The 288358-nt window shown below is 35.9% G+C and overlaps 1 protein-coding gene across 16 annotated transcripts; it reads right to left on the reverse strand.

Annotated features, from left to right (window-relative positions):
* Positions 1-22270: 22270 nt before the first annotated feature.
* Positions 22271-184872, reverse strand: IKZF2 (IKAROS family zinc finger 2). Of its 16 annotated transcripts, none has more exons than XM_045481114.1 (9): positions 184759-184872; positions 182724-182790; positions 181132-181180; positions 180230-180337; positions 81146-81412; positions 74482-74649; positions 44562-44699; positions 36506-36649; positions 22271-30634 (listed from the first exon to the last, which is right to left on the reverse strand). In XM_045481114.1, exons 2-9 carry the CDS (start codon positions 182724-182726, stop codon positions 29910-29912), a joined length of 1602 nt encoding a protein of 533 aa, XP_045337070.1. In that variant the 5' UTR covers positions 182727-182790; positions 184759-184872; the 3' UTR covers positions 22271-29909. The 16 variants fall into 16 exon arrangements, with proteins under 16 accessions (XP_045337070.1, XP_045337076.1, XP_045337071.1 ...); XM_045481120.1 differs by having other exon boundaries at positions 180230-180334; positions 182687-182790; XM_045481115.1 differs by having other exon boundaries at positions 182687-182790.
* Between the last annotated feature and the right edge of the window lie 103486 nt (positions 184873-288358).

The following is a 288358-nucleotide window of genomic DNA, read 5'->3' on the forward strand; positions in this document are numbered from 1 at the left end:
TGTATACCTTACATTCCCACCTGTAGTATATGAGAGTGTTAGCTCTTCCAAATCCTCCCTAACACTTGGTATGCTCTATATTTTAATTTTAGTTTTTCTAATAGATGTGTAATAGTATCTCATTGTGGCTTTAATTTGTATTTATCAAATACCTAATGATAGTGAACATTTTTGTCATGTGTTTGCAATCGGTATGTTTTCTTTGGCGAAGTGTCTTTTCCATCCTTCTGCCATTTTTTTTTTTTTTAATTTTGATTGTTTTATGTTGAGTTTGAGATTCTTTACATATTCTGGATACAGATTCTTTAGTAGATATTTTCAGGTTTTCAAATATGTTTCACCCAGTCTGTGGCTTTCTTTTTAATAGTTTCTTTTTTTTTTTTCTTATTAAATTTTTTTTTTAATCTTTAACGTTTATTTATTTTTGAGATAGAGAGAGACAGAGCATGAACAGGGGAGGGGCAGAGAGAGAGGGAGACACAGAATCTGAAACAGGCTCCAGGCTCTGAGCTATCAGCACACAGCCCGACGCGGGGCTCGAACTCACGGACCGTGAGATCATGACCTGAGCCGAAGTCGGACGCTTAACCCACCAAGCCACCCAGGCGCCCCTCTTTTTAATAGTTTCCAATAGTTTTAAATTTTGACAAAATCCAATTGATCAATTTTTTTTTTAATATTTTTGTTGTCATATCTAAGAAATCTGCCTTGCCTAAGGTCACAAAAATTTTACATTTTATTTTAAAAGTTTTAGTTTTAAGACTTACATTAAGGCTTGTGATCCATTTTTAATTAATTATTATATATAATATGAAATATTAATCAATTTTCATTTTATGGCATTTGGGGGTCCAGTAGTTCTAGCACCATTTGTCAAAAAGACTATCCTTCCACCACTGAATTGCCCTCAAAGCTGTGTCAAAAGTCACTTGTCCGTATGTGTTTGGGTTTCTTTAATTCATTCCACTGGGTTATTTGTCTATTATTATACCAACATCTTTATGTCTTCATTACTGTAGCTTTCTAATAAGTCTTGGAATCAGGTAGTGTTAGCCCTCCAACTTTGTTGTTCTTCCCCTTCCTTTTTAAATTCCCTACTGTGCCTATTCCTGTAGGTAACGCTATTGACATGAGCTTTTCTCTCCCAGCATGACCGGACTTAGTGAATTCTGGAAACATTCTCATGATTTTCATAGACCCTTTTTTGCTAAAGCCTCTTCATAAAAAAGCAGAACCACTAGCCCTAGCTTCTCCTTTGAGTTCCAGGCCCGCAGTTCTGCCAATAAATAGACAAGTATATTTGGAAATCCCATTTCTTCAAGCTCTGAACTTTCTGCACTTCTCTGACATTCCCTACTTCCCTTCCCTTCCCTTCCCAGCTTCAATATGTCCCTCCCACAATTCTTCTCTCTATTGCTCAGATCTTCATCTTTGACTTAGCTCTGTCTTACTTTCCCTTCTCCAATGAATCACTATACCCTAGCCATTTTTTTTTTCATTCAAAATGCCTCTTATGTATGTTTTCTCTTCTCTATTCTCATTGTTAGTTCATATGCTCATTTTCTCATGCCCACACTTGGCTTTCAGCCCTAATGACCATCCCATTTCCAGACTCTTGCTGCCCAAACTATTTTCTCATATTTATGTATCTCTTTCTTTTATATGTTTATTTATTTTGAGAGAGAGAGAGCCGGGGAGGGACAGAGAAAGAGGGAGATAGAGGATCTGAAGTAGGCTCTGTGCTGACAGCACAGAGCCAGATGCAGGGCTTGAACTCATGAAGTGAACCACAAGATCATGACCTTAGCTGAAGTCAGATGCTTAACTGATTGAGCTATCCAGGTGCCCCATTGGATTTATATTTCTAAAGCAAATTTACTCCCAATCACACCCCGTCCAGAAGTTTTCCTTTCTAGCTTTGTTTCCCTCTAACTCTCTTCTAACTTGCTCCAGATAGCTACTTTTTGAACTCTTATTATACTCACGAAACTGATTAGTTTTCTCAGAAAGTGTTTTCTCAGTAGTAGGGGATTTTAAGTAACATTTATTTAAAGACTTTGTAGAAAGGCTGTGATATCCAGGACTATCACAGGCTTTGTTTCCCAGCCCTACTACTCTATTTAAGCTGTACTTTCAGAGTTTTCAGTGAACTCAAAGACACCCAGTCATTTGACATGAATAATTTTATTTTATTTAAACTTGTCCCTTGTTAGAGCACCTGGGTGGCTCAGCTGGTTAAGTGTCTGACTCTTGATTTCAGCTCAGGTCATGATCTCACGGGTTCGTGGGTTTGAGCCCTGTGTCAAGATCTGTGCTGACAATGCAGAGCCTGCTTGGGATTCTGTCTCTCTCTGTCTCTCTGCTCCTCCCCTGCTCGTTCTCTCTCTTTCTCTGAAACAAACTTCAAATAAATAAACTTTAAACAAACAAACTTGTCCTTTGTCCTATAGCCATACAAGAATATACATCCTATAATAAAAAACACAATAAAAAATAAGATCTAATGAAAATTCTCTGAAGTCTCTAAGACAAGTAGACCAGTTGGACTAGTGTTCTGTAGTGAAAAGGACAAATTCCTGTGACTATAGGTAACTAAAGGAGAATTTGCAGAAATGACAGGTTAATAAAGTTCCCCTTTCTTCAATGAAGACTTCAATAAATGTAGTTAAGTTCAACTTCAATAAATGCCCAATTACTCTTTAGATTTCCCAGCCCTAATTGAAAGTCATGGGAAAGTAACATTTATCATAACCAAAACAAACTTTAGAAGTTTCCTTCCTTATGATATTTTGTAGAAGAGATAACACATAGAACATTTTCTAATAAGTTTGGTTCTCCTGTAAAGGAAAATATTATTTGAAGATCAATTATTTTGAAAATAAAAGAAATCTTAGAGCCTTGTTTGTGGATACAGAGAGACATGAACTAGGAAATGTATCTTCTGCTGGTTTTCAAGACTGTGGTATCTTGAATAGAATTATTAATATTATGAAAGTACCATAGTTTGGGAAAATATCAATGTTGATTATTCTGGCATAAAATTCTCTAGAGGCAGGTATTTATCTGTTTCCAATTAGCACCTAACAAAACACCTTATACATAGTAATAAGCATTACAATATGTATTTAAAAATTGAGTTCAGTGATACAATTTCCCCAATAGTAATAATACCAACATAGTTAAACAACCCACTTCAAAGGATTAAATAGATTCCTAATTGACAGGAATAAAATGAAAAATGAAAAGACACAGTATAATTCAGATTTAATCTTATAAAAGCTAAGAAAATAAAATGGACAACCTGAATCAGAGCAGGGCACCTAATGATACAATTTTCTGATGGATTATGTAGGTTTATTTTTAAAGGCTAAAAAGTAAAACTTAGGGGAGCCTGGGTTGCTCAGTTGGTAGAGCATCCGACTTCAGCTCAGGTCATGATCTCACAGCTCATGAGTTCAAGCCCCGCATTGGGCTCTGTGCTGACAGCTCAGATCTGGCCTGGATCCTGCTTCAGATTCTGTGTCTCCTTGTCTCTCTGCCCCTCCCCTGCTCACACTCTTCCTCTCTCTGTCTCTCAAAAATAAATAAACATTAAAAAAAATTTAAAGCCTAAAAAGTAAAAATTAAAAAAAAAAAAAAAAAAAAAGCCCAGCACACTGTGTTTGTAGAATGATTTTCTTCCAAGGAGTGCAAGTTCTTTTTGGAAAGCCTCCATATTTTCAAGGACGTGCAGGTTCAGGTACGTGACTGTGTGTGGGGTAAAGGTGTCATAACCAGAACATGGTGTTTACAACACTAGGGCCTGTAGAATCTCCTGCAGTGCAACTTCATAGTTGCTTCAAAGTATGAGAGAATATTAAGTTTCCTAGAACTCTCATGAACAGAAAGTGTCTAGCTTATGTTTCTCTTCTTCATGTATGAGGAATAAGGGTTCAAGAAGGGGTAGTGTCACAGTTAACATCACATAACGAGCTTGCTCAAACATTGCCTGACTACTCGAGGTCTATATTGCATTAACTTTTTACCTGTTCAGGAAAGAGCAGGAAAGTGCAATGCTTTGTTTGGATGAAAACTCAAGAATTCAGGTAAGCCAAATCAAACAGCTTAGCCAAGAAGATGATTCAGCTTATTAGGACTTGGGCAGGCAAATGGGGGAAAAAAGGAGAGGAAGGCAGGGAGGGAACTCTATTCTTCCTCAGAAAACCAAAACTCCTTCCCCCTAGAAATCAGCAGGAAAGTTTACTTTTGTAAAAAACACATACATATATATGTCATTTAATAGAGTCAGCAGAGTAAACGTTGAAAAAGAGAGACTTAGAAATAAATGTGCATGCAATGTGATTTCTGATGATTTTAAAAGACAATTTGAACATGAAGAGGTTTGAAGAGACTTGAAAAGGAAAAGGGGAGGGATGCAAGAGTGTGAACTTGTCCATTTAAGCATGCTTTTCCCCCCAGTCCTTACTGCTCATCTGAAAACAAGAAGTAGGGCAGGTCAGGAAAGGGGTTATGGTTAACACTGCAAGATGAAAGATAAGCAGCCAGGCAGTTAGAAGCCAAAGCATTTTATCTAGAAGAGCAGGTCTGGCCTTGTTTCCATCTTGATAAGAAGTAGATGGGAGAGCTTGTTTGTCCATAGACTAGGATGGGGTGGCAGGGCTGAAGGAGGGGGATAGGGAAGCCAGGGGCTTAGCTATGGAGTTGTGGCGAACCACTAATGTAGTGATAAGTGCCTCTTTTGTGTTACCCGTCTACCTGAACTTCGAAATTGTTAGACTTGTCTGTTTAGATAGCATGGCTGTGTTTCTTTCCAGTGTGAAGGCTTAAAATATACAGAAGGTTTAGGTGACCCGAGCAGGTTTATTATCGAAGTCTAAAATTTTAAGACAATGGCTGACTGGCTAGGCCACTGACTCAAAACTTGAAGAAAATGACAGCTGAACTTAATTCCTCTTTAAATGGTATATTTATCTTTATTCTGAAGCATATGCACAGTATACTCTGAATTTCTTTTTAAAACTCTGTTTCCATTTCACTTCAATTCCTTTTTGTAAAACAGATTATAATTATAGGGGCTTCTCTTTTCATACTGTTCTAATCTGATGATCTAACTGGTTCAGAAGTGGTTTTTAAAATTATTAAAACTGACAAAGTTCTAAGATCACTTAGTTTTGTTCTTGGTGTTGTTGGATAAGAGCCAAGGTGGTACGTTTCCTGGGATTTTATTTGCTATTACTTTTAGTATCTTGGTCCATCATAAAACTAAGAAACTAGAAGAAATTCAAAATGAAATGAGTTGTTTCTATTTTTTTTTAAATAGGCCTTTACAATTATTTTAATGGCTAATTGAAATGATTTTAATTTTGCTGGGCTTATGCTGCTCATGCATTAATGCCATTAATTGCTCATGTACAATTTATTGAATATGATGATTAGTACAGGATAAAGCATTGCAGGATAGAAACAATCCATAAATGTGTTGGAGTTTTTATAATCTATACGACTCGAGAGAAAGCAGAACATCTGTAGTCCAAATGGTTAGATACTAAAACAAGTCTGTATAGATGACAGGTCAGAGGGAAGATCTTAAAACAATGTATTCTTAGTTATCTTGGCTACTTTACAGATTGTCTAGCACCTTGAGTCTTATCTTCTCTCATCCTAAGGCAATCCCTATAGATAATTAGCTGTGGACACTCCCTTCACCACTGGGAACAATGTCCAGAAGGCTCCACCAAGAGAGTTCTCTTTCTAAAATGCTCCCTACTTAAAATTTTTCTGCTATTATCTTTTGCCTTTGGCTACTCGGAGTTGTACTGGTACTGAAAGCTTGAGACCTGAAGAAATTTTAATGATGATGATGATAACAGCCTTTATTTATAGGAAACCTCCCAGGTGGCAGGACTCTATAAAGCAATTTACACATGCTGATTCTCCATTGGTTATAAATATGCTCTAGCTACTTGGCCCTAACTCCACTTCCTTTCACAGACAAGTTTTGCCAAAGAATAATTACTACTTGCTATTCTATCTCCTGACCTCCAGGATGCTTTTTTTTTTTTTTTAATTTTATTTATTTAGTTTGAGGGGGACAGTCCAGGATGCTTTTGTTTTTTTCTTATTAAAATAATATTTATATACACAAATTTATAAGTGTGTAAAAATTAAAAAGTAAAATGTATTAATAATCTAACCACCCCACATAAACATTTTGATACATAATTTTCTAAAAATTGTCATTCATATCAATACATATGTACACATTATTTACAAATGAAATCATTTTAGTCATTTGGTTAGTAATTGTTTTCTAATAATCCATTGATATATTTCCATAATGTTAAATAGTTAACTTGCATCCATGAAAAATTATGTAGTTATCAGAAGGCATGGATATATAACTTTTTAAATAAATCTTATTACCATTGAATATTTTGGTTACTTTTGTCTGTATTGATTCAGCAAACAATATAAATACTTTATAGCACTTACTCACTTAATTCTTGTAAAATCCAATTCAGCTGCAAAAACCTTACTGATAATGGTAATCCTTTTACTATTTTATGGATAAAGAAACTGAGGCACAGAATGCTTAAGAAGCTTCCCCAGATCACAGAACTAGTAAACAACTGTGATATGGCTGCTCTCATACACAATGCTGCATTGAATGTCCTCATTTCTTATTTTTCCATAGAAAAATCTCTAAAATGAGAATGCTGGTTTTTCAAATGCATTGGCAACTGACCTTCATAAGATTGACACTTTTCTTTACCACAGCTGTATATTTGCAGAATATAGACCATACTGGGTGTTATAATTTAAAGTTAAATCTCATGCTGTTTTAACTTGTATTTCTCATTCACAATCTTCTCAATCTAGTGGACTTTTTTCAGTCCTGTTCCTTGAGCATTCCATAGCATTTGATAATATTTGATCACTCCCTTCTCATGCAACTCTCTCCTGCTTCTGTGTGATATCACCTCTACTACTCCCTTCTAAGTTGTATTAACATTCCTTCTCTGTCCCTTCACTGATACTTCTCTCTGACCTCCTTTTTAATTTTAGTGTTTCTTAGCTCTCCACTTGATTCTCTTCTCATGTTGCAGTCTCCCTGGGAAATCTCATCCATTCCCATGACTTTAACAATTTAAATGCTAATGCCTCACAAATCTTTATCTCTTCTCAGACATCACCCGTAAATTCTAGACTTATATAATGTAACTATCCATTAGACATCTTCACCAGGGATATTCTCCAGGCTTTTTAAAGCAGAGTATGCTTAAAATTAAACTTACCTTTTTGCCTCTAAACCTGCTTCTCATCTCATATTTACCACCATACAACCAAACACCTAATGTGAGACTCATTCTAGATTTTAGACGCTGTATTTACAGTAATGACAAATAGCAACAACTGTGAATTAGGTAAAGCTGGGTTTGAACCTCACCCATGCGACTTAAGATCTTGATGACCTTGGAAAAGTTGCCTAAACTCTCTAAACTTCACTTTTATTATCTATAAAACAAGGATAAAAATACATGCTTTACAAGGCTGTTGAGAAGATGAAATGGGATGATGTATGTTACATGTGTTCTTTTCAGAGTTGCTCCTATACTAAAAGCACTCACTGAAGAGTATTGCTTCTTTGGGGATAATGTCTCACTTCTCACATCCAATCAGTTTTTAAAGTGTGTTGTTTCCAATTCTGTAACTTCACTCCAACAATTCTTTCTCTCTTTACCATCCCTGCTAATAATGTCTAATTAGGATCTAGTCATCTCTGCTCCCTGTTGAAGTTTTCTCTAACTTGGCGGTCCTCAACCTTTTTTCCTGTCATCAAAAAGCAGGATGGGTGATGTTCACATGTGGGATTCATTCCCTCAGGCAGTCAGTGTTAAGTACAATTCTAGAAGTTGAGGCTGTAACTCCACCCTTTTCTTTCCCTCGCCAAGAGAGAGCACATTAAACTGAAAGAAAGAGTAACATCATTAAAGGGGTTAACTTGGATCAGTTCCAATTTATTTTTTAAGTCTGGTGCAAATCTGAGTACTATATTTTTAGTAGCAAACTGCTCGTGGCACTTCTGTATGCTGCTACTTCATGGTCTAAAGCTTTGTGTTAACCAGCTGCCTTTACCAATTCTCTTGCACCACACTAATCCCATCCTCCACACTATTGCCAAAGTGTGCTAGTTTCTATTATGTAGACTTTACTATGCTCCCTGCATTTTCTATGGGATGAAATTCAACTCCCTTTAGTTCGGCATACAGAGGACTCCAAATGTGGCCCTTTTTAGCTTCTTCAGGCTTTTTAAATTTCTGTACTTCACCTTGCATGTGGACTCTTAAAACAACAAAATAATTGTCATCTCTTTCTTCACTCTATGCCCCCCACCCCCCGCCCCCTGCCTTACTCCTCATCCCACTGTAGTCTGCTTTAGGCTCCAGATGCTCCCTCAAATGTGCCTTTCATCCTGGCCACCCACAAACTATACTGCTAAATGTGCTGGGTATTTTTCCATTCCGCAACAATGGGCACTTTGAACACTCCCCCTCCTCCTAATTCTTGGGCTATTCCCTTATTAAATCACATTTTTGGCTCTTTAAAAATTTTCCTGCCCATACTTTAATATTCTGCCTCCAGGACTCTTTTCTATGCAGTTTTCTCTTTGTCCTTCTGTTCTTTATATTCTATTAACCATCTTTGGGAGATTATCTCTGCTCTGGTTCCAAATACTATTTGTATACAGATGTATACAGATGTATAGTCTTATAAGTGACATAATAAGCACAGTGTTTCCAGAAGGGACTTCATCATCCCCCCCACCTCCCTCAACAAAACTTTTCTCATTAAAGCTGCATACTTCTGTAAATGGCACCACCCATTTACCCAATCTCTTAAGCCAGAAATCTATGATAATATATATTTAACCTCTCCCATTCTTTTTTGACCCCTCTATTTCAACCAGTTACATTTTTTATTGCTTATGCCTCACAAATGTCTCTAAAATCTGCCACATATCTCCAGATTCATAGCTACTACCTTAATGCAGGCTGCCATTGTCTCTTATTTAGATTAACTTATCTCCTTCCTCCAACTTAGTTCCTCACCAACCCATTCTCCACACTCAACTGGTTCTTTTACCTCAATGCAAATCTGATAATATATCCCCCTATTTAATTCTAGATACAAAGATTTAATAAGACTGATAAGGCTTTCCAAGACCTGGATCTGGTCCTGCCTACCAGCCCAGACTACTTTCCAACTCCACTCTCATGCTTATGGGGTCCATAAGCTACACTGAACTTTTTTTTAGGTCCTCCTGTTTGTTTTTGTCTCTGTTTTGCCTGCATGAGATGCTCTCCTCTCCCTACTCCCTTCCTTTGCCTGGTTTATTCCTACTTTAGAGTTCCTATCCTCTAGGATTGATAATGTCTGTCTCCCCACTGTAGATTTCTAACTTCCCAGTACTTTCCATATCATGCATCACATTTCTTTACTAGAAGCTCTCATCCTGTATGACTGTCAATAATTAGATTCTAATTGGAGAGCTATAAAAATGTTATCTACATATATTAAACATTTATTTTAGCCTAATACATTTAAATGCACCATTACTCACCAGTTTTGGGTTTTTTTGTTTTTGGATTTTTTTTTTTTTTTTTTTTTTTTTGATGTAGGGCTATGGCTTTTAATTTGGAGATGGGTCCATTGACTGGAAGTTCTTTGTCTTTCTTTACCATGTGTAAGTTCTAGTTTTATTTTATTAATTTTTTTTTTTACATTTATTTATTTTTGATAGAGAGAGAGCACAAGTGGGGAAGGGGCAGAGAGAGAAGGAGACACAGAATCTGAAGCAGGCTCCAGTCTCCGAGCTGTCAGCACAGAGCCTGACACAGAGCTCGAACTCACAAACCGCGAGATCATGACCTGAGCCGAAGTCGGATGCTTAACCGACTGAGCCACCCAGGAGCCCCAAGTTTTATTGTATTTAAAGTGGAGTTATAACTTCAGGTGAAGTGAAAACTTAGATGTTTGCCAGCCAACCTGAATGTAGAATTGTCTGGATTATTAAGACTTTCTTCTGAGATTTTCGTGGTAGTCTATCCTATACCTAGTTGTGTGTGTTTGTTTGTTTTAAATGTTTGTTTATTTTTGAGAGAGAGAGTGTGAGTGGGGGAGGGACAGAGAGAGAGGGAGACACAGATTCGAAACAGATTCTAGGCTCTGAGCTGTCAGCACAGCGGAGCTCAAACTTGGGAATGGTGAGATCATGACCTAAGCCAAAGTTGGATGCTAAACTGACTTGAGCTACTAAGGTGCCCCAATCCTATATCTAGTTTTGATAGAAAAGTTTTTACTGATTCTTCTTTACTGAGTCTTTCCAAAATATTCAACTTAATTTTGAAAGGAACAACTCTTTCATTTTACACTCTATTTCACTGAATTATGTAAGCAGTGTTTAATTATATTATGTGGTTACAATAATAAGTTAACTGTCATAAATAGTTTGGGCACAAACACAACTAATTCTTGGCAAGGATGCAACTCAACCAATGAGAGAAGTGTGTAGGCTTACTGGAGCATAGCCAACTGCCTGTGAGCTTTCACTGAGTCCTGAATATTAATCGGTTTGCTTAGCAAAGGCGATTGAAAATATTAGTTAATTTGCCAAATCAGTTAAGTGAGGGTCTGTTAAGGGTGCTTTGTTATCATAGTTGTCTCTTTTCCACATTGACTTAGGCACTGTGAGGTCAGGAGAGGCATGCATGTCTTAGAAAGGGACCATCTCTCTTTTTATCTACCACTACACCTACCACCATGTGCTAGACACAAATATTTGCTGAAGAAATGAAGATATTAACAAACACGTGGAATACATACCTCTTCTAGCCTATCCTTTCTCCACTATAGCTCAAGTACCAATTTCTTAATTTATGCTGACTTTCCTGACCTTTCCATCCTCCAAAGTACAATGTGTAACTTTTTTTTCTGCCCCACTGTACTCTACACTTACTCCCAATATACCACTTAAATATACTCTTACTAACATTTGATTTTGTTTCTGTTTCTCTTTAATCTGTGACATATCTCCTGACAGCAGAAAAATGTTATTTTTATAACTTGTGTTTAATATATGAATGGTACACGCTATTTATTCAAGAACATTAATTAAAAGAATAAATAGTTCTGCCATGTAGGTATTCTTGTCATCACTTTAGGTGAAGAAATTGAGGCCATAAAAATTGAACATTTTAAGTCCTAATACAAAACAAATGAATCTCGAGGTCTCCTTTACCTGTGGATCCCAAAGCTCATGTTCTTTTAACACTATTATATCTCCTTCAATCACTTAGTACAATAAAACCTCTTCTAGCAATGGAAGTAAAGCATTTCCTGGCCCAAATCAATCCTTCTCACCTGCCAGCTATTTGTGAATATTAATATTTTCTCTGTTTTTTTTTTATTAGACTCATAGGTAAACGTCAAGGAGGAAGGGCAGATGAAGAATGCTTAGGAAAAAGGGTACAAACCTGAGCAATAAGGAAAAGTATGTGGTTTGAATTAGAGGAATGTGGAGGTTGAGGTGGGAAAGAGATTGCATAAAGCAAGTCAGACTCAAGGATATAGATTTACCGTATGGCATTACTTAACCCATGGAATGAGACATTTGTATAAATTATCCATGCCGTTGTTTCCCTCCATGGAGGATACTGTATTTCCCATGTGTGGTTTGGGAAGGCTTCCTGGAGTAGATTGATTTGAAGTAGTATCTTGAATGGTAGAGAAAAATAGAGCTTAGTGTTTGGAAAAAGGTATTTAATCTGCAGACTGTAAGGCCAGTGATATTGAAGGAATTGACAAAAACAAAAAACAGGCAAATCCCGATGGTGGGTAGTGTGAGAAGCTATTGCAATAGTGAGTGGTAGAGAATCTGTAGAATCTTTTTATTAATGATTTCTCCAGGACCTCCAACTCTGTAGCACTGACCTTTGAGTTCATCTTTGATTTTATCCAGATCAGACTTGCCTAGTACTCCTCTTAGTTCTTAAGACAACATACCTTGTGCCAAATCTCTTTGTTCTCAAACTAGTAACTTCATGTTTTAGAAAGTTCCGATCTAAAATCAATTCTCGTTTTTTTTTTAACATTTCTGTAACTTACTTTCTTTCAGCATACTTAATAAAGTAGAAGTTCAACTTTTTGTGTGTTATACCACAGATGAACTATCTTCCATATCATCTGATTAAAACATGTCTAGGATATACTACTATCTTTCCTACCTCTCCTCATTTTTAGCTTTTTTGGCAAAGATGTACCTCCTTGTGGTCACCTTCTTCAATATCATTCTCTCTACATAATCATCTCTTATTTTTCTTGGCTAGTTATAAATTCTCTTCACCTACAGCAAGATGGGTCAGTGGTCTCTTACTTTTCCAACTACCAATTTACTTCAGTCACTTTGCCATGAATTTTCTTCCCCTAAAATTAAATTGGCTATCTTCACTAAAAATTAAAAATACAAAATGATCCAAAAACATAAAATATAAATATCATTTTGGTATACTTTGTTTATCTTCCTGTTTAAATCCCTGGCCTATCAGTTGTTGACTACACAGATTTAGGTAAGCCATTAAGTCCTTTTAAGCCTGATGTTACTCTAACTACAAAATAGGGTTGACAATGGCATCTACATCATATGATTGTTTTGAAAATGAAATAAGAAAAGCACCAAGATCACCACAGCAACTGCTACATAAGAACTTACTAAAAGGTAGCTGTGGACATTATTATAACACAGGAATATGTACAGAGTTTAGATGTTAGGATAGATCATAGATTTGCTATTGAGACCTTGGATATGTGGCTAGTCCAAACTGAGATATAAAGTACAAACTGGATCTCTAAGACTTTATGAAAAACAAAGAAGGTAAGACATGTCATTAAGTTTTCATATGTTTACATGTTCAAATGATAATATTTTAAATGTACTAGATTAAATAAAATATATTAAAATTCATTTCACTTTATTTTTTTAAATGTGGCTAAGAGAAAAACTTTAAATTACATACATAGCTTATATTTGTAGCACATATTACATATCTATTGCATAGCACTACTACAGATAATGATAATCACACTCAGGAGTGGGTTTAATTTTACTTAGAAGTCCTGTCATAATCTTTGTATCTCAGGTAAAATTGTTGTCATTTGTAATAAATGTTTACTAATTCTTACAATATATACATATTTAAAATATTTTGACACCTTTTATTATAAGATATATAGAAGATGCTCTCTCTTAGGATTACAGATTTTAAATGATCAACTTATAATTTGAAATTCTTTCTGTGTCCTATATTTGTCAAATATTCTTATGTAGCCTGTGAAAATAATAAAGATTTACATGGACATCATATATTTATGTACCCAGTTAATTTATATCTGTGTGGGCAACTGAAGATCCATGTGATAATAAATGGGAAAACTTAGTTAATTTTACTATAAACCATGCAGGTTACCTGATCTGTGGTTAAAAAGTGGTCCTAGAGAAGCCTGTGTAAGGAAAAGAAATTGTCTAAAAGCTTTGTCTGGATATAGGGCTGTTCTATAACTGTATACCCTGCCTCTTAATTACGACCTTGAACATCATTTGGCTGTGATGAAACCCTAGTCCCCAGTATGTGATTAAATAGTTGTCAAGAAAAGAGGCTTCTATAAGTACAGTCACCAAAGGCCTCAGGATGAGGGCCTCAGTTTCTGTCTCTCCAAACTGGGATGAGCTCCAATAACCTCTATGTCAAAATAAGATAATAATACATAGCACATTGAAATAAATATAAACATATATCTACTTTTTAAAATATTTATATATGCCACAGATCTTAAAAGAATAATCTTAGGTATTAGTCCACCACATAGATAACAAAGAAAAACAAACTACTCAAATGTTCATGAGGGAAGACACATGACCAGACTTCCCCCATCTCCCTGTCCCATTCCAGCCTCCACAGCTGAGGTGTATGGGGACTCCCACTCAGGCCAAGCAGTGCCCTACATTTGTGCAGGTTTAGGATCTCTGGTTCTGCTCTTTGTTTCTCTTTCTTAGACACGTTCAAATTCAGAGGAAGTGAAAATTGAGATACATTTCCCTTAACAGTCCTCTGTAACGTAATTTCAACCTAACATTTTATCTTCCTGAAAACTTTTCAACAAAATTTTCAAAATTTCTCTTAAATACCACTTTTTCTAGGAGTCTATTCTTGGCTTCTAAACCTTCCACTATGAGTCCCAGGCCATTTGTACCTCTGTCTTAACCCCTGGTGACATCTTTGCTTTATAGTCCTTTTTATATAAGTTCCATTCCTTCTACTGTTGTACACATTTATTGATAGAACTCTTTTATACTTTACATTTTAACCCCTTGAGTTTGACTTTAACGTTTGCTTTCTTACTGTTCTCTGTCCCCAGATGATCTCATCTACTCTGTGGCTTCAAGGACCATATGGTGTATAAATACACACTATATGAAATTCAAGTGGAGTTTATAAAACTTAGGCTCAGATCTCTTTCCTGGTATTAACCCAGTATCTTTAATTTCATATCAGACTTCTCCATTCGGATATCATACTAGCATTTCACACTTAACCTGTTTGATATGTTTCTCCTCTTTCTACCCCTCAAATCTGTTTCTCCCTCCATGATTTTGATGTCAGTAAATGGCACCACCAAGCACCTGCTTTGCCAACTCAGAAACTAGAGTATTAGCCTTAATTTGTCCCTCTTCCTCACTATGTGCATACAATCAATGACCAGTCTAACATATTCTACCTCTTATATATCTTTGGAATCTGACCACATCTCTTCATTTCCAGACCATTCCCATAGCATAAGCCACCATTATCTGTTTCCAGAATTTACTGCAGCAGCTTCTACTTCCAGTCTGGCATCCGTCCAATCTAATCTCCTATTGAAACCCAAGCAATTTTGTAGATCTAATTATGTCACACCCCAATAGAATCTTTATTGGTTCTTATTTTCCTTGGTATAAAAATAAAATTCCTTGAGTTAGAAAAACAAAGCCCTAATACCTGACTTTACTTATCTCCAGTTTTATCTCTTGCTATATTCCTCTTCTTATCCTATGCTCTAGCCATATCAAATATGCAATCCCCTAAAGGTAACCAGTCATATTTATTTTCTTTCTTTCATTGTCTCTGACTCTCTTTTCACTTTTCCCTCATGTGTCTGTCTGCCTCTCTCTCTACTTTCCCTTCTAGGACTTGGTAGATGTCTCCCTTCTGCTTAGAACACATGTTCCATTTTCCCTTCTCACACTTCTGTCATCTTCAACTTTACTTCCATTTATCCTTTTGGACTCGGCTTAGATGTCACTTCTATCAGGATGCATTTTCTCACTCCAGGGATAAATTAGGTTCTTCTTTCATTTGTCTCCATAGAATTTTACTTTTAGATTTTTATTAATAACTGTCATGTTTTACTCCTAATGTTTTCTTTCTCACTGTAAGATAATTTACTTGAATATAGGGACTGTGTTTTATTTAATAGTATGTCCTAAACACCCAGTCTGGCACATTAGAAATACTGAATAAATGAACTCCCTATAGCAAAATGGCAGCATGTAGTAGGCATTCTAATCCCTTATCGATGATTTTACCAGTGAATACTGTAACAGGAAGCAATCACACAGAAAGAAAGTGATAGCACAGAAAGGAAAGGGAGAGAGCTTATGGTCTCAAACTTTCCAAGGAGATTTTAATGATGAAAACTAAATCATCTGCATATTCTATCCTCTTAAAGTCATCCTATAGGCTAATTCTGTAGACATTTCCCTAAACTCTAAGGACACAAAATGACGTTGCCAAGAATCCCAGAATAAATAATGTTCACTGGGCCAGAATCCTAGAATAAAAATGTGACCATGTTGCTCCAAGCTTGTTCTTTTAGTAGCAATTACTAAAATTAGTAATTTAGGAATTTCTTCAGACCTCCTCAAAGACAACTAAAAACTTTCCATCTTTAAATGATAACAATTTGTTTCTTTCACCTGGACAGAATCAGGTTTAAATATAAGTTTAAAAATGTGTACATTCTTTGTTTTCTAAATGCTCTTAATATTACTCAATAAAATAATCCAGAATATTTTTCACACTTAAATAAAAACATAAGCTTCCTTTACTTACAGTAAAATATCAAAAGGCCTTGTTGTATCATGAATTAAGTGTTACTCCATATAAGTCAGGCTTGCTTTTGTACATAGTGATAAATGGGGTGGGATAAGCCATTCACTCTTACTGTCATTCAGATGGTCAACACTGTAGCTGTCCTTGTTTCTCCAAATTGGTTTTATTATGGAGTTATGCCATAATAGCTGGACAAATGGGATAAATTCAGATCTCATAGACCAAAACAAATTAAGAAGCTAAAGCTCTTTTCTTTTCCTAGACGACTGCATTTGTAATTTACGCAGTCTCAAAAGAATGAAAATAAGTCTTACTTAAAAATAAGAAAAGTGGGAAACAGTCTTTGCTTCTGAGAAATACAAGGATTATTTATAATTCAGCCTCCAGAGAACTAAAGAACAAATAGCAGAGAAACAGAAACCAGAGTATCTACACATTTGAAATGTAACAAGTGAATAAATTATACTGGTTGTATGTTCACACTGTCCTGGTATATTATTAAAGGTGACAATTGTCCAATAGGAGGCTGATAGATTGCCATTACTGATACATGATGCTTGGATGGGCTGGGTTACCATGGGGCACCAGCAATTGCCCAAAGCTACTTATAAACTTCTATGTGGTGACTAATAATCGTAGATGAGTTATACACACATTAGAAATGTAGTTGGCAGGGCCTACTGATATTAATATGAGCCACATGATCATAACAGAAAACACATATTCTTCATTATCTTGGTCATTTCTGGAGGCTTGTTTCTCTTTCTTTCTTTCTTTCTTTCTTTCTTTTCTTTCTTTCTTTCTTTCTTTCTTTCTTTCTTTCTTTCTTTCTTTCTCTCAATTGAGGATAATTTTGCCATGTTTTCCGAGTCAGATACAGGAGTATAACATAACTAGTAACTGTAGTAACTAACTGTACTAGCTAACCAACTGTAGTAACTAACCCAAACTCTTCACTGTTAAATTTTCTATAGGTTAGAAACTATGAACCAAGATAAATTACTCTAAGAATTCAAAATACAATAGCACAAATGAACATTTTATTAAAGCTTAGAGATACCATATTGAAAATGGTCTCTGAAGATAATTTTTTTAAAGGCCACTTTTTTATAATTAAGGCAGAGAATGTTTTTCAGCATATTATAAAGAGAGATGTGTCCACTTTAAAAGATTCTATTAAAAACAAAGGAGATATAACACCATAGCGCTCGCTCACCTTTATTTCATAAGAATTAGGCAACAACTCACGTCATATCTCAAAGACCCAATGAAGGTACTTGAGATCTTGCAAATAAAGTGCTATTCTCCCTTTACCCATGCCTGAGGCAGTTTTTCTCATGCTCATTATGTGATCAAGCGATCACGTTCTTAGCTATAATCAGATTTGTCAAAACATTAAATAAGAAAGCAGAAGACTCTGGGCTTATACTTTTAGGTTTGACAATATATCAGTGTTATGGTTTAGCCGAAGTACCATTTGTTAGAATGACTACAAAGTAGTTTGGCTAAGAGTTTGGAAAATCATGAGTCATTTGCTGTCCCAGTTTTTATTTTTCCCTTGAGTGTTATCAAATGATACTAATATATATTCATGTTACAATCTGATGGAAATAAATAAATAAAACAGTGAAGGGAGATGGGATGGGCTGGGGGGACAAGGGATAGTCTGTTGGAAGGCCAAAATATCAGGTTACTTACTTACATTGTAGAAGTAAGACAAGGAGAACATGATGGTACAGCAACCATCGCTGAAGACTGGAGAAACTTGTCAGGTCAAAGCCAAGAAATTCCAAATGGTTGTACATGTCTCATTCCTGAGGGCAGACAACATGAGGTAGGATTTTATTATAAATATATCACTCACTTTACAATAGATAGAGTTGAGACTGGGAGGGAATCTTGGAAATGCCCATATGCTATAGAATTAACAGTAAAAACGTAAGTTAGTAGATAGGTTTTAGCACTACACAGAATAAGCGTAATATCCAGGCAGCTCACTGACTTTGGAGGATATAATAGAGTGATAGCATTGCAAACCCTTGGTATATCATGACCAGAGCTTCTAGTATTGATAACTTCATATTACTCTTGATGAATTATTCAAGGTTTTTACATAGGAAGACATTAGAAAACAAAGTGTAAATATAGGAAATTACATTCTGCAATAAGGAAAGAAAATGAATATTTTGTATGAGGGTACAGATAGTTTTAGAAATGGGTAAAGAATTCCATCAGTTATGAAGGATACTTGGTAAATAACTGAAAGCCCACACTTAAGTAAAAGAGTCTTTAGGAAACCAATTTAGGATAATTTATCCATTAAAAATTTTTTTTTTAACATTTATTTTTTGAGAGACAGAAACAAAGCATGAGCGGGGGAGGGTCAGAGAGAGAGAAGGAGTCAAAGATTCCGGAGCAGGCTCTAGGCTCTGAGCTGTCAGCACAGAGCCCGATGTGGGGTTCAAACGCATGAACTGTGAGATCATGACCTGAGCTGAAGTTGGATGCTCAACCCACTGAGCCACCCAGGTGCTCCTAATTTATCCACTTTTAAACTTCCTGCAGAAAAAAATTTTTAATTACTGCCACTATTTTTAAAAAATGTTTATTTTTGAGACAGAGAAAGACAGAGCATGAGCAGGGGAGGGGCAGAGAGAGAGGTAGACATAGAATCTGAAGCAGGCTCCAGGCTCTGAGCTGTTAGCACAGAGCCCGAGGCGGGGCTCGAACTCATCAACTGATGAGATCACGACCTGAGCCGAAGTCAGGTGCTCAACCGACTGAGCCACCCAGGCACCCTTGCAGAAAAATTTTAATTCCAGGTTATTGGTGCCCTTCTACTTAATGCTGTATTTCTCAGCCTTACTGATTCTTTGAATTCATTTGGGATCATTCTGTTTAAAAATTAGAATGAACAAAATGTTACTTGTAAGGTATGTCTGCTAAAAGAATATTTTTGTTGTTCTCTACTTGATAATATTTGCTGTCTTAGTCCCTTCAGGCTGCTGTAACAAAATGCCACAGACGTGGTAGCTTAAAGATAAGAGATTTATTTCTCACAGGTCTGGAGGCTGGAAGTCCAAGATCAAGGTGCCAGCAAGGACATATTCTGGTGAAGGCCCTCTTCCCAGGTCATAGCTGGTGGCTTCTTTCTGTGTCCCCATATGGTGGAAGGAACTAGGGAGCTCTGTGGGTCTCATTTAAAAGAACATTCATCTCATTAATGAGGGCTCCACCCTTATAACCTAGTCACCAGCTAAAGGCCTGACCTCCTAATATCAAATTGGCATTAAGATTTCAACATATAAACTTTGAGGGGGGCACAAACATTCCTACTATAGACTTGCTATTCTCCTCTGTTAATGGGGCTTGCCAATCAAATGCTGAATAAACTTCTTTAGAAAATAAAATGCTAGGCTAAGTATATCTGGAATTAAAGTCTAGTTTTAGTTTTTTCACTTACTTGGGGTGTTTATGAACAAAATCACAACTGATCTGAACTTGTTTCCTATCAGTAACATGAAGTATCAAATACTCTACACTGCCATGAGAATATTGAGAGTGAATTAGATAAAGCCCCTAACAATTGTGCTAATTTGCAAAGTACTTGTGGAAAAGGTCATAGTTTAAACTCATATATATTCTGTTTGCATTAAATTACTTCTATTGAAAGAGACTATATTTCAGATTAATCAGAATTGTGACAGGATGAAGAACACATAGCAAATGGTGCAGCAGGTCATGCAAAGAAGAGGGGAATGACAAAAATGTTGATATAGACACAGATGAGGACAAGTGTGAGAAAGGAGCTAGAAAGAAATGTAGATGAATTACAAGACATGGGGGAGGGGGGGTGGAAACACCAGGAAATTAAGGTAAAACAAATAGGGAAAAAAAAGGACACTCACTGCCTGGCCTGGGAGAATCCATTTCTGAGATGTGCATCCATGTTTACTGCTCTAAAAGCCAAATGCCCTAGGTCCCCCATCTGTAATTTTGAATGGGAGATTTTAAGGGTCGGAAGCTCCATCATTTATAAAAGCTGTGTTGGCCAGTCTTTTAAGCTTTTATATCCACCAAACCTGAAGCAGTACGTGGTGGGCCCAGGGCATGGATATAACAGGGACTGTATTCCCATGTCCTCTTGGTTATATTCTCCTGCTTCCTCATCAAGGGTTTCATGAAGCACTCCCAATGGTGACAGGGACTCTGAGTCCACTCTTCATCAATTGAGATAAAATGACAAGTGATTCCTGCCTTTTCAGTAATAGGCTTACCTAAGGTCCAGTAGAGTCCAATCAACACCCTTCCTGTACTTCCTTTACACCTTTGGTTCTTCCTGAAGCACTCAAAAGTCTTGTTTCTTTGCATATGTTCCAATCAGTCAGATGATCAGGTTCATACAGCTCTTTTAAGGGTTTCTAGAACGAACAACTCGACAGCAATATGGGCAGTATCTGCTTTTAGTTTTGAGGGACTTTGCCTGTGCTTGACAAAATTTCAGGTTAGAAGCAGTTGGTCTGATCTAAGACATTCTAGGATTATAGAACATCAGTAGGGGAAGAAAAAAGGTTAATCTTTCTTTTTCTCAGACTATTTTTATTTTGCAGGATCTCCCCCCACCCTGACATTTACCCATTTTTCTATGGGATTATATATACATTATCTCCTTTGTCAATTTATCCCATCTGCCTGTTAGGCTACTTTAGGGAAGCAAGTTTTGTGCCAAATGGAAGAAAAGCAGCACAATTAAATTTCACCCGATATTATCCTCATTGGTCTTCTAGTGAAAAGTTAAAATCATAATGGGAACTTTTAGTGGGGCTATTAATAAAACATGAGATGTTACTGGAAGTTTAATGGGTGCATCTCAGACCTCCTACGAGCAAAAGTTATAGTTGCTCACATCCTAAAGATGGTCCTTTGTCTTGAGCATATTGGTCTATCTAAAAGTCATATCAAGATTTCAATTATTTATCATTTTTCAGACCCTACTGCAATAGAAAAATCAAAAACAAATGGCATCTTTTTAAAGTCTTTTTCATTTTGCTGTTGTCAGTATTATAAGCCAGGTGAATCTGATAAATATTTCTTGTTGATTTTCAAGGAATTCTTCATAAATGTAATAATAGTAATTATTTGTTAGGTGCATCTTTTTTTTTTTTATTGCCTTGCTATTTTGTTTACCCTTTTCCCTATAAATTAGGTATTTTGAATGAAAAGACCATCAAGGAAGGAAAATTTCATTTGTACTTTTCATTCTATGTGAAATTATTGGGAAATGTGATCAATAGCCACGAAGATCTATAAACAGTTATTGGTGAAGAAAAATTCTAACAACTATCTCACATGTTACAGTAGGCTTGAAATTGTCATAAGCATACAGTAGGCTTGAAATTGGGGGATAAGGAAACAGCTAAATGTAAATAAAATGAGTTTGCAGTCATATGTGCTCTTTTACATTTCTGGTCACTAAGACATCGGTAACAGAACAAACTTCTCATGGTAAAACATAAGCTGCATTTGTAAAATCGGAGAAGTTTATGATTCATATAGTGATAGTGTAACATAAAGCAGAACAGACAACTAGCTACATTTTTGCCAATGTGACTGAACAATGTCTATGACCTAATTCTTATTTAATCTTGGTCTGACTCCTAAGGAATGCTAGATTCCAATATGGTTGACCATTTGTTGGATCATTAACTGTGTACCTTAGAGCAAGTCACAACTTTCTGCCCTCAGGGTTCTTCTATAGAGGACAGGCTCTGACATACAAATCTCTTAGATTAAGGGTAAAATGAGATATATATGAAAACTGTGGAGTAAAGAGATGCCATCATTAACAAGTCATGGAATACTTTGTTCCCTGCTCTGGGGGACAACGTAGTAAAGATGGAAATTTCTGATCTCAAATGTATCCCTCTCTGGGTCAGGAAGTGTGACACATAGACCCAACAGCAATAACTTAAATAAGCCTGATAGTATTCAACAGTTTAATCTTCTGTATTTGGAAGATATGTTTGTGTACAGAGTTTTCACCAGAAAGTTTTTATAGCAAACACTTTATGTCAGAAGTTTATTTTATTGGTAAAATATTAAATAATATACAGAATTAAAAACTGCACTTACACTTCTGAGAAGAAATAAATCTTGGACAAATTATATGCTTGTTCCTGAGATTCCCTAAATTTATTCCAGTAGCTGTGCACTCAGACAGTACAAACCTTTATAATATAATCCTTTTCACAAAGTATTACAAAGTTTCTGCAGCTTTAGTTGTACACACATACAGACACACACTCACACATGCATATACAACACTCATACACGTATACACAGTACCCACATACATGCACAGAACATGTATGTGTGTGCATTAAAAACAAAATACAAGTCCCACATTTTAGTCTGCAGTGATAAAACTGTTTAGCAGAGGTCTCCAAATTGGTATATAGCAGAGCTGACTTGTCACACAGCTGCAAAGACTGTTTCAGTATTTCCATAGTAAACCTCATTTTCTGAGGTATTGTATTTGAACTTTAAAAAAACTACATTACACTGAGCAAACCTGACATACAAGTCTGGAATTTTAATTTTACATATATATTTTTATATATTTCTTTTCAAAACAGTTTTTATTTTCCCAAATTATTAGTTTGAAAAAAAATGAGGTTTACTGGTTTGACCTATTTTTTTTTTCTTTTGCTTCTAAAACTCAAAATATCCTAGAAACTGTCAAGCAATTAGTTTTTAAAGTAGTCTAATTACCTTTGGTATTGTTAAAGAAAAAAAATCTAAAATGGCCAAGACACATACTGTACAAATGCAGTAACTGCCTTTAAAAGAAATGCCAAAGAAATGTTATCTTTTAACAAAACATGTATTTACATTACAGCAGTTTTACTACAGGGACACAGGTATAAAAAAAGAAAATCAGTATTCTACATATAAATATGTATGATACGAAAAATACTTCTTACTTAAATTTGTATGAAAACAGTGCTCCAAATATTTCTTAAAAATTGTCTTCAATAGGTGATAGGTGTTTAAAATTGAGCTAAGTGCTTTGCTTTTATTTTAAAGTTCATTTCCAAAAGAAGGAAAATGAAATAAAAACTATTAGGTTCTTAATTTAAAACATTGGACAAGGGTCTAAGAAGAAAATTCAGTCTTTAAGAATTGCAACTTTTTCAACTTGAGGACACATTTCTCAGGCAAAAGATTACCAATTTTAATGGAAATTTAGCCTAAATAAAGATACCATGAGAATAAACCAGTGGCTTCCACATCCTCTAATCTTTTTATTATACGGTGTTTTTTTCTTTGCTTGTTGTGTCCTTTAAACTAACATGCCATGATCTTCAAGGATTTCTTTTTTGCCATTAACTAAATAAAGAATAGATCAGTTAAAAAAAAAAATAACCATAGTTTTTAAGACTTCAAGGAAAGTATTGCACTTGTACAGAAAGAAAAGAAAAAAATATCTTTTAAACTAAATAGCAGAAGCAATCATTCGGAGATTGCAATTATAACACATGGTCTAAAAGGTCCAAGTATTAAGAGCAAATATGAAGCCTGGAGAGCCCCCTCCAAACCTGGAATATTATTATAGTAATGTTAAAGCATCTTCTCCCGACTGGGAGATTTTTAAGACTTTTTGCTTTAGACTTTTAACATCTTTCTAAACTCTTGCAAAAAAATTATTTAATCTCTCATACATTTTAGGAGGAAAACCAAATCAGAACACAAAACCCAACAGAAAAGGAAGGCAAACATACCATATTATGATGACATGATCTCTGGCGTCCTATTTTAGGTACCCGATATTTGAAAGTGAAAGTAGCACAATGGTTATATACCTTACTATTTTTAATCCAACCACTTCTCTTTTTAATATAAAACTACACTTGAGTATAAAAATATGTCAGCAAATTATACAGCCAACAAAAAATCACACACAAAAAGTTAAGACTTAAGAGACCAATGAATCGGAAGTCAGAGTTGACCTAATCTTCAAACTAGTGGGGGAAAGAGAGGCAGAGATGTCCAGAGGCAGTGATGGAAAGGATGTGGACGGGGAGAAAAGGGTGGTTGGGGGAGGAGAACAAAATTGAAGAGGTAACAAAGAACTTAGTTACACAGAAGGGGAAGTGATTTTATGTTCAAAATCTGAGAGTGCCTGACAGTCAAAATATTTTATCACAGTTTCAGAAATTGAACTACTTAACAAAAAGACACAAAATAATACAACAAAAAACAAAACCCAGAGTCCTTCCCTTGTTACAGTGTATTCATTTTTCAAAAATCCACTTCCAGTAAATTAAGTAGAATCCTGATAAGTGCATAGTAGGGGATTCAGTGACCTCCACCCGTCTGAGAAGCTTTTCTTACTGTGTGTCACTTGAGGTAATTTGAAGGGCCCAATTAACTGCAAACTGGCTTATCTGTACCTTTATGAAGTTATATGTTGTGTTTTATGTGGCTTAGCAGAGGGCCTCTAAATTTTATATCTTATTCACAATAAAAAGGACATCTTAGAAAACTAGTCATTCACGTACCACTCTCTGTATGGGGTAAAGGTTAATTCACAACAAATTTATACAGAAAATATACAAATGCAATGTTATGGGAGAAAAATCCCATAAACAGAATTAGGAACTTATTTCTAAGAGTGCATGTGAAAAATATCCACAAACTTACAGTACAGCAAGAGAAAACTAAAAAGCTAGAAATATAATGTTACATAAAAACCTTATGGAAATCCCAAAACTTTAGGTTACTGCAATAAATGTAATAAAAATATTCAAGGTGTCATTATTTGGCCTAGCAATACACTATGATAAAAAGAAACACTAGCATATCACAGCTTCTTGGTCATATGACATTTGCTTTGTATAACAAGCAGCTCATTTTTATTTATTTATTTTTTAAAAGCTGTCATATCCTAACACATCCATTGCAAGTAATACACAATCATGGCAGGAAACCATTTGAGATTATGCTTTGGAGAATAGCAATGTGATATGACTATTCAGTTTTGTTTTGTTCAAGGAGAATTAATTACCTGCTTCTTTACCTTATTCCATAAAACATTAATAGATTAGGAGACAGATTCTCAGACTAGGACAACACTAGTCTATAAATGAAATTTCAAAACAATACTGTATTTTATTGACCAAAATTCCACTAATAAAGCCTGTGTGATACTAGAACTGATTCTTCCTTAAAAACAAAACAAAACCACATACCATAATGCAATTCACAGCTGAAATTTCCCTCTATGCCATATTTTACCTACATGATCTTGTAATGGTATTCAGAAATACTATCAAACTAATAAGATTAAAATCTGGTTGCAAAGTTTCCTTTTACTTTAAACAGATGAGCTGAAATTCTCTGATTGGAACTTCCTCTAACAGTTTACCCTAAGAACATGAAGATGTATTATATAGTACTCAAATTTAAGTGGTTTTTAAAAATACATAATAAAAGTGTTTGTAGAGCTACAACAGCTAACCAACACTCTCTCAATGCATTTTAAAAAGGCACCAATATAAAGAAATTTTATAAGTATTTAATACATTAAACTCAGGATCTTAAGATACCAGTTACTGTATATTTTAATTATTTTGCAGAAACTGGAGGTTTAAAAACATTTCTGAGATAACTCTCATATATACAAATTTTAATTTCACCCCTACTCTTTTCTTTTGCATTTGGGGAATTTTTTTGGATAATCTTATACAGATAGTACTTACTAAAAATAATATATAAAATATAACTAAAGAGGACCACAAATGTAATGTATCTCTTCTTGTACAATGAACATTTCAAAGTAAAAAAAAAAAAAAAAATGTAGTCAGTACCTCTTATAATCTAAGTTCTCTCTTGAAACTAGGGGCATACAGGTTTTTTTTTGTTTGTATTTTTGCAGCTTTTTCTGTTCTTTTTGTACTTTACAGAATCATTTTGGAGATAGGATGACATAACATTTGGAAAATCAGTTAAAACATATTTTCATCTGAATGCCTTCACTGATGTCAACATATCATAAAGACTTCATAGTTTTGTGAGGTGTAGAGTTGAGACATGGTAACTATAAATCAAAACATCAAGCTCACTAAAATATTGTCTTTTTCCATTTGCCAATACGTAAAAATTAATCATTTTTTTTGTATCTTCCTATTCAAAAGTTATTTTTGTTTCCTTCGTTTTGGAAGTTATACCAAATCAGCTTAAAAATCCTTTTCTTGTTTGTTTAGATTCATTCTGCAAGTAGATTGTAAAGGCCCAAGGTTTTAGTTTAATAGTTGAACTAGTCCTAAAGACATACTAATAACTTCTTTAATATTTCTTAATACAATCTGGTAAAGTAAGTTTACTAAATTTCTCAGGTATTAACTAATTTTAACTCTTTAAGTGCTCTTGCAAGACATGTGGTGACTAATTGCTTCTTTTCATGACTTTTCTTCAAAGGAGTGTGTATGTGTGTATGCACACATGCACGCACTGACACACACATACATTTGCTTGTATGCATGGAGGAAAACCATTTTCTACTTTGTAGCCAAATCTAAATCCTGGTCTCTCGCGTTCTGTCCCTCCAGAAAATTCTCAACGGAATGTTTTAATGACTCGAAATCTCTTCCAATCTGCTTATTGGTCATCTTCACCGTTCTAAAAAGCCAGGTTAGAATGGCTTTTTAAAAGTGATTGACCACTATTAGAGAGAGGCAGCACACATCTCCAACAGGAGCTGGAGGTAAATTTCTGGGCAAAATCAGGGCAAAGCAATGTGATGAATTTCTGAATTTTTGCCAAACCAGAAGAAAGAGGCTAACCCATTTTTATGCCCCTCCAGTACTCTAATGTGAAATCTCACCTAAATAAATTGGGCATATAACTGTTATGTAAAATTTGATTTATTTGGTGTCTGACCCTCATATTTATTTTTAGGCCCTACCAACTTGCATATTTCCTTTTGTGAAGAAGGAAGCATGCAAATATAGCCATTTAGAGTTTCCCAGAAAGCACCATGCCCACAAAAATTCTAACCTGCACATTTGAATTGACCTCGTCCTCATTTGTCCCTGCCACACCCTGAGCCATCTTTATCTCTTTCTGTTCCTCATATCATGTAGCTAAGAAAGTACAAGTATACACTTGTAGCAAATACACTCTCACAAATATTGTCCCTTTGATAAAGTAGATTCTCAAATAGATGAAATCAGAAAAGGAGTACTGTCTTCATGGGGGTACTACACAACTCTTTAGGTCCACCTAAAATTCAGCTTCATCCCAGGGTAGGTAGACACATGATTGTTCATACACTGAAAAAAACAAATAGTGAACAGGAAGAAAATTCATAGATGATACCAGCAGAAATCCACACACAGCCAAAGTTATGAACACACTGCCATCCACATTTCCTTAAATTGCAGTAAAACACAAAATCAGTAACTTACGTTATTTACCTTCCTCCAAAAGGGAAAAAATATGAAATTCCAATTTTTTGACTGGTTAGTGTAGGGGGAGGTAAGGAAGTCTCAAAAGCATACTTTACCTTTGAATAAATTGTGTGTTCACCATGTACCAAAGCATGCAGGAGGGGGAAAAAAAAAACAATATTCTATTTAAAACGTTTCATGTCTCTGTTTTGGTGCATTCTCTTAGATTTAAAGGACTAGTTTGGACATTTCTCCAAAAATAATTATAAGAGGAACAAGTAAAGGAGAGCTGAGTTAAAATCGTCTTTGCCCAGCTCTAGCTGTGTTAGTGCTCAGAAGCTGTTTAAATAAGCAGATAATAAATGAGAAGATGAGTCAAGAGCAGTATTGGGGCCGGATTTGCTTCTCTGTCCTTAAGTCTCTAATTTTGCTAGTTCTCACATCATTCTGCATTAAAAACATAGTTTCAGCCTCCTATTTAATTATTTTTTTTAAGAGCAGTTATCAGTTACTGCTTAACAGAATCAGTACTCATAAATGGCTATCAGATAATCCAGTCATGGTCAGGCCTGTCCTCCCTCAACACAAGCAGCAATTTCTGTATCCAGGTATGTCCCCCCAAAATGACTTGAATTGATCTCATTTTTCCCTTCCCTCTAATGCTGTTGGACTGCACATAAAAAACAGAGCACCTTTTTATAAATGAAATAAAAAATTTGCACATGAAAAATGATAACATGTATGGATTAAGAGGTTTTTTTGTTTTGTTTTGTTTTGTTTTTTACTAAGGTACTGAGATTCATTTCTGACAAGGACTTATAAGTAGTTGAATGTGTTTGAGATGGAAAACTGTGCAGGACATGGTGACTTTTGCTTGGAGGTTAGGTTACATTCTAGACCCAAAAAGTGTAAAAAATAAGCTGTTTTTTTTATCTGTGGTCTAATGTACAGGTTACAAAGAAGTTCCCTTTTCCTTGCACCAAAAGTGGTAAATGTTATTATTCAAGAAATACTAGAATAAATAGCCCTAGTTCCATAACCTTATGGGGTTCAAGTTACCATATTCAGGTCGAATTAGTAATTGCTCCGAGATTTTGAGAGCAAAAACTTATAGCAAAGAGTTTCATGATCTTCTACTCAAGTAGTAAAGGATGATGGACTATGGATAGAACACTGGGTGGTCACAGCTTGAAAAAATCAGTGGGAAAAGAGAAATACCAGAAAAGGGATTTCTGAGTAGGTTTTTTTACTCCTACTGTTAGCCTAATTATATGTTTCTGCTGACTGGTTAACACTGATTAAATGCTGATAAAGTGACAATCGTAAGCATACTTTTAGAAACAATTATGTACACTATGCCGCCATCACATTACAACTTTAAAAGAAGACTTCCAAAACAAATTTATGAAAAGCAGAGGTCCTTTCTGGAAACTACTGACTGCCTCTTAGCCACTCTTAGACCATATGTTATTCTTAAAACTAGATAAAAATACTACTCATTAAAGGTGTTAAAAGTAAGGCTGCCAGGGTGTCTATAAAATACCAGTCATCAAAACTATGGAAAACAGTGCTTAAGTTTAGAAAAATAAGATCACAGGACCTCAGATGTATTGTAGGTGTCCTCAACTACCTGTAGTTTACAAGTTTTGCTATATGGTACAGTGTATAACATACCGTATTATAAATTCCATTGGGGAAGTAAACATAGAACCCACAACAACTCATCCAAGGATTATCACTGAAATTAACACATGTGTTTGTGTTCCATGATCTCTAGAGGAAAAAAAAAGTTTACATTTTGAAACAGTTTCTTCTTTGAAGAGTAAAATTACTTATACCACTTTAAACTGTGGAAGTTCTACCCAGAAAACTCCAAACTTCCTTGCCTTCAATCATAATCCTGAACATCAGTGGCAAATTAGAATCTCTTAGGTGAACCTATATGAATCAAGTGATTTTTTTTCCAAAGCATGATATACCTTATATTTATGCATGGCAGAAATGAACCGCTCTTAAATTCCCACGTTACCAAGAACAATATCCCCTGTCCCTTCTCTCTTCTGTTTCTTCCTTATTGTAATTAGGCAGAGTAAATGACACTGCATCCACAAAATAAGAATTAATGACAGTAATAATATTAAACAAACAAAAATAAAAGGTATGTCGACATCTGAGGGAAGGTGGGATTGTAAGTGCAGTATTTCTTCATGTGCAGTTTGTTACTTCATAGGGGTCCCCTTTGGAATGAAAAGGCCTAGTGGAATGTGTGCTCCCCTCGAACAATGTGTGATGAAAACTCATAACGGTCCTGGCTTCTGTAGCCACAGATGTTGCATTCCAGTGGGTCCCGGTAGCCATGGCAACCCATATGAATGGTGTACATGACATGGTCTAGGAAAAGGACTCGGCAGTGCTCACACTTGAAGGCCCTAATCTGTTCTCCTTCTCCATTGAAGACCTTGTAGATGTCCTTCAGAGAGCCCTTAGGAGCCTTGGTGGTATCCAAAGCCTTGACATCCTCCTTCATGTAAGCTGGGCTTTGTTTCCTCTTGGGATTTAAGGCAGGGTTTCCTTGGTAGGACTGGTGGTCATCATGGCTGCTTTCTGAGTCTGTAGAATCCAGGCAGCTATTGCTGGGAGAGGCCTCTCTTTCCTGGGGTCGACTCTTTGGTCTGATGAGAGAGAGAGGACCATCCATGTTGTTTTCATGACTATCGGAGGTTTCCCTGCTAATGGGTCTTTCTATCCTATTTGGATGATAGACCTGAGAATAAGCTGAACTTATAACCGGGGCCACCTCAGCGATTGTGCTTGGCGGGTGCTGCATCAGTGGGTGAAGGGCCTCAGCTCCAAGGTAGGTGATTGCATTGTTGATGGCTTGGTCCATCATATGAGACTGCATTAGCTCAGCCTCTTTCTCATATGTTAAGTTCATATCAAAGTGAATGTCTGGGTAGCTGAATCGCATGAGCTTTTCCCCTGAAAGGGGGAGGGAAAGAAAAGTAAAAAAACAAACAAACAAAATACAACAAAATTAGTGACTGGATTAAAATATAAATGTACAAAGTTAATTGTCTCCATTTTCTATAATATGATATTCTTTAGATCAAGCATTTGTGCTCTTTAATTCTGCTAAGACTCAAATACTCTCAGCCTGCAAAGAGGATTAGTAATAAGAATTTCACAAGCCATTTGCACTTGTTTTAATGCCATCATGAAAATGCATCTAGCCAGAAAGGTATGATTGAGTGTGTTATCCTATTTTCATTCTCAATTAGAATTTCCACTTGTCTAGAGCTCAGCAACTGTAGGCAAAAGCAGAAATACCAGGTGAAAATAAGTCAGAGACTATGCTTGTTTTGCATATTTTAGACATCAGTGACCAAGCCACAAAGAGCATAAAAGCGAGAGTGATCTGATTATAACATCTGTCACTTCATTGTTATATACGGTTAATTTGGTTGATTTAACTGCTACGTTAGAAAAAAAAAATATATAGAGCCGGCATTTGTCACCCTAGAGAATTCAAAGACGACACCATTAAAACACTGTTAAAAGTTGTATTGTTTGATAAACTGAATGGAATTTAGGACTATTTAAAAACAGGAGTTATTTCCACAAGTAGTTTATTTACAAACTTGGAAAATAATATGTTTGTTGTTTTGCTTCTTGAAATGGGGAATGCATCATTTTTACACCATCCCTTCCTTGTTTAGACATATGGGCAATGGTGCTGATATGTACACCCATTGTTAGTTTTCCATGCCTTATCTTGATTGAAGTATTTTTGTAGTTTTCCCTTTAATATCTACTTCAACAAATCAGTATTTTACTTCAACACAGTGTCTAAAGATTAACCGTAAAAGAGCCTTGTGCATAAAGCAGAAGTCATTTTAATTTTTCTCCTTTAAATGTTTCCAGCTTTGGACGGTGTATTTTATCTTTTTAAAATTCTGCCACTAAAACAACGTGGTCTCCTACTAATTGCCTGGTTACTTTCATAGGTAAATCTTACAGATAAAGGCTTCTTAAAAATATATGTGGACTTCTTATAAATGTTTAGTATGTTGTTATAGATGGATGCCTAATTTGTAATGTTGATAAAAGAATGTTTATCTACAGAACTGCATTCTGGAAAAGCACTTTTGGATCACTAGTATTATTTCAGGTTTGAAAAGAGGTCCCCAAAGTGAGATTAGGGTTATAATCGGAGTAATGAAAATGGAAGAAAAAAATGATGAGACCTGATCTCATGGCATCCAATTTAAGATACTGCAATGTTAAGACTTAAAAAGTTAAGCTAGACAAACCTAATCTATATTCTCAAAGAGCTTACAGTTTAGAGAGAGTGACAGTGATTTAGGAATCATTTATAATACAGTGTGATATGTGCTATGAGGTCAAATAAAAGGAATATATATTAAGGGAGTAAAAGAAGACTTCTTGGAGAAAGTAGCATCAGAGATAAGAATGTGATGACAAATATTAGCCAAGTAAAGGAATGTGGGGGTGGAGCAGCTGGTAGGAAAGCTCAGAGGCAAGAGGGTATGCCTTGTTCAAGGGATTACTTAAATTTCAGTATATAGCTGACAGTGGAAATAGATGAGAAAGAGAAGATAACAAGGCTCATTCAACAGCTAAGGAATTTGAATTTCATGCTGATAGCAATACAGATAAATAGGGTTAAATGGGAAAGTGACTTGACTAGATATTTATTTATAAAGATGGTTTAGGAGGTTATTGCTATAAAGATCTGGTGGCCTGAATTAGTATAGTGGTAGTGGAAATGGAGAAAACCCAATGAAATGGAGAGAAATTTAGAAAATATAGTTTCTAGGGCTTGATGATTATCTAGACTTAGAATGAAAAAAAAGAAAGAACTTAAGCATGGAGCCCGTTTCTTATCTGGGAAACTTAGTGGATAGCAGATAGAAAAGATGATGAATTCAATTTCGGAAAACTATGAGTAATAGTCGTGGTCCAGTAACTGCTGAGTAGAGTCTCAAATTTAGAAGAGAGATCTGGGCTTGAGATGTAGATACATAAGTCATCAGTTGATAGAAAGTAACTTCTGAAGCCAAGAGAATAAAAGGTATAACCCAAGCATTGGTAAAGTGTGAAGATGAGAAGGTCAAAAATAGAACCTGGGAGAACACCAAGATTTTTATGCCTGCCCACAGACCAAGGCAAGTTGGATTCCTGCACTGGGCCCCATGTTTACAGAGTCCCTTGCTCCTCATGGAATGAGGAATGTGTAGAGCCAAAGGAATATGCCTATCTGGAGATTACTCCCTAGACCATACCCTGGATACCCAAGACTGAAGAATTCATTTCCCAAATGGCACTGAGTTTGCACTAAAGGTTAGCGTAGTCCTCTTCATATGGTCTATCTTCCTGGTATGCACACACTTAGGCCTGAGGAGAGGCTAATACACTACTCTTTATGTGCTGTGTGTGGGGTGTAATGTGAAAATAAGCTGAATGTGCAGGCTGAGGTGTCCACATGCATATGCATGAGGCCCCTTTTGGTACTGGAAAGAAACAGAAGTGGGTCTAAGAGAGAGGGCTGGCTCCAGGTCAGGCAGTGGTTCTGCTCATGCTGTCAAGGTCTGGTGTGGAACTCTAAAGGATCTAAGCATTCTATATTTATTTGAACTCAGTCTTCCAAGTTAGGAAGGTAGAACAATAGTTTTTCAGCTTAGGGGCATCTGGGTCTCTCAGGTGGTTAAACATCTGACTCTTGGTTTCAGCTCAGGTCATGATCTTGTGGTTTGTGATTTCAAGCCCTGCATCAGGCTCTGCGCTGTCAGCACGGAGCCTGCTTAGGATTCTCTCTCTCTTTCTCTCTGTCTCTTCCCCTCCCCCCCTCAAAATAAATAAACTTAAAAAAACAATTTTCAGCTTAATTTAAAATATTAAAATATTTAGGCATATGAATGGAGGCCTTCATTAGTACTTTTGCCCCATCTGCATAGCTGTTAAGGGTAGATTCATAATGAAGACTGAGAAGGAGCAGAGAAGCTAGAAGAAATGCAAGAGATCAATGTCATGGATACCAAGGAAAGAAGTGTTTCAAAAGCAATTAATTATTCAGGAGTGGCAAATGTTCTGACTGATATAAGATAGTCTAAAAAGGGCCCACTGCACTTGACACTATGGAAGCTGGTGATGTTGATAAGAATCATTTCATGGGGAAGAAAACCAGGTTGCATAGACTAGGGAATGAGTAGAAAGAAAGAAATTATGGAAAGCAAGCATAGAGAACTCTTTCAACCACTCCATTTTTTGAAGAGGAGAAAGTAGGTAGTAGCAGGAAGGAGATTTGGTTTTGAGGGAATTTTTTTTTAAATGATGAGAGTTTATCATATTAAATACTAAAAGGAAAATGCCAATAGAGGGGAAAGACTGAAAATACAAGTGAGAAAAAGGAATAATAAAATGTATCAGGTGGGGGCGGGGGGGGGGGGAGGCTGTGACAGAAGAATTCCAGGGCACAAGAAGAGGAATTAACCTTAATTAAAAAGAGGGATACTTCTTTCATTGAAACAAGGAGGAAAAAAAGAAAATATTCCTATAAATGCACTTAATCCTTATAAAATTAGTAATATTATATTGAAATCATTTCAAGTGACTTTATTCCCTGTAAATTGAGCTACAATACCATCAAGAAGTGAGATACCATGTTTGTGGAGAATAAATGTTGAAATGGCTATAGGGTTCAGCAGGAGAGAGGACTATGCAGGGATGGGATCAAAGTAGGACTGCTACAATGTGGATGGAACAATTGATATTTGAGATCACTTATTCACTGATTCATAGTGACCAATTTGTAAGGCTGTGGGATTTTCTCCAAAAGTACTAGCAGCCCTGTAGATATGGGACAGATGCTTCTCTGCTTTCAATAGAGTGGGATTTCCTAGTGGGGTTTCACTAGGAGAAGGTGATAGAAAGACAACAAAGTAAGAGAGTCAAGAATATTGGCAACAGAGTAATAAACATGATTAACCATGGAATCTAAGCTGATAATAAAAAGAGAGGAGAACACAAAAAGATAGAAAGTTCAGGGATCATTGGTCTGTAGGGCTTGAAAAGGTCAAAGAATAGTATTTAACTGAGGGGCATGGTAAAAAGGAATTTATAGTGAGTGTGGAGTGATGAAATTTTCATTTCAAACACCATCACAGAGACAATGTGTGATTGCTTTTTATATACTACTCGAAAGGATAATCCAAATAAAGAAAAAAATACCATTAAATTCCTAATAAGAATCTAATGTTATTATTTTAAAATCAAGATGTAATTAGGAAAAAATGTGTCCCCCTTTTCTAAGGATATAATCAAATCAAATTGAGAATAGCATCTCTAAGTCATAGTAAACATTGAAAATGTTACAAAGAACAAAACTAAATAGATTCAGAAGACATAAAAAAAAAAAAAAAAACATTTATATAAAGGAAGAAAGACTGGAAGAAAAGTTAGGGCCCAAGGCAAGCCTTTGAGTATTCTTGCAGTAGTATGCTTGATACTATATCAGTATCAACTGTGATCCCTTAGGGCCGTCCTATAGTCTTTTTTTCAAAGAGCTCTGTCAATAAATCTCTCCAGCTTGTCTTAAAATGATATTTTGGTGATTTGTTAGTTCTGCGATTTCAGATTGAAAGGATATCTTCTCTAAGTGATTGATTATTGGAGTAAAAGAATTTTATTAGCCTTCCCTCCCTGAAATAACCAAAGATTTTCTACCAGTCATCACTCAACCCATATCAGGATGTTCCACAATACTCTTTGACAATAGAATATGAGAATCTATTTGAATATTTTTCTCTTCTAATTTTTACCCTTTATAGTAATAAAATCTATAAGAATAGATATATTACATATATAATTAATGGCAATTATTTATATAGAATCACTATTTTTATGTATTCTTTTTTAAATTTTATTTATTTTGAGAGAGACAGAGAGAGAGGGAGAGAGAGAATGCGAGCAAGGGAGGGGCAGAGAGAGAGGGAGAGAATTGTAAACAGGCTCCATACTGTCAGCACAGAGCCCTACACAGGGCTCAATCCCATGAACTCTGAGATCCTGACCTGAGCTGAAAACAAGAGTCAGAGGCTTAAAACCAATGGAGCTACCCAGGCACCCCACTATCTTTTATACATTCTTAAAAAACTTAGATGTTTTTTGCATCTAAGGGCTTGGAAATGAAAAAGAAAAGTCTAAATACATTATATTTAATCTTTTTGTTTCAAAACCATAGGCCAGATGAAAACAAAGATCCAAATATGAAAGATCCAAATATGCAAGATCTTGAATGTAGGTTGCTGCATTATTTTTCTAATGCAGCATTTTGGGGGAAACTATTTCTCTTAATTTTAGATAAAATAGTAAAAGCATTAATCTCATGTAAAGAAAACAGTTTAAAGACCTAGAACTAGTGCAAATTGGAAAACATCACAAAACTGGCTAACAGATGACACCATTCTCCTTAAGTATTTTTATTTTGTAAATAAATGGAAATTTTTACATACTAGTGTACTTTATAATTTAGTTTTGAGGTAGCAACTTCTATCAGTCTTTCTTTAATTTCCTAGGCCCATATATCTAAAGGTGTGTGTGTGTGTGTGTGTGTGTGTGTGTGAGAGAGAGAGAGAGAGAGAAAGAAAAAGGAAAGAAAGAAAGAGAGAGGGAAGGAGGTACACATGGAACAACATAAAGCAGAAATGAATAATGGACAAAAGAGATGGGTATTTATCTCTTGAACTGAAATATACCATCTGTAGTTCTAATACATGGGAACATACTTCTCATTAAAACCACCTTTGAAGTAAAATCATTTGTAATGCTTACCCACAAACTTTTGTGGAGTGGAGCTTTTACGTTTTCCCATATTCCCTGTGAGCTTCTCTATGACAGCAGGTCTCTCAAAAGGCACCAGAGAAATATTGTTGTCCATAATAGGCTCTTGTTCCTTACAATCTTCCATAGGAGGTACTATGTAAAACCATACAAAAAATGCAATCTGATAATTTCTTCAACATTTTAAAAAGATACAAAGCTGATTTGCCATCTCAATATGTGTTAGATAAACATAAGCTAGTATGCTTGGATAAAAGTAGAAAGAATAACCTTTAGTGTTAAAGTACACTCTTTAATTTTACACAGACACACACACACACACACACACACACACACACACACACACAGAGGGGATTTGTTTTTATTCGAGTCGTTCTCAAATCAATGACAAACTGTTGGCCACTATTGGTGGCAAACATGTTCATCTTGTTTCTCATCTTACTCCTCTGAAAGTGTTTTTAACATTGATTAAAATCAATACCACTTTAAGACTGCACTATTCTCAAGGCTTTTGGAGTTTATTTTTCTAAAACAAATTAAGTAAGTCAACTTGTTTTGCAGGAAAGCTTAAACAGACACACAGAATAACAGCACGATATTTAACCAGGTTTTTTTTTTCACCCATGTATTTTCCTGTAGCAGATTTTCTATTGATGAGACAAGTGAGCTATTAGCCCTACTGGTGGTAGATAAATACCTGCACAAAGCAGCCTTCATGAAGGAGTTTCAATTCTGAACATGTCTATACACAGTAAACTGTGGCAGCTTTATGACTCTAACTTATTTTAAAAAGAGCTCTTCAGCAGGATAAAACATTCCATTTCCAAATTGGCATATTTGCTCACTAAACTGCTCTAACTCATTTGACATAAACTCTCCAAAGCTGCTCCCTCTGCATCACATTTGTCTAAGTTGCTAGGGGCTAATAGGGTAGTTCACAGATATCGACATTACATATTGACATTCATAGTATAGAAAAAGGATTTAACAAAAGTTTTGCATAGAAATATTGTCAAAGGATGTTTAAGGATAGAGTAACATCTGAGACAGATGAGATCAATGATTGAAGCCAGAGTTCACAGAAAAGACCATAACTTATTCTTGATTATTGTTACTTTCTCTAATTGTACCTGTGCCAGGGCCGTTTGGGAGCCTACAGGATTCCTATTTTAGAATATGTTTACTTGTTCAGCATACACTGTAAAATGATTTATTCTGCTCCTTTCATTTGTAAAGGAGAGTTCTACTGTGTGAAACACAATACATTCTCATTTATAAGACCAGGCACTAAAGTAAAATGAGAAAGCAAGAGATGAAAGTTAAGAAAATCCAGTGAACCATTCAGGTGACCTACTTAATAACCAATACAGGTTGCTGATTTTGAAGAAATGAAAAATGGCAACAGAAAAATCTTTTCCTAATTTGGACATGTTTAAAGAAATCTATATCCAATCTAAATTTTGGGTTAACCTAGTATATTCTAGTGGATAGACCAGAAGAATTTAATCTTCAACCTTATAAGACATGGCTACGATTGGCAAGAGATTCTGCAATTACTGGATGTTAATGTAAAAGGAGATTATGAGATTCAGGAAGAAGGAAATACTCAGGTCATTTTCTATACTGATATAATCCATGATGTTACCAAGTGGAAAAAAATTATATCCCAAGATGTTACACGAAACATTATGTTCTCTTTAGCCAATAACTAAAGTAAAAGCAAATACTTAAAAAGGAAAGCAAAGAAAGGCTGACCAAAAAATTCAAACAAGGGTGGCCAGGAGGATGGAATGGCAGTCGAGAATGGATGTGGTTGGAACCATTAGTTAGATACAGATTATTGTCAAAGTGTTAATTTTTGTTTTGGGTGGTGGATTCATAGGCAATTACTACATTATTTAACATAACTGTCAAGCTAAAAAATAGGCTATGTATGGACTGAAGATGAAAATATGTCACAAACTGGGATCCAAAATGAAAGAAGGAAAGAAAAAAAAAAAAAGGTTTGTTGTTGTAAATTTTGTTAAAAAAACAGCAAAACTGGTTAACAGGGTTTGCCCCCAAATTGAATATAATAATTAGTTTTGAAATGAGTAGTCTAAAACTTGGCAGTTTTGCTCTAAGTCTAACCTTGAATTTTCATATTTGCACACATTTAACACTCAAAACGAAACCTGGGTGTGCGAACTGTCCCACACCACATCCACCTCAATTCAGATGATTTGTCCCAAGTTCAATGAAGCTCATGTGAACTGAAAACAATGACTTTGTCAGAGCCCTGGTCTTACTTCTATTTAACATCAGCCCTCCACATATCAAATATTGAACCTATTTCTACCATATCAGCAATAATAATAGTAACTGATATATACTATGTGCTAAGTACTGTTTAAGACTGCATTAAATTATTTAATCTTTTCAATAACCCCCTTGAGATCAGTCCCATCTCCATTTTGCAGATGGGGAAACAAAAACCCAGAGACTCCTTGCTGTTTATGTCTAGTTCATACGGAATATGTGAGTTGAACCTAGGTGGCCTGGCTCTAGAGCCTGGGCCCTTAGCCAGTACACTATACTATTTTTTTTTGTTGAGATAATTAGACTGTTGACTTTAAACAAGTTTGACATATTTTTAAGGTCTGCCATTGGGAAAAGATCTGATACATTTTCTCAATTACATAACTAATCTGAATGTTTTTTTTTTTTTTTCTTTCATGGGTCTGGGTGCAATGTTTGGGCTTGAAACAGAAAACAAGTTCTTAAGTTAACTCAATAATGCATCAGTCACATAGTGAGAGATTTATCTAGGCTAAGAAAATACCAATAAGCTAATCTTACTTGTTAGAGCAAACTTCATAACCAGATATTTCCTTGACCTTATTTTTGAAGTTATAGCCAAGAAGAAAATATGTTTGTAATTGCATTATTTCATTATCTCATCACATTTATAAATCTTAAAGACAGAAGCATCTAAGAGTGTTCCCAACATAGCCATGTTTACCAAACAATCCACTCAAATTCAAAATCCAAAAAGACAGTCTAGATTAGATCACATGTCCACCCCCTGGCCAGGAAAGGGCAGGGAAGCTACGCTTATAGTCTTTTCATATAATAGGAGGACAGTTCTCTAAAGGAAAATGGAAGTTTGGTTATCAAAAGAAGAAGGAAGTTTTGTAGGGCAGGGAAAAATAATGGATGTCATCTATATTGTCACAGACTTTCTCCATGTTGCCAAATAAAAAAAAAAAAATCAGTTTATCTTATTTTCTTGATAACATCTGACAGTACTGGCTTGCTTTGAAATCACTCTTTCCATTTTCCATTCTCTGCTCCTACTTATCTTCATGGCTCTTCTTTTTTTTTTTTTTTTTTTCTTTTTTTACTCCTGGTGTTTTCTTGGCTTTCTAGATGTCTCACTCTATAGTTACCCATATAACTTTAGAAAACATATTACTTCAGGTTACAACCTCTATAATGATGACTCCCAAATCTTTATTTCCTACCCAGATTTCTCTTGAGAATTTGAGATCTATGTATTCAACTTCCTCCTAGACAGTTTCACTTGGCAGTCTCTCACAAGTGCCTAAAAGGTAATGTGTTCAAAAGCCGAAATCTCCATTTCTCACCCCATACTTTCTCCTATTTTTCCAGTTTCCATCTACTTAGACGGCACCATTATCTACCTGATCATCCATGCTAAATATCTATGACAAATACTAGATTTCTTCCTTTCACTCAGTCTCCTTTCCCTTCTCTCACCTCCTCCTAATATACATACATGGGTGTACTGTGTATTTTAGATTTTACATGTATAGTTGCTCTCAATTTCTAACTGTTTATGCCAGGCTACTAAGCCCTACTTGACCAATCAGGAGATTGTTGCAATGGTCTACTTGCTTCTCTCTTGACTCTTTTATCTCCTATATCTCTAGAAATAAAATGTGAATAAAATACTATTTTTTAGGATAAAATACAAAATTCTTTGCTTAGCACAATAAGTCTTTGATATTCTGTTCAGAGACTATTTCTCTGGCCTATCACCTTCCAATTTCTTTTGCCCGTACAAACTGGGCTCTAATTATACAGTTACTTGTTGGTCCTTAACTCTCCATGATCTTTTAGGCTTCTATATCTTCACACATGTTGTTCTCTCTGCACAAAAGACTCCTTTCATGGATGGCTGTGTTGTCTTTCAAATCTTCACTCAAACAAAACTTGCCCCAGAAATTTCTCTTGGACACCTCGTCTGGTTTAGACATCTATCCTACATGCCCCTGTAAAGCTTATCAGACTATTGTGTTGGTTTACTGGTCTATTTCTAACAGTAGTTGGTAAGTAACCATAGGGTACAGATTGCATTTTATTTGTGTCTCTAGTACCTTTTATGATATAAGACAAATACAATATTCAAGGTTTTTTTACTGAATGACTTTATGGAGGAAATAATGTTACCAGATGGAAACAAGTTGAAGGAACTTACTAGAGTTTACAGGTTCTCAATTATGTTCCCAGACTTGTAATAAAGAACTTCCCTTTCTCAAATAATTCAAAGCATAAACTTAATAATATATGTCCTTGCTTTAAAGCTAGCTATCTTTTGGTTCATGCTTTCATTTTTGTCTCCTGGCAAGGGGGAAAAAAGCTAATTACATACTTCACTTTTTAAAGCTTTTTCTTCAAGCTAAAGAGCCTTGAGAAATGAGCATAAAGATAATTTTCAAATAAGATAATCTGCCATAAAATTAATTATTATTATCTTTATTTCCAAAACTACAAGTCATGAATTTTCTCCTTTTCCCTCAAAGTCAAAAACTTCTTATTCTATCTCCAAAACATGTCTCTAGCGTTTCATCCAGTTCTCTTCTCCTGCTCCTGTCTTCTCATCTTTTCCTTGGCATTCTTAATTCTAGTCTCTCCTTGTCCCTCAGTCAGTCATCTCTCCTATATTCTACACTGGTGACATTTTTCTTTACAAGAGAAAAATCAGATTACTCCAGTGGAATTCAAACATTGTATTAGCATAAAAGGCTCCATTTTTGCATTGCAACCAATTATGTTAGACTTATTTCCTATCACTTCTTTAACTGCAACTATGTTCAATGTCCAGAAACCTGCGAATGTTCTTTTATACTTCCAAGTGTTCGCCTATGGCAAGTGCTCTGCCTGGAACGTACATTCTCTGTGAATCTAATTTGTGTGATTTTTCTCAACCTGATGTACAAATCAAACACTGCACATAAGATTTCTTTGTTTTCTCTAGACAGAGTTAGGTCAGCTCTGCATTTGTGCTCCTACAGAAGTATGTATATGTCTTTATTAGAGTATTTATTTCATTTTATTTATCTTTTTTTAAAAGTACATATTTCCTATCAGACTATAAATGTAAGAAAGAAATTGCATACAGGTATCTTTATATCCCCAGAATGTTTCATAAAAATAGGCACATAGCAAGCCTTCAATAAATGTTTCCTGAATGAAGTGAAAGAGTGCCTCTTTGACTTCAGACATGTCCCTCCCTGGAAGAGCCAACATGGGAAGAACATGTTTTAGGAATGAGTGGCTAGGAGACATAACTATGTCAGATATGAACCAAAACAAAAGAATAATAATGAATTTCAAAGAGTTAATGGCAGCCACAATGATGGTAATGGCCACCCCTACCACTAAAAATAAGATAAAAAAAATAGACAAGATAAGCAGGATAGTAGGAGAGGGATGGGGATAAATATGAATTTCACCGTGGCTGTCTTACAAAGGAGACACATGCCAAGCTATGTATATGAGACAAGGTTAATGATGAACTCTGAGAATATTCTGTCCATGTTTTTTTTCTCTTTTGGTCAGTTCCTACCCCATACACTCAATTCTGTATTAAGAATATTAACAAAAGGAAAAGGAGATTAAGGATAATCTCAAATTATTACTACAACATACCTAGAAGTACAGTATGAAATGGTATTAATATAACCTTAATGTTTAAAACTATATCCAACATGGTGGAAAAACTAGTATTTGGGCCTATAAATGATATCTAAACTTCTATGTCCTTCTCCCACCCTCACCATACACTTTGCCCCCTGCTCTACCCAGTACCTGAGTGTCCTTCCCACTTTCCCCATTCAGTTCCCGTTTTACAGCAACTTATAGAAGGCTTTTCACCGTCGAGGGCTAAGCAAGCTGAGGAATGGAGGTTGAAGCTATAGCTGTTTAAATGTCTCCTCCCCTCCTCAAATACACCTGCTTAAATTTTTTTGTCAGTGCTTATTCTATAACTGGTTAATTTGCCAATGCATAGTTAAATGTTGACTATTTATGTACACTTTACCTTCCCATAACAACATAACGTGTTTTAGACGAGACTCTGTTTCTAATTCAGATGTGTGTGCAACAGAGTTTCATAAATAACTCAATGAAAAATAAATTAATATAGTTAACCCAATCCAATGTCAAAATTGCAATGAGAGAACATTATATGGAAAAATTAGTACCACAAGGTATCTTAAGTTTCGGCATGCCCTCAAGCCTCCATCAGTTACCCTGCCTCAAACCACCTCTAAAAACAATTTAAACAGAAACAGTGTGCTCAAGTAGGCAAACGAAACTTCAAATGCCTGTTAATGCTGATAAGTAACATAACTTTCTAGGGTATGGAACATTTAATATTTCTTAATATTTAATGCCCTGAAATCTAATAGTGAAAAGAATGGTTTATTTCACATCCAGTCCCACTTAATTCTCATACCATACATGTGATGCACACAGATGCCACACAGCCAGGCCAGGCTTACTGGACTCTGAGATTTAGCATTTTAAGTTCCATGCTCTGGACCCCATGCTACCCTCATAAGCCCAGGTGATGCAAGCTTGCACTATCAAATTTACTAAGACATAAAGCTCAGACAGGTTTTTAAAACTGTTAATAATGATAATATAAAAATAAATGTACTCATTCTCAACAAATAGAATTATATAATTCTTTAGATTATATAAACTACCCTCAAGAAGAAATGCTTCAATTATTCAGGGTAACAAAGTAAATATTTTAAATTTCCAATTCAACAACAAATAATCACTTGCTGTCCAATAAACACAGTTCCACAGTATGTACTACATAAAATAACACAAAAAAACCCCACAAATAATCCTTGAGCTGTATATAAGTTGCTAAATAGATATTTACATTTTAAAAATGACTACAGCATTCCCCAATTATACTATTTGATATTGACTAAATCTTTTAAAATAAAAGATAGAAGTGCAACAATAAGACTTTCGTATGTACTTATATGAAGGATAAAATTAATCAGCATAAAAATATAATTAGGACAAAACAGATGCCCCAAATCTAAAGAATTGAAATTCATAACTTTCCTTTGTAAGGCTGATATACAAACATTAATTTTTCAGTAACACAGAGTTATTAATTGATAAACCTTAGAAACTACCTTCCTACCTGCTATTGTATATTGTGGAGATGAGGATGTTTTGCTTGGGTTCTGATTTTTGTGGAGGGAAGTGGGTGCCTAATTTTAATCTAGATCGCTCCCTATACTAGTAGGAAGCAAAGTGAGTAATTCCCAAGATAAATCACAAAACTGATTAGAGAAAGATCAATTATATCACTGATCAGTTACCAAGAGAAATGAAAATACACAACCAACCAACTCTTTTAGGAACCCTACAGACTTACATAGAACCATTTCTAACTACTTGGCACAGCCAATGAAAGAGAAAGAGTAAATGCTCTCTTCCTTTGGTGTACTCAAGGTCGGCTGCCATTATTATGTTAATTCAAACACATGTTATCAGAAATACTTTGGGAGTATCCTAAAAACTCACTATAGGTTGTTTGCCAAGGGTCCCAAAGCTCAACTCATTTCAAGTGCTTAAGAAGATAATCCCATGCAAAGTTAACGCGATCTAAAATTGTTTGAAAAAAAGAGTAAGATTTCGTCTTCATGCTTAAGGGTAGAGGAACTGTTTAACCCATAAAGAACTACAGAAGTAGTGAGGGGGAATGAAAATGGTGAATGCCATTTCTACCCACCATGGTGACTCATGACCTGCCCAGCGGCCTCCATGCTGACATTCTGGAGATAGTTGTGGCAGCGTTCCTTGTGCTCCTCCAGTGAACTGCGCTGCTTGTAGCTTCGTCCACAGTAGTTGCACTTGTGAGGTTTACCCACTGCAAAGAGAATGCGAGGTTAGCGTGCCAGCAGTCTCATCCAAAGCAAAATTAATATCTGACTTTTGATAGTGTGCAGGAAGCATTTATATGCCTTTCAGACTCAAATCTCTTCCTCCTCCACACTCTGATTTAGGCGAGAAAAGCTAATAAATTTCTAACAAGACTAAAAGCGAGCAAGAAGATAAGGTAGATCGTACCTTTGGAGATAGGGGAAATACTGAATCAAATTCATGCTCTGACTGTATCCTAGATCATGAGGGGCTGATGATCAGTCTTCAAATTATCTGACTCGTAACACTAACATTTGCCCTTACACAATTCTCTCAGCTTTGACTCATTCAAAAGACAAATCACGAGTGTCCTAGATACATGGTAATTTTTTTTTTAATTTTTTTTTGCAGGGGGAGGATAAAGACAGAAAATTTTTACTGAAGAAAATAAAATGCAATAACTTGAATGTCATCGTTTAGTGAAAAGATTATTCATGGGCACCAAGGAGACTAAAAAGAATTCAAGTGATGAGAAAAAGTAAAGATAAAAGCAGAGAGTTTCTCTTTTCTTTCCACCTTGGTAATAACTATTCATACATGCAAAACTTTGCAGAGGAGAAGTGTATTCTCCCACATCAGCCCTGTTCTTAGGTTACCAAGAACTAACCTACTAGGTGCTTTGAGTCAGAATTATTAACAGTAACCACTGAAGTCCCAACATATTTAGTTATACAATGATAGCAGCATTTTCTAATGCATTTCACATTCAGGAAATGAATTTTCTTAGTAACCAGAGAGTCGTATGTCAATATACCTGGTAAAATACTTCAATGCTCACATTAAAAAACAAACAAACAAACAAACAAACAAAAAAAACTTTGATGAAGGAAAACACATTTATGGAAAGAGATATGTTTTAATGTATGTCAAGTCACAAGGATATCAGAGAGCACATTAATTCTTGGTTTTGAACGAATATAGGAAAAAACATAAAACACCAGCTGGTCTGTGCCAAAGCCCTCATCAGTAAAGCACAGTATGAATCAGGTCAGTGGCCCTCATCTGACATAGGAATCACTTTGTTTTGCCCAAAGGACAAACAGACCACTCTTTTTCATAGTCAAAGATAGTATCTCTAACTCCAGTCACCTTACAAACCCATGCTATGACACTGGTCACAAGAGGAACTGAAATACTGTAACAAGGCAAGGTGTTCATAGCTGCATAGAAATTTCACTATACTGCTAAAAAAACACACACACACAAAATTTTTTAAATTGTATTTGAGGTACACATAAAGTCACTTATTTCATGGTCATAATTTTTCAAAATGGTGTTAAATAAAAGCTATCCAAGGCAGGATTAGTCATTTCTAAAAATATGAGGCAAACTAACTTCTATTTTTCAGAACCAAGGATTTCTATACATTGAACCAAGGTATCTCTATATTGTGAAAAATCTTTATCGCTGTGTGAAAGCATTAAAAATTATAAGAAAATACTTTTAGTCAAAAACATTCATGTAAATAATATATTTATACATAATTGCATTTTAAGATACAGGACTACATAACTACAAAAAGCTTTTGTTTGCTATCACGGTTACTTAATTTGGCGGTTTCTTATTGCTGTTTCTCTAGAAACAGGTGAATTTGCACTGAACAAGTCTACCTGTAGCTCACTGTAAACTAGTTTCCTCATCTCTGTCTTACCCTTTGTCACTCCTATTGCATTGTGTCCTAGGATACTATGTTTTACTATGAACATATCAACCTACTATGCTTTCTTCCCCTTATTTATATAAGCAAACCTGAGACCTCTCAACTTAATTTAAACATAGTTCCCTTACACTCCCCTTGGCTCACAATCCTTTAGGAACTTCTAACTCACCTGACAAGGAAGAAAAGACCGTATACTTTTTACTGTTTTTGAAACTCATTTTTTTTACTAGCCTCATTTTTGAAGTCTATCCTATATTCTCCTTTACGTCAGCTTCTCCCATTTTGACATCTACTTTAAAACATCGCTCTTGGGGCACCTGGGTGGCACAGCTGGCTAAGCATCCAACTTCAGCTCAAGTCATGATCTCATTGTTTGTGAGTTCAAGCCCCACGTCGGGCTCTGTGCTGACAGCTCAGAGCCTGGAGCCTGCTTCAGATTCTGTCTCCCTCTCTCTCTGCCCCTCCCCTGCTCGTGCTCTGTCTCTCTCAAAAATAAATAAACATTAAAAAATTTAAAAAAATTGCTCTTTAATCTTCATCCCAAGTTGAACAAACTGTTCTAGAAGTATAACCTCAATTTCCCCAAATCTTGATCCGTGCTCTACTATAGCAATCCACATACTGGGCAACATATGTTAGACTTTGATATCCTCTGTTTTATCTCTAAGACATGTACTCTGGGAATGCTCCACCTTGTCCCTCTGTCTCTCATCTAATACGTATTGGAAAAAAGCCTATCATGTACAAACACTGTGATGACGCTGGAATGTAAAGTGGAGAACACTCTCTTGGTGCCTATCATCCTCATGCAACTGGTAGTCTGGTGAGGAAGACAGACATTTAACAAATATATAAGCAATATCTTACAAATTGTGGTAGATTCAGTGGAGCAGAACGGTGTGCTAGCATAATGTGGGGAGCCAAATTTAGTTGGATAAAGTTGGATAGGAAGGTCTGCCTGAGGTAGGAACACTTTGGCTGATAACTGAAGGAAAAGTAAAAGTGAATCAGATAATGGGGGTGGTGGAGCAGGGTCGAGGAGAGGCAGTGTTTGAGAATTTCCAGGAACTGCTGTCGTCCTCGTGTTTGTTCTCATGTACTCAGCCCCTTCAAAGTCTAGATCATGTCCTTACTACTTTTTTGAAAATTATTTTCAAACATCATCAACAATCCTTGCCAGACCTAATGGCTCTACTAGCCCCTGAAGACCACTTCCCTCTTGTCACTCCTTTGGTATTTCTTAAAAATCAAGTTCACAGAAATATTGTTTACATTTACTCCCTCTATGATGAGTTAGTTCATCTGTATGCTTATAAACCATGAGTTAGTATGTAAAACATATACATTCATAGAAGACCAGTATTTTATATTTATTTTGATAAATATTAATACATTCTCACCATCTCAAACACTTCCATTCTGATATTACTAAAACATTTTTATAAAGTCATCAGTAGCCTCTGAATCACTAAAGCCAGTGGACTTTGATTCTAAATCTCCCTAATTTCTTGGCCACTATCAAACTTTCATGTGTCTTGCATCTCCTATTTGAGCTTCTGGGATTAGATTTTGTGTTTCCCCTCACTGGCTTTTCAATGACTCTTCCTACCTGGCAAATAGATATGTAACTTCAGATTTTATTCTCACTATAATTAACAGTCTCCCTCTGTTCCCTCTAGGTGAAGCCCTCATTTCAATGAAATGTCCAAACTGTGCTTGGAATAATTTCCCATGTTTGTAAGTAGCTACTGGTCATTTAAACCATTTTAGAATGATGTTGGTGAACCAAAAGATGGAGTTTTCTTTTCTGTGCAATCACAGCACTCTGTCCATACTCTGTTGATGCATTACTTATGATAATTGCATTCTAATTATCCATACGATATCTATTCATCTCCCTAGTCCAAAAAATGAGCTTTGTCCTAAAGGCAGAGATGGTGTTTTACTCAGTGCTTGAATTGATAGTGCTTGTGGTGGTTATTAAACATAGAAGACACTCAATATATATTTGCTGAGTAACTGCCCTTCAACCTCATACTATCAAATGCCTTTTGAGTATTGCCTCATGTATATTCCTCTGAAATCTAAAATTCAGCAAATTCAAAATTATCTTCCTCCACAAAATTACTTTTTTTTTTAATGTTTATTTATTTTTGAGAGAGAGAGACAGAGTGTGATTGGGGGAGGGGCAGAGAGAGGGGGCGACAGAGAATCCCAAGCAGGCTCCTAGATGTCAGCACACAGCCTGATGCGGGGCTTGAACTCGTGAACTGTGAGATCATGACCTCAGCTGAAGTCAGACGCTTAAAAGACTGAGCCACCCAGGTACCCCTCCACAAAATTACTTTTTTATTCTGACTGTTCTTTTGTGCCACTGTTACCACTGTTTTAATAATCCAGACTCACAACAAGACAGCCCCTTTTGTTGCCTCCTACCTCTTTTCCCACATCCCAGTAATTGCTAAGTTCTATATACTCAACTCCTTTGATGTTTCTCAAGTTTATCCTTCTTTCTCATTCCCACAACCAATATGCAAGTTCCGTTCTTCATTATCACTAGCCTGGGCTGGCACAATAGACTTCAAACCAGCTGTTTTCTTGCATAATTATTTTAGTCCTCTCCTTAACAACATTTATTGACTCTTAACTTCTATTGAATAATTCCAAATATTCCAAATCCCTTTACCTGGCATTCAGTACCCTATACTAACTGGCCCTAAGTCATACATCCCATCTTCTACCCCAGGATCCAGCCAAAATCACCTGGAGCTTTTACACTTGAGTCTTAGTTCTTTCTGGAATGGCTTCATACAATTTGGCCCTCTTGAAATCCTATTCATCCTTCTATTCCCAACCTCCTTAAACCACATTCCATCTAAAAGTGATCTTTCCCACTAAAGAATAACTGTATTGGCCCTCATACCTAGGAAACATTTTATCATGTATTTGCGGTTATTTATATATACATTCATTTTGATGTCTCCCATGTTAGACTGTGACCTTCTTGAGAAACTGGAGCAGTGTCATATGTTTTTGTAACCTGCAACAAGTTTAGTATGGTGATTTGTTCACAGCAAGAATACATGGGGTTTTCATTAGTAACATCATTTCTTAACACTTTTAAATATTTTTTTCTCACTGGCTTTCCTTAAATTTCCCTAAATTTCCAACTTTCAAAGCAGTGCATCTGTATAGAAAATATGAAAATTCACCAAAAATATTTGTAATTATACAATTTGGAGATAGCTATCTTTAACATTTTTATCATTTTCTTGCATTTCTTCTTGTACATGCAAAGACACATTTTGTTAGGAAATCATGTCACTATACATTATATTTATACTCTGCTTATTTTAATGAATATGTCTTAAACATTTCTCTATGTTATGAAATAATAGTTGCTGAAGTGAGGTAACAGATTTTTCTTAGAGTATATAGAATTATGATAATGTTGAATTAGTTTGCTTAGCATTCTTAGTCCTTTTCTTATTTAATATTTCTCACTTTACTATCATTGTATATGCTCATACTTGAAGAAATCAAATAGTACTAAAGGGCATTTACTGAGATACACAGACTCCCCTACCCCTCATCTAATAAAAATCTACTTTAATGTGTTCTTTTTGGAGTTTATTAGTTTGATGTTAGAACTTCTGGACTGATTCTTTAAATGTGTTCCCCTTTCCCCCCATGTCAAATATTTTGACTTTACCCTTTTGACAAAAAAAAAAAAAAATTCTCATCTTTTTCTTTGATTCTTTCTGCTAAATGTTTTCTAGCTATCATGCATTTTAATTTCTAAGAGCTCTTTCCTGTTTTCTTACTCTTTTTTTTTTTAAAATAGAATTCTTCTGTTTTTTCTTGGGCACAATAACTTCTCTCTCTGAGCATTTTCTCTCTTTAAATTTTCTTCTCTCTTTATATTGTCTGTTTTCTCTGAGCTTTTTTCTTTTTATGTTGATCTCTGTATTGGAGGACTTTCTTACATTAATGGTGCCTGAATATATATTGTTCTTTCATATTGAATAGTGAGGCACTAAAAAGCTAACTGGAAGTTCAGGAACCGTAGGTGAGGTTTATGAACTATTACAGTGTAACCTCCTTATTGTTAGACTCCCATGTCTTCTCTTTCAATTTCCTTAGAGAAGATGCCTCCAATTTCTAATCCCAAGGGTGATAGAAGCTGGCTGTCCACATTTGGAAAGACAAGAAATGGGGCCACAAATCTAAATGTTCAACTGTGGTCTTTTGCATTAATCCTTTGTTTTTTCCCTTACCCTTTCCTTGTTCAGGAGCCCCTAAGCCTGAACATTTCCAATTCAACTTCTCCAAAAAATAAACATTTATTTTTCTGTAAGGGGGAGGAAGAAGATTAGCTGGCTGGCTGTACTGGATGAGAGTAACTCTATGGTCTAACAATTTTGTACACAGATTTTTAAATTCCTTTCTATTTACTCCACAGCTCCATCCCTGACTTCAGTAGTCCTGTTTTCTTCCACTTTTCAGGATTCAATGGTGCCAGTTAGCTTGCTACTCATCCCTTAATCCCCTCTATAATCATTAAAGGTTTTAGTCTGGTCTTCCTCTTACCACCTCTTCCTCTATCTGCTTTCCATCTTCCTCTTGGCTGCTATTCTGTCCTTTCTCATTGTCTTTGATCTTATGAGTTTAAATTTCTATAAATGTCTACTGTGATTTTCGTGGAGTTTTAAGGAGTGAGACATGTTGCTTTTCATTTCATCATGTTTAAACAGCAATATACAATATCACTTTTATTGTTGGTATAGTATGGCTCCGTAAAGATGTATTGTAATTCTCTAACAACAACAACAAAAAAGGCATGATATATATTAGGAAAGCTTAGCCATCAAAAAAGTAATCACAGATTAGTAAAACAGGGAATTTGTGGAAACGTAAAATTGCATATCTCCTCTTTTCTACTGTTACTTATTTAAGTATTCTAACACAAAATCCCCTAAAAAATTTTTTTTAATGTTTATTTTTGAGAGAGAGACAGAGACACAGCATGAGTGGGGGAGGGGCAGAAAGTGAGGGACACAGAATACAAAGCAGACTCCAGGCTCCCAGCTGTCAGCACAGAGCCCGATGTGGGGCTCGAACCCGTGAACTGTGAGATCATGACCCGAGCCGAAGTCAGATGCCCAACCAACTGAGCCACCCAGGCGGCCCCTCCCCTACCTATTTTCAAGGATATTTTAGCTTAACCATTTGCAATGGATCTCAAAATGAACCACAGGCTGCCCATGTTAGAATTCCCTGGTGTGTTTGTTAAAATGCAGATTCTTGGGCACCATGCTGGGTCTAGAATTTCTGGGGGTGCCACCTGAAGGTCTGCATGTTTAACAAACTTCCTAAGTAACTGCTTTCATACTGAAGTTGGAAAACAGTGGTTTTATAGAAAATCATAAATCATCATGTTCTTTAAGTTTGGAGTTGAGTTAAAATTTCTTCTTAAGGTGAAGAATATTTTTTTTAACGTTACTATAACGATCTTAACTGTATTATCAAAGGAGTTGCAATTAACTTTGCTTTCTAAGAAATTTTGGGATTAAAATCTGAAAACCCTTGGATGAGGCATCATTTTGTTACTGGTATTAATACCAAAAAATAAGTATTTTGGTATCAAAATTTACTCCTGTATGTTGATTCCATATTTTGAGGACAATGATACAGTTTAAAGTAAACTTTACATCAATTCTCCTTCAAATAAACCTGTGTGTCTGAATTCTAAAATTCAAGAGGAAAAAGTTCTATTGATCCATTTCTCCTAAATTGCAAATTGTGCTGCTGTCTTTTAAGAGGACTACATGATGTTATTTCACATTAGAAAAAGCAACATAGAAATTAATCATCTCCACTAATAAAAGACAAATGGTTTGCCAGGGTGTTGACTGTGGGAGTCTATCTTTCCCAATTTCCACAGCATAACATTAAGTGACAAAAGGAATATGTTGTCAGAACACAGCTAAAGCCATTAAGTCATCTTCTTTTTCCCCCAGCTATAACTTTGAAACAACTGGAGAAAAGACAAAGAGGCAGGTGGACAGAAAGCAGTTGTTTTAGAGTTCTCACTTTCCTGACTTGATGAAGCAGGGCTCAATCTCATGGTAACAGTTTTTCACTGGCTCTTCTAAGCAACCATCTTCTTCACAAATAAAGACATGTTACTCCTGAATTCTGAGTTATAATACATGTAGATTTTTATTCTTAAAAATCAGCTTTACTGAGGTATAATTTACACAAAATAAAATCCACCCACTTTAAGTATACAATTCAAGGAGTTTGGAAGTATATACAGTTGTGTAACCAGCACAATTAAACTATAAAACATGTCTGTCACTCCAAAAATTTCATCTTCCTCCTTAGCACCAAATCCCTTGGCAACCATTGATCTGCTTCTGTCACTACAGTTTTGCCTTTTTTCAGACTTCATATAAAACTGATTCATGCTGTATGTAGTCTTTTGTGTATGGTTTCTTCCATTCAGCATAATGATTCTGAGATTCACCCATGCTACTGCATGTATCGGTAGTTTATTTCCTTGTGTGAATGTACCACAGTTTGTTTATCCATTCACAACCCATTTGGGCTGTGTCTAGTTTATGGCTATTAGGAATAAAGCTTCTACAAACATTTGCAAGCAAGTCTTTGCGCAGATTAATGTTTTCATTTCTCCTGGTTAAATACCTACAAGAGGGATTGCTGGGTCATATGGTAGGTATCTGATTGGCTTTATAAGAAACCATTCATATGTTTTCCCAAAATGGCTGTATCACTGCATTTTCCACTACAAACATATTAGTTAATAACTGCTCTAACATCCATGCCTACACAGTATTGTTAGTTTTTCATTGTACCCATTCTAATAGGTAAGTAGTGATATTTTATGGTGCCTTTAATTTGTGTTGTTCTGTTGTCTCACAAGACTGATCTTTTCATGTGCCTATCTGACACTCATATATTTTCTTTGGTTTGCCACTGATACATTTTCTTTAAAGTATCTGTTCAAATCTTCTGCCACTTTTTTTTATTGTGTTTTTATTATCGAGTTGTAAGAGTTGTTGACATATTCAGGGTACAAGTCTTTTATTAGATATTGTATATGCTTTGCAGATATTTTCTCTAAATATGTGGCTTGCCTTTTATTGGAGTTTCTTATGAAAAGTTTTTTTGATTTTGATGAAGTACAATTTATCAATATTTTATTTTATGCTTTAGTTTTTAAATATTCTGAGAGAGAGAGAGAGAGAGAGAGGGAGAGAACGAACAAGCAGGGGAGGGGCAGAGGGAGAGGGAGAGAGAGAATCCTAAGTGGGCTCCATGATCATCCAGAGCTCAATGCTGGGCTTGATCTTAAGACCATGAGATCATAACCTGAGCCAAAATTAAAATTCAGATATTCAACTGACTGAGCTACCCAGGAGCCCCTATTTTTTTTTATCCAAAAGATCTTTCACTAACCAAATATCACAATAATTTGCTCTTCTGTTTTCTTCTAGAAGTTGCATTTTAACTCTTACATTTAGGTCTGTGACTCATTTCAACTTAATCTGTGTATATATGCAAGGTAAAGCCTATGCCATTCTTTTTTTTTTTTTTTCTTTCTTAGTATTTATTTATTTTGAGATAGACAAAGTACAGAGGAGGAGCAGAAAGAGAGGTGGGGAGAGAGCAAGAATCCCAAGCAGGCTCCGTGCTGTCCTTAACCAACTGAGCCACCCAGGTGCCCCGCTATTCTTTTTAAAATACGGATATCCAAATGTTCTACCTCCATTTATAGAAAATATTATCTTTTCCTCCTTAAATTATCTTAATATCTTTGTTAAAAATCAATTGATCATATATTGGGAGTATATTTTTTGATTCTCTGTTCTATTTCATTCATCCCTATGTCTATCCATAAACCAAAAGAACAGATACTTATAATATAGTATTCAAATCAGGTAGTGTAAGTCACACACCTTTGCTTTTTCAAAATTATTTTGGCTGTTTTAGATCTTCTGCATTCCCAAACAAATTTTGGAATCAGTTTGTCAAATTCTACAAAAAAGCCTGCTGGGATATTGATTGGGATTGTATTAAACTGTTAGTCTTAATTTCAGGAGAATTAATGTTTTAACAGTATTGAATCATTTAAGCCATGATCATACTACATCTTTCCATTTCTTTAGATCTTTTGTTTCCCTCAGCAATTTTCTTTTTCTTGCATAAAATTACATAAATTTATCTCTAAATATTTCATAATTTATGAATTTTATTTATTTTGGATGCTATAGTAAATGACATGGCTTTCTAAATTTCAGTTTCCAATTTTCCATTGCTAGCATATAGAAATAAATTTGATTACCTTATATTTATGTTGCTTCTTGCAATCTTAATGAAATCCCTCATTAGTTTTAATTTTGGGGGGATGAGTTCCTTGTTTTTCTTCTGTATAGGTGATTATATCATCTAAAACTAAACACAGGTTTACTTATTCCCATGCAATTTGTGTATCTTTACTTCTTTCTGTTGCCATACTACATTAACAAGATTCCCAGCACAACGCTGAATAGAAGTAGAGAGAACAGACATTCTTGCCTTGTTCCTAAAAGGTGAACTTTCATTCATTAGTAGTATGATGTTAGCTCAAAGTTTTTCAAAAATAGCTTTTTACCATGTTGAGGAATTTCTTTGTGTTCTCTTGCTGAGGATTTTTTCTCATGAATACTGAGTTATGTCAAATGCTTTTTCTGCATCTGTGGAGATGATTATATGTTTTCTTGTCTTTTTTGTTGTTGTTAATATGGGGAATTACACTGATATTTTTCCACTGCTAAATCAACTTTGAATTCCTGGCATACACTCCAGTTGGTGGTGATAGGTTATCTTTTGTTCATGAGGGATATGACTATGTAGTTTTCTTTTATTGCACTGTCTTTGGTTTTGGTGTCAGGGTAACGCTGAACTAATAATTTGTTTGGAAGCATTTTTCCCCCTTCTATTTTCTGGAAGAATTTGTTCCCTAATGTTTCCTTAAATTACTTCTTCCTTGAATGTTTGACAGAATTTCCAGGTGAAGTAATCTGGAGTTTTCTTGTGGGAAGGTTTTTACCCATAGTTTCAATTCCTGGAATAAATATAAGGCTATTCATAAGTATTTCTTTTTGAGTGAGCATGGATAAATTTTATATTTCAAGGAATTTATTTCATCCACTTAAATTTACTGACATAACCTTTGCTCATAATATCACTGTATTATACTTCCAATGGCTATAGGAGGTTTAGGGACATCCCAATTTCATATCTGATGCTGGTAAATTGAGTGTTGTGTTTTTTGTACTGATTGATCTTGGCTAGAGGTTTATATATTTTATTGATCTTTTCACAGAATCAGACTTTGATTTCATTTATTTTTCTGTATCATTTCCTGTTTTTTCTTTCATTGATCTCTGCCTTTATTACTATTATTTCCTTCTTTTACACTCTCTAGATTTAATTTGCTTGTCTTTTGTAATTTCTTAAGGAAGCTTAATTAATTGATTTGAGACCTTTTTTCTTTTCTAATATAAACACATTTACCTTTAGTACCACTTCTATTCTCATCACATTCACATTTTCCTTTATATTCTGAACATATATTTATAATAGCTGTTTTATCAACCTTGTCTGCTAATTTCTCCATCTGGCATTTCTGGGTCTGTTTCTATTAACTGATTTTTCTGCTGATTATTGGTAATATTTTCTGCCTTCAATACATATCTGTTAATTTTTTTATGGCATTCTAGATGTTGTGAATTTTACCTTAATAGATTCTAGATTTTGTTGCATTTCTTTAAGCTGTACCAGTCTGCCATTACGTTACTTGGAATCGGTTCAGTCTTTTTGATGTTTGCTTTTATGCTTCAAGGCAGTTCTAGAGCATGGTGAGTTACAAAAGCGATAAGCTTTTTGAGGATTTTACTCAGTGACCTATTACAGTCCTCCCACATTGGCCGGACAGCATGGACTATTCCTATTGCTGCATGAGCTCCAGGAATTGTTTGGCTTTCTGCTTTCTTCCATTCCTTTTCCCAGCTGCAAGTAGTTTTTTCATACACATAGGTAGATCACTATTAAGCCAAAGAGTCAAGGAGGACTCTGCAAAACTCCAGAGTTTTTTTCTGTGCAGTTTCCTCCTGATACACTGCCTGCTACTCCTGTATCCTCTTAGACCATTGATCTTCCTGGATTCTAATGTGTCTCCTCAATTCAGCAAGACTGGCTCTGTTTGGGTTTCCTGTTCCTAAGCATGGCCTGGAAACTGCTTCAAGGAAGGAGGCTCAGATAATTAGAGGACTCTCTACCTTTGTTTCTCTGGAACAAAGAATCTCTGGAATCCTAGTCCTGCAGTGCCCATTGTTCAATGTCTAAAAGTCATTTAATATATTTTTGCCTGGTATTCTAATTGTTCAGAGCAGGGGATAAATCTGGTTCCTAATATTTCATCATGTTTGAAACCAAAAGCTATATATGTAATTGTATTAAATACCAAGAAAGTCACACTAACCTTGTAAGTTTTGTTACCAATACAATTCAAGTAAGTGAAATGAAGTTTCTTATGTCTAAAATTCTATAATATGTGTTATAATAAGTAATAGTATACAGTATAATAAAGATTCTAAGACAAAAGAGAGAAGGGTTACTGTTCCCAACTATCTCAAAAGTTAATACGTAGTCTTTGACATACTGTCCCTCAAAAAAATCCTACACTAACAAAAAGAGAACTATCAGTATAATTTGTCAGAGCTATAGATACAGATTACTGAACTGACCTGAGCAATAAATTGTAAATTGAAGATGCAATAAAGAAAATTTGATAATCCTGACAACTTTTCAATTAGAAAAAATTTGCTAGTATTTTCTCCATCTGTCATTATAAGGAATTAGAACTAAATACCTGCCCCTGTACTAAAAACCCCATATACCTACCCAAAAGGAAGACCAAAGCAAACAGCCATAAATAATTTTGAAATAGGAATGTTTACCATAAATTCATAGGGTGTTATGAAGGTATATAGCACAATCAAGTCTTGTTCACTTATGTTTTCTTGAAATATGTCACTTCAAGAGTTATCCTAGTGAAACCTATAAAACAAATTACAATAGCACTAATATATGTGGTAAATGTTTTATTCTTTATATAGATGTATGTATGTTTACACATACAGAAACATGCAAAAAACCACATCTATATACAGAAAATATATTTACCATTTGTCATGATACATATAAAATCAGCAACAGCATTATGCATATATCACATTCATTTTCCTTCAATAAAATTAAAAGCACCCACTGTCCTATAAATATTTATAATGCAAAAAATGGGAACTTTTTAATGTGATTTTACCTGGCAATTGCTTACAGAATTACAAATTAATCTGAAGAAAGATGGGCACTGAAATATAATGCAACTGATCATTTTTTTCTGAGTATCCATAAGTGATATTTTGTCTGAAATTGGTTGTCTATTTTTATTGCATGAACCCTCTATATAAACAATTCTAATGTTCTTGATCCCTATTGTTCTATTGCTGCCTCAAAAAAGATTTTGCCAATTCATATTCATGCTACTAGTGTACGAGAGAGCCATTTCACCATACTCTCAACCGGTACTCTGATTAAAACAGTAATTCTCTAATGTGCTAAGCCTGTGATCCTTAAATTATAATGGGACACTGAAGCAAACTCTTGGGAAGGATATTTTAAAGTAAGATAAGCACAGGATATTTAAAATTTTTGAGGGACATAATAATATTCAACATTCCTCAGACATGCAAACTACTTGCTCAGTTTCAACATATCACATTACATTCTTTTCAATGACGTCATATCTTTGTGAAGCTAGGTTTCAGGAGCTGCGGCAACACAAAGCAAGTACTGTGTGAAAATAAATGTGGAACAGCAAATGAGAGTGGAGGTATCCAATCTGATTCTAAGATGTGGGAAGTTGTTCAGTATCCAACAAGGAGCACAATCCCATCAGTAAAAAATTGTGGCTGTTCAAGAATGAAATAAAAATATTATCTTGTCTTTCAATTTATGTATATTATTTTTTCAATTAATTGACAAAACCTTTTTGATATCTGTTATGTGCCAACCACCATTCAAAGAGCTGGGGATACATTAATAAGACAGAGGAGGTCCACGATCTCACAGACCTTACCTTCAGATGACAGTGGGGAGAGACGGGCAACATGTACTTGAACCAAAAAACCAAGATAAGTACAGAATCTGATTCAAGCTCTATAAGACTTTAAGATAGAGACAGCAAGATCAAGAGTAACTAGGGGGATGCTCTAGGTAGGGTGCTTATGGAAGGTCACTTCAAGGAGATGCCATTTAAGCAAGTATCTCAAGGATAATGAGGCATCCATGCCAAGAACAGGGGAAAGAACCGAAGGGAGAGACTTCTAGGATCATCACTGCAAAATCCCAAGAGTATAAAGGAATAAAGGAACCTAGGGTGGTAAAAAAACATAGAGTGAGGGATAGAGTGGTATACAACTAGACAGAAAAGGTGAGAAGAACTTCCACTGGCCATGATAAGCAGTTTGATTTTATGAGAATGGAAGCCCATTAAAAGATTTTAAACAGAGAAATTACATGATTTAAACTGAGTTACTAAAGAGAATTCTGGCTGCTATATGGAGAACAGATTGGAAAGCAGGAGTATGTATGGTAGCTGAGATCACAGGCTTTGGGGTCAAGTAAAACACAGCTTATATCCCAGCTCTTCCTGAGTAAAAGTTGCAAAAAATATGCGTATGTGGTTTTAATGGCAGGATTTTTACTATATCAGAGCCCAAGTTTTTAAAAAGTACTCTCACAAATCTTTGAGATTTATAATTTATAATGCTATTAGATTTATTTTATTCTAAATTTCTATATGTCCTCAAACATTATGGAAATATTTATTTCAGTATGATATCCTTTAGTTTTGTTATATTGAGCACTTTGGTGTGTGGATGTGTGTATATGTGTTGTATGGTTAAAATCTAATCCAAACAGTATACACTGTTGGTAAAATATGAATAAAAAAATTAGGTAAAAGTATAATAATAAACTTTACATAAAGAACCATACATATAATACTTAAAACTACAAATTGTGGGGATGTTAGGTAGCATCTCTCCTATTTATTTATTTACTCATTTATAAAAAATCTTGAGTATAGCTAACACCCAATGTTATATTAGTTTTAGATGTACAACATACTGATTCAGTTTCTTTATACATTATGCTATGCTCACCCTCTGTAGATTTAATTTTCCTTATCTGTAAAATAAGGCCCTTAAAATAGTGCTTTTTACAAGATAACAGCCCATTAAATATTAGCCATTAACTTTTTATTTTCGTAATGGACTGACATTTATCATTTACTAGGAAATACACATAATCACCACTGACCTCTACAAATCTTTAACTTTGTAGTTAATGCAAGAAGGTTCAACTGAAAGCACCCACAGATTCATTCATTCATCTGATACAGTATAAGGGAGGCACAGGCAAAACAGAGTAAGACCTCTTCTTGGAGATGCTGAATTTAGGATCTTTCATTTTTAAAATTTTATTTTAAGAGAGAGAGAGAGCAAGCAGGGGAGGGGTAGAGAGTGAGACAGAGGGAGACAGAAAACCAAGCTGACAAATCAGAGCCCGATGCAGGGCTCAAACTCATGAACCGTGAGATCATGACCTGAGTGGAAATCAAGAGTCAGATGCTTAACTGACTGAGCCACACAGGGGGCCCCTAGTATTCTTATCTATATACTTATTATCATAACATTTCTGTACAAATTAAAGGGATTACTACTGTGATACATTGATTTCTGATACTTTAAATAAAAATTTGGGGCACCTGGGTGGCTCAGTCGGTTAAGCGTCTGACTTCAGCTCAGCTCATGATCACACAGTTTGTGAGTTCGAGTCCTGTGTTGGGCTCTGTGCTGACAACTCAGATCCTGGAGCCTGCTTCGGATTCTGTGTGTTTCTCTCTGCCCCTCCCCTGCTCGCACTCTATCTCTCTCAAAAATAAACATTAAAAAAAATAAAAATTTAATTATGTTCTAAATATATATGATTATAATGAATGATATTGGTTTTTATATGCCTCATTTGTAAGATTTTTTTTTAACCATTTGGGAGTTTTCTTACAAGATTTGGCAAGACAGTACAGGCTGTGGATGAACAGGTTTCTTTGACTCACATACACGGATCAAGTAGGAAAATAAGAGAGGGTGGAGGTTAGCTTACCAAAAAAAAAAAAAAAAAAATCCTTAAAAAAAACAAAATAAAAAAAAACAGTGTGATGTGCCCTTTTGGACACTGAGTAATAAAGTTGGCATGCTGCCCTTCCACTTCTGCCATGAGTTCCAAGAGAACTAGGCCCACAGACTCAGGCATGTGGAAGAGAAAGTGTGAAATGGCCACAAATTCAGACTGTCCACACCAACATCCATGCAGGGTATAAAACTGTGCTAGTCAACTTGGTAATGAGACCAATGTCTATAGAAGACTTAGAAGAATGAGAAATGGCTCCATGATTCTTGCCTATTTCTTTACAATTCCTGACAAGAGAAAAAGATAAGGAGGAAAGGTTCCAGCAGTAAACTGATCTAAACACTCCCTCACCCAACTTAAGTGTTATATCACATGAGTATGTGTTATAGAAGACTTCTCTTTAAAAATTCCTTCTAGAAATAAGTGTTTGAAATTTAAAGAAGCATGACAACTGCTATTTGAAAAAAGATAAGGTCATATATGCTATTAAAAAATTTAATTTCACACACACAAAAAATTTAATTTCTGGGGCACCTGGGTGGCTCAGTTGGTTAAGCATCTGACTTCAGCTCAGGTCATGCATGATCTCACAGTTTGTGGGTTCAAGCCCTGCGGTGGGCTCTGTGCTGACAGCTCAGAGCCTGGAGCCTGCTTCGGATTCTGTGTTTCCCTTGCTCTGTGCCCCTTCCCAGCTTGCGCTCTCTCTCTCAAAAATAAACATTTAAAAATATTTCAAAAAGTTTAATTTCTGAGGGATGTATAAGGTACAGTATATAATGATTATTGGTCTGGAAAAGAAAAGTGTTCTACTTACTGGATAGAAATCACATGGATTGTCTTACCAGCTAGCTTGACTGAAAGTGGCTTTTCTCTCCTGATCATATTTCAATGGGCAGTGCCTTAAGGGTGTGTTTCAGAGTCGAGAATGAAAATACTAATCCCATTCCCTCTCTCCCGTGTTTATTGCAAAGCATACAGAGAGGTACCATGGGCATCATTATCAGGACTCGGGTGAAATCAGCACAGCACAGTTATGCAAATCATGTGTGCAACTGACACTGCTTGTGCACTATCAGTGTAATCCACCTCTATCAAGCACCTCCAGGAAGGAAAGGGGGGTGGAGGGTGGGGAAAGTTCACACTTGGGAGATCACCCAGAAAGTGGGCCAGGTGCCAAGTTTACAATCAGGTGAAAACAGTTCCTTCTCACGGGAAGTCTGCAGGACAAATTATACTACGCTTAATGCACCATCACTATTATGAATGAGCCACACTGGATTCAATTTCTGAATAATTAAATCCAATATGTCTATCATTATACTAGGCCATGGGTTAGTAATTTTTAAATGTGTCTCTTTGGCAAATCTGGTAGAAAAGTCATGATAATCTAGTTTCAAAATAACGTCAATATGAAAATAACTGATAATGATACTCTTTTAGCCAAGTACCTAATTTTCAGACATTTTTTACTCCTCACTCATTTCACAAATAATCAAATTGTTAATATTCAAAGGTCTATACTTCAAAAGCTGAAGTAATACTGAAGCAAACATTGAAGGAATGGGGGGAAAAGGTAGAAAACAAAAGGAGACACGAGAGGGAAAGATAATTTAATACAACAAGATGGATTGTGATTACAAAAAGCAATATGCACTTTAGAATCCCTTCTAGTTTATGGAGTTCCTGATCAGTCAGTAATTAAAGGAGATGATGTGCCTGTGACAGTGAATCCTGTAGCAAGAAATGACAATATATTTGAAGGCATTTCATTCTTAGGATGAATTAATAGACTGTCCCATGTGAAAAGACTTAAAACTAGAGTATTTGACCTTAAGTTGTTTCTTTAATAATATGGACAAAAGTTAGTTCTATCTCTCAAGTCAGATACTGCTTTTGAGCTTTATTTTAAACAAATTTGAAGATGAAGAGCTATCTCATCAGTTTCTCTGAGAGCATGCCGTTTATACCTTAAAAATACCACTTGGTTCGTTGAACATTCTACTAAAGGTAAATGTTCAAATATATTCAAAAGCAGGCTGAGTCGTAATATTTTATAGGTATTTTCTCATAATAGTTAAAAGCACAGCTGAACAAAACAGAAATTAGAGTTAAAAATAATGGAAAACATGTAAATGAGTTTATAGCAGTACAGTATATAACTGATAATGTTTAAAAAATCAGTATTGGGAACTAATTACAACTATTCAATACTTATGAGCTGTTTTTATAGACAGAATATAGACCTTGGGATTCCAGGGTCTCAAAAAAATAAAAGGGCAGTCCTTATATAACAGAGTTAGAAAAAAAAAAGTACAGTGAGGGGAAGTTATTGTTTTAACAGATGGATATTTATATGGTACATCTGGTCCAGCTGCTTTTTATAGGACAAAATAGTTTTAAACTGACAATTCGACATAAAGCACAAAGTTCTTAGGCTAAAAACTGTCAAACACTGAATAATAGGCTACAAAGTAATATTGTAAAAATCAGCCTTCCTAAGGTGTTTGGAAATAAACTAGAGAACTGTTCAGAATGACCGTAAGTAAAAAGATGCAGACTTCAAGGCTCTGGAGGTCTCTTCAAACAGTTAGAACTCCAGGGTTATGTTATATCACATAACCTAATTTTACAAAGTACTTATTCTTAGGTGATATATCTGAATAAAGAATTATACAATAACTATTGGCCTAATTGAAAGCTAAGGTTTTCCTTAAAATACTATAGCAAGTCTTATTGAAAACTCAAAGGACTTATTTTTGAAAAATAAAATGAACAAAAAAATCAAATAATTCCTACACTGATCTGCTTACTCAATTATATTTTAATAAATCTCTGAACAATTCTTTAGTGTTATAACAAACAAGCATCTTCAAAATATGAATGGTAAGGAATATTTACTTGGCTTTTTTAGAGTACAATAGATTTCCTTGGGACACTAGGATTTTTAATTTTCATATGTTTTAAAAGATTTCATTTTTTAAGCAATAAATGATTTTTGTTAAGAATCCTTTCCTACTTACTTTTTCCTCCTTACAATTTATAATGCATATATACTATACAAGTTTCCATATATTAAAAATACATAATCTTCTATTCTGTGTTTAGTATTTAATTTGGACACAGCATTAGAGTATGGGAGACATGTACCTAAAATGGCAATTAGAAAAAAATATGCAATTCTAGTTCCTCCTAGAGTTAAAAAAAATAAGTATGCTAAGTATTATTTTGATTAATAGGGGTCCAAGACTTAATTGAAACACTATTTCCCCAGTGTATTGGGTATAATAAAGACAATTAAAAGGAGCAATATATAACGTAAGAAGCACACTAATCAAATTTCTAGGAATGAAAGGACTATAATTACTTGTTAAACTAAAAATCTAAAAGACAAAACTAATAAAAATCATTTTTGTAACAGGAGTACTGACTCACTGATTCCTCATGAAAAACTCCCATAAAAATGTAATAAATTTTTATAAGGCAAATTAGATAATTTGTGTGGTAAATCTTAAGATTAATGGATAGAGTTTTAAATATAAACGAGTATCTTTTATTTTCCTGTACTCTTATATAAAGAAGTGTAGATATGTTATCACTGGGCTAAAAATTTGACTGTAATCTTCAGCTGGTATACTGTTAAAGATATATTCCAATTCTTTATTTCTTCTTCTTCCCCTCTCTTCCTACTCCCTCTTAGAATATCATTTAAATTCCACATGTAAAAAGATGTGTTTTTTTTTTCCTTTTTCAGCCAGTCATCTTGTTTTGAGTGTGACAAAAAGCAAAAGTAGAAATAAGGGTGTAATTGCTAGATGTTTGAATTTAGCTAACATATTGCAATAAATAAAGCAATTCTAATAAAATATCCAGCATCAAGACAAGTAGATAAGCTCTAAATAACTCATAAGTGAAGATACTTTTAAAAAAACAAAACCTCAAACACTGATGATTATTGTACAAGCATTTTTTCTGAATGGAGAGTATTTCAGAAAAAGGATACAGCATTGTCATAACCAAAGTAAGAAAGTTTTGATTTCTTCTGTTATAATCTTAAGAAGTGGGGAATAAAATACGGGAGTTATTCACAGGAATTATCTGCTACTGAAAAAATAATACCATGTTAATCTGATATATTTCCATAAATAATAAAATTATACTATTCAAAAATTATTGTTAGAAAACAAACTTTTCCATGTCAAATACTAGTAAACACTACCAAAGTATTATTGTCCTTTAGGGGGTTCTGATTTACTAATTATTTATAAAACTTGATATCCTTTCACTTTTAAAAAAATGTTATCAATGACTGTAATCAAAATTTAAGGCATGCAATTAAATCAAGTAACCAGTGTTACTATTTTAACATTAACCCATTTTCTATTCCAGTGTAAAAAATATCTTTTAGGTACTAATTAGCAAAGGTGAGGGAGGAAAAATTCAACATTGTGTTATAATTTTACTGGTGTTCAGCAATACAGTAGAAGGAGTTTTATAAAAAATACTTTTTTTTTCTAAGTTTATTTACTGTGAGACAGAACAAGCGTCCACCAGCATAGGAGGGGCAGAGAGGGAGGGAGAGGGAGAGGGCGAGAGAGAGAGAGAGAGAAAGAGAAAGAAAGAAAAGAAAGAAAGAAAGAAAGAAAGAAAGAAAGAAAGAAAGAAAATAAAGAAAGAAAAAGAATGAATCCCAAGCAGGCTCCACACTGTGCACAGCCAGATGCAGGGCTTGAACATACAAACCATGAAATCATGACCTGAGCCAAAATCCAGAGTTGGACGCTTAACCCACTGAGCCTCCCAAGCGTCCCTAAAAAATACTCTTAAGTGGGAATGTGTTTTAAGTAAACTTCTGCATATCTGGGCCTAAGAGTACAAAATAAGAAAATGTCTATATCAAGGCTCTTTTTTTTTTTTTTTTAATATTGTGTTTTATTTAGGTTTTTATTTATTTTGAGAGAGAGAGAGCATGTGCGTGAGTGGGGGAAGAGCAGAGAGTACGGAGAGAGAGAGAAAATCCCAAGCAGGCTCCAGTGTGGAGCCTGATGTGGGGCTCAGACTCACACGAATGGTGAGATCATGACCTGAGCCAAAACCAAGAATTGGACACTTTACCAACTAAGCCACCAAAAGCTACCTCTTAAATATAGGTTAGCACGGGGCGCCTGGGTGGCTCAGTCGGTTAAGCGGCCGACTTCGGCTCAGGTCATGATCTCACGGTCCGTGAGTTCGAGCCCCGCGTCGGGCTCTGTGCTGACAGATCAAAGCCAGGAGTCCGTTTCAGATTCTGTGTCTCCCTCTCTCTGACCCTCCCCCGTTCATGCTCTGTCTCTCTCTGTCTCAAAAATAAATAAACGTTAAAAAAAAATTAAAAAAAAATATAGGTTAGCAGATAGTTGCAGAGAAGTAATAGTGGTGCTATGAAGGTTTGTGAAAACAAATCCTACTCAATTTTATGCAAATCTATTTTAAAGTTAAACCACAGCAAACTGTAAGAAAAAAAACAGTGGGGAGTAGGGACTAGTCTTTTACCCTTTAAGATTTGGCTGTAATGAAGATCAGCAGCCAACTTCTGGGAGAAAAGATAACACACTGTATTTAGTTAGCATCATATAATATTGGGAGCATAGGGAGATTTAAAGATCAAATTCAGAGATTTGATGCAGTCATATGACTAATTTGCAATGAGCCATTCTAAACCCAGATATTTTGACCTCTAGATAGTTAGTATTTTTTTCTTTATCATTGTGAATTAATAAAGTTTTATAGAATAAATATATAGGGCTGTATCATTTATCCCAGAATATAAAGTATAGATTTTGGAGTTTGACTACCTCGGTATGAATCTAGGCTCTGTGTGACCTCTCTGAGCATCAGTCCCTCATCTGTAAAATAAGAATAATAACAGCAAAAAGCTCTCTTGACCAACTGCCTCTCTCTAAAGCCCTGAATTCCTGGAGCTCGTAGGCCCCTTTGTATGCCCAAGTAAACACTCCAGTGGTTGAACTAGAGAGTCACTGAGTCCTTATGATTCTAGCCAAATCTATTTATGCCAGCTGAACCTGTTATTATGATTACATAAATTACTTAAATTTCCATATTTCAAGAAAATAAATACAAAACTAAAGTTGTTTCTGAAAACTAACTTTGCCACTCTGGAAAGATTCAATAAAGGCGAGTTGACTTAAAAAATGCTAAAGAATTGTAGATGGGCAAGGATACTCCTAAAAAAATAGTGAGAAATCTTAAAAATTTAGCTGTTGCATAACAAGGGTGTTTAAGTTCTTAAAGGCACTGAAAAAAGGGTCGCCTGGGTGGCTCAGTCAGTTAAAGCAGCCAACGTTCATGATCTCATGGTTTGTGGGTTCGAGCCCTCCATGAAGCTCTGTGCTGACAGCTTAGAGCCTAGAGCCTGGAGCCTGTTTTGGATTGTGTGTGTGTCTCTGTCTGACTGCTGCCCCGCCCCCACCCACCCCCCAACTTGTAGTCTGCCCCTCTCTCTCTCTCTATCCCAAAAATAAATAAACATTAAAAGAGTATTATTAAAAACAAAAGACACTGAAAATGGAATTAGAGATGATGCATTATGACTGTGGTTTAGGACAGAAAAATTACATGGAATTCCAAAACCAAATTCCTCACTGAAAGAAAAGGGACAGGCCTTATATCAAGAGGTAAATGATTACATAGATTACATATTTTTTAAATGTAAGGACTTTTATCAAAAGAATTTCTCATGTTACTAGACTTACTGCTGTTAATTGATAAAATGCCTGGCTTTGCTCATGTCAGATAAAAGGACTTTAATTAAAGGAATAATCCTTGGGAAGTGCTTCATACAGTGCCTAATATCTAGGAAGGTCTCAAGAAATTCCATATATTATCTGGTAAGTAATTACTGGGACTAAACAATCAAGACCAAGATACTACCTGGTGTCCTTTAAGTATGCAAGTAGAGTTCCAAATAGGAAAGAAACAACAGAGATTGAATGTATATTGTATTCTCTATATATTTTTCCTGAGGTTTTTTTTTTTTTTTTTATTTAACATATAAGTGTACATCAATATCAGGCTCTTTGTTACCAAACTAGTAGATGTGAAAATTTTCAAATCTAAAATACAGGAACCAAAGATGCAATATTAATATTATAGAACACAGTAACTAAAACAATGGACAGTCATTACCCAAAGTGGGGGGGGAGTAGGAGGAACCAAAATACTTTGTACTAATTATATTCATAAAAAACAGAAATTAATATTAAAATCATTATATTATGTTTAATACCCTATACTGATCATTTTAAGCACTGGTTCCTAAATTTTAGTCAATCTCTGGCCTATTCTGTTTCACCTTCATAGCCATTTTCACCCTTCTTTGCTCCTGCAGAAAGCTAATTCCTATTGGCTTCATCAGTAGGCTCCTTTGTTCTCTGGCTTCTGGTTGGGTTCGGTTAATGTAAGGCATCATCAAGAGACTAGAGGGTAGAGAAAGTGAGGTCAAGGTGTTTCTTACTCAGTCACAGGTTAGTAGGGGGTACATTCCTCTACTGAAGGTCAGTGTTCAAGACCCATCTCCTACCTCTCTTAATTCTAGTGATCCCTTGATCCCAATGTCCCTCCAGACATAGGGCTGCTAATGGCTTCTTACTATGCTAATGCTACATAGCCACTATGCTAATGGCTATATTGCTAGCCTCAGAGTGCTTCGACAATCTTTTGTTGGTTTCCTTTATGACTCACTATTCTCTTGTTAATGTTATCCTGAATGTCTCCAAATTTCCCCCCATTTGAGTGTCTCATTGCTCCTGTCATGGCCTTGATGGATCCTTACTAGTAGGAGTGGCCCAAGGCTTCAAAGAGTCAAAATGGCATTTTGGCATTAACTTGCTCATATTTGAAGAGAACAGAAAGGCCTCCTTAATGGGAAGCTGATGGGATACTACTATTTCTAGGCATTTGTTGGCAATGTGACTACTTAAATTATCATTGCTGGTAGCATGTAGCCTTTACTTGCTGAAGTGACAATGGTGGTGTTTAGAGTGAAGACTGGAGTGTGATATGGCTATTTCTGATGGCCCTAAGGATTATACAAAGAAGAAAGGACAGTTTGAAGGCCTTGAATGATCACTTCATGTTAAAGCACAAGTGGAATATCAAAGTCCTCTGTTGACTTTAAGAGTCCTTATTTACTTAAGCCTCAGGACGAATAAGGCTAAAAACCAACTCCAGAATCTGACTTGAATAGTTATGGAATTGCTGTAGTAAATAAAATGGGCAATACCAATACAACTTGGTCTTGGTAATGGACTAGTGAAACATGGGATGGTACTATCTGATCAAATACTAAGGATGGTACTATCTGATCAAATACTAAGAATGTTGAACCCCCAAACACTCCCAAACCATCCTTGCTGGAAGACACAATCCTCACTTCCCACACTGTCTTCTAAGGAAACCAATGTTCCTATAAATCAGCATTCCCATAGTAAGGGACTTTCAATTGCTTTAGCGGAGGCAAGAACCCAATCAGAGAATGGCAATTCTTTTAAGGACTCATTCCTATTACCTCTCATTGCCCCTCGTCTGATAGTAAGTTAGATCCTAATATAACCAAAATCAAGGCTTGATCCAGGTGACAGCCTATACACTGAAAGAACTGCAAAACTACCAATTTGTATCAACAGGAGTCCAGTTAGCATGTAAGGGAATGAATTGATACTAAAGGTTTTATATCAAGAGGATGAACCAAAATGCTAGATTACCTAGGGCCAAACTTATCAAATATATGTATTCACCTGGGATTTGGGACTTAATACATTGCCTTGAGCAAGTGGGAGTGACAAGTTAATTGAATTCTTGATTCAATGATGGTTTGTTTGTAAAAAGTTGAAATGCCACAATTTTCTTGGCATAGCAAAGAGGAAGAAGAATAAAAGCTCAAGTAAGTAAGAATAATGGAAAAGATCAATTATGAACCATCCTCTTCAGTGTGCTGCTAACATACTTCTGAAAGCACGTATGGAGCATTCCCTTCACCAAAGAACTACTCTGGTAAGGAAAGAAGCCACATGCTTCAAAAGCTTATGGTAACCGGGGGAGCCTGGGTGGCTCAGTTGGTTGAACATCCAACTTTGGCTCAGGTCACGATCTCATGGTTCATGAGTTCGAGCCCAGTGTTGGGCTCTGTGCTGACAGCTCAGACCCTAGAGCCTGCTTCAGATTCTGTGTCTCCCTCTCTCTCTGCCCCTTCCCTGCTTGTGCTCTATCTCTATCTCTTTAAAACAAAAAAAGCTTATGTTAACTGTCTTCCCTTGGCTGGGGAGAACAATGATAGATATTGCAAATAGAACTGAGCTCCCTGATTTAAATGTATGTGTGACCTCAGAGTGGTCTAGGCTCTATGTTAGGAACAAATATCAGGAAGGTGCAATTACCTTAACAAACCATAGGGATGGGGTGATAATCATGATGTTTTGTGCCATAGGGTCCTAGGGCAATGGCTAATCAATTATGGAGTCTCCAAGAATGAAATAAATGGTTAGACTACCAAGCTGCTAACCAACTTTTGCAGAAAATGTCTAGGTCTTATGGGCAAAAACTGAACTTGCATAGCCATGGTGGGATTCATGATCTCTTATCCAGTGCCTAGATCTAAGCCTATTGTATTCATAGCCCAAAGTTACATAATTAGATGAAGATAGTCCCTTTTGGAAAAGATCCTGAAACCTGGCCATGGATATATGCTATGAATCTTCTTCTAAGTCATTCCAGAATCGCCATGGCCATTTATGATGGTGACTATGCACTAGGAAGAGGGAAATAACAAGTCTTACCACATATTATCAGTTAGTGCTATTAGAAATAGCTCTGAGCTGACATTAATCTCTAGAACTCCAAATGCCATTATGGTCCACCAGTTCAAAGCGGGGTGCATATGGAGGTCAAGATAAATATGTAGACTTTACCCAAGTCCATCTTACAGTATTGTGAGAACAAATAAATTAAGCAATAGGAAAAACTGTGTTTTTTTTTTAAGTTTATTTATTTATTTTGAGAGAGAAATCAGGGAGGGGGCAGAAAAAGAGGGGGGAGAGAATAAGAATTGCAAGCAGGCTCCACACTGCCAGCACAGAGCCCAAGTGTAGGACTCAAATTCACGAACTGTGAGATCATGACCTGAGCCAAAATCCAGAGTCAGACACTTAACCAACTGAGCCACTCAGAAGCCCCATGCAATGGACAGGATTCTTATGTTGGTTCCCTGACCCAGGGCTATTACCAAAAGCTGAGAACAATGCTGTATGGTGCAAATATGAGTCACACGTGTAATTTCAAATTTTCTAGTGGCCACATTCCACATTTTAAAAAGTTGGTATTAATTTTAAAAGACTTTATTTAATCAAAAAATCATTTCAACGTTTCATCATCATTTGCCCGCAAGACCTAGACAACCATATTTAGGTGCTTAACAGCCACAAGTAGCTGGTGGATACCATATTAGAGATCATAGCCTTAGACTTATATCTCTCCCAAGACAGTAAACTAAAACTGAAAGATGTTGGGTGGGGATTCCTACACACACTCATTTATACTGTTTATTGGGCTAATGATGGTTATACTGTAAGATGGTTCTGTGGATGAATGTAGACTTAATCACATCAAGAGCCAACTACAGATGCAGTTCTAGCTGTAATACCTTTATTGGCGCATATTAACATAGCCCCTGATACCAGGTATGGAGGTAGTGACTTAACAATTTCTTTGAAAAATAATTCCTTATCAACAAAGATAATCTGAAGCAATGTGCCTTCACATTGCAGGGACAGCATACTTTTATTATCTTAGCTTCAGGCTAGGTCAACTCTCCTCTTTGCTATAATACAGTGCAAAGAAATCTTGTTCATCTTGACATCCCACAGAACATCAAGTTGGAACATTACATTCACGGTACTGACTGGACATGGTGAGCAGGAAGTAGTAAATACCTGAGATGCCTCAGTAAGATATATGCTAGAGAATAGGAGATAATTGCCACAGAAAGTTCAGAGACTAGCAGCATTAGTGAAATGTTATGGGTTTAGTGGTCTACACATTGAATTTGATCCTCTGTAATAAATGCAAATGGCTGCACTTTGCACCTGTCATCATGAAGAAGGAGGCATGTTTGGGTATACTGTTCTGATGTATGTGCTAGGTACCCAAAGGAAGAATGTTTCCACCATGGATCAGAGCTCTGAGTTGGTCATATTGGACTACTCCCTGGCTATTTGGGGGCATCTCAAGCTGCTAAAGTAACAGGGAGAGAAGTGGACCATTGGTTGGTAACTTTTCCAGATTACCAAGATAATTTGGGGGTGTTGCTATGTTTGGAACTCAGGAGATTCAATGGGGCACCTCTTTTAAAAAAATGTGCCCAATAATCTTGGTTACTGGAAAACTGCAGTAGTCCCAGGAAAACAGGACCATCAAATACTCAGTATTTGTAGAAATTAAGATTTGGGTCATTCATCAGATAAAGAATCCTGTCTAGCCCAGGTGCTACAAAACAGGGTAAGCTTAAGGAGAAGGTGGAATTGGTAGTAGAATAAGAAAGCTATAATGATCAATTTGAACTTTCTGAACAATTAGAGAAGCATGGACTTTAGCAGCTATGTTTTACACTGTATCTATTATAAAAAAATTGGCAAATAGTTTAGGTTACAGTTGGAAGTATAACTGAATTCATGTCACCCATTGATGAGGCAGTAGCTGGATGACACCCCCCTCATTACTCCATTAAGCTCTCCTTATTAGCCACTTTGAGTCTGTTTATATATCTACAAAATCATGACTTTGTATACCAATTTGTAAAATCAGTATGATTGCCACTATGGGTCCATGTCTTTATTTTTTTTGAACCTCAAAGAGGCAATATATTTATTTACAGAATATAAGATTTCACAGAAACAGCTTCACTTTACACACACACAATTTATAATTACACAGAACCATGTAAGAAATGTCATGTCTGGCGTGGTAAAAGCCAATGGGAATGGCCTACTTTTGGAGTGACACCTTTTTCATCCCTCACTTCATTAGGCACCAGTCAGGAACCCCTAGATGAGTCATGACTAATTTGCAAAAAGATGCTGATTGAAACTGCCCAGCTCAATAGAAACAAAAACCAAAGTGTCTTCTTAAACACCACCCACAGGGATGGATGTGTTAAAAGAACAAAAAGGATATCAAGGCAACACAAATTAAGGTGAGTATTGAAATCCTTCTTGAGCGCTGAAGGCATTAAACCTTCTAAGGATAATATAGCAATCCCAGGTAAAGTAACATGTGTACATTAAACCATGATTATTAAAAGCAACACAATTTTGTTAAGAATGAAATAGATGCTTAAAGTTGTATTTTTGCTTCAACTTCATGTAACAGCTAATGTTCATGCAAAGCTATGTTTTATATAATCTGTGGTTAGCTCAGTAATACTTTAATAAGCCAGAGTACATGGCTAGCTAAAGGAAGTTACTGTCACATCTTAAGAACATTCTTTCAATAAAGAATAATTTTTATAATAAAGATGTGATTTTCATAGCATAATTTAAAATATAAAATGTCATGGTTAGAAATAAGGGAATTGCTATGAGTCAGGGAGGCAAGTAACTATATATACTTAAAATATTTTGTTTTAATGTTTGAATTAATTTCATTTTTCTACAACTGCTCCACATTGACAAGTTAATATCTAAATTAGTTTTATACATTTCACATTCATGTTAAAAAATAAGGCCTTAAGGATTAATAGGAAAAAATGTAAAAATAGATAATACAAGTATTACCTCACAATCCACAGCACTCTCTAATACAATTTGTCAATGTAGATGAAAATATCACTTCCATCATATCTTCATATTAAAATTAAATTTTAATATGTCATTATAGACAGAAGGATATAAAACTGGCTGGAGAGTACTCTATATTAATTTTCCACCTTTAACTTCTTGGTTATGGCAATTCATGCTAAAAGTCAAATGAGATTCATTCAGATTTCTAATCATTCTTTCTCTTTTATGTACTATATTCTAGCATTTTAAAAATATCACACTTACTCTAGATTTTCTAATGATGATTTATGAAGCAGAGAAATGTTTCAGAGAAAATCCAATGACTGTATTTTGAGAGTTAAAGAAACAAGGAGCGTTTAAATGAAATATAAAATACTCCACAGCCAATTTGCTAATGAGCATAATATTTTCAAGTTTAAAAATAGTGATGTTTGATTTCCCACTCCCAGACTGGGCACTATATCAGTTGAAAAATATCACAGCTTTCATCTCTTCTATGGTGATATCAGTATGTAACTATGATATTTTACTAGATTTTCTATTATCCTGGGTTAACCATAATTACAGAATTATACATTAATTTATATATTATAAATTAAATTATTAATTATACTGACTTAATAATTATAAAATTAAAAATCACAGAAAATCCATAGAACACTTGTTTCCTTACTTCAATGGCTTAAAATAAGAGACTTTTCAGTTGACAGTGCTCCTTTTTGCCAAGTCTACAAGTCTAAAAAAGGAAGGGCCATATGCATCTTGCAAGATTTATCAGTTACTCAGTGTACACAAATAAAAATATTGTCTAGATAATTCCTAGCCATATACCAAAGCTATAAGTTACTCTGCATCATTCTTTAACACTTTGCTGAATTCTCGTACTTTAGCTTTCTTCTCAAAGAGTCAGTGACACTTACCAGAGTGGGTCCTGAGGTGTCCTGTGAGGGCGTCCCTTCTTCTACAGGCATAGCTACAAAAAGGACATTTGAACGGCTTCTCTCCAGAGTGTAACTTTATGTGTCTCAAAAGGTTTCCCTTCTGAGTAAAAGAAGCTCCACACTGGTTACAGTGGAAGGGACGTTCACCTGCCAAAAGGAAAAGAGGTAGAGAAGATCAAGTAGGTTATACGCAAGTGACCAATTTGCTGTAGACTACTAATTGGTGCTAGGTTCTCTGTGCTGAGAATATTCTCCCCTGTAAGTCTTCTAAACTTTATCTAACTAAAATTTGCTAATACCAAAGCCTTAAACTTCAGGCCAAGCACCGTTCTCTCTCTTTATATAAATTTTACAGGATTCCTGTCACTGACTCAAAAGAATCAGCAATAGCACTGACCACTGATTGAACAACTAAGTGCCACCACTTTACTGACTTTACTAGTTGCTTTACAGAGAATGTTTCAATCCTTATATTTCTAATTAGGTATCTATAATTTCAATTTACAAATGAAGAACTTGAAGTTCAAGTATCAAAGCATCTGATTATAGTCACAGAGCTAAAAAGTACTCAAACTGATAACTGAATCTTGCTTAGTTGGACAACAAAATCTTGCTCTGTTGTGCCACACTATCTCTTTTAAAGTTACAGAAATTTTAGTTTGGCCTGGAGGGGATCTTTAGTCTAACTCTTTCATTTAGCTGATGATTTATTACCAGGGGGCCAAAAAAGTTCAACGAATGAACCAGGTTAACAAAGCTCATTATCACAAAATCTCTAAAGCTTCACCCAGGCTCCAGGTCTCTCGATTCTCCTAGTCACTAACAGTGAAAGCTTTGGAAAAATTTCTGATATAAACAGTGAAAATCCAAAGAAAATTATTAATCCAGACATTTCCTGTATTAATTTTGTTGTGAAAATAATTTTATAGAAATCTTTTCTCTCTTTTCTCCTGTTACTGGATACCACTATAGAACTGTTCAAGCCAGAATTATCAGTTTAGTCTATTGGGTCAACTGGCTGTCACAAATGTCACTGAACATAAAAATACATAGTTGAGGAAGCAGTAAAATTGGCAAGTACGGTCAAACCATGAAGAAAATGCTATTTTAAGTTTGCCAGTCTCTAAAGATATTCATGAAATAAATTATAAATTAGTACCTAAATAGTACAAAATAGTAAAGCTCAAAGTTTAGAACAGAAAGTTAAAAAAAACAAAAAAACAATTCACTTTTGGTTTAACTGTACTATTTCTGTATTTGAGGTTAGATGAAGATTATAATTTTAATACCTAAAAATTTATACTGAATTGTCATGTTTTATATCTTTAACTGAAACATTTGTAAATAGTGAATAAGGAAACCTCAATATTTGGGTGAGGCCTTTAATGCAAATTCAGTGATTCTTTTTATTAAAGAAAGGTAGGAGGCATAAAGAAGATAAACTTTGGCCATTTTCTTGCACCTGCCACTGCATATTCTATCATATAGATTTGTTATAATACCTAAAGACATTGAGTGATACATCAGGTGTTATCTTAAATTTCTTACTACTTGCTCATTTTGGAACTTTTTATGATATATACCAAGGGAAAAAATATATATATAATCTGTGTTTGTGTAGCAAGGGTTAAGGTTTTTCTTACAGGAGATCTTCTGAGCTAATTTATGAAAAAGTCCTTGTGCTGGTGTGTTAAGTGAAAATAATTTATGTTATGGTTACCTTAAATTTTATCTTATTTCATTTCTTTGATTCATTTGATGAAACTGACAATTAAATCAATGCTAAATACTGCTTAAAGGAGAAATACTTTACCAAGAAACCTCTTGTATGAAGTCTGACAAACTAATAAAAGTTTTAAAATAAATCTAAAATTGGTACATCTTTACACACACGCGCGCGCACACACACACACACACACACACACACACACAATTTAATTCATTGACATTTTTTTCAACGAAATAGCAGTCCATAGCTTTTTAAAATCAGGATTTTCTACTCCCCACCCCTGCCACGGAATTACTAATAAAAAAGAAAGAGGCACTTTCTCTGTAAAAATTTTTATACCATAGGAAAATAGCAAATGGAAATTATACTTTTCACTCCAAATATTTGATTTTACTTTTGAAATCTCTCTGTAGGGTCTTCCAGGCAAGTAACAAATTAGTATTCCATAACTTTAAAATGAACTAAATTAGTTTGGTAAACAAAAACATTTGAAATCATGTTTGCCTTTAGAATATACTCCTCAAACATGCTAACTTAGATTTTCATTAAGCCTCTTACAAGTGAAATATTTAAAAATTCCTAATTTACACTACTGAATTTGTCATTCCAAGTAATACTAATCAAAAAAGAAAAATAAATAAAATAATAACTATCTTCATCTAATTGAGTATATGAGACTAATGAATGACAGGATAATTTCATTTTTACATTTACAAAATATTCCAGATATCTTCAAATATTTTTAGTAAGAATTATTTCTGAATTTATATGATCATCCTTAAAGGGGTCAGAGAAATAAAAAGAGGTCTAGGTATATCAGGAAATATTGTCTGTTGCTGAGTATGTAAGTCTTACATGGGAGGCATTTGCTAACTATATTCCATGGCCATGGGAAATAAAGAAAGGCATGATGAAGGTAGCAAGTCATGTTACCATTTGTGATAAGAGGAAAAGGGCAATGATAATAATTCACTTTTATTTCAATTGGATGAAGCTTTTAGAAATAATCCGCTTTACATGAATTAAGTCTTGAATTGGGATTATGAGATATGTGGAAAATGATCTGATATTTAAGTAAAAGGTTCACTTAGCTACCCATATTGTGTATGTTACTTGAAACAACACATCTCAATTATTTTTTTAAATAATTTGCTCTTTCTGTAATAATAGACTGAATCAACTAGTCCTTTTAGAATTAGTTTAGACTTTGTCTGAAAATATATTAATCATGTTCTTCAGATATAAATAAAAGCAAACTTCAGGAAAACATCACAAATTTACTGAATTCACTATACAGTAATTCAACTGAAAAAATCAAGTAGGCTACTGTATCTGTGATAACTAATTCCCCCATGGGGTGGGCACAAAAGTCTGGATTAACAGCTCTGAATCCAGGAGAACAATTAATATGTAGCCATGCTATCATTCATTTCCATTCTCAATCTGCTTCTTGTTTTGTTTTTTTGTTTGTTTTTTAATCTAATCTACTCAAGGACCTTTTTGTGGTTATTCCCAGAATGAAGTTATCTATTATCCATTGAAATTATATTTCAATATTTTATATACTTTCATAAACACATATTTCTAGATCTGTGTTTAAATATCCAATTGAAATACAAATATACATGCATCAATTTGCTTTCGTAAATCAAAGAAAGAGGGTGTTCCGTGTTAGATGGAACAACCACCTACAAATATGAAAAATCCCAAGCACCTGTTGAGAGGGCCTTGGAGCAAGAGAATGGTTCCACAAAGCTACAATGTACAAAATAATGTGCTTAAAACTTAAAGTTACAAAGTTGGGAGTACTCTACCCTAAAGAAGGGCAAAGTTAAGGATAGACTGTATTTATAATGTCCACATCAATTCATGTTTGTGCATGAATTGATTTACTACCCCTACTTCTTCTGCCTATATCCCAGTGAAGAGTGCCTGGAGTATCCGATGACAATATTACCTGATTACCTACTAAAGTAGCAATACCAATGAAATAACACAAAGCCATTTGTAAGACACTGGAATTGGTACTTTAGTAGAGTATGAAAGAGAAAGAAGAAGAAGTGAATTAGATATGATACTCCATGTCATTTTAGTAAACTGGGTGGTTGTGTAGCTTTTTTCACTATCGATTTTATATTAGATATTCTATGAGCTAAACACACAAACATGTTTCCTAAAGGCTTTCTAAAAATTTAAGACCACGCCTTTTATACTAGCTGTAAATAATTGGTAAGAGGGGGAAGTTCTAGAATGAAGACAGTAGTTCATGGTATTAATGAGAAAACATTTGGTTAATGACTAGATCCTGACCACATTTTTTCAATCTATTTTAAATTAAAATTCACAAATAGACTTTCTGTTCTTGAATAGTATTAAAATGGAGTTGAAAATGTCATGACCCATTCAGATGTATAAACTGAGTCATCAGAAATACATATAAACATAGTAAATGTAAAGATACATCACAATTTTAAGGTCAACAATGTGTGGCAGGTATCCCAAGCTCCTCTAAGAATGGCTATTAACTTTAACAAAAACTTTCCAGATCTGAGGGAAGTATAATGTTTACAATACTCCAATAAACATTTATTAACAATAAAAGTTCACTGAGTTGCAAGAGGACTTTAAATAGCTATTTTGCCCATTCTCCTTGCCTTTGATAGTTGAGTGAATCCCATATTCATAGACCTTCCAGAAATCTGTATAACTAAAAACATTTTCCATGTCAATTTCAGGATTTTCAGAATCAAAATAATTCAATGCTGCTATAGTAGTAAAGATCAAATGAACAGTAGAGTAGGTATGAAACTACTTTTGTGTTTACAAACCAACAATCCTCATGACAATCACTGCAGATACAGTGAAACATTGATTAACCTAAATACTCAATAGAGCATACTCAGGTTCTTTCAATTTCCTTGACTCAGACCATAAAAGGTTTATTAGAAATCTTACAAAAAAGTTGTTAGTGTACTTTTCAGCCTTAAAATGCACACTATATGCAATTCAAATGAAAAGTCATTATACTAATTTTGTTTATATGTTGCTAGAAGGGGAAAGTTACACATTTGAATGGGTGTTATCTTCCTCAATATAATCACTGTGAGATAATGAATACATAATAACTGTGTAGAACTCTTCTTTTAGAACTGCAATTAACATTACTTAATGAGCATAGAAGAAGAGTCATTATTTTATAGACTTTTCATATTTTTATTATCAAATATCAAACCTGATCTTTTAACTTTCCTAGGAGAATTTTTTTAATTGAATGTTTATTTATTTTTGAGAGAGAGACAGAGTGCAAGCAGGGGAGGGGCAGAGGGAAAGGGAGACACAGAATCTGAAGCAGGCTCCAGGCTCTGAGTCATCAGCACAGAGCCCAATGTGGGGCTTGAACTCATGAACCGCAAGATCATGACCTGAGCCAAAGTTGGATTAACTGACAGGGCCACACAGGCGCCCTGGGAAGAAATTTTTTTCAATTAAGGTAAAAAACATTTGGACTAGTAATATAAATATTTTTAAAATATGCCGTTTAAAAAGGAAATTAAAATCAAAGCAAAAACTAAACATGTAACTGTATAGTTGGAATAAGGGTACAGGTTCCAAAGCTGATGATTTTGATTAAGATAACACTGATTTTAATGTGTAACTTCTTACTATAAATTTTAAGATATCAGCCTTAGGGTCATATCTCATCAGAAAATGTTGGTGCATTGAAGATACTGAGCTTGGTATATTTGAACAAAACCAGTCTGGGCATCAGGAAACCTTGGTTCTAGCGTCATAACCACATAAGAGATAATGGACAAATCATTTGACTATTTGGGGCTTCACTTTCTTCATGTGTAAGTGAGAGATTTGGACTAGAAAGACTTCAGTGTATCTTGTATCTTTCATATTTTAAGCAGCTACTAATTAAATTGATTACTTAGAAGTAAATCTTTTAAACCAACTTCATTATGATTTATGTCTCTTCCAAAGAGTACCATATTTAAAAATTCTAAGTATTAGTGATTAATATTTTGCTATATAATACTACTTGGCATTATAGCTAAAGGTATCATTATCTTTATATCAATTTTCATATGAACTTAAAACTTTTTTAAGAGTTAACTGTCTGCTTTTAACATAATCTCATTTTTTTAATTAAAACTTTTTTTTCATTTTGCCAAAGAATTTATAGAGAGATTTAAATAAAGCCTTCTCCTCATTTAGCTGTCTTTTACATTACACAAATGTCAAAAAGTATATATTAAATTAATCTGAGGTCTCTTTCCTTACCCTATTCCATGATTGCACATTCCTGCCAGCAAACTCACCACTCTAGCTATACTATACTACACCCTACATATCTCTTCGCAGGAGCTATAATAAAAAAAGTATCACAGGAAGATGGTAACACCTTGAACTAGGGAAAGTATCTCCCTAATACAGAGACCCATGGTAGGCAAAGATTGATTGGAAATTGTATTCCAAGAAGTTAACCAGATAAGGTGAAAATGATCCACCTCTATATAAATGCATGAGTACCATTTTATAGTATAAACTCTTAGCTAGCAAACTATATTACCTGCCCATGGGTATGGTAAAATATGTATAGAAATACAAAAAGATTAAGTTACACAATGAGATTCTCCTATACCTTTTGAACCCTTATCATATTATTGCTATATTAAGAACTGTGGAAACTGAATCCCAAACTTCTTTTCTGATATGCTATTCAGATTTGAAGGCTGGAAGTCAAGACCCAGGCTACTCTCTGCTTTTCAGCAATCCAATACTAGCAGAATTCTGAAAAGGTAGTTTCACCACTGCCACCCCTGAATAAAAAGGAAAGAGAATAGATGTCAGGTAATATCAACATCAGATGTCACAGGCAGTCATCAGGTTATTCTTTCAGCTGCTTACCAGTGTGACTCCTTTTATGTACCATAAGCACATTGGGCCCAATGCAAACCATGCCACAGACGTCACATTTCAGTTTACCATTCGGAAGCCGGATTCCTCCCTCGCCTTGAAGCTCCTGGACTTTCCTGTTGTCAGCCACCTCGCTGCTCTCAATTAGGGGTTCTTCTAGGCCGCTACCTTCATCATGGCCCCTGATCTCATCTTCACGGCTCAGGGGTTTCCTGTCACACTCTTCATCACTCTGCATTTCTAGTTTTACTGAATTTGCTGTAATTAGAGAGAGAGAGAGAGAAATGAAGACATTTAAAATGCAGGTTATGTGTTGTTATCTACACTGCTTCTCCACCCAGTACCATTATATTAACATGGATGGAGATGCTGCATGTGCCAACACCAATGCAATGTCCACACATACTGTGCTCTAAGATATTTTAGTGACTTTAGCATGAAAGTAAAGATGGTTCAGAAAAGCTCTAGGTAAACAGAATGACACTTTATTTCTGCATATATTTCTTTCTTTAACTTATATATTTTTTAAGCAAGTCTTGAATTCTGGTATTGGCTTTTGAGTTTGTTACTTTTTGAGACTCAGGTAGGATTCTGGAAGAAACAAGATGAGATATTGCTTAACCCCCCGAGCCATGAAGTCAGCCTCTTCTTAATTTAACAATCATATGATTGTATGAATATACTTCACATTAGGTTTCACATCAGAGTACTTGTGTAAACCTGCTTCAGAACTGAGTAAGAGAAACTACTTGGGATCTTAAGCAAATGTCTTAGATGTATGAAGGCATACTGTCAAGGCAAGTATCTTAAAATGAGACTGAAAACATATATTCAACGAGGAGCTATAGAAATGTAAGGCAGAGTGCACAGACCTCACATGCTTGTAAGCTACTTTTTTTATGTAAAAAAAAGTTCTCCGTGGAACATATTAGTCTGCAAATCAAAGTATTCCAACTTTAATCTATGCACACTAAAAAGCAGTGAATGACAGGAATGGCATAGCGTGCATGCACACACTTGTGACTGTTAAGAAATTTAATGCCTTCTGTTTGCTGTTTTTGGATCATCCCACAGAAAAGTTGGAATTTTGTTAGCACAGCCCTGATTCTGGATTGCTGACAAAGTCTTTTCACAAAGCAGAAACAGGCTTTAAATGAATACCAGTTTTGTTTTGTTTTGTTTTGTTATCCAGTGATCTTGAAAATTTCTAAAGAAATCATATCAGTGTTCCTGAGCAAAACAAATTATTTGGTACTACTTGAATGGAGGAAATACATTCATAAAAAGGAAGTAAGTTCTTTTTACTGCAGCTTTCTTAGAGAAACCACATATTCTGTGATTTGTTATTAGTACTTTAAACAGGTAGTGTTACCAAAATGGCTCTTCCCCTGCTCCCCTCCTTGGAACTCCCCTAAGAACAGAGGCAGCATGGTGCAAAATGAGATCACTGCGTTTAGTCAAAAGACCATAGCTCTAGGACTGGCTTTGACACTTATTAGCAGTATAATCTTGAACTGAATATTTAACCTCTGAATCTGTTGTCTTTTGTTTGCAAACTACAAATGAATTCAAACTTCAAAATGAAATTTAAGTAGAATAGTTTAGCTAGTAAGAGTAAGGATCCTATAACCAGACTGTCTGGATTTGAATACAAGCTCTGGCACTCACTATAAGCAGTGTCGCCTTCTGCATGATACTTGAATTCTCCATGTACTCTACAAAATGAGGATGGTAATGGTCGCCACTTTCTCAGGCTGATGTGAACATTAAGTGAACAAATACAGAAAATGGGCTTAACTATTATTCTTCTGGTGAAAGATAATGCTCTGTTTATTCCATAAAGTTTGTGAAGATCAATTATAGTATGTAAACTACTCTGAGATCTACAAAAGATTTTATAGACTTCTTGGCCCCATCTCTAACAGAAAATCTACTACATTGAGTTTTACCCTATTTACAAATCAGTACTACTTTACTGGTTTTTGAGAAGGGTAGAGACGTTATTTCATCCATCTTAATATCCCCAACATGCTCAAAAAACGTGTGGCATCTAGGAGGTTTTCAGGCAGTATCCACTGAGATATTTTAGTAAATTAAATTTTTTTTTTAGAATTGTTTTATATGTTTAAAAAATACATGAATATAGTAAAGAAAAATTAAAGGATAAAAAATGAAAATTATATCCTTTTCTACCCCAAATTCACCATCCCATTATATTCTCAAAAGCAACCATTATCCTTATTTTCTAATTCAGAAGTATAGAGGTGTGTGTGTGTGTGTGTGTGTGTGTGTGTGTATGTGTTTATAGGTGATAGTCTTTTTAAACAAACTGGAGTGTACAATTTACCTAACCTTAACTGTGCTTTCTTCATTTAATAATATCTGTTTAATTTTTCCATATTAGTACACAGAAATGCACACTGTTCTTTTTATTGCCTGCATAGAATCTATTTTATCAATATAATTTATTCCTAGGCTCTACTGATAGAAGTTTAAGATGGTTTATTGCTAGTATAGACATTATTATATAATATCACATTGAACTGTCAATCTGATAGATAAAAACTGGTATTTTAGAGGCGCCTGGGTGGCTCAGTCGGTTAGGCGGCCGACTTCGGCTCAGGTCATGATCTCATGGTCTGTGAGTTCGAGCCCCGCATCGGGCTCTGTGCTGACAGCTCGGAGCCTGGAGCCTGTTTCGGATTCTGTGTCTCCCTCTCTCTGACCCTCCCCCATTCATGCTGTGTCTCTCTCTGTCTCAAAAATAAATAAACGTTAAAAAAATATTAAAAAAAAAAAACTGGTATTTTACCATAGATTTTAATCTGTATTTTTTTTAAAGGTGGAGTTGAGCATCTATAGACATACATGTTTAAATGTTTGGGGTTTTTTGGGGATTTGTCTATGAAAGTTCTTTGCCCATTTTTCTACTTGGTTGTTGGTCTACGCTCACTGAATTTAAATGCTTTATATGTACAAAGGAACTCAGCCCATGTGTTATATTTTTGCAAAAATACTGGTTACTCTTATTACTCAAGGGTATTTTGGGAGCATATACACTAATTTTACATTTTGATTTTTTAAAGTTTTCAATTATGATTTCTAGATTCTGTATTTTGCTTCAATAAGTTTTTCCATATTCAAGAAATTTTTCCATGATTTTTCCCCCTGGGAACAAAGGTTATTCTAATCAAAGTAAAACACTAATTTTTGCCCTATGTAGTCCCATATAACTCCCACTTAAAGAAAAAGTTAAGAAAATAAATGAAAAGTATGACTTTTTATAGCATGACTTCATATTCCAATCTGTGAGCAAATTGTCCCACATGTTTAAGTGATGTACTAAAGGTTATAAACTGCACAGCAATGCCATCATTCATATTCCTGAACTGGTCAACATCTGATCAGCTACATTTAATGAGTGTAAAGTCTACCAACATTCCATTTCAAGACTGAAGAAATGTACCTTAAAGTGTAGGTCTGAGGGGCGCCTGGGTGGCTCAGTTGGTTAAGCGGCCGACTTTGGCTCAGGTCATGATCTCACAGTCCGTGAGTTAGAGCCCCACTCAGACCCTGGAGCCTGCTTTGGATTCTCTGTCTCCCTCTCTCTCTGCCCCTCCCCACTTGCACTCTGCCTGCCTCCCTCTCTGTCTCTCTCTCTCTCTCAAAAATAAATAAAACATTAAAAAAAATTGAGAGATGGAAAAAATATTTCCATTTCTTTAAAAAAAAAGTGTAGGTCTCAGTCTGAAACTATTGGTCTCTTAAATTTCAAAATGGCACAGAATTATGAAGAATATGACTTGATATTATATTATTTTTTCCCTTAATAATATTATAATACATACATCAAAACATAATACCAAACATGGATAAAATGTCATTAAAAATTATTGTATATTAAAGTTATAGTTAGAACTTTGTCTACAGAGGAATATACTTGAATATTCAAAAAAGCATACATTTGTTAGAACTAAAATACAGAAGAAATGGTAAACCCTAGCAATCTTTTCTCTAGCAGTCTTATACTCTAAGGGATTATATCAAGTATGAATGTATACACTATTGCTATAGTAAATACAGTAATTTACATTCATTGATATAGTAAGTCAATAAATGCAGCACATTTTAATATATACATATCAGATTAAATTTTATATACCTACGTTGGCCTAAGTACAAACAAAATCCCATCCTAATATTTAGTCTGCCCTACTAAAATTAGGTTGTAATTTAGGATAAAAAGCAATTAAAATAGGGTTTGAATTTTAATTGTTGAATAGAAAAATTTCCTGACTCAAAGAATATAAAATAAATTTCCCTACAAATTTTTTTTATTTAAGATGTTTCCAATTAATGCAAGACACTATATTTTAAGTCATTAATGATTAAATTCATGTGTTCAGTAAACTTATATACACCCTAAATTACAATTTATGTATCAATGAAAGACATTTGATTATTTATAGCTATAATATATAAAGCTATTATAACTATTAAGCATTGTATAATATTCATAGTACATTTGTTATCAAATCTTTGAAATTAAATTTTTATGCTTCATTATATGGTATTTCTTTTATAATTTGGTAACAGGAAGATAATTTCTATGAAGATGAGAATCTGTTACTGTGAGCAAAATGATATCTCATTACAAATCTCAACACCAAGAATTATTTTTCAAGCTCGTTTCCTTGCTATACCAGAGATTTACATTCTGAGTATCTATAGGAATTTATACACATTGTTCTACAATGACAAACAGTAACTGCTTAGTAAGAACAATATTTTGTCAGAACAAATTATTAGCAATGAAAGGGGTGTGAAATAAGATTTTAATTATTTGATCAATTCATTCATTGTCATTCAATATTGTAGTCACAAATAAGTATAATATATAGATACTTCAAAATATTCAAAGAACAAAATAAAGATGCTTAATATATGCATCTTTTTTTCTTAAGTTAAAGGAGATGATTTACAGTTTAAAAAAGGAAATGTCAAATTTTACAGCATTAATGATCATGAAACGTTAATCATGATTTTTTTTAGTAGACTCAGAGGTTTATGAACACAGGTCAAACAATAGTCAATAAAAATATTTTTATGTTCAATTTTATGTAGAAGAAGCTCTGAATGTATTTCAGGACAAAAAGTACCACATACATCTTTATGCAAAAAGTTGCTTCAAAATGCAAACTTCCTCCTCTTCTTTATGATTTTAAAGTACTATTGAACTTCAGAATATAGCTTATAGATGCTACAAAAACACACAATTTAATTGCCTCCAATTACAGATGATCACAGCAATGCAGAGAAGTAAAGAGACTTACACAGGGGCTTATAAGTGACTCCCAGGCTAAACAATTTTCAATTATAAAAGTTTCTTCAGTAACCATACTAGGCTGTCTACACTCAAAAGCTTCATAATTATCTTTGTTTCAAGATACATAATAGTGAATGATAAAGTTACACTAAAGTTGCCTTTAATTCACTAATATGGTATTAAATAAAGGGATAGAAGAATAAGAGTATTCAGAATAAGAGATAAGAGTAAACTCAGAGTAAGAATAAGAGTAAACAGATACAGATTACTATGGGAAAAAAGGCAGAAAATCAAATGGGGAAAATTACGTTATTTTGTGAAGCTGTTTTAAAAACTATTTTAATTCAGTATGTTCCATAACAAAAATTTCCTTACCACTATTATTTTACTATGAAAATTTAAAAAGAGAGTTCAAAACTTCATATATACCATTTACAAATGAAATGGAAAATAAAATGTACAACACTGTTACACACACTCATAGATATCACACCTTTAGAACTCACCCACCTCAACCAATATGAAACAAAGACCAAAACGGAATTCTCTTTAAAAATAAATGAACTAAGGGACCTGGGGGGCTCAGCTGGTTGAGTGTCTGACATCAGGTCAGGTCATGATCTTGTAGTTCACGAGTTCGAGTCCCGCATCAGGCTCTGTGCTGACAGCTCAGAGCTTAGAGCCTGCTTCAGATTCTCTTTCTCTCTATGCCCCTCCCCCACTCGTTTTCTCTCTCTCTCTCTCTCTCTCTCTCTCTCTCAACAAAAATAAATAAAACATTTAAAAAATTTTTAAAATAAAATAAATGAACTAGCAAATATTAAGTATAGGCTGCTTGCCTAATAATTTGCTAAAATTATGAAAGTTTAAAATATGATGAATATTAACTTAAATAAGAAATCCATATTAACAGGATAATACATACTCAGAAACAGGTCACGAAAGAGTTCATGACTAACATATATAATTTGGTTGCATAATAAATTTATTGACCTGAATAGTACATAAATGGAAAGAGGCTCTTTCTTAGAAATTGGACATTTACTATTTTTTACTCCATGCCTTCCTCAAGTCACCCACTTGTGTAAGATAGCATATGATTTCACAATGTCTGGCAACTGATGTCTTCAAATACTAAAGTTCTCAACTTTTACAATTTGGGGAGAAAAGATCATTTTTAATATGAATGGTGAAATATACTCAGTTAATTTTGTATTACCAAATTGAATAAATAAATTCTATCCTGATCCTTATTATGTGGTTGTAACAGATAATCCTATCATTTTAAAATGCCAGGTTTGGGAAATACCATAGTAATCACAACCTAAAATATCATTATTAAAATATTTTTAATATCCCAAACTTTCTACAACTTAAAATATTATTATATGACTTGACTTTACTAATCCATGAACAAATTATTAAAATTCCTAGTTTGGAAAATAATGCAAAGGGATTATGATTTATTTGCTGTATTTGAAAGGATATGATATTCATTAATCTAATGGAGTGTAAAATAGGCTTTCTAGATTAGTTAACATCAAATCAGTGATTTATATCTGTTTAGTTTCCAATAATATTTTTTCAATTTTCAATTTTTAAAGGAAGTAAATACTCTAAGAGTTAAAAGAAATATTTGTTTCACAATGATGAACAAAAGGTAACTAAAGCCATTTTTTAATTACTAAATTGGAGGGGGGGAATATAGGTATGATATGTAAGTGGACTTTTTATATGCTTGGTTTCTGTTGTGTGAGAATTCAAAAGGACACTTAAGGGGTGTTATTACTTACAAGCATCAATTTCTCCCCATCTATGCCAGCTACTTGAAGTGGTGTTATACACACTAATTGAATCAATATGTCTAATAGTCTATGGAAGTTGCTTCTGAGCTAACTCTCTCTCATTTAAACTATTGAAACACAAACACCAAACGTGATTAAATCCATGTTAACAGCCCAGCAGCTCTTTAAATAATGTGTTAGAAAAACAAACTGCCTTCAAAACTCTGATGTAAAGCACAATTATTTACTAAGAATTCACCAACAGTCTAAACAACTAAAGTAAAATCACAAAAAAAAAAAATTATTTTAAGGTAGGTGCAGTCGTTTTGTAAAAATCTCAACAAAATTTCACACAGTATCCACTTTTTGTTTCTTTTAACTGTGAATAAATAAATGTGTAAGCCTCACAAAACAGCTCCCTCACAACATCCTTGAAGTATTTGTTTTATAAATGGTTGGACAAGTGCAGACACTGGTGTTGCTAAACTGCAGCTGAGCCATTTATGGGTGGCATTCTCAATATGTACATCACATCACCACATTTTCTCTTCCTCCCCACCCTCTCTTCTCTTTCTAATAAAGTAAGATTATGGGTTTTTTTTTTTTTTAAACCTACAAGAACTAAATCAAGACAGTGCTGATTTCTGAAATACTTTTATTCTAAGAACAGTGTTATAGAAAGTTTCCCTGTACCTGAAGTACCTGAAGGCAGGAAACCAGACTCTTTACGTCCCCTTCTGTCACTTAACTAATTGTGTGACCTTGGGATATTTGTTTACTTTGATTTACCCATCTGCATCATCTGAACTATGGGAAAAAGTTGATGTTCGTGAAAACTGCAGACTAATCTCTTTACACTAAGGATACAGAATCCTTTTAATAGTAATAGCAACAGAAAAATAGCAACTTATTACAATTCTTTATTATTTACAAAATATATACTCTGTTTCAACTGATACTCAACAAGGAATGATAGGTAGGGCAGTTACAGAAAAACAAATGGAGGCATGGCTGTTAAGTGTTAAGAACACAAAGTTAGTAAATGTTGCCTAGTATCAACTTCAGATCTTCTGCCTCTTAGCCAAGCCATCTTTCTATGACATGATAATGGCTCTACAATTAAACAAGTAACTAATATTAGTATTATAGTATTAGTATTATATTTAGGACAAATATCATTCATGGACAAATAGATCTTTTAGATGCTATTAAACCTATGTCCACTGGCTGAAAAATACTAGGGATTCAAGTCTACAACAGTCAGATGAAATAAAAATACATTAAGTTTCCATAAAAGAAACTACTGAATTAATATTTACTATCAAGTTTGGAACGTATTTGTCCACTCAAAACAACTACCTCCTAGTTTTTACATTTGCTTTGGTCCTAATGCAAGGGTAGATCCATGTTCCTGAAGAATTTGTCAATATGTAATCCTCTATCCACCTGACACCTTTTTTTCTATATTCCATGACATGCTATGACTTATCAGTGGTAGGTAAAGACAGCCATTTGAGGAATAAGTCAATATTATCAGTTTTAATCTCTAAACCAACAGCTTATGGAGGATGGCATTTTAGGACTTCCTTTGTGGTCAAGTTTTGACAGTTTTGTGTCAATTGTTATAAAGATAAATCATACCTACGAGGAACTCATGTAGTATTTCATTTACATTTAAAGGGTCTTCACCACAAAATAAGTGCAAAATAAGTGTTCTCTCTATATGAAAAAAAGAAAAAGGAAGGCAAGATATCTGACTCCTTGATGGTCTCCCACAATGCATGAAATCTTATAGAGTATGCCCATCATCAAACCACATACCTTCATAGCCCAACACAGTGGTACCATTGTAGCCCAAGGATGAAGTTTCAATATTTTGGCAGACTACTTGTTCATGAGAAATGTACAATGTGGAGGAAATAAGCCTACTTTAAATAGAAATACCACAGGCAAACAACAGTCTATCCCTTTATCCATCCTTTAAATGAATGACTTCATTAGCCAAGTTCTAAAGATTCAATATCTGCCACGTCTTGCCTATCCATCTCCTTTTTTGCATTTTCATGTAACCCAGAACAACTTAACATCACCTATGCCATCTCACCCAGAACAGCTTTCTAACTGGTCTCTCTTCTGTCTCTTGCCACTTTCCATTCCCCCAACTCATCCCCCATTATATTCAGTTGTTCGATTAATCTTCTTAAAGCAGAGCTCGTATTACTTTTCTAAATGTCTTCAATGACTGTCCAGTGTCTACAAACTAAATACAAAGGTGTTGGTGTGGAATTTAAGGACACTCTCAACACAGCTCCACTATAGCTCTCCACCATATGTTCTATTATTAGTCCTTTAGTTGTTCATACTTTTTCCAGTCATTTTCCAGCCATTTTTCCTGGAACTCATCCTATACATCTCTACTTACTCTTTGTTTCTTGCTGGCTATTATTATTATTTTCTGGTATCCTTTCCCTATTTCTATCAATATTAGCATGCCATTCAAAGCTACTTATCTGCTACCTTTTTTCATGAAGTATTTCCTGAGCATAAAGGCACATTCTAGTGATTTCATTAGTTTATTTGTCTTCACTCTACATTCCCTGTAGAATAGGATCCTTGAAAAGAAGTGCTATCTTTATTCACAGTTGTAAAATCACTGTACCCTTACCTACACCAGACACTCAGTAATTGTTGGACTGTTGCTAATCTACATATTGCACCCCTCTTTTGAAGTTACAGAGACCATGCATAAATTAACTACAGGGGACAAACAAATATATCAATACAGATTTGGTTTTACACATAAAACATTATCAACATAACCTTGATTAAAAGACCACTGTATTACAGGAAAGACTGTAGGTGCATAATATGTCTCCTGATTTCATCATGACAGCCACTCTGTGAAGTACCTAATACTATCCTCATTTTACACATGAGGATGCTCAGAATGGGTGAAGTATGTCCAAGTGACACAACTATTCAGAGCCAAATCTGAGACTGGAACCCAGAACTCACTGATGAACAAATTTTTGTTGTTTCCCTTGTGTTACCAAAAGCAAAGTGGTTACTAGTGACCAGTAAAGAAAAAAAAAAGGGGGGAGGGATGTTAATGTTAACGAAAAATAACTCTGAATTAGTGTGTGCCATCTGACGTGTGTGTGCCATTTTTTATGCATGTCTAATACAGGTGTAGTAGTGTGCCAGCTTTGAGTAAAGAGAAATTTGTCTGAGAGCCTGTGTTGGAAGAAGACCAGCTTATGGTGCCAGATTTTCTGAGCATGGATTTTATTTCATATAAGAGCAATCTACTTTGAACTGGTGTTTGGCAACCATCTGCTTAACATAACTGTGGGAGGTTTGTGAAGCAAATTATACTATGAAGTAATATCTTTAATAAGGGGAGTACAAATTTTCAACCAAACTTCTGTAAGAAGTAAAAGCATTATTGTAAAATCCAGCTGAGTGGGCATATTCCAGAAGGGACCCAACACATTGCATTGCCAGAGGTCACTAAGGACGCTTAAACCAGGTCAGAAGGCAGTGCTGCCGGCATGCTAAAGAGAAACAGATAAGAAATGGAGCAGGGTTTCTATTACAGGGCAACAGCAACAGAGGAAAGAACCAAAGTCATGCGACGTACTTCAGCAGCTTTACTTAGTCTCTGAACTGACGTGACAGAGGAACTCAACAGCTATTCATGCTCTGGGTTCACATATCCTTGGTTTCTTAAATCTGGAACATACATACTCACATCAAGCTACAGACACTCTTTCCCTGGTGTTCTTCCATAAATACTTCACTACTTGTGTGAAAGAAGCAGAGTTAACATTTTGCTTGAGATGCAGGACTGGTCAGTTAAAAATGTATGCCCAGTAAAATATATCAAATAGTAACAAAGAGGAGAAAACTCATAGTGGTGATTAAGGAAACTGAATCTGGACAACCACCCAGCAAATTTTAACAGATCAGTATCAGATACTTATTTTCCACAATGTAGCAGCAGCAATTTTTTTTTTTTGTTTTTTAAATAATACCCCTAATGAGTTGACATTTTAGATAGTCATATAAAGTACATATGTTAACAGGTAAAAAAATAATAATAATAATTGCAACATAGGAGGTACTAAGTGAATAATGGAAATGCTCGATTCAAATACCCATGTTTAAGTTCTATACACATGTGAACCTTAAGTCATTTAATGTCTCTCTGTTTCCTACTGTGCCAACTGAGGATAATATCCTCTATGTAAAATTCCTAAGACTGGGAAAGCATGCAATCACTTAGAGTGGGCAGTATGGCCTGTGGACCTAGATTCAGTCCCCTTGGGTGTAAGGCCAGGTTCTTTCATTTACTAGCCACAGGACCTTAAGAAACCTCTCTGTCTCATTTTTTCTCTTCTGTAAAATCAAAATAATGATAATACCTGCTTTGTAGGGTTGTATACAATTGTGTATAGATACCTTTAGAGCTATTTTACTTATTAATAGATAAAATATGAAAGTGCATCATAAAATGTAGGACATCAAATAAATATAAACGTACAGGTATGTTTACTATTGGGAAGCACAGGATGATACAGAAGGCTCCATGAGGGAAGAGGCATTTAAGATAGGACTTACAGGCTGGATACACTTTCTACAATAAAGGGAAGAGAGATGGCACTCAACATTGGGGGCCATCATAAAGAAAAGAAAAGGCATTGATACATGTTTGAGTGACACCATTTTTTTCTGAAATGCATACATGCAATGAGTAACAAATAAAAATAGTCTAATATCTAAGAGAGTTTAAAAAGGAATAAGATATAAGAGAATTAACGCTTGTAAAGCAGTAATTTCAAAGACAGTTACTGTCAATTTATTAACAGACTGTGTTTCACAATATGAAGGAGGAAACTCCTTAGAATTCACTTATTCAGCTATTCAAAATTACTAGCATCTGTTCTCTACCAGGTCCTGCAATGCAGCAGTGAACAAGATAGATACAGTCCCTGCTTCCATGGCACTTGTGACATTTATGCACATATGGATATGTGTGTGTGTGTGTGTGTGTACCTTTTTTATATATATGAGCAACTACACACAGTAAAATACTGTGGTGAGAATAACTGGTAAGCCCTCTCCCAGAATATAATACTACTACAAAATCTCAGTGCAAAATGTAGAGCATAAATAATCAAACACTCTCATAAGATCACTATTTCAAAAAGAGCTTCTTCTGAATTGGAAGTGGTTACTTAAAGCATGTCCTCAATCTGTGAACCGAAGTTTTGATTATTCAATGAGTTGTCTGCTCCCATTTCCAGATCATCCTTTGGCCAGCATTTTAAAGCTTGTAACTAAAGTACATGAAACATTCTTAAAGTGATGACATAGTTCTATGTATCATAGAGACCAAGTGAGATATGCCAAATACAGGGCATACAAATAGCTTTTTTAAAACTTGTAAAGGTAAGTTATTACATGTCTCAAATGTAAAAGAATTCCTAAGTCATTTAAATATACTTATTTAAAAACACTTGGTATTTTTTGGTCAGGTCAAAAGTAGACTATACTAACTGGGTTTTATTCCTCCTTCTCTCAGCTTATGATTCAGTGCTGACACCATAACTCTGTCACCTCTAACTGGGCAGGTTACCTTCTAGAGACTTTGTTTCCTTAACTGTGAAATGGAGATGTGACTTATTTGTGCAGGTAAAATAATTAAAAGCCTATCTGCCTGAGGCCAAGGCTCTTGAAGTCCCTGGAGTCTGTGGTACCTCTGATTCTAGGATTCAACCAGATTATACTTGAAATTTTATGCAAAAACATAATTTGTGTAATTGGTAATAACTGTTAGCTATTTAGTATTCAATATAAATTTCTTTATACAAAAAAATCATTGCTAAGACTGATGTCAAGGAGCTTACCCCCTAAGTTTTCTTATAGGAGTTTTACAGTTTCAGGCCTTAAATTTAAATCTTTAACCCATTCTGAGTTGACTTTTGTGTACGGTATATGATATGAGGCCAGTTTCATTCTTCTGCATGTTGTTGTCCAATTTTCTCAGTATCATTTACTGAAGAGACTATACTTTCCCTATGTGTATTCTTAGCTCCTTTGATGTAAATTAATAGACCATATACACATGGGGTGATTTCTGGGTTCTCTGTTATATTTATCCATGTGTCTGTTTTTATGCCAACACCATACTGTTCTCATTACTACAGCTTTGTAACATGGTTTGAAATTAGGAAGTGTGATGCCTCTAGCTTTGTTCTTTTTTCCCAAAGACTGTTTTGGCTATTCAGGGTCTTTTGTGGTTCCCTACAATTTTTTTTCCTATTTCTGTGAAAATGTCATTAGAATTTTGACAGAGACTGCATTGCATCTATATGGACTACTTTGGGTAGGATAACATTTTAACAATACTAATCATTCCAACCATCAGCATGGAATATATTTCCATTTATGTATGTCTTCTTCAATTTCTTTTCATCAATCTGTACAGTTTTCAGCTTACAGATCTTTTACCTCCTTGGTTTAGTTTATCTCGTATATTATTCTTTTTGATGCAACTGCAAATGAGACTGTTTCCCCCCCCACACGCTTCTTTTTTTTTTTTTTACTGTTTTCTTAACATCTCTTCTGATAGTTTGTTGTTTGTATATCGCAACACAACTGAGTTTTGTACAATGATTTTGTATCCTGCAACCTAACTGAGTTGGTTAGTTCTACAGTTTTTCTGATGGGTGTCTTTAGGGTTTTCTGTATGTAATATGTCATCTACAGGTAAATTCAGTTTTGCTTCTTCCTTTATGAATTTGATGCCATTTATTTATTTATTTATGCACAACAGCCAAGATATGGAAACAACCTAAGGTGTCCAGCAATGAATGAATGGATAAAGATGTGTTACACACACACACACACACACACTGGAATATTATTCGGCCATAAGAAAGAAGACAACCCTGCTGTTTATAATAACATGGATAAACACTGAAGGCATTAAGCCAAATGACATAAGCTGGCAAGAGAAAGACAATACAACTGTATGTTACCACTTATATGGGAATCTAAAAACAAGTCAACCTCACAGAAACAGAGATCAGAGAAGTATGTTGCCAGGGGCTAGAAGATGAGGGAAGGACGGAGAGATTAGTAAAAGGGTACAAACTTTCAGCTATGAGATTTTATAAGGTTTGAGGTTCTAATGTATAGCATGGTGACTATTGTTAACTCTGTATTATATAAATTTAATAAGAGTGTAGAACTTAAATGTTCTCTCACACACACAAAAGATAAACACGTGAGGTGATGCATGTGTTAATTAACTAGGTGGGAGGACTCCTTTCACAACGTATACATATATCAAATCATCACAATGTACACTTTAAATATCTTACAATTTCATTTGTCAGTTATACTTCAATAAAGCTGAAAAAATTTCAGGAAGCATTTAAAAATGAATACTCTTCTTTATACAAAATCTCTTCCTACTTTGAGGTTCATACAAGATCCATTTTAAATCATATAACTAAAAACTCTAGCTTAAAACAGCATTCCTAAATCTATGTCCTAATGTATTTCTGAAGGTCATAGGTAAGAGCATGTTTAAATGTTAATGTGTACCTACATATGTGTGTGTTGTGTGTGTATGTATATACACACACATATATGTACATACACACACAACACACACACACATATACACACACATGTATACACACACACAGTATATATATTGGAAACCTAGTTGGTATGTGTTGATGTTGGTCTTTATTAAGCAATAAATGTTAGCTATTTAAGCAAAAGCACAGTGTGATTAATGTGCCATCCCATATATTTCCTTCAGTTGAATACTGGCTGGCATCCAGGAGGAAAAAAAAAAAGAGCAAAACAAACACAACATACTCAAAAAAAAAAAAAAGAGTCCTACAACCTTCACAAAAAGCATAAAGTCCTTGAATCAAATAATGTTATAAAGACACTTTTGAATTTTCCCTTTTTTCTGCTTTGTCCCTGTAGGATGTAAACCCTGCCATTATGCATGGCTTGTGGCTGTTTGCAAGCTTCCTCCCCATCTGGGACTAAGAGGCAAATTGCAGGTTTCCAGGGAGGTGGAATGCAGTTCCTGCAGGGACTGCCTCAGCACTTCACATGGACTGTGCCAAGCCCAGTGATACCAGCTACCTTGCTCTCTGGGACAAGCAGCCACAAGGTTTTGTAATTTCAGTTACTGAAAATATACCAGTTGCTAGTTTCAGAAGCCTAGAGTCTTTCTCTGCTTGAAGACCGTAAGTACACAAACTATTACAAGTCATTTTACTTCTTTCTACCTTCAAAATGAATGAAATTATTTCAGGGACACAAGAATACCCAAATCTACATTTTTGTCACATCCATCTCAAAGCCCACTACCCTCTTCCACACTCCTAGTACATTGCCTTTTTTCAAAGCAGCACATGCTTTCTAAAAGCACTTCATTCTGTGGGAGCTGTCAGCAATTACTGCCATGAACTTTAAATCTTTTTCCTCTAACTACCATAGTATTCTAGAAATAATGACACAACTTCTCCCTGCTTTAAAATGTCAAGCTGACCACTCAGAAATTTAAACTGGGTTTCTCCAGGAAGGCCCAAATGAGAAGACATTTCACGAGCCTCCCATTTTATCTTTTCCATTACTACAGCGCCTAACACCTTCACAGTGTAACAACACCTTCTGGGACAAGCTGAAACTAAAACAAACCACAAAAGCTGCCACCTTAACAAAGTTAACAATATGTGCCTGGCAAGAGTAAGGTGTATACATATATATATCATATATATATATATATATATATATATATATATATATATATCTTTTTTTTTTTTACTTACACTATCGTTTGAATTAATTCTAGTTTCTTCCTCATAGTGCTATTTCTAAATAGTTTACAACTGTTGCGTAACTATTTTACCTAATGGCAAGATAGCTTTCCTTTAATTGTGCAATAATATTTTAGAAATATATACCCAGTACAGTGTAGTACTTTCATGCATTTTAGGATTAAATTTATTTTCAAATATCTGGTTCCACTTGTTATACTCAAAGAGAAAAAAAAGTTATCTCTCCAAATTTTGAACTAACTTCATTAAACTAATGAAGCTTTACACTCCCAGCTGACACCGGAATTACAGATTTACCAGGTTAATGGGAATATAATAAAATCTTGATATAGTTTTTCCAATAATATAGAAGGTATATGACATAGTTTTAACTATGCTCAATTTTGGCAAATAGAGTTACATTATTTAAGAAAGAGCCATGTAGGGGTGCCTTGGTAGATGAGTAGGTTGAGCTTCTGACTTCAGCTCAGGTCATGATACCACGTTTCGTGAGTTGGAGCCATGCATGGGGCTCCCTGCTATCAGTGCAGAGCCCACTTTGGATCCTGCCTCCTACCCCTCTCTGCCCCTCACCTAGTCACACACTCTACTTCAAAATAAATATTAAAAAAAAAATAAAAGAAGAAAGAGCCATGTGGAGATCAAGTAAGGCTTAAATGGCATATCTTCAACCATACAAAGGAAAACCAAATTAAGGCAAAGGATCCTGATAAATCACTTTTACCAACAGAAAATTTAGCTTCTCTCTTCAGATATTAACGTCTTGTTACCACTCCATCAAATATTTAGTGTGTGCTTGCGAAGGCACTCGGTTGTACCTCAAGATGAGAGAATTCACTGGGTTTCATGCTGCCATTTTTACATCATCACTTTCCCATTAAATTCAATAAATAAGCAAATACATTAATTGATTCAGTCCACATTCACAGAGTGCAATCTATATACTGGGCATGGCTAAGTCCTAGAGGTACAAAGGTGAACAAGACAAACATGGGTTAGAGTCTGGTTTGAGATGAAGATGATCCCAACAATGTAGGTGGTTCTCTGATAGGGACTGCCAGGAGAACACATATCTCAGTGACACAATATATAGAATTTGAGAGGAGGAAGGAGAAAAAGACAGGAAAACCAATTATAGTATCCAAGTCTCGAAATAGTACCACTAAGAAAAAGAGTCAAGGTTCTTAAAGGCTAAATTCAGTACCAGTGGGGCCACAGGAATATATTCATTACGTGGGCCAGTTTAAAATGGCTAGCAAATGAAAGAGTAGATGAAAAGATAGGGAGAAGTACTGACATTTAGCAAGGTTCCATTTTGTTGGGTGTCCTTCAGCATTAGCCATTTGATTCCCCAATTTTTCTGGTAGGTATTAGCTTTGTTTTACAGAAAAGAAAGGTGAGGATCTGGACCACATGATAATGCTAAATAATACCGTGACTCTGAACCAGCCATAATGTATTGACTACAAAGGGAACCAAATGGGGAAAAAATCCAACTTCTACAAATATGCGAATTCAAAGTTCATTTTCAACTGATGGCGTTCAATATTTTACTAGTTACTATACAGACGAATCTTATTGGTAACTGACCTCAGAATAGTATAGGATAAAGATTTACCATATAAAGCAAAATACAAACTCATTTAATAAGTAGCATGCAAATGAGTGAAAAGCAACATAATAAATACAAAACTGCAAAGGATTGGAAAAGGAACTGAATGCAATGAATGTGTCTAAGCACTAGATTTTTATGCCTGATTTTAAGGTGGCAAAAGTATGAGTGTTCATTCATTCTACAAAAATGTCTGGGGTACAACTTTTATACCAGATACAGTGCTAAGCAATAAAGATATAGTGACAATCAAATCAGAGATAGTCTTTGCTTTCACATTCTGCTCATATCTGGTGGAGACAAAGGGAGATGACAGCCTTGCATGAGTCTTTATGTGAAGGGAGGAGGTAGTTAGTATAAAGGCAAAGAATGTGTAACAAGAAAGGCCCAGAGCAATTCATTAAAATTTCTACAATTAAGGACTTGTAGCCCTACTGTATAACCCTTTATCGGAAATAACTTCATTTCATTAATGTTTTACTTATCTGAATTTTTGTTCTTAGAATGTAAACAACTAACAAAGCAAAATATTTACTGTTGAAAATATATATTTAAGTGTCAGCTAGCAATTGTCACTAATAATTCCTAGATTGTCTCCATCACAAATATGAATAAAACTAGCTAATTGCCTGTTTTTACTACCATGAAGGTAGCTGCACAATGTGAATGAACCCTGGGGGGAAAAAACATACACACACACAAAATTTGAATGAAAATTTAAAATGAAACCTCTTCAACCCATTATATTCACCATCATTAGCTACAAGATTGCTCTGACAAGTAATAGAACATTTGGTCAAAAAGTAATAGCTCGGTTAAAGTTTCTATGTGCTGATAATAGTTGCAAGCTTTCACTATGCTGCCATATTATCAGTCTTAATGAAATTCACTTGTCAGTTCCATTTTGCAACAGTGAAGGCTTGTACTGCATGACAAGGGTAAAATTAAACTCTCTTTTCTTTTCCTAATCAAATCAGCTAATGATGAAAAAAAAAAAAAAGAAAAAAAGAAGTAACCCAGAAATTTCTGTCACTAATTGGTCAAAAAAGATTAGTTTTCAGATTCCTTTCCTTTTTTTTTGTTTTTGTTTTTTTTGTTTGCACTGGTGAACTCTTTAAATATTACCATTCAGCTGCTTCCTTTAAGTTCATTCTGTCTCCACCAGTAAATTGAGTAAAACTAGCCAAAAATATGCAGGTAGGGTAAAATACAATGGTAAGGAATAACACAGTAGATAGTCAAGAATTTATTTCTAACCCAGCTGCAGGTTTTATTCACATTACCATTCACTGGGTATTGAACACATACTGTTGTGGACTATTCCACTGGGCAGTTCATTCTAAAACAGAAGGCAAAGATACCTGTCTACATATCTGACTTTAATTATGAACCCCTGAGGTCTTAGTGAATTTCAATACTCTTGAAAGTAAGTCTAATAAGAGAAGGCTTATCCTGGCTGCAAGAAGGCAGAAGTTTTAAAGGAATGGATATAAATACTGTCCTTAAAAACCTTAAAGTGTACTTAAACAATACATCATAAGTGCATACACTTCATGATCTGGGGAGAAGAGGGAAATAAAAATTATTTTTCTATTCTTTGAGACACATCACAAATAAAGATTGATAAAGAAAATTAATGTAATTAATGTGGTAGTAGGAAATGATACATAATAAACCAAGCATCTAACTAGAAGATGCCTAGACAATACTGTTGGTTGATAATGAACTTCAGTGAGTAAAAATACGGGTCAACATGGTTCTCAGTTTCCCAATGAATAAATGGAAATAAACTAACTCCATATTTACCACAGAATAACTCTATAAAAGCCAAACAAAACATTTCCAGGGAAGTATTATACAAATATTTTCTCAATCATAAAAAATGTTTACAGTTATGACAGAGAATTATTCAACACTTGATGAGCAACTGATAGACAGCATGTTATACCCTTGAAGGGTGTACCTCTTATATCAAAAGAAAAGTAGCAGAAAATCAATGTACATATAAATATCTTTCCAAAATGCAAACTTCATACTAAATATACAAAGTTCAAGTCAGGAAAGTAAAAACCACATTAATTTCTGAGAAACCAAAGGTCCATACAAACTTACAAATAATGTAAATTAAAGAAATTCAAAATGATGTGAAGAACTGTCTCTAAAACAAACATAATCTGGAGGTTGAGGAAAAGTAAAATTCATTTTTTAATCCCTGGGGTTCAAAAACATGTACCTATTTGACCCAATGTCTATAATCTATTTTCCCAGTCCCTTGAATATATGTATTTTTCTATCCTCTCAAATTTAAAAAGATAACAGCATTTTTAATTATTTTGTTGCAAATGTCCAGAGCATTGATCTAAATATTAGACCAATTAATAGCATAGCAAAATACCAAAAAGTAAAAAAGACTTTTGATGAGACAGATCCATCTCAAAGTAAAAATATAAACACGATATTAGAATTTTCTTATTCTTTCCCTTCATTAGTAACCCAATATAAAACTAAATCCAAAGGAATAATATTATTCTTATGTAAATATTATATACAAATATTTGTGTCAAAAATTAAAATCCAGACTTAACATTAGAATTCACAAAAGCAAAACTCTTAAATCCAATAGACCAATTACGTGTTCATGTTTTTTTTGTGTGTGCATGTGTGTACTTAAGACTGGCATAACATTAATGAATGCATAGAGGTTATGGTTTAAGTTTCACTTAGAATTTAGATTCTGTGCTGTACTTTATTATTTACCAAGTTTTGCTACAGTAACAGTATGCTAAATTTTCTGAAGTTGTTACAATTACCGAAAATACCCAAAATCTTCCCTTTATACAATCTGTAAAAATTTTACCTTTAATACAGTAATGTAAAAAATTACGACAATTATTGATCACTATAAGCATTAAAAATTATTATCACTAAATATAAACCTAATTTACTCAGCCTTTTTTTTTAGCTCCAAGTACAAACTTTACTACAAAGATGTAATAAAACAGTTTTTTTCTTAAAATTAACTTTTAGTGATTTGAATTATAAGTGTAGATTTCTAGGTAACAATTAAAAAGTGGCATACGGGGGCGCCTGGGTGGCTCAGTCGGTTGGGCGTCCGACTGAATTCAGCTCAGGTCACGATCTCGCGGTCCGTGAGTTCCAGCCCTGCATCGGGCTCTGGGCTGACAGCTCAGAGCCTGGAGCCTGCTTCCGATTCTGTGTCTCCCTCTCTCTTTGCCCCTCCCCCATTCATGCTCTGTCTCTTTCTGTCTCAAAAATAGATAAATGTTAAAAAAAATAATAATAAAAAAAAATAAAAAGTGGCATACAAATTAATTGTTTCTCAGCCATCTACCATACTGATACCCTGTTATTAACATGATTTGGACAGTTTCACCTAAAAAGAAACACTTAAGTCTATCCTGCCTTAATTTTGTTCTATTAAAGTCCTATCTTGTCCGTTCACTTAATATAGCCTTATCAGTATTTTTTTTAATTTTTAATTATTTTAACGTTTATTTATTTTTTTGAGAGAGAAAGACAGCATGAGTGGGGGAGGGGCAGAGAGGGAGAGAGAGAATCTGAAGCAGGCTCCAGGCTCTGTGCTGTTAGCACAGAGCCCAATGCAGGGCTCAAACCCATGAAATGCAAGATCATGACCTGAGCCGAAGTCAGAGGCTTAATCAACTGAGCCACCTAGGTGCCCCACCTTATCAGTGTTTTAACATATGTTTCATTCCCATTCATTAACATTAAATATAAAATAGTAAATCCCAGTGGGAAAAGTTTCCTAATAGTTTTTCCATATATTCACTACTGAAGCAACCTATTGGAACATGCTGTGTTTATATTTATTAGCAAAAAGGTCACTTAAACCCTTAGACATATCAACAGAAATATTTAAGATTAACCAAGAAATATGTGAAAAGGCAAAGTATGTTTGTGTTGCACTCAGCAGAAAATACATATATCTTATGCCATATGTGAATTCTAATATAGATTTTATTATAGTATCATTAATTTAGTTGATTTTTTAAGTGACAGTTTGTTGTGGATGTTATCTAAATACATATTTATCAACACTCACTTGAGAATTCTAGCACAAATACTGTTTTTGTTAGGTAGTATAAAAATCTTCTTTAAAAATACAGCTAGTTATCCTCAAGGGAAACAGTTCATTAATTTTTCATTAACTGCTATTTTATGTTAACATCATAACCACTCACTAATTTATATTAAGCACAAGAAGTATATATTACTCATCCTCATTTGGGTGAAAAAAATGCAGATAAAATATTTCCATGTGACTTCTATCTTTGTATAATTTAAGTACTGAAGATATGCAACCTAAAGTATGTGGAAAGAAGATTTATGATCTTTCTTCACCTGGCATAAATATTATCAAAAGACTTTGGGCATAAAATAATCACAAGCAAGCACTGAGTGTATGCCACCATCCACACACTGGACTTGATCAAATTTAGGTTAATGGCACACAGCAAAGAGCAAAGTAGAAATGGCATCACAGCAATTTATATACAGATATTAAAGCACACAGACACGCTAATACCTATGGTTTTTTAAAAAATAACTATTTGTAAAAAAAAAAAAAAAAAAAGGTCCCCCCCCCCCTTTTCCACACATGAATCACTTAAACTAAAACTTGACTTTTGTGAACAGGCAGGAAAAGATGAATGAGGCTTAATAAAACCCCATTACAAAACTTCAATAGTCTCCAGGTTGAAGTTGTCACATGGATTACCACACAGTTTTTCACCTACACAGAAAAACCTACTTCTAGCTATTCCATTTATTCCAAAACACTAGCACAGGAAAGGGTTCCTTATGTAAAATGCCATTTCTAAAAAAATAAATTAACAACAATAAAATTCCTAAATACAAGATATAAACAAGATATGAATAAGACAGACAAGTATTTGTGTAAGTACTGCATACCACACAACTGTGCTGCTGGAGCTGAGACAGAATTATTTGGAGGTAAATAATGTGTATCAGGCATATAATGCATACATGAAAATTCCATATGACGGCTTGCAACGTAGTTATGTTGACAGAGCACTTGTATTTTGCCCTTATTTAAAGTAAACGAGATAATGTATGTGATCTGCTTTTTAACTTTAAAAGCCAAATGCATGTATTAACTATGGCTATTAGGATATATTGAAATTAAATATTTGATATATCAATTGTATACTGACTTCCTTGTATTCAACACTGAGGAACGGTTATTCATTTTCAATTGTTCAGGAACTTTCTATATTTTTTAAAAAAATTTTATAATGTTTATTTATTTTTGATAGAGAGACAGTGCGAGCAGGGGAGGGGCATAGAGAGAGGAAATCCAAATCAGGCTCCAGATTGAGCCGTCAGCACAGAACCCGAAGTGGGGCTCAAACCCATGAACCGTGAGATCACGAACAGAGCCAAAGTCAGATGCTTAACCAACTGAGCCACCCAGGTGCCCCAAGGAACATTTCTGTATGTTGTTTTACATTAGAAGAAGCTTGAGAGATATCCCACTTTTTTTAACTGAATTCTACAATTCACTATAAAAAAAAAAAAAGGTATATGAACTTAGAACAAAGTATATGGAGGCATATAACTAATGAACAAATCACTTCGAGAAAAAATATGGTCATTATAGAATATAAGATTGTTACACATTAGCACAATGTTACCAAAAGGACTGTAGAAAATCTTTATGCAGACTGCTTAAAAATGATAGAAATATCCATCTTACATAGGTGAGATTAACCAAATCTGGTTTAAAGAAGGGTTATTTTAAGGATTTCCCAGTGACCTAATTCTCCATTACAAGAATTCTAGTATCAGGGCTGCCTGGGTGGCTCAGTTGGTTAAGCTTCTGACTTGATTTCAGCTCAGGTCATGATCTAATGGTTTGTGAATTCAAGCCCCACATCAGCCTCTGTGCTGACAGTGCAGACCATGCTTGGGATTCTCTCCCTCCCTCTCTGCCCCTTCCCCACTTGCATCATCTTTTTTTTTTCTCTCTCTCAAAATAAATAAATTAAAAAAAAGAATTCTAACATCAAAGGAATATCAGAATGGAGGACAAATATGTATACTAATTGTCATCTGTTTATATTGTTGGTTCTTAAAATGTACTCCCCAAAATACAAATGTTCCATTATATAAAGTTGAAGTATTCCACAGCTAAAAGCAAAATAATGCTGTTTTCTTCTCATCACAGTCAATATCTAGAACTTTCCACAGTTAATTTTTTTATAAGAATTTATATTAAACTGCTATTAACTAAGTCTTACCTATAGTGAATGCTGGCAAACAACAAAATGAATGAAAATAACAAATGAGCATGAATGACAAAAATGGTTTCTCAGTTTTTTAAATTTCCTTCTATATATTTATTTTAAAAAATCATGTTCACACCTAATTTGACTGATAGAATTATATCTTTATTTCTGTCTGAAATCTAGTTTTTATTTTTGTTTTTAAACCTATTATATACGTAAGCTGGATCTCCTTAATAAAGAGATCTTATATTCCTTTCCAGCTTTAAAGCTTTATGATCGAACTAGAAATCCCACTGATGAATCTACAGATTTTTGCATTCTCAAATCTCCAACTGTAAACAGATTAGCCATGTAACCTTTAAAAAAATCACGAATACATGCGTATATGTTCAGCTGTGTGAATTTTAGAAGTTTAGAAACAACTAAAACTTTTAAGGAAATTTGAATATATGGATAGCAATATTTTACCTTCTATTGAAATGTTAAAATAAAAATACACTTTTAAAAAAATGTAGGATTTTTCCTCTTCATGTTACATTAGTTCTTTGGTCCATCGCAACAATTATTACATTCTTTTCAGAAACAAAATCTGTCTTATAGAGACTATGAGACTACTTTGTCTGAGTTTATATTACAATGTAATTCATACTTATATAGTTCTACATAGTTCACAGAGTACTGTCAAATCTGCCATGTCATTAGATCTTTACACCACAATATAATGTAAATGTATTCCAATACATACAAGGAAACTGAATCCCAGAAAACTCAACTGACTTGAGTAAAATTGAAGAGCCTGGGCTTAGATTATGTTGGCTTTTTGCTTTTGTTTTTGTTTTTATTCCAAGTACTGTGTTTCCCTTTAAAAAGTGAGGCCAGAAAGGGAATTTTATGTTTTGATGAAATAAAGTGAATGACCACAGAATTTTGACCGTAAGTTCTTTATCTGCCCCGTAAGTATGGGCCAGACGGACAACCTACCAAACAGGATGGAACTCTGTTGTCATTTCTTGCCATACCAAGGTCGTTTTTCTCTGTGTTAATCTGACTGCAAACTCTGTTCTCTAAGAGTTTTCTGTTTCCAAAAATAGCTTACATGGGGAATACTAACTTCTGAAATATCAGTTTGATATAAAAGAACAAGCCCATCGTAGTTGAAATTAACTCTATTAAAAAAACTGCAAATACTGTATTTATTGTTTTTATTGTCTTTAATTTTCTTTTTTATTTTGAGGGGTGAGGTGAAGTAGTATCTATCAGCAACAGGCTCCACACATAAACCACCATCATTGACTCCTTGAATATTCCCAAGAAGGGAAGTTGATAATGCCCCACCCACCACAATTGGGCAGACTATGTTTGTCAGTCCACATAAAACTATAAATTTTGAATAAAATAGGCAAATTTGTCACTTTTTTTTACAGCTACTTCTATTTTTTCCAAAGTACTAGCACCTAATTGTTGTCCTTTTAACATCCAATGGTGCTCCATTTTAACGTCCAATTTGTTCTTTCCACAACATATCCTAAATGAACAATACCTGTATATGCTTTCCTATCACCTGCCCCAATCAAAATTCACCAATCATTTCACCCATTCACTGGAACTGTGGCAAAAGCTTTTAAGAAACCAATTACCTAATCTGATAAACTGATGAGCCATTTCTAGCAAAAATGTGATTAACATTTAAAAACCCATATGTACCCCAATTAGATTTCCTATAACTTACAACTAGAAGGTTCAAAGGAACAAAAGGAATAAAAATACCTTTTTTTTTTTAATTTTTTTAATTTATTTTTGAGACAGAGAGAGACAGAGCATGAACGGGGGAGGGTCAGAGAGAGGGAGACACAGAATCCAAAACAGGCTCCAGGCTCTGAGCTGTCAGCACAGAGCCCGACGCAGGGCTCAAACTCACGGACCATGAGATCATGACCTGAGCCGAAGTCGGCCGCTTAACCGACTGAGCCACCCAGGCGCCCCAGGAATAAAAATACTCTTAACAGGAAAAAATGGAGCTCCTGAGTGGCTCAGTCTGTTAAGTGCCCGACTCTTGATTTCAGTTCAGGTCATGATCTCATGGTTCCCATGTTTGAGCTCCGTGCTATCAGCCCAGAGCCTGCTTGGAATTCTCTCTGCCCCTCCCCCGATCACACTGCCCTCAAAATAAATAAATAAACCTAAAAAAAAAAAAAAAAAAAAAGAGGAAAAGTAAAAAGCACCAAGCTTGAACTACTATATAGCCTGGAAAAAGTATACACATACTGTATGTTCAGTTCTGATGTGATAACATGAAAGAGTCTTTCGCTCACCAAGTAATCCATAAACATTAACTTTTAAAGAAGTTGGAGGCTTGCTTTAAAATACTCTTTGAGGGGGGCGCCTGGGTGGCTCAGTCGGTTGGGCATCCGACTTTGGCTCAGGTCATGATCTCGCGGTCCATGAGTTCGAGCCCCACGTTGGGCTCTGTGCTGACAGCTCAGAGCCTGAAGCCTGTTTCAGATTCTGTGTCTCCCTCTCTCCCTGACCTTCCCCCATTCATGCTCTGTCTCTCTGTGTCTCAAAAATGAATAAATGTTAAAAAAAATTTTTTTTAAATAAAAAAAATAATCTTTGAGGGACAGTAGCTTGGGTATAGCTAAGTAAAAATACTAACTATGAATTGATAACTAGTGAAGCTGCTTGATGGATACATGAAAGTTCATTAAAAATCTCCTTCTCTAGGGGTGCCTGGATGGCACAGTATGTGAAGGTCTGACTCTTGATTTTGGTTCAGGTGATGATCACAGAGTCGTGGGATGGAGCTCTGTGTGGGGTTCTGTGTTGGATGTGGAGCCTGCTTGAGATTTTCCTCTCACCTTCTGCCTCTCCACTCCCTCTCCCTCTCAAAAAAAAATAATAATAATAAAAATCTATTTCTCTATTCACATTTTCCATACTAAAAGTAAACACAAAAAAGGGAGAGAAGAATTAGTCAATCAGTCAATTATTCAATCCAGGGGCAACAGTTATGAAAAGGAGCAATGTAATTGAGAACTTTGAAAATGGTTGAAATAGAGGCGCCTTGGGTGGCTCAGTGGGTTGAGCATCTGACTCCTGATTTGGGGCCAGGTCACGATCTCAGGATCAGCTCACATGGGGATCCGTGTTAAGGGTGGAGTCTGCTTAAGATTTAAGACTCTCAAGGGGTGCCTGGGTGGCTCAGTCAGCTAAATGTCTGACTTTGGCTCAGGTCATGAGTTCACAGTTCATGAGTTCGAGCCCTGCACCGGGCTCTGTGTTGACAGTTCAGAGCCTGGAGCCTGCTACGGATTCTGTGTCTCTGTCTGTGCCCCTCCCCTGCTTGCACTCTGTCTCTGTCTCTCAAATAAGTATTAAAAAACATAATAAGATTTTCTCTCTCTTTCTCTCTCTCTCCCTCTCTCCCTCTGCCCCTCTCCCCATCATGCTCTCTCTCTAAAATATGAACTAAATTAAATTTTTAAAAAATGGTTGGGGCGCCTGGGTGGCTCAGTCAGTCAAGCATCTGACTTCGGCTCAGGTCACGATCTTGTGGTCTGTGAGTTTAAGCCCCACATTGGGCTCTGTGATGAAAGCTCAGAGCCTGGAGCCTGCTTTGGATTCTGTGTCTCCCTCTCTCTCTCTGCCCTTCACCTGCTTGAGCTCTATCTCTCTCTCAAAAATAAATAAACATTAAAAAAAAATCTTTTAAAGTGATCAAAAAGAAAAAAAAAACATTTAACAATGTAGCACAACAAGAAATAAGGATAAAATGCAAATGATTAAGACTGTGTAAAATAAATGAGAACTAAATATTGGGAAAACACTTTAAAGAATTTCTTAAATCTAGTAAAATTTCATAGATCTGATTAACGATTTTGAAAGGAAGAGGATTAGTTTTCAAAAGCAATGACAAATTTAAGAGGAAGTATATGAGTTAGGCATGGCAAGAAATGGTTTATAGTAATGAAACAAACTGTATGATACCAAGCACATCACTGACTCAAAATCCTAACTAACTCCAATAGGCTTGATAACTGCAACACACATGGTAGGTATGGGGGGAAGGCCACTTACTAAGTTATTTTTAGAATCCATTTAATAGGAGATGGAATGTTTGGCAAAGTCCTGATCTATTCTTAAATTAGTCCAAAGTATTAAGAATTTTTATAAAGAAATTTTTAAGTGTTCGGCTAGGATTTTTTATTATACATCTATTAAAACTGATAAAAAGCAATTCAAGTTTTATTCATTTGCCCAACATTTATTAAGTTAGGTGGAATCATAAACCTAGAGGCTATAAAGATGAATAAGGTAGAACCATTGTCCCTGAAACTCAAGGGGAGACATAACAGGCTGGGGAAGAGCACAAGAGGTGGTTCAAGAAAATTTATAGCCTACAGAGCTGGCCAGTGGTTATCCTAGCAATCAACCAACTGGAGCCTGGCCCAAAGGTACAATGGACTCAAGATATCAGCTGGAATAGAAGGAAAAAATAACAGATATATGAGTACGGCATTATTAGATTCAGTTTAATTCTAATATCCACAATATCCTCAGAGCAGATGAAAGGTGACTGCAATGATCATAAAGGAAGTAGCAGAAGCATCCATTCTTTTAAATATTTACTGAACTACAAAGAGCTCAGTCTAGTGGAGACTGAAAATCAACAAATAATGAGAATATGGTGTGATAAGTATACTTTTAGATGTGTATACTTAAGATATAGGGGAAGATATCAAGGAGGGGATGACCAAAGGAGTGTGAGTAAGTTAAGGAAGGCTTCTCAAACCCTTGCTGACTAAACTGCATCTTGGAACATGAGAAGGGGTTTGCAAGTCAAACTGGGTGGAAGGACTTCCAGGCAGAGGGAATAACATGTCCACGTGCAGTAGAATATGAAAGAATGGAGCGCACACCCTTGGTGGTCAGAAACTAGTCATGGGGAAAGTGGGATTTAAGGGCAAGAAATGCAAAATCCTGGGAGCAAACCACAAACTCAGGCTCTGAGGAACTGAGGTACCAAGGTTAAGCCAGGACTAACATCAAACATAACTGTATTCAACTGGTGAAGCCACCACACAGCTAATTTCCTCCCTCTTTAGCGCCTAGAATCTGAGTCCATTAAAGATATCCAGCTGTTCTGCAAAGTCAGGCAGATCATTAAATATATTTTAATAAGAACTAAACTAGCTCTAAACTATAGACCTAATAAAAGTCTATAAGGAACTAGCGAAACACGTGATCAAGTGAAAAGTGAGGCTGATTACAAGTTACCAATAACTGAAGAGAAATTTAAGATTTCTGGTAACATGTCAAGTGGGAATTCATTTTAGTTTTGCTCTACTCAGTAGTATTGTCTACTATATATTAAAACAATTTACCATGAACTCCAGCAGCAATGAATATATAATGAAGACTTGCTATTTAAAAATTATTGTGCTAACTTTAGGAAATAAAAAAAAATAATAATAATGATCTTTACACTCAAGAATCTTACAACCAAATTAAGAAAATAAAACAGCTACCCAAATATATGAACAAATATACAAAGCAGGACAATGTCAGCTAAGTGCTTTCTTTTATTCACCAATGTACTTTTTCACTGGCTTATCCTCTGATGTTATATTCATGCTATAAATGATGAGATTTATAATACAAAATAGTGATAAAAGGAGAAAAAGGCCATTATGGTATCAGTGCTAATGGTGGCAGTGAACAAATCTTCTGAACAAATTAATTCTAAAACTCAAAGTTTATAGGGTTTTGATCTTACATATATAGTCAGTGTCCCACATCATTCAAATTACTCAGAACCCTCAGTGTATGAGATGTGAAAGAATATTGGGACCATCTGAATTGAACTATCATGAAGTGAGAGTTAAAAGCATCCCCCTTCAAAGTTTGAGGAGTATGTGAATAAGAAACATCTGCTGTCAGGGGCACCTGGGGGGCTCAGTCAGTTAAGTGCACAACTCCTGGTTTCAGCTCAGGTCATGATCTCACAGTTAGTGTGTTCAAGCCCCACATCAGGCTCTGCAATGACATTGTGGAGCCTGCTTGGGATCCTCTCTCCCCATCTCTCTGCCCCTCCCTTACTCACTCACTCTTTCTCAAAATAAAATAAATAAACTTAAAAAATATATATCCACTGTCAACTCTACACAAATACTAAAAGGCTTGTAAATTTTACTGACAATTGTTTTGGATGGGATTTTCAGAAAATGAAGTTGTTACATCCATAGGGTCATTTTCATTACCTTTGACTGTTCAAGGTTTCCTTCTTCATGCTGAAATATGTTTAAAAAACAATGTCAAAGGAGAGATGTTGCTTTGCTTTACAGGGTTATTAGCAATTCATTTAAGTCCCCAACAAGCATTTTATATTTACTTTCCTTCATGTGTCTGCTTATATGATGGTAATTTTATACCTTTCATAAAAAATAATAAATTTTAAACCTTCAGTTCATATATGTCATATAGGTGAAAAACTTTAAAACTATAGCATAGAAAACATGAAATATCAAAATTAAATAATGACAATACTCTGCCTTTTACAATGTTTGAAGTTTAAGTAACCTACATAAGCTCTCGTGGAAAGAACAGATTTTGAAGTAAGTCAGGCCTTGGTTCAAACACCCAAGACAACACTTACCATTTACCAATTATTCAAGTATCCCTGTCTAAACCGTCATAAAGTGAGCACACACTCATCTTAATTTCAAATTCCAAAGCTGTCATTTACCAGTTGTGTATCATAGGGCAAGTTAGTTGGCTTCAGTTTCCCTCTCCTAGAATGTTTCCCTGATTAAAACAAAAATAAGATGACAACAGTTACTTCCCAGAGATAACTTTAAATATTAAATGGTATAAAGTACATGAAATCATCTCAAATAAGGCCTAGCACATAGCAGCACTCAATAGTTTGATTCCTTGCTCCTTCTCTAAAGAATTCCCCTAAACTATAGTTTCCTCACACAGTATTAGTTTAGTTCCTACAGTCAGTGTTAGAAAAGTGCTTGGTAATTATTTTTACTATAGCTTGGGACACAGAAATGAATATCTGAAATCTTGTAGAATAACAAAGCATACAGAAAGTATTTTTTGAAACAGTCATAAAATGAGAAAACATATGAATAAAAAATCATCTGTGTCACTCTAAAACAGGAATATACTTGAAAAAAATCATGACTTTCCCATAACCTTAATGTTCTGTGATGGAAGGTATCAGTCTATCTTAGTCATCTGATGTCTTCCCAACTACCAAAGACAGTATTAGATACATAGTAGATAGTCCATTAATATTGTCCTACACATCAATGAATGAATGGATATGCAAAGGACATGATTCACCTTACCATCAAATATTAAGAGATTTCAATCGGGGGGAAAATTCTCTTCATCACCCATTTAAAAACCTCTGCAGCCTATATCATTTTTTTTTTAATTTTTAAAATTTATTAATTTGAGTATAGTTGACACATAATGTGACGCTAATTTCAGGTGTTCAACTTAATGTTTGACAAGTTTATACATAATGCTATGTTCACCATTAAGTACAGCCACCATCTGTCCCATTACATCACTATTACAATATCACTGACTGTATTTCCTATGTTCTGCTTCTTATTCCAATGACTTACTCATTCCATAACTGCAGTCTTAAAAAAAAAAAAAAAAAAAAAAAAAAAAAACAGCTTCCCTCAACTGTCTCTTCTTTAAGTATTTTCTAAGATGCTACACAGTCCTATGCTTCTGCTGGGATATGTATTATTTGAAAGTCCTTCATACATGAGGGGCACCTGGTGGCTCAGTGAGTTAAGCATCTGACTTCTGCTCAGTCATGGTCTTGCAGTTTGTGAGTTTGAGCCCCACATCAGACTCACTGCTGTCATCTTGTCAGCACAAAGCCTGCTTTGGATCCTTTGTCCCCCTCTCTCTGCTCCTTCCCCGCTTGCACTCTCCCAAAATTAAATAGGTATTACTTAAAAAGTCTTTCATACATGAAAAATATTAGCATGACTTTCCTAATCTGAAAAACTGCAATAACAATGACCTTTGTTGAAGTCGTATTTTGTGAACTTTGCAGTGCTTTCCTGTTTCCCTACCACGCTGACATACTGCTCTTTGCTCATGCAACATTCCTTTTCACTGGATGTCCTTGTTTGTCCTCATTCTCCTGCTTTCATCATTCCAGGTAAAACCCCAATGTTATTGCCTCAAAGCATATCCCTTTCTGACCAATTTTAGCAAAATTAATGTCTTCTATCAGAGCAGTGATCCCTGATTATAAGAGGAGTGATATGATTTAACTGTCTCTTCTATTAAGCTATGCACTGTGACCTGAGAACAATCTTATTTTTCTCTGCATTCCAAGTACTTAACACAGTACACACACCTAGTAATATTCAGAAAATCTTTACTGAAACAAATTGAATCCTTTCTCAAGTTACCTTTCTAATTTGTTATAAAAACACTTAGAAACAGGTGTTGTTATATGCAATTTTTAGTAAACATTTTTTTAAAGAAGAAGATGGGATCTCTCTTTTATCAAAAGGTGCTAAGAGCAACTAAATATTTTCCAGATTATGTATGCTATCAAATAGAAAAGCTTTTGGACATATGCTCATGTTACCAGCCAAATTCGCCAATAAAGTAAGTGATATATCATGGATATCTTACAGATTGAATGGCATGTATAATAACATATTAACATCAAATATTAACATATTTAAATGTGATTTCACTTAAATGAGGTTTTTGTTTGTTTGTTTGTTTGTTTGTTTTTAAATCTGGTTTAGGTCTGTCTTTGTTCACTGTATTCTGATTCCAGAAACTATTTTTAAAGCTTACTTACAAAAGCCAGTTTTTTTGTAAACTGGAGTTGACTCGGTTTAGTCAGTGTGCTGGTTTCACTGTGGTGTAATAAAAGAATGAGAGAGTAGCTATCTGTTCAGCAAAGGTGTTGCAGCATTAATGATAGGGAAACTGACCTGAGAAAAACATCTGAAACCCACAACATAATCTGTAGAATGAAGGAGGTGACACTGCCAGTCAATACAATGTACTCCATTTAAGAATTACCTTATCCTGATGTATAACCTCATTATGTTCTGCTATGTGTATGGAAGAGCAGGTCTTTATTCTCCATTATCCTTAAGGAGGTTGCACCCTTGTTAATGATAGGTGTCAAGATCTCCCAAAGAGATGGACTTTACTCACTGGAAAATGTTGAGACTTTCCGGGATCACTCTGGCCAAGTTCTTAAACTTGAGAAGGTGGTGATTAAAAGTTAGCAAGTGTCTCTGTTGTGGTGAGATGTGGGGTAAAGAATGATCACTAACCCAAACTGCAGGCAACATCAAATACTAACTTCACCGAATTACAGAACTCAAGACTGCTTAGAATAGGAATCACCACTTCACTTGGACTTAGGAAAACTTTTGATTTTTCACCTCAACATTATACTAATGAACCTTATGTTCTTCAGTATTCAGCAATACTTCTTACTATTTAAATATAACTTAGCATGTAGACATGTAGAATCCAGGGAAAGAATCTCTGGAATGTTGTAACTGTTTGAATAGTTCCTATCCTGCAAATACCTGCATCTAAAAAGAAGAAAGAAAAGAAGAGAAAGAAGGAAGGAAAGAAAGAAAAAAGGACAGAAAGAAAGAAAGAAAGAAAGGAGAGAAAAGGAAAAAGGGAGAAAGAGAGAAGAAAGAAAGAAAGAAAGAAAGAAAGAAAGAAAAGAAAAGAAAAGAAAAGAAAAGAAAATAAAAGAAAAGAAAAGAAAAGAAAAGAAAAGAAAAGAAAAGAAAAGAGGGAGAGGGCTAGGGCGGGAGGGAGGGAAGAAGGAAGGAAGGAAGGAAGGTAGGAAGGAAGGAAGGAAGGAAGGAAGGAAGGGGTGGGCAGGCTGGAAGAGAATAAAGTTGCAAATGTTACTAATTTTTTAGTGCTAAACTCCCTGAAAATATAATTTTAACAGTGCAAAATAGTATATGACGTAAGGTATGATTCACAAAAATCAGACTAAAATAGTACTAAATTTCCACGGACAAGAATGTCACCTGTGGCTGTGGGGAAGCAGAAGTGATCTTGATGAGGTATGAAGTTAGTTCAGGTGATTAACAGGAGGCCACTTATTTTTCACACATAAACACTAGCCAAAGTGGGGAAGCTCACCTTTTTTTTTTCCATATCCCTACAAGATGTTTGGAGATTTCTAGATTCCCTCAGCAGGAACCACAGGGACTAACAACTCTTTCAAAGAGACACCCCACCCCTTATACAATCAGACACCAGTCCAGCAGCCCCTGGCTATGCTCAAGCAAGGAATTTTAGGAATGGGGAAAGGAATGGCTTATTCCCTAGAGAGGCTAGCCTGGAACAGGGGTAGAAGGGGGAGGGAAAAAGGGCACCCTTCACATCCCTGTCAGTCAACTATTATTAACTATTATGCTGATGGAATGGAATCTAACCTTATACTGGCCATGTCTGGCTTTTCTCCAGGTTCAACACGATTGCCAAGGAAGAGACTGTGGTTTTATTAAGTGATCTAGCCTTTGCTCTTTAAAGATCTCCATGTTAATGCAATAGGGAGTGTCTCCACATTATATTCTCTAGTATACATTTACTCTGTTCAAAAAAAAAAAAAAAAAAAAAAACATGTCTCATAATACCAGGACACTTAAATTAGTAATCTTAGGTTTTAAAGCAAAGAGTAGGGTAAGTCAAATCAACAGAAAACCTGAGCAAATCAAAAGTCTTGACATACAATGTATGGTGAGATTAATCCTGGTGGAGCAGAGAAATAAATGTGTTTTAAACACTGCCTGTTGCTTCATTTTGACTCACTATTTCTGTGGGAATTTTGATTTGCATAAAGGTATTGCAAACCTTAAGAAGCACCACAGATTAACTCTCAATCACTAATCATACTTACAATTCAAAATAACCCCACATGTTCTTATAAAATTCAAAATACTGATTTAAATATTTTGTAATTCTAAAATGTATAGTAAGCAACCTCATTTAAATAAGAAAAAAATCACTTTATAGATGTATATGGAAAATGACAATCCATTATTATTTGCTCATTTATAGCCTATTTCATTCCAACATATTTAAAATCAGCTTTAAAAATAATATTCCTGGCGTGCCTGAGTGGCTCAGTCAGTTAAGTGGCCAACTTCAGCTCAGGTCATGATCTCATGATTCGTGGGTTCAAGCCCCAGTCGGGCTCTGTGCCAACAGCTCAAAGCCTGGAGCCTGCTTCAGATTCTGTGTCTCCCTCTGTCTTTCTCTGCCTCTCCTCCACTCACACTCTGTCTCTCTCTCTCTCTCTCTCTCTCTTAAAAATAAACAAACATTAAAAAAATAAAAAATAAAAATAATATTCCTTTTCCAAAAATAATAGTCAAAACTGAAGATATTTAATAGGTACTAACTTTATGGTAGGCACTATACCATGAGTTTCACAAATATTATCTAATGTAATCATCAAAACAATTTATATTGAGAACACCAATTCTTAAAAAATAAGTAGCTTAGCCAAATCTTATAATCAGTAAGCAGCAAAATCTTAGAGAATAAAGATCTGTGAAAAACAAAAAGATATAAAGACAGGAAAAAAAAAAGAGTGTATCACACATAAAAGATCTGCTATACATATCAGGAGTAAAGTCATGCATGATATTCACATATCTGGCAGCTTTGAACCTCGATTACACTGTAAAAGTAGTTTCAAAACTGCACTGTGCTGTAAGAGCATTCTGGCTCTCCCATCCTTTGGCTAAGACCTTTTGGTTAAGAGTCAAGATCTCTATCTGCATGTCTGATAGAAACGCATCTCAAATTCACCTGTTCAAAACAGAATTTTTCACTCCAATCGCTAAATTCACTCTTCTTCCCAGACCACTTCCCCCGTATCTGTGAATGACATCACTATTCACAGGGTTGCTTGGGCCCAAAACTAGCAGTCATTCCCAAGATCCCTTTTCCCCCACATGCCATTTCTAACCTACAGGCAAGTCCAATTGGTTCTGCTTACACAATACATCTGACCTTTTCTCATCACCTCATCATTCTCACTCTGGTTGGTGGGAGCTCCGGTTGGTGAGTCCACCATCATCTTTCATGTAGTTCACTTTCACATGGGCCCCCTTAACATCCCCTGGCTTGCACCACTGCTCCCTGTGTCTACATGCCACTGAGTATCAAAAGTGGTGTTACTGTTCTGCTTACTCACACCATTATGACCACACTGGTCTTTCCGTTCCTCAAATACACCAAATAAGCAATGTTTTAAAATTCCCCAAAATGATCCTGATACATCTTCCTTTAGTGAATCTAATGCTTTCATGTAACAAAACATTTTGGCTGTCAGATCTGCCCAAAAAGTAGCCTCTAGGCTCTAGCCCCAATTCTGTTTGTAATCAGTCATGTGCATGACAACCTTCATTCTGCAAAGGGGAGAAAAGGTAAAAGTACAGCCTAGTATCTGTTCCCTGTGGAACTCCTTCCTGAGATTAAATTTTTACAGAGAGGAATGAAGGCCAAAAAAAAAAAAAATGATGGAACTGTTTCATAAGAAATGAAAATCTGGAAAAGTGATTATGGCTAGAGACTGACCAAGAGGCACTTACTGATATTTTGGGCACTAGGCAGAGTTTGCTTAAAGCCAAGATGATACAGTATGGCAGAATTGGGGAAAGGGTTCCCCACACACAAAAATATCTCAGAAGCCACAGATGGCATCCTTGATATGAGCCCTGGTTTCCTCCTTACAGGTAGTGACAAGAAAGGATCTTTGACAAGAACTTGTTGAGCTACAGATGTGGACATCTGGAAGCCAGAGGAGGAATGGCAAGGCAGTGTGTGGTATTGACAACTAAGAGAATGGTTTTCAGACATCTATGAAGTGACAGTGGGTCCCCAGGTAACTTGGAACACTGTGAAGGGGCTAATTTCCATGAGTCAGGCCAGTGGGGTTGCTACTGCAGAACCTCAACTTCCTTAATCTGTTCACTAAAGTATATGTGTCTTTTTATGAAAGTCACAGGCTGGTGAGGTCTGTAATATCTAGGTTCACCTATAGGTGAAGCCCAGTTCTTGTTGTTGTTGTTGTTTTCTTTTACTCTATTTCTTGTATTTTTTTAAAAAAATTTCTAATGGAGAGTAAACAAACATCATCTTTTTGTGTCATCAGCTCTAGACTCATTTATTTTGACACTTACACTTTTATTTGATGCTCTGGCCATATACAGAGGGAATTATATAGTCAAATGAAATTATTTTATGTCAAACTTTATTTTCACCAAGAAATAAACCAATTTAAAAATTAAAGCTTTCTAAAAATTGCATATGCAATCAGTTAAGATAAGGTATGACTGGTCACCTTATAAAGGAAGGAAATCTGGGCGTAGACATGCATTCAGAAAAAAAGCCATGTGAACATGAAGGTAAAGATCAGGGTGATGCATCAAGAGGTCAAGGAATGCCAAACCACCAACATCTAGGAGGGGAGGCCCGGAACAGATTCTCCTTTATATGTCCCAGAAGGAACCACCACTGATGACACCTGGATCTCAGACAGCTAGCCTCCAGAACTTTGAAACAATAAATCTATATGGTTTAAGCCACCCAGTCTGTGGTACTTTGACACAGCAGTCCCATAAAATACAAGCTCAGATGAGATACATTCCATGGACCTCAAAGGAAATGCACAAGTGATCAAGAAACTACTGTAAGAACCTTTTAAAAGGCAAAGGAGGTGAATTCTGCAAATCTCAGATAAATAAACTTGCAATGAACCCACTAAAATTAGTAGGCAAATGTTTATGTAACCACTTTAAAAAGAGTTCCACTATGGGTTCACTAAAAATAACATTTTTATTATTGATTCAATTTATTATACCGGTAGATAAAGAAAGCGTGAACTTTGTCTATCCTGAACTTAACTGCACATCAAAGAAACCTCTCAGGATATTCTTGAGGTCAAAATAGAGAAATATGCAGGAAATAACATGAGTTAGGTACATTCATAACAGGTTGAACAACCACACCCAAAAAGAATTGATTAAGGAAAGATGTTAACTTGATGAGAAGTCTCAAGTCCTATGCCACAGGGCTACTATAACTGGAATGAAAAAAAACATGCAAGGCATATTTAGCAAACCTAAACACAAGCTGATAAGGATACCTGATCCCTGAATGGCTATGTCTGGATTCCAGAAATTATCTAACTGAGGAAACATTGAAGGAATTAGAGATGTTTAAGTAGGAGACAAAGAGCAGAAAGGTAGATATGAAAGCTCAAGGCTAGATATATAAAAGATACAGGATCAACAAAGTTCTTGCAGGAAAGGTCCGAGATCTTAATAAAAAAATACTTCACTTCTCTCTGCCACTATCACTCTAGTTCTAATTAATACATTTTACATCACTATTACTGGTTTCCTTATGTCCACTAGTTTCCCCATTTTTCTTTTGCAATTTTCTAATCCATGTTCTAAAACACAATTATAACCCATCTTTTATAACCTGTAACCATAATAGTGTGCTCTATCATCTCAAGGTACAATTATGGTCATATTGAATGTTTACTTTAAATATAACTGATGAGAGCTCTCACTTGCCCTAGAAGTACAGTCTACATATCACACTTCAAAGAAGAGTAGAAAGTACTGATTACTTTGCTACCTCTGAGGCTACTGGTCTTTTATCACTCATGAATGCTGGTCTAATACTGGCTCCCTATTCAAGCCACAGTGGTTTACACTTACCATTATCAACTGCTCTTCCTCAGTGTACAATTACCCTCAGGACATCTATACTACTTTCCAGCATTAGCCTCAGAAGCTAAGAAGCTCTTCTGAGTTTGGTCCCCAACCTGGGTTCCCCTTTACTGTCCTCAAATAATGTTTTCCTTAAGGTGTTTTTATTTCAGGACTCTTATTGCCCTTTCTTGAGATATTTTTTTAATTAAATTTTTTTAAATATTCATTTATTTTTAAGAAACAGAGAGGCAGAGCACAAGCAGAGGAGGAGCAGAGAGAGGGGGAGACATAGAATCTGAAGTGGGCTCTAGGTTTCGAGCTGTCAGCACAGAGACCAACACGGAGCTTGAACTCATGAACTATGAGGCCACCCAGGGGTCCCTGTTTTTTTGTTTGTTTGTTTGTTTGTTTGTTTGTTTGTTTTTTGTGGGGGAGATAGGGCCACATAGCTCCATCCCAACAGAGACCAGGTATTAGTTTTTTTCTCTCCCAGAAAACCCTGAGCATCTTATGTAAATTGATCTCCTCCTCCCTAGAAACCAGCTTTACAGAGCAGAACATACCTGCATTCCCTGGAGGCAGAAGTCTTATATTAATGAAATCAGTAAACTTTCTACTCTACAACGACTGTAGATTGCTCTACATTTCCAGAACTAAGGAAGCCATTTAAGTAATACAGAAAATTAGCCTTTCTAAATTTAAAAATCTGCCCCTTCTCCCCAAAATCAAATCCTGTCAAGGCAGTATTCAAAATCTTTCAGTAGCTGCTCATTTGAATTAGGATAAAAATACAAACTTCTTCCTATGATCTACAAGAAAGTATAATGTCATAGGGCTCCTTCCCACCTTTCCAGCCACCGGGCCCATCCTTCATCTTGCTCAAAAATACTAGGGCTGCTTGTCTTCTTTCACTTCTTTGATGAACAAAAACACTTGCCTACCTTAGGGTTTTTGCACACAATGTATACGCTAATCTATCACACACTACAGCTCTGTGTGTACCCCCTCCTTACCAACTCTTCACCTTAAATTTCACCTGTTCTAAATATTCAATGTAAACTAAGGCCCTAATGCTCTTTTTCATTATCCCCCTGTTCTTTGACTTTGCAGTACCTATCAGAAATCAGTATTATACATTTCTGTGTATGCTTAATTTTTAATGTCTTCTCACATATTGGACTGTAAGCTGTATAAGGCCAGAGCCACGTCTGTTTTGTTCATTACTGCAGGGCAAATTCAGTGCTTGGCACATAAAACATCAGGAAATATTTCAAAACTGAATAATAACTAGGAGTGCCCAACAGCACCACCAGCTTTACAGGCTTGGAAAAAATCTTCAGTATACATCAAAGGTTTTGCAGAAAGGACTCCTGAGATAGAAAGCAACATCAACTACACAAACTCTAACTTTCTAGTTCTGAAACTAATACTTTATAAGATATAGTCTGCTGTATGGATTCTAAGAAGAGGAGGCCATTATAATCTGGGAAGTCAGTACAAGTTTCAAGGAAGAATTACCTAAGATAGAACTGACATAGAACTTAACAGAAATCTTTCACGTGGAATCGCACAAGAGAGAGAATTTCAGAGGTGTGAAAATGAACAAAGGCAAACATAAGAAGGGAAAGGAGAACATCTTATGTTAGAAGATCAATCTGACTCATTGGGAGAGGTATGGAGCAACAGGTTAGGCAGAAATGGTAAGGTCAGTTGATAAAGAGTCTGAACTGAGTTCCATCTCTTGATCAGAAGAGTAAAGAAATTAGGAAGAGCCACCTGTATATGATGACTCCGTGAGAGAGAAAAGCAGGCAGAGGTCAAGGGCCAGTAAGAAGCTACTAATCTACCATAATAATTATGAAACTCAAAGTAAAGATAGGGGTGATATTCTCCATATCAATTGCATAAACTGGTGCACTAGGAACAGGCAACAGTTCCCATAAAAGATAGCTGCAGGTGCCCGGGGGGGTACTCAGCATTTGCAGAGGCCAGGGTAGGGGATGACTCAAAGGAACTGGGGAAAAGGCTATGTCTCAAACCTGTAGAGAAGCATTTTAATATTTTAGCAATCAGAATAACTGTACCTTTGAGTACTGGGTGAATATCATCCCCAAGTAAATAAAGCCTAGATGGGACAAGGGACAGTAGGATAAAAGAGGACAGGATCAACTCAAAAGAAATCTCAAGGGAAACAAAATAAGAAACTAGAAGACTAAGTATGAGAAACAAAGAACATTAGTCAATGAGTTCAAGATTTCAAGCCTGAAGAACCCTATAGAGTACAGGGTTATACTAATGACAGAGATAAGATATTTTAGAAAGAATAAATTTGAATGCAGTGGCATAGAAAAAATCTGAATTTTTAATGTGTTGAACTTGAGATGTTATAGTTATTTGTAAACATCATAAAGGCAGCTAGAAACATAAATCTTAAATTCAGAACTCAAAGTTGAAGACTTTGAGAAAAACTAAGGAAAAAACAATTTAAATGTGATAACTGTAGATAAGCTCTTTAAGTAAACACTATAATGAATGACTGATAGATTTTAGAATAAAACAAATTAAAATTGACCAAAATATACCATTAAATTAAAAATTAGGATGTTATATAATATTGCAAGCTGAACAAATCATTCAGTAAACCCAAAATCCATTTAAAACAGTGATCCTCAATCCAGGATGCATTCTAGAATCATTTGGGTAAATTTTTTAAATCTACTGATTGCTATGGACTGAACTGTGTCTTTCCAAAATTCTTATGTTGAAGATGGGGCTTTTTGGAGAGATCATTAGGTTTAGATGAGGTCGTGAGGACAGGACCCTCATAATGAGGTTAGTAACCTTTTAGGAAGAGATACCAGAGAGCTTCCCTCTCCCTCTCTCTCTCTCACCCATATCCCTACCCTTTCTGTGCCTTGTGAGAAAGCACTGAGAAGGTGTGTATAAGCTGGGAAGAGTCCTCATCAGATCAAACTATGTCAACATACTGACGCTTGAACAATTAAGTGAGAATCACTGAATTAAAAAATATTCTAAGACTGGGGGCACCTGGGTGGCTGTCGGTTAAGTGGCCGACTTCCGTTCAGGTCATGATCTTGCGGTCCATGAGTTCGAGCCCCAAGTCGGGCTCTGTGCTGATTAGCTCGGAGCCCGGAGCCTGCTTCTGTTTCTGTGTCTCCCTCTCTCTCTGCCTTCACACCACCATTCGTGCTCTGTCTCTCTCTGCCTTTCAAAAATGAATAAATGTTAAAAAAATTTTTTTAATAAAAAAAAATATTCTAAGACTGCAAAAATAACTAGATCCAAATTAACCACCCAACTAATTTAATTGAAATATTCTGATAAGAAGATCTATGACCTAGGAAAAAAAGTGTTCCACACATAGTAAGCCCTCTATAAATGGTTGTTACATGAACAAAATGGATAAATGAGAACTGCATGAATGACTAACAATAAAATGATCTTATGAGGGAAAAGTCAAACATCACAAGCTGAGAAAATATAAAAATGTAGTCTTCAATGGAGAGGAACACAACAATAAAGGCTTACCTAGATAATGAAAATAGTTTAAACACTGAAGAGTCAAAAATTTAAAACCATGCATATATTACTTATTTTAATATTACATGCACCTTTAATTGTTGAATGGTACATAATAAACATTTCAACAATCAATTCTAAAACTACTTTTATGAAAACTAATACAACTTTAAGATTGCTTTTTTTAAAACTTTTTTTTAATGTTTTTATTTTTTATTTATTTTTTTTTTAATTTTTTTTTTCAACGTTTATTTATTTTTGGGACAGAGAGAGACAGAGCATGAACGGGGGAGGGGCAGAGAGAGAGGGAGACACAGAATCAGAAACAGGCTCCAGGCTCTGAGCCATCAGCCCAGAGCCTGACGCGGGGCTCGAACTCCCGGACCGTGAGATCGTGACCTGGCTGAAGTCAGACGCTTAACCGACTGCGCCACCCAGGCGCCCCTGTTTTTATTTATTTTTGAGACAGAGAGAGACCGAGCATGAGCATGGGAGGGGCAAGAGAGGGGGAGACACAGAATCTGAAGCAGGCTCCAGGCTCTGAGTTGTCAGCACAGAGCCTGACGCGGGGCTTGAACTCACGGAGTGTGAGATCATGACCTGAGCTGAAGTCGGATGCTCAACCGACTGAGCCACCCAGGCGCCCTGAGATTGCTTTTTGAGCTAGTTTTACTTAAGTCCTACTTAAGTTTCTTACCATAGATGTCTATTAATGAAAGGCTGAAGAACAAGTGGACATTTCAATTTATGCTAAGTTGTGTATTTTGCTATTCCACTAAATCTAAAGAAAAATAAGTTATTGCATGTATTTCAGCAAAAGCAACCTCAGGAAAAAAATTCGAATCTAGTATTTCTAGCTCATCTAAGGAAATTGTTTCCATTTGCTAAGGAGAGAATTACAGGTATTGAAAATATAAATATTATGATGTGGAGTAAAAGAATACCATTTGCAGTTTCCTTAGTATCAGTTGATACTTGTAAGGAACCCATGTCTGGGTTACAGTGACTACTTAACATCATGCCTTTGGGAAGATAACCTGGAAGACATGCTCAGAAAAGCATAAAAGAGGAACTGGAGAAGAATGGATAGCTGAAATCTCTAAAAACAGCCTATTCTCTGAGCATAAGTTGTTTGATCAAGAGAACATCATATTCTAAACTTCATACAAATTTAATAAACTTACTGGCTAAAAGATTGACTCTAAAAATGTCTAAGAATATCTAAAAATATCTAAGAACAGCAACTCTAGCGTGGCCCCCAAAATAAAGCTGAGGATAATTATAGGTAAAATTAGTTTGATATTTTTCTTTCTTAATTTTTTAAATTTTTTAAATGTTTTATTTATTTTTGAGAGAGAGACACAGCATGAGCAGGGGAGGAGCAGAGAGAGAGGGAGACACAGAATCCAAAGCAGGCTCCAAGCTCTGAGCTGTCAGGCTCCAGGCTTGAACTCACAAATCATGAGATCATGACCTGAGCTGAAGTCAGATGCTTAACCGACTGAACCATCCAGGTGCCCCAGATATTTTTCTTTCTAATTATCAAAGCAACAAGCTCTCATTATATAAAATCGGTGAAGGGGCGCCTGGGTGGCACAGTCGGTTAAGTGTCCGACTTCAGCCAGGTCACGATCTCGCGGTCCGTGAGTTTGAGCCCCACGTCAGGCTCTGGGCTGATGGCTCAGAGCCTGGAGCCTGCTTCCGATTCTATGTCTCCCTCTCTCTGCCCCTCCCCCGTTCAGGCTCTGTCTCTCTCTGTCCCAAAAATAAATAAACGTTGAAAAAATTTAAAAAAAATAAAAAAAATAAAAAATAAAAAAAAATAAAATCGGTGAACACAGAGATACAAAAACATCCACGAACCTACCCCTACTTTTAACATTCATTTTAGCACGTCTCTCCATCATATCTTTTCAAGGAGAGTTGAGAATACATATATATATATATATATATATATATATATATATATATATATATATATATATGTTGTAGACATATATAATATACGCTATATACTGTTTTACTCCTCTAAATTGGTATAAACCTTTCCCACTGTTACATAATATTTCATAAACAGAATAATGATAACTTAAGCATTATTTCCAAAAATAATTTCCAATTATAATGTTCAGTGACCATAATCTTCTGTCCGTATTTCTGACTAGTTTCTTAAGATCAGCGTGTTAAAAGAGGCACTAGCATTAGTAGGTTAAAAAACCAGCATGGACATTGGGGGTCCTGTATATATACTATAAAATTTCTTTCGAAAATAGGGCACAAATTTATACTACTATGAGTATGAGTAATATTCAAAAACATCAATATTACCAATAATGTTATCAAATCAAACTGGTGCAACATTAGCAATGTAAAATAATCTCACTGGTTTTCATCTTTTTAATATCATGAGTGAAACATGATATTTCTTGTTATAAGGTGTATTTCATGATGCAACATGAACTTGGAGAAGGATGAGCATTTCCTTCTTTTTTCTTATTTTTAAAACATTTTAAGATGAGTTTGTTGTGCAAGCTATTAACTCATGTGATAAAAATGTTGAAATGTGACAATATCAGTCACTGAAAGACTAAAATATTGTCTTTATATTTTAAGAGATAATACATTGAACAGGTAGTAAAATCAAGGCTAATGGTATACTTTATGTAATAACATGGTTTACTGTGCTAATTAATACAACTGTGGAATCACTTTAGATATTCAAGTTAACTATTGTGTTTCTGGCATGCTTGGGTGGCTCAGTCAGTTAAGCCACCGACTCTTGGTTTCAGCTTAGGTCAGGATCTCACAGTCCTTGAATTTGAACCCCATACCAGGCTTCACACTGGCAGGGCAGAGCCTGCTTGGGATTCTCTGTCTCTGTCTCTCTCTCTCTGCCTCCCCCCAGCTTGTTCTCTTTCTTTCATTGTCTCAAAATAAATAAATTTTTAAAAATTATTTTAAAAACATTATTGTGTTTGTAAAAATATGCAATTGGAAATAATCAGATTCATAATGTAAAATGATAAATATTTTAAAACATTTTATTAGTAAAAAATCATATCTAAATAATCAAAATAAAATTTCATCTCTGCTAAATTACCAAATAAAGTAAAAATAAAATTCTGCACAGTTAAGCAAATAGTTATACTATATAATCTGTAAAGTAAAATGTAATACCAATTCTATTTCTCTGGGCTTATTTATTTTTTCTACTATATTTACTTTTGCTGATAGTAACTTAAATCCCCAGGTTCATTCCTGATTTAATATTTTTTAAATATCCAGAAACCTCCACATTTAGCTTTCATGTCCAGTAGATAAGTTAGTTAGATAACTTTTAAGATCAATCATATCCATGAGATTATATGTCTTAATAAAACATAATAATTTTAATTAAAAAACTAGTCCCAATTTCTTCATGTATAGGGGCAATAGTGATTCCTTCATTAGAGGTTGTTGTATTATAGAACCTGGCACATAGCCCACAGAGGTGCTCAATAAATATTATTCCCTTATGTTTCACTCCTCCCTCTCCCATCTTTCTGTCAGTATATACTTGTTGACAAATAAGTTATTTACTTGTAATCAGATGTGGGATTAAAATAGGATATAATTACATATTTACAATATCCATCGCCAAACATTTTTACTCTATTAACAGTTGAATATAATCCGCTAAAGTATAGGATCATATGAAAGGATCAAATGAACCCTTTTCCAACTCAATATTAAAAAACAAAAGACACTTTGCAAAAGATTACTTTCTGCAAGAGTGATTAAAATAGTTAATATGTATTAATTAACTTCAGAAAATCCCACAAGTTAGGTCAGGTACATGAGTCTATACCAATGGTTCTAGACCTTCACTGTGGATCAATTTATTTAGGGAAATTAACAAATCATTATTGATGCCTGAGCCCCACCCCTGAAGATTTTGATTAAATTGGTCTGGAATGGGCCAAAACATTAGGATTTTTTAAACATCCCCAGATGATTCTAATGTGTAGCCAGAGGTGAGAACCACTGAACTATATATTACTTAAGAGGAAATAAGTTACAGAGGAATAAAGTGACTTGCAAAAAGGTATAAAGGAAGTCAGTAAAGAATCTGAGACTAAAATCCAAGTCTCCATTTATAGTAATTATAAGGAAATCTCATTCTACAGTCAAAAGAGGTTTGCGCATCTGATACTGCATAAACTGGGAATATTTAAACACTTCATTGAGATAAGTGCCACATTTAATCTACATTTAACTTTATGCAAAATACTTAACAAAAGATCATCCTTACTATTTCCATGAATTTTTTTCATTGTGCTACATTAATTACAGAACTAATATTTCCTCTGCTTTTTACTCTGAATAATTAAAAAGAAAAACACTCAAAGTCTAACATAAAAATCAGCAATTACTTTTTGCTATATAAAGAGAAGTAAGTCTTCATAACGAATGTATTCTATACAAAAATGAACAGACAGAAGGAAAAGATGTGAATAGAATCACTGCCTTAGGTGATGGGCAAAGAGTCCCCAAAGCAAAGCACTCTCTTACTCTGTCCTGGTTAAAACCTGTTTGTCTAGGGATTGGCTCAGCTGCTCCAGTTCCAGCTTCCCAGCCTTCCAGGGTGCTGACGTGACCTCAATCTTCTCTTTGCTGGAGCTGTATCCAACTAACAAAATCCAACACATGCAGGCACTTGTTTCTCCATTATCCAGTGCCTTCAAGGGCAGCAGAGAATCAGGAGTCAGTCACCTCTTCTAGTTCTGCCCTTGATAGTTTTTATCCTCAATCTTTAAGCACTGTCCAAAGGCTATCAGGCAGATGGACACATCAATGATCAGTGGTAGAATTAACCAAATGAAGACAAAATATAAATCCAACTAAGTATTAACTAGTTGAATTATAGATTTTTAGAGAAGTGAAAGCACCCAGTAAACCAACTGACTTTACCCATTTACTGATTAAGATCCAAAGGTTTATTTCACTGAGGACTCTATGTGAGGAAAGTTAACTTTCGTCCTTCTCTTCCTGCCTTCCTTCCTTCCTTCCTTCCTTCCTTCCTTCCTTCCTGTTTTTCATTTGCAAAGATAAAGAGAAAATAGGTTATTGAAGAGGCTGGGGAAGGGGAAAAATATCTGAAGCATTACTTTATTACATGCAAATATTATATACGTGCTTCTTAAGATCTGAGTATCTACATCCACATCAAGAGTAGGGATGTCATTTTGATAAATCACTTCTCATCTCCTTTTTGGGAAGAAGGATTCTACTTGACAAACAGTATCAACTATAACTTGAAAACATGATCCCTAAAATGCTATGTTATTAGTAATTTACACTAATAGACTTTGAGGTCAAAATCGACCTGTGTGGTGAAGCCTCATCTTAATCTCCTTGGCCAATTTACCACTGAAGATCTCCAAATACTTGAGCTTTCTTCTACCTCCAACCAGCTCCTGATTTTAAAGCATGATACAAGTAAAAACATTAAAATCTACTGAAACATAAAAAACTCTCTTTTTTGCTTCTAGGACTAAAAAAGAAAGTCCTAAAATTCTGGAATATAAATTAGAAAACACCATTTCCTAGCCCAACATACAAAATTTACACGTTTAACAACCCTCCCCCTCATCCTCATCTTTAGAATGAGGATACTATGGAACCCACTCCAATGTGCTTTTTTCACATTGAGATAAAATAAGCTCATACCTGGAACATTATAAGCACTTAATAAATTATACTTAGGCATAAGAATAAGAGTTCTGCTGGTTTAGATTCAATAAAAAAGTTAGCTTCCATTTTTCACTTTAGTTTCCTTTATAAAAATTATATGGCTATTTACACAAGTAGGTTATATAAGTTGGTTTGGGATATGTTTACATTTTAATGTATGGCATTTTTAGGTAATTGACACTGGGTACAGAGATGACTCTCCTCATGTCGTCTAAAGCAGTGCTTGTCAAACACTCTGTGAAGGACATTTTTGTTTTAACTTCCAATTTGTCTCAAATACCTTCACATAATGCAAAGAAGTGAAATTTGAAAATCACAAAATACAATCTCCCAATTTTGTTACTGTGTCAAGTTTTTACAAAAGTTTTAAACAACACTTATTTAATTTCTGTATTTATTTCAAGACAGACAGGTAACAAACACTTCCCAGTCCACAAACCACATATCAAGTAGGCCGTATATCTTTGTTACAGAGAATGCATACTTGATTTTAGAAATGATGGCTAGTGACGGTTTTGTAATAAACTAAAATTAGAATTTAAGAATCCTTCTCATGAATGATATTTCACTCACATGGATCTCAATTTAACTTAGACACCAATTTTTAAAAAGTATAATAGTCAGTATACTATATTCATCCCTTCATAAAAAACACATATTTATGGGCACCTGGGTAGCTCAGTTGGTGACGCATCCAACTCTTGATTTTGGCTTGGGTCAAGATCTCACAGTTTGTGAGAATGAGCCTCATGTTGGTCTCTGCACTGTCAGCACAGAGCCTGCTTGAGATCCTCTCTCTCCCTCTCTCTCTGCCCTCTCCCTTCTCAAAATAAGTAAAAATAAACATTAAAAAACTCCACATACTTAATTTTTGATCTTAAAACATCATTGAAGAAACTGCACTTTAACTTAATACTGATTTAGAACAAAGAAGTACACAATAACTTCTACCCGTAGAATAGTCACTAAATAAACTATGAGAAACAAACAGTAAGAGTAACCTCACATTTAAATAATTAAAAGAAGTTCCTCATACTAATCTAACTACAATATGTTTTGGACGTTTGGCAACTTTAACAAAACCTGTTGCTACTTCAAGTAGTATTTTTTTTTTAAAAGTGCTATGTACCTGTATAGAGTTAAAGAAAAGTCCCAATAATATAAGGCCAACAAAATCAATAATACGTTAAATTGTTTATTTTTCCTTATTGAATATATAATACCTACTTCTCTTCTTTTATGGTTTCAACACAACTTCTTATCAGTTTTGACATTAATGCCAATAACTTAACAATATAGACCCTACCTACACAGAACTTCACTAGGGTTAACCTTTTTATATACTTATATCCCTTTATTGATGAAAGAAATTCTCCTATATCCCTAACAACTTAACAATACATTCAAACCAAAATGAGATGGACAGAAAACATTCTTGTGTCTATAATGACAAAGTTTGGGTTATCAATAAATCACTTCATACCTTTCAAAACTGCCTTAAAAAAAAACTCAGAAACCATGAAATGTTTTCACGAGTTATTTAAAACACTACAAAGTATTGACGATTGGAGATGAAAGTGAGAGGCAGTCTCTAAAGCAACGTTACTTGTTATTTCTCTAATCTGTCATACGGCAAACTAGAAGTTTCCTTACATAAGGCAGTCCAGGAAAAGTATCAGAGATGGAGTGGGTAGACATCTTCACTCCAGACTGCTTTAAGAATGCACTAGGAAAAGGGTTTGTGATCTACAAGCTTCCTCCACAGTAAGGTTTTTCTGGTGACTGACACAACCTCCTATGAAGATGATTCTGAGATTACAAAAGCAAATTAGTTTCAACAAGAGAAAAGCATTTCCCAGGCCCAAATTAAATTCGTATTTCATTTCAAAAAGCAATGTTTAAAAACGCTTAACGTCCAAAAAATGAAAATAACTTCAGGACTCAAACACATGAGGCCACAAATAGCTATCAGATGAATAATCCAGGGCCTTTCAGAGTACTTTTAATCAGTCTCTGTACTCCATCACACATGAAATACAGTACAGCTTGTTCCACGTTTGGTCCAAGATGCTAATGATAGTAGCTGTGGCAATCAAATCAGTAGCACAAATGATAGTACATTCACACCTAAAGTGCAAAGGAACATTCTTACCGCTTTATTCTCACCTTAGTTCTGTCTAAAGGACAGAAAATAATGTCATTCCTCCCTTAACAAATAAACCCGCCATTTCGGACAACTGATCCATGACGGGTTACTAGTATTCAAAACGGACACTTAGAACAGTGTCACCATGCAAGCCAATAGGAAGTGATTTCCAGGCTGAGACTTGAATCTGATACACAGAATTTTCACTCTGTTGGTTAGAACCAGGGAAGAAGCACATACGATACATATTTTTAAAGTTGCACAGTTTTCAGTTTTTCGGTTATAATATATTTTAACTGGAATTTGTGGGTGGCATCGTTCAGGTGGGACACACATATACTCCCAGAAATAATTGACTGCTTTCTGTACCCAGGAAAGCCAAGGTGTGGTACTGGTAGGAGTTGCCAAGGTATCTGTTTGCCCAACTTCTACCCAGCGGGAACAAAAGTAATGATAAGCTCTTGAAGCATAAAGTGAAAGCGGAAAAAGATAAAATTGCAGATTGGATTTCCAATATTGCATTAAAATGCTCAGTGCTGTATAGTGCTTGACCATACAAACAAAAATACACCAAAGCAGTCCACAGTTCACCAAGGCAAGTCTGGAGGTTATTTCTGCACCTCTTCTTTATTTCTTTTTTTTTTTTTTTTTTAAATTTTTTTTTTTTTCAACGTTTATTTATTTTTGGGACAGAGAGAGACAGAGCATGAACGGGGGAGGGGCAGAGAGAGAGGGAGACACAGAATCGGAAACAGGCTCCAGGCTCTGAGCCATCAGCCCAGAGCCTGATGCGGGGCTCGAACTCACGGACCGCGAGATCGTGACCTGGCTGAAGTCGGACGCTTAACCGACTGCGCCACCCAGGCGCCCCACCTCTTCTTTATTTCTGACATAGAAGCAATACGAAATTTTAAGAAGAAATAAGATGTCAATCTCTTAAGTTTTCAATAACTCATTATCAGAAACTAACAAAAAGAATACATAAGAACCAACAGTATACAGTAAAATGAGTCTTAATAAGACTGTACAATATTTAAGAGAGTCTCAATTATATTGAATCTATAGAAAAATACACTCTTTATTTAACTAATAATGAAATATTTTACCCTTTTTGTCACATTCACACTATACCAGAGGAAGGGGGAGGTGGCACAGAGGAAAGTAGTGCTTCCTCAGTAATACTCTGCTACCGTGCAATAGCATGTGTGAAGGCACCAAGACAGAAGCAAGTATGACAAATGAGGTAGATGAAAAGAGTACCTTTTTACTCTAGAATACTGTGGGATAGGTAGTATTGGAAAAATAAAAGTAGTAACATGGTATGGAGGCAAGGAAATAACCTGAGGCTTAAATCCATAAAGTGATCACAGTAATGGTAATATAAACATAACAATTAAAAGCTACTGAGAGCCCATCATGTTCCAAATACTATGCAGGAGGTTTAAATATACATTTAATCTAATTCTAACAATCTTAACAAATAAGCATAATCCACTTTTCTTTATATAGGTCTGTCAAGTGAGGCTCAGAAGTATTAATTTACTCATACAAGGTCACTCAGTAGTTAACTATTTTTTGGGGTAAATAATGATAGATTGTGATAAGTGATGACAGAGAGACAGACAGACAGACATGTATACATGTTTATCACAGCTAATGGAAACCCTGTGACTGTCTCCAAAGCCTGGACTGACAACTTAATAAAAAAAATCATAAAAGGCTAATAAAAAAATATTTTATTAATGCTTACAGAAAATAATCCTCTGATTTATCAGATCAGCAACTAAAAAGGAAAGGCTTAATATAAGCTCAGTGGGCACGTAATAAAATGTAGACAGAATGAAAAAATGAATGAATGAATATAAGATGACAAAGGATGAATGGGCTTTTTTTTTTTTTTTTCCCAAGGAAAAGAATAGGAAATCTCTAACCTTTCCTATTGCTACTTCTGTTCCCTGAAAGGAAAGGTCTTCTTAAAATAAAACTACATCTCAATCTTTAGTAAGTGTTTGTTTTACAAATTTTGGACAATTAGGGAAAATAAGAGAAATAAGAAAATATAATATTTGAAGGGAGCTTAACAATGAGCTATTTTAAAGGTATATAGATTTCCTAAACATGTTAATTTTTATCACATAGAACTATTACAGAAATACACATTGTAGAATTCTTTATTAATCACAAAGTGATCAGATTTATTTAAAAAAAGTTAAAATTACTTTGAATTCTCTAAAAAAAGAATATTATATTTTGAAATGTACTGAATAAAAGGAATGCTAATTATGTCATATAAATGATGTATATAGTTTCTGCATAAAAATTGAGTTGTTCCTTTTATTTTAATGCTCACACACTTCAGATTCTATTTGTAATAGAGATAAAAAGCAAGGAGAAAAAAAGAGTTAACTGTCCCATACCCATAAGTACTGCAACTCTCAGAAAAGCATTACTAGTAACAGTTAAAACAGAACCTGTTAGTCTCTTAAGCTACCACACAAGTGTTTTAAAAGTTTTGCTTTGCTGTGGTTTTAAATCTTAGTGTAATCTCCCTACCACTGCTTCCAACGGGCAAAAAACAGAGTGAAAACTCAAATACGACAGTAAGCCAGAGGACAGAGACAAGGCTCTCTCAGACCATTCCTTAACAAACTTGTTGATGGTCCTGTCTACACCATCCTAACGCCTGTTTCTCTGGCCTTGAGCCAAGTGTATCATTTTACTCTGAGTGAAGAAAAAGAGTTTCATTCTTCCAATCTTGTACTACTTTCACCCTGACCTTGTAATCTTGTTTTTCCACATTTTCTAACTACTCAAACAAAAGCCTTACCCCTAAAATATTCATACAGGATAAAAAAAGAAAAGAATGCAAAGGAGACGTTCTCTTTATAGATAGTACTCATAGTACTGGGCACTATTTTAAATACTGATAAGGGCAAGCATGGAAGCAGGGACTCCATTTGCACCCAGTGAATTCAGGTAATGTAGCCATTGTTCCACATTGCTATGGTCTGGTGACAGGAACCCCAACTAGAACAAGCTTGCCCTGCATTTTCCTTTGCATTTAGATGCCAACTTTGATAAGGTCACGCCTTAAAAGATCCACATAGCATGCAACACACAGATAGCAATAAAGCCTTCAGCCATTCCCATACTCAGATAGTCAGTAAAAAGAAGAGGAAATCAGAACAACATTCACATGCACAAACAGATTTACACTGCCAACCCATTTGTAACTACAGCTATCTAGATCCCTCCTCACACCAGGGACTAAGTGGGGCCAACAAGAGTAATGGAGAGACTCCACCCCTCCTCCCCACCCTGTTCCTAATCCCAGAACTTTCTCAAAAGAGCTCAATGCTTTCCCTCATTGGTCTCCTTTCATGAGTATCCAAAAAAAAAAAAAAAAAAAATCCTTCATTACTCTGTTTCTTTCAATTCTAATGATTTCCTGAAATGTCCAATTCCTGACCCTTTATTCCCCTGAACCTCCTCAAAGATTTGACTCCTCTACTGCAGAGCTCTCTCCCATGAGCTACCCATAGAAACCAATTCCCTTGACTGCCTTCCCTCCCAATCATTCCCCAAAGATCCAATCCACTTCACCCCTACTGTTTTCCTTTCCAACTGCTCCCAAAAGAACCTGACATCACTATTAGTGAAAATACACAAGAGGTTTGGGAAGAAGGGGAGAGCATACCACTGTAGCAAAGAAACCACACGCACACACACACACACACACACAAATGAAGGAATGACATTCTAATTCCTAAACTGGTTTTTCTCTTACCTGAAAGTTTTGCTTATACATAATACATCATACCATCTCTGATACAGTCATACCTTCCCAAATTGCTTGATGAAATGATTTTATCTAAAACATCTAAAGAAGTGCAATATATGTGTGTGTGTATGTGTGTCTTCTAATAAAAACAACACAACTTACAGAAAGCTTACTAACTTACAAAACTGTGACAAAAATCAAAAGACTTAGGTACAAAGGTCCTTTTTTTACCTCCTGTCAAACACTGGAAATCAGAATTCTGAAAAGAAACAAAACTTCTTCACCCAAAATTACTGATAGTTGGCATCATGCTCAAAACTCCTGTTGAGAATGCCATGCTCCAGCTAACAGTTAAACCAAACTATCAGAAACTCTATTTCATTGTAATGTTTGCAATAAGATTTAAGCGTTTTGAAACAACTGCTTTTACAGTATTTAATTTTTGCCTACTTCAGATAATAAAACATCCCTGGACAAAAGATAAATGCATAATTTGTTTGAGAACTTTTTTCAATCTCTATATATATTGTTATAACCAGAAACAGAGATAAAAATTGAATGATTCCATGATTCCATTTTTTTCCTTTTTTTTTTTTTTTTTTTTTTTTTTTTTTGAGAGAGAGAGAGAGAGAGAGAGAGAGAGAGAGAGAGAGAAAGTGCAATTGGGGGAGGAGGCAGAGGGAGACGGAGATCCAAAGTCTTAAGCAGTCTCCATGCACAGCACAGAGCCTGGCATGGGGCTCAATCCTATGACCGTAGGATCTTGACCTGAACTGGTATCAAGAGTTGGACCCTCAACCGACTGAGTCACCCAGGCACACCAATTTTTTCTTTTAAGATATAAATTTACCTAAACATTCTTTATTTAAATTGTTAAACTTCATAATTGGCTACTTTAAAAATAAAACATAAAAAGCATTACTATAATGACTGAAAATAATCAAATAATAAGTATTCAAATATTTTTAACACAGATCCTATAATTTTTTTTTTTTCCCTGTGGTTTCTAAAACAATGATTTATGGACAGAGGAGAGCAAACGCTTCCTGATTAATTTAGGACATCTTTGTTTGCTCCAAGTGAAAAGATGGTCTAACTACTTTTAAGAAACAACATTTGTTTTTAGTCAGTTTTCCATTCTGATACCTAATATTGAAAAGCCCTTTGCCACATGGAAAATATAAAAGTAAAGGGTCCCCAAATCTCACTCTCCTATATCTAGTTCATAGCACTATGATGAACACACTAAATAATGCATGTATTTAAGATACAGTAATATATAATACTTGGATAAATGTGTTAAAAAGCATCTAATTTTTAGATATTCTAGCCTAAAAGATTTTTAAAAATTTAATGTAATTTTCACTCAAAATTCTCCATCATTTCATCAATCAAGTCATCATATGGTAAAGAACAGATATATCATGCTATTAATGAAAAAAATCATATATATAGAAATTAATTATGTCACATGGAAGGGGAGCAAATTAGCCTATCCACATCCAGAAACAACACTTAATGCTCCCTTAGACACATAATAAAAGAGGGCTATCACAAAGGGCTTGGACTGTTCATAAAGGACAATCAAAATAAAGGACTTCTGAAGATACTTTGTAATCCCTTGCCCTTGAGAACTTTAAGGCTTAACAGGGCAGAAAAACAAAAAAATATATATATTTTTTATTTGAATGAGATTTATTACATTTATTTCAAGAAAGAGATGATAATTATAAGGTCTCATGGCTTCAAGGTTGTAACTTTTTAGGGAGGGGAATCTTTGAACTCCAAACTGTATACCTCATTTTATTTTCTTTTAATTTTTTTAACATTTATTTATTTTTGAGAGCGAGAGAGAGAGAGAGAGAGCACGAGTGGAGGAGGGCCAGAGAGAGAGAGGGAGACACAGAATCTGAAGCAGGCTCCAGTCTCTGAGCTGTCAGCACAGAGCCCGACGCGGGCTCAAACTCATGAACCACGAGATCAAGACCTGGGCCAAAGTAGGGTGCTTAACCAACTAAGCCGCCCAGGTACCTCCACATACCTCATTTTAAGTATGTGTGCAGACATGCATTTTTCCAGTTTTCATTAAAATTCTAGAACTGTAGAACTGTCTCTAAATGTTTCTCTCCCTAAAGAGAAGATTCGGTCAACTGTAGTGAAAACTTAAACTTAATAGGTAAAGTATGTGAACTGTGGTTCAAGTTCAGTTAATGCCAGAGCTTTCATGTGTCAGAGTTTTCTGTGATAATTTGGATAATTTACCCTGATATAAATACATGTATCTTTCTTATGAATACTCAGCGGAGGAGAAAAGAATTAAACATACATTACACATCTATATTTCTAAATTCCTTGGAGAGGTACCACAAAAATCCTAGATCTTGACAATATTTTAGAGAATTTTAAAGAATAGCTGGAACATGGAATAATACCTTCTGAATTGGAAGTTAAAAGACTTGACGTATGTCTATTTACTAACTGTGTAGCCTTGAGCAATTCACTAACTTTTGTGTCTCAGTTTTCACATCTCTATGTGAAATGAAGGGTATTGAAATATCTCTGAAAAGCTATGATTAAATGAAATGAAAAGAATCAGAGACATGAGATCCTAAATTAGGCAAAAGGTAACATAAAGACAACAGGGACACCAAATTGAATTGTCAGGAGCATGAAGTGAATATAAAATGAGGAAAAATGATTGAAATGACTCGATGAAAACCCACCAGACATCCTTTTCAGTATTTAGCTCACTAAATATTCTTCACAGTATTCACAATGGGTGTTATATATGATGTCAACTAGATCAACACCAGCTGCTAAGAAATGAAATAACGAGAACTATATAAGACATAAATTATTTCACTGGAAAGTAAGGGATTTTTTTTCAAATTAAGCAGAAGTATGACAGAACTTTATACTTTCTTTTCAATTTCTCCTACATTTACATAGCATAAAATACCCTTGCTTAAATTAGCTTAATATGCTACTTTTACTCTCCCCAATATCCTGTGATCTGTATTTGATCTCAATAAGCAGATTTACTTGAAAGAAAAGGCATAGGGATCATATTTTTAAAAACCCTGAGTTGTGGCCCACAATTTCAGAGAGCTGAGCTACATGCTGAGCTACTGAACTGATGTGACCTGAGATCTGATCCCCCTGTGGTAGCCACCAGGCTACAGTGGTAGTGTTACTTTACCAAAATAAACCCCTCCCCAATACAAAAACGTGCCAACAGTGCTTCCAGGTGCCAACTACTACTCTTCTGGAATAAGATTCTAGTAACAAAGTTAGTACAGTTTGAACTACTTTTTCTTTAGAAGGAGGTACATATATTTAGATTCTACCCATCCTTAATCTATTCTCAAAGTATCTGTAAAAGTACACTGCATGTATATGCAACACCTTCATTGTAGAAAATTTGAAAGTCTAGAAAATATAGAATGAATAAATATCACAATTCCAACACTCAAAGACCACTACTAACATTTGATATATATTCTTACCACCTTTTCTCTATAAAATAAATATATATACATGTTTATAAATAGTGGGCTTTTGTTTAAAAATTTAAGGTCTTACTATTAAACTTGGGCAGTCTTTTAAATTTCTGTATTTTGCAAAGTTTCTATGCCATAATTATCTTTATAGCACATGATTTTTGATAGTTGAATCTTATTCTATCCAGTGAATATGGCATTTTAAAACAATCTACCATTATTTAAAATATTTCAAAAAATTGAAATCTAATAGTTAATTCTCCATGTTAAATATTCAATTTGAGATTATTTTAACAGTTGATCCTCTCAAACTCTGAGTAAAGGAAAAATGCATGTACCCACAAACTTATAGTAGTGAAAATATTGTAATCAATCTCTCCATTTTATTCAAATAAATGAAATATTATAGAGAGTGACAAACTGGAAATATTGTCTTGTTAACATTCATCTTGGAATTTTAGGGCTGCATATCATAATTAATATAACCACAGGAATAATAAATGCTTGTGTGCAGTATCTTTTATGCTGAGTGTTTCTTAAAGACATTCACTCTAATCCTGACTACAACCTTCTGAGTTAAGTACTGGTATCTTTTCTACAAAGTGAGAAACCAACTTTCTGAAAGGTTAAATCATGCATACAGCTAACAAATGAATTCTACCAAAAAGTAGGATATAGCTCTTGAATCCCATATTGAACACATGTCCAAAGATCTCATTTATATTTATGTCCTATATATTTATATTTGTTAACTGTATTTTAATGATAATGAAAATAGAGTCCTAAGATTCCACTCTTACTATGATGTTACAGCATGGCAATTTGACAATGTTATACTTCAGAGAGATAAGTATAAGCAAAGTAAAATATATGCAAGGATTTTTAATGATATTATAACTTTCAGTGTTGCATGTTAAACATAATAATGTCTGGTAACTTTAAGAAATATTCCAGTCCCTGACTTTTGTTCAATATTATTTTTTTTTTCACTGCCACTTACACACATTGTTTGATGGTATTAAAGTATAAGAAACAAGACATAAAATGCAATTAAAATTATTAAATAAACATAAAAATTAATACTACCAACAAATGATAAGAGTGTGAGGAATCTGTATTTAAATTGTATCTGGGGAAAGCAAATCAAGGGATTATGCTAGTCTTTCACAGTTCCACTTGCAAGGAACTGTGGGGCTGACATTTGGTTCCATTCCACAGAAAAATTATGTTCTCAATGAACTCACATGAGTTTGTTATTTTTTTGTGTTTGTCTTTTCTCTTTTTTTTTTTCTTTTGGTTGAAGAGATCTATATTTTCATAGCTCAAAATTTAAAACCATATAAATAGAGAAATGTCTTGGTTTAAAAAAAAGGTTATAGTGAAGAATCTTGCTTCCCAGTTCCCTATCTACTGAGCTCCCATCGCTCAACCTACAAACCGCCCCCCCCCAAACAATTAACCAACTTACTGTTTTCTTACATTTATTTTCGGTTCTTAGCAATATTATTTTGGAAAGCTTTCAATATTCATTATATTCCTCATTTTCTGTACTCCTGCATGGTATTCCATTATGGATGTACCTAATTTACTTAACTGTTCCTCTACTGATCAAGACACTGTCTGCAAAATGATTCCCACCTTTTGCTATTGAAGACAAAGCTTCAATGAATAAATTTGTACATTTAACATTTTACAAATATATAATATAAATTTGTAGAAATAAGAATATTAAATCAAAGCTTATATGCATTTGTTCCATTTACATTTGAAACAACTTACATTTGCATCAACAGTGGAAAGCCCTCATTTCCTTGGAGCCTTGCCAATAGAGCAGGCTAATATACATTTGGAATTTTGCTAATGTACCAGATTAAAAAGGTTGTCAGTGTAGTTTAAGATTTCTCCTATTTTGAATGAAGTTGGAAAAATTCCTTAAAAGTGTAAAAGTCCATGTTTTTTTTTTGTTGTTGTTGGTTGTTTTTTTTTTTCTGTGAACTATGGGTAAGGACACTTTGACCAGATTTCCATTAGGTCTTTGTCAATTATTATGAGATGTTACATATCAGGGAGATTGGATCTTTATTCAAGAGTTGAAATTTTTACCTTCAGTTTGTCATTTATCTTTTTGCTTTGTTTATGATATCTTGTTGCTGTAAAGTTTTAAACTTATAAAATTTTGAATATTTTCATCTTTAACTTACTTTTGAATTTTGAGTTTTATTAAAAAGGTGTTCCTTATACTAAAGCCATAAGAAATCCATATTTTCTTCCACTACTTTTATGTTTTCACCTTTCACATTTAAATATCTGTTCTAATTCAGTGCTTATCCTGATGTTCAGTATAAGACAGGAATAATATTGAGTCTACTTGTCAGAGAAAATCACATTTCTTCCCATTTTAAAATATTCTTTTGTATATTATTTAATATAAATAATATTCAATTCAATGAAAGTTGTATATTAATTTTGAACTTCCCTATTACTCAATTATTTTGTTTGTCATCATTTTTCAACTGATTCTCTGAAACTTGTGGGTATAAAATCTTATCATCTATAAATAGCAATTACTTTGTCTCTTTCTAATTTTTATAACCTATTTTCTTTTATCTAACTACACTGGCAATCTCCTCTAGCATGATATTAAATAATAGTGAAGAAAGTAAACCAAATTTTTTCTTGTTTTTCTGATGCTAGTGAATATGCCACATGTGTTTTCTCACCAATCATAATAGCTTTGGTGAGTATATTTTATTACATTGAAGAAGTTTCCTTTAATCCTATTGTATCGAATGCAGAGAATGGTTTTTAACTTTTTATCATAGGTCTTTTCAGTGTCTTTAAAGATAATATGATTTTTCTCCTAATATGATAAATACTAGCAACTTTCCTACTATTAAACCATCAGTATATTGCTGAAATAAACTCCACTTGTTGATAATGTGTTTCTACTTTAATGGAATCTAGCCTGTTAAATTACTTTTTAGAAATTACCACTTATTTTGGGCTACGATTATTATTTGACCATATTAAACTACTAGAGGCCAAGTCTTAAAGTAATAAAAAATAACCAACCAAAAAGATCTGGGAAGGTGAACTTAAGTTTAGGCTGGAGATCAGATACACACTGATTGATTATATTATACTGTTATAGTTCCACTGGTTAGAAACTATGGGGCTAACATATTCAGTCCTACTCCACAGGAAATTTTAGGTTCAGCAGAAGGCTTTTATTCCAATGCTGTGTGGGTTTTAATTTAATGTAATACATTAATTCAACTAATAAAGAATTACCAAATACCTATTATTTTCAAAGCATTGAGTGGCCCTATAGTATAGTTCAATGGCTTGCAAATGTTTTTTGACCTAGATGCACAATAAGAAATACATTTTTATTACAACCCAATATACATGTGGATCTATGTGTGTCTAAATATGTATTTGTGTATATGAAAAATGGTTTAATAAAACAATACACTATATATAATATATACTTAATATATAAAATGTTACTTTATATTCTATTTTTTTTATTCCATATCATTTTTATTAAAGGGCTAGTTGCAATACACTATATTGATTTTCTAACCCATAATAAGTTGCAATCTGTGGTTTGGGAAATAGTGTCACACTAGTTACTAGAACTAGCTACTTGGCTACTAGAACAAGGATTCTAGAGCCAGACAACCTAGGCTTGAATCAGTTTTACATCTTAATGGCTTTTAACTATAATTCGATCTCATCTATAAGACAAGGGCAACTAAGTATAATTCTATGTCTCATGTATAAGACAAGGGCAAAGTATATACCTCATAGAGTTCTATGAAAATTTAATTAGTTAATACTTGTAAATACATATTTCAATAATAAAGTTGACTGGTTCGATAAATTACTTCCTTGAGCTTTCAGCTGCCAAAAGAAAAGCAGCATCTGAGGAAAATAACCTCCTAAAATATAGAAACTGAGGAAAAAAATCATTAAAAACATAGACTTCCTATTATCTACTAGAAATAATTATGAGCATTCCAGTATGAGCTCGGTGTCTGATCTGGGCCATGTCTTCTTTTCCAAGGCCTTGGAAATAATCAACAAATATTTGCTGAATTAATAAGCATTATGGTTTCCATTTTATTCTCCCTTTATATACAAATGCACATAAGTCCTTTTAGGGGCTATATGAAACCAATATGGATGCTAAAAAATTATATTTTTCCAGTACATTATAAAGAAGTCACCAAGCATTATGAGTCTTAATTATATACATTTTGACTATTCCACAGAAATGTATAACTATCTCTTACAGATATTTATAAGACGTAATCTTAGGCTCCAGATTTTCAAATCTGTAAACTAGATAAAGAAATCACTTTTATGCTATGTTTCTTACGATACTTATGAAAACCTTCCGGCTTATTGCCTGTCCCCTATTCCTTACTGCTTCTGATTGAGTAGTGAAAGAGGTAATGGTACCTTCAACGTAACTACAAGTAGGTCAAAAAGAATTTAGTGACTAAGTTTCTGGAATACATGGGTTCAGTGTCTCTTACCGATAACTTCTACAGAAGTTGGTGGCTTTAAGAGAGGTGGTGTGAATAAATATCCGCCTAGGGAGTAGAGAGAGCTTGCCCTCTCCAGATTTATATGCTAATTCTTAGGGGATTCAAAATGAAATGGAGACAGACATAGGGAAAATTCTATATAAAAGGGCACAGATATCCAGCTATCATTCCTACAATAACAAAATTGAGCCTATTTTATCCACCAAGCCTAATGCATACCCATGCTGGCTCCTGGCACAGCTTTAGCAAGAGACAATCCAGGTGATAGATAAATCATGGTACAATTCTAACACAGTTTGAAATGGTAGGCAGAGTAATCTTCACAGTACTTAGGTGTAGAAACATCCTAAATCCAGCCTGCAGGAAAGAGTCCCTTTATTCTCTCCTTAATTCACAGTATTCTAGGCCATCTCCAAAATGAACTTTGGAACCGATGTTGAAGAGGTATTTATTAGACCTAATTTCACTGTTCTGTCATCTTGCTAGAATCCATCCTCTATACATATCAAATGATACTAATATTTAGGCTAGCTCTGGTAAATATGCTACATTAATTTCAAGTATAATCTCAAGAAATCCCCTAATTATGCAAGTGTCTGTTTCTCCAAAAACCAAAGACAGTCATGTTTGAAAGTTAATTTACTTTTGAAGTTAAGAAATTTTTTCTCTATACCCTCCTTCCCTTCTCCTTCCCTCTCCTCTCCCTGTCCCTCTCTTTTTTCAATTGTACACACTGACATTTCACACATTTTTTCCTAATTGTGTTGGAGGGATAGAGAGGTATTTGTTTAGTTTTAACATGTTCCTAAATCTGAGTAGGACTGTATTCTTACATGTGGCACCTATTCATCAAGGAGGGGCAACGTACATGAGTTTGACAGAAATAAAGAAAGGTAAATGGATATTTTTATACTTATCACAGGGATAGCAAGTGCTAGCAGGCTGGCAGGACACCCATCTCCCGTTGAAACTGCGACACCACCCTCCTCCTAAGAGACACATAGCAACCAGCCCTACCTAATACACCTGCTTGAGCCTTGATCTTTGCCCTCAGATGGCTTCCTGAATTCCTTCAATAGTGACATCCACTCCAAAGTTTAAGTTCAAATAACAGCTGGCTGAAAATTTTCAGTGTTCATATTTGTGAACCTGTGTGTATTATAAAGACAAAGGTGTTTTTATTTATTTTTTTATAAAAAACTCCAACAGTTTTATTTTGATAGATCCTAAATGTAAATCACTACAGAAAAACCTAAACGAGTACTTTGGTTAAGTAAAATGTTAAGAAAGACTAGCTTTTGTTATTTTTTGTTTGTTATTATTGGGTTTTTGTTTTTTGTTTTTTGTTTTGTTTTGTTTTTGTTGTTTTTGTTTTTTGCCTTTCATGTTTCACCCACTGGTTACTATTGGATTGACTGGAGAAACAGATTAGTGATCTTATTAAGTCAATGTGTGATGTACAACACTGTATGAACTACACACATTCACAAAATAAAGTATATGAATAAGAATGTGAAAATCAGGTAAGAGATTCCTTAAAAAGAGACTCCCTCCAAATGCATGAAGATCTGATTCTCCAGAGCACTGAATTTAATACGACTTTGATTACAGCATAAACTTCTTAAGAAACAAAAATATAAGCCTATGCAGGAAAAGCCTTCTAGAATTAAACCAAATGCACATTAACTCTCTTTTTAAAGTTTATTTATTTATTTTGAGAGACACAGAGAGCGAGAAAAAGGGGGCAGAAAAAGGGGGAGACAGAGTGCCAGCCAAGTAGGCCTCACAGAGCCTGAGCAGGGCTTGATCTCAGGAACTGTGAGATCATGACCTGAGCTGAAATCCAGAGTTAGACATTTAATGGAGTGAGCTACCCAGGCGCCCCTACACATTAACTCTTAAAAGCTGCAAAAGAGAAGTTTCAACCACGCTCTAAGAAGACAAAATCACAACTAAATTAGGTAATGCCAGGGCAGGGTAGCTGTGGAAAAGCTGGTAATAAATGTGCATGATCAAATACATTATATCATATTTCATGTTGTTATATAGGTCTTAATCTAATTTCATTCACTCAATATTCAGTAAATGTATTGAACTTTTAGTGTATGCAAGGCACAGGCCAACAAAAATAGAATTATACATTTTTATGCCTTAGAGATGAACTGGTCCTAATTTGAGGGAGGAGGGAAGGGAATAATAGTGACTAGAGAGAAAATAAGACTTCTAGTCCCCTCCTGAATAAACATGCTATCTTATTAGTTAGATGAAATTCTATAGGCTTGAAACAATGGAAGAATTCAATCACAGATGGAATATTTCCTTTTATTTCTCTGCCACCCTGGGAAAATGTCTGTTTTCATAGTGAGGTCTCTCAAAATGATAGCAGACTAATCAGTAAAGGTTCTTGAGATAATGGAAGCTCTCCTGGCTAAGCAGGCAGCCTGCCCATCAACTTCAGATCCACATCTCCCGAATTACAATCAGAGACTGGGGTTCACACCCTGAAACCAATCCATCACTCTCATCTCCTGCCTTAAAAATATATTAAAGAGATAGGTGAAGGCACTGCATGACTCAAACCATGTGGGTCTCAACAAACATGTCCCATTTACTCTCATGGAATAGTCATACTTGGCATTAGACCAAGTTTTTCCCATCAATACCAGAAAATAATAGAAATGCTGTATGCCAAATGTCGGTAAACCAAGAAAGTCTAAATATTTACACAGAATAATTAATACACAGAATAATTAATAATTAAAATAATAGATCTTATTTTAAGACATTTTAGAAAAGAAGTAGCTCCCTCAGAATCATCATTTGGGTGTATGATAGGAAAAAATGGCTGTGTAACATCAACTATTTTGTAGTGCAGGAAACAGATGAACATAAGGGAAGGGAAGCAAAAATAATATAAAAACAGGGAGGGTGACAAAAACATAAGAGACTCTTAAATATGGAGAACAGACAGAGGGTTGGTGGAGGGGTTGTGGAAAGGGGGGTGCACCAAATGGGGAAGGGGCATTAAGGAATCTACTCCTCAAATCATTGCTGCACTACATGCTAACTAACTTGGATGTAAATTAGAAAAATAAATTAAATTACAAAATATATTTTGTAGAGAAGGTACACAAAAACAGGGTAAAATTCTTAGACATACGGAAGCGCTGCTCTTTTCATATGAATGAATGATAAATGATACTTTGTTAACTTTCTGGTTAATAACACTATTTGCAGGAAAAACAAAGTCATGTTATTAACATCTTAAATGGTAAGCTCTCCCTTAGTTACAGGAGCACAAAGCGATGAATGAGTAGGTTCATTATCACTGAATGAAATATTCTGTGGTGTTAAAACTCATAATGAATATATGTGCTCAGTAACATGAGACAGTGTTTAGAATGCATACTGTTGAGGGAAAAATAATCGTATCATAAGTTATTTTTATTATATGATCCCAGCCATTCCTATAGCAAATGACCTGGATAGATATACTATGAGTTGTTAAATAAATTAGATGCAAAGTACCTAGAACAATGCCGGATATACAGTAAATGCTATATAAGTATTTCTACTACTATTGTTTTGCATAGTAATTGGTTCTGATTATGAGATTGAGTGCTTTTTTCCCTGTTTTCACTTATGCATATTTCTTTTCCCCTTAATTAAACTGCATTCATTCTATTAAAAAAATTTACAGTTAAGTATGTATGTATCATGAAAATATATGTTATTAAAATCATCATTTTCACATCCAATAATCACAATGCAGGAAGATTAACCCATATTATAAATCTGTCACATAACTGGAGTACCCAATAATTTTTATTCAATGGCATTTACAGTAGAATTTGGTAGGAAATAAGCTCAGAACTAAAGGTATATAGAAAGGGAAAGAAACAAACATTAGAAGTTTGGACATCTGAGTGTTCAGTGCTGTACTGGTAAAGAAGTTAATTTCACAAAAGCTCCTGACCCCAATAAACAAACCAACATGCAAATGAGCCATCATTACTCAACACTGCCTCCCTAACACAGAAAGTGACAGGAGCTACTGCCATTCATCCAACAGTTATTTAATAATAGTATTTCACATTTATGGGATCACTTACTAGATGCCCCCAAACTCTGCTAATAGCTTCATGCTTCATCTCATTTAATCCTTTCAATAGCCCTACAAGAGAGGCGTGCTTCACAATCTTTAGATCAGAGGGAGATGAAGCACAGAGGTTAAGTAACTTATCCAAGGTCATACAGCTGGTAAGTGGAGCCAGGATTGGATGTAGGCAGAACCGAGACCCCAGCTGCTAGTCACAGTTAGTTATTGAGCATCTACTATGTGCAAAATGTTAGGGACATCAAGTAACTGATGACTGCCCCAGCAACTTGCCAAGTTGCTTGCCCTAATAAGACCAGGGTCTCTAACAACTCTCAATCTGAGCCCCCGCCTTTAGCACCACAGTCACGATAACTCATTTATCACCACTACCACCAGAACTGCCATAATTGTGTTAGCCATTCCTGACCATATAGGAAAAATGTATTCCTCAAGTTCTGATTTGTGACTTGAAATGTATTTCCTCATAAATGATTAGTTTGCATAATACTATTAAAACTACTGAGGGGCACCTGGGAGGCTCAGTCAGTTGAACGTCTGACTTCAGCTCAGGTCATGATCTCATGGTTGGTGAGTTGGAGTTCCGCATCTGGCTCTCTGCAGTCAGCGTGGAGCCTGCTTTGAATTCTCTGTCCCCCTCTCTTTCTGCCCCCCACCCCCCGCCCATGTGCACTCTCTCTCTCTCTTTCTCAAAAAAAAAAAAAAAAAGAAACTATTGCTTAGATAAATGTCACATTAACCAAGCTTTCATGGACTATTCTGGAAATTTAACCATGATTTTACCACGGCTTCATATGAAAAAAAATGCATTCTTTTATTCCATAATTTTATTTTTAAAATTATATTTAAAAACAACTGAGCTTTTTTTTTCCTTTTAGTATCCAGTTCTACAACATGCAGAGATTCACATAACCACCACCATATTCAGGATACAGAACAAAACTACATTCTTAATAAAAAAGAAAAGTGGCTTATAAATGGACTTAAAGGTAATCCCTGTTATATTAAAGATCTCCTGTTCTGTGTCTTCCAGCTGATCAGGTATTCCTTCCTTCCTAGGAAAAATGCCCTGGATACCAAAATAAAAAGGTTTCGTGTATTTTTGCAAAATATATTTTTATACCTTTTCGTCTTTACAGATACTTAAAGCTGTGGTTTTATGGGGGCTCTATCAAAATGGCTGCAATGCTTTTCCATTGCGGAGTTTGCACAACTGTGGAAAGTATTAAATAAGCACAACTTTTCCACACTACACATGACTGAGCAGTGTTTGTCCAAAGACAAGGGCTGGGTGGAGGTCTCTGGTCTGAGATTATCAAGCGCATATTTATGTAATATTCAAAAACATTTGTAAATGTGTTCTGTATTTATAAAACTATAGCCATAAGTTTCTTATACTGAAACAACAGTAAACAATATCAACTCAACAAACTGAAAAAGGTAGTTTCAAATCTTATTAGCTCAAGCTCTAGTATAGCTTTATAGATACATTCACCTAAGACTCCCCCACACCTCCAAAATTAATTGACACAGGGTCAAAGAATGGCCAAGGAGTCATTTCCAGATTCTAATATTGTCTAACACTTTTTAACCACAAATTAATCTTTAGTGCTGATGTTTAGTACTCATGGGGAAAAAAAAGTCTAAAATCAGGTCTGACACTGTCTTCAAGCTGGGAAAACAGTTACATTGATGATATCGATTTGGCAGAAAACAAAATAATTTTCACGGCCCCGAACTTCTCAATACACTCCAGTGTGATCTGGTGCCTGAAATTCCCCTTACTAGAAATTTATCACAACTTGAGACCAAGTTTCTAAAAAAACCTCTATTAAAGAAGCATATGTCCTACAGTAAAACAATGATAATCCATTAAACAAAGTCACTTCCTAAAATCTCAGATTGAATGAGTTTACTTGAATTGTTCTAGGACAGGACAGAAAGCTCAGAAAAAGGTTCCCTTTTCCATAGATGAGTTTCCAAAACCATAGATAGGTCTTGATTTGGATGAAAAGGAGTTGTGAAGACACTTATCAGAATCATGCACCCTGAGAGGAAGGCAGGGCCCAGTGGGACAGTGAAGCAGCAAGAAAGTACCACAAGGGAAGTGGGTTTTTAAAGAGGAGTGCTAAAGAAGAAGAAAGGAGAGCAAAAGGGGCCCAAAGACAATTCAGGTACTTCACTACAGCTAGCCTTATCTACATAACCTTTGCTGGGGCACCAGTGGCATGCCCCTTCCTGCCTTCTCAGTATTCATCCCACCACAACCTCATTTTTTTTTTTTTTTTTAATGAAATAGGTCAGCTTAACAAAGGGCAAATAAGCGAGCTGAAACAAATTTCCTTAGGTTTAGCCAGGGGAAGTTTCAACAGAAGTCTAAAACCATGAGCCAGCACAAACAGGAGAGATGCAAGTGTGGGAGAGAAGAAATATGAGAAGGACAAAGAAGAAAGGGTGTACATGTTACAGATGACACATACAAGGAAGTCGATTCGAATTTTGCTTATTAATACTGCAGCCTACCATGTAGCCCAGCTACAGATGGACCCATCTCGGCCACCTCCAAATGACAAGAATAAGCATGCAGCAAGACGTGAATAGCCTTGAGTGCTGAGTATAAGACGATCTCTAGAGCTCTGGGTTCAGAGGTGACCATCCCCTATGGATCCTTACTGCATCCTGTTAATGTATGGGCAGGTGAAATTTCGCCCCTACTGTTTGATCTTTCTTCCCCTCAGCTAAAGAAGCCACCACCTCTTGCCTTTCCTCAAAGGCAGCCCCCACTCCCATCCACTTCATGAAAGCCCATTCAGTCTCCCTTAGTCACTTGTTCACAAAACACTGGGGAGGTGTGTACCCATTCTGTGCTATGTAGAGTGGCAATATTATAGGTACAAAGATAATAAGACACAGCCTCTGCTCTGCAGGAGCTTAGTCTGAAACAGGAAAGATATAAAACAGCAACAATAGAATGTGGTAAATACTATAATGGAGAAATATACACACTCAGTGCTACAGGAATATGGGGAAGTAGCTAAAGTTTTAAAGAAGCAGTAATATTTGCTCTTTAAGGATTGCCTGGTGGAGAAAAAGAGACAGAAATTCAAGGAAAAGGGAAGGGTTTATGCAAAGAAAAGACAATATGAAAGAACTTGTTATGTTTAAGACATGGAAATGCCTATGCCTGAAGAATGATGTATGTGCAAGGGAATTTCAGGAGATGAAGATAAAAAGATTGTGTTGTTTAATAAAGGAAGTACTATAAACTACTAAATAGAGCTTATAAGCTCTATTGTAGCTCATAAGGTATGAGGTACAGTCATGGGTATGGACAGTCATGAGGTTTTTAGGAAGAATAATGATAAACAGACTGTGACAAGATTACAGAAAGGTGATTAATTCTATGAATACAACTAGAAAACAGATGACCTCCATTTGTTTCTGAAAAATCAGTGTATCCTCTGCCTTAATTATATGGATATAGTTGGGAAACTCTGTTATGTTTGCCTGAATATCTCAAATTCATGTCTAAAATATTCAGTTGGTAATTAACTTTTTACTTATTTATGATTTCTCTAAGTTTCATTCTCCTTAAATTTTTCTTTTTTTTTTTTTTAATGTTTATTTTTGACAGAGAAAGAGACAGAGCATGAGCAGGGGAGGGGCAGAGAGAGAGGGAGACACAGAATCCGAAGCAGGCTCCAGGCTCTGAGCTGTCAGCACAGAGCCCGACACGGGGCTCGAACTCACAGACCATGAGATCATGACCTGAGCCAAAGTCGGACACTCAACTGACTGAGCCACCCAGGCGCCCCAAAGTTTCATTCTCTTTAAAGGAAGAATGGGTTTTTCTTCTCTGTCCTACACACAATACACAGTATTTTCATAAATTATTTACTTAATTCAATAAACAATAATTGATTAATATGCATAATAATTACCCTATAGGATCTATTTATAAATCAGTTTTATACTTTCTGATTTTATTTCTACCCATTTTTTTTTATTTTTATCAATTCTATTTTGTCCTGTGATTCTGTTTCTCATCTATTCCTACAGACTACTGAAGAAATATAAGGTCACCCAGGTAAGTCTTTGCACAAGTGCATTTAAAACATGCATCTCTTCTTTCCTTTTGGCTCTAGCTCATGGGGATATGGCTTGCTATCTTAGGCAAATCAGTACTTGGGTGCCACACTGATACCATTAGCTATATTTCTTACATTCAGTAGTAATTCAATGTGGAAGCTGGAATCCCCGTGAAACTGTTAAGCAGCTCAAATAGGATATTTCTGGTTGTTCACCAGTATTTTTTCTAACAACCAGAGTCGATAAGTAAAAGGACACTCATGAAAATTTTGTTATTACTTTTTTAATAACTGCTCTTGGCAGACTGGTCACTAAATGTTTTGACAGCTTCATCGAGGTGCAATAAAGAAAAACATAACTACAGTACAGGCCTTTTATAAACACAGCATTGCTTTAAAATGATCATTAATGTGCAGACAACTAAGAATAATATTTGTTACCATTCTTAAGAGTTCCTTCTCAGTTTGGTTAGAACTGAGCGCTAATCAGCTGTTGAAATCTAAACTGATTATTTCTGAAGTGTCAACAGATGTACAAGCTCCCTGGCTGAAACAGGAACATGTATCTATTTTTCGTAAACAGGCTGAAGGAATACAACTCAGAAAGAAGTGGAGAGAGAAAATATTCAGTCTCATCAAATGTGGCGTGAAAACGTTGCATATAGTTTCACAAAATGCCCCCAAAACAAAATTCACTGAAAGGCCAAGAAAAAAGAAAATGACCAAAGGCAGGCAGAGAAAAAGAATAAAGACTTTTTGTGCCTATTACAATAAAACGACGTAACATATCTTTACACGTTTAGTTTTTTCTTGAAAAGAGCAACCACTATTACCTTTCTCCCACCTCCTGCAAACCCTAAAGATACAGTTCAGTCAAATTCCTGGACCATCATCGAAAAGTAAGAAATATTTTAGCGTCTGATAGTGACAAGCTACAATCCCCTTGCTCCTTGGAGCAACCACTATCTTCTTTCCAAGTACAGTCCTTTCCAATTCCCTGCATGTATACTACTTGACAGTGTTTCCTAAACTTGCCAGATCAGGGTCACAGGTTCCTTCCTTGAAGATTTTGACTCAGTACACCTGACATGAGGTATGGGACTCTCTATTTTTACAGGCAACCCAGATGACTCTTATGATCAAGCAAGCTGGAGAAACAGGGCTCTATGACAAACTATTTTTAAAATAACTTGCTTATAAGGACTATTCTTTCCCAGAATTTCATAATGTCCCTTGCCATGACAGGAGACCCACCGTAATAGTGAACTTGGGAAGCACCCCTATCAAATCAGCACTGACAGGATGAAATGGGGCAGCACATTTCCTAAATGTTTATCCAATCATTTCTCTGCCAGTAAATGCCCTATTTAGGTAATTCTCCAAAATAAAGCAAAGACAGACAAAACCTAGCTGTCTAATCAAGAGAAATCCTCACCCTCCACAAGGCTAAGTTTTACCACAAGTGATCTGGAACACTTTACATCTCTGTAGCTAGGGTCAACTCCTCCCCAAATGTTCACACAAAGACAAAGCCATCTAATTTCCCTATTAAATGTGAGTGAGTCACCATCCTAACAATTTAGATTGTTAAGGTGCACATATTGAAATATATGCTTCCCGGCACAATTCCATATCCAATTACAATAGTAAATCCAATAAAGGCACGGTAAAATTGTCACTCAGGCAAGGGAGAAATAGGAAGTCATGAGCCAGTTCAAATATTGCTAATGCTAATGTTCTTGGAGGAACAAACGTGGATGCCTAAAACTCTTGTCAGGAGACTCCAAATTATCTTTTCACCTAGGAATCTTTCCTAAGAAATTTCAGTTGGAAAAGTTTGAGAAGTTTCCACATCCTGAGCTAAATGAATCCCTGAAAGATGATCCTATTTCTTTTATATGAATTTTGCAACATTTCCCTATACGCCTTTTTACTTTTAAGTCCCACTTTTAAATCTCAAAGCATTAAAATTTAGAGTAACATAGTAACTACTAAAACATCTATGCATAAAACTAAAATTTTTCATTCCATTTGAAATGGAAACATAATCAGTGGATTTCTGCCTTGAAAACACATATAGTAGTTTTCTGGCAAAGTATCATCTTAACTATACTTTAATCTGAACTGTCAAATAAAAGACTTAAAAGTCATTTAAGGATAAAATAACTAAAAGTAGCATTAAGATGTAAGCTACTGAAAATAAATCCAGGGATTTTTGTTTTGTTTGTTTTGTTTTGTTTTGTTTGCTACTTAACCATACTTAGATGGTTTACTTGTAGCTGTTTGGGTGAAGATGGAAAGACAGGGCATATATGTTACCCCTGTGGCATTATCCCTCAGAAGAAATTAAGATGGTCTTTTAAAGACAAGGGTCAGTGCAAAATTCTAAAAACCTACATGAAAACCTAGTCTACAAGCACTAATATAGAACAAAGCATTTAAAATTCCCCATGTCTTAGCAAAAAGCAGTGACATTCTAGAGAGGCAGATGAGAGCTCAATGTAAGGAAGAAGTTTCTGCGAATCAGAGCCGACCAACAATGCAATAGTGAGCTCCCTTCCTCTAGCTCTGGAAGCAAACAAAATCCCAGAGACCACCTGTCATGCATGCTGTCAAGGATATTCTTGCTTTGTTTAGGAAGTTGTTCTAAATGACCTCTAGGGCACTTCCAAGTAAGTGTTTGATTCATCCGGGTTATTTTCAGTGGTCAGATGAATGACATGGGTACACGTACACACACACACACACACACACACACACACACACACATACACACACACACACACAGCCCCAGAAGAAAACTTGGAAGCCCGCTATTTTTAAATGTGACTTTTGTAGGCAAAAAAGCAGAGGTTGATCAGCTATATCCTCAAACCATAATTTTAGGGAAGGGAAAAGGGGAAAGAAGTCCAAGTTTGTTCTACCTTAATATTCTCTTTGAGTTAAAAGAACAAGCCCAGGTCCAGGTGACTTCTAGCATATTCCTTAGCAGGCCACCACACTTTAGTTCTTACTAGAGACTAGGAGCTACAAAACTAGAAAACACAGTTGGATGCTCATGAAAAAACATATCTGTCATACAATAAACTTTCTCTGCTCTCATGTATATTTCAGTTTCCCACATGAGTAAAACACAGGGCAAGTCTAAACCTAGTAGTTCCCGGAAAAGTGTACAACAAACAAAAAGAATACTAAACTCAAGATTAGACTTAGCCTGTGAGTTTCCAGGCAACTCAACTTATCTACGGAAGGCTCAGAGATGTCCATCAGTCTTGAAATAGGAAAGAAGGTGAACTTGGGTTCTACAGAGGTAGCTCTTTACACCCTTATACCTTACCTAATACCTTAAATTAATACTAATTAAATTTTATTTAATTAATAAAACAATTTTTAAGTAAAACTTTAATTCTGTATTCTTTGCTTGCTACTTCTTTTTATTTTTTCCTCCAAGTTTAACATACAGTGCAATATTAGTTTCACATGTACAATTTCGTGATTCATTACTTATATATAACACCCAGTGCTCATCATTACAAGTGCCCTCCTCAATCCCCATCACCTATCTAACCCATGCCTTCCAGTAACCATCAGTTTCTTTATAGTTAAGAATCTGTTTCTTGGTTTGCCTCTCTTTCCACCTCCCTCCATGTTCATTTGTTTTGTTCACATATGAGTGAAATCATATGGTATTATTTGTCTTTCTCTGACTGGCTTATTTTGCTTAGTGTAATACTCTCTAGCTCCATCCACATTGTTGCAAATGGCAAGACATCATTCTTTTTTTATGGCTGAGTAATATCCCATTGTATATATATAAAACATCTTCTTTGTCCATTCGTCAGCCGATGGACATGTGAGCTCTTTCCATAATTTGCTATTGTTGATAATGCCGCTATAAATATCGGGGTGCATGTATCCCTATGAATTAGTATTTTTGTATTCTTTGGGTAAATACTGAGTAGTACAATTGCTGGATCACAGGGTAATTCTAATTTTTTTTAAAGTTTTTATTTATTTATTTTGAGAGAGAGAGAGAGTGCGAGCAGGGGAGGAACAAAGAGAGAGAATCCCAAGCAGGCTCCACACTGTCAGCATGGAGCACTATGTGGGGTTTGATCTCATGAACTGTGAGATCATGGCCTGAGCTGAAATCAAGAGTCAGATCCTTAACCAACTAAACCACCCAGATGCCCCTATTTCTAACTTTTTGAGGAACCTCCATACTGTTCCAGAGTGGCTGCATCAGTTTGCATTCCCACCAACAATGTAAGAGGGTTCCCAATTGTCCACATCTTCACCAACACTTGTTATTTCCTGTGTTGTTAATTTTAGCCATTTTGACTGGTGTTAGGTGATATCTCATTGTAGTTTTGATTTGTATTTCCCTGATGATGAATGATGGTGAGCATCTTTTCATGTGTCTGTTAGCCACCTGTGTGTCTTCTTTGGAAAAATGTCTACTTATGTCTTCTGCCTATTTCTTAACTGGATTATTTATTTCATGGGTATTGGATTTTATAAGTTCTTTATATATTTTGGATACTAACCCTTTATCGGATTATTTACTAGTATCTTCTCCCATTCCATAGATTTTTAGTTTTGTTGAATGTTTCCTACTTCTACTTTTTAGATACACACTCTTTCCTCCTAAAGTAATTGCTGCTTCATGGACAGCCATGTTTCATGATATAACAATATTTCGTTCACTTCTGAACTTTATCGAAGTACTGTGCTAAATAACTTGGATGAACTTCTTATGTGATTTGCCAAGATGAACCGACCAGTAAAACAAAAGCTACTTATGCTATACAGTATTTAACATTCTAAAGTTTTTACTTATCATCAAATGATTGGCATCCTTCCATTAAATCTGCCTCAAAACATGGACACCAAATAAAATCTTTTTTCTTCCTTTCTCAAAGCTCTTAATAAAGATTTTAATTATAATTTCTCCTGGAAGCTAAAACAGAATGGAGCCTCAGGGACAGAAATTAAACACAGATATCCCTACCAAAAAACATTTGAAATAATGTTTGAGTAATCACAAATTAAAAATGTCAAATATCCCTACATACTATTTTCTCCCCTTCAAATTAATCAAGATCAAAAAAATTCAATGTTGTCAAAGATAACAAAACAGACTCACAAGCTACTTGTGCTGTGAACTGGTAATTTTTTCAAAAGGCAATGTGACCATACTTTATCCACCAAAATGATTATTGCAAAGATTTCTTGACACAGCAAATCTACAGCCAAATTATCCTAAGAATGTATGTAAAGGTAAATGGATAGACAATGACATTCGCAGTAACACTATGTATTTAAGAGCAAAAACCTAAAAACAAATAAAATATTCATCAGTGAAGACTAGCTAAGTAAACCATAGTGTATCCTCAGTGTAGAACAGAATTACATGCACCCAAGAACTAAGTGCTGATATGAAAAAATAAGTCTCTAAATGAAAAATCAAGTCATAAGTCAGTAGGCACAGCGTAATCCTACTTGTATTAAAAGAAAAAATATATATAGATGTGGTAATCTGTATTTCAGCTGAACTAACACTATACTGAACATGCTAGAATATATGATAAAACTATGGAAAGACAATTCGTAAATCGGTAACATGAGAAAGTGAGGATGGGGATTACATACATAGGCTGTGGGACTTTTACTTTTCATTTTATATTTTTTTCCACTTTTTAAATTTTATACTCCATTCCCATATCACTTTTCTTTAGAATCTTTGTAGGCTACTCTTCAGCCCCAGAGCATGGCAGAATTTTGTAACACTGGCCACATCCCCTGTGGGATGAACCTCACTACCCACACCCTATCATCCCCAGCACTATCATGCCCTAACACCAAAGTTCCAGTTCGGAACTTACGTAATGGATGGTTTCAGAGCTGACATTTCCCCCACCACTTTTCTTCTTTCTTCACATCCTTATGTTTTTTTGTGCTGATTTGAACCTCTATTTCTCTAAAATATAAGCTCTTTTGAGAACAGGGTCAATGCTGTCCTAATCCTCACTTCCCCCAATAGTATCTAGCACAGTGCTTAGCAGGTGCCAGTAATAAATAAATGTTAAATTTGGTTTTTATGAGAATATTATAGCTCTAAGGTTAAAATGTATTTTAAAAGGAAGAACCTGTCACTTCCCTGATCATGTAGGTCTGGTAATAAATCACCTTCATATTACACAAAGAAACACTAAGGTACTTCAAACTTACAAATAATTTGCCATTAAACAACTAAGTAAAAGATGAAGACAGAAACAGTAAATAGGTCTAAACAATTTTTTAAATGTTTAGATCATATATAGCCCTTCATTAGGATGCCGTATGGGGCAAGATAACTCAGGCAAAGAAAAAGAAATCTGGTTGAAGAAAAAAAATGTTATAATATCCTCATTTCCAACAGTGTCAACTACAATTTCAAAAAAAAAAAAAAAAAAGGGATTGGTTTCAGCTCTGGGTACACATTTATAACAGTGAGTAGGAACTACACATCAGAATGGAATGATTATTGATTTCTTAATGGATTACGGCTGCACAAATTTACACTCACCAAAAAACCATCAATCTTTGGGTAATAATTATAAACCTATCACAGTACATACAGCATTCTGACTGAACTGAAACTTACTGCTATCTGCCGGGAAATGACCAATTTTCTACTTCTCCAGCTTCAACCACAATACAGAATGGTGAGCAGCTACTTACATCAAATGCTATTATAGGACATGGTTTGTAACAGCCACAGTATGTACCATCTGTGAATTGCTATTAGAGAGGTAAACAATCAGGTCCTAGTGGACTTTTTTCTTATTATTCATTAGCTATGAAAACTGTAAATAAAATGAGCATCGGGCAGCTACACTTGTCAAAGACCTATCATTACCAGCGAGTTGTGGAGAAGGGGTCAAGGGCAAGCACACATTAACTAAAGTCATGCTGTTTTGATTTTATATCCCAATTTTAAACCTCTCCCCAACTCTGCATCAGAAGCACTAAACCACTAAGCTACAGAGGTTAGGTCTCTTTCTAAACTCTAAATGTGTTCACAGTGAATCACATTTTTGCTAAATGCCAAGTGGAACACCATTACAATTAAGATATTATTTTCCTAAAAGAAAACCCCACATGTCAGTTCCACCTAGCAGTCTTTAATCACTGGATAATGATGTGAGCCATTATTAATCAATTAAGTTTCTAATTCTCATATTTTCCAGCTGTAGGGTTTACATAACACCACTTGCTTCCAGATAGTTAATCCCATTCTGAACACCTTACACTGATCTACATTATACATATACAGTCATAGAATGAAGATAATTAATCGAACTCAAATAAAGGTAATTTGGACTCAATAGTACACTTGTTTCCATTTTCTCTTTAAGTATTTTTTTTAATGTTTATTTATTTTTGAGAAAGAGATATAGTGTGAGCAGGGGAAGGGCAAAGAGAGAGAGAGACAGAGAGAGAGAGAATGAATTTAAAACAGGCTCCAGGCTCTCAGCGGTCAGCACAGAGCCCAACACAGGGCTTGAACTCAGGAATGTTGAGATCGTGACCTAGGCTGAAGTCAGACACTTAACTGAATGAGCCACCCAGGCACCCCATTTCCATTTTCTCTTTAGATTCTAATCTACCATCAGAATTTTTTGGTTAGATATATTAATTTTATTTTCTGAAAAATTATAACATAACTTTTCACTAAATTAACTAACAAAACAATATGTATTTCCAAAGCATCTTAGGAACTAAAGAAATTAGATTTGATTGTTTTTGTAAAGCATTCCCTTTCCTAAGTACTCAGAGACTATTAAATCACCATGTTAATCAACCATAATAATTAAAATGCCACTAAGTATAATATAAAATCAAACAGAAAAGCTAAATAAAGTTACCATTAAAAATATACTTATGAAACAACAATGGATTTGTGAAACAATGAAATTTACAGATGTCAAACTTTTTATTTAATAGAAAATATTCTTAATGTTATAACAATCAAGTCAGAAAAATAAATGTATTCTCTAGAAGGCAAGAAATAACTTAAGACTGAGATAACATTACTTGTATCTCAAGTAATATCTTAGGAACCATGTCTAGTAAGTATAAAAACCATAAACAAATATTTACAATCTACAAACAATAACAGCTAATTGTGCCAGAAAATGAGCTAAATGCTTTATGTAAGTTACTGCATTTATTTCTTAAACCTTATGAAAGGTTTAACCTCTTAAGGTAAAACCTTAGAACCTATTATTTGTAGCTGAGGGAAGTGAATGTAGAAAATCCAAGGAATATTCCCAAGGTCACATAGTTGAAAAACAATCAAATATCAGTAATTCCTAAGGCTTAACTTTAAAGTAAGGAGCAGAGCTAGGAATCAACTCCATGTCTATGTAACTTGAAGGTCAGTACTCAACCACTTCCACTAGATCTCACCTCAAAATACAAGAACAGCTGCACCCACAGGGACTGCTGTGTTTTAGTGCAGACAGGTACCCAGTATTTGTGCTAAGTGGAGTAAATAAATTAATAAAAAGGAATGAAAATTTTATGTAAGGGCAGGCACACCAAGCCAAAGCCAGAAGACAAGGCTTTAAATCATTATTCTACTACTCTAGCCCCAGGTGACCATGGGCCTAATATATAGATTTCTAAAATGTAGGCTACAGAATGGATATTACAATATAAAATACTGTGTTTATGATAAAGGTGCATGTGTGCACGCGCACACACACACACACACACACACACACACACACACACACAGAAATCTATTTATGGAAGGCAAAGGATAGGAATTCAGTTAGCTGCTGAGCCCACCTCAAATCACCTACTATGTTCCTGGTTCTACTCTGGGCACTAGGGCTATGTGAGTAACCGATACAAATGTTCCTCAAGTTATGTGTTGGGAGAAGTGACAAATAAATAAATTAAATAATTTAAGATACTACCAAATATGACCAAGAAAATAAAGTAGAGTAATGTCATAGAATGCCTGAGGGAGCTTATTTACCCAGGGTGCTCAGGAAGTGCCTTTCCAAGGAGGCAACAATTAAGTTGAGAGAAGAAAAGAAGGAGGCTTTCATGCAAAGCTATGAAGCAACAGTGTTCCAAACAGAAGGAACAGTAAGAAAAAGACCCTCAAGGGAATAAATCTGCTGTGTCCAAGGAGAAGAAAGATAGAAGGTATTTTGAAAGTTTAGAGAACAAGAAGAATGAAGGAAGAGGAGTTCAGAGATGGAGGCAAAGGCCACAACCTTTAGGATCTTGTAGACTTCAGAAAGAAATTTTAATTTTATTCTACTTTCAATGACAACAACAAAAAAAAATTGTGTTTGAAGCGATGGATTGTTGTGATGTGATTTAGGTTTCAGAAAGTCCACTTCTCGCCTACTGGGTGGATGATGGGGAACAGAGGAGCAGGAATGGTAACAGGAAGACCCGGTATAAGATTCTACAATATTTTAGGCTGAGGGGATTGGGAAATGATGGTAGCTCAGCCCAAAGTTGTCGAAGTGAACATGGTAAGAATCATGCAAATTCAGGATGTATTATTTATTTATTTATCAAGAGAGAGAGACAGACAGACAGACAGATGCCAAGAGCTCACACAGGCGCTGGGAAGGGACAGAGGGAGAGAGAATCTTAAGCAGGCTCCTCGCTGGGCGGGGAGCTTGACGTGGGGCTTGATCTCAAGAAACCATGGGATCATGACAGGAGCTCAAATCAAGAGTCAGACACTTAACCAACTGAGTCCCCCAGGCACCCCAAGATATATTTTAGATGTGGAGCCAAAGTTTCCTGAGGGACTGGACTTGGAGTTTGAGGAAAAGGAACAACACCAAACGTAGATTTGAAAGTCAAAGCACCATCGGTACCTAAAAAATAAACAGAGAGAGAAGAGGACCTGCAGATGGAGGCAGAAGTGCTGCTAATGGATGAAGGTGAGCACCAGATGTTTGCTGTTCACTGAGTCACTGGCACCCACTGATAATGACACTCCTAATGAAGCCAGTCCTTCTCTATATTGTTCTCCTAGAGGCAGTAGACACTTCTCACATTTCTACCAAAAGCTTCTAGCTTTCTGATTTCAACTAACTGGATTATTTCCTTTATCTCAATAGCCACTAACCTAGAAAATCAAAACACATGATAAAAATAGAAACATGGAAATATAGACTATATAATTTCCCAGCCTAGGGTCTCATAGGCAAAAAAGTAAAAACTCAAAATTCAAAGTATAAGAGCATTCGAAAGCAACAAAATGCTTTATTATAAAGTGATAAATACAATTAATAGGAATCAATCACCAGCTTTGTGCCCATCTAGATACATGATCCCGAAAATATATTAATATCCCAAATATCCATGAACTCCACACTTGAAAAGGATGCATCTGGAGGAGTGAAGGTTGTCACTGTCCTGAAGAGCCACCCAAGAAAGTAACAATGCTCATTAACTGATTAAAAACAAACTAGCTAGCAGCTAAAAATGTTTTGCAGCAATTCAAATCCAACCACTCACACAAGAAAAAAAAAAAAACAGAAAAATCACAGATTGATTACCACAAAGGGTTCTTTTTCAGTATAAAAATGCAGATAACCTGTTACCATTAAATTGCTACTAGATGAATACACACACTTTCATTTTAGGTAGGATTAAGTACATTGCTTTCCTATATATGCCAGTTAAGTATAATGGGCTTATTAATTTATAGAAACTTATGTTAAGAGAACTACATTTCATGAGCTTCCAAATGACATACAATTTTGTTGTAATTTTTTTTTAAAGGGAAATCACAAGTAGAGAAGCAATAAAAAGAAGATGATCTTTTACAATTAAAAAATGAGAAGACTTGGTATTCTCCAAGCTATTAGATATTACTGCCTTAATTCTTGTGGCTAGAGGAATAATTACAAACAATGTTTGCAAAACTAGATAACCATTGCTCATCTAAAATTGCTTGGACACATTTAAACAGTATTTCATAAAAGGATTCAGATGAAAACTGCAAAAGAAAAACTTTTATAAGGGTTGTATAACCGATCCTAGGTACTGTTATGATAACTATATCATGGACAAATGTGACAATTAACACAGTTGGTCTAAGAGAACTGAAGTCTGACCTCACAATCTAGCATAAGCAGAACTGTACAGTTTTAAGTAAGAGCCATTTGATTCACAAGTTTTTAAACGATCTTTGGGATTGAGCTACTGGATGAGAGTTCACTGAAACAGCAGCAATATGATATCCCTTTTCATATGTGTCTGGTAAACAGGAAGGTAATGATTTGGGAGAGTTTAGATCATGAAGATTGAAAGTCTTGAAAATAATAATAATTATCTAAAGTTATTGTTATTATTTAAAGTTATTACAAGTAACTTTAAAAGTATAGACTTTCTAAATAATACCAACAAATAATCAAAATGTCTCCAGGTGAATTTCATTTCTTTTAAAATATATATATATATACATATATATATATACACACATATATACATATGTATGAATATATATATAACTACACAGATATACATACATTCATATATACACATATATTTACATATATACACATACACATAAATTAGACATACATATAATTCTTATTTATATGAATATATGTATATGCAATATATACTTTCACATATATGTAAATAAAGTCAAGATTCTCTACAGGTCTTTTAAAGTCTTTTATAAAACCTATTTCTAGGGACACCTGGATGGTTCAGTCCATCCACTCCAAGCGTGGAGTCATTTGGGATTCTCTCTCCCTCTCTCTCTTGTGTGTGTGCACGCATACACACACACACACACACACACACTCTCTCTCTCTCTCTCTCTCTCTCTCAAATTAAATAAATAAACGTCCAAACAAAACAAAACAAAACACCTATCTCTACATTTTAGAGAGTGACACTGGCCTGAAAACATGTAATTTTATGAAGCCATGTGACACTTCTAAGTAAGTACTTGAAACTTTTACTCCAATGTAGTATTCTGCAGTATTCTGCTTGAATGTGTGTTGAGAAGAGAGTAAGCTAGTGCTAACTTTAGACCATTTATTTTAATTTTTTTTTAACGTTTATTTATTTTTGAGACAGAGAGAGACAGAGCATGAATGGGGGAGGGGCAGAGAGAGAGGGAGACACAGAACCAGAAGCAGGCTCCAGGCTCTGAGCTGTCAGCCCAGAGCCTGACGCGGGGCTCGAACTCAAGGACTGTGAGATCGTGACCTGAGCCGAAGTCAGACGCTTAACCGACTGAGCCACCCAGGCGCCCCAAGACCATTTATTTTAAAACTGCTCTGTGGGTAAAAAGACTAGCTGGGTGATTTAGTCACTGATATCCTCATCACAGATAGTGCTTAAGTGTCCAAACCTGTGGTGATAACTTACAAGAATAATTGAGATCTGTCTCTAATGTATCCAGTCAGATAAGCAACACATATTAACTCATAATATATTTAAATTAACAGGCAACTTTCTTAATTGAGAGACTTCTATGTATAAGGCACTGTGCTAGCTAGCTTCTATAGAAAACAGTAACTAATATTTCTTGAATTATTTCTTGAAATCTGTTAGGCAGTGTGACAGATAGAAGCTTTAACTAAAGTTATTTTATTAATCCTCACAATAACCCCAAGAGACAAGCATTAACTTTCCCTCATTTATAAATGAGGAAGTGAAGACTAACACACAGCACAGCCAATAATATAAATTCAAGCCTGTTCATCTCTGTCTGCTATCCTTGGGCAACAGAGATTACAGTCATTTCCCCTACCCTCAAGGAGATTCCAGTTACACAGGGGAGATAAGATGAACACAAATAAGGGAGTAAAGGCAAAACAAGATAGGAAGTGATAAAGGCTTCCTACTTTTTTTTTTTTAATTTTTTTTTAATGTTTGCTTGAGAGAGACAAGAGAGACAGAGCAGGAGCCAGGAAGGGGCAGAGAGCAGGGGAAACACAGAATGCGAAGCAGGCTCCAGGCTGGCAGCACAGATCCTGCCCCAAGGTTCGAATGCACGAACCTTGAGATCATGACCTGAGCCGAAGCTGGACACTTAACTTACTGAGCCACCAGGATGCCCCGAGGCTTCCTAGTTTTTAAAGAAGAAATTACTCCTGAATAAAAAGGATCATTTAGCTTGAGGGGCACCTGGGTAGCTCAGTTCTTGATTTCGGCTCAGGTCAGGATCTCATCATTTGTGAGTTCAAGCCCCACTTCTGGCTCTGAGCTGACAGCATGGACCCTGCTTGGGATTCTCTCTCTTCCTCTCTCTCTGCCCCTCCCACACTTGCACACAGGCTATGCTCACTCTCTTTCTCTCAAAATAAATAAACTTAAAAAAAAAAAAAGGATCATTTGGTTTGAAAGACTGATTACACTGTCACTATGCTAACAGTAACCCTGACCCAAGAAAAGCTAAACTTGGACATGAAAAACAAAATATGTATCTTTAAATGATCTCATTGGGATTTATAAAGATTTCTGCACCTTTTAACCAAATGACCTATGAGTAGTCTGGTTATATGTACTCTGCTATAAAATCTTTTTTTTTTTTAATTTTTTTTTAAGTTTATTTATTTTTAAGACAGAGAGAGACAAAGCGTGAACGGGGGAGGGTCAGAGAGAGAGGGAGACACAGAATCAGAAGCAGGCTCCAGGCTCTGAGCCATCAGCCCAGAGCCCGACGCGGGGCTTGAACTCACGGACCGTGAGATCCTGACCTGAGCTGCAGTCGGACGCTTAACCGACTGAGCCACCCAGGCGCCCTATAAAATCTTTTTAAAAGAATATCCACTTTTCTCCCTGATTGCTCACAAGATAAAAGGGGGAAAATGGCCAGTAGAAGGATCTGATACACAGCTGAGAATCCCAGATACACAACAGGGTGATGTGTTATGATATAGGACACAGAGCACCATGAGTATGGAATTTATGAAATTTCAGAACCATACTGGGAATTCACTCACCAATACATCCAGTAAATAAGTAAACAAGTCCCCGCTAACAGATCACTCTGGGCCAGGTCAAGAGGAGGGCACACCGGGCAGTCAAGTCCTGCCTCAACCGCATCTTCTGAACTGCCATCCTCAAATGAAATGCATTACCACTACTGCGCAATTACCATTTCAATTATATCCCTCACAAACAGAGCAGGTTTATTTGTGATTCGCTTTAATTAGGTAATTTTAGTTTCATTTCTTTAGTAATTGATTTGAATACAACAGAATTAATAATTGCCTCATATCTGCACAGACGTTTCTTTTCAAACAAGGACCGACAGCACTCAGATGAGGAACGAAAATATCTAGTCATTGATGCAGATATCTTGTGTTTTATTGGCAATGCTTTTCACTTTTTTTTTTTTTTTTACTATCATTACAGTTGTTGGTGTAAAAGCATATCCTTCGTAGAAGACTATTTAATATAACATGTTTGTGGAGTCTATTTCTTAGCTATTTGATTCAAGTTTTTTCTTATATTCTTTGTATCTAACAATAAAATAATACCTACCATTCTGGTTTACTTACCACGTGACAGTCACCATTCTGGAGACTTTATGTATATTATTCCTAATGCTCGCCACTCCTCTGACAAGGCAGATATTAATGTCCCTGTTTTACAAACTGAGATGCCAAGACATGAAATATCTGCCTAGGGGTCACAGATCTGACATACAGTACCAGGACTCAGTTTTTTACACTATGGAGGAAGGGGAAAGGAAAATTCATTTAATTCTGTAATTTAAAAAATATATATGCTTATTATTTTCTAGTAATAAAATGCTTAAGTACTGCCAGGAAGAGTAAATTCCTCAGGGACTGCTTAAATAAATATTTAAGTTCAAGTTTTAATGAGCACATTGTACGTTAGATGTGAAAGCATTTCAAATAGTGTAAAGTATCTTAAAAATAAAATGTTACTTTTAATAGGCTTAAAAACAGTTTTCTAAAGCAAGTTAAACATATACCCTGATCTTGTTTTTATTATTTATGAGCTTAGCAAACTTTTCATTCAACAATAATACATGTGTAAAGTTCGTCTCATGTCTGATAAATTTTTACTGCAGTATTATCACCAGGTTAATTTTAGAAGAGTATTCCAGTGGGTAAAAGCCAACCTGGGAATTCTAAGTCTCTGACAGAGTATGGTCTCAAGAAAGTCTTTTAAAACATTCAGTGCTTGTGTCTTAGATACTTCAGGAGGAAAATGGAAAAACAACAGATCAGAGAACAAAAACTGGATGCAAAACCCCATCTCATCTGCTCAATATCAAGTTCCTTCCTCATTGCCACCTCCCAAGAGGGAAAAAAAAAAAAAAAAAAAAAAAAAAGCAGAGAAAGTTCTTACTGTTTCTGTCAGGACTATGGCTTTCTCTAACTCCCTAGCCCCTTTCCCACTGAAGTGAAATAAAAAGGCAGCTGAGGGACAAGACCAAAGTTTACTGTATTGGTGATAATTCAGAAATACAACCAATTAGGGTACCTCTCACACACAGTATATGTATTACACAGTCACTTTTGCAAAAGATAAAAGAAACAGACTAGTCCAAAGTGACCATAAGTAATACCACTGTTTATGATAGCAAGCAACCTACTATAGGTGCTGACAACTTCACTGCTTCCATCTACCCATCTTTCTAGAATGATACCCAGAGTACTCCAGTTATTCTAACCACCCCATCTCCTACTCCTGGCTTTTAGATATCTGAAGAAGTAAACGTCCATTGAATCTCAATATTTATCATTCATCTTCTACCAGAAATCATTCCAACCTTATTGCCCATTCTTCATCATCCAAACAGGTAATTTCTTTAATTAGTTTATAAATACTTTATACTTTCTGAAAGTAGAAAAAAAGGAAGGAAAGATACTATTTTTCTTTTGTCCTATCCCTCTCTCTGGTAGATCTAGGAACTCTAGTGGATTCCGTGGCTTACCCCCACTGCTGCACTCACCACATTTATTCTTTCTTTCTTCTTGAGCTAGCTGGTTTTTTAGTTCCCTTATACTTCACACCTCTGCTCTTCCCGTTCATATAATTGAAGTTATTTTCACAGGTCCTACTCCCATTAGTAACATACCACAGCTGTCTTGCCAAAAACAGCGTATCCTTAAAAGATTTAATATAAAAGTTAGCAATACTCAATGGAGTTTTAAATTGATGAACATGAGGCGCACCTGGGCGGCTCAGTCTGTTGAACGTCGGACTTCGGCTCAGGTCATGATCTCGTGGTTCATGAGTTCGAGCCCCACATCAGGCTCTCTGCTGTCAGTGCAGAGCCCACTTGGGATCCTCTGACCCCCCTCTCTCTCTGCCCCTCCCCCACTCATTCTTTTTTTTTTTTTCTCTCTGTCTCAAAAATCAATGAACATTTAAAAATATTTTAAAACTTTAAAAAGTAAACTGATGAAGATGAAAAAGAGACTAAGGCACTTTTTAAAAAGTAAACATGATTGTCATCATATACAGGTTACAACCTTTTTTTTTTTTTTTTTTTTTAGAGGGAAAGAGTGTCAATAGAGGACCAGGGCAGAGGAGAGGGAGAAGGAGAGGGAGAGGGAGAGGGAGAGGGAGAGGGAGAGGAAGGGAGGGAGGGAGGGAGAGTGAGAGAGGGAGAGAAAGAGAGAGAGAGAGAGAGAGAGAGAGAGAGAGAGAGAGAGAGAGAGAGAATCTTAAGCAAGCTCCTCGCTCAGCGCAGCTCCCTACACAGCAGGGTTCGGTCTCATCTCGTGACCGTGAAATCATGATTTGAGCTATAAAAGCAAGAGTCCGACACTTAACCCACTGAGCCACCCAGGTGCCCTTACAGGAGGGAGGGGATAACTTACTCCACTCAGATTTATTTTGGTATCATAATGCTATGTCTCCTTACCATTTCTGGAAGTACACTGATAGATATATTACTTCAGTATCTCATGCTATGAATGAGTATCACTCATAAAAAAAAATGCAGCATATATTACTTTATTTGGAAATTCCACTGTATTATAGCAATTAAGAAAATACCTTAGACTAAATCTAAAATGATATTGAAGGAGTCTGAAGACACCATTTGTATATGAGAATACCCCTGACTTCAGTATTTATCATTAATGGCAATAGTCTATTTTCATTACTGTATAACATCACTGAAATTTCAAAGTTAAACCCATGTGATCAGAGCTATCATTGGTTCTTACAGAAAAGTTTCAGACTTTTTGTTTGAGAAGATGTCTGACTGAATTAGGGTGTTTTTTAATTACACAAGTAAAAGATCTTTTGTGAAAAATCCAAATAATGCAGAACTATTTGGAATAAATGATAAAATGCCCCATTTACTCTCCCAGACTCCAAAATGAATTCTATCAATAGTGTGATAGCTCCTTCTTGTCCTTATTCTTTGCATTCACATGTATGCACATATACAAATGCGCACATAAACACACATATGCTTTTAAAACATATATGGCACTTTCTTGTACATACAGTTGTATGGCAGCAATTGTTGAGTTAATGAAAGCTTCTCTGATTTACTGGAAAAATATTATCTCTTCAAATTCATTACCAGCTATTGTACTCAAAACTTTGGGGCCAACTAAAACTACTCAAAGTCATAAAAATGTTTTTTTTTTTTTATGCGAAGAGCCTTACTGTAATAACAATTTATGTAAAAATAATTTATTTTAAATTGTGGTTTTTTTTTGGGGGGGGCACAGAAAGAGCTTTCTTTTTTGTCTGTTTTCGTTTCCAAAAAACTGAATCCAAAAACTGTCATTAGGTCATTAATGTGTCATAGTTCAGACAGATGGTGGTGTGTAATTCATATTTTGAGAGTTTAAAAACAGCAGACTCCCAGAAAATATATTCCCTTTTCTAGTTTGCAGTTATGTCCACACAATATCTATTACTGCTTTCAAATATTTTGTGAACATTCAGCATTAGAATAGAATTCATTTCATATTTCAAAATACTATATTAGAATCAGTTTTTAAAGTGTTTGGATTTTAAAGCAATACCTAAAAATGACCAGGTATGATTGGTTATAATGTTTATTTTTTAAACAAGGATCTTTATGAAAATCACCACGACAAGAAAAAATTCATATTGTTGTAGAAGAAATGACACCTCTTTAGAACTCAACCAGAAATTCTTAAAGCTAATTCAACAGAAACAGAGCAATTCAGCATCCTAGCACTTCAAAAGATGACCAAGTCCTGCATGCTGTATCTTAGTAAGAAGGTAGGGTTGATACAGTGAGGTGTAATAAGAACTATAACTTCCATGATAATAAGAGAGCAATGACAAAAATGTCAAAGGTGTAGACACCCAGAATGTTAATTTATTAGAACGTGACTTTACACTGATTAATTATATGCTCCACAAAATATCTGGAGTGCATAAAAAAAGTTAATTGAAGCATTTCATTTTGTACATGCCACTAAAATTAGTTTCAAATAAGTGGTAGAGAACTGATTTCAAAATTATAAGTATGTGGAATTCAATCTGTAAACTCTAAATGTGCTATATAAAGATAATAGTAATGAAGATGATTATGGTGACCAGAGAATATTCATGGAAACATTTACATTCACTTGATTCCACTGAACATGATTATATAGAATTAGAAAACTTAAAAGCTGTTTAGAATCTCAAAAACCATCTTTTAGGGGCTGATCTGAAGATTACAAAATTTTGGTGGGGCGCCTGGGTGGCTCACTTGGTTGAGCATCTCAGCTCAGGTCATGATCTCAGGGTTCATGGGTTTGAGCCCCACATAGGGCTTCTCACTGACACAGTGTGGAGCCTGCTTAGGATTTTCTGTCTCCCTCTGTCTCTACCCTTCTCCCGCTTATGTGTGTTCTCTCTTTCTCTCTCCTTCTCTCTCTCAAAAATGAACATTAAACAAAAAAATTAAGATTAAAAAATCTTTTTTAGAGTGAGACATGGTTAAAAACAACACATTCCCAAACAGAGAAAATCACAAGTTAGGATTTCAGAATTATTTCAATACCTAAAAATTTAACTTTTCAAACTTCCTCAAATAGGTCAGAAACACATTACTTAAAAATATATATTGAATATAATCATAAGTATTTCCTTAATTCAACAAATAACTACTAGAGAATGAAGAGATAGGGCACGGTCATTTTCCTCAAAGATTCACATCTGGAAAATCTATGAGTAGCATTTCTGTAATCAATGTCTGGCCCCCAAATAAAGCTGTATGCTTTGACAAATATTCTCAAACTCACATCCAGTAATTAAGATAGCCTTCCTTATTAGCTAAACTAAAATACCGTAATTTTGTATAAAATCTCATTTGCTTTCATCAGACTACTACAATGATTTCATGAAACTGGTGTAATATTTGTTCCTCTTGACCTATAAACTAAGAGCACTTCTAGATCCCCAACTAACTTAAGGTGTCCTTCTCGGGTGGCAGTGCTATCTCCCATCTTCATTTAAAACTTTAAGGGGCACCTAGGTGGTTCAGTCAGTTAAGGGCCCTCCACTTGATTTCAGTCATGAGTTGGAGCCATATACAGGGCTCATGTTGAGCCCTGTGTTGAGTCCCCTGTTGGGCTCCTCACAAGGCATGGAGCCTAAGATTCTCTTCTCTTTCCCTCTCCCACTGTCCCTCCCCAGCTCGTGCTCTCTGCTCTCACTCTCTCTCAGAAAAAAAAAAAAAAAAAAAAAAAAAACTGATTTTAAGACGTCTTAAATTGCTGACCGTATCACCTATCAACGTTTCTGTGAAGAGAAAATAGAAGTTTGAATTTAAGGTAATAGTAGTTGGAGTATCCTTGTATGCATTATAAGATTATTTTTAGAGTTAAGCTATAAAATCAACAATCAACAAATTTAAATCAGGAATGTAAAATTACACTAAAGAAAATGAATCCAACCTAGGCTAGCAAAATTGGTTGTAACCTGATTACACGTAATAACATGAGTTAAAGACTGAATCCGGAGGATTTAGCCAAGGAAGCTGAGAAAAAAAATAACTCCTACAAGTATTTTGGCTGAACCTATATCTATGCAATCTAAATCCATGTCCATCTAGAGAAGAAGAAATTAGACAATGGACTTAACCATAATGACCAAATGGCAATGCTATCTCTATCGTGATGCTGAACATATTAGGCTCTCTTAGTCTGATGCCATTAAACATTTGAATTATATAACTAACTCCTTTTCTTCAGATTCTTTGCTTACCAAGGTCAGTTCACAAGAACAAAATATTCTGGTCAAGCCAAATGGAGTCATCCATATCCTCTATTATTTGGTTGGGTTTTTTTGTTTGTTTTATTTTTAATCAATGTACAGACGTAAATTGGCCTTCTGATTTTAAATATCAATTTTATAAACTTGTTTATATAAGTCAATCCAGAGATCTGAACCCACTCTAAGTGTGCTGCCAATCAAGTTTCAGAACTTGTAAGGCTTATGGCCAAATCTTGCATCATAAAAAATTTCTTGGGGAAATGTTAACCTTTGGGAACCTACTTGAAAGCTTGTTGCATTTTCATCTCTGTTTCACTGTGCATCTTCAAATTTATATACTTTTGAACAACTCTTGGTGGTAAAAGGTGAGAAGCAATTCATTCATTTATAATGGATATAACTCACGGTAAGTATACCACACTTATTTGCTTCTAAATGCAATAGGATTATTAATGTCTCAAATAAAATACGGATTCATTTGGAACCTGAAAGACAATATCCCTCTCTACAAAACTCTTAACATATTTTTTGTGCCCCAGCATCAGCAGTGCATCACACAAAGTAACTCCTTAATAAATGTTTACTGGATCAATGATTGAAAGATGAAAAATATCTCTCTAGAGAGTTCTGAATCTCCATATACAGGAAATCTCAGATGAAGCATTTCCATCATTAACATTCATTTGGAATTCTATGGTGTCTCAGGTAATCAAAGCTTACATTTTTAAGATGGAGTTGTATTATGGATATTTTGAGATAATAAATATATTTATTAAGATGTTTTCCATATCACATCCTAGATAATTTTACCCCAACAGGCACAGTATTATAAACTTAAAAACAAGTTAAATAGGTACTAAACCATTTTCAAATGAAGTATATGGTATACATTAAATTTATGATTTTTAAAAATAAATAACCCTAATAGATATGATACTAAATATACCACAGAAACTTAAAGAGAAGGGCCAGCATATTTTGTTTAAAAATCGGTGAGTCAATCGCTTCAACTAATCCAAATTCTGAGACTAGCATAAGAAGACTCCATTAACCAGAGATTTCATTAAAACCTGTATTCATACATTGCAATACAGAATTTTGACTTAACAGGGCAAGTAGGAAAATAAAATCACTGATCAAATGCTGGGACTTACTCGTGGAATAATTTTTTCAAAATACTAAACTACTGTTCAAGTAATACAGTAGCAAATAACAAAATCACAAGCTACCTATGAGATTTCCAGTATAATCTGTCCATATGCCTGATGGCTATCTTCTCCCAAATCCTACATATGCTTCAAACTCTCTGGATCCAGAATTAAACTAAACTAAATCTTTTCCTGGAAACCTCTCCAGTATTTCCTATCCTCCCTAATGGAACCTACTGCCATTTATCCAATAATCTAGGAGTCACCATCGTGAACTTCCTTCTCTCCTTAATCCTACTATCCAAGTCCAATCCACTTTAAGCTATGAAATATTTCCCAAATCCTTTTCTTCCTTTTTGTCCCCACTATCACCAGCTCTTACAACTTCTCACTCAACCATTGCAATAGCTGTTAAAAATACCCCTGCATCTAGACAGGTCCTCATCCACAATCTTTTTTTCCCCACAGTACAGCCAGTGTGATCCATGTCAATCAAAAGACAGAAGTCATCTGCTTCGTTAAAAGCCTTGGCTCCCTTGAAAATGAAATCCAAAATTTCTCTTACACAAGATATTCCTTCATCTTGCCTGATTAATTGTGCAGAGTCATCTGTGGCCTCAAATCCTGGGCACCAACCTCACACTCTAGAAATACTAACCTGCTTTTATTTTCCAGAACATGCCATGCTATTTCTCAGCTCTCACGGTGGATACTTCATTTACTGAAAAAGCCTTCCACTTCTCTCCTAAATCCTCTTCCTTTGATAAGTCTCAGCTCAAGCGGCCTTTTTCTCTAGGAAGACTTTCTCAACTAGTACCACCTTTCATTCCACATAACCATCAGAACACTGAGCATACCACAGTATAATGCCCTGCTTAACCGTCTTTCAAACTAGAATGTGAGCTCCTGGAGAATAGTGTACTATTCACCTCCGGATTTGCCTCGCAGTGCCTGATGCATAAAAGGTAGCTTATAAACTTGCTGAATTAATCAATTAGAATAATACAGCAACACAGCAAATGCCTAGAACTGATAATCATATGTTTTAAGCTTACTTCAAAAGTGAAACAAGTAACTATTATCCCCAAACGCACAATTAGCAACAATCAGGCCTGCAATGTGATTAGGTACCACCAAATAAGAATTTATGGTACCACCAGAAGCATCAAAGGAGGTGAAATTTTAGATGCAGATCTTCTTTTTAATTTTTTTAAATATTTATTTCTTTTTTGAGAGAAAGAGAAACAGAGCATGAGCAGGGGAGGGGCAGAGAGAGAGAGAGGGAGACACAGAATCCAAAACAGGCTCTAGGCTCTGCAGTCTCAGCACAGAGTCCAATGCAGGGCTCGAATTCATGAACTGTGAGATGATGACCCAATCCAAAGTTGCATGTTCAAACGAATGAGCCACCCAGGTACCCCTAGAAGCAGACCTTCTAAGAAAGAATTGATTATAGATATAGATAGGTTTCTCTATCAGATGAACTTTTTCTTTTTCCATTCTTAATGACTGGTATCCTTGAAGCACCAAAGGTAAGCAATGATTTTCGTTACATATAACCAAAAACATAAAACTATAGCCAGGAACACTGAAACCCAATAAAAAGAATTTCCAACACACAAATTCTACTTCTTTGTTAACCAAAATCTTCACACATGCTTTAAATAATAGAAATGCTTTTCTTCAATTTTTACCCTGAATTCTTAGAAACCTCTGTCTCTGTTCCATGGATGTACATAATAAAAAGGAAAGAGCAAATGATCTGAATTTCAAACAGAAATGTATTTGAAAACAAACTCTTTTTATTATGAGTCACTGATCGATGATAAAGCAAAGACTCTTCTGAGTGATAGCAGCAGTGATTATTTATTGCATCTAAGCATACACCAGCAACTGTGCAAGTATTTTGTACGTATTACTTCATTTAAACCTCACAGCAGTCCACTGAAGTAGGTATGGCTTATCCCTGTTCTACAGATAAGGAAACTGAAGCTCAGAGACATGAAGTAACACATCTAAGGTCACACAGCAAGTGGGAATTCTAACACAGGCATGTATAACTCCAAAGCCTGTATTTTTAAACCCTTACAATCTATTGCTTCTGTGTCTCAGTTTTCTGTATTATAAAGTGGAAGAATTACTTCCCTCACAGAGCTGTTATGGAGACTAAGTGAAATAATATGGACGTATCTAGCATAGTGTTGGGCATCCTATATATACTCAATAAATTATGCTCTCCGTCCTTTCCTCACTCCAGTGTAAACATTTATCATAAGGGATATATAGTTCCCAAATACTTCTTACCTATTTCAAAGCATAGACATTCTGAGTCTTGATTAATTCCAAAAGGAAAATACTACCAGGTCCATAAATATATTTGATCCAAACAAATATAAAGGGGAAAAAAATCAAAGAAAAAACCCAACACATTCCACCTAAGTTGGTGACTGTCGCCCTGCTATTGATTGTTCAGAACATCATAAGATCAAAATATATCAATATTTAAAGTTAGGAGAAAAGAGCATGGGACCCAGAAATCTCAATTCATTACAGCTTGAAGGAAGACGCCCAAAAGAACCTAATAAATCATGTTACATTAAAAAAAACCAAAACATACTTCCAGTAGGGAAGACAGATTTGGAAAAAGACAGAGGCAATAAGGATAAATACTTGTATAATAAGTTGATTTGTTTGTTGAAGAAAGACTTTTATGCTTATATTGAAGCAGTCTAAAAATGCCAGGAGGGGGAAATGAGGGGCAAATAAAAATATACAGCATTTTTACTGTTAATTCCCTACACATACATACTTCCTATAGTTTCTTTTTTTCCTTTTGGTTTAGTTCATAACCATGATACTTACCTCGGATAGGTGTAAAGAAATAAAATCAAATTTGGGGCGCCTGGGTAGCTCAGTCGGTTAAGAGTCCTACTCTTGATTTCAGTTCAGCTCATGATCTCAGGGTTCATAAGATGCAGCCCCTCACTGGGCTCTGTGCTGACAGTGAGGAGCCTCCTTGAGATTCTTTCCTCTCTTTCTGCCCCTCCCCTGCTCTCTCTCTCAAAATAAATAAACTTTTGTTTAAAATTTTTTTAACATATATATATTTTTTAATGTTTATTCACTTCTTAAGAGACAGAGACAGAGTGTGAGCAGGACAGGGGCAGAGAGAGAGGGAGACACAGAATCTGACGCAGGCTCCAGGCTCTGAGCTGTCAGCACAGAGCCTGATGCGGAGCTTGAATTCACTAACCATGAGATCATGACCTGAGCCGAAGTCAGATGCTCAACCGAGTGAGCCACCCAGGTGCCCTTAAACTTTTTTTAAAAAAGAAAATAAAATCACACTTTTCTCTTCATTTCCAGACTAGTAAAAAACTAAATGTATGCTGGATGGATATATATATATATATACATATATATATGTATATACACACATACGCATCTAAGTACAATAATTCAGCACAGAGTGAGTTCTTACATCAAGCCCGTCTGGTGTTATATTAGGGTGTATATCCCATGGAAATCCAACCAAGAGTGACTGCCAAACGAAGCCACAGTAGACAATTCAGAAAGCTGGTCAGTCCCATAATATAAACAATATTTTTAAAACTGCATGAGAGCATCTGATATCACTCCACCTTCATAATAACCTTCCTCTACTTCTATAATACAGTTTTGTCACCAAAACATGAATCAGTATTGGACATGGCAGGCACCCTGAGATAATAACATTATAAAGAGATATCAGTTAAGTGATGTAACTAACCCACAAGGTAAAATCACAGTTTTATGTCCCAATCCTGACAACTCCATCCTTCTGTTAAGGGACCTAAAAGGCCAACTGATTTCTTCAGACCTCCATTTCTACATAAGAAAAATGGAAATCATAATACACTTCTGCTTCACTAGGCTCTAAAAATGGAAACTAGCTAAGAAAAAAAAAATGAATGTGAAGCACTCTGAAAAGAATAAACTAGATTCCCTGACCTGATTATTGGTCAGAGTCTTGTAAAACTAGAATTACTACTTCTTCCAATTCCACACATGCCACCTGGCCATCAAACTGACTGGTAAATAGTATTGACGGCAAAGGTGATCCACATAGAAAGTTTTAAAACAATAGAAACAAAATCTGTGTCACAATGTATTTTCATACCATTAACTACCTCCAAGGGAAATTTACTTATTGGCATTATAAAAGCAGAAGATAAAACGTGTAAGGTTACAAATTTTTGAACCTTAAGTTTTGTTTTAAATAGTCGGCAGCACGTATAGATAGAACAGTTTGAAACCGATATGGAAGCAACTATGCAAGAACTGGAGAGGAGCTAACCCAGAAACAGAAGGAATCACAAAGGCCAAAATACAATATGGATTATTTTTATATTGTTCTGTCTGAGTTGTCTGTTGCACATTCTTAACTTTCAGATTCTATTTTTAAAATCACTTAACACTGTGTATTTCCAGTAGCCATCAAGGCATATACTGTCATCCCTGACACTGAAGATTGTCAGCAGACTCAATATGCACACTAATGATCTCAGGCAACAATGCCCATCTTCTTTACCAAAGAGATCTTATTCCAGAAGAAAAAGTCTAAAATTCTCTAAGAAAATTCATTCTAAAACATAGGAAGTAGCTACTGTGAAATGGTAAGATCCATATCGCCCCTCAATTTTTAAGATTATCTTACGTGCTAAATTTTAAAACCCCAAACTGTCAGACATCATAACATTTTTAGTTTTCCCCCAAGTTGCCGATGCTCGTTTCTAGCACTGTCAAATAATGATAGCTGCTGTCATTATTTTTTATACAATAACTGGCAGCAAGTTGTACAGACACCCTTCATCTTAGAACGGTCATCAAATAACCTAAATAAAGGATTAGTACTTTGTGCTAAAACTGATCACTTTCCTAATACCAAAGTAAATGGGCTATCACTGGTTATTGATACTTTATTGCCAGAATGTTATTTTATTTTTTAAAAAAATCAAAGGTTTTAATTCTTTTAATTTTTTTTTCTAAGCTGCTTTAAAATAACTTTCTTCCTCTTACACATATAGTCCTGTCCTCTCCTTGCTGCTACTGAAGGTTATCTTATTCTGTCACAAAGGTAGTCCCATTACTTTGGGCTTGAACACTTCAATCAAAATCGCAATTGTTTTTGGATGCAACAGCCCTTCAGTAAGTATATTTGAAGACATAAAAAAAATTACAGAAAATAAATAAGCTATTCTTATTTGATAAAGCTCAACAATTGCATTTAAAAGGATTCAGGAAAACTGGTCATCTCAGACACAAGTGATCTGACAGGCCCCACACACACAAAAACTATTCCAAATCACAGAAAAACATCTGAGTGACCGATTTTAGGTCTCTTGTTCTAAGTAACAGACAAGAGTCCCTCTTCACCACTATTTGCCTTGGCAATCTAAAATGCTGATATTCTCCTGGATCTAACAGAAAGGAAAAATGGGTATCTTCTCCATCTAACACCTAAGTGGGTAACCTAGATACTGTAAATAGAGGCTACATAAAGGATGCAACACACAGCTCTGAAGTGAGAGCCAAATATTTAACCTGCAACTCTTTGGAAAACAACACGAAAACATGTGCAGTTTAGCCAAAGACTGTATTAACACGGGATTGCCACAGGCTAGTAAGTTTGTTCGGGGGGAACTCTTTACCACATAATTTTACTGTTGTTGGGTGAGAAAAGCTCAAATGTTAAAAGCATAGTTCTTATTTGTTCAAATTGATCATACCCACACTCTGCAATGTTTACTTAAAATAAACGGATGAACTGCTTTTTTGAAGAGTACTTGTAAAACCAGAATCAAATTCACAAATAAAGCAGCCAATTAACAAGTATTTTCCTGCTGATATCCTAGTGGTGGCCAGGGGATGACAGCTAAGAGTCTATGATTATTCAAAGTTTCTAAAGTTTCTAAAGCTGACAGCTAAATATTAAGCTAACAGAAATTTTCGTATCAATCTATCTTTACTCTTTAGGAAATGAAACAAAAATTATCAGAGAAATAAAAATCTATTCTACCAAGGAACTAATAACATTAAATGTTAAAATATAAAAATTGTATTACCTACACTGTAATAGTAGTACAACTTTTGTTAGATTATAGCCAACTAGCCAAAAAATAAATAAATGCTACAAGATGCATTACAAAAGATTAACACTATAATTTAACATACATTCACTCACTCACTATTAGTTTTCCTTTCTACGTGATAAACGAACTTCAAAGACTGCTTCCAGAACGAAATATTCTGGGAAATGCTTCCCAGTAATAAAAAGATAAGTTTTATGTAAGTAAATTCACAGAGTTCAATCAAAATTTCAAGCCAATAACTAAGATCACTTCAAGTTAATGAACTGCAAAATGTATTCAACAGTACTCTATATACTTTTGCTTATAATTCAGAAGTCTTTACTATTTACAAAACCAGTAGTTCTATAATAACCTCAAGTTTTGAGAACTATAAGAGGAAACTGGAAAGGAAAATTCGTTCTCTCTGGATAATCAGAATTAACTTGAAAATATATTCATAATTTAGTAGCTGATTCAGTTTCCTTCAGTTATTAAATCTTTGTTTTAAAAAAAAAAAAGGGAAAAAATTTCCTTTCCTTCACACATCACCCAAATAGAAAACTTTCAAATTAAGTTATATTTACATATAAGCCAGATGTCCTTTCTACACAAGAATATAACACATACAAAAGTATAAGGGAAACATAAGATTTCAAATTACGTTTAAGGAGTAATAGAGCATTTGCACTTAATAACTAAACTGATAAAACATTATAATTAAGAGAAAACAAGCCATATTCTTAATGAAGTATTTTGTCTTCTGTCACGGACAGCATACAAGTTGCTCTTTTATTACACAAAAACAATGTTTACTACATCAATGAATGACTCTATCAAAAATAGTGGCCCAAACGGTCTATTCCTGCAAGTTCAAAACATCCTTCCTAACGTTCACAGTTCTTCCCTGGATAGTCTAAAACAAAACGCTTTCATTTTGTTGGAGAAATGGATTTAAATCAGATCCATAAATTTTCCATTACACTTCACTTCCAATGCTTTAGAGGAGAAACTTTCACATATTAAAAAAAAAAAAAAAAGTAACAATGTGATTCTACCACTGATGGATTAGCTTTACACCAAGGCAATGGTAAAATCATTTCATTTTTCTACTGTGAAGAGTCCTTTGGAAGTGACTTGTTTCCATATTCTTTTATCCAACAACAACAACAAATCTAGTCACAAACCTGGCAAGTCAAAACAATAACCAGCAAAGTCTAACATTTCTTACCTGATACAGGTAAGCACCAGCTCCCAAATGCCACCTTGGGATAGGTCAGACTAGTAAGCAGGCTCATGTTTTATGATACTAGAATGGACAGGAATAAATCTGTGTTGTTCTTTCTTTAGCAAAATCTATAGCAGCAGCTACACCACAATGTGAGAGGACCCCAAAGACCTAACAAATTCAAGTGTGTCACTAGAGAAAGAGGAAAAAAAAAATCATAAAATGAAGACTTACTGCTTGTCATGTGACTTGGTGAGGCGTGCTGTCCATTGGGTGTGCTTGAGGTGAGGTCAATTGCCATAGTGGAGTGCTCCCTTTCAGGTGAAAGCTCATTGTCACCTGCTTTCACAAAATAAAATCTTTTGGTCTCTGTTCATTGTCACATAAAATCTAATCACCAACTTTGCTTCATACATGCAGAGGCATGCACAGCTTTGAAATTTTAATGTAATCCATTTCGGCCTTAAAAGAAACTATAAGGAAATATAATTTAGAAATATATAGCAAATGAATGAAATAAGGAAAAGCCATGACCAGCCCACAATAAAAAAACTACAAAATCTGATTATCACAGTATTCTTAACTGTAAAACACGAGCAAGTGGAATAGTCAATTTCTAAAGTATTTTTCAGTTGAAAAACTAAATTTTCTTTGAACACCTAATTTAACCATTAAGCATAGAGCATTTATAATGAGCATTTTTCCAAAATGCTATGAGAGTTTGATGTTTAAAAGGAAAGTTTCCTAAAAAAAGGTCAACTTAAGGAGCTTTCACATTATGTGTGTGAAAAATTAGGTTACAAAGTAGTAAATATTTAGCACATGCCATATTAGTAGACATATATGTAACCTGACATTCTAAACTTAAAGTAAATGAAAAACCCCAGTAGAAAAGTGTTGATCTGCTAAGCTACTTATTACTGATTAAAATGTTATCATGAATAAAGTGTATTTCTATATTTCCTTCCTTTTGCTTCTGTGCTGTTATTTTCTCCAACTCATTTAAAGGTGAAATTGTGAACAGATAGAAAATAAGAGTATAGAATTCTTGAGAAACAATAGTTCAGAAAATAAAATACAAGAAACACAAACGTAACTTTATTACCAATAACAAATTAATGAAAATGAATACTTACACGTTATATAGCCATCAATAGCCTCTGTTTCCATAGTCAAAGTGCAGTGCTGCAATACAAAAGATTATACCCTTTATACAATGATCCCTTTCAGTATCTGCCATTAAATGCTTAACTTATTTGAAGCTCCAAGCAATTAGCCCATGTTGGTGCTGCTGCAACCTGTGCCCAAGAAACATACTACAGTGTACTGTATGTGCTCATTTGCAAGTCAGTGAACTCTTTCTGCAAATGATCTGATTCCTGCTGGAGATAGGATAGGAAAGATAAGTGTGCTGTGAGATGGGCTGTAGCAAGAAAGGAATGACTCTCTTAATCAGAATTTACTTAAAGAAAGAAGACAAGAGGGTACACCTCAAATGTGCCAGCTTTAACTGGGATAGAAGTATTTTACCAGTCACTACTTCCCATAATCACACTGCAGTTTGAGGACTTCCCTGGTATACAGATAGCTCTATTCACAATTGTTGCAAGTTGGTTCATCATGTTCTAATAGGGAGGAGGGAGGACAAACAAACATAACAAAACAAAACAAAACAAAAATTTAGTGCCCAAGTGTGTCTGGAAGGTTTCTGCAGCAGTTACCTTACTCCCAGACTTGTATTGACATTTTAGCCTACACTAAGTTCTGTGGAAGCACCTGTTCAATGTAACCTTAATTTCCTGCCAGACCATGGTTGGATACAAATGCCAAGCCAACTTAATAGATTCTGATTTTGAAAATTTCATAAACTTTTTGCTGTCAGGAAGGGAATCACTTTTTTAAAGTTTGGGGAATTATTTCCATGCACCAATGACACAAAACAAGAAGTTAATTCTCAGAAACAAAAGTAAATTGTATGAGATGACACCCCCTAGCTTTGATTTCACATAATGAAAAGATCGATAAGCTAACTGTATTCTTTGAAGGAAAAAGTTTAAAGAATTGACATGTCCTGAGGAGATTTTTACTTATTTTTTTTTTTTTCCTTTGGCCCTGGTCCTTTTTGCCTTTAGTTTCAAAACTCTCTCTGCACCAGCAGCTAAATTATTCACAATGAGCCATTTCTGTATTGATCGCCAAGTATATTTAGCCCTGGCTCCTGGAATTTCTCCATTACTTACTGGAAAACAGGCAGCTTCACTTCTTGTCTCCAAAACCACTTCCCTTCTCCCTCCCCTCCCCTTCTTCACCACCACCCTCCCTACTCCCCCCCCCCCAAAAAAAAAAAACTTTTCTTTCTTTCTTTATGGAATAGTCAGATCAAATTCCCAACTCAGTCACTACATAGCACTTAAATTTCAACCTGCTGTACTGTTATCAAATTCTTTCAAATTATGATTACATAAGGTTTTCAAGAAAGGCATCCGTAAAGTTTAAAAGGGGAGCAGTTTCTTCGGATATTTTACAAATGAGTTTATCTCTTTAAAAATGTACACATTTAACACACACATATTAAAAAGAAAGAAACGTCAGAGAGAAGCGAAAGAAGTCTGCCCCATCAATGAAATGGTTATTAACCCTCAGAGGAGAGAAAGAAAAAGAAAAGGAGAAAGAGAAACGAAATGTACATACAAAAGAAATTGTCCTTTGATTAAAAAAGATTCATCACCATTTCCAGCTCTGTCGGGAGATCTCAGCTTCTTCTAACCCCTCAAAGAGGAGGTGACAATGTCGGGCTGAAGATAAACGGAGAAAGAAAGAAAGAAGTTTTTGTGTTTCCCCCTCTCTCTTTCCCTCCCTGGCCCCCTCCAAGCCAAGCCCCCTGCAGAGTTCAAGGCGAGGAGGAAGGAAAAGCACTTTACAGGTGGGTCATTCCGAGCCCAAATCCTGCAAACAGATCGGCTGATAAACAAAACCAAGAAATGAGAGAGAAGGAACACCCCCCTCTCCTCCTCCTCCTCGTCCTCCTCCTCCTCCTCCTCCTCCTCCTTCTACCCCTCCCCCTCGTCCCTTTGGGATGGTCTAGTAGGAAAAGTCACTCAGGAATGGCACCACGTACTTTCAGGAAAGAGGAGAAAAAAAAGAGGGAGAGAGAGAGAGAAAGAGAGAGAGAGGTCAGTCAGTGCTCCAGCAATGCGATTAACAAGAAGAGAAAAAACTTGATCCACCGGTTCCTTAAGAATCGACCAAAAGCTAAGACAAGAAAACTGAAAGAAAAGGTGGGGGGGGGGGGGGGGAGTAAGAGGGGAGGGACAGTCAGGCCGAACCCAGCAAGGAACCTAGGCCAACTTCACAGGACTGTTTTTCGCCCTTGGCAAAAAGAAAAAAAAAAAAAAAAAAAAAAAGGAAAAAAAAAAATAAAGAAAGAAAAAGAAAAAAATAAATAAATCTTAATTCCATCTCTTTCGCCCATACTAGAACCTGTCAAAGTGATTTAACTGCTGCCTTTTCACATGTGTCATACCAGGTTTTTTGCTTTTTAAAAAATTCCAACAGGATCTGGATATTACCTTCTATCAGGACAGCTGCAATTTATTCCAGGCTACTCAATCTTTCTTGGAATTCAAGTTAAAACAAAGCAAAACAAGTCAAAATCCATGACAGCTACAGAGATGAGAACTGATTAATCGATTAACATCCCCGAAACAGATTACAAGAAGGGGACGATAAATTAAGGCAGAAGACATCATCTTCAACCCGATTCCCTGAGCGTCCCTTTACAGAAATCATTATCCTAATCATAACCACAATCCATCCCGCCCAGAGAAAAATATCTATATTATCATTATTACTGGTTAACAGCAACAAGTCATTTGATCACATCACAGTGCAAAACGAGACGCTATATAATTACACTTAACTTTGAAAACACTCCCCCCCTGCAAATCAGATACACATATTTATATATAATCTATGAATCAGAAGACAAATAAAACAAGAGCTGTTCTTCACCACGCAAAAGCCAAGCGGAGATTTACCTCAGCAGTGCATGCAGTAAAATAATCCCATCACCCTTTTGTTTGTGTTTACTGTTAGTGTATCCTCTCTCTTTCTTTCTTTCCTGTGCCTAACGTGTGTTTGTGCACTGCAGTTGGTGGTGGAAACTAAGGCAGTGGATCTGTAGCTAAGGGTAATCCTGTTTTTACTTCCTCCATCTTCAGCGAGGAGCAGGGTTAGCCCGGGACAGCTGGTCAAACCCCGAGAAACCGATCCGCCGGAGCCCGAGCACATCTCCCCCGCCGGCCGGGCTCGCGCAGACGCCCGCGGGCGGAGGGCGGGCTGGCGGCGGCTGGCGGCGGGGCCCGGGGCGCGGGCAGGCGGACGTGCGTGCGCGCGCGCGCGTGTGTATGCGTGTGTGCGGGGCCTGGGCGCCGGTGCGGGTGCGTCTGTGTGTGTATGTGTGTGTTTGTGTGTATGTATGTGTGTGTGCGTGTGCGCGCGGGCTGGCGAGGGCGCGTGTGCGCGTGTCTACGCTCTGGGCCGCTCGGCGCGCTCGGCAATCGATTACAGGACAAGTGCTGCCCGGCGGCTCCGCGACGCGCGCACTCCCTCGCGCCCACCCGCGCGCCCGGCCGCGTCGCCCCCGGCCCTGCGGCCCCCAGATGGCGAACCCCGCCCCCAAAGCGGGACCAGGTAACCCGCTTCCGAGAGTGCCACGGCGACCCCAGGTCGCTCCCTCCACCCCAGGCCATAATAAATCTCACGTTTTCAGCCGGCTGGGAAGGAAGAATTGGAGCGGTGAGGGGAGGTTCATTTCGGCCGCTTGAAGTTTTCTTTCAAACTGGGATTTGTGACGAGGCCGGGCCGAGGGAGCGGAACGAAGATCCAGGCGCCCGACGCGGAGCTCAGGCATCGGCGTCCTGGCCGGAGTCGGGTGTGCGCGTGGACCCACCCACTCAGGCTTCGCAATAAACTATGCGGTACAATTTCAGAAAACGGCTCCGGGTAGACCAGGACACGAATCAGGATAGAGGGGTCCTCGAGAACGGATTTGAGAAGTAAATTCAGGTCTGAGATGAAGCTCAACTATTTTGAAAGTGCTTTACAGTGCAATTTTAAAATTAGAGTGTTTACTTGCTTTTTACTGCCCAGGGCTTGTGCCGCATTCACCAAAGTCAAAGGAACGGGTGAGGGTCCAAGAAGTTGGTCCCAGTGACGTGTTGGCCGTCAATATCATCAGGTACAGCACAGCTTTTTTATTTGGGAAGAATGTCTGGACCGTCATGGAAAAAGCAAATGCATATTTCTTCTACAAATAGTAGCATTTAGCATCTACTTGACCACATTTGCAAAAAAGAGGGAATAGAGACTTCTATAATTAAAGGGAAAAGGAAAATGAAAGGAGCTGAAAATACTGAACTGTGTAGTCTGGGTGGCTTAAGTTTGAAAACACATGAAATTATCAGGACTGCCAAACAGCATTTCTGAGAAACCGTATCACAGATTGTGAAGAAAATCAATGCTGAAACAGTTAGGAGGAGGCATCATACTCCTACTCCTTTCAAGAATCCCAAAAATAGTTGCTGAGTTGTTGGGTTGTTTTTTTTTTTTTTTTTTTCTTCTTCTTCTTTCCTGCTGAGGAAAGCGAAATGCTACATTGAAAATAAAATCATCAACTATATCTTAAGCACTAGTCTGTATGTCTATAAAATTTTGAATTGTGTCTTTTCTTTGGATTTCAGGGAAGGAATTCATTCACATTAATAAACACCAAATAACAGATACCATAGGACTTGGGTAATAGCTGTATTTAAGTTGTATTGTTAATTACTTAAGAGTTTATGCATTGTATTTTTTAAAAACAATTGTACCAACAGGCTCGTTTTTAATTATGGAAATTGTCAGTTGCTGCCATAGTGCAACAAAGATTAACCGATTTTTCATTGGAGAACAAATTATTTGGGCTCAGGTCAGCAACAACTTGCAGTTCCTGTGACTTCTATATTGGTAAGGCAGGTGTTTTTTGTTTTTTTTTTTAAACCTGTTATCTAAATAAAAGTCATTTTCCTGAAGTCATATTTGGGAAAGCTGTGAACATAGAACCCCACAAATCATTCTAATCATCCCAGTAGAGAGCAAAGATTTTAATCCTAAATTATCTTAGAAAATTGGCATGTTGTTCATAATATATAAATTCCCAATATCTAAAGGGTAATATAACTTCCCTGAATTGTCACAAGTCCTTCCTAAAAATTAAGACTGTATTTATCTGCAAAGTTATGGAGGTCCTTGGAAAAGCTGAACTAAAACATATTCAAAATTAAGATGAACTATCTGGATAGCTTAACCAATTTAATTACTAGTAGAAGAGGATCCATTGTGAAGTTTTAAGAAAGTATCCTCAAATTTCCCAAAGCTACCACAGTGGAAATAGTCCTTACCCCTGGCTGATAAGAGCTTAATTTAGCTCCCTTGAAAGCCTATCCTTTTCATGAGTTGCTTTCATTGGCTCCAGAATCACCAGAGGCACACTCTCTCCCTCTAGTGGCTAAGCATTCAGGCTCTTTACATTTGGTGGCCCTGTCTCCCCAAGAATGGGGGATTTGGGCAGGGAGCAATAGCTCCCAAATTTTAGAATGGAAAAGATAGCCACTTAGACCATTTGGGGGAAATTTTTTACCTGTTTTTAACATGTTTCTTTCTTGTTTGCAGATTATGGTATGTCCAACTCACCCCCAAAAAAGTGAGTTATGTTTACATACTAAGAATAAGGGTTCTATTTCACCTTCTGCAGTTGAACAGTCCTGGCTCTGAGACACAAATGTACTTATAGAAAGGAACCTTTGTAAAAACTGTAGTAATTCACTTTGCTCACTGTTTTTCTCTGCAGTATTTATAGAGTGGTTAGAGGATGTATTTATTTCCATCCTTTGCTGTAACTACACTGCACACATTTTTAAAGTACATATAGGGTTATACTATGCATAAAAACATACCACTAGGGAAGTGCAGTACTGTATGTATATAAATTTTCATTTTGGGGAGGTAGTGAGGAGGTGGGGAGGAAACATAACCCACACCCACCATTTTTCAAATAGATGCTTCTTTCTCATCCTTTGTGTCCCATCCTACCAGAAACTGTTCCTTCCCAGCACTAACCCTTATCCTAGCTCCTTGCACATTTCTTTCATTGTACAATCTGTAAATATTTTTAATTTGCTGGGTTTAAAAAAAAAAAAGTATCTCCCCCCCCCCCAACTAGAATGTCTTCTTTTTAAGAGCAGAGATTGTGTCTGTTCTGCTAACAGTTGTTTTCTCAGAAATAGCCCAGTGTTTGGCATAGAGTTGGTACTCAATAAACCTTTACTGAATGGATGACTATGGAGCTAATCACATATTCACTTAGCTTCATGTGTTAAACTGTTGTAAGGGCCAAAAAGGGTATGATAACAAAGATACATTCTAATTCCATAAAGATTTTGGTCAAGTCTTGGTTCATAAGTCATGTTACAAATATTAACAAGTCAGCTCTGGGTTCTGTCCACATGAAGAATGTGAACACCTGAGTAGACGATATAACTTTTACAAATATAAATAGGAAGAATGGTTGAAATTGTACATAAATATAATTTTGAGTAAAATACACTTATGTGACCCCTGTTTCAAAAACAAATTATTTCATGTTATTGCCTAATAATTCATGAACCTAGTTGACTATCAAAGAATGCAACATTTAATTCTATAATCACTGAATGCAAGTAGCAAAAGAAATTTTTAATTTTTGTTAATGTTTATTCATTTTTGAAAATGAAAAAGCACAAGTGGGGGAAGGGCAGAGATAGAGGGAGACGCGAAATTCGAAGCAGGCCCTAGGCTCTGAGCTGTCAGCACAGAGTCTGATGCGGGACTTGAACCCACTAATCCGTGAGATCATGCCCTGAGCTAAAGTTGGATGCTTAACCAACTGAGCCACCCAGGTGCCCCAGCAAGAGAAATTTTTAAAAGGTAGTGTCGCTAAAAGGTGCATTATGAAGTATTTTGTTTTCTTTGGATGGTTTATTTCATCTGTGTTTGATTTAAAAACCCTAGTACCCTTTAAAGGAATTTTAACAAAAATGAATTTTTTTCATTTTTCAGGAATTTACTCCATGTTTTTAAGAGGGTAAGAGGGGACAAGTCTACACATTGCAATACTTTCCTAGTAATAAAGGAGAAATTTTTGGAAAATCATTATATATTAATTATTTTTACTTAGATGGCTTCATTGTGCTAGACACAGAACATAATCACCCAAAGTAGGTTCCTTAAAGTAACTTAAATCCCTGAAAAAAGTTAAGATTAAGAAGCACACAGGCAAAATGTTTTAAAACTGATTGCTTGTTTTATTTTTGTCAGTTGTTGTTTGCTTTGAAGTGGTGTTCTCTTTTAAGCGGGATATGGAACAATGGTCTCATATTCTCCTGTCGACCTAGATTGGCACTATGAAGAAGCAAGCAAGCCAGAAATAGAACCATAATTTCAAAGAAAACATTCTAAGATACCAAATCCAGTTCATAAGTAAGACATATTAATACCTCCTGACCACATTGATAATCTAGGGTCTGCTGGGTGGCATGTGAGTCCTATATGGTAAGGGTCTTCTCATTCCATCCGCCTTGAACAATAGTTTCTTTTAACAATTCTTAAGAGTGTCACTTTGCAATTAGAGATAAGGTTCTTGTGCAAATACCCTTGTCCCTAGAAAAGGTAACAGGGTGACTTAAATTCACACTTTGATAGAATAATATCAGATTGCTTCTAAAGAGCACATTTTGATGTAGAGCAGAAGATAAGCTGTCTCTATCCCAAATGAGAATTATAAATTGTGGGAGTTAAACTTAAGGCCAGGGGGGTGAGGACTGGAGAAGTTTCTGAATAAAAATGAAAGTGTACCTTTTTAAAGATGTCATCAGAATATACCATAGTTGCTTTAAAATGCAGATGTGTTCATTATTTGAGGAAATGAATTCTATTAATGCAAAAATGAAAGAACTTTGAGCTGGGTCAAGTGTAGATAGTTGATGCTTAAAAAAAAAACTGTAAAAGGCATGGAGGAAAAAAATTCTTCTAAAACAACCTTAAAATTTATGAACATAAAAAGTATAATGAGGTTATTGAACTCTCCAAAAAAGTGTTAGCACAAGAGAAGAAAGGATTCAACTTTTCCGAAGACACAACTCACATATAGAAAGGATAACAATAAGGAGAACGCATTGTCTAGTGAGTATTAATTATTTATTTTTAAAGTATATTCATTTATTTTGAGAGAGGGAGGGAGAACACCTGAGTGAGGGAAGAACAGAGAGAGAGAATCCCAAGCAGGCTCCACACTCCCTGCACAGTGCACAGAGCCAGATACAGGGCTTGAACCAATTAATCGAACCAGGAGATAATGACCTGAGCCAAAACCAAGAGTCAGATGCTCAGCCAACTGAGCCACCCAGATGCACCTAATTTAAATATAATATAATAAACACTCTCTGGGGATAAGAAGGCAAACCAAAAATGATCATCTGACTTTGGAATTGGGAAGTGAAAATAGGGCAGATTAGCCTAGAGACCTTTCATACCAAGAGTTGGATTCTGCTAGCGATACCCATAGTCAAAGAAAGCACAGTGATGACAGGTTACATCTCAAGGAAATACTTCATAGTTAAACCAGTGCCAATAGGAATATGATCCAGTTTTGTTTGGTTTCATTTTGTTTTGTTTTGTTTTAATCCTGTGAAAAGCTTTGGAATTACATGTCCAGTTTTTGTGAGAAGCCTCAGCTCCTTGTGAACCAAAATTCTTTCACAGTACAGCCGAGTCTAATCATATGTTTAAACAACCCCATATAGACTGAAGAAAATAGAAGACCACATTACCAACAGATAGTGAAGAAAAGAATCCAGGGATTCAACCTTCCCCCTCTTTTATAGCCAGATGGTGACAACTTAGGGAATTAAAAGCCACACAGGGATAGAAATGGGGAGCCGTTTCCTGCTTGATAACTCTGAAAGACAGTGTGTGGTTTCAAAGAGGGAAATTAATCAAAGAAAGGTCATTTACAGGTAGTAAAGTCAAATGTCACCTCCCCCAATTCTCATGACTTGTGGTTTAGAGAAAGGTTAGCTTAATATAGAGGTTAGTGTGGCATTCTGAACTGTCTCAAGACATGATATATGCAGATGAGAATAACACCATCAGTATCCCTCCCCTTAACAGCTATGTTTAGGCTTCAAAAAGGTATTTAAAACTTGACGTCATGGTGAGGTACTAGGCACCTGGGAAAGTCCCACTTAGTAGACTAAGTATATCATCAAAAGTCCTATAAACTATATTGCAGATATAGTTTTTAGCAGAGAGTAAGAACATTGCAATACTTCATTGGAAGGTTATGTTTTCGAAATATATCATTTTTGAGAAATAAATATGCAGAATCTACAACACTTTAGATTGATGATATAACTGATCTCAAAGTTGGAGTATCAGGGCACCTGGGTGGCTCAGTTGGTTGAGCGTCCAACTTCAGCTCAGGTCATGGTCTCATGGTTTGTGAGTTCAAGCCCCATGTCAGGCTCTATTCTAACAGCTTGGAGCCTGGAGCCCTCTTTGGATTCTGTGTCTCCCTTTCTCTCTGCTCCTCCCCTGCTCACGCTCTGTCTCTGTCTGTCTCCTTCAAAAATAAACATTAACAAAATATTTTGAAGTTGGAGTATCAGTGGAACTAGCTATATACCATCATTACCATTATAGGCATTTACTTTATGCCAAACATCATGATAAGCATGTTACGTGCATTATCTCATTTAACCCCATAGCCATTTCTAACAGAGATAATGTTAGCCCCATTCTTCACACGCAGAAATTGAAGCATGAATACATTACTATCTTTTTCAGGATACCACAATGTCAGAGCTGGACTCAAAAACATATTTTAAGTTTTAAAAAGCCAATAGTAATAATCACCATGATATACTGTCACCTAAATAGCCAAATATACTTATCAATCATACAGAACTGTTGATGCAGTTAACTCTAGCCCTTTAGGTAACTACTATCTAATATTGAACCACTTGGAAGAAAACCCAAATGTCTACGATATTCTTAGAAGTTTATTCGAATGTTTTATCAATATAGAACTCTACCAAGTCCAGTGCCTATCTATGTGAAACATAACCTATTTGACATCTAATACTTTAACATCAGGTATTCATCTGTACCTTCCTTGAGTTCTTCTGAACCAGTGAATGACATGAGAGAACCACTGAGAGTGAATTAAAAGATAATCACCCCATAAAGAACTGAGTATCAATTAATGGCGACAAAGAGATAGAGACAAGATCTTAACTTTAAATTCTGGATCACCAAGCACATTTGCACTTTTGTTTCAAAAGTGATCACTTCTGATTCATTGCTTCCCCAAAATAAGCATCAAACTCCTTCCTTTTGTAGACTTAACTCACCTATGTGGGCAAAGAATGAGTGACTGACTTTGTGTAGTGAATATTGTGATTTAAAATGGTTTTGGTATTCTTAAATGACATTTTGAATTCAAGAAACAGATTTTTTTTTTCTAGTGGAGAGCAGCTCTCAGTTTATAGTAAAGGTCAATTTGAGCATTTTGCTAGGATCCATTAAATGAAGCCTGTGAGATTAGGATTTTTTTTTCTGTTTTAATTTACAAATTGAATACTGGAGTAGAGACATGAAACTATGCTATTTTAATTAGGTTCTTCTGTCCCCCTTTGCATAGGTATAGAAGTTATGTATTTGTTCTCTCACAGCAGGGTTTTTTTACTAAAAACAAAAAGAAATAATACTTTGATAGCAGAGATTCTATTTATGAAGGAAGCTGATTGATAGCTTTGGGGGAAGTTTGTTTTAGCACATTTTGAATAACCTGTCTTAAGGCAGAAGAGCTTCCCAAAACATCTTGAAATAGCCCCAAAATAAAATGAATGAGGGGTCTGGTATGTTCATAATATATTCTTAAAAATAATTGAACATCTCCTGATACTTATGTTCAAGAATAAATGCTTAACAGAAGACTAGTTAAATACCCAGATAGGAATCCTCTTTCTTCAAAGCTTAATATATCTGAGAGAGGGGTACCCTTCTCCCAAGCCTTTGAGAATATTCTTGATGTGAAGATGGACACTGTAGGCTACAGACCTGGTACCATTAGACTGTCTTTCATACACGGAACCCTTTGATCAATTCCAAACCCAACATTGTCAACTTAGTGATGTTTGCACTTTCCTTGTGATTTTCCTATGTGGAGATAGTATGCTTGAAAATTATTTTCCTTTATGTATAAATGTTTCTGGGTTTATATAGTCATGTCTTACGAGTTTAAATGTTTTTAGTTGTCCTAAGTGCATCTATAAACTTGTGTTTCTATAACCGCACAAGGCTAAAGACAAGACCCTAGATAGTAAAGCTCAGTAAGCGACTCCATTCCTCACCTGCACATGACCATCATCATCTGCCCAGACCTCTCTCCTGACCCTCAAGAATATCATGGTCTCATCCTTTTTCCTGTTTTAGAACTTCTGTGAATTATTCAGCCTCAATCAAGCCAGGCTACTTAAGGAGATTCATGAGGGACAAACAGCATTTTTGAGATAAGCTGTCTAAATGGGATCATTCAGAGATCTGACAGGAAAACCAGGAGATCTAAGAAGATGGAAGGAAGAGAAAAACAGCAACAAATTCTGCCTATAGTGATGACAGCAGAAAACAGATCAGAGTCATTGGGAAGACCATAAAGTGAGGAAATACAGGCTGTGAGTATAGAGCAATAATTTCAATGAGTTTGGCTTTAAAAAGAAAGACAGAGGCTAGTAGCTGGAGGAGGATATGGGGTTCAGGGAAGTTTTTTGTTTTTTGTTTGTTTTAAGACTTCAGCATGCTGATCAGAAGATGCCAATAGCAATTTAGGGATTGGAGATAGAAAAAAAATTGGTAAAGTGAGGTCCCTTCAGGGACAGGAAAAAAAAATATCTAGAGCACAAGTGAAATAATTAGCTTCAGATAGGGGAAGAGATACCCCTTATACTTAAGAGAAGTAAGAAAAGATGAATATTTGCAAATAAGTCTGTTAGTTGATGATAGGAAGTTGGGGAGGGTTGGAAGAAGGTGTTATTAACTGAGAGGGAAGGGAATAGTGGCTGGATTGAAAGTTTAACAAAAGTGAATAAGCTTGAGATGGTTGCTATGAAGAATGTGAGAGATGGTAACTAAAAAGTATGTGGAAAATAGATGGGTAGAATAGAGGTAACCATTGAGGCTGGTGACCACAAATAAACCATCCGTATACTTGATGCTATAACTTATAGGTGAGCTCATAGACCAGGTATAATGATTTTGACAATATGAACCACAGGATTGACCCGGTAGAGAAATTTAGACAAGTAGGGAGCTGTAAGACCCTGAGCTAAAGTTGACTTTAATTAAAAGAAAGAAAGTAATGGACTGTTGAGTCAGCCACATAGAGAAGGATGCCAACAGAAAGGGTGCCAACCAATACAAAAGGTAGAGGGATATAGAGACCTTGAGTCCCATTGGGGTTGAAGAGCTTGTCTGAAATGGAATACTGAGTGAGAGATATAAAAGTATACAGGACTGTGAACGGAAGTTTGATATTTCTGTTGAATAACAAGATACTAGGATCCAGAATGGAGGTTGAGAAGTCACGACTTCTGGGGGCTGGATTATTAGAAAAGGGATAGGATAATCAGGAAGTTACCTTGGGTCTTGGAAGTAGAGGAAGATATTGAACTAGGTGCTTAAGTCTTTGGAGAGCTAGTCCCTGTAAGGCTAATAAATAAGAACAAGGAGGAAGAATAGTGAGGAGGTAGCAGTGAAGAAGGACATCAGAGGAACTGGAGTTTTACACAAAAGTATAAATATTCTAATATATATACATATGTATATATACACACATATATATACACGTATGTATATATATATACATACGTGTATATATATATTCTGAAAAAATATATATATTTCAGAATACATATATTCTGAAAAAAAAATGGTTCAGGTTGTATAGGAGATGCTGATCCTATTTTCTAACCCTAAGCTAAGTGAATTATAGGAAAATCAGTGGCCTTGACTTGAGAGGACTATAGGTGGGGTGACCTTGACATCTGCTTTGTCAATAATAGTCCCAATTTGCACCTGTGGTAATGACATAACTATTAGTAGTACTTTCTTTTAGTTCTGATTTCTATGTTAAACTACATGTTCACCCCAGCTTAAAAGGGAGTAGTGGCCTCAATGGAGAGTTCTTTCATTTAGGAAACAAATATTTTTTAAATTAGTGAGAGGATGTAGGATGGAATTTCTTGCTTGTTTTGCTTAAGAGAGGAGTTTCAGGGACCATGGTAAGAAAGGTTTGGGAGGGGAAGGAGCAGTGTTATATTGAATCAGAGGAGACAGCAAATAGTGTGGTTGAACTGAGAGTGTGGCATGATGAGTTGGCCTACTTGGAGCTCCCATATTCCATTTCAATTGCCTTATCAACTTTTTGACTCCTGTGATCTCGAATCAGATTGACAGCCATTCCTTCAGAAGTTAAATATGCCTATTATTATTTATATCTTTACTTTGTGGCCAGAAATTGTAGCACTGTAACACAAGGTGAAAGATTCGAGAGGCCTAAATTGCTGCAGATCATGGCTATACAATGGCTCCTAATTGGAATGATAGCCTCCTAACACTTGCTTCCCCTGCACTTACATTTTGAGTTTTCTTTCTTCAAGGTTTTGGCATATTTGGTTTTCTCTGCCAACTCAACACCATTACTTCCTTAAAAATCAGGGTAAGGAAACAAGGCAACTTCTGACCTCTGGATCTTCTGAAGACTGGTTTATTCATCAAAGTCATTAGATCTTACCAAACATTGTATACTGAGAACTGATGACAAAAGGAATAGAGTACTTAAGTCAGATGATAATGCAAAAAAACAAACAGTAATGGCCAATCTTGCTGAAACCAAAATATTCTTATGTCTCTAGTTACAGCCATAGGCTAAAATGCACCTTCAAAGACCAATATAACAAGTAACCATATTAGAATTAAGTATTTTTCTTTTGTGAAAGAAATGGCCCCACTTTGATTCAACATAGAAATCCCCATTACAACATCTTCATGGGAGATCTTTAAGTCAATGAAGTCATTTGTATTTAAGTCTGCAAATAATACACTGTAATGCAACTGAGGCATAAAGCTTATTGATGTAGCTTATGGAAACATAAATAAAGCCATTTCCCTGAGTTATGGACATTCTTCATTCACCATGACAAATAAATATATAAGTTAAAAAGAGTGGCTTTTATTCACTTTCTAAAAATATTCATTCCAATTTACAAATAGACTGTTCTTAGGAATCCTTAAAGCAGTGAGCTTGCTACATCAATTTAAAATATGAGTCATTTATTTAAAAATCTATACAGTTTTTCAGAATTACCTCATGATAAGAAATCAGCTTCACTGCCTAAAACCATGGTTCACAAACTTGTTTTCTGTACCTAAACCATCCAAAGGTTTAACATATTTCTATTTAGTTACATCCTTCCTTGCTTGAAAAAATTCTAATCAGTGCTTACTCTCCTACCCGTAGCTTCCCACCCCATCCTAGAGGAGTATCAGAGTATTGGAAGTATTGTAGCAGTTTGAAAATAATTCTCCTAGAACAGTGTTTTTCAAATGTCAGGTTGAAACCCAATAGAGGGCTATATATTTAGTGTGTCATAACCAGCATTAAAAAAAAATGAAATAGAATGGAATAGAGTACATCACATACAACAGGGATAAATAAAAAGGTAAAGTTTGATTTCACAGATACACATATCTATCTGCTGGGTCACCACATAAAATGTATTTTTACTCTCTATGGATTTCATGACCAAAAAAAGGTTGAAAGCCACTGTTCAAGAAAATAGATGAACAAGTTGAGGTCTATCACTTGATTGAAATACTATATAGCAGTTATATACTACCACATATGTCAACATGGATAAAATAACATTATGTTGGGTGAAATAAGCCAATAGTAAGAGAATTCTTACATTCAACACTTAAAACAGTATTATGTATTATTTATTTACATATATATGTAGCAAAAGTACAATAAAATGGAAAAGAAAGATACCACTCCCAGAATAGCAGTAACCTCTGGGTTGAGATGGGATGTACCTACAATGTTTGATTTCTTAATAAAATTCCAGAAGTCAGGAGACCTTTATACTGTTTTCCTCTGATTGGTTCACTTCATTTCCCTGATAATTATTTCTTTGTATGTGAAATGAAAGAATAGTACAAAAGAGGGGCGCCTGGGTGGCTCGGTCGGTTAAGCGTCTGACTTTGTCTCAGGTCCTAATCTCACAGTTCGGCAGTTCTAGCCCCATGTCAGCCTCTGTGCTGACAGCTCAGAGCCTGGAGCCTGCTTCGGATTCTGTGTCTCCCTCTCTCTGCCCCTCCCCCGCTCATACTCTGTCTCAAAAATAAACACTAAAAAATTTTTAAAAAAGAAGAATACAAAAGAGTGATCAAAATGTCCAGCTGGAAAGAGAGGTGGATTGAGTTATGAAGATTTGTTTTAATCATATAATATTTAACCCATAGAATTTAAATGATTTCTCAATGTTACCAGCTAGTTAGTGTTAGAACTCAAGCTAAATAGAAACAAGTCGTCTAAAATCATACTCTTTCATTTTCTACCATTTAACTGCCTTTGATGAAAGGCAAAAGGACATGGCATCATTTTATCCAGGATGATAAAGTCAAAAGATCACCATCATCCTCACCTTCACTACATAAAATGGGCTTGCTGACCCAAAGGTTCTTCTGGTGCTATTAAAGGAAAGATTGAATTCTTTGAAAAGGTCAAATTTAATTAGTGTGTGTGTATTTATTGTTACATATTGAAAGAAGTTATGATCACTGGTTTCAGGTGATCATTCAGTTTAGTTTAGCTACACCTTATCTTAAATAACTGATGGTGGCCAATGACTGGTCCCCTGTAGTTCTTTGATTTATAAATTAGATAATATGAAGGAGTTCTGTTCAAGACTGATTTGTAGTTATTGTTAGAAGTTGATTAGTGATTGATGCCCCAATACTTGCAAAAAGAATTTGAACTCATTGTAAATTCGGAGAACAATAGCATAAAAAAAAACTACGTATAACATGAAAGAAACTAAGAAGCAAAGGGGAAAGAAAAATAATCAAGAAATTCTGTTTATAAAAAAAACCACAATTGAATACAAAGCTTGCTTCTGAACTCAGAGCAACCAAGCAAAAGAGGAAATACACTAATTGCTCTAATTACCTAGGAAGCCTGTGAAGTCATTAGCCCAAACACACACACAAAATTTCCCAGCTCAGTGCTCCAAGAGAAATTGACCCAGCTGATAATGACAAAAGTGTCATTGATGGCATGGTAATCAAAAATCTTGAATCAGAAAGCCTAGGGTCAAACCTCAGCTCTATCATTTACTGTGTTACTTAATTAGACAAATGTCTTAATCTCTGTCTCCTCATCTATTGAAACTGGATGGTAATAATAGAATTTACCTCATAAGGTTTTTTGTTTTTAAATAGATTTAAGTGAGTTGATGTTTGTAACTGATCAAATCAAGGCAGAGAACAGCCCTACACCCTGGTAAGAGTTATATTGTGTTTCTTCAATAAATTAAGCAAGCAAATCATCTGAATAGAAGTGGTTTTTTTTGTTGTTTTTTTTTTTTTAATTTTTTTTTTAACGTTTATTTATTTTTGAGACAGAGAGAGACAGAGAATGAACAGGGGAGGGGCAGAGAGAGAGGGAGACACAGAATCTGAAACAGGCTCCAGGCTCCGAGCTGTCAGCACAGAGCCCGACGCGGGGCTCGAACCCACGGACCGTGAGATCATGACCTGAGCCGAAGTCGGTCGCTTAACCGACCGAGCCACCCAGGCGCCCCTGAATAGAAGTTTTTAAAGGACATTCTTAAATTAGTGTGATTGCAGTTAGAAGTTGATTATAGTGACATACAAGCTGACCGTTGTTCTGTCCCGTATGTTTCTCTTTATTTCCTTCCCAATTTTTAAAAATCTTGTTCCCATTTTTAAAAGAAAAATTAGAAAAATAAACATAGTCTCTGCCACATGGATCAGAATACATATTTCTCATTCTTGCTCTTCAGAATATAATTCTCCTGATAAAATATGTCAGATTCAGGTTTTTTTTTTTTTTTAATACAGATTTCAGCCAACTATAAATTAGAGCATATGTGTCATTGCCTAGAAAAACCTCACATAGCAACAAACAGCTAAATTAACCCACGCTCATGTAGGGGGTGCAAGGTTTTTGACAATTTGCAAACTAAGATATCTCCCCCAAAGTGCAGACACTATCCAGTTTTTGTTTGTTCACCCTCATTGGAAGTCTTTAAAATGGAAAATTTGACATAAGCATTGTTTAATGAAATCAAAGATAAAAAAAAACCTAATTATAGACAAAAACTTTTGTATATGAAAAGACAGCATATTCTAACGTATCATATTTATAAGCATCTTTAGTTCTGTTTAATTATTAAACCACATTTTGTATTGTACCCCTGAACTATTTTGCTACTATATGTTATAAATACATGTTTTATAATTCCATTTAGGCTAACTTCACATCTATCTACAATAATAATGTTTGTATTTAGCTCACAATAAAATATATGTTTTTCATGTATGTGTATCTTATCTCCCTTACTATAGTGGAACAATGTTAGAGAAAGACTGGGTCAACATTTTTTATAATGGTCTTATGTCTTAATACAATGATCTACACAGATTTGGTACCATCTTTGTTAAAATTATCATTGAGATTGAATCCTTCATCAGTAAAGTAGTATAAAATATTCCAAAGCTGTCTAGTCATTCATTTATTAAAAAGCACCTTTAATGCAATTTCCTTTCTCTTTTGCTATTTTCAAGTATCTATGCTATTTTATTTTTGATTATATCAAAATTATTGGCTAAATCAAACCAAACTATTATTGCCTTTTGCAGTTATTAAAAGTCACTTTGTTTTCTTCTCTTTGCAGTGTTTATAAAAAGCCTGTCTCTGGAGTGTTTTTACTCCTCTTCTTTAGAAGTTATATTATCATAATATTTCAGTTCTCACTATATACCTCAAACATTGGTGTCCATTTAGACTACTGTATTCATATTATGTACTTTAAAAAAGTGAGCTATGTCTTAAAATAGTATATGACTTCGGTATGATCACAGAACTAAAACTAGGATTAAACACCTGTTACTTATTCTCAATTTTTTTTAACCCAGGCTAGAGAACATAGTGAACTTTTAATTTTTACTCTTTTATTTGTATGTTTTCTTTTATGTAATTCTGGTATTTTTGCATTTCACGATTAAGTTAACAAATTCAGTTTTCATTTGAATGAAATGAAAAATTAATGTGGACATTAAATTGAAAGTAAAGCAAATAGTATATGCTATTACTTAATAGTAATGCAGAATTCTGGACTAACGTATCTCATTCTTATCTTTTATGTTTTTATTTGAAAGACTGTTCTATAGTAGATTTCTTTAGGAGCAATATATTTTAGGAATGGTCAGAATTGTTAGCTTATCTCCTTTCCACTCAATTCTTATTTCTCATTTAGCTATAGAAGAATTTAAACTTCTTTTGGCAAGGGGCACCTGGGTGGCCCAGTTGGTTAAGCATCTAACTTCGGCTCAGGTCATGATCTCACGGTTCATGGGTTCAAGCCCCATGTCTGGCTGTGACCGCTCAGAACCTGGAGCCTGCTTCAGATTCTCTGTCTTCCTCTTTCTCTCCCTCCTCAACTCATTCCCTATCTCTCTCTCAAAATAATAAACGTCAAAAAAATTTTTAATAAAAAAATCAACTTTTTGGCAAATTCATATTGTAAGTTGGATAGAGAGGATTTTTTTTAAATTGCAGGGACCGATACCTTTATCATAATTAATTCATTTTATTATTTAAATTTTGATTAATTCCAAGAAATATTTGAAGTTACTGTGGGAGATATTTGAGAATCTGAAGAATTAATTTAGGATGTTATCAATGACCATCAAGGAAGAGAATTAAATTCAAAGTGACATAGTGAAAGCATTGTAATATATTTTGACACAACCCATTCATTTGATATATTGTTTATCCTATCTATATATTTCAGGGGGTCATAATCATAAACTTTGAATATCCTTTTTTAAAATCTCTAATTATTGAAGTGAAATTAATTGTGATATGAAATAATAAAATTGTAAAGAATTACCGTAGCTTGCAGATTATTAATTGTTACTGAGCTCTGATTTTTTAGTAAAAGTTGATTATGTTGCTACCTATCTCCATGGACAGAATAATGTGTGTTTTAGAAAAATTATCCAATGTACCTTATAATAAAAGGCGAAAACTCTTTTCAATAGAATTAATAAATTATTGCTTAGATTTATTCTTAACAAAGCAATTTTTATCAAGCCTTATCTAGCTAAGTACAATGGCAACAATAGGGGGAAAGTCAGAATCTCTCTCATTACCTGCTTCCATAATTGTGCATGCATAAAGTATGCTTGAAGCCTTTGTAAGGAGAGATCATACAACCTGAATACTAATTTTGTGAGTACTGTAATTTCACGTCTGTTATCCATGTTCAAGCTGGTTGTGCTTTGAGGAGCAGCTGAGGCTTTATGGAAAACTTTGTAAAACATTCTATTTAGAACCAATTCTTATGTGCTCTGCGTATTTTTCTTCCTTTGTGTTTTATTTTGAGAACATTTGTATGAAAACAAGATCTTTGTTTCTTACAAGCACATCTGCTCTTGCTGCTTCTAGATTACAAGAAGTCATCATCCTCTGTGACATCATAATCATTTCCAAGGCAACCGGTTTGGCTCACTTTTAAAAAAAAAAATGATGAAAAGTTAACAAAATGTCAGCAGCAGCGAAGTGTTTATCTCAAAACATATACATAATAACTTCCCAGTTTTCTGCACCTACTGCATGTGGCCTGTTTATTTCAAAACCCGGAAGCTGTAGCCTATTGAATTTAATTACCTCAGAGTCCAGGAGACTGTCAATTCCATTACTCACAATTTAGAGGAAAAACAGAATGCTCAAGAAAACAAATTCTGAGGTGACCAACTTTATTGTACCTCAATGACCTGTCACATGGCGTGGCTGGTGCTAGTTCAATGAGGGAGGAAATATATGAGACCTTGGTGTTTTATGTTCTACAGTAAATAATGATATAGATTTGAATAACAGCTGGAAGGATCTTGAAGCCTTTTACTTGGAATGATTTTATGAACAGGCACTACATTCACTCAGCCACTTCAATGCTGTCACGACTGTGATGAAATGTGGCTTTGAGAGGCCTCAGAACATAATCATTTGGATAGCAAGCCAAGGCTGCTAAAGAGGACTGGAACCAGGATCAGATTTTGTGGCATGTTCTACTACATCAATATTTTTTTTTTTAATTTTTTTTTCAACGTTTATTTATTTTTGGGACAGAGAGAGACAGAGCATGAACGGGGGAGGGGCAGAGAGAGAGGGAGACACAGAATCAGAAACAGGCTCCAGGCTCTGAGCCATCAGCCCAGAGCCCGACGCGGGGCTCGAACTCACGGACCGCGAGATCGTGACCTGGCTGAAGTCGGACGCTTAACCGACTGTGCCACCCAGGCGCCCCTACATCAATATTTTTCAAAACTATGAAGTTTTAGTTCACAATAACCAAGCAATCCATAAAGAAATATTTATTGAGTATTTGCTGTGTGCATAGCACTGTATGGGTGATTGTGTGTGATATAAGGCAGTACACATGCAATCCCTGACCTCCCAAGCCCTTCTTTGAGATGAATATCTACTTATTAGTATCATCTTTTTTTTTTTTTTGGCACTACTAAAATACTTTTAAATTAAATCCTTTCCCCTTTATTTAAACAGTCCCATTTTATGTTTAAAGGTATCTATGTCATATGGACCACATTAGCTGAGGATAACCAGTGGTCTGTGCCCAAATCAGCTGTTCTATGTTGAATGCTAAGGAAATCTGGAGAGAGAGGGCTCAGAGGCAGTTGTGGTCTGAGTGCACTTGGACTCAGAATGGCAGGAATAGGATTCATGATCCTAGACCTTAGTATGAAGCAAGTGTCAGCTAAACTGGTAGCAAATACACAAAATTGTAAATCTGAAGATAGATCAGAAATGGGAAAATGGACCAAAGTCATAAGGGCAAAGCATCCAAATCAAGGGAAGAAAGGCTAGGGGATATATCTAAACAGAAGCCGGGCAGGTGTTGTGCAAAAATCAAAATGGCAGGCAAATGCAATAGGTCTGGGCAGAAGGGTAGTCAATATTGTAGAGGTCCAACTGCATGAATCAGGGACTCAGTCAAGCAAGACTGAGCTCAAAACTGGCATAGCCACTCATGTAGGACCAGCGACCAAGGCAGGAACCAATTAAAGGTGGTCTAAATTATTAAACGCCCCATGATTGGGCATAATTTATGTATATATTTATATATGTATTTGTGTATTCTCTTGTTCAGTGCTAAGACTGAGCTATTAGACACAAGGGTTAATAAAACTGATAAAGTTGATCTTATGAAACATTATACTGGGTAAAACAATAAATAATTAATTTAGCAAATAAATATATTACTTAAGTGTGTATTATATGTCAAAGTGTTGCAATAAGGAATAAAGGAGTCAGGCTAGAGGGTTGTTACTTAGATATCACTGAATATAACATTGAGTTTTAGAACAGTTTCTTGACCCCAGTTCTTACCCCCAGCCTTTATGGCCTACCAACTTTACAGCTATTTAATATACACCCTTATTCACAGCTTTTTTTTACCAATCACTGGCCTCCCCACACCCAATGATTTCCACCACCAATACCTCCTTTGCATCCTTGATTTATCCCATATGTCTGTCCAGTCTCCAAGATCAACTGACATCCTTAGCCTGATTTGTCTTGTTGCCACTTAAGCCCTCATGATGATATGTCCTTAAGTTAAAACTAGCTTATTGTGAGGGTGGAAGCTGGTTCTATTCAGAAGAGCCTAACACTTGTAATAAATAAGCCCAAATAGCGCCTGAGTGGCTCAGTTGGTTGAGCGTCCGACTTCAGCTCAGGTCATGATCTCACAGTCCGTGAGTTCGAGCCCCACGTCCGACTCTGTGCTGACAGCTCAGAGCCTGGAGCCTGCTTCCGATTCTGTGTCTCCCTCTCTCTCTGCCCCTCCCCTGCTCATGCTCTGTTTCTCTCTGTCTCAAAAATAAATAAAAACATTTAAAAAAAAAATCCCAAATATCTCCATGACTTAACACATTAGAAGTTTATCTGTTGTTCAAATGTTTGATGAGATTCAGTACCTTTCCAACCTTGCTCAATCATCCCTTCAGGGGATCAGAGTCCTCTTCTGACTCCTCTGCGTCTGCCTGGCAGACAAGGAAAGGGAGAGAACAGAAGATCATGAGGGAAATTTCTGTCAGTCAGTCACAGAACATTGTGCATCCTTTCTGACACATTTCATTGGACAGAACTCAGTCATATGGTATACCTAACAACAAAGGAGGCTAGGAAATATAGCCTAACTGTGTTCCCTGAAGGAAAAAGGAAGTATGTTTGATGAGTCAATAGTGTATCTTTTTATTCACCAAATAAAGACAGGAAGGAAGGAAGGAGAAGGAAGGAAGGAAAAGAAAGAGAACCATTCTACTCTTTATCCCACACAAAGAATTTACTCCCCATCTCCCCAGGTGAGATCATTCAAAGTGCCATCCAGTCACTGAATCTGCTTAAAGTCCAGAATTTTCAGGCCTGTGTCTCTTTGTCAAGTTGTGGCTCTGTCAAGTCCACTAAGGACTTGGTCTCATGAGTATGTGACCTGTGCAGTCACGTAGGTCCCCACCCTCAACTGGGCCCCTGCAATTGGTTTAATGCTCTGCTCTCACCTCATGAAATTACTAATATTTTTACCATTGAACTTGTGTTTTGTAAGTGAAGTCCAATGGGATAATGGAGCACGCACATGAACAGAGCAGGTGTGTGCAATATGTGCGTCCTTTGTCCCTTGCTACCCCATTCATGCGCAGTTTGTGTTGCTCGTGAGTGCAGAATTCTGGTGGACCTATGATGCTTGGGAATTTAGCAAGACTCAGTGTGAGTACAAGTTAAGCATGCTGTTTCTGTGGTTGAGTAAGCAGGGGATTGACCATGCTTTCCATTTGAACTGGAAACTTGCTTTGAACACAGAAGGCAACGGCATTCTAAGAATCCCAGAAGATCCAAAAACTCTATCATATCCTTTTTTCCTTATGCTATCTTTCCCTGTATTAGCTAACCACCTACACTAACATCATGTTGTAGAAGGAGAGGGGAAAATTGGGCAACCATAGCTTCCTCTTGCATTCTTTTCTTACCCATTAGTAAGCCAAAGGCACATAGTACTGAAAGAATGAGCACACAAGGAAAAGCAAAATAAAAATAGTTGCGTTACTGTGTGCTACATTTCCACTGCTCTGGTAAGAACAAAATGGATGTGTGTGTTTGAGCCACAAAGTAAGAATTGTATAATTTCATTAATTCCACACTTGAGTTAAATGCTTTTGTATTTGCATTTAAAACTGGTATTGCACGGGGTGCCTGGGTGGCTCAGTCGGTTAAGCGTCCGACTTCAGCTCAGGTCACGATCTCTCAGTCCGTGAGTTCGAGCCCTGCGTCGGGCTCTGGGCTGACAGCTCAGAGCCTGGAACCGTTTCTGATTCTGTGTCTCCCTCTCTCTCTGCCCCTCCCCCATTCATGCTCTGTCTCTCTCTGTCTCAAAAATAAATAAACGTTAAAAAAAAAAAAACTTTTAAAACTGGTATTGCACAATAAAAACATGAATAGGAAAATTAAACATTTCTTTATTTAGAATGACATTAAGTAGCAAATATAAAATACTATGATAAGTCAAAACATACTGTAAAAGAAAGGATAAGGCTTTATATTTTAGTACTTTCAATAGCAATATTTCCCTGCTTATTGAATAAGGAGTTCAAATTTTCATTTTGCACTAGAACATGCAAATCATGTAGCCTTCCCTGGGCCTGGTGCTCTATGTCCTCTCTCCAGTATAACTGCAATAAAAGCTTTCAGACAAAAAAAAGGGGGGGGGGAATAGGATAGACGTAGCAGTCAATGACCCACAAAAATTATTAAATCCTTCTGGAAAGGCCCCGTGAAGGGTGACTAACCAAGACAGGAATAGTTTCTTGTTCTGTCCCTGATTCTTCTTTCTCCAGCCCTTTTCTCCTCTCTCTGAGAGTTTCTTCCTTAACCATTATCTTCCACAGAAATATCTGAAATGGTTGTCGAAGAATTCCTCTCCTGTGGACTGTGCAGCTTTCATATCTCTCTTCCTCTCTAAGGGTGGTTTTAAGGCCTTTTTTTAGCCCTGGCTCATGGTTTCATTGCCACTACAATTTCTTCAAAAAATTTTTTGGTAAGTTTCTGATCTATTTGCTTTCAATTAAGTCCATGTGCCAAGGTTTTTTAACAGTTATTAAATTTGGTTTATTCCTTGTTTCCTGGTCCCCATGTTTTTTTCCTTAACTTAATGACAGGTACCTTGAGGCAATCCAAAACAATATGCTATGAAACAATATGCTAACTTTTCTTTCTTTCTTTTTTTTTAACTTTATTTATTTATTTTGAGAGAGACAGAGAGAGTGTGAGCAGGGGAAAGGCAGAGAGAGAGGGAGACAAAGAATCCTAAGCAGGCTCCATACTGTCAGCACAGAGCTTGACCTGGGGCTCAAACTCATGAAACTGTGAGATCATGACCTGAGCCAAAATCAAGAGTCAGACGCTTAACTGACTGAGCCATCCAGGCACCCCTATGCTAACTTTTCTGATGGTTACTGAAGGGCTGAGTTGTTTCAGAAATCTCACTGGCCCTTTGTCATTTGGGGCCACTTGTATTCAGGTCCCAAAGCTATCAATTTTTCAACCAAGGAAGGCTCTAGATCCCTGAACTCTCTACTCTTGCCATTTTCGGCTTGAAAACTGGCCCAAGCTCACCTGAGTACATGCCTTTCTTGCTTAAGTGGTGGCCAACACACCATCATGCTGACAGTTCTAACTACTTCCTTTGAACTATAGGCTCAGGAAGCTTGTGACCTGTCTTCCATGTTGTCCCATGACAGCTTAACTGAAAATCTTCTGAGGCATAGCAGAACTCTCCAGATAACTAACCTGCTGTATTGTATCCTTACTAATGTGGCAAACAAAGGCAGAAGTGAATGGCAGATAGAATTAAATTTCCTTATAACCTGCAACCCATTGACAACTACTTAAGGCAAGGAAAGTAAAACTTTCTCCAGGAACTCCCTAGGGTTTTAATGTTAATGATTTGCTAGAGAAAGAAACAACCTTAGCTTGAGGATAGCTAGGCCTCCAGTAATCTGTGAATCTTTAGCATATGAAAATCTCTTTGGAAACTTCCCCTTGACTTTACCTCCCCCAATTCCCAAGTATATAACCAGTCTCTCCACTGGGTCTGGGGAAGCTCTTCCTGCCCACTGGTCCTGTCCCCATGCTTTAATAAAATCACCTTTCCACCAAAGATATCTTCAAGAAGTCTTCTAGGCCTTCAGTTCTGAACCACTGCCACTCCAAAAAACCTGATCACTCACCTTCTGCTGGTTGGTCTCTAAACCAATGGCACTTATCTTGGGGTTTTGTTAGAACAGCAACATGTGTCAAAGTATTAATTTCCGTACTTACCAAGGGAAGATAGCTGCTGTAACTAGAATTTCAGTGCCTTAACATATTAAAGCTTATTTTTGTCACACTACACATTACTGTGGGTTCAGGATCAATGACATGCCACTAAGTGACTAAAAGAACTAGGCTCTTGGGGTGCCTGGGTGGCTCAGTCAGTTGAGCGTCTGACTTCCACTCAGGTCATAATCTCACAGTTTGTCAGTTCGAGCCCTGCATCAGGCTCTGTGCTGACAACCCAGAGCCTGGAGTCTGCTTCGGATACTGTGTTTCCCTCTCTCTCTGCCCATCCCCCACTCATGCTCTGTCTCTCTCCTCTCAAAAATAAATATAAACATTTAAAAAAATTTAAAAGAGAACTAGGCTCCTTCCATCTTAACTTACTTTATTTTGTATGATCAAAACTTATATTTATTAAAGTCTTGGTTTAAAACTCTTTGCCTGAAACAATCAAAAGATCTGTTTAGAAGTTCAATTTATTTTAATGCTTTCATTTAACAACTGAAAAAGACCACTCACAATTAGAGGTAGAACCAAAGGAAAGAAATATTTGTCTACACTAAAATATATACATATACACATATAGTTTTCAATCACATTCAGAAGTTTACACACAGATTTTGTTGAAATTTAAGTTTCCACCTTCTCTGATGTCAATTAGTAATTCTTACAAAGCAATCAAAAGATTGACTATTTTGCTTCTTTTAAATTATTTTTAGTGTTTATTTATTTTTGAGAGAGAGAGAGAGAATGAGCAGGGAAAGAGGGAGACACAGAATGTGAAGCAGGCTCCAGGTTCTGAGGTGTCAGTACAGGGCTCCAACCATGAGATCATGACCTGAGCCGAAGTTGGACACTTAACCTACTGAGCCACCCAGGTGCCCTGACTGTTTGCTTTTGACAAATGGACTTCACAGTCACTGCAATATTTTTAAGCAGGTCAGAAAATGGTGTTTTTTAAATTTTCTAGGTATCAGGACATGGGAGAGATTTTTAAACATGGCAGATTTACTTATACTGTTTCAGCTACAAAAAAAAAGAAAAAAGAAAGAAACAGAGAAAGAAAGAAAAAAGAAAGAAAAAAAAAACTATAGTAGAAATCATTTCAAAGTTCCTTTTCAAAATATGCCCTCCACAGCATGAGATTTTTTAAAGTAATTACTATTTCAGTCTTTGTTAAAACATTACCTCTACCATGAAAAGACTGATTATTTACATTTTTGCAAGTGTCTGTTAGGCAGTATCCCCACTGGTTATCACAGAAAATGTCACCAACCAGAAGCTGACAGTGTAGCCCACTGAGGTCACTCTTTCAGGGCACAGAAGAGAGTGAAAGAGGGTGAAGGGTAGAGCAGGAGGAGCCAATGAAAGACATCTAGCACACCCATAAAATCATACTCATACACATGTGAACTGCAAGATACTGAAAGTGAATGAATGAAAAAGAGTGCCATGGTCAAGAACTCTAGTTGTGGAACCCCTACACCTCACTCAGAAAAACTTGATATTATCATGTGATAAGAGAGTGATCGGAGTCTCTAATAGGGCATCTTCTTTAAACAAATTGAGAAATAAAATGGTATGGGCATATGAAGACAAAATATCATTTTATTATTAAAAGTCTAGATTAGAGGGGGCGCCCAGGTGGCTCAGTCAGTTAAGTGTCAGACTTCCTCAGGTCGTGATCTCATGGTTCAGGAGTTTGAGCCCCACGTCGGACTCCGTGCTGACAGCTCAGAGCTTGGAGCCTGCTTCAGATTCTGTGTCTCCCTCTCTCTCTGCCCCTTCTCTGCTCATACTCTGTCTCTCTCTCTCTCTCAAAAGTAAATAAAACATTAAAAAAAATTTTTTTAAACCTAGATTAGAGAAGGTAGCTTAATGTGAGAGCCTAGTGGGCCTGCCAACAGGGCCCCAGAATGAAGAAGCATACCCATTCAGTCGAGGCATTGCTAGACCAGGGCTGGCCTCCCTAAGAAAGAAGACTGCTCAGGTAAGACTGACAGCATTAAGTCAGAGGAGTAAAGAGACTAAAAGTTTGCCTAGGAAATTCCCTTCTAATAGAAGCAAGGTGTGATAAAACAATGTTCTCCTCTACCAAATTTCACTTCAACAGATCTAATGAAGGTGTCAGGGTCAACCCATATATTCAATATCAGTACAATTCAGTGTACTTCTTTTTAGATAAAAATACATATAACTACAAGTTCTAATGTTTTCTTCCTCTAATCCCTAGAGGCTTTTCTGCAGACGCCTTAGGGTTCACATGCACCACTTCGAAACCATTTGGCCAAAGAATATGCTAGTAGACCAGTGTTGGCAACCACGGTCCTAGCTCAGTTTCTGTTAAGCATCCTGGCCAAAAGCAGGAAGAATTTCATACCCTGTGCTTCGTTTGCCTTTCACACTATGTTGACTGTCATCCAGGTGTGCCAGAATCAGGTTTAGCTCCAGTCCCATTCCCAACCATGTGTCATGCCCATCTTCCAGGGAGTGTGTTCTCTGGTCCTTTGCGGATAGCCCAGAATCCACCTGTCACTACTGCTCAGTTCTAAGCTGAGTGCTATTGACAGCATGTCAGCCTTATGATTATATATGAGGGACAACACATTATGTCAATGCACTTAAGTCTTTTCTTTATCGGGTATGAAGGTTAGAATGACTTATTTCTTATCTGCTTGACTCAAAGCAAATCAATTAAGAAGTTCTAAAAAGAAAAAGAAAAAACATCTTATAAGGCAGTTTACACAGTGAATAGGATTTTAGGTTCCTAACCAATGGCTTCACAGTAAGAAGGGGGTCTGAAATGACAGAAAGACTAAAATGAGAGATAAATGACACTTATACTCTCTTTATAATTTTGGGCCAGAAACCTATTTTTTTTAAATGGTTTCTTTTAGAATATATTTAAATTTACGGAAAAATAGTTGCAAAGACAGTATAAAAAGTAGGCTGTTTAATTCTCAATAGTTCTCAAATCCGTTTAAAATTTGTTTACTTGTTTGGATTTGGTTTGCTTTTTATTTTTGGAAGTCATGTGCATTTAATGTCACTTCAACATTTCAGGACAATAATTCCAAGAACTGTGTAAGAAGACACCACTGCCATTTTCCAAGGATTTAATTAGAATGAGAATTCAGAGCTATGACCTCTGGCCTCCTTAAGTAGATTTAGGAGAATTGAAATTTGCTCCTCTGGGCAAATATTTTAGGAGGCAATGAGCATTCAGCTTTGTTTAAAATACCACTTGTCATCAATATACCCAAGAGACTGACATTTTTAATTTTTTTTAATGTTTATTTATTTTTGAGAGAGAAAAAGACACAGCGTGAGTGGGAGAGGGGCAGAGAGAGAGGGAGACACAGAATCTAAGTAGTCTCCAGGCGCTAAGCTGTCAGCACAGAGCCCAGCATAGAGCTTGAACCCACGAACTGTGAGATCATGATCTGAGCCAAAGTTGGATGCTTAACCGACTGAGCCACTCAGGCACACCTTTTTAATTTTTATTAACATTTATTCATTTTTGAGAGACAGAACATGAGTGGGGGAGGGGCAGACACACAGACACACACACACACACACACACACACAGAATCCAAAGCAGGCTCCAGGCTCTTAGCTGTCAGCACAGAGCCCAATGTGGGACTCAAACCCACAAACCTTGAGATCATGACCTGAGTCAAAGTTGGAAGTTTAACCAACTGAGCTACTCAGGTGCCCCTGAGACTGACAATTTCTATTTATTGCTTAATGAGAGAGAAGTTTGAGTCTACTGGAGTGTCTTTCAGCACCAGGAAAAGAAAGAAAACACACTGTGAGGAGTAGACCACTCTTTGAAAGGCTAGAAAGGTCACCAGTCTTTGGATTAGTTTGTAGTATTTTAGAAGCTCGCTGTCCAATCATCCAAAGAGAAGTATGAACTCAAAATAAGGGAGTGTGGTTGCACCTTTGCCACCCAAACCTCATGCCTTTAGAAAATATGCTCTTTGGGGGCAGAGGTCCTAATTCGCCAAGTAGAAATTATACCTGCCACATAGTGGGCACTCAGAAAAATTTGGCAATTCCTACTCTGTGTAAAAGAGTAAGAAGAGACCACTGAATTCTCAGCAGAAGAGAGAAGCTTTAGGAAGAGGAAATTCATGATTTAGCTCCCTATTTTTAAACCTGTGGACTCTGTAGGGAAAATACACACATGGTCCAAAAACTGAACAGAAGTCATTAGCTCCTGCATAGATCATGGAAAACTGTTTCTTACCGAAATCTAGAGCATCCAAATGATGGGGTTTACTGTGTAGCTGAGAATGGCCACTGGCTAAGGAAGATGCAACATAGAAAGTCTTGTCAATAGAGACCAGTGGTTCTCACCACACGTGGGGGAAAACAGTGAGCAGTCACCTCCACAGAAGTTTCTCCTTACCTAGGATGGCTCTGGCAACTACTTAATGTAGTGGTAGAACTTGATGTAAAAGAATGCTTCTCAAAAAATGCTGGACAATTCTCACTGCTTTATATCATGAGACTTCAGGTCTTTGCAAACTAACTGTTGGAAAATATACATGTTAATATTTCATGTAATAATAATTGGCAAGCTTTAGGGTCAGTGTGTACCTCTAGAGAGTATTTTTCAGCTTTTAAGCAGCCAAATAATCATATAGTAATCCCTTAGAGTAATAGGTCCTCTTTATACTATGGATATCTGATAATGAGAATATTTAATATTTCTTGAGCACTTACTAAGTGCTCAGCAGAGTACTTAATACTTTGCTCTAATCTTTAAAACAACCACATATGGTTGTATTACAATCCCCATTTTAAAGATGAGGAACTGAGTCCTAGAGAACTGTTAAGAAATTTGCCCATCCTCACACATTTAAAAAAATTTTTTTTAAGCATATTCATTTTTTAGAGAGAGAGACAGAGCACAAGCAGGGGAAGGACAGAGAGAGAGAGAGAGGGAGACACAGACTCCAAAGCAGGCTCCAGTCTCTGAGCTGTCAGCACAGAGCCTGATGGAGGGCTCAAACCCACAAACCGTGAGATCATGGCATGAGCCAAAGTTGGACGCTTAAGTGACTGAGCCCCCCAGGTGCCCCTGCCCACCCTCACACATTTAATAGGCTTAGATTCAAACCCAGATTTTATAAGGTCCAGAGTCTGTAAGCTTGATTACTACATCACATTCATAGAAAGCCTAATATAATTTGTGTGTTTTCTTCTTACATTGTTCTATTATTTGTTTACTAACCCATATAGTTTAAACAAATGTAGCATAGTAATATGATAGGAAACTTGAATTAGGGTTTGTTGGCTTAGAACCAAGGTTTTCTTCATTTACTTCATTCAATGGAACTGTAGTATGCCCTTCTTTTGCACTTAGCACTCGGTAGAGGATACAAACATAAGACATAAACCCTACCCTCAGGGATCTTATATTGTTGAGAATAAGAGCCTGTATATACATACGACAAATTGAATAATCATAAAATCTGTATGGTAACGTTCTAAGTGAGTTGTACAGACAAGTGCCATAGGAGTTCAGAAGACAGAGGGCTGGGAAGTCTTGTGGAAGGGGAAGCTGAATGATTCCTTAGAGTGAGTAAATTTGCATAAGTAAAGAAGTGACAATAACCTACTTCTATACCTACTTCTTCCTACAGGACAGAGGGTGCACAAAGATTGCAAGGTATAAATAATCATTGATATGTCTGTGGGGTAGTAATTAACCAGTTTAGATAGAATGTATAATTTGTGCTGGGGAAAAAGGGAGAAAGTAAGTGAAAATTAGAAACATGTAAAGAAAGCCTTGAAGGGCCATCCAAAGCTTCACCCTTGTGGGGCAGACGGAGGGAACTGGCACTAAGAAGGTTGTAGCAAAAAGGGTAACTGGACCCAGAGAAGTGGAAGGGATCAAATGACGAAGCTCTGGATGGAGGGGAAGAGTAGGTATTTGGGAGAAGGACAGATGGCAGGTAAATTTATGGGTCAATGAGGGAAAGGATCTAGACTGAAATCCTGATGAATCTGAAACTTTGAGAACACCACCTATACAAAGCTGGTCATGGTGGAGAGCCATTATGGAGAAGACACATAGCTTAGTAGATTTGAAGAAAGCAAAGAATTTGAAATTAATTATATAAAATGAGCTTTCAAGAAAGAGTTGGAATTGTTGAGGATGGCACCCAGTTTTAAATACCAGAAGGAAAATATGAGCCCAATTCTATAATTCTGAAAATAACAAGGAAGGGTCAGGGTCTTTTGAGAGTGTGGAGGCAGAGAAAGAAAAAGAAATGCAAAAAAGTTAAAAAGTGGTTCACTTGGATATTTTAAACCTCAAAGGAAGGAAAATGGAATAACAATGGTGTGTTTAGTATCTGGAGACTTAAAAATCAATCAATTTCTCTTTTCCCCATTGAGTGATATGAGAAGGGAAAACAAAGGTGTAGTCACTAGAGGTTAAACGTTGTGGTATTTTCTGAAGAAATTCTGTCTTGCTTAAGGAGAGTGGGAAATGAAGTAAGATAGGAAAATGATGACTCCACTTTTAAGATGCTTTGGTGACAACTGTAAATAAGGAACTGCAAAGAAGAGTTTAAGTGAAATAGAAATTTATAAGACATAATAGAAAGAATGGACTCTGTGGGAAATGGAGACTGAACCAAATTTGAAAGTTGGGAAGTTGTGGCGGGGTGTGGGGTTTGGACCTCAGGCAGCTCATGTAAAGGATAGGAATTATGGGGAAGAAGTTGGTTAAGAGCAACAGAGACATTGCAGTCACATGTCAGACGAGGCAAGCATGTCCATGAACACAGTCACACAAGGGCCAGTTTTAATATCTTGAATAGAATGTTTCATAGTTCATTAAGCACCCACCCTCACCCACTGATCAGGTTTCAGGTTTGGAAACCTTGACTTTGAGTGGTTACTTGGAGAAGTGGAGAGAGGAAAGGGAAATTTTTGGTAAGACAGAAGCCAAAACAAATCTACCTTTCTCTCTCTGAAATGGAATGATTGCTTGGGAGACTGCAATAACTGGCATTTCATCATTTCTTCAGTCCAGCAAATTGAATATAATGATGTCCTTAACTTATAAAGGATTTTGAAGTGCCTCCCGAAATCATCAAGAAAAGAATGCTGTGTATTTATGTTTCTGTTCTTCAATGGTTCACCTCAAATGCCACCACTTCTAAGAAGGCTTTTGTATGGGAAGGAGGGTGTGTATGGATGCATGGAACAGACTGTGGTGAAAATAGTTGCTTGCCCCCTAGTATTCTACCCTCATTGTCTAGAAGCCACATGTTCTGAGTGAAATTAAGCCAGTTCAGCTTCTCTAAGATTGAACCCTGGTTAGCTGATGCCAATTTGAATGATACAGCCATGGGACCCCACATCGTAGAGATTGGCTCATGGATGATGGGTCATGTCAATCAAGGCTTTAGGCTGCTTCATATATGGGATTCCCCGTCAGAAAGATTGGCCGAGTGTGGTTGGCCGAGGACTTCAGTGGTTCAGTTAGAAGGAAGTCCAAGACTTTAGTTGGTATTTGAGGTAAGAATATTAGTCAATAATTTTCTCACTTTCTTTTTGCTTACTCCCACCCACTTATTGTCATTGTTGGTAACCATTTTGTAACAAGGTTAACTAGACTTGGAATAAATTTGCTGCACCAGAAAAAAAAAAAAAAACTGGAGAAATAAAATAGCTCCTTGGTGAATACCATAGAGCTGCTGGATCAAACCTTACCTGCAACTTTCACTACTAGTGATATTTTGAGTTTGTAAGTCAATAAATTACCTTTATTGTCAAGACTAGTTAAGTATCATAACTGAGACACCTTTTTGAATTACATTTATACTCATCTACTAAAATATTTTATTGTCCCCATTTATTTGAATCTTAGCACATACTGACTTGCCCTGAATTTATTTGCCTACATTTCTTATCTTTTCACGCAGATTTTTAGCACCTTGAGGGCAAGGACTGAAAATTACATATTTCCATGTTTTTCCTAGCTTTCAGAATACTACTTTGCAATCATAATTCTTAATAATTACTTGTAAAATGAATTAGTCAAATTTGTGGACTTGTGCATTTAATTTCATTATCACCAAGCTGTAATAAACACATATCAATAATTCTAAAACTGTTGACTAAACCAAGTATGAAACCATCATTGTTTTGTCATTTGATTTTTTTGTTTGTTTGTTTGCATGTTTCTCTTCCTTGCTATTGGAAATGCTGTAACGGTAATTTCTGTTTTCCATTTTCTTTCCCATAGACCACAAAATTTTTTTAAATGTCAGGATAGTTCATATAAAGTTCTAAAGATTAGCAAAAAATAATCAGTGTTATCAGTTCTGTTGATGTAATTCTACCCAAAAACTGAGTATCTTGAAATTTTAGTTAGCTAGTGCAGCCTTATCTTGGGTAAAGAAGAGATTTACATGAGGATTTGGATACATTGAGGATAGCTGAAGCCCACAAGAATTCTACCTTGCTTTTAATTTAAACCTTGACTCTTACCAGATATTTTTCCTTGGCAGACTTAATTTCTATTGGTCACTTTTCTCACCTATATAAAATGGAGATAATTATATTATCAATCTTATGAGATTGTTATAAGAATCAAATAAATTAGTAAAGCAAAGCACTTAGATTAATGTCAGATGTAATAAGTACTTTATAGGTGATAACTGTTTTTCATCTTCTTCCTCTTTGGCTCCTCCTCCTCCTTCTTATTTTTCTGCAATATTGTTCTAAAATTATTGTTACTACCATCCATGTTGGGAAGCAATTGCAGGATTTTTCCATGTGAAAACAATTTATTCTACTTTCAGGTGTAAGAAAACGTTTTATTTGCTGTTTCATGATAAAAAAATAATTTTCCCATGTACCCTGCTAGATAAAACCTGGTTGGACCCTTTTTCAGTGATGTGTCTATGCAACAAATAAGTCTACCTATGAGAATATTAACAAATAGATGTACCCTGGAAGAGAGTAACAAACTTATAAAAAATATGATAATCATATAAATAGAAGTTACTTTTTCCATAAAGTAAACACAGTGATCTTAAAAAGGAATTTAACATATGAAGTTTTTTTTTTAATTCATAAAAAGTAGGTTGTAAAAGTTCATCTGATTTTTATTTTACTTTATTGCTTAATAAAGCTAATTTAAAATTAATTACCTTTTATTGAAATGTTCATTGAGATAATTATATACTAATGTGCATTTGTAAGATACAACACAGAGAAATCCCTATACATTTTGTTCATTTTCTCTCTATGGTAACATTTTGCAAAACTGTAATCTGATATCACAAGCAGGATATTGACAATTATATGATCCAGAAATCTCATTCAGATTCCCAGTTATTTGTACTCATGTGTGAGTTTGTGGACGTGCAGATGCACATGTAAATTTTCTCACCTCTCTTCGTTCCTGTATCCACCACGGTCAAGACACTGAACAGTTGCAACACCACACCCATCTTTCTCCATTCCTTTCTGTACTTATTTTTGGAACTAAGAATGAGTTAATAGGAAAAAAAAGAACAAAGTAATCCTATGAATCAAACACCCCAACACGTGGTAGTTAAACTACTATATTATAAATTCATTCACAGATAGTCATGCATTTCTGATGTAAATTTCCCTGAGAAACATTCATTAACAGGCATCTCTGACTATGTATTTCTGTGAATACACATGCATTTCTCTAGCATCTCTACACATCTTTATTTCTCTCTCTACAATAGAATTGAGAATATAAGGACTCATTCATTTATTTACTCCATACTCAGTTGTCATTATTTGACTTGTAGGGATCTATTCAGTATTATTAAAATCAAACCAGTGACTTTGCTATCTGATTTAAATGCTCCAAGCTCTTATTTCACCTTTTATATACAGGATTTTACCCATGTTTATTAGATGTACATGACATCAAGGCCCATTTATGGAAAATATTAAAATGTAAATGCATACTGTATTTTATTTTATTTTGAATAGATATTACATGTGTTTTAAATACAAAATGTCAAAATACAAATTATACCTAGATTATTAATATCCTCTAAAAGTAAAATCGTAGTCCAAAAACTGATTACTTAGTAAATGCATTTATCAAGGTGTAAGAAATTATAGAAAACTTGAGATTTATGGCAGCAAAATGGAAATACAGGAAGATGAAACCAAAAGGTGTGCTGTGTACCCTTTAAATAATTTCAATGCAGGGGCGCCTGGGTGGCGCAGTCGGTTAAGTGTCCGACTTCAGCCAGGTCACGATCTTGCGGTCCGTGAGTTCGAGCCCCACGTCGGGCTCTTGCGGTCCGTGAGTTCGAGCCCCGCGTCGGGCTCTGGGCTGATGGCTCAGAGCCTGGAGCCTGTTTCCGATTCTGTGTCTCCCTCTCTCTCTGCCCCTCCCCCGTTCATGCTCTGTCTCTCTCTGTCCCAAAAATAAATAAACGTTGAAAAAAAAAATAATAATTTCAATGCAAAGAAACCAGTCATTCAGGAACTACTTTGGAGAGTTTGCCTAGCTGTGTTCCTTTCCCAGGCATGAGTTCTGTCAGCTGAGATGAGATCTCTGGAGGTTTTCTCACCAGGAAATGGAAATAAGCCCATTTGGAAGGAGATAGAATTCCATTTACAAATGGAAATATTTGTAAGAGATTAAATATTGATCAAATTTTGCTATGTTTCATATTAAAATCTATATGTATAAGTGCTTCATCATTGAGTTCAGTTTCTGTAGGATTGTTCAGTTCAAAAAGCAACACAGTAGAATTTGTTTCTACTGTTATACAAAATTAATGCTTCTCATATAAAATGACGGAGATAACATGTTTTTGTCATTTTGTGGTGTGGCCAACGTGATGAAATATGGTAGGCAAAATAACTGAAAAGAACAAACAAAACTTTTGCTCCAACTCTCAAACACCCTGTGTCTCAGCTTCTTCTTTTGTAAAATGGCAACATAAAAAAAAAACTACAGAGTTGTGCGAGCTAAATTAGTTGACATGTGTATATACTCAGGAACATAATAATCACTCAAGAATGTGAGCTGTTGCTAAAGCGTCATATTTAAAAAATGTAATCTCAACTTTCATTCTGATATCTTCATTATGTGCAATTATACTGAAAAAAATTGTATTAATAATTGTTAAAAAAGTAACGTCAGAGATATTGCAATAATACTCTGAAACAATCATTGAAAATTAGCTCAGAGGCACCTGGATGGCTCAGTGGGTTAAGCATCCGACTTTAGCTCAGGCCATACATGAGTTTGAACCCTGCATCAGGCTCTGTGCTGACAGCTCAGAGCCTGGAGTCTGCTTCAGATTCTGTGTCTCCCTCTCTCTCTGCTCCTCCCCCATTCATGCTCTGTCTCTTTGTCTCTCAAAAGTAGATAAACATTAGAAAATTAAAAAGAAAAAGAAAATTAGCTGATTTTGCTATTAGAATTATTTCTTCATCATAAGATTTAACAATAAATGACAAAATTCACTGTATAGAATAGAATTACAGTGAGACACATATATAAGTTTGCTAAACAGCCCTTCCCCCCCCCCCATATGTGCTGATAAGGAGCAATTATCAGATATTTCAAAGTGTTGCAAAATCTTACAAATAAACGGTGAGTGCAGTGGGAAGATTGAGGTAGAATGGTTATACGGGCTGTTAGCCTTGGTATGATATTTCATTTCCCTTTCTTTTATTTCCTCTGTCATCATTTCTCTACTCGACATTTCCCAGCACCTTGCTATCCGTTATTGCTTATTTATCATATACCATATTTAATACCAAGCATGACATTGTATTGATCAACCCATTATGTCTTTCCAGCTTGTCCATCTACTCTGTTCTGATGGTTTTACACATTAGCTTTTTTGAATGATGGTGTAATTTGATTCACAGTCTCTGGTACATATGGCTTCTTGAGAATATATTAGGCACTTCTGTCAACTGCTGTAGCTCTTTCTAGGCAAACAACAGGAGGTTTCGCTTTTACCTGCTGACCACTTCTTATTCTCCTTTGCAGGTTTTTCTTCCTCTGCCTATTTCGTACATGTTTTTCCTCGTGTTTTTATCCTAGATTCTCTTTAACTCTTAATCTTCATGGTTTGCTTAGATGATCTCTTTTTCAATAGCTCCAATTACAGTCTACATAGTAAATGGCTTCAAAATCTAAACCCCTAGGCTAGACCTCTGTATTTTGCCTTATGAAAACTCCTTGTGATGTCCTACAGACATACACTCAGCAGGACCACACTGAACTAATTATCTCCCAAGCCAATCTATTACAGAGAACGACACCCATAACCACATATGTTAACTCCTCACTCTGCTTACCTCCCACAGCCAATTGGTGATCAATCCCTGAAGAATCCACCTCAAAACAACTTTTTCATTTGTTGTTTCACCGTTTCACTCCCTTTATATTGCCACAACTCTATTCCAGGCCACTGGCCTCTCTTGCTTAGATTATTGCAAATCTTTCTAATCAGTTTCCCTCCATCCAAAATATTCTCAAGGATGCTGTCAAAGTAATCTTTCTTCTTTTTGTTTTCAAAGTAATCTTTCTTAAGTGTGAATCTAATCGTGTCACTCTTCCATTTAAAAACCTTCAATAACTTCTTGCTCTCAGAATAGAATTGAAGTTCTTTGTTTTAACTCCTAAGACCGTTCACAACCTGACACTATGAGTGAGGATGTTTAATGGCGAAAGCATAAACTTTGAGATTAGATGCCTGGATTTAGATTTTAACTGTTCATTCATCCTTCCTTCCTTCCATCTGGCCATTGATTCATCGATCAATGGATTGATCCATCCATCCATTCACCCATTATTGAGCAATCACTGTGTGCCTGGCACAGTTCTTGCCTCTGTGAAGAACACTGACAAAGCCTACCCTCCTGGAGCTTTCATGCTAGAAGTACAAGATGAACAATTAACAAGAGAGCAAATGTAACATATCAGATCATGATAGACTGCTCCAGATGGTGGCTGTGATGAGACTGATGTGCATATTTAGTGGCATTGAGAGAGATTGAAAAAAGAGGACAAATCTCTCAGGTAGAAGAGTACTGAATAGCTCTTTTTTCCCCAGCCAAGATCATCCTGAGGTTAGGTGTCTGGGGCACTTTACATTTTACTTTTTCTAGTGCCTAGAAGAATTTCTAGTTGCTGTGTGGAGAAGAGAGAAGAAACAAGAATGGAAGCAGGGAGAGACTTAAGAGGTTGTTTGCAATTTTTCAGAATATAGATAAAATAGTAATGATAGAGTAATGATAGAGTAAGGATAAAGTAGTTAATGATAGAGTACAGATAGAGTAGTCATGATGGACGTAGGGAGAAGTGGTTTGACTCCAAGCATATTTCAAAAGTTAAGCCCACAGGACTTGCTCATGGATTAGATTTAAGGATAGGAAATAAGAGAACTCTTAAAGATGGCTTGAAGGTTTTGACTTGACAAACTATGCATGCTGGAGCCATTCACTGAGATGGAAAAGAATGAGGGGAGATCGTATTTGGATTTCAGAAGGGAGAATCGAAGATCAGCGATTAGCTATGTTGAGATGCCTTGTGCACGCCCAAGTGCAGATGTCAAATAGGCAGCTGGATAGGACACTATGGAGTTCAGATGAGTAGTTTGGACTGGGATGTAACATTGACTGTTGTTTGAGATAATGGTTCTAAAGCCACAGGACTGAATGAGGATATTGGGCAATGAGTGTTGATCAGAAGGAATGTGCTAATAAAAGTTTAATGAATGGCTCTGCATCAAAAATGTGTGTGTGTGTGTGTGTGTGTGTGTGTGTGTGTGTGTATGTACACCAGAACATTAGTCTACTCCTTTAGACAGAGCTTGTTCCATTTAATTTGCCATAGTCCCCACTATGCACTTGGCCATGCGTATATAATTACACAGGCCTTCTTCACTCGTCTGTATTATCTGTCTGGCTATTTAGACATTGGAGTTTGTTAAACAGCAGTAGTCCTTCTTATTGGGTCCTTTTCTTTTCTTTTTTTTTGTTTTGTTTTTTTTTTTTTTGTTTTTAAATATACTCTATCCAGACCAGTGTCAGCTGTAAAAAGACAAGCTAGAAATATTCCACTCTCTAAATATGTTTTCCAATGCATGTAAAGATTATTTTTATTACCTTGAAATCCTTTAATTTCTTCTTGTTGAACTGAGAAGTTGGCACACTGTATATAGCTGCTGGGGTGTGGGTGGCTCAGGAGTTGTGTTTCCAAGAGAAATGACCAGGTTGCATTGAATAATTATATATAAGCTTTGGGTACCTTCTTGGGGAGGACAATATTGGTATATAGGAAATATCAATAGGTTAGTTTTGATCAGTCCTTAAGGTTGAGACTGACAGGTTAAAGGAGATTTTTAAAAGGCCTTTTCAAAATATGGTAAGAAAGACCCATTTTACCTTAATTTTTTAAACTAAAGCAATAATTTTAGATCTAATAAAAGAACCACAAAAGTAATTTATTATGGAAATGATTCAGTGTGGAAAAATTATATTCTGAATAGTCATGAACTGGATTTGTCAGCAGGTGAATGTAAGGACCACAGGGTTACAAGTAGATGCTAAACACTGTCTGAATTAATTACCCTTTCACTGAGGGCATAAGGTTATCTTACAATCATATGCCATAATTTTTAAGGGATTTCCCCCCCCCCGGAAGATGTATGAGGTAAAACTAAATAGCAGTGAAAAATATTTCACATTAAAACCAGAACCATTAATTTATAGTGAAATAGAAGTCATGATTTTCTCTCTTTTTAAATTTTTATTCCTCTTTCTGTTCTTTTTGTTCTCTTTTTCTGCTTCACCTGTGTTTCCTTTCATGGATCTACTTGTGATATTTTTCTTTGCCCTGCAGAGCTTAGATATAATTTCCTGTGTGGTACTCAATACCTCCAAGACCTAGGACGCACCTGGAGAGCTATGGTACTATTTTGAGGTAAGTTATAGCATAAAACTGCATTAGCTACCTCATTTGTGAAAATTATACCAAATTCCCAGATATGTGGTAAGCAGTTGCTGGTAAAAACATAATCCTAATGGTTTTTGTAATTGATGTTTTCAAAACCAGAAATAATTCTGACCATGTTGCATCCTCCTTTTAGGACTTTAGTGGTGAGAAAGGATTCTGTGTTTTATGAGGTTTAGTAGTATTATATTTAGACTTTTTTTGCTGCTTTATTTCTGTAGCAAAAAGACTTAAGTTTTTTCTTATACTAGTTTGTGAAACACTAATGGAATATAGATGCATATATAGGTATAATATATGTATATACACATTAGTGGTAGTAGAACTCCAAGAATGAATTTTTGTAGCAGACAATTCCACATGCTCTAGAGGATGAGCATTTTTCAGCTAGTATGATACTTTCAAGAGAGGGGGCGCCTAGGTGGCTCGGTTGGTTGGGCATCCGATTTCGGCTGAGGTCATGATCTCACGGTGAGTGAGTTCGAGTCTCGCATCGGGCTCTGTGCTGACATCTCCGAGTCTAGAGCCTGCTTTGGATTCTGTGTCTCCCTCTCTCTCTGCCCCTCCCCCGCTCATGCTCTGTCTCTCAAAAATAAATAGATATTAAAAAAAATTTTTAAAAAAGAAGACATCATTACATCATGCTGTTTGCCTTTTTTCAATAAAATGCACAATTCAATGAAGGCTCTTCCAGTTAACTTTTAAATTATTTTGTCCTACTTTAGAATAGCTTTTGGAATTCAACTTTCTGCAGTGCTTATTGGTCTCCACATTAATTATAAACTGCTTGACCTTAATCAATTTCTCTTCTATCTATTAGTCCAAATTCATACTTAGTGTTTAAATAACTTAAGGGACATGATATGACTCATGCAAAACTTCCATTGACTTTTACTGGAGTCGGTGAAATTTTGTCAGACATCCAGAGTCTAAGTCGTTACTACATCCCAGAATACAAACTGCAAACGAGAAACTGGTGAACTTTGTGCCATATAGCAGGTTAATGCTCTTTTAATGTTTTTCCTGGTCTCAAAGGGATTTTTTGATAAATATGTAGCATTTATAATGACATTTAGATTCCTGGTAGATAAGTATTAATTTATAATATATACATATACTTAATGGTTTTATTATATAAAATATTAACATTACCATTTATTATTATCATTATTGTTATTTTTCTTTAACATTAGTTTCTAGGCACTGAGATGGAGTCTGTGTACAGAAACAATAAATTTTTGCTGATGGTTCATTTCTAAAATATTTAGGCATATTTTAATGGTATTATGCAGCTGAAAAATGTTCCTCATGTAGTTGTCACTGAATAAAGATTACCTAGAATAGGATGAAACAAAAGGAAATTAGCAATTCCAGAATGATGGTGGCATAAGGGCACGGATTCTATCCCCAGCCAAAAAAAGTAGCTTTTGTACAAAATAAAGGAAACATAGGGGTAAGGTGGAGTGGAATGAGCGGGAGGACACTTGCTCTGGAAATAGTATCAAACACAGACCGCAAATGTCAAAGATTGTCTCCCAAATAGTGTAGAATGTAGAAGTAAGTTAAAAGAAGATGCCCGGGCACCTGGATGGCACAGTCAGTTAAGCATTGACTTTAGCTCAGGTCATGACCTCGGGGTTCACGAGTTGGAGCCCCACATCAGGTCTGCTGCTATCAGCGCAGAGCCAGCTTTGGATCCTCTGTCCCCCTCTCTCTAACTCCTCCCCCACTTGTGCGTTCTCTCTCTCTCAAAAATAGACATTTAAAAAACAAAAGTCAAGGGTGCCTGGGTGGCTCAGTTGGTTGGGCATCCGACCTTGGTTCAGGTTGGTGGGTTTGAGCCCCGCGTCGGGCTTTGTGCTGACAGCTCAGAGCCTGGTGCCTGCTTCAGATTCTGTGTCTCCCTCTCTCTCTCCCCCTCCCCTGCTCATGCTCTGTCTCTCTTTCTCTCAAAAAGGAAATAAACAATAAAAAAAATTTTAAAAAAAGATGCCATTTCTTCCCAACCTTATGGGAAGTAGAGGAAATTCTGGCAAAGCCTTGTTAATATCAAAGATCCCTCTGGCTGCAGGCCAACTCTGAGGATGAGGCCTTGGAGCTGCTTTCCTACCATAGTTCAACAACATTCCAAGGCCCTGCTGGCATCCCTGGAATGTGAAGTGAGCACCCAGGCCCTCCTCACTGCTTCTCTGATCTGGCCTTTTGAGAATTGCCTGAGTTCCTTCAGCGGAAGGAGGGCATCCCTCTCATATAAAAGGATAAGTTTGAAATAGCGACAGGAGGTGGACAAGAAAATAAAGCAAAACATTAAAAATAAAGGAAACACACAAAGTATGGAAAACAAACTAAGGTGACAGAAGAAGTTCGCTTTGCATCAGGTACTGTGGGTTGCAATCCTAGTTCACTGACTACTAGATGTGTCCTATTACGTTTCTTAACCTGTTTGTGCTGCAGTGTTCCTGTCTATGATGAACACCGACATGTGAGGAATGAATGGTAATATATCACTTACATAAAAGGAGATTGTGATGGCACCTACCACATACTAAGTATCCCATAAATGCCAAATGCTTTTATTAAATAATTTATTGCATTTTGTTTAAATTATTAAATTAAGTATTGCTATTATTAAATTTTATTTATTAAATATTATTAAGTCTAAATGAAAATGGGGTTAAACAACTCATTTAGTGAAAAGATGCACCCTCAAATTAAGTTGAAAACTGTCTCTATGGTGTATAAAAGAGAGAAAACTGAAACAAAGAAAACAACAGAAAAGTTAACTGCTATTACCCAGTCACATTCACTCTGTGCAGGGCTGTCCCAAACATGGAATAAAGGCCATACTCTTCATCCTTTGACTGGCTTGTCCCTGGCTACAGCAGGTTGGATCAGAGGTGGACACCTAAGCAAGGACAACCAGGCCACGGTCTGGCTAGTGGCTAATGGCCTGCACTGTGTCTTGACTGAAAAGGGTTTGGGAGAGGAGTAGATTCATTTCTTAAATTGGGGGGATTTCACGAGCTGAGTCGAAGAGTGTTGGAGTGACTGGGAACTCCTTATAGCCTTAAATGAAGTACAGCAAAAGAAGAGGTACATAGAAAGAAGCTTGCCCTGGGTTTGGGTTTCTCTGTGGCTAACAGACAGGAAAATGTATGGATATGGTACATCTCTGTTGCAGGAAGTGGTTGCCACCCTTGCTTCCTGCTCTGAGACCACTATGTGACAACATCAGAGTCCTCTGTTAAGCTGTTCTGTTTTGTTTTGTTTTGTTTTGTTGTTAAAATTGGGATCCTGACAGGGAATAATGTTATCCTGGATAGAGAATGAGGAGAGCTGGGAATTCTTGGCACCCTAGCCTCTATGAGCTACTTTCCAGTGCAGATCCTCTCCCACTTGTGATGAGACTTCCCTTTATAAATCCATCCTGTGACCAAAGCTTGGAATGCAGCAAGGGCTTTTGGAAGTAAGCAAAGGCAGATTAAGGAAGAAAGGCCCTTTACTACTGATGTTTCCCTTCAGGGCCCTGAGGCTTAAGCCTTTATTTCTAGAAGAATGGGGAAAGGAGGAGCTAGTCCCATTTGTTGCTAAGCAACCAAAGCTTTGCAGGCCTGTTCTCAGGTCACGTTTGCAGCTACTGAGAATCAGTGACAAGGTGGCTGTAGCAATGCAGGGAGAAGTCGCTCATTTCAAAATTTCTGGTTCTGTATTTTCAACGATGGAGCTCTCAAGAACAAAATTGACCAGAAGCCTATCAAAGTTCTTCAAGAATGATGTTTTTTAGAAATAAACTAGACTTAAGAAGGAAGGGTAAATTTCAGACTCACACCAACCCAGCAGGGCATCTCATCTCCCCATGCAAAGTCCAGGTCTAGTACCCGAAGGATGTCAAGAAATATATACAACCTGTATGAAAGAAAAACAGAAACTGACCAACTAAATAAAGGACTTCAAAGGGTATTAGAATGAATGGAAAGACATTGCATATCATTTTTGGGAGGATAGATATTGTAAAGGTATGAATTTTCTGTGAATTTATTTGTAAATAGGGACCTTCTCTGTTTTGTTTGTTTGTTTTTGTTTTCCTTACATGAGAATATAATCCTCATTTATTTGGAAAACTAAATATGTAGGATTATGCAGAAGCATTCTGAGAAGGAAGAGTGATGATTAGGAATTTTCCAGACATATTAAACCATATTGCTAAGATGTGACAATTGAAACAGTGTGATAACAGGATGATAATTGATACTGTGTGATAATACCATAAGAAACAGGCATATCAATGGAAGAGATTAAAGAGTCCAGAAGCAGACACAAGTAGGAATTTACCAAGTACTATAGGTGACATTTCAAATCAGTGCATTGAATGACATCTCCAAAAAAATATTTTGGAACAAAAGGCTTACATTTGTAAAAGTATAAAGTTGAAGCCCTACTCCCATTTACACCAAAATGTATCCAAATCTTATTTCACATTTAGAATCAGATTTTATTTGAAAAAATGAGATCATAAAGCATGAGAAGAAAATTTAGGTCAATAATGTTATAATCTTGAGGTGGGGAGATATATTAGTCAGCTCAGACGGCTCAGACTGCCGTAACAAAATACCACAAACTGGCTTAAGTCACAGAAATTTGTTCCTCCCAGTTCTGGAGGGGAAATACAAGATCCAGGTGTGGAAGGTTTGGTTTCTATTGAGGCTTCTCTCCTTGGCTTGCAGATGGCTGCCTTTTCACTGTGTCCTCAAAATTCATGTGTTGGAGCCTAACCCCCAATGTGGCTATATTTGGAAACAGTGCTTTTAAAGATGTAGTTAAGATAATAAAGTCATAATGGTGGGGCTCTGATCCAATATGATTAGTGTCCTTATGAGAAGAATAAGAGACACCAGAGATGCATGTGCACAGAGAAAACGCTATGTGAGAAAATAACAGGAAGTATTTTCTAAGTACTATCTGAAAGGCAGAGAACAGTCATTGATTTCACAAGAAATAAAAGGAATTCAAAGAAAATAATAAAAGTCTAATTTTTCATTAATTTGATTAAAAATAATTGCTAAGACCGGGCATTGGCAAGACCAAGGAGATACAAATATATAACAGTATGTCACAGTGTTGGTGGGAAAGTAGGCTGATATAAATCCTGTGTAGGGTACTTTGGCAATTTGCAACATATTAAAAGAATGTGTATGCCTTCTCCCTTCTTAGACTTCATCCTGAAGAAACAGTTTTATGGGGTGGGGGGCATAAATGAATTTATAAGAAGGTAAGTTGTTACAGGGAATGAAAATAGAAAACAAATTTGATGTTAAGAAATAGGGGACTGGATGGACCAATTAAGACACCAGTTACACAATGGAATACTCTTCACTCATTAAGAAATAATCAGTTCTCTGGATTATGGACAAGAATCTCTAAGACATAATGTTAAGTGAAAAAAAAAAAAAGCAGGTTAGACTATGTTCCCATTTTTGTAAAACATATAAATAGAAGTATGTATGTTGAAAAATTATTTTATATAGCTTGAACTGTTTACATTGAACATATAATATTTTGCTAATCAGAAAAGAAAGCTCTTTTTATTTTTAATTGACTATTGTAGAAATTAAAAGTATATTGAAATATATTTTTAAAAGTATCTAGAAAACATAGTTTTTAACTGACAAAAAATAAAAGTAGATAAAAGACTCTTGCTTAAGGAGGCATAGACAATAGGAAAAAGGCCTTTTAAAGACTGTATAGGTTTAAACATTTGGGGAAAACAGGCTCAAAGCTTTCCTGTGAAACCTTTCTCTGTCTGTAGATGAAATGTGATAACAGAGAAGGGCCCCTTGACACTGATGAGAAAGATTTTGAGAAATACAGTTGGATGGTGGAGGTGAAGAGTTTGCCCCACAATGTTTCTCTTTACGTTGATGTCTATCCCTAATGTGCAGAAATGTGCATCAGATTTTCAAAAGTGATAACACCAGCTATTAAGATTAAAGGAAGTTTTGAGTGATTTCTCTCTTTCCTAATACATGAAGTATTGCCTACTGAACAAGCTTTTGAGTTCCTTTTTTTAAGGGGAATATTTGATTTTAAAAGATCAAACATGTCCATATTATATATGATATTAGAAATTCTTTGTTGGAAATCTTTATTATACTCTGTATTATGTGACTTTGTCAAAATTTTTTAAATCTTTTTTTTTTTTTTTGCTTCCTAACAAGTATATTTAAAAATATGCAAAGTTCACTTTTTACGGACTTAATACTCAGTCTGTTGTGTTGATCCCACACATACCCATGATGCTAAAAATTCCATGCTGGCATTTCAAATGGGAGTGAAACAGCATACTGAACTACTTTCAGCAAGCCTTGTGCCAAATAATGAAAAAAAAAATTTTTATTTATCATGAGTCCATTTAAGTACCAACGTGTATGACTTTTGTATTTAGTAGTGAAGAAGAAATCGACAAGAATAAGATGGTTATTAGGTTTTGATTACACATCATACTCCCAACTACAACACTTTTTTGTTTTACTGCAAAAGCGGTATGTGCAGATGTGCAGCCTCATCGTCACGTTTTGCTTTCATAGCTATTGGATGAAGTTTTTTGGCGGTAAGGATTCAGCAGGAAAGGACAAGGAAATTTACAAGATAGGGAATGAAGTGTATAAGGGCTAGAGACCCTGTGGAAGGTGAAATACACATCCTGGAAGTGAGAAAGAAAAATAAAAACAAGCAAAAAGGGTGGGCATGAGAATTGATAAGAACAAGGGAAGTTTAATATTTGAAAGCTTCCTGACTACAACTACTGCCTATTCTTTCCCCTAACACATATTCAACAGAAGTGCTTTGCTTTTTCCTAAGGAACATATCATTTTAATTCATGACATTTTGAGTCAAGTAGTGTACTGAAAAGTTCCATTATATATGTCTTACTTTTTAGAAAGACAAAAATTGTTCCTTCAAATATATGATACATAGCTCTAACATTAGCAAAGAGAGTCAAAAGAGAGATCAAAGAAATGTCAGTTGCTTAAGATATTAAGGCATTTAAAAAGAAGCAAAACTATAAGAGTAATTTAAGCAATCCAAAAGTTAAGACTCACTATGGGAATAAGTATACATTTTTGGAAGATCATAATAGAAGGAAATCAGAAGTGAAGTCTCATGAAAATTTTCTGAATATTTTAGATAGATATTTATTCAATAAATATGCATTAAGTGGTCACAGGATTCATATCAATCTCTTGTTTCTTAAATTATATATTAGTTCTTAAACAAATCTTGCCTCCAATAAACCTATCATAACCATGTTGCATTAAATAACTGTTAAGGAATTACAAAATAAAATTTATATTAAGGCAAGAATGTGTACATGTATTACCAGGGAAAAATATTTACAACCTTCAGTAAAATGGAATAGCTTCTATAAATCAGCTTGGGACATTTGCTACTGTAAAAACTTATCTCTAATTTTTAAAAGGTTTAAGGAGATCACAGTTTCTCAGTCCACGTATATACTTCTTTTTAACAGGTAGCTTAAAAAACTTTCCACACCATACTCCTTTTTTCATGTGGTAAGAATGTCAGCAGTGTAGACATTTATGATCAGGAGTTCCAACTTTTGCTATACTCATTTACTATGTAACTTGTTATTCAGAATGTGTACTTGCCCTTTAAAAGCATTCCCAAATGAATATAAATATCTGCAGTTTCCAGATTGTAAAATATATATATTTATATGATTTATTCTTTTGAAGTAATTGATAAAAATGATTTGTAAAAAAAAAAAAAAAAAGGCAAAATATAACCTTTTAACAAAGGAAAGTTTCTAAACTTGAGAATGTCAGAAAATATAAAGGTTGGGTGGAAATAATGATGATTTTGTATCTTAAGCACATTTTTAAGTAGTAATGGAAAAAATCCAAAATGAAATATTTATAAACTCAAAATTATTCCTGTGAATCAATGGATTTTAATTTTTTTAAACACTCATTTATTTTTGAAAGACAGAGAGAGACAGAGCGCAAGTGGGGGGTGGGGAGCAGAGAGAGGGAGACACAGAATTGGAAGCAGGCTCCAGGCTCTGAGCTATCAGCACAGGGCCCAATGTGGGGCTTGAACCCACAAACCCTGAGATCATGACCTGAGCTGAAGTCTGACACTCAACTGACTCAGCTATCCAGGCACCCTGAGCATCAATGGATTTTAAACAAAATATGTAAATGATTACGTTATCTTTTTTATCCTAGGAAGTAACAACTGTCTCACACTGATCATTTGGGTGTATAACTTTATGTCTTTGATTCTCATCTTGTGTTTCTATACCAATTAACAGTGTTCAAACTCCTCTCATATGTTTATCTAATTTTACTATTGTATCATATTGTTGGTTGAAATAGCATTCTCATCTTTAAGATATGAAAACTGAGAGTTATTCATTCTATCAACCATCATATGTTAACTGACTTTTATTTGTCAGACACTGTGCTGGACTCTGAGCATCATCCTTGACTCCAAAGATTTAACAGCAATGACTATGCAATATAAACATTGTAAAGCTAAAAACATTGTAAAGCTAGCAGTATCTGGGGTGCTTGGGTGGCTCAGTCAGTTAAGTCTCTGACTTTGGCTCAGGTCATGATCTCATGGCTCATGAGTTTGAGCCCCACATCAGGCTCTGTGCTGACAGCAGCCTGGAGCCTGCTTTAGATTCTGTGTCTCCCTCTCTCTCTGCCCCTCCCCTGCTCATGCTCTCTTTCTCTCAAAAATAAATAAACATTAGAAAAAAAAAACAGCTAGCAGTATGTATGACATGTGCTGGAAATACATAGGAAAGAAAACAAATTCAAAATTGGATCAGAAAAGGCATCTTTGAGAGGATGAAAGCTGAGCCAAGTATCATGAATAGACATTAGATAGGCAGATAACCAGTAGAAGGATGAGATACTTTTGTGGACTGCAACCTGGGCAGCACCAAGGGCAGAGTGTATTGGCCATTCTGGGAACAACTAAAGAACTATAGAGGCCCACTTTAGGTTGGGATGGGAGAGGGGAAAGAAAATGGTGAGTGATGGGGTAGGAGACAAATCCAAAGTCTAGCTTATGAAGAGTCTTATACATTATGTCAAATGGGATTCATACTGAAGGGTGTGGAGAACCAAGAAACTCATCAGATTTGATCCTTTGAGGAAAACGCTATGGCTTTGGAGAGGAGACAAGATTGTAAGGTATTGAGTCTTTTGGGGAGGCCATTGTAATAAAAGAGATACAAAAATGTTAAGGGTCCAAACTAATGTAGCAGTAGTGGGAATAGAAAGAAACCATATAGGGGTGCCTGGGTGGCTCAGTTGGTTAAGCATCTGACTCTTGATTTTGGCTCAGGTAATGATCCCAGGATCATGGGATTGAGCCCTGAATCAAACCCCATGTTGAGCTCCGTGCTGAGTGTGGAGCCTGCTGAAGATTCTCTGTCTCTCTCTGCCCCCTTCCCCCGCTCATACTCTCTTTCTGTCAAGTAAAAGAAAAAAAAGAAAAGAAAAAGACCATGTAGAGTTTATTCAAGACATTAAATACTTTTTTAATTTGTAAATATAATTCACAGTGGAAATAAGGCAAAATGAAAGTTATGTGAAAACCTAATTCAGATGTCCGGAATCATTTGCTCAATTTAACATATAAGTGGGATTTTAGAAAGAATTACTGTATAAGAATAGCCAAGAAAGTTTTTAAAAAATGAATAAAGAAAATAGGAAGTTAACATTATAAGATATTAAAATACTAAAAACTATCATAATAAAACAAAATAATTTTGATACAATAGGAACCAGAGCAATGGAACCGACCTCCAAACCAACAACAATAAGTGTTTGTGGATCCAAAAGCATCATAAGGAAAACCAAAGACAAACAATAAACTGGAAAAAACACATTCACCAAATAAGAAAGATAAAGGATTTATTCATAACTTTAGTGAATAAAGATCTCTTGAAATTGCATTAAAAATGATAAAACACTCTCAAAGCATATAAACTTTTCTAAATATAAACAAGTGGACAATAATCATATGCTTATTGAATAAAGTAGAAATTTATTCTTATATAGAAAAATAAAAATTAAAACAAATATATATCATTTTTACATATTGAATTACAGAATAATAAAAAACAATGCCAATTATTAATGAGTACATGGGGAAATGGCCACTTTCATATATACCTCATGGCAATAAGAATGCATGAGAGTGAATTGTAAAATCTTTCTGAAGAGCAATTTTGGCAATATGCATTTAAGTCTTAAAAATGTGCTTTGACTCAGCAATTCCAGATATAGGAATTTATCTTAAGGAAACATAAATATATGAAGAAATTTAGTGTCCTTGCCTGTGTCCTCCAAACACAGACCCTGAAACAAAGTTGTATGGATGCGTCCTTTATTTACGTGTTATCCCAAGGAGCAGGAATGAAGGCAGGGGAGCAAGAGAAGGAAGGAAGGAAAGCCGGCTTAAGGATGCAATACTGATTCTCACCATTATGGGCAAGAGGTTGCTTGATATTGCAAGGGTATCTGGGAAGCCATATAAAATGTATCTCAGGCTTTCTATCTGAGGGGAAAAGGGGCAGCATTTATATACTTGCTCCTGTCTCTCACTGGGTTAAAGTTCACCCCGCAGGGAGTTAGCGCTACCACATTTCCAGGTTGTACACAAACAGCTAATGTTTATCCATCCCCATCCTAGTGTCTCAAGTCCAGCTTGAGGATCACTCCCCCTGTGCCTGAGGTGAGGTGCTGTCAGGTTGCACTTAGCTGAAGCTTATCAATGCCCTTGAATTGCCCGGAGAATGAGGGTGAGAGGATCTGTTGTGGTGCATAGGATATAGTCAACAAAATCCATTCCTTGCAACATAGATCTGTTCGTGTCCTCCATTACTATGTCCTTCATCTCCCCTACTATGACACTGGTCTTCTTTTTTTGTGAGAATAAGTTGTCTTCACTTCTTCTCTGAAAGACAAAATGTACAAGTCAAATTTGCCACAACCTTTTTCAAGGGGATGACAGTCACAGTTTGTAGACAGACTTAATATAAGATGAGTGAAGAACAAGCAAGCAAAGTAAATAAAACCAAACAAAACACTTCACAACTTCCACTAACACTGCTAGTCCACAGATGTAATTGCTATGTATCACTTCCATTCTTCATCACCAGTTCAAGATTTCCCTCTCCCACAGCCAGCTTTTGGCCCTCAGAGTGGAAATGGATCCAATGTAATCAACCCGCCATAAGCTGGCTGGCTTATCTCCTCAAGGAATGATGCTAGATCATGTGTTGATCTCTTCTGCCCACAGGTTAGTTATTCAGCAGCACAGTATTGACAGAGAGGCCTAGTCTCTAACCCTGCCATGATAGCCACTGCTCTCCTAGAGCTAGTACAGTGAAGGAGAGAATGAAGTTGACATCCACAGAGTATTCTTTGTGGTGGATGTGCTCTAGTGGGCACTGATGTCGAATACAAATCTTCATTCTTTGTGTCCAGTGCATATACCTTTTTAACAGATTTACTTCTTATTAACTTTCTTTTTTTTTAATGTTTATTTATTTTTGAAAGTGAGAGAGAAAGAGAGAGCACAAGCAGGGGAAGGGCAGAGAGAGAGGGAGACCCAGAATCTGAAGCAGGTTCTAGGCTCTGAGGTGTCAGCACAGGGTCCAACGTGGGACCCAGACTCATGAACTGTGAGGTCATGACTGAAGCCAAAGTTGGAAGCTTAACCGAGTCACCCAGCTGCCCCACTTCTCATTAATTTTCTGAACTTGTTTTTAGATCACTGAAAAACCAACCTAGCCATTGCCACTGCCTAGGGCTTTCTATATATCTTTTTTTTTTCTATTTGAATTGAAGTAAATGCACTGCTCACCACCTTCCCTTTGGGAGAATTTCCCTTCACTAGTGTCACTTAAGTCATCCTGAGTGATGGTACGATGCAGTGTCAGCGCATTTTAAAAAACTATTTTAGAGACAGAGAGAATGAGAACGTGTGCCAGGGAAGACAGAGTCCCAAGCAAGATGTGGGGCTTGACCCTGTGACCCTGGGATCATGACCTGAGCCAAAATGAAGAGTCAACGCTTAACTGACTGAGCCACCCAGGTACCCACTGTGTCAGTCCATCACAATACTGTGCTGACCCATCTGTGAAGCAGTCCAATTACTTTCATTTTTGCAACTGTTTGTGTTTAGAGAAGACCCTCTACCCCCTTGAAGTCACAGGTTTGAAATGATATAGAGGTATTGGTGAAACAGAGTGGTTCACATAGGGTGTCTGGTTCACATGCTTATGTCTTTACTTAAAGAGGATACTGTAATGTGCTCCCAAATCAGTGGGCCCCTACAAACTTTATAGATGTAACAGGCTCCTGAAGTTTTGTGGGTTGTATTGTTCAAACTTTGACAGCCATGGGTCTTTCTGGGGAACCAGCTCCTCACCAGGTCCAATTAGTGATGTCACTTATAGTACAACAACTAGGAACATAATCTCAGAAATCTTGTAATGTCATTTTACTGCATTCTATTCACTGAAGTGGTCACAAAGCTGCCTAGATTCAAACTACCACCTCTTGATGGAAGAGTGGCAGGTTCCTAGAATAATATGTGGGGTAGGACATAATGATGTGGCCATTTGGGGGAAATGTAATCTACCACATGTGTTCTCTGGATTCACATAATAAATCCATTTTCCCTTCCCATCTCCATGAAATTTTTAGCCACTTTCTTAATAGCCTTGCAAGCAAGTTCTCACATCTACCATCATCTTGTTTGCTTTAGTGCAAGTTGCAAGAAACCATCCCATGAGAGTATTAGCACCAGTTCCAGATATTCCTGACAAGACATTGAATCCTGAATTATGGGTTATGGATACCACTCCTATGTCAAAAAATGTTCTGCAATCTATATTTTTATTCTAAAACCTTCATTATTCATGCTGAAGAGCCATTCCTACATGTTCTCCTGAATCCTGCTAATACATATTATCCAGGTCCTACAGTTTCTCCTAAGAGCAGGAAGTATACATGGTAGTCACTCCGTGATTTGACCCTGGTTACTGACTTGGAGACAGTAAAGCATTTCAGTGGCAGGTCTTGCATCATCTTGCAAGGCACGAGACTCAGATGAGGTCATTGCAGGTTCTCCACACAATGGAAGAATCCTCTCTTCTGACAAAGGTGCTGCCTCTGCAAAATATCAGGTTGAGAATGTAAGACCATCCAAATGTTCTCATTTCAGTTCTCAACTCCAACACTTTCCCTATCAGGGCCCCAATTCTGATATAGAAGTTCTGTCCACATGCTGCCTCATAATTTCATTTACACTTTGCCACTCTTAAACTTGTATCCTAAGCCTGATTTTCAGCTAAGTGGGCACAGTAGCTGGAGGAGATGAGATTCTCCTTCAGAGCTTCCGTAGCAAATCTCTGACTTTCAGTTTGTTAGAGTTGACAATTGGCTATTATGAGACTTCATTTTCTTTTATTTTTTTAAGATTTCTAATACATTGAACAAAAGATGACTTATACCACTATCCTTATAACTGTAGCTATAATTGCCTCCATACCATTGAGATGTCTCACCTTCTACCTACACCTCATCTCAATCTACAAAAGGAGAAAGCTTTAGTAATTGTGACGTTGTCTGTGACTGTGTGTGTGGCGGGGAAGAGGGGAGTCCTCATTAGTATCTGACTATTGAGGAATCCAGCTCCAAAATCTTACTGTGATGATATGATTCTAAGTTCATTTCTAATATCATCTTTCTTAATTTGTTTTCCCCAGAGAGCATAACCTAAAACAAACGCTTAGTATACATGCTTTATTTGGCGAAGTTTGCACAAGGGAAGCAAAGAAGATAAAGAGGAAAATCGCTATGGACAGTTGGTAGCTAACTCCTGTAGGACTGAGAAACCTTATAAAATTCTTATCAGGTCTTCCTATCCTGGGATAGAAAGGCGATAAGCATACATCCACCAGGTTCACTCCTATTGATCAGAATTTCATCCCATGAGGTATGGGCACCAGGAGGTTTCTTGGAACCCCATGCCTTGGACTCAACGGAAAATTGAGAGATGAGAGGCTGATCACAGGTACCTGAGAAATGATGTTCTCTGTTTGCATCCATGTGAAACTGGTCAGATATTTTACTGTATAGTTGTCACCTGATAAAACCAGGTAAGAATTAAAGAATCTGAAGAAGTGCTTAAGAGGTGTCCAATACTAGAGTCATAAGAATGTTTATCATATCATTAAACAAAGGAAAGCAATTGATAAATTCCTATCTATTCAGGATTTATTCAATAAACTGTGTTAGGTCCATTCAGTGAAACACTATGGATCCCTAACAAAAATCACAATAATAGAAAGATATATGGAGATATAAAAATATTCACAATAAATATGAAGCTGAAAAATCTGGTTATATCAGCAATGTATGACCTGGTTTTATAAAATCAATTCTGTTTTGTCTAAATCAATAATTTTCTCATTCTTGGGAATGACTAATGTACTTCTTTATCATTTATTTTTTCCTATTTATCTTGCTATATCCTTTTGGGCTTCTACACAGGCTACAGGAGACCTCACTTTCTCTCCAGAAATTATTTCCAACTTCCTACTAATAGAGAATTCCCACAACAACAATAATTCTCCTCCTTCTCTATCTTCTGCTCCTTTTCATTCTTGTTCTTATTCTCCTTCATAGCATCTTCTTCTGCATCAGCAAGATAAAGAATGATGAATTAATGTTCCTTCTGGACAAAAGACTCCTTTTCTGAAATTTCTTACCAGTTACCTTATCAGTTGTATCAGTCCCCTTAAACAGTAGGAATTTAATTCTCACAGAAGTCCAAGACCAGGGTGCCATTCAATTAGTCCCTTAGCAAGGACTCTCTTCCTGGCTTGCAGGTGGCTTCCTTCTCATTGTGTCCTCAAATGGTGAAGAGACAGAGAAAGCAAGCTCTCTGGTGTCTTCTATAACAGCACTAATCTCCTTATGAGGGCCCCATCCTCATGACCTCATCTAAACCTAATTGCCTCTCAAAGGTCTCATCTCCAGATACTATCACACTGGGGGTTATAGCTTCAATATACATTTCGGTGGGGCACAGTTCAGTCCATAGCACTTGTTGTAATTGGTATTACAGAATCACAGATTTTTAGGCCAGGATGAAATTGAGAAAATCTAGTTCAACCTTTTACTCAAAAGCAGGGATCCTGGCTATCGGATTCCTAAGAAGTGATGGTGCTACTTTATGTTTAACTTATAACTTTTTACACATGGGAAGCTTACTAGCCAGAAGGATCTTTCAAATGGTGTATTTGTGTCTTAGGATGAGAACAATCCTGAGGACAAAGTAATTTTAAAATCTTAATAATAACAATAACAACAAGCACTTATGTTGCTCTTACAACACAACAGGAATAATTCCAAGCACGTTTCAAACATTATTACATCTCGTCCTTACTCTAACCCTATAATGTAAGTGTTATTTACTCTCCTCATTTTACAGACTAATAACCTGAGGCACAAAAGAGTTCAAATACCTTGCCCAAGGTCATATGCTTAGTAGTAAGTGGTGGGACTGGAGTTTGAAATCTAGCCATCTGGCTCCAGAGTCTGTACTTTTAAACATGACATAAAGAAAATAATTTCCAGAGTTTCCACTTTTATTTCCTTCATTCTCGTTTGCCATTGCTCCCTTATTTTTCATAAGGTTTCTATGATCTCTAGGCCAAATGAGATTCTAAAAATAACAATTTTAATCTTCAAATCGAGGGCATGATTTCTAAATGGACCAAGTTATTTTTGTGAACCCTACATAAAATTCAGGAACAGAACTTTGGAAGGAACTTCCAGATGGCAGTAAATCTTCACAGTTCAGTAATTAAGCCTTTTGAGAATGTTACTCTGTTATGGAGCCACTGCCTGATTAACTGTACAATATCAATTATATCAAATGGCACTACTTTAATTCTGTCAAAATTTAGAGAAATCTGACATGCTGACACGAGACTCTGTGAAGTGTGATAATGAGCTGCCAAGTGTCATAAAGTGCCACGGGGGGGAAAACACCCTTGCTTTCAGAATAGAAGTTTTCTTTTTCTTTATTCATATTAGGGTATGCTTTATTAAACACCATGAACATCCAGATTCACACATCTCTCCTGTTTCAAAAGAACAGTCTAATTGTTTAGTTTTTATGAATGAAGCTCAAGTGATAATAGACAAATGTATAGAAAAAATAAATAAAGCATATATTTTTGGTTGAGAAAGATTATATATCTAGGAAATTAGTCCCTGATCCTTTTGCTCCCTCATTCCTGTGAAGAATGGTTCTCAGAAAGTTAACTGTAACTTTGCAAAAGTTAAAAGTTTGGCTTGCCTCATTTTACAGTGACAGACACTTGTCTGGTCATTAAGGACAAATCCAGGCTGTTTAAATAGCAAAGCTGGAGTTATTAAGTGACAGGATCTTTCAACAAAGTTTGGCTTTCTTGAAAAAAAATGTGCTTTTCATAAAAAAAAATAGAAGGGATTTTATTATAAATATAACAGCTATCATCAAATATGAGAGCTTAGGGTTTCATCAATGAAGTAATAAGAATAGTTAAAAGGTGCAGTCCACTCTGTGTTTTGATTTTTCCATCATTACATTATGCAATATTTAAATATTTAAATTTTCTGTTTGTGACCTGTAGTAGACAAAAGGAACCCTGTATTATGATTTAGAGAGATGTATGTATGCCATTAATAAACACCTACTATGGAAAATGTATTCCCTTTCATATATTTGGTGATCATCCCTTTCTGAATCACCGCCATATCTGTACTCCTTGACCTCCTTTTTACCTTCCTTCATGCACTTCCAGTTACCTCCTGGATGTTTCCATTTGGAATTCCCAGCACTCTGTGGAACTCAAATGTCCAACCCATCAGTTTTTCCAGCATCCTCCAACTTATCTTCTTTTTTCCCTTTCCTTGCTCAGGAAAATCATCATTTTCCAAGTCACCCAAAGTTGAAACCTCAGACTCTTTATTTCTTCTTTGGATCATCCTTTTTCAGGCTCATCCTTTTCCTTTATAAATCTATGGATCTGTAAACTATTTGTTGAATCTTTTGAACTCCATAGTACCCAAACACAAAAAAGGTTTTATTGTATATTTTTAAATTACTGCTTTCTATGAGTAGTCAAAACTTTGCTATTCTTTTTTTTTTTAATTTTTAAACATTTATTTATTATTGAGAGATAGAGACAGACAGAGCATGAGCATGGGAGGGGCAGAGAGACAGGGAGACACAGAACCCGAAGCAGGCTCCAGAATTCGAGCTGTCAGCACAGAGCCCGATGCGGGGCTTGAACTCACAGACCGCGAGATCATGACCTGAGGGGAAGTCGGACGTTTTACTGACTGAGCCACCCAGGCGCCCCAAAACTTTGCTATTCTTAATGACATTTGGAGAAGATTCCATTTCCTGGAGCTCCCTGTACCAATATTGGTCATATTTTCCTTTTCCAGAAACTTTAAGCCCCTGTGATTATTCTCCATGGCTACTCTATGCTGATCTTCCCCTTTCTCAGTAAGCTTTCTCTTCTTACATATTAGCAAGATGGAGCAAACCTTACATCTGTGTTTCTTGGACCCTAGGAAATTTAGGCAGCCCTGCAACGATAAATGGTAGAATTGCTGGCTGCCACATTACCTTCCTGTCTTTGTCTGCTGGTCGTTTTCCAATTATATTTTTCTTGGCTCTGATAGTTTCAACAAAACAACATATGCATCAGCTGAACTGGATGGGATACCACTCTCCAAATCTGGCAGGTACTTTCAATTGTGTGTGAGTGATTTTCTTGGGGTTCTTCTCTTATTGGTCTTTGGGAAGGGAAGCACACCTCCCTCCCATCACATTGTCTTCTTCTGCCTATGGGGTGGAGGTGGGGGTGGGAAGGTAAATAAAAGCCACAGCACTCTCTCTTCCCATATTTTCTCTTTATAGAGACAATAGGACAGATTGCAGCTGAGATTATAGTAGGAGAGGGGTGAAGTTACTTGAGGCTTCTTTTTCTGAACTTTGGGTCTTAGTAACCAATTCTGGGGCAACATAAAGGGATTCTACTTAAGATCCTATTACAAGTCACTAAATTGTCCTGATATTTCACTCAAAGTGTTTTTCACATTCATAATAGTGGCAAGAATGTCATCTTAAGAACAAGAGTCAGATTTTTTTGTGCACATCTATGTGTGTGTGTATGAATGTGTATGGGGGGGGGGTCATGGAGAACACTGTCTTCTTTAAGAAAACTCTCCAAATAGAATACATATTGCAAATAAGAGATATAGCTAATCTGTATCTCTGCTGTCTACCAGGTAATCTTACCTACTTAGCTTTGGCACTTCAAGATCCCATCATACCCTTTGAAATCAGAAAGTGCGTTTCTCACTATCTTCCCTGGCCTACATAGGTCAGATTTTACAGTTCATGAGAGTGCTGCTATTCAAAGATGTTAGTGGCCTCTTCTCATGCATTGCTCAATGTCTTAAAGAAGAAAGTGCACTCTGGGTCCTTCTGATGGACCTGATAGCAAGGTGGATGTGCCAGATACATAAGATGTATACATGCTGACATTCCCATGTTTCTGGATTATTTTGTCTACATTATGCAAGGGAAATTTAGGCATCTTACCCTCTGCCACAATCCATCACTGAGTCCAGGTTTTGTTTAAGCAAACAAGCTAACGTTTAGATTCAGCTATCAGAGCTTATACATCACTCGGAATTTCTGACAAGTACATCATGTTGATAACTTTGGTCTGAGCCAATGTTAATCCATCCCACTTGACTAAACATTGTTAGAATTCATATTCCTCAGAAATTAGTCAATACAAATTAGCAAGATCTCACAGTTCACTAGGTGTGGTCAGATTTTGTACTTTTTCCCAAGGCATGCTTGGATTTGACTGTGGTTATAGGTCTGGAGGCAATGAAGGCTATTGGAGGTGTTGAGAATAGACTGCTAATGAGGTTATGACAGGATCCTCAAGCAAAGAAATGGTTGCCTTCACAGACAATAGAGACTGCTTCTGCTGCCGAGGGAGGTTCAGGGAGATTTGACAGCTCTAAGTCCTCTTATTTGCCTAAGCACACCTAGATGTGCTCATTCCATGTTTTAAGGTCCATTCATTTCCAATCACATTTTAAGTTGCATACAAAATATTTGGCATGGCTGTTGAATCCAAGTTATATTTTAATGCTGTAAAATACTCAATACTTAATTGTTGAACCCAAGTTCCAGGCATTTCTGCTCTACAGTTAGCTAAATTATCATTCAAAACACATCTCTAAACAAAGACAATGAAAGTTTACTACTCAAGAACATTTGCTGAAAGAACTATGGAATAAGAGAGAAGTTGAACTGAGGAAAAAGGAAAAAAAATTCAAGTAGTCATTTGGAGCCAAGAAATAGGGGAAGATATAGGCAAATCAAATTAAATACTAAATGTTATGAAAAGACTAATTTGCGGGACATCTCAATGCAAAGAAGAACTAAAATAATTTGATGTGTTAGATTGGATTGTTGTTCAGCAAATACTCCCTCGCTCTACATTTCACCTGCCTGGGAGGAATATATTTCTGGACCTCATTGATGTTGGGCTTCAACCTGTAACTTGCCTTGGTCAATGGAATGCTAACATATGTAATACAAGAAAAGTCTTGAAATGTGCATCTTTGTTGTTCTTGCTCTTGCTTTCCTGCTTTTTGCAACGTGAAGAGTGTGCTGCGGAGCATACCTCCATATTTGAGGAAGATGAGAGACATCTGAGGAAGATCTGGCTAATGCATAGCTTGGACCCAAAGTTTAGTCTAGCCAAGCCCAGCCCAGCTCAGTCATACCCACCTGATCCAGACATTTGAGTGAAAATGATTTTTTACTGTTGAACACAATAAATAATTGTGGTTATTGGTTAAGTAGTCAATACGTACTTGATACATAAGCTACTAATTAGGATGTAAAAGCAAGGAAGATTGGATTTAAAATGTTCCACGTTTTGGGGCGCCTGGGTGGCTCAGTCGGTTGATCATCCAACTTCAGCTCAGGTCATATCTCAAGGCTTGTGAGTTCGAGCCTTGATAGTTGCTTATATCTCTGAGGGATTGGTTGTAATAATTCCATTTTCATTCATGATTTTATCTATTTGGGTCATCTCCCTTTTCTTTTTGAGAAGCCTGGCTAGAGGTTTATCAATTTTGTTTATTTTTTCAAAAAACCAACTCTTGGTTTCATTGATCTGCTCTACAGTTTTTTTTGGATTCTATATTGTTTATTTCTGCTCTGATCTTTATTATTTCTCTTCTTCTGCTGGGGTTAGGGTGTCTTTGCTGCTCTGCTTCTATTTCCTTTAGGTGTGCTGCTAGATTTTGTATTTGGGATTTTTCTTGTTTCTGGAGATAGGCCTGGATTGCAATGTATTTTCCTCTCAGGACTGCCTTTGCTGCATCCCAAAGTGTTTGGATTGTTGTATTTTCATTTTTGTTTGTTTCCATATATTTTTAAATTTCTTCTCTAATTGCCTGGTTGACCCATTCATTCTTTAGTAGGGTGTTCTTTAACCTCCATGCTTTTGGAGGTTTTCCAGCCTTTTTCCTGTGGTTGATTTCAAGCTTCATAGAATTGTGGTCCAAAAGTATGCATGGTATGATCTCAATTCTTGTATACTTATGAAGGGCTGTTTTGTGACCCAGTATGTGATCTATCTTGGAGAATGTTCCATGTGCACTCGAGAAGAAAGTATATTCTGTTGCTTTGGGATGCAGAGTTCTAAATATATCTGTCAAGTCCATCTGATCCAATGTCTCATTCAGGGCCCTTGTTTCTTTATTGATCGTGTGTCGAGATGATCTATCCATTTCTGTAAGTGGAGTGTTAAAGTCCCCTGCAATTACCACATTCTTATCAATAAGGTTGCTTGTGTTTGTGAGTAATTGTTTTATATATTTGGGGGCTCCCGTATTCGGTGCATAGACATTTATAATTGTTAGTTCTTTTTGAGGGATAGACCCTGTAATTATTATATAATGCCCTTCTTTATCTCTTGTTACAGCCATTAATTTAAAATCTAGTTTGTCTGATATAAGTATGGCTACTCCAGCTCTCTTTTGACTTCCAGTAGCATGATAAATAGTTCTCCATCCCCTCACTTTCAATCTGAAAGTGTCCTCAGGTCTAAAATGAGTCTCTTGTAGACAGCAAATAGATGGGTCTTGTTTTTTTTATCCATTCTGATACCCTGTGTCTTTTGGTTGGTGCATTTAGTCCATTTACATTCAGTGTTATTATTGAAAGATATGGGTTTAGAGTCATTGTGATGTCCGTAGGTTTCATGCTTGTAGTGATGTGTCTGGCACTTTGTCTCACAGGATCTCCCTTAGGATCTCTTGTAGGGCTGGTTTAGTGGTGATGAATTCCTTCAGTTTTTGTTTGTTTGGTAAGACCTTTATCTCTCCTTCTATTCTAATGGCAGATTTGCTGGATAGAGGATTTTTGGCTGCATATTTTTTCTGTTCATCACATTGAAGATTTCCTGCCATTCCTTTCTGGCCTGCCAAGTTTCGTTAGAGAGATCCGTCACGAGTCTTATCGGTCTCCCTTTATATGTTAGAGCATGTTTGTCCCTAGCTGCTTTCAGAATTTTCTCTTTATCCTTGTATTTTCCCAGTTTCACTATGATATGTCATGCAGAAGATTGATTCAAGTTACATCTGAAGGGAGTTCTCTGTGCCTCTTGGATTTCAATGCCTTTTTCCTTCCCCAGATCCAGGAAGTTCTCAGCTATTATTTCTTCAAGTACCCCTTCAGCACCTTTCCCTCTCTCTTCCTCCTCTGGAATACCAATTATGAGTAGATTATTTCTCTTTAGTGCATCACTTAGTTCTCTAATTTTCCCCTCATACTTCTGGATTTTTTTATCTCTCTTTTTCTCAGCTTCTTTTTTTTCCATAATTTTATCTTCTAGTTCACCTATTCTCTCCTCTGCCTCTTCAGTCCGAGCCGTGGTCGTCTCCATTTTATTTTGCAGCCTATTAATAGCATTTTTTAGCACCTCCTGGCTGTTCCTTAGTCCCTTGATCTCTGTAGCAATAGATTCTCTGCTGTCCTTTTTACTGTTTTCAAGCCCAGTGATTAATTTTATGACTATTATTCTAAATTCATTTTCTGTTATATTGTTTAAATAGTTTTTGATCAGTTTGTTAGCTGTCGTTATTTCCTGGACGTTTTTTTGAGGGGAATTCTTCCGTTTGGTCATTTTGGATAGTCCCTGGAGTGGTGCGTGCTGTCTTGAATAACTTGCATTGGTGGGCGGGGCTGCAGTCAGACTGGTGTGTGCCTTCTCTTTCCCTCTCCTAGGGGCGGGATTCACTGTGGGTTGGCGTGGCCTGTCTGGGCTACTTGCACACTGCCAGTCTTGTGGTGCTGGGGATCTGGCGTATTAGCTGCGGTGGATGGCAAGGTGCACAGGGGCAGGAAGGGCAGATTCAGCTCGCTTTTCCTTTGGAGATCCGCTTCGAGAGGGGCCCTGCGGCACCGGGAGGGAGTCAGACCCACCGGAGGTGTGGGTCCACAGAAGCACAGCGTCGGGCGTTTGCGCAGTGCAAGCAAGTTCCCTGGAAGGACCCGGTTCCCTTTGGGATTTTGGCTGGGGGATGGGTGAGGGAGATGGTGCTGGTGAGCGCCTTTCTTCCCCGCCAAGCTGTGCTCTGTTGTCCGTGGCTCAACAACTCTCCCTCCCTTTGTCCTCCATCCCTCCCGTTCTCCGAGCAGATCTGTTAACTTATAAACTTCCAGATGTTAAGTCCCGCTTGCTGTCAGAACACACTCCCTCTGGCCCCTCCACTTTTGCAAGCCAGACTTGGGGGCTCTGCTTGCCGGAGGGTTGCCCCTCCGCCCCAGCTCCCTCCCGCCAGTCCGTGTAGCACACACCGCCTCTCCGCCCTTCCTACCCTCTTCCATGGGCCTCTCGTCTATGCTTGGCTCTGGAGAATCCATTCTGCTAGTCTTCTGGTGATTTTCTGGGTTATTTAGGCAGGTGTGGGTGGAATCTAAGTGATCAGCAGGATGGGGTGAGCCCAGTGTCCTCCTACGTTGCCATCTTCCCAAAAAATAAATAAACCTTAAAACAATTAAAAAAAATTCTGAGTTTCTTGAATTGTTTGGGAGAAGAGGTACTGGTTAACATATTTTAAATCATTATTGCTTTTTTGAAAATAATATATATTATTATATTTCATATATGTATAAAATATATAAAAATAATATATATTATATATTATAGAGATACTTCTCTCTCTCTCTCTCTCTCTATATATATATATATATATACACACACACACAAAATTTGTATATTTGTACAAAATTCTAGTGTACAAAGGTATTTGGTGAAAATCATTTTCTTTCCCTATTTATTCCACAAGTGCCTATTTCCTAGCTTCACTCACCCTGAGGCAATCACTGTTACCTGTTTCTTAGGTGTATTCTCAGAGATATTTTGTACATTCATTCAATTGTATATTTGTCTGTGTATGCAAAAATAGTAACACATTAGTACATAACAGTTCCTTTCATTCTCTTACTAAACTGCATAATTGGAGTTTGTTCTGTTATCAGTACATATTGGAATGTATTTTTTTTCAAAAAAATTATTATAACCTATTGTTAGAAGTAAAACAAGTTATTTATTTGGGTCCCCTCTGTATAATGATTGCCTTTACATTTTGTTACTCAAGTAAATGTATTATATAATAAGGATAATCATTAAACATTTAGAAATAGAATAAATAAACTTCCAAACCAGTTAAGGAAAAGAAGGGAGAAAGAAAACTAATTTGCTTATTAGAAGGCATGAAAAACGGAAAAAGGAAGAAAGTAAATGGATGGTAAATGGAAACATGGTACATTCAGTAATATAATGTAGTATAATAATACAGTAGAAACAAATAGAAATACACTGGATACAGTCATCATAATGTATACTAGTAAAGTAAGCAAGTTAAAAAATGAAGCTCTTAAAACTAGATTTTTTGGAAAGCTCAACTAAATGCTTTTTATAAGAGATTTGCTTAAAATGTGATTGCACAAAACATTCACAACTAATATATAGAGATAGAAAAGGAAATACGACAAGATAACTACCAAAATAAATCTGGCAGAGGCATATTAATACCAGAGAAAATAGACCTTAAGAAAAAAATTAATCAGATAGGTATTTAATTCTAAAGTTTCAATTCACCAGAAAGACAACATTTTCAAGTCTTTAGGCATAGGCATATAGTAGAACAAAGTTACTTCAAATATATAAAGTAAAAATGGATAGAATTATAGGAAGAAATTGGCAGATCTACCAGATAATTGGATAATTTTAACACCTTGATTGAAAGTTAATAAATTCAAGCTAAGCAAAAAGTGGTAATGATAAAGAAAATTTGAATAACAAACTTAAAAACTTGAGCTATTGGTCAATTGTAGACTCACAAAACAAATAGAGAATACACATTATTTTCAGTCACATATTGATTATAAAATAATTCACAATTAGGTTCAGAGAAAAATCCCTATAAATAACAAGAAATTAATATCATGTAGATTGCATTTTCAGGTCAAAATGCAATTAGTTTATAAAATAAATAAGGAAAGAAAGCTCATAGTTCTATCTTGGCAAACTAAAAAACTAAAATTCTAATTGTGGGTCCAAAAGTAAATAATGTAAATTATGACATTTAGAATTAAATTTCGGTGAATGTATGATATTAGAAATTTGTCGGACCCAGTTATCGAAGTTCTTAGAAGACCCTTTTAGCTCTTTATAGATACATACCTAAGGGAAAACATGATAGAAAAAATGAGGTAATCATTGAACTTAGGAAGTTACAGTAAGAACAACAGAATAAAAGCAAGACAGTAGAGAATAATAAGCAGATATATAGACTAATGAAATAAAATATAAACACTAAAGAATATTAATAACATAAAAACTAATTGAGAGTGGCAAAATTTACTACCTAAAAGAGAACAGATAACCAATATTTGGAATGAAAATGAGGGTGTGACTAGAATAAATTAATGATGTATACTTGTTATCTATATGAAGGTACAGTTGAAAAATAATCCCATGTCTTATACTGGATTCTTTTATACTGTTCATTTGATTTATGCTCGTTTTGAAGCTCTGAAGAACTGTCAGATTCTCTTCATATGGCACTGCATTAGTGCCCCTGACAACATATCAGAGAGGCTTTTTGGACACACACATTAGTTCTGTCTTTTGGTATATCCTCAAATATGACTTTAACGTAGTGTAGTTGGGATTCTATATTGGCCTAGGAACAACTGTGAAGTGATTGCATTTTGTGTGTGTGCAGGAGTTTCTATTTTTCCTTTTGGGGTCTGTATAGTATTTCATGATGCCATATTTCTAGTCTATGACTAGTCTATTGACAGCCATTCTCAGATAATCTATTTTGCTTTCAATCTCTTCTTCCATTTACCAAAGACTTATCTCAAAGAATCACACAGTTGAAAATAAAATGATAAAGTGGTTCATAACTCATCATAGGTTAATATAATAACTCTTCTAAGATTATTTGTGTGTAAATAATAGCTAATGGTTTAAAATCAGATAAGTGTTGTTTTAATGGAATTATAGGCATCAAACACAGTAAAATGGGCATAGTATTTTTCAATGCAAGGAAGGTTTAAGTGCTTAGAAACAATATGAAAGTTGTACTAATTTGAGATTGGCCTTGCAAAACTGACGTAATGAAGTTCTACTGCAATGTTTTAACTTACTGCACTCCAGGTTTTATGACTTACAAACACATAGAATTTATTCTTGAAAAAAAAAAAAACAATGTATTCTTGGAAGAAATTGTAGATGAATGAGTACAAATCCATCCACCCAACTAAAAAAGTAGCAGGATTAGTTCATATTAGAAATCAAGACCAGCTTACTTTAGGTAATCTCCCGGCTGGCTAATGCAAAAAAAGGAACAGCCAGAACCAGTTTGGGCAAGTCCAAGTGCTAAGTGAGTCACCAGAAGCTACAATGCTAATCTTTTTTTGAAATAACTGATTGTTTTCCATTCAGGTTTGTTCCAAGGTCAAGTAGAGTTTCAGCATTCCAAGAAGAGAGATGGAACTACCTCCTTGTTGTAGAACATTTTGTTCATGTCACAAATGTTCATGCATATATTCAACCAACTGCTATTTCCTGACAAGACTGTGTTTCAGGACTAACTTTTCTATTTACATTTCCCATAAAGAAAAGAGTACTGTTCCTTGAGAAAGCTATTTCTTCATTAGGGCAGGTTCCATATTCAATCATTTTGTAAATTCTGAAAATAAAGAACAGACTAAATAATGAAGCAATATTGTGTAGTAGAATAGACTGTCAAAAATTTCATTAGGGGTCCATAAAAGAACTGAAATTAAACTTGAGTATCCACATATATGGAATATTCCATAGCTTGAGGGGATCATATCCCCTATTTTTTTTTCTGCTCTATAATGCATTGCTGCTGCTACTTTTGTATTAACTAAGGAAACTTATTAATATCTAATTGTTTAAAATGGAAGAATATAACTATATTTTTCTATTTATAGGTAATATTAATTTTAGTATGTAGTATCTCACACTACTGAAAACACATCAACCTATAATCTGATACAACCATTATCATCATCTCCATGTTACAGATGGGGAGCATGAGGCTTAGAGAAGTTAGGGAGCAGGACTTCCAGAATACAAACAAACAAAACAAACAAACAAACAATAAATCTGGTGAACGTTATAAAAAGCATTTATTTAAATCTCTGTAAATTGTCCTGAGAGCAAGGGGTAAGGCAGACCATAAAAAGGAAGAGATCTGCAGTTTTACCTGTGGAGACAGTTCTTATTTGGAACAGAAAGAAGAGAACTTCATATCTAAGGGTGTTGTCATGCAGAATGGAGATCCTGGTGGAGAGCAGTTACCAATACAAACAAAACTGCAGAGTAGTCAGAAGCTCACTGGACAGAACCAGTGAAAGAGATAGTCAAAAAGAGCCTTCCTGGGATCATACTCAATTCTGGGAGTCAGAAAGGTTTTGCAGATAATGTAGACTGCACATCATCAAAAAAACTCAATCTCAATTTCTTAGGACTGGTGACTCCTTTCTTTCGTCCACTGGATTTCTCCTTTCTTTCTTCAATTTTTGCCTTTTTTGAATGGAAATGACAATAACTATTATCCTATGCCTGCCCCACCGTTGTATTTTGAAAGCAGGTAACTTATTTTCTAGATTCATAGGTCCAGACATAGAAAGGAATTTTACCCCAGAATGGCTCATACCGAACATCTTAATCATACCTGATTTAGATGATTAGATTTGGGACTTTTGAGCTAGTAATGCTTAGATGACATTTTGGACTTTGAGTTCATGCTGTAATGGGTTGAGACTTTGAGAAATTTGGGAGTGGGGTGAATGTATTTTGCATATGAGATATACTTGAATCTTTGGGGGCCAAATGGCAGATTGTGGTAAGCTGAATAATGGTTGGCACAAAGATGTCCACATCCTAATCCCTGGGACCTATTAATGTTACCTTATATGGCAAAAGGGCTTTGCAGGTATGATTGAATTAAAGATCTTATGATGGTGAGATTATCCTGGATTGTCCAGATGGAACCATATACAAACACATGGATCTTCATAAGAAGGATGTAAGAATATCAGACAGGGTGATAGGCAATGTGATGAATGATTGAAGTAGAGACTGGAGTGATGGAGCCCAGCTCAAGGATCATGAGCAGCCTCTAAAAGCTGAAAGAAACAAGGAACTAATTTTTTCCTGGAGCCCAGTAGTGACCAGCCCTGCTCTCATTTTGACTTTATCACATTAAAACTGATTATGGACCTCTGGCCTCCAGAACGGTTAGAGAATAAATTCCCATTGTTTTTAGCCATGAAGTTTGTGGTAATTTGTTACAGCAGCCATAGGAATCTAATACAGTAAGTATGTAGGTAATTATGAAAGAGAATATGATTGCATATTTCTTCTCCTTTTACCTCTCGTATGCTTTTCAAAGGAATTGCATAATACAATACAAACATATAATTTGGGGTCTATAATGTAGAAATGTATTTGATAATAATGGCATAAAGGAGAAAGGTGTGAACAAAACTGTATTGGAGTTAGGAAATGACAATAGATGATAATGTACATCTGGTAGAAAAAAATGAAGAGAACCCCAAAAGATAGATAGGAAAGTTAAAATTACAAACTCTGTAATTATATATTGGGTTTCTTTCTTCTCTTTATTTAAAATATGTAAGGTTATATAATATAATAATTACTGCAATATATTGTTGGATTTATAACATGTATAGACTTAATATGCATAACAGTAATAGCACCAAAAAAAAGTAGAGAGAGAACTAAGCTACATAGGAATAGAATTTCTAGATTTCATTGAAGTTAAGTGAGTATAAATCTGAAGTAGGTTCTCATTAGATACACTTTGTAGGTCCTGAAGCAATTGCTAAGAAAATAACATACAACTACAATTAAACAAATCATTAAAGGAATTAAAATGTTACAATGGAAAATATCTACTCACTATAAAATATAAATATAAAATAAAGTAATATATAAATATAAAATAAGGTAATAAAGGAGGAATATAGGCACAAAAAGGAAATGAAACATATAGAAAATAAAAAGCAAAATGACAGGTGTAAATCCAACCATATCAACAGTAACATTAAATGTGGAATGTATTAAACAATTCAATAAAAAAGAAATAGCAAAATTATATTGAACAAAAAAACAACAAACTTAAACTATATGCTGTTTCCAGGAAATACTATTTAAAGTTTTTTTAATGTTTCTATTCATTTTTGGGGCAGAGAAAGAGAGAGAGAGAGAAAGAGAGAGACACAGATCATGAGTGGGGAAGGGGCAAAGAGAGAGGGAGACAGAATCTGAAGCAGGCTTCAGGCTCTGCGTTGTCATCACAGAGCCCAACATGGGGCTTGAACCCATGAACCGTGACATCATGACCCAAGCCAAAGTTGGACGCTTAACCTACTGAGCCACCCAGGTGCCCCCAGAATATACTATTTAGATTAAAAAAAATTGGTTGAAGGTAAAAGAATTGAAAGATCTATGCCATGCAAACAGCAACCATATAAAAGATCTGGAATGGCTACAGTAATGTCAGACAAAATAGACTTAAAATAAAATATATTGCTAGACATAAACATAGGTCATTTAATAATGACAAAAGGATCAATCTACTAAGAAGATATAACAATTGTAAACATATATGTAGTCAACAGCAGAGCTCCCAAATACATGCAGCAAACGCTGACAGAATTAAATGAGGAAATGGAAAATTCAACAACAATAGTTAAAACCTGTAATATTCTTCTTTCAATAATAGATAAAACAGACAGAAAATCAACAAGATAGAGAATTTTTCAGTGGCAAAAATAAATGAATTACTGATCATGTTACTAATTGGATGAAAGATGAAAATGTTACATAAGGAAGTCTGGCACAAAAGGTTGCGTGTTTATATGAATTCATGAATATAAAAGAATAGGCAAACTTACTGAGACAGAAAGTAGATTAGTTGTTGCTTAGAGCTACGAAGCTTGGGAGGGTTCAATGGAGCAATGGAAGTGACTGCTACGGGATTTCTTTTGAGAGTAATGAAGAAATCCTAAAATTAGATTATGAGCCCTGCAAGACTCTGTGAATATATTTAAAAACCTTGAATTACACACTCTACATGGGTGAATTTTATAGTAGGTGATTTATATATCAATAATGGGTAGTTTTAAAGAGGATACAATTGCAGTGGGGGTTGGCAAACTTCAGCCCACAGGACCATTCTGTCCTTTTGTCTTTTTTTCTTTTTTCTTTCTTTTTTTTTTGTGTGTGTGAAGAATGTCAAGTTAAGAACATTTTAATTATTTTTAATAGTTTAGAAAAAGTCAAAAGAAGAATGGTATAACATATGTGCAAATCATGTGAAACTGAAATTTCTATGTCTATTACTAAAGTTTTATTGGAATACACACGCAAAAATAAAGATCTGTATTTAAAGGCAGAGTTGAGTTCAAACTCAGTTGGACTGAATTGAGAGCCTTATAACATAACCACAACAAAAGTCTGTTAGGCACAGAATAGAAATGAGATTTGATTCAGATGTATTCTGAGATTCAGAACCATCATCAGCCACCATCACCGTGATGTGTGTTGGGCAAAGGGACAACAAAATATACCAAGTGTTGACTAGCAGAAATTTTGTGTGAAAGAGGAGGCAGGGTAGTTTTAATGGCTTTATTTCATACAAGGATATTCTTGAACTAAAGAGTGAGCTAGCAAGACTTTTTAACATACCGACCCCATGAGTACATAGAACAGGAAAACCCTTTACTATAGAAGGTTGCTATGCAACTGTATCTAGCATTCCTTTTTAAGGTTGCTCCTTCATGTAAGGGATTTTTGCATATACATGAACAATTATGCACCAAATATCATGTTCTTTGTTTTACTTAATTATGCATGTCTCTCCTCTTTTCTGTTCAGTGATGTCAAGTTGGTACCTTGAAATCCGCTGTGGCAGGAGTATTTACACAATAAAAATTGGAGGGCTGTTGATTAAATGTTTACTAGCACAATACCGGTTCAGGACAATTACCTATAAGATGCATTACTTGCCTTTAAAAACACCTTGCCTAAGCTCCTCACATCTTTTATGCATTTTCCTCCATCTTGGAATGGGGATGTGGTGGTGCTACTAAAGCAGCCTCTTTTTGTTTTTTCTTTTCTTTTTTTTTAATCCCATGAAAGTAGGAGGAGATTGGGTTCTTGATGACTTCATGGAACCATATTATTTGTTGGTTTTCAGGTGATGCTGTTGCAGCTGGTCTGGAAACCATACTTTGAGAACCATTATTACTGTGGACTTTTTGTTATGTGCAACTGAATCAAATTGTAATTGATACTGTTAGGAAATTCTGGTGAATTAGAGAAAACATGCCTCATCTAAAGGCATTCCTATTCAGTGTTTTAAAACACTGAGCTGACCAATAATACACATCAACTGGCCTCATTAAGCTGTGGAACAGAGTCAAAGAACCTTCAGCTTTGGCCTCTCTGTAGCACTCTACTGCCAAGAATTGATATTCCCTCACTCTAGGATTCACAGAGAAGACCATGTATTGTCAATAACATTTAAAAAAGCATAAATATAGGTATTAGGAAAATAAGTTTAAACAGTAACCAATATGGAGATTGGAACAGACCCAGTCAGTGCACCACCATAGCTGACTTGAATCTTTTTTCACTCCAGTGCACGCTGGCTCCAGGTGTGTTTTCACTCTGAAATTGCTAGCACTGCGTGTCTTTGTTGGAGGGTTGGCCTCAGGCTGCTAGAACTCATTTTGCTTTACTTTGTTAGAAGTACCTGGGAGTTTATATCTCCCCAGGGGCAATTCTTAACCAATGATTGACAGGTGCAGGAGAATATGTATTTCAACTACTTCGCTTTGGTCAAGATAAATGTGAGGTGTGGCCTACCCTGCCTTCAGACATCTTTTGTGGGAAAAACTTACTCTTTGTGAGATTTTGCTTGATAATACACCCCTCCTTAGTCACCTTGCTAGTCTCATTTCCCTACAACCCTAACGGTTTTTCCTGGGAAAGTTTCATATGCATCCTCATTTCAGAGTCTGTTTCTGGGGAACCCAACGTAAAACAGAGATAAGAATTTCAATCTTCTCAGAAAGCAGTAGAAGAATAAAAGGAAGATCAGTCATCCTGTTCTATCTTCTCGAACTTGAACTTTCTCCACTGACATGTCTCAAATATCCAGATGTGCTTGGGAAGAAAATCAACTCATTTTGGACATCCAGTCATTTAGGAAGTTGGCAATATACATCTGGTTTTTAGAACAGAGGTCAGATGCAGAGATATATTAAATTAAAACAAGTTGGGTTGTCAAATCATAATGCATGAGTTATGCTGATTTAGTTTTCTATGAACTACTTTGTTCATCCTCACCTAATTTTAAAATTCAGTACAGCTGTGAGTTTCATTAAATGTTTATGATCCTATTATAGGATATATTTTTAGCCTTAATAAAAGGAAGTTGATAAAGCTTCATTATCTGTCGTTTCAGAGGAAGAGTAAAAAATCTAACATCTACCAAGTGAGTCTATAATATGTCATAGTAAATCTTCTATTTCCCAAGCCTTTGTCTATCTTTGACATCAAAGATAAATGACTATTACTAGAATTAATATCTCTTAAATATATCATGATTCTTCAACATTATTAGCCAAAAGGCTGTTATGAAAACTTCACTAAAATAGAATTTGATTTTCTTTGTGTGAACTGTAAGGGTTACTGTGAATTTTTAGTACCCGTACTGGAAATGTCTTCCATATTAACTCAGCAGGTTTTCTCAGAGGAGTAAAATTATTTTATACGTGAGAAAGGAAATTACAAAATGTCGTGGCAAAATTCTTCTTCTTCTTTTTTATCTTTTGAAAACCGTGATCATTTAAATCACTTAGCTAGAAGAGGATAGTGTTACTTCCAGGCTCTGAATCTTGCTTTAAAGTGGCACAAGCTTGGTAGCAAAATAATGTAACTTAATTGACCTAGGGAGAGCTCTTAAGAAACATCCCCGAGATGTTTGAACTACTCCTATTTCTCCTACCAAATGCAAAAGATAATTTTAGAGTAAGTTTCTTTGTACTATTGTGAGTTCCAAACGTAATTTCTCTAGAAATGTGTGTCCATGTAAAAGCTCCTTTAACAGTTGCTATGGAACTAGTTTCTGACACTTACATTATTAAGGCTCATTTTGGATTGGAAGGGAATGCATCTGTAAGACATTGAAAACTGCTTTCGTAATTTGAGGCTGAGGAAGAAAATAATTGGAAAGTGGAAAAAAAATGAAAGCATGCATGTGTAAGTATTGGTTACATGAAGATTCTGTTTTAATGGCAGTAGTGTTAATAATAAAAGATTATTTCCTACATCATCATCAATGAAAAGATATTTTAAGTTCTGGAATTGAGACGTTTTTGTTTTTAAAATTATGTGATGATTTGGATACCTAGTCAGAGCCTGACAATACTGGCCTACATTAAGTTTTAGAAATCTGCTCCTGTTTTTAAAGGTATATACCAGTGGAAGCAAAACTGGAAAATAATTAAAGAATGTTTACCTACCCTACATCCCTTAGTTATTTAGGCATTTTTATGTTTTGTCTACTCTTTCCTGCTATGAAAAGTTTGTCTCTGACAGAAAAAATGAATACATCAATTCACACTAAGATGAGAGTTATTGATTGTAGAATAGTTTACACCCAAATATAACACCATGCACACTGTCCACCAACCCTTCTCCTGACTTCATTTTATTTTTACTGTCCATATTTTCTCTTTTCTTCTGACTTTACTACTCATTTTTTCTATTTACTTTGGAAGCTGCCTCAAACTTATTTTGACATGAAATTGAGTTATGAATACATAACTAAACCTAAGATGAATGGTAATAGACTATTTAAGAGTTAGCATCGTCTTATTTTTATAGATGAGAAAATTATTAGAACAGAGGGGTAAGTGACTTGCCTCAACTTATTAGCAGTTTTTATAGATGTAAATTAGGGCCTAGAACTCAAGCACTTCTTATTCTGGACCCAATATTCCCTTCACTGGAAACCCTGACTTTTCTGAGGACATCTGTGAAACCAGTTCGGTTGTAATCACCATAATATTAAGTGTCTTCATTTCTTATTTAAAAAAAATAAACTATTCACTTTCTGAAACATCCTTTTCCACATTTGAAATTATAGGTCTTACAAGTAGGTACTTTTAGTCTGCTTTGGGAAGTACTAAACTCCTCGTGGAATGGGAGAATACAGGTGAATTCCACCACATTAAGTGGCTGACAAGGAGAAGACACTTGTTAGAATGGTTGAGCACCTTTAAAAAAACCAAGGGGAGAGATGCTGAAAAGAAATGGTTTTCTTTATATTTCGATCATTTGTTTTCTATTATATCATTGTCAAGCCATCTCACAAGTCCCTGTTTGAAAATTTTTATTCTCATAAATGATATATATAACAGGCAATGAAATTTAGTTTCCTTTGAGTTAATTTTTAACCTTTGAGGTTTTTATTTATTTATTTTAATGTTTATTTATTTATTTTGAGAGAGAGAGAGAGAGAGAGCATGGGAGGGGAAGAGAGGGAGACAGAGAATCCCAAGCAAGCTCTGCATGCTGTCAGCACAGATCTGATGCAGGGCTCGAATCCACGAAGTCAGACACTTAACCAACTGAGCCAATCAGGCATCCTGAGTTTTATTTTTCATATGAACACCAGATGCATGAAAGGATATGAGTTGGGTTACAATTAAAACGGTAAACTTTAGTTTTTCCATAATTTTCAATTTTCTCAGACTTCCTGGATATCCAGCTTGACCTACTTATGCAGATTTTTATCATTAAATTATAGACTTTGAAAATGTTTCTTCATAATGTTCTGTCCTTTTAAAAAGTCAATGCTTCCATTTAAAACCAAAATAGTTTTCATGAAGTATATCAGTAAATTACACTTATAGCAAAATATAGGCATATCTTGGAGATATTGTGGGTTCAGTTCCAGACCCCTGCAGTAAAGTGAATATTGCAATAAAATGAGTAAAATGAATTTTTTGTTTCCCAGTGCATTTAAAGTTTTGTTTATACTATATTATAGTTTATTAAGTGTACAATAGCATTATGTCTAAGAAAACAATGTACATATCTTAATTAAAAATGTTGCTGGGGTGCCTGGATGGCTTAGTTGATAAGTGCCCAACTCTTTTTTCATGTTTTTTAACTTTTATTCATTTTTGAGAGACAGAGAGAGACAGAGTGTGACTGGGGAAGGGGCAGAGAGAGAGGGAGACACAGAATCTGAAGCAGGGTCCAGACTCTGAGCTGTCTGCACAGAGCTCAGTGCGGGGCTCAAACTCACAAACTGCGAGATCATGACCTGAGCCAAAATTGGAACTCAACTGACTGAGCCACCCAGGCGCCCTGGTAAGTGCCTGACTCTTGATGTCAGCCCAGGTCACGATCCCAGGGTAGGTCATGGGATCAAGCCCGAGTCAGGCTTCACGTTAAGTGTAGAGACTGCTTAAGAATCTCTCCCTCTCTTTCCCCCACCCTCTCTCTCCCTCTACCCCTTTCTCCTGCTGTGCTCTTGCTCTCTCTCTCTCTCAAAAAAAAAAAAAAATTGCTAAAAAAAAAAACCATCATCTGAGCTTTCAGCAAGTCGTGATCACGGATCACAGATCACTAGAACAAATGTAATAATAATGAGGAAGTTTGAAATATTGCAAGAATTACTAAAATGTGACACAGAGACACAAAGTGAGCAAATGTTGTTAGAGAAATGGCACCAATAGACTTGCTTGACACAGGGTTGCCACCAGCCTCCAATTTTGTTTTGTTGTTGTTGTTATTGTTTGTTTGTTTTTATTTAAAGTTAATTTATTTATTTTGAGAGAGACACAGAGAGAGAGAGAGCACAAGTCAGGGAGAGGCAGACAAGGAGACAGAGGATCCAAAGTGGGCTCTGTGCTGAGAGTAGAGAGAGCCTGATGTGGGGCTCGACCTCATGAACCATGAGATCATGACCTGAGCAGAGTTTAGATGCTTAATAGACTGAGCCACACAGGTGTCCCACCAACCTTCAATTTGTGAACAAACAAAACAAACACCAAAAAAACCCATCTGTGAAGCTTAATAAAATGAGGTATGCCTGTAATGAATTAAAAAAAAAAAAAAAAAGGTAACTGTGTTACCTTATCAAATACAGTTTTACTAGAATGAGAGAAGCAATCTGTTGTATTTCCAATTCAGGAGAGAAAAACTAATAGAGAAAAAGGGCTGTATACTTTCCAGTCAATACATATTTTCCTATTGTTGAGATTGACTTGAGAACCCATGTTCTATTTTTATTATTCTCCTTTTGCCTGTATATGAAATTTTTAGGAAGTTTTCTTCATCAGAAATGCCATAGAATTTTTATGTATACTTTTTTCACATGAATTATCCAGAATATGTGCTGTCTAATTAAAGTAGAGATTTTTATGTTACAATATCTAGTCCTTCACCCATTCTGAATCTATCACTTCGGATATAAGTGAAACACAGCCTTAGAAACTCAAAATGCAGGATGTTAAAAGGATATTGTTTACATTTACTACCTATTAAATTGGGGGAAAGGATGTGGGAGAATGACAGTTAATATAATTAAGTTTAAAACTAAGTATCATTTTAACTATTGATCAGTTGCTGAAAGCATTACTTTGGAAAAAAAATATGAGGAACTGTCTGTTTAACGATAGAAAGATCATTTCACATTGCAAGTGTCACCTCTTCAAAGGTAAGAAAAGGTGTTAAATTAGATGAAGTCCAAAAGTCTTTCCAACTTTAACCTTCAACTCTTCTTTCAGTTTTTTCACTTTAAAAATATCTAAGTAGTAAGAATATAAGGGTACACTCCTCCCTATATTTATCAAAACCTACTGTACTTTTGAGGGAGGTACATTAGATTAACTTGGTCAGGCCAACTTTTTTTTTTTAATCTGTGCCTTATCTGGGGGACAGAATAGTTGAAAACATGATTAATACAATGAAACTGAGATCATGACATGAAAGTACACATGATCTGATAGGTGAGAAAGGAAGGAATTCACTACTGGAATAACCATGAAAGTATACAATCATTCTTGGTGCAAAAGAAACAAAACTATTATTAAAGAACAGAGGGGCACCTGGGTGGCTCAGGCAGTTAAGCATCCGACTCTTGATTTCAGCTCAGGTCGTGATCTCATAGTTTGTGGGTTTGAGCCTCACATCAGGCTCTGTGCTGACAGTGTGGAGCCTGCTTGGGGTTCTCTCCCTCCCTCTCTCTCTGCCCCTCCCCCACTCATGCTCTGTCTTTCTCCCTCTCTCTCTCTCTCTCTCTCCCCCACTGCCCTCTCTCTCTTTCTCTCAAAATAAATAAATAAACTTAAAAAAGAAGAATAGAGTATAGCTATGTACCACAAAGATATATTCCTTCATGAGTATCTAGAGAACTGAGTGGAATATTTCTGTACAGATAAAAGAAGATTAGAAACAAAATGAGGCCGTGCCATGTCATAGTGGTTACAAGGCTGACATGGGGGTTGGATTGCTTGAGATCCTACCCTGAATATAGCACTTATAGTTGGGGACCCCAGACAATTTATTTAATCTCTTCGTGCTTCAAATTCCTTACCTATACAATGTGGGTTATGGTAATAGCCACCTCATAGGGATGCTGTGAGAATTACATGAGATTAAACATAAATGTCTTGGCATAAAGGAGATGCCAATAAATATCAACTATTATTATCACCGTAGGAGGGTACTACAGAGGACCTGACTAAAGAATGTGAATAAATTAAATTCACCTGGTGTGAATGACAAAGCTAGACTTCAAGTACACATTCAATTGAAAATCTCATTTCTCAAAAGCAGAACATTTGATAAATTCTTGTCTTATCTCACTGATAGTTTCATCCAGTAAAAGGTAAAGAAAGTTATTAGGGAAATTGGTGCTAGGGAACTATGCATTTGCATACTGGCTGCATGGGGAAAAAAAAGAACAAAGTGTTGAAAGAAACCAGTGTAACTTCCCAGGAAATTACTGACAGGATCAAATTTTAAATTGGTGAAACACAAGAAGAAAGGCCACATACTTAAATATTACGATGATACTGCCTGTCAGGATAATGTCAGGGGTGCTAAAATCTAAAATGAACTGTGATGTATGAAAAATGTTAAGGTTAACAAAAATTTTAAATCATGTAACGGGATTTCCAGGGAAGAAGAATGAATACATGTAATGAACATCCTTTGGCAAAGACTACTAATGAGCCAAATTTGAAGCCTGCTGGTAAAGAAGGTGATTAAGCCAAATTGTTATTTGGTGAAAAAAGGATGGAGACCCAAACCCCTTCCTGTTGAAATTCAAAGTTATTGAAATTTGTTAGGATGAGTTGAGGTAGCCTTGGCCTAGGGCTTAAAGCATATAAGGGCAATTGCTCCCTTAAATTAAGGCAGCATAAGGGTAGGAAGAAATGGGGCCTCTAGGCTGACCCCTACACCAGGTCAGGTGAGTGAATTTGAATGAGGATTCTGAATCCACAAGGCAGCAGAATCCATGAGGAATGGTGAACACATGCTGTCCCTATTAATCTGGGAGCAAGCTATGTATGGCAATCTAATGAGCTTGAACACTGATAATCCAGGCTCAGGGTAACTGTGGGAGAAGGGTGTTGTGAGTTGAGGTTTCAGAAAACTATAATGGGCAGAATAGCACTTCTATTGGCAGCCCTGGTGAGGTTTCAGCAGGCAGGGAGAAGATGCTTTACCATTAGCCATAGGAAAGCAAATGGAAGTATGACTTTTGCTAGCCAGATTTCATGTACAACACTAGGGCTTTGTGTATGGTGACCCGGCCAGTATCATAGCTCCGTGTTCTAGTGTAGTTGCTCATCAAGAAGTGGCCATGATTCCTCCAACCTCAAGGGGAAAGGTATGAGCAGGTATACTTGAGTGCTAAGAGAATATAATCATGTCTGACCCTTTAAATATGAATAAACAAAGGGGCGCTTGGGTGGCTCAGTCAGTTAAGCATCCAACTCCTGGTTTCATCTCAGGTCATGATCTCATGGTTTCGTGAGTTTGAGCCCCACAATGGACTGTGCACTAAAAGTGCAGAGCCTGCTTGGGATTCTCTCTCTCCCTATCTCTCTGCCCCTCCCCCACTTGCTCTGTCTCTGTCTCTGAAAATAAATAAATAAACTTAAAAAATTTAAATATAAAAAAATACTAAAAAAAAAATTTAAATATGAGTAAGCATGGGGAGGTACCATCAGGGGAAGAAGAGGCTCAACTTCCTGCTCATCAAGGCGTATGTAACCTGGAGCAGGGCTTCTTAAACTTCTCAAACAGAAACCTTTGTAAAATAATGAGTGAATTACTTGAAAAATGAAATTTAAAAAAGATATATACTATAAAGCCCTATTTTTTTGAATCAGAACTCAATACATATAATCAGAACAAATGGAACATAGGGAAAAATAGTTACAAATCATACAGGTTGCTCATTGGAACTGTGTGTTCATGTGTGGAGGAGATTAATACACTTACCCATTGAACTGGAGCTTGTTTAGTAAACGTCTTAGTGCCTCTTACTCGGGACATGTGGGGTGTGTTGAAATGAGTAAACAGATGAGACAACTTAGGCCACCATAGGCTCCTCCTGGCCACCCTGGGACTGAGAAACACCTCTAAGCCTGGTGGGAAAAATGAGACTAAGCTCACACGGTCACATAAAAAATATACTGAAAGAAAGCTTCTATCGCTCTTTCTGTATACATTCATGAACATTATGAGAAAGAGCACTTAATTACAATCCTCATTCACAGTCTCCCTCTCTGTGATCAACTAATTGCAGATGACATTGGAAGCCTTGAACAAATCTTGTTCTACATAATATAAGTGGCTAGAAACGGATTAATTTGCAGATATGGAAAACTGTCTTATGAAGAATGTGTACTACAGTAAGAGTAGGACTCTGCCATTATCGCACAACCAGGAACCTGATTTTTAATGTTGAAATTCTTTCATTGTATAAAATACACTATTCTTAATATATTACCCTTCGTGTTAAAAAAAAAAAGTTAACACTAAATTTTATTTATGCAAGATTTTTATTTTACATTTAGTTTAATGAGCAGTATCAAATTTTACAGTCACTATTTTTCAATTTTTAAGACTCAAAGGACATTGGTAATGTGCTGACTTGACATAAGGCGCTCATAGCAGGAAATGGCGTGATCAGGTGTGGAACTCTGGAATGCTATAATCCCAAAGCAAAGGTCTTGTCAGGTAATAAGAAATCAAGATCGTCCTTTATCCTCTTCCATGACTCAGTCTAGATGATGCCTATCCATATGACAAAAGAAGTCAAGGCCTTAAAATTCTGGGAATGGGGAGTAATAAAGCAAGTTTATAGATGCCGTCTGTGAAACAGAGGGGAGGGAATGAAATCATCAAATGCACTGCTGAGTGAGAAGCGGTGGGGTAAGTCTTCGGGGTGGGTGCTCTATGGCCAGAATATCTGGATTTGAGTCCTGGCTTCTTTCTGATTACCTGTTATTTATTAAATGGTGAAATTATTCATAATGACAGCAATTTTCCTTATAGCCTCATTCTGAGATTTAAATTGATACATTTAGATCCTGGATAACAGTAAGGTCCAAGAAGTGTGTGGTATTTTAACGTCTCCAAACCAACGCAGGCCTAAGTAAAACGTGCAGAATGTTTCTTATATCACGTTAAGTGCTAATATGCTATCTGAGGAAAGATGATCAGCCAGAGGCTGTTCTGTGATCGGATGCCTTCCCTTACTGATAAGAGAGAAAATAAGCGGCCCCCATAGTGCGAGGTCCTCACCAAGATCTCAAACGATGTTAGCCTTTCCGAAAGCAGATATTTTTTGAGCACTGGCTATGTGCCATACAAAGAACGAAACATTAACCTGCATTGTTGTCTCTTTTAATCCTGACAACAACGCTGTGAGATAGGAGTGCTTTCTATTTAAAAGGAGAAAATGATAACCGAGATTTGAGTAATTTTCCCAAGATCAAAAGGTAATAAATTGCAGAGCTGGTATTTAAACCTGGCTGTCTAATTCTGGACTTCCTACTTTTATACTACACGGTACTGCTTCGATGACTCCCTTAACGTTTTCTTCTCTAAGATATATATTAATAGTGAAACAATGAGCTACCGCTGGTGTCCATTGAGCTATCTTTCCCCTTTTAATCTGATGGATCACCTGAAAGAATTCGAAGTCAATCCGTATTTAAACAGAAAAGGCTGTACTATTAACTTTTCATTACCTTCAGAAATGTGTCCAAAAAACTCAAGTTTTCATTTGGTGAGTCATGGAGCCTTGGAGTTTTGTTTTCATTTGTTTTTTGACCTATAAACTGGGAATAACACCTATCTTGCGGGGTCATGGTGACTGTTTAATAAAATAATTCCTGTTAAGTGCCTAATAGCATACTTGGAATATAATAAGTAGCTGTGATTATTGTTGTCCTTGAGAGTTACATGTTTCCTTAGAGCAAAGGCAGCCTGGGGAGGGATGAGGATGATGTGAGGGAATGCACAGTGGTTTAAAGAGAATATTTAGAAGATACACATGTCTATGCCATGAAGATTTCTACTCAGTTCTAGGGTTACACAAAGTCTCTCTTTTCTGCTACTCTCCTTGCTGAAAGCTGTGTCCTTTTAAAGCATATGGGTAAGTATCATATTGTGTGTGAAAATCAAAGAGGCACTAGTCTAAAAATATGTAACCTGGATTCTATTCCTGGCCTAGCTGCAGACTCCTGTTAACTTATTAATATGTGTATGCCTCAATTTCTTAAACATATATATAGAATTAACTCTTTCTGTCCCACTTAACAGGAGTTCTGGAGTGATGATTGAGCATCCTTAAACTCCTGAGTTCTCTTAAAAGAAGCGGTATGCATATACAAGGCTTATACTATTAGGTCACATATGCTTCAGTTTAAAAGTGCTTTGGTGACAGAAAAGGGGTTCTATCTGTATGTTTACAAATAGGAAACTGTGTTCATTTAATAGGAATTTACTTTTTTGATGAATTTTTAAATTCTCATATGAAAAACTTCTTATATCTAACTTTACAAAGTTAAAAATGGGTGCACACTGACAAAAGAAACTTAGCAAATACCCACTTTAGCATGGTGACCTTATGCTAACTACAAGAAAATTTGGATTAACACTATCTAGGGGCACAATTCAGCATATCATTGCCTTCAGTTTATTAATTTCAGGTAAATAATCTTAATAATCAATTTTGGAGTTGGGAAAAATGGAGTTTATACTTTTAAATTTATTTTTCTACCAGATCCTTTGCTTCCTTTTTATTATCCTAGATTTCTCTACAAATAGTTTATAATCAGGCCATGGTAATCCCCTGTGTAGATTTATGTATGAACATATATTTAATATGTCTAGGACTTCACCCCCAGAAATTGTGATTCAGTTTGGCCTGCCTTGGGATCTATAAGGTCAAAAGGATCCACAAGTGATTCTAAAGCGTGTCCTTAATTAAGTGTATGGTGGCATTCACAGACCCTTTTAATACGAGAGTGAGGTTAGCTTTTCCCTAGCATTGGCAGCCACGTCTATAGAGAGAACATACTGATGATTTCCCAGAAATTTTGTTTTCCAATCTTACATGTGTTTGGATAGAGTGGAAAATAAGGATGTATGAAAGAAAGAAAGGGACATCTTGATTTATGTGGGTCCGGCACCAAGTTCACTTGTGTGTAACTAGAGCTTCTTTTGTGTTCTTGTGTCTTAATGTTTATTCCTCATGTTTTTTTTTCTTCCTTCCTTCCTCTCTCTCTCTCTCTCTTTCTGGAAAGGAAAAGTAAGAAGGGAAATAATGCAAGGAAAAGAGAAGGAGAAGCTGAGAAAACATAGATTAGAACTTCAATTTCCTTCTTAAAATAGTGTTTCTATTCAAATACAAACGTAGTCATAAAGGAACGTGTTAAATCTCCTGTGTCAGACCTAAATAAATTTCCTAGTCATTAGGAATTTGACCAGAGCTCTTATTATTTTTTTTTTAATTCAAGTTAGTTAACATACAAGTGCAGTCTTGGCTTCAGGAGTAGAACCCAGTGACTCATCTCTTACGTATGACATCCAGTACTCATCCCAAAAAGTGCCCTTCTTAATGCCCCAAGTTTCTAGACGGAGTGAATCATTGGTACCCTTGAGTCACTAGCATTTAGGAATCTCTGTTAGAGTCTGACAGCATTCAGTGGTAGTTCAGTGTAATGTAGCAGAAGTATTTTTATTGTATGTAGCGTTTTCTTGGACTTTGACATTTTCCAATTTTCTTTGATTATATTACTCCTTAAAATTAGTTGAACATCCAATTCAGAGGGCTGTTGTATAAAATGTGGTCATGAATGAGCAAAGGATTTTGCAATCTGGAAAGTGACATAGAAAATTTGAATCTAATTAAAAATCACCATCATGAATTTAATGGTCCATAGGATGCTTATCCTGGAAGCACATTTTATTATGTATACATACTTAAACCCAACCTTTTGTAGAAAGTTAAAGCACTCTTTTTTTAGAACTTACAAATATTTTTATTCATAGATCAAGATATCACAGGAACCTTTGCTTTTGTTTCTGGCAACGATGAATTGTATTGAAGAAAATTAATTGAACTTTGAAATTTTCAAAATGCTTTTATAGCAAATGTAAATAAAATTGTTTCCAACTGCAAATTGTTTTACATAAAATCTAGGACAGTTTTCTTAGAGAACATAGTTTACCTTTATTAGAGGAAATTGTTCAAAGTAACTGTGAAAAAAGGCTTTAAAAATAATTACCATGCTATTGTATGGTGATGGTAACAAATGCAAGTAATGCAGAAGTTGAAAAAGTAAAAGGAATGGCTCCTGCTCTACCCTGCACGCCTGCATGCCGTGTTCCAGACACAGTAACTGTTAATCTATTGGTGTGTATTATTACCGTATTTTATTTACACATATAGATGCTATAGATGCACGTGCATGTACACACACACACACACACACACACACACACAGACTCAGTCTCTATCTCTACCAGGAGTTTATTTTTCTTTTAACAAAGATTATCCCTTTTTACATATTAAAGATGTTCTCAACAAATGTTTTAAGGCACTTCTAAGTTAGATGCCTAAGGCTCAGGTAATGCTGTGCTTGTGCTAATTTTTTGACTCAGAGGATATCAAGAGTGAAAAGCTGTTCATACCCAATTTTTCTAAGTGTCAGGGAAATGTACACCTGTTTTTATGTCTTCGCCTCTCTGTGTCTCCCCAGGGGATAAAGCTTTTACTCAGGGGATTTCTGGTTGGGGGAAAAGGGTCTGCACCACAGTCTCACTCTAAGTGATTATTATCACACCGGTAAGTTTCCACTGTGGCTGCTGGGTGCAGGCTGTGAACACATTTGAAGTCAGCAGGGGACCGTTAGAAACCTCCCCTTTGCTGAGAGGAGCTGTAGAAACCTCGGCTTCACTGAAGCATACTTGCAACCTGCGGTCAGTTGCTTCTTTTTTCATGCAGCGCTGTTTTAAACTGTCTTCTATCCCACAGAGCAAAAACACACTCGACAAAAAAAAAAAAAGTACAAACAATCCCCATGAGTGTTTTTGAATTTTCCTCTGCTAATCTTATTGTTAATGGTATGAGGTCTTGCCAGGAGTCATTTGTGGTTTAGGCACACTAAATAACATAACATTCACACACTTAAAAACAATTAGTATCAAGCATCAAATCAAATGCCATTTGATACAAAACCTAGACTAATTGGCTTTTCTACCTGTCTTATGAAAAAATCTTTACAGATTGCTGACTTCTCTGTGAGGAGGCATATTTAGTAACCTGTGGAAGATACAGGACACTCTACTTAATAATGACATAATTGCATAAATTGCATACTGTGAAGTTTGCATATTAGATTATCAGCAAACGATTATCCCGTTTAAAATAAAAATGCTCTCCAGTAGTTAGTGGAAAGTGATTCTAATCTGCATTCCCTTATCTATGCCTGTCCTTAGCTGGCAGTGAATTTAGCAGCACTTAAATTCCTATTCACTGTGAATTGAAATGATGTTGCCCTTGGTTGAGAGCATTGATTTTTCTGCCAAATGGAGTTTAGGCAGAATTACCATTTACAGTAGGAATTTCATGAGGCATTCAAAAGTCATATAAATTTAAAAGGAGCCCACAACTATTACCCTTACACCACCTAGGACAATTAATCTATTAAATATATTTTAAAGTTTGAATTATATGCAAAAACATGTGTAGTTACAGATATCATTCCCATTCTCAAGTCGTCCAAAAACTAATGATAGAGACAAATTAAATTCCACCAGCAAATGACCTCAAAACAATGGTAGGTCATGGTGAGGAGCTACTTCCGGTAGGCTATTGGCTTTATTTATTTGTTTATATAGTTCTTGTCCTATTATTAAATCATAATAATATATCATAAGCTTTAAAAAAACTATTGAGATTAGAAAAAAAAGTTATAGTGTGATAATTTTATCACTATCACTGGCTCAAGGGAACCACTAGTTAAATAACCATTAGTTTGAAAACAAAACTATAGAAAACATATTTTTTCAGTGTATTGGTTATTGATACTGACATGTGATTAATTTTATCTTTGGCATTTGTACTTAAAAGCACTAATTTCATCATTTGGAGCACTAATGTTGACTATGAGCATTTAGAATTTCATTATCATTTTATGTGATTTTAGGCCAAGCATTTATCTTTCTGAGCTTTCATTGTCTTCCTTGAAACAGATACGATTATTTCTATCTCATGGCTAGCTATAAAAATAAGGATGGCTTCTGAGCATGCGAGGAAACCTCTGAGCTCCCTCCCCTTTCCTTCCCTTCAAGACAGCCTCTGTCTCCCATTTTGCCTCTATTCCCAAGGAGGGGGACAGTGCTCTGATTGTCTGGGTTTCTTTCAATAATTCTTTTTTTTTAATGTTTATTTATTTTTGAAAGACAAAGAATGCAAGTAGGGGAGGGGCAGAGAGAGGGAGACAGAGGATCCAATGTGGGCTCTGTGCCTACACCAGACAGCCCCATGCGGGGCTTTAACTCACGAACCATGAGATCATGACCTGAGCTGAAGTTGGACACTTAACTGACTGAGCCACCCAGGTGCCCCTCTTTCAATAATTCTTGATGTTCCTGCTTCTTAGGCTCTGAGTACTCTTTCTGTTTCTTCCCCTTTTACCACTGCCATTCCTTCTGTGTCTCTGGCCCTGTGGGATTCTTGGAAGCTCGGCCTTCCAAAGAACTGTAAAAAGATCTAAGATCTGATGTAAGAGTGTAGGACAACTTTGATGATCTTAGCAGGCAGTTTATGAATATAGTATTTAGGCTTTTCTGGCCTGAGACCCTGCATCTCTGTTGTAGGGGGTCCTTGGAGGCAGGGAGTATTGTGTGGGGAGAAAGGTCTCAGAATGAGCTGGCTGTTCCTCATCATTTCTGTTTATTTAATTGACCCTATATTAGGAGGAATTCCTTCAAGAGACGTTCAGTTAGCTGATAGACCTTCTTAATATTCTGTGCTGTTGAGAAATTATATTGTTTGTTGTGTTTCCATGGATATTCCATTGGGAAATATTTCATTGGAAAGGCGGGGGAGACTGAATCACATATGGTTAACCGACTGCCAGAATGAACACAAAGTATTTTGAATTGAATTAAAAATATTTTTTAAAAGATTTCCTTCATTTGGAAGTAATTTCTACACCCAATGTGGGGTCCAAATTTACAATCTCGAGATCAAGAGTCACATCCTCTACCAACTGAGCCAGCAAGGTGCCCTGGATTAAAAGTATTTTTTGACACAGGTAATACATATTTATTGTGAAAAAATTAAAGGACAGTGAGAGAAAATTAAAAATCAAATTTTCATCATTTTAAACTACTATTGTTAAAAATTTTACACTTCCAGAATATGTGGATTATAGGCCAATAGACCAATAGATAATTTATTTATATTATCAATTACTATTACATATAATATTACTTATTCCATATTATATGACATAATGTAAAATAAGAAACTTTTATAACTTTTAAAAAATTTAGCATAATACATAGCTCTTTTTGTAAATAAATGCATTTTATAGCAATATTTTTGTTAATTGCTGTTTCCCATTGTATTTCATTTGTTTGTTTCTTATTGCTTTGTTTTTCACAAACTTAACATGTACTTTTCAATTTATTGTTGATGTCACGATTTGATTTGGTAATTATGATTAAAGTTTTATTTTTATTTTTTTATTATAAATTAAAAATTTTTAAATGTATTTAAAAATTTTTTTTGAAAGACAGAGAGAGAGACCATGATCTGGGGAGAGGGTCAGAGGGAGAGAGAGAATCTTAAGCAGGCCCTATGCTCAGCATGGAGCCTAATGTGGGGCTGAATCCCACAACCCTGGTATCATGACCTGAGCTGAAATCAAGAGTCAGGTGGTCAATCAACTGAGCCACCCAGGCCCCTCCATAAAGTCTTAAAGCATAGAGCTTCTTTTTAATATGTGGATTCTTTGCAATAAATGCATGTCATTTTCAGTATCACTATTTAATACTTTATTCAATTTCTTGTTTTTAGTGGTATAAACATTTGCTTGTTCAGTTTAAGTAAAGCGTAGGGTTCTGCTGTTTTGTCAGCACAAATCTGCATGTGTTCGTCCTTTTGCATTTGCAGCTGAACTACTCCAACCCACAGATTCCTCAAGTATAAGAGTCTAAAGTCATGTTAGTTTTGTGTTTAACTTGAAGACCAATCAAAAGGGATGGAAATCATATACATTCCTAAATATAAGCAGAATTGTGAAAAAACATACATGTTTGTTAAAATCAAATTTTTCTTTTGCACAACTAATTGCTAAGGTAATCAAAAGTTATTAGATAGGAAGGCTCTTTTGGCTGAAGTTCTTATTTTTATGGATATATATATGTATTTCTGTCCCAAATCACTCGAGTTTACAGTTTTTCATTTACTCTTTAAGATGAAAAGAAGTAGATTTTTATCACACAATGAGTGCTATGAAAAACAGGGCTTCTTGCAGCATTTTAAGATACCTGGAGAAAGGGCTCTGTATCCATGAAACGTCTAATCTTGATTTATTTTCATTCTGTTCAGCTCACCTCCCTCATGGCTCACTGAACCACAAGAGAATGGATTTCCTGAAATGGTAACTTTGGCTTTCAAGGAATCACTTTGTGTCAAATCATTCATTATTCTGAGACTTCTGGTCTTATTCTGCTCTTCTGCAGTCCTATTGAATGACCCAAACTCCTTAGTAGGGATAATTCTGAGTAACTAACCAAGAAATTGGTTATAGTAAGTGAGTCTTTTCTCCTTGGAATGCACAGGTGCTTTTAGAAACTATGTTCCCATTGGAGGGAAGAATGTTAACTTAAGAAAAATGTAGAAAGTATCATTTAGAGATGCCAAAAGGGATCATTTGAATACATTAGATAATAAATTTAAGGGTTCATTTGGTCCTCCCAGCTCTGTATTTATGCATATAAGTGTGAAAATAGATCAATAAGCACAGAAATGCTTTTTGTTTCTTTAATTAATTTTACTAGTGAGGAGGCCTTGAATGCACTGTAATTCCTTACACATGCTGATTAGTATTCTGTCATATTTTAACATTCTCTTTTTTTTAATGGGGCGGGGGGGGGGTGCGGATAGTGTCTCACTTAAACCTGTGAAATAAGAGGCTCTGATACAATTAAAATGAGCCAAACAGCTGTGGAGATATTTCTGCACCTCCTTGATGAAGAAGTAATCTAGTTTGATAGATGTCTTTATTTCTATCTTAATCACAGCATGCAAGATTAGGAATACATGTGTTTCACTTCAGTTAATTACTCAGAATGCATGCGCAAATACAGGGCTTTATTTCAATTAATTACTTTGATTTCAATGAACTTAAAAGAGATCACACCAAAAGTATCCATTGGAGTCCTTAGATAAATCTGATGAATGCTAGAGAAATTTTGTATAATAGCCTCTTCCGGTCTAGATTTTTTGCCATCGTGGTGAAAAATCTGAAAGCATAAACATGTAGAACAGATAACAATAAATCAGATAATTGTGGGACCTAATATCCTATCTTTAGTTACAGTCATTACCTGAGGGTTCAAAGAACAGTGAAAAACTATTAGATTAACTGTGCCATAGATAAAGGAAAAAATGGAAAAGCATTTGTTCTTTCTCATACATTGATCTACAATTTATGACCATAAACATAAATTTTATTAGTGACTATTCTGTTGTGCTGCTCTTGGAAAAGTTTATAGATTTAATATCTACAGATTTATAGATTTAAGATTTATTTTCTCATTTTCATTGTGTATGCTAAAATTCCGAGTTCTAAACCTCCTGATGAGGGGGTACCTATGTAAATAAACTACTAGAGTTCTCTTTATAGTTAGAAACCAGAAATAATCCTTTGACTCTGGGATATGAGAAAAGCTTCAAGATAATTAAATGTGGAGTATACAGAAACAAGCTGACAGGGCACAGATAAAATAAAAAGCAGTTTAAGCCTCTGGTTTATTTATGAGAGACCAAGACTAGTATCTGGTTAAGTATCCCCTAGAAGAAGGCAGCGTGCTATCATGAATGCTGGAGTTCACAAGAAAGCGACTTTGTAGAGTCCCCAAAAGTAATCCCAAAAGTAACATAATCATGTGAAATCTTTATTAGAAAGAACATTTGCTGGGGAAAGAGAAAAAGTGATAAGAACAGCAACAGTAAAGGTGTTTAAGATGAGGTAAAGAAATTGTTAAAATTTTCAAAAAAATAATGACTGAGAAGAAATACTTTTGTGGGGCACCTGGGTGGCTTGGTCATTAAGCATCTGACTTGGGCTCAGGTCATGATCTCAGGGTTCATGAGTTCAAGTCCCACATTGGGTGAACATGAACCCCACTTCAAGTGAACATGAGCCCCATTTTGGGTAAAACGCGTCACTCTTCTCTCTCTTTCTCAGCCTCTCTCCCACTCTCCCTCTCTCTCTCCTTCTGCCCCTCCTGGGATTCTCTCTTTCTGCCCCTTACTCATTTGTGCCCCCACCTTCAAAAAAAACAAAAACAAAAACAAATACTTTTACGGCAGGGACACTGTTAACTCACAGTAATATAAAAAAATGAGAACTGTGCAAATATATGTACTAAAAATGTCTGTAAGCAGCTTGATACTTTTCCATGGGAAGCCTTATAAATGTCTCCATGAAAAAAGGGAGGACATATTTTTTCCTATTTTATTTTAAAATTTATTCCCATTTCTAGGAGAAGTACCAAATCTGCTGAACTAGGAGGAATCCATCAAGAGTGCTACACAGAAGTTAGTATCGATTTACCCCTAACTTCTAGGCATTTTCATGATAAATAAAGATGCAGTGTTAAGTATATGTATAGTATATACATATACATTGTATACATATACATTATATATATACAGGTACATATATGTATAAATGTATCAATATATATCTAGATCATCACATATTAATATATAAAAGTTTGTTTACTTATTGTGCTAGCAGCAAACCTCAATGGAGTTAGCGTAATTTCTGCACTTTGTCAGAGAATGTATCCTTTTTTTGAATTTTTAAGTATTTATTTCTGAGAGACAGAATGAGAGGGGGGGGGAGAGAGAGAGTGTGTGAGTGGGGGAGGGGCAGAGAGAGAGGGAGACACAAAATCTGAAGCAGGCTCCAGGCTCTGAACTGTTAGCCCATAGCCCAATGCGAGGCTTGAACTCAGGGGCCACGAGATCAGGACCTGAGCCAAAGTCAGATGCTTAACCAACTGAGCCACCCAGACACCCCAGAGGATGTATACTAACTACATTTGTATCTGTCATAAGGCAAAGGTATTCATTCACACAACAGAGTAACAGCCACAGGAATTTTAAGTTTGGACAATCTTAAGGAATTGCTTTCCTAGTTCCAATTTGACTCTCTTGCTAAATGAGCATTTAAGCTATTTTATTTATCTTATTTTAAAGTTTCTTTATTTTGAGAGAGACAGAGACAGTGTGAGCAGGGGAGAGACAGAGAGAGAGGGAGAGAGAGTCCCAAGCACACTGCCAGCACAGAGCCCGATGCAGGGCTTGAACTCACAAAACTGTGAGAACATGCCCTGTGCCGAAACCAAGAGTCTGACTGAGCCACCCAGGCTCCCCAAAAGCAATTTTTAAAGGAAGCAAAGCAAAATAAAATAAAAACAATAACAATAACAATAACAGAGAAGCCCCACAGCTTTCAAAAGCTCTACTGAAAAAAAAAAAAAAAAGGAAACTGTTGATGAAAACAGAGAAAACACTAATTTGTCAAATTTTCAGCTTAACCCAACAGAGGTTAAGTTTACAATATAACACAAGTTCAAGACCCCCTTCTGAAAAAACTGAAGAGATGAAAATACTTCACGCATTGCTGGTATATTCTTGAGAAAAAGTAGTCCAGCTGAGAGAACAGTTGCTTTCTGACTTGTCTTAGAAAATCTAAATTCCAACATAGTTGTTCGATGAAACTATACAATCCAAACCTCCTCTTATTGACAATGGAATTTGGCTTTGAGTAACTGACTTCATTACTCATCTGTTAGTTATTCTTTGAACAAAAGCAGTTTTGTTGCTCAACCTAGGATCTGAACAGATAAATGTCTAACACCCTTTGCACTGAAGGTTGGTGTGGTGCCGAAGCCATCTCGAGAGTTCAAGAGTAAGTGTCACACTATTAAAGGATCTGAATATCAGATTCATTCACATTTAACCAATGTCCATGAGCTGCAAAATGTACAAATCATGACTTCTTCTGAGATAACTCAATTTCAAACTTTTGTGTGGTTACCAAATTGGAAAGTTCAGTTTTTCTAAAATCAACATCCTCTATTGACAAGAACAATTAGAAATAACTTACATTATACAAGTGGAGATTGTTCCAAAATATTTTGGAATCAGACAGAATGTAATGGATCATTTCTGTCTCTGAATTGTAATGAATTATCCAGATAATAAATAAAAGAGTTTGTTTTTAGTGTCCGTTGGTTGATAAATGAAAGAGTTTTAACACCAAGTCCTCACAAAGTTGCAAAAACAGGGTAGATTTCCCACACTGTTTTTAGAAACCAGGGAGATGTATGAAAGCTTATTATTATGTCAGAACAATGTTAGTGGCTGAGGAATTTTGTTTTGATTTAAAAGTAAGCACATATTAAAACATGGAATAAAATAGGCAAAAATTATTATTTAGTTGTTGGCTCCATTTTTATATGACTTAATGTTAACACCTGACTTTTAAAAAACACTGAGCCCAGGGGCGCCTGGGTGGCTCAGTCGGTTGGGCAACCGACTTCGGCTCAGGTCATGATCTCGCAGTTCGTGAGTTTGAGCCCTGTGTCGGGCTCTGTGCTGACAGCTCAGAGCCTGGAGCCTGTTTCAGATTCTGTGTCTCCCCCTCTCTCTGACCCTCCCCCGTTCATGCTCTCTCTCTGTCTCAAAAATAAATAAATGTAAAAAAAAATTTTTTTTTAAATAAAAAAAAATAAAAAACACTGAGCCTGCAAAATATGTGAATGTTTGGAGCTAAAACTGTCCTTTTGAGAAAGCATTGGGTAGTACTACCTAATTTTTTTTTTGACATTTCTACTTTGAAACATGGTCATTTTTGTAAAGGTCCTGCTCATATACACCCCATAAAATTGAAGATATACTTCAAGACACTATAAAATTGTTACAACTAGAGAAATTTGTTAGGTGAAAATCAGTGGGCATTTACAGGTAAAATATCTATCAATTCATATCTATGCACACATATGTACATGCATATATACATAATCTATATTTGTATGTAAGCTCACATTAACCCAATGGAGATGTGAAATAGTATGCATTTTTCAACAGAAATTGTTGCCATCCTTTTTGTATCTGAAGTACCTTTTATTGAATAACAGTAGAAATTCAATAAATATTTATTGAGTTTTCAAAATTATTTAAATTTCGCATATTTAAAATATTGCCCAGTATATAAGAGTGATTGCATTTATTTTCAGATATCACAGATTAGTTTTAAAAAGTCTGTTGCCTTCCAGCCCCACTTCAGGTGAGGGCAAGCTCTGATTCCGGTAAAAACACAAGCCCCACTTCGGGTGAGCCCCACTTCTCTCCCCCCACCCCCGCCCGTCTCTCTCTGCCCCTCGCTCACTTGTGCCCACCCCCTCAAAAAAAAAAAAAGTGTGTTGCCTTTATTTTCAAACCACTCTGCTGAGATAGCTCAGGCTATCCATAATTGAAAGGAAAACATTTTAATTGAAAGGTGATCCTTAGATTTAAATAACAATGGCTATTGACTGTCCAGCTTTCGGGTATCTTCAGATCAAAAAGAAAAGAAAGATTAGTTGAACTAAGTAATATAAATAGGCACAGTTGCTTGCCTACCTTATTTCTTTAATATCTCTCTGCAAATAGTAATGATAATTTTCCTGGGATAACTTAAGTCAAAGGGAGCAAATACAATGCCTCAGGGACCAGGCACATTAAGTACCTTCTGGAGTTGCTGCGTTGGCATGAGACTTGGGAAGAGACGGTATACTCTGCTTTAAGGTATTTAAGTTCCGTCTTCATTTTTAAAACAATGTGTTCCTCAAACAAAACAATTTGCCTCCCTAACATTTGAGTCAGAGAGTCTAAATTAAAATGAATACACAACAGTGGTTCTCAGCTTCTGTGGAAAGACAGCACCAGAATGACTGGATTCCTCTGTAAACGCACATTCCAGTTCACACTTGGAAGTTTTTAACTCTGTAGAACCAGGAGCCGTACTTCTATGCACAGACAAGTGTATATTTCTAAGAATTTATTGCTAAAAATATACAAATGATCATAAAAATCAGATGCACGTTTCAAAAATAATCTAGTCATCAGAAATGATAGTGACTGAGGAAGTAGTGTTTGCTCAAACGAGAGGTCCCAGACGAGCGGCAGTCCTGAGGTTTCATACGGGCTTGTTATACCCATTCCTAGCTATGGCGTTGGTCTATTTGAGCTTGGCTTTTGTAAAATATGGACAGAGTACACAGTAGAGATCAAGGAAAGGAAATAATTTGAGCATACAGATGAATACAAATAAATCCTCAGTGGTATGCTGCAATGTGCTTCTATCCTTCCTGTCAGTATATCCCCACTTATTTAAATGAGAGCTTCTAGAATATACAATGGTTATAAATATTGACACTTAACTGAGAAGCAGAAGTTGAATAAACTATGGGAAAATAAACTTCTCTTTACCATGATTTTGGGATTGATATCAGCAGGCAATTGTCTGAACTATATTTGCTTTCCTAATCTACTACTTTTCAGAGTAATTATGTTCAGTAAGGAAGGCATCACTACTCAAGTGATGCAATGTGTTCCTTTTCCTCATTTCTTTTTTCACCTGACCTGTTTGTCTTCTTGCTGCAGTAGTGTCTTCCAAAGTGTTACCCTCAGACCCGCCATCTAACCCCTCATATTCCAGGTGAGTGTTATTTCAACAACTGTGTTGTTTTCATAGGCGGATTCCTGGGTGGGACCTCGAAATCCTGCAAAACTAAGACTCACTATGTGATGAGCAGTGACTTGACAGCAGGTGGAGCCCAGCAGATGGAGCAAACTTGGAATCAAGAGGATTTTGGCAGGAAGCATTAGCCCACAGGCTAGGCAGTTCAGAAGTCAGTGAGGAAGGTACTGTAGCTATGGGTATGGGGGTTGAGAAGAAAGTCTTAAGTGCTGGGGGTGATAAGCCTTCATTTCAGTACTGGAGTAGCTACGGTCCGGAATGGGAACCAAGGCAGAAACATGAGCAGCCAAGGAGAGCTAAGAATTCTCTACTGAGGAGTAGGAATAAGATGGTTTAGTCGTCAAGAGTTCTTAGTTCTTAATCTAAGAACCTAGTTTTCAAAAGCTGGGTTTAAGGTCAGAATGAGATTTGACTCTGAGCTGGCTCTTGGGATTCATAAAATCTTCCTGTCTAGCATCAAAGATTTGTCCCAGAATCAGATACCAGAAGTCTGAGAATTTAGTTGACCTGTTCAAGATCACAAGCTAATTAGCACTGGTGCCAAAATTAGATCCCAGGTTTTTAATTCTAGACCAGGGCTCTTTATACCATACCAGAAATGCGTAAAGAAATATTTAATTGTTTTTTACGTACTCAGTTGCCATTGTTGTTTCATGACTATAAAGAGAATTAACAATTAGGGACAGATTACTGGAGAGAAAATGAAGCAATTCACAGACCTCTGTAGTAAAAATATCCACAAATTTTTCTTGGACTTTCAGAAAGCCTCAGAATCCATGGGCTTTTCTGCTTATTATTTATCTATCTCAATGAGTGGATGATAGATGGATTCATTATAGGTTATCAATAGTCATAAGATTTTCAGATTGGATAATTCCATTATCAGCTAATTACTGAATGGTACATAATTCTGTGTTTCTATCTTACTGATAAAATTTTATTTTCTTTCATTCTCCAAGCTTAGCATTAAAGGCATATTTTTGAGGTTTTATATTATCATTTATATTTGAACTTTCCTGTTCCTTAATTGACCTAAATACCTAATTTGAATGAAAAGTTTATACAGGATAGATTCCTGTATCATTTGAAAATTCAGCCATTAATTCAACGCTATTAACACTCTATTCAGTCATAATTCCATTGATAATTTTGTTTTCTGTTTTTGCCTTATCACCTAAAACGTTGGAATAGACCCCTCTTTTCGTATTTGAAATCATTGTTCCATCTCAATTGTGCAGAATTAATATTAAAAAAGGAACTAAAATTAACCAAAACATAAAAACAAGTAGATTTCAAAAATTTATCAGCAAATGTTGCTTGGAGATGAACGACAGCATTACAGAAAGTTGTTTTAGATATCCCAGGGTTCTGTTTGTTTTTAAGCAGAATTGATTTTTTTTTAACAGCAGAATTGTTGAGCTTTATGACCTTCATGGGTCGAGGACATTGATATTATGGTTTTATTTACTCCATAGAGTCACAGTGAAGACTTAAGGTGGGCAGTAAGTGGGGCGGCTGGCTGAGCTCTGACATCAGGGTGCCCAGGCGAAGTCGAAGGTATGGGGAATGTGGGGATTGGAGAATAGGCCAGGTGGGAGAGATTTTTGAGAGAATTCCTGACACTGAGAATATGTATAGATTCAGGCGATCTGGAGTAACATGAGGTTTTGATTTATTTTTTTACCAACCAAGGAAGAAAGAAAGAGTAAGAAATGAATGGCATGTCCAGGGATTGAGGAAAATATTTGGAAGAGCTGGAAACAGAGGGAGAAAATATCATGTGGTATCTATAACAAGATGAAGTTCTACATTCTTGCTACAGAAAGCATGATTCAAGACCTGTGTCTGCACCAACTGAGAAGCAGTTAGAAATGCAGACTTGAACCATGGTTGCCTATTAACAATATCTCGAGGTAGATAGGATGCACGTTAATGTTTGAGATGAGAGTTTGGGGAGCCTGGTTTTTGACATTAAAATGAATAAAAATATATTCAAACACTGTCAAAATTACTTAGGAAATTATTCTTTGAAGAATGAATTTTACATTTTAGACTATGGGAAAATGCTAGAAATGTTACAAAATTTGTTTTTTACTCTTGCTCTGTCTCAACTTTCTTTTTATGACATATTTAACTATCAAGGTGTGTATGAAGTATGTGAGCGGTCAAAAATCAAGCGTTTTAGGGGCGCCTGGGTGGCGCAGTCGGTTAGGCGTCCGACTTCAGCCAGGTCACGATCTCGCGGTCCGTGAGTTCGAGCCCCGCGTCGGGCTCTGGGCTGATGGCTCAGAGCCTGGAGCCTGTTTCCGATTCTGTGTCTCCCTCTCTCTCTGCCCCTCCCCCGTTCATGCTCTGTCTCTCTCTGTCCCAAAAATAAATAAACGTTGAAAAAAAAAAATTAAAAATCAAGCGTTTTATTATACTATTAAATATTTTATTTTTTAATGTATTGAAATGAATGATGAGCTTGCCTTCTAAGTCGAAAATGACACTTTTTACCAGTTTTTGTTATAATTGGGTGCTGCATTTTTCTTTTGCAACATTACTTTCAATAATTGTGTGAATATGAAGCATTGTGATTGCTTTAAAATCTCTACTAATATGGTAATGCTCTCCTTTTTTAAAAAAATGTTTATATATTTTTGAGAGAGAGAAACAGGAAGAGAGAGAGAGAGAGAGAGAGAGAGAGAGAGAGAGAATGAGTGGGGGAGGAGCAGAGAGAGAGAGGGAGACAGAGGATCTGAAGCAGGCTCCGTGCTGACAGCAGCAAGCCCGAAGCGGGCTTGAACTCACAAGCCACGAACAAAATCATGACCTGAGTCAAAGTTGGCTGCTCAACTGACTGAGCCACCCAGGCACCCCTGTTCTCTTTCTTGATCTTGGTACAGGTTACATGGGTGTGTTCGGTTTGTGAAAATTAATTGAGCTGTAGGCTCATCGTATATATTTGTATAGTATATAACATATTATATATGGTTCTGAGTGTGTGTGTATAATTCAATTTCAATATTAAAGAAAATCTATACCAGCAGAGCACACCTACTACCTTTAAAACAGAAGTCTTGTGAGACTTTATACATGTTCTAAAAGTGCTGAAATAACTCAAATTATTTGGGAAATGCTTCTGGTGGTGTCAGGAAAATTTCAAAATAGCCTTTTAGTGTGAATTGACAACTTCCACACCACCTCCATCATGTTTACTGGATTACAGTCCCATATACCTTGTGCTATTTTATTTTACTTTGTTCATTACCCAGCTTAACCCAATTACCATTTAGTCTTGGCTGCAAATACCTTTTAATGTTTAAAAAATTCAAATCTACCACCCAAAGCAAAGTTTTGCCATAGCAACAGATATTAAAAAATGACAAGTTCCAAAAAATATTTTCAGCAAGATCAGTATCAATGGGATAAATGTTAGTTTATGAAAGATAATGCTTTCAAGTATACATTTGGACCAACATATAATTCTGATGTATTTGATAAAATATTCATTTCATTGCCTTAAAAACATACCAAATAGCTGAAGAAAAATAAAAGCTAAATTCAAATTGTGCCATTTTCCCTTAATTATACATGAATACTTGAGTCAAAGGTAGAAACAGGGTAAAGCAGTTCACTATAAAAATGATGGAAGGTTCTAGGTCAAGTTGGCTATTGGAAATAAAGCCACTATCATGTTTCATCAAATATTAGGATTCAATGCCAAGGGTTTTCATTATATACAGGGTACAAAGTACTTTATAAATCACCGTATCTCCTGACATTCAATTACATTCAGTCTTATTAATATGAACTGCAGAGTGTTTTCAGGTGTCTACTGGCAGTAAAACCAGCCTTTTCATTAAAAAAGCTTGGCATTCACACATGGCCCCAAAGTTCACATTAACACCTTGAAACATCCGACGTACAAAAGCTAATTATTTTTATATGTTTCAAACTTCAGACTAATGGCCTATGAACCTTAAAAATAAACACCTGTCCATATGCAGATTAAATAGTGTGGCAGATTAAATAGATTAACAGACTTTGTACAAATCAGGTAGTGATTTTCCCAAGAAAATGTAGTCCTTCCACATCTCTTGCTATGGGATATTTATTTTGCACAGTAACATATTTTTTTTATGAGTAAATCTGTTGCATTTGTAAAATACTCTCAAAGTCTCTAGGAAAGGAAGCACCTGTCTTCATTTTTGTAATTTCACAATGACAGTTCCTGGGCAGGACACATAGTGTTGAATGATAAGACTCAACATTTTACCATTCTCACACATCCAGGTAACGTGAGCCCAACTTTTCCCTCCATTTTATAAATTATTTTCCAACTGCAGAATCATTATGATACCGTTTATATCACAGGTTTGAAACATTGGCTGTATTCGAGTCACTTATAAAACTATAGATTCCTGCACCTGTACCCTGGTATTCTGATTTAATGTTCTGTGGGATGTCCAGAAATGGTATAATGGTATTATTATCCCCTGGAAATTCTATTATGCAATCAAGATTGAGGACCACTCTCAGATCATGGCTACTGGAAGATGAAAAGCCTTTATATAATTTTGCAAGTAGAAAAGAGAGTAGATATTCTTGGAAGATGTTCTTCAAAATATTCACAAATTTTATGGACATTTATATGAACCACATAATCTTTTGAGGTTTATTTGCATATATACATTGTACTGTATGTAAGTATACACAGATATATTTGGATATACGCATATATATGCACGTATATCCTTATATACTGGAATGCATATGTTATACCCTGTAGTTACATAGATATAAATATTTTATTTGAGTTCAATTTAAAATCACCTGTTCAGGGACACCTGGGTGGCTCAGTCAGTTAAGCATCCGACTTCGGCTCAGGTCATTATCTCACAGTTTGTGAGTTTGAGCCTCACATCTGACTTTGCTGTCAGAGTGGAGCCTGCTCTGGATCCTGTCTCCCTCTCTCTCTGTCCCTCCCCCACTCGCACTCTCCCTCTCTCTCTCGAAAATAAATAAACATTTAAAAAATTGAAAAAAATAAAACCATTTGTTCAATACAAGTCACTTCAATTTAAAATATTTTCTTTCAGGTATGAAACCACCTTGATGAGAAATATTTGTTCATGACCACAAGGGGGTGCTAACGGTCTGTAAATGGGAATGGTGTAATTCAGAATGAAAGTAAAATTGGTAATTATACATGCAAGTTGAAATCATTTGCTACTCACAAATTTTCCTTTTCCTGGAAATAAATGTTATGATTTATAGTGACAGTAACAGAAACTGCTTTCTATGCTGTATATATAATTTCTGCATGCCCACAACGCAGTAAGAGATTCCCTTTTTGTGGAAAGTATTGTCCTGTAGAGATGTTATTTCAGTTTTCAAATATACAGTTTTGTTAAATATATTTTAAAGAGACATATAGAAGTGTTTCCAGCATCTAATTTTCAAAACATTTCTAATATCTAATTTATTGTCCATGAAACTATTATAGTTTTATCAGAATAAAAAGTAACATTTACTTTTCTTATGGCTATGAATGATGCTGAGTAGATTTAATTCTTCGTGTGTTTCCTAATGTATAAAACTCAGAATTGGAATGTGCTCCACGTTGACTAATATTAAAATAATTTTTTTTTTGTAGTTTTAAGAATTTGAGGAGATAAACATTTCACTTGGTTTGGACTTTAAATAGTTCATTATTTTCCAAAAGTTAACTTTTTAATGAAGGAACATTCCAAAATATAAACAGAAATCATCTATAGAATTTATACCAATAAACATTAAGAATGCCATTGATTTTGAGGCAGAAAGTGTTGGGATTTCATGAATAAAGGAGACAAGTTCCCTACTCTTTTTTTTTTTTTTTAATTTTTTTTTTCAACGTTTATTTATTTTTGGGACAGAGAGAGACAGAGCATGAACGGGGGAGGAGCAGAGAGAGAGGGAGACACAGAATCGGAAACAGGCTCCAGGCTCCGAGCCATCAGCCCAGAGCCTGACGCGGGGCTCGAACTCACGGACCGCGAGATCGTGACCTGGCTGAAGTCGGACGCTTAACCGACTGCGCCACCCAGGCACCCCGACAAGTTCCCTACTCTTGAGAACTGTGCAGTTTAGTGAATTTGAAAGTATTACTATAGTGGAGATTAAGAAATTTGTGATTCCCTCTCTGCGTTATCCCTTCCTCCAGGACTATTTTATTATGCCTCAGGATTAAACAGCTTCCCGTATGGAAAGACTCAAAGCATTCTCCTCTCGAATGGAATTTCCATGCTGCATGGGAGCTTGTAAGGTAAGCGTGAGTTACGCTTTCCAAACAGAAGATATTTGACTCTTTTATAAAATATAGCTATGAGTAAAGCAGAGAAGAGCCTTTGAGCTAAACCATGAAAACATATTTTTAGTATTCCAGAAACAATCTGCTTGCTCTGGAATAACTTCCTAGTGGCCCTGCCCTCCAGTGGTCCAGCATGCTCAGACTGAGTTCCTCCCAAGTGTGTTGAACTGCTTCTCTGCTGAGGCCCCCCAAAGACCTTCTTTCGGACATTTCGGAGCCCTCCATAGCATATTCCCCTTATGGCAACATTTATCTCCTCTCCATACTTTCCCATTTTTCATTACGTGCAAATTTATGTGCATTTCTATTCAGAAGGATATAGACTTAGATTTACTCTGAGGTTGGTCTATGCTTCAGAAAGTTAATAATAGTTTAAAGTCTTCAGAGATGAGGCCAAATACAGTTATAATCATTGTCATTTAAATTAGGATTTTCTTACTGCTGAGATTCCATGACTATTGAGACATAGCTACATGCATTTTGGTCACTGTTGTCTGGCACTCTCAGCTTGGGCTTAGGATTTTTACTACCCCGTCTCACTTACCAGCTTGCTGTTAGATGATATTATTTGATGATTTGCCTAGATACCTTTCCCCTTACTATTGAGTCTTCAAGTCTATGTTTTGACTTCATTAATCTGTTTTGTCATCTTGTTGGATCCTATGGATACTTACATTTGCTTAAGTTTTTTGACTTGAATTATTCATTGGATGCAGAAACTCCCCAGGTCATTCCTTGATTACCCAATCTCGAATTGATATGGCTTCTCCAGTGCCTACATGATGCTGATACTTATCTAGCTAACTGGTTGCTCCTTGGCTTGCAATGGGGCTTTTCCACCTTTGTCAGGCCAGACTTTCCTATGCCACAAATGCCAGGTGGTCATTCTCCTACTGTGCTCAGATGCCAACATTTCTTCTTTTAATTTCATCATCTGTTGAAAACTTAGCTTTCACACACTATTTCCAACTCCAAAAGCTTTGGTTCACCAGTATCTTATTATGCCTCTAAACACATAATTTTCCTCTGTCCCAACATCTGGAAGTTTCCTTTCTCTTCATATCTGGCTATTCCTTTGTTTCCCAGTTTTGACACAGCTTTTTCCTTCACTGCTTTCTGGAGCTGATAGGCTTACCTTAGCCTCAATCCTGGGAGCAAGTTACAAATTTTAATAAGAGTTCGTTAGGACTCATTGTTTGAACTAAGCCTGCTGCCTGCATTTGATTTTATTGAAATGAGATTTGTTTTAAACTAACTGATAGCTATGCAGATACTCATGATCAGCGAATGCACCAAGAGGAAGCTACACTTAAATTTATAGTGGGTAAAAACTGACTAGATAGGAAACAAAAGAATAGGAGGGCTTTCTAATTAGCTTCTATTATAGTTCAGGACAGATATGTGACCACAGAAGGTGATTTGAAGGAGCAAAAATGTGAACAGAAATATGAAATTGACAAAAGAAACGACACTGTTAACCCTGCAAACAAATTCTAGTTGACTTCCGTGACTCTTGGGCCAGAAGAGTCTTTTTTTTTTTTTCTTTTTTAAAATGTGCTTCATGCCCAGTGTGGAGCCCAATGCAGGGACCGAAACCCACAACTCTGAGATCAACACCAGAGCTGATACCAAGAGTCAGATACTTAACTGACTGAGCCACCCAGGGGCACCAGGGCTGGGGGAGTCTTAAGAGAACCCACAGAGAATAAGTTTTAGTCTTCAACACCCCAGGATTCCTGAGTGATTCTTTGGCTTGGGCTTAGAGAAGCCAAAGTGAAATAAAGGGAGAAAATAGACTTTAGGAACCTTTAAGTAAGGTAAAAACTGGCCTAAAGTTACGGAAATAGATGGAGGGATTTTATAACTTCTAGAATACAAGTCGAATGTATCTTTAGGTAGCAAAGCAGGATTTCCTGCTGGAATCAGCAATATCCCCACATGCTTATGACTTATGCCTCCCATTCATCTCTAGATCTTCTATACCATAAGTTAATTTCTGAACTTTCATATTAGTGACTTCTTATGGTGTTTATATTGTCCCATGACTGACAAAAAGGACTGGAATGAGGAAGGAACATTGATGTACTCTTTTATTGGCAGAGAAGATTATGACAATGGTCAAATTATTGTCAGCAGGGACATATGAGAATCTCCTCATCCTTTGTCACAGCCCAGTATATACCTTAGAAATACTCCATTTTTAAAAATGTGGCAGAGTATTCTTCATTCCAAATTTTTAAAGCAAACTTAAAGACAACCAACTAATTTTCTTACTACTTACCTGATTGTAGCAACTACGATATCGAGTATAGTATGCTGCTTCAGGTCACAATTTATATTTAAAAAAATAACTGTTTGTTAGGGACACCTGGGTGGCTCAGTTGGTTAAGCGTCCAGCTCTTGATTTCTGCTCAGGTCATGATTTCACAGTTTGTGGGATCCAGCCCCGTATTGGGCTCTGTGCTGACAGTGAGGAGTTTGCTTGGGATTCTCTGTCTCCCTCTCTCTCTCTGCCCCTACCCTGCTCACTCTCTCTCTAGCTCTCTAAAAAAAAGTAAAAAAAAAAAAGTGTTGATTAAAGCCTATTGTTTTCTTCCAGGCCTGGTTAATTTTTGCTGTCATCTAGGTCTATGAGCCCTTCATGATTTATATAACAAAAACAATTAACCTGTATACCTTTTAATTAAAATTCCATATATATGGTCTATTTATTCAGGGACTTCAAACTTTCTCTCTTCTATAGGATAGTTAATATATAAAGTACATTAGGGGATTTACAATTACCATTTAAAACTCATTATTGGTAACGATTTTTAGCAATACAGTAAAGTTATAAACACAACTATGTGCTTCTTTTAAGACTATTTTGCTTTGGGCAGTTGTCTCCCTAACAAATTCCTCCAAATGTAACAAGGAAAATTTCATTGCTAATTAGATTTAGAAAATAGTCTGGAAACTAATGGGAAAAATAAATTTAAGAGGAGGGGGTAATTAGTCCAAAATTATCCATGAAATCTTTACAGCTATCCTATAAGGTCTATTTTCAATTTACTTTTTATAGGGTTTCTAAAACAGGGCTTTAAATAATATATAAAAGCGTACAAAAATAACTGGTGGAAAAAAAGCATAGAATGTACTTGTTTAAAATATTAGGGTGTTGGGGCGCCTGGGTGGCGCAGTCGGTTAAGCGTCCGACTTCAGCCAGGTCACGATCTCGCGGTCCGTGAGTTCGAGCCCCGCGTCGGGCTCTGGGCTGATGGCTCAGAGCCTGGAGCCTGTTTCCGATTCTGTGTCTCCCTCTCTCTCTTCCCCTCCCCCGTTCATGCTCTGTCTCTCTCTATGTCCCAAAAATAAATAAAAGTTGAAAAAAAAAAAAAAAATTAAAAAAAAAATATTAGGGTGTCAAAAATAAAATAATATTAGGGTGTCTGCATATTCGTTAATAGTTCAGAGAATTTACACTTAATATCACATAATTTAAAGATTTTTAACAGTACTTCGAAAAATCTGCCTCATTCTGATATGAGTGGTACCACACTTCCACAGTAGGTGGCACTCTTGTCCTTTTCTAACAATGTGCTGCTTTGGCGTATTTGGAGGCTCACACCAGGGACACGTAGGGTTTCATTTAAGGGGAGAGAAGGACTTCCATCCAAGAATCCATCTTGAAAGTCACTATTAATTTGAAATGACATCAAAGTTTCATTCTTTGGCTACTCTCTGTTTTAAAAGACCAAAATTTCCTTCATATCTTTGCTATTAACGGCTCCATTGGGGTAGCCTAAAATTATTTTATGTGTAATGATTTTTTTTTCTTAATGATTTCAGCGCTTGTGCCAGCAAAACAGAACAAAGTCTTACAGAAATCACGCCAAAGAAAATCTATCTCCTTATGATAAGGGTAACAATACTCTTTATTTCTCTTTGATACTTATTATCCCTTTTCAAGAACGTTGAATGTAGAACATGGCAGTGCTCATAAAAGTTAGTCAACACAGTTTTCACTGGGAAGATGCTCTGTATTAGCATTTTCTTACAGATTGCTGAAATTGCCAGATCATTTGTCAATCTCAAATCCATTTACTGCTACTTTTTTTATCCTAAAGCAAATAAAACAATAGCAACAACAACAACAACAACAACAGAAACTTAGTTCACTACTTTACCTACATGGAATGCTACTTCTATAGTTCAGTTTAATACCAAGTCAGCCAGTAGTCACTAATGGACTAGTAGCTTGAAAAGGGGGATGTTACTGACAGGCACAAATGGATTTCTAAGCATTTCTCTAAAACTCCTCGCTAATGTTCCTTTCACAGGAGCCGTTAAGCATGAGAATTCTTTCTTGCAATGTTTTGGTTTCGCCCCAATAAAAAAGATAGGGTTAGCCATCCTAGGATTTTCATTTTACTTTAATCGTAGAGATCTAGTTTGCTTCCCCAGGATGCTCATGGTTGATTGATGGTGTGAAATAATGCATCGATAAAAGAATAATTTGTAGACAACTACAGGAAGATCATCTGTGTTTGTTTCATTTGCTGTTGTACTTCTCGCTAACTCAGAAAATTGATGGGTGACTATTATATTTGGGCCTGTGTATATGTATATATAGTTTACTTCAACATACTTGAGATGTCTTTCATCTGCAAAAGATGTATTTTATTCTAGCAAAGAGTGCGCCCTATTGTCCTCCATTTATTATATCTATTACGAGAGCCGAAAAGTAGCTAACTTTTAAATACCAGATTTGTTAATCTCATATTTAAACAGAAATGGTATAAACAAAAGGGAAACGTGTTTTCTAGGAATATGCAAAGAGATTGGACATTGTGTTTTGTTTAGAAGCCTAGCATCATTCAATTATACTATTCTACATAACTGGAGCTATTTGAGACAAAATCATCTCTAATTTCGATCTCAATTTGATTCAATTCAATCGGGTTCAAGTCTTTGCCCTCTTTTCATCAGAATCCATAAGACATGGCTTTTATCTCTTTAGATACTATACTACAGGGGCGCCTGGGTGGCACAGTCGGTTAAGCGTCCGACTTCAGCCAGGTCACGATCTCGCGGTCCGTGAGTTCGAGCCCCGCGTTGGGCTCTGGGCTGATGGCTCAGAGCCTGGAGCCTGTTTCCGATTCTGTGTCTCCCTCTCTCTCTGCCCCTCCCCCGTTCATGCTCTGTCTCTCTCTGTCCCAAAAATAAATAAACGTTGAAAAAAAAATTAAAAAAAAAAAAGATACTATACTACAAATAAAGAAGGAAAAGTCCTCATGTGCTCCTCGAAGTCAAGGAATATTCTTATTTTTCTTTGTGTTCCATGATTACTATGATAGCTGTACAGGTTAGTGTGCTATTCAGCAAATATTTATTCAAGCTTTAAACAGGACAGCTGGCTCTCAGATATGCCTCACAATTTGCTCTTTAAGGTTTAATCTATCAGTACAGGAGCTACCCACATCAGTCTGTCTTTTGAGCAGGATATTGATTCTCTCTTCTTCCCTCTTTAGGGACCAAAAAGCTCCCTAAACACAGTATTCTGTTCTCCTGATTTACATGTCTTTCTTTAAAAAACACCTGGAGATTTTTGTTGTTGGGTTGCACTTATGTTTTAATCGATGCTTTATCAAGGCAATACTGAAGATTAGCTGAGAAGTACAGAAACCATCTATGTATATAGTGTGTGATTTTTCACAAGCCATAAACCCGTAAGTGCAATCATAAAACTCAACTTAGAAACTATGCTCTGGTTATGTCCAGGCAATTTTAATCATTTTTGAGATTTCTCTCAGG

This window comes from Leopardus geoffroyi, chromosome C1 (assembly GCF_018350155.1).
Source record: "Leopardus geoffroyi isolate Oge1 chromosome C1, O.geoffroyi_Oge1_pat1.0, whole genome shotgun sequence".
Lineage (NCBI taxonomy): Eukaryota > Metazoa > Chordata > Mammalia > Carnivora > Felidae > Leopardus > Leopardus geoffroyi.

What these genes read in the sequence shown, in the direction of transcription:
- IKZF2 (XM_045481114.1), bottom strand. An exon ending in ACACCTCAGGACCCACTCTG is followed by an intron (nt 44,700 to 74,481) that starts GTAAGTGTCACT and finishes TTCTCTTTGCAG; the next exon opens with TGGGTAAACCTCACAAGTGC. An exon ending in CACTCCACAAAAGTTTGTGG is followed by an intron (nt 30,635 to 36,505) that starts GTAAGCATTACA and finishes TCCCCCTTTCAG; the next exon opens with GGGAAAAGCTCATGCGATTC.